Source organism: Ranitomeya imitator, chromosome 5 (assembly GCF_032444005.1).
Source record: "Ranitomeya imitator isolate aRanImi1 chromosome 5, aRanImi1.pri, whole genome shotgun sequence".
In the NCBI taxonomy this organism is placed as follows: domain Eukaryota; kingdom Metazoa; phylum Chordata; class Amphibia; order Anura; family Dendrobatidae; genus Ranitomeya; species Ranitomeya imitator.
This window is the reverse complement of record NC_091286.1, coordinates 300,765,809-301,054,166: the sequence shown is the minus strand read 5'-3', so window position 1 is coordinate 301,054,166 and position 288,358 is coordinate 300,765,809. Positions and strand designations below refer to the sequence as shown.

Genomic DNA, 288,358 nt, shown 5'->3' with positions numbered 1-288,358 from the left:
TTTTCAATGCAAAATTGACAGGAATTGAGATGAGACGCCATGTTGCGTTTGCAGAGCCCCTAATGTACCTAAATAGTAGAAACCCCTCACAAGTGACACCATTTTGGAAAGTAGACCCCCTAAGGAACTTATCAAGATGTGTGGTGAGCGCTTTGACCCACCAAGGGCTTCACAGAAGTTTATAATGGAGAGCCGTAAAAATAAAACAAAAATTTTTTCCCACAAAAATTATTTTTTAGCCCCCAGTTTTGTATTTTCCCGAGGGTAACAGGAGAAATTGGACCCCACAATTTGTTGTCCAATTTGTCCTGAGTGCGCTGATACCCCATATGTGGGAGGGAACCACTGTTTGGGCGCATGGGAGGGCTCGGAAGGGAAGGAGCTCCATTTGGAATGCAGACTTAGATGGAATGGTCTGCAGGTGTCACATTGCATTTGCAGAGCCCCTAATGTACCTAAACAGTAGAAACCCCCAACAAGTGACACCATTTTGGAAACTAGACCCCCTAAGGAACTCATCTAGATGTGTTGTGAGAGCTTTGAACCCCCAAGTGTTTCACTACAGTTTGTAACGCAGAGCCATGAAAATTTTAAAAAAATCTTTCCCCCCAAAATTATTTTTTAGCCCCCAGTTTTGTGTTTTCCCGAGGGTAAGAGGAGAAATTCGACCCCAAAAGTTGTTGTCCAATTTGTCCTGAGTGCGCTGATACCCCATATGTTGGGGGGAACCACCGTTTGGGCGCATGGGAGGGCTCGGAAGGGAAGGAGCTCCATTTGGAATGCAGACTCAGATGGAATGGTCTGCAGGCGTCACATTGCGTTTGCAGAACCCCTAATGTACCTAAACAGTAGAAACCCCCCACAAGTGACCCCATATTGGAAACTAGACCCCCCAGGGAACTTATCTAGATGTGTTGTGAGAACTTTGAACCCCCAAGTGTTTCACTACAGTTTATAACGCAGAGCCGTAAAAATAAAAAATCCTTTTTTTCCCACAAAAATAATTTTTTAGCCCCCAGTTTTGTATTTTCCCAAGGGTAACAGGAGAAATTGGACCCCAACAGTTGTTGTCCTATTTGTCCTGAGTACGCTGATACCCCATATGTTGGGGTAAACCCCTGTTTGGGCACACGGGCGAGCTCGGAAGGGAAGAAGCACTGTTTTACTTTTTCAACGCAGAATTGGCTGGAATTGAGATCGGACGCCATGTCGCTTTTGGAGAGCCCCTGATGTGCCTAAACAGTGGAAACCCCCCAATTATAACTGAAACCCTAATCCAAACACTCCCCTAACCCTAATTCCAACGGTAACCCTAACCACACCTCTAACCCTGACACACCCCTAACCCTAATCCCAACCCTATTCCCAACTGTAAATGTAATCTAAACCCTAACTGTAACTTTAGCCCCAACCCAAACTGTAGCCCTAGCCCTAACCCTAACCCCAGCCCTAACCCTAGCCCTAACCGGAAAATGGAAATAAATACATTTTTTTAATTTTTCCCTAACTAAGGGGGTGATGAAGGGGGGTTTGATTTACTTTTATAGCGGGTTTTTTAGCGGATTTTTATGATTGGCAGCCGTCACACACTGAAAGACGCTTTTTATTGCAAAAAATATTTTTTGCGTTACCACATTTTGAGAGCTATAATTTTTCCATATTTTGGTCCACAGAGTCATGTGAGGTCTTGTTTTTTGCGGGACGAGTTGACGTTTTTATTGGTAACATTTTCGGGCACGTGACATTTTTTAATCGATTTTTATTCCGATTTTTGTGAGACAGAATGACCAAAAACCAGCTATTCATGAATTTCTTTTGGGGGAGACGTTTATACCGTTCCGCGTTTGGTAAAATTGATAAAGCAGTTTTATTCTTCGGGTCAGTACGAGTACAGCGACACCTCATTTATATCATTTTTTTTATGTTTTGGCGCTTTTATAAGATAAAAACTATTTTATAGAAAAAATAATTATTTTGGCATCGCTTTATTCTCAGGACTATAACTTTTTTATTTTTTTGTTGATGATGCTGTATGGTGGCTCGTTTTTTGCGGGACAAGATGACGCTTTCAGCGGTACCATGGTTATTTATATCTGTCCTTTTGATCGCGTGTTATTCCACTTTTTGTTCGGCGGTATGATAATAAAGCGTCGTTTTTTGCCTCGTTTTTTTTTTTTTTTCTTACGGTGTTTACTGAAGGGGTTAACTAGTGGGCCAGTTTTATAGGTCGGGCCATTATGGACGCGGTGATACTAAATATATGTACTTTTATTGTTTTTTTGTATTTATTTAGATAAAGAAAAGTATTCATGGGAATAATATTTTTTTTTTCATTATTTAGGAATATTTTTTTTAATTTTTTTTACACATTTGGAAATTTTTTTTTAAACTTTTTTACTTTGTCCCAGGGGGGGGACATCACAGATCGATGATCTGACAGTTTGCACAGCACTCTGTCCGATCACCGATCTGATAGGAGTGCAGGCTGCTTCACAGTGCCTGCTCTGAGCAGGCTCTGTGAAGCCACCTCCCTCCCTGCAGGACCCGGATCCGTGGCCATCTTGGATCCGGTCCTGGAGCAGGGAGGGAGGGAGGTAAGACCTCAGGGAAGCCCTCAGGGAGCCCCCTCCCTGCGCGATGCTTCCCTGCACCGCCGGCACATCGCGATCATCTTTGATCGCGGTGTGCCAGCGGTTAATGTGCCGGGGGCAGTCCGTGACCGCTCCTGGCACATAGTGCCGGATGTCAGCTGCGATAGGCAGCTGACACCCGGCCGCGATCGGCCTCGCTCCCCCCGTGAGCGCCGCCGATCGCGCTGGACGTACTATCCCGTCCGTGGTCATGGGGGCCCACCCCACCTCGACGGGATAGTACGTCCAATGTCAGAAAGGGGTTAAATGAGGTTTGTCCAAAGTTTTGGTCTGTACTGTATGTTCCAAGTCCAGCCCAAACACTTATCCATGGCCAGACATCACAGATTTCAGTATGCTCCAAAAGGAGGGTGATGAGAGAATGGAGGTGAAAAAGAAAGTGGAACATGATTGTCTCTGGTTAATGGAACAAGAGACAGCTGGATTGGCAAAAGTGACAGAAATCGCCTTGCAAAATCTAGACTTTGAATTTTTTGTGGACGGTTCAAGATATGCCATAGATGTGACCTTCCATACAGGTTATGCAATCACTAGCCAATGAAAACCCAAAAGTCGTTATCTCAGTAAATTAGAATACTTTATAACACCAGCTTGAAAAATGATTTTAAAATCCAAAAGGTTGGCCTATTGAAATGTATGTTCAGTAAATGCACTCAATACTTGGTCAGGGCTTCTTCTGCATCAATAACTGCATCAATGTGGTGTGACATGGAGGCTATCAGCCTATGGCATTGCTGAGGTGTTATGGAAGCCCAGGTTGCTTTGATAGCAGCCTTCAGCTCATTTGCATTCTTGGGTCTGATGTCTCTCATTTTCCTCTTGACAATACCCCATAGATTCTCTATGGAGTTAAGGTCAGGCGAGTTTGCTGACCAATCAAGCAGAGTAATACTGTTGTTTTAAAACCAAGTATTGGTACTTTTGGCAGTGTGGACAGGTGCCAAATCCTGCTGGATAATGAAATTTCCATCTCCAAAAAGCTTGTCGGCAGAGGGAAGTATGAAGTGCTCTAAAATTTCCTGGTAGACGGCTGCGCTGATAAAACACAGTGGATCTACACCAGCAGATGACATGGCTCCCAAAACCATCACTGATTGTGGAAACTTCACACTAGACCTCAAGAAGCTTGGATTGTGTGCCTCCTCACTCTTCCTCCAGACTCTGGGAACTTGATTTCCAAATGAAATGCAAAGTTTACTTTCATCTGAAAACAACGCCTTGAACCACTGAGTAACAGTCCAGTTTTCTCCTTGGCCCAGGTAAGACGCTTCTGGCATTGTCTATTGGTCATGAGTGACTTGACACAAAAAAATGTGACACTTGTAGCTCATTTCCTGGATACGTCTGTGTGTGGTGGCTCTTGAAGCAATGACTTCAGCAGCAGTCCACTCCTTGTGAATCTCCCCCAACTTTTGAATGGCTGTTTCTTAACAATCCTTTCAAGGCTGCAGTTATCCCGGTTGCTTGTGCACCTTTTTCTCTCACACTTTTTCCTTTTACTCAACATTCCATTAATATGCTTGGATACAGCACTCTGTGAACAGCCAGCTTCTTTAGCAATGACATTTTGTAGCTTACACTTTTTGTGGAGTGTGTCAATAACTGCCTTCTGGACATCTGTCAAGTCAGCAGTCTTCCTCGTGATTGTGGAGCTTACGGAGACAGACTAAAGGACCTTTTTAAACACTTCGGAAGCCTTTGCATGTGTTTTTTGTTAATTATTCTAATGTACTGAGATAATGACTTTGGGGTTTTCATTGGCTGTAAGCAGGGCCGGCTCCAGGTTTACGTGGGCCCCGGGCGAAAGAGTCTCAGTGGGCCCCTTTAACACATACCACAATTCATAATGCACAGTTACAGCAGAGAAATATAAGTATAGTACATTGCCAAAGATTTCACTTCTTACATTACATGAGTGATATCTATTGTAAACTCTTCAATAGGTCAGAAACCGGAAAGTATAGTCCTCCATACAGTATTATGGGCATCACATAATGCTCCATGGAGAATAATGTGCCCAATATATTGCTCCTTACAGTATTATGGGCACCACATAGTGCTCATTACAGAATAAAATGTCCCATATATTGCTCCATACAGTATTATGGGCACCACATTATGCTCCATACATAATAAAGAGCCCCACATATTGCTCCATACAGAATAATGAGCAACATACAGTAACTCGATGTAGGTCATGTGTATGAATGACAATTGGAAAGTCAAGAACAATGGTGGATGCTTTGTGAACTATTATGTTAACAGCAGCAATAGCTCTGAAGCATGAAGGAACATCTCTTGCTACTGGGTCCAGGGGGGGGGGCGAATAGTATGCAATAGGGCGTTGACGGGAACCATGGGCCTAAATCAAAACTGCTGATGCAAAGCCTTGGGACTCCGCACAATAAAGGTTAAAAGGAATCTCATAATAAATAGATACGAGGGTTTCGGGGGAATTATGTGACTGTAACGGTGTTTGTTATTTTTAAATAAAAAAGTAAAAGTGTTTTGTTTTATTTCAAATGAGGGTATGTGCACACAATCAGGAATGGCTTAGTATTTGATGCAGGTGAAATCTGCACCAAATCTGCATCTGGGGTCACTGGCAGGTCACCTGCGTTTTTCATGCATTTTTTACATTAGTTTTTGATGTGTTTTTTCATTGCATCCGTTTTTTTGTTGCTTGAAATAAAGCTAATTGAAAGATGGCTTCTGGGAAGCAAAAAAGTGATTTCCTGTTTGCAGATATAAATGCGCAGCGTTTACTGACCGTGGGACATACTCTTAAAGACTTTATTCTGGCTGTGTCTTTGCCATATATAGAATTATTAATGGATAGGTGTCTTATAGACGCCTCTCCATTACTAATCTGTGGGCTTGATGTCACCTGACAATACAAAGGTGACATCAACCCCGCAAATATGAACCCCACTTGCCACCACTACAGGGCAAGTGGGAAAACTCTGACAAAGCTACAGAATTGGCACATTTAATAGATGTGCCTTTTCTGGGTGGCTGCAGGCTGCTATTTTTAGGCTGGGGGCAATATCCATGGCCCCTTACCAGCCTGAGAATACCAGCCCCCAGCTGTCTGCTTTAGCTTGGATGGTTTTCAAAAATGGGGGGGGGGGGGTGGCACAACATTTTTTATATGATTTAAATAATTAAAAAATAAGACGTGGGGCCCCTCTTTTCTTGATAACCTTCCTTGCTGAAGCTGACAGCTGAAAGTTGTAGCCCCCAGCTGTAAGTTTTGTCTGGCTGGTTATTAAAAATACAGGGGAACCCACACCGTTTTTTTAAAATTATTTATTAACAGCACAGGAGGCGGCTGATGAATACTCCCATCAGCTGCTCCTGCTCTGTTATTAGTGACAGCAGGTGTAAGCTGATGGTAGTAGTAGTCCCATGCCAGTGACTGGAGGTAAACTTTAGGTTGGACACCCGACTTGAGCACCACCAGCAGCATTATTCCAGAGTGCCGTGTTATTTATTTCCATGGAGGTAAACTTTATACCTCTGATCACAGCCAAGTGCTGACGCTGTATTTTGACAGCGTGGAAGCCAAGGCTGTCTGACCGGTGATGATGATTTTACCTCACCCAGTGTTCGGGCGGAGCTGAACCCGAAAGTAACATGGACTTCCTGGTGAAGTCTGTGCTCGAACAGGTGTTCAGTATGGATGCCGAACTTTACTGTTCAGGTTCACCCATCTCTAGTCCTGGGTTGTCAGGAAACACTTCTAGGGGGTGCATGCATATTGAATTGCCAACTTCGTATAGCTGAGCAGCAGGCGCAGGCGGGAATGGCGGGGGGGGGGAGCACATCTGTATTTGCGGGCAGCTTTGAGGGTAGCCTATAGTTTCTTTTGATGTTCCCAGGTTTTTCAAAGCTGAAGCAGATTTTTAGCTTACACTTATAGTCCCCATCCGAGGCTGCCTGGTAATTCCTATCCTCTTCCACCTCCCCTTGTGTCTCTGACATTTTCTAGGGTGGATTCTACTCCCATTGAAACTTTTACTAGGTCTACTGGACAAAACCCTTTTCCATTCTGATCAGGACTCAATAAGGTTTACCCTGATCCTATCCTTGAGTGCATCTACAAATGCTGAAGTCAGTATTTTCGTCTATAAAGGGTTATGAGTTGAAAATCCCATGCCAGACCAAACCATCTGCAGTATAGCAAAAATATTTTTGAATGGCTTCATCCTTTTTTGTGTAACCTCAGTCCTGCCTTTGCTTTAGTCAAAGCTTCTAAAACCCTCCAGGTACAATAATAGGTCGTTTGTATCTGCTTTAGGGATCTGACAAATGCTGTCAATGCTCTTTGCAGGGCCTGGGAGCTGCTTTAGCATGGCCAGCTGGTCCCCATGGATGGCAGTCATTCCAAGTCATTCTAACCTCCCTTGTGTTGTCACTACCTCACATCAGTTTGGGTATCTTTTAAAAGGTTGACGTCTCACCTTTCACATCTCCATCATCTACCAGCTCTCCTGTCTGATCCAGGGTAGTCATTTTTGTAGCAGTGGGGAAGGAAACGTCTAGTCCACGCTGTGGAAATATTTTTATGACATGGATTTTAGTGTACAGTAGGTACATGTGGGTAGTGCATCCAGTATTTCTCAGAGTTGGGTATACACCTTTTACCATCTTTGTTGGGGAGCACCACAGGCAAAGAAGTATCTCTGCGGTCTGGATTCTGTTGTCCACAGTTCCAACATGTCCATCCTACAGGTCCATTGAACGAAGGAGGCATCTGAAGAGTAGGGCTGGCAACAAGACTATTCGGAATGGTAGTCAGCTGAATTGTTTGGTGAGTCATACACATAAGAATACTTATTGCTCATCTGAATGTCTTTGTAGCCACTCCCATTCACATCCTTTGAAACTTTTATTCAACTCTGAGAGGTGCCTTCCAACCTGTGATCTTTCAACCAACCACCATTATTCTGCATAGACCTTTCCCATTTAACATCATTCAGAACACCACTTGAAGACATTCCTGCCCTTCTCAACAACTTTCCACATTTCTCCACAGCACATTTTCCTTCTCTGCTCTCAACTATCTGATATGCAGTTCTGACAATTTTATTCTCATTCCCATCTTCTTCATTCTGCAGTTTGTTTCCCATCTTGCTCTGTTCTTTACTCATGCATGAATTCCTCTACTGAAAATGATTACACTGTAGTCTTATTCCAGAATCTCAAAGTAAACAGATGCATGGCTATGGCCTCCTCTCTCTCTTGTCTGTCTTATCTATGGCATTATTTCTGTGCTGTGTTGTGCATAAATATTTTATACATACAGTTAGGGCCAGAAATATTTGGACAGTGACACAATTTTCGCGAGTTGGGCTCTGCATGCCACCACATTGGATTTGAAATGAAACCTCTACAACAGAATTCAAGTGCAGATTGTAAGGTTTAATTTGAAGGGTTGAACAAAAATATCTGATAGAAAATGTAGGAATTGTACACATTTCTTTACAAACACTCCACATTTTAGGAGGTCAAAAGTAATTGGACAAATAAACATAACCCAAACAAAATATTTTTATTTTCAATATTTTGTTGCAAATCCTTTGGAGGCAATCACTGCCTTAAGTCTGGAACCCATGGACATCACCAAACGCTGGGTTTCCTCCTTCTTAATGCTTTGCCAGGCCTTTACAGCCGCAGCCTTCAGGTCTTGCTTGTTTGTGGGTCTTTCCGTCTTAAGTCTGGATTTGAGCAAGTGAAATGCATGCTCAATTGGGTTTAGATCTGGAGATTGACTTGGCCATTGCAGAATGTTCCACTTTTTGGCACTCATGAACTCCTGGGTAGCTTTGGCTGTATGCTTGGGGTCATTGTCCATCTGTACTATGAAGCGCCGTCCAATCAACTTTGCAGCATTTGGCTGAATCTGGGCTGAAAGTATATCCCGGTACACTTCAGAATTCATCCGGCTACTCTTGTCTGCTCTTATGTCATCAATAAACACAAGTGACCCAGTGCCATTGAAAGCCATGCATGCCCATGCCATCACGTTGCCTCCACCATGTTTTACAGAGGATGTGGTGTGCCTTGGATCATGTGCCGTTCCCTTTCTTCTCCAAACTTTTTTCTTCCCATCATTCTGGTACAGGTTGATCTTTGTCTCATCTGTCCATAGAATACTTTTCCAGAACTGAGCTGGCTTCTTGAGGTGTTTTTCTGCAAATTTAACTCTGGCCTGTCTATTTTTGGTATTGATGAATGGTTTGCATCTAGATGTGAACCCTTTGTATTTACTGTCATAGAGTCTTCTCTTTACTGTTGACTTAGAGACAGATACACCTACTTCACTGAGAGTGTTCTGGACTTCAGTTGATGTTGTGAACGGGTTCTTCTTCACCAAATTAAGTATGCGGCGATCATCCACCACTGTTGTCATCCGTGGACGCCCAGGCCTTTTTGAGTTCCCAAACTCACCAGTCAATTCCTTTTTTCTCAGAATGTACCCAACTGTTGTTTTTGCTACTCCAAGCATGTCTGCTATCTCTCTGATGGATTTTTTCTTTTTTTTCAGCCGCAGGATGTTCTGCTTCTCCTCAATTGAGAGTTCCTTTGACCGCATGTTGTCTGCTCACAGCAACAGCTTCCAAATGCAAAACCACACACCTGGAATCCACCCCTGACCTTTTAACTACTTCATTGATTACAGGTTAACGAGGGAGACGCCTTCAGAGTTAATTGCAGCCCTTAGAGTCCATTGTCCAATTACTTTTGGTCCCTTGAAAAAGAGGACGCTATGCATTACAGAGCTATGATTCCTAAACCCTTTCTCCGATTTGGATGTGGAAACTATCATATTGCAGCTGGGAGTGTGCACTTTCAGCCCATATTATATATATATAATTGTATTTCTGAACATGTTTTTGTAAACAGCTAAAATAACAAAACTTGTGTCACTGTCCAAATATTTCTGGCCCTAACTGTATATATATTTTTACATTTTACATTTTGTATTAGTCTATGCCTGATGAAGAGACCTGTGTAGTCTCGAAAGCTTGCAATTTGTTACCATCTTTTCAGTTAGCCATTAAAATGTATCAACCACTGAGGACTCTCAATTCTAAATATTTTTATATCTACTGGCTAACACTGTTCAAAGATACATATATCTTTCCTGTATCGTCCTATCTAGGAATGTAACTTTTCAATTCTGTTTGACTCAACAGGCTACAACAGTAGGGGTTTCTACGTTTCGCTCACAACCAATGCAGAATTTCTAAGTGGTATGGTGAGAATCAGTTCAGCTTTTCTTTTACATACTCTACTGACCAAAACTTTCTAATATAATGAAAAACAATACAGACTCAAACAACAGTGATTAACTTATTGGAAAAATAACATCATTTACTCACACAAATCTATTTTTATACAGTATAACTATCCAAACGTAGTATACAACTCACCAGGTGTTAAAAAGCAACACCAGGAAGGAACACATAAATTGCAAGAAATAGTTTCTCTACCTTACTGTTTGTAAGTGTATCTGTCCATTCCAGGAGACAATAAAAAGTAGTCCGGATAGGAGTAGTTGTGGTCCGGTCCCTGTTCGGACGCCAAATTAAGTGTGGGGGCAACGGGCCCACCAGAGTTAATGTGCAAGGCCAGATTAGAGGTATTGTGATAACCGAGCTTGGAGAATCAATACAGTACAAGCACACACATGTAGGGTCCAGCAAAGATTCCGTTTTAATGAAATGCTGGTGGTGTTTGTATACACTCCTGGCAAAAAAGGGCTTCAAGCCGCCAAGCAAGCAACTATTTTGTGGGATTCGGAGATAGTTGTTTCTAAAGGTACCGTCTCCAGCGATACAGACAACGATCCGATCTAAACTAGATCGCTGCAGTGTCGCTGTTAGGTCGCTGTAGAGATGTCAAACACAGCAACTCCAGAACGATGCAGGAGCGATCCAGTGACGTACTTAACGTTCTCGCTGGTTGTTAGCTCCGTGAAAAAAACATTGCAGGCATCGTTGCTTTTGCTGTCAAACATGACGAATCACGCCGACCTGACGACCAAATAAAGTTCTGGACTTTCAGCTACGACCAGCGATGGCACAGCGGGATCCAGATCGCTGCTGCGTGTCAAACACAACGAGATCGCTATCCAGGACGCTGCAACGTCACGGATCGTTGTCGTTCTCGTTGTAAAGTTGCTCAGTGTGAAGGTACCTTAAGTGTCTGGTTCGATCCTGAATTTCAGGGACTAAGAATGTGTGTGGGGGTGGTTTCTGTGTAAGGCTGTGTGCACACATTGCGTTTTTTTGCGATAAAAATGCATAAAAAATGCATACATATGCATCCCATCAATTATAATGCATTCTGCAATTTTTGTGCACATGATGCATTTTTTTTCACGAAAAAAACGCATCGTGGTAAAAGACGCATCATGTTCATTAATTTTGCGGATTTTTCGCGTTTTTCCCGCTATATAATGCATTGGGAAAAAAACGCGTCAAAAACGCGAAAAAAAGCATGCGGATTTCTTGCAGAAAATGTCCGGTTTTGCTCAGGAAATTTCTGCAAGAAATCCTGAACGTGTGTGTGTGATAGATTTAGATAATAAAATAGGCACTGAGAAGACAAAATAGATCCTGATTTCCCTCAATGGTTTAAACACTTTTCAGAAAAAATGTTTTTTACCTCATGTTTTATCTTGTTTTTTTTAACGTGTAGTAGCAAGTCAGATTGCTGCTGTCAATTGCTGATTGATCTCAAAAGGGGAGTAAGTTTGTTAATGCTAAAAAAAAAATGTTAGGAATAGTTTTAAAAAACTTACTATATATATATATATATATATATATATATATATATATATATATTTCATATACATGAACAATGCTCGTCAAAAGTATTTCAATCAATAGCTCACTGAACACAAGTAATTTCCAAAATTTTGACAAGACCTTTGAAAGTAAGGTTAGTAATGTAACTTTTATTACAAAATCTTCAGGGTTACTCAAATTATTTGATGCAAAAAATGAATACAGTGATATGTAAAAGTTTGGGCACCCCTGGTCAAAATTACTGTTATTGTGAACAGATAAGCAAGTTGAAGATAAAAAAAAATCTCTAAAAGGCCTAAAGTTAAAGATGACACATTAAATAAGTATTTTGGGCCAAACAAAATTATCTTTTTTTTACATTTTAAAAATTACAAAAAGGAAAATGGGCCAAAGCAAAAGTTTGGGCACCCTTGGAGATTTGTGTGCTCAGATAAATTTGACTAAAGGTACCTTCACACTCAGCGACGCTGCAGCAATACCGACAACGATGTCGATTGCTGCAGCGTCGCTGTTTGGTCGCTGGAGAGCTGTCACACAGACAGCTCTCCAGCGACCAACGATCCCGAGGTCCCCGGGTAACCAGGGTAAACATCGGGTTACTAAGAGCAGGGCCGCGCTTAGTAACCCGATGTTTACCCTGGTTACCAGCGTAAAAGTAAAAAAAACAAACAGTACATACTTACCTACCGCTGTCTGTTCCCGGTGCTCTGCTTCTCTGCACTCCTCCTGCACTGGCTGTGAGCACAGAGGCCGGAAAGCAGAGCGGTGACGTCACCGCTCTGCTTTCCGGCTGACCGACGCTCACAGCCAGTGCAGGAGGAGTGCAGAGAAGCAGAGCGCCGGGGACAGATAGCTGAAGGTAAGTATGTAGTGTTTGTTTTTTTTACTTTTACGCTGGTAACCAGGGTAAACATCGGGTTACTAAGCGCGGCCCTGCGCTTAGTAACCCGATGTTTACCCTGGTTACCAGTGAAGACATCGCTGGATCGGTGTCACACACGCCGATCCAGCGATGTCTGCAGGGAGTCCAGCGACGAAATAAAGTTCTGGACTTTCCTCAGCGACCAACGATCTCCCAGCAGGGGCCTGATCGTTGGTCGCTGTCACACATAACGATTTCCTTAACGATATCGTTGCTACATCACAAAAAGCAACGATATCGTTAACGATATCGTTATGTGTGAAGGTACCTTAAGGTTTCAGACCTTAATTAGCCTGTTAGGCTTATGGCTTGTTCACTGTTATCATTAGGAAAGGTCAGGTGATGCAAATTTCCCAGCTTTATAAAAACCCAGCGTCTTCTTACCTTGTGCCAAAAAACAGCAGCCATGGGTTCTTCTAAGCAGCTGCCTAGCACTCTGAAAATGAAAGTGGTGGAAGCTCACAAAGCAGAAAAAGGCTGTAAAGGAACGGCAAACCAGTCATTTCTTCAGTTTGAAATGGAATTAAGAAATGGAAGTTAACGGGAACAGTGGAGGTCAAGATAAGGAAGACTAAGCAAAATTTCAGTGAGATCTGCTCATAGAATTGTTAGAGAGGCAAATCAGAATCCCCGCTTGACTGCAAAAGACCTTCAGAAAAATTTAACAGACTCTAGAGTTGTGGTACAGACAGGGCTGCCACTAGAAATTTCGGGGCCCCATACTGGCAAAATTTTCGGGGCCCCCTTGAGACTCCGCCCAGGCTCCACCCCAGCCCTGCCTCCACGCTCCACCCCTCGAACTGTCCACAGTCCCACCGCTCTCTCTTGGAAAAACTCCACTTCTCACCTATCACACATTAACAGTTCCCATCACCAGATCACACATATAGCCGGCAGCTTTTGTTTTGGCCAAAAGATTTTTTTAAGCCGCCACCATAACACGGTAGACACTTTTGGCCGGGCCCTACTCTGCTGTAACCTATTAAATATTTGTTAAAATATGCAATACAATTTAGGTATATTTTTATTTATTTTTCAATTTTTAAAATGACCAATAATACTACATACAAGGAACAAATACCACAGCACTATGACCAGATGACATATTATCACCACAGTGATCGAATAATATCACATACAAAGAACAAATACCACTACACCATGACCAGACCGCATATTACCACCACAGGGATCGAATAAAATCACATACAAGGAACAAATACTGCAACATCATGTCCAGACCACATATTACCACCACATAGTGACTGAATACTACAATTCTGATCAGTATTTAAAAAAAAGCACCATACTATCACCATAAGTGCCATTATACACAGGAGATCTGTACTTAGTATGCAGTGTCTGTGTACAGATAATACAGGGATCGCTAGTGAAATTATATACAGGAGCTCTGTATACAGTATACAGTGTATAGTGACAGTGTATAGGTAACACAATGACTCACCAGTGACGTCTCTAGGTGAAGTCCTTCATCTTTCATCCAGCACAGACCGCCATCATTTCATCCAGCCAGGACTTCTCTCTGCAGGAAATAACACAGTTATCTCGAGCTCCGCTTGTAGAATACATTACTTAATTTTTCCCAACTTCTACATTACACCACATGAAGAAAAAGAGGCAAGATAGTGTCACTCTACACAGTAACAGGACCGCCCTCTCATTTAAAACAGTATCCTCAAAAAATAAAATAAATACATCACTGCAGTAATAATATCCCTAAATTAGCCCCTATTGTAATAATATTCCCCATCCTGGCCACCGTGTGTCTCATTCCTGGCGTCAGCCATATGTTCTCCCATCCTGCCCTCATGAGTATCCATTCTGCCCCATATGATCTCCCCATCCTGCCCCATATGATCGCCCCATGTGATCTCTCCATCCTGCCCCATCTGTCTCCATCGTATCCATCCTGCCCCATGATCCTGCACGATCTGTCTCCAATTCTGCCCCCAGTGTCTCCAATCATGCCCCATGTCTCCATTCTGTCCCCTATGTCTCCAACCATGCCCCCATATCTGCAATCCTGCCACTTGTCTCCAATCATGCCCCGTGTCTCCATTCTGCCCCATCTGTCTCCAACCACGCCCCCATGTCTGCAATCCTGCCACTTGTCTCCAATCATGCCCCGTGTCTCCATTCTGCCCCATCTGTCTCCAATCATCCTGCCCCGTGTCTTGCATTCTGCCCCAATGTCCAGCATTCTGCCCCAATGTCCAGCATTCTGCCCATGTCCAGCATTCTGCCCCTGTCACTGTGTCCAGCATTCTGCCCCTGTCACTGTGTCCAGCATACTGCCCCTGTCACTGTCTCCAGCATTCTGCCCCTGTCACTGTCTCCAGCATTTTGCCCCTGTCATTGTCTCCAGCATTCTGCCCGTCACTGTCTCCAGCATTTCTGCCCCCTGCGTCTCCAGCATTCTGCCCCAGTGTCTCCAGCATTCTGCCCCAGTGTCTCCAGCATTTTGCCCCAGTGTCTCCAGCATTCTGCCCCAGTGTCTCCAGCATTCTGCCCCAAGTGTGTCCAGCATTTCTGCCCCAAGTGTGTCCAGCATTTCTGCCCCTGTGTCTCCAGCATTTCTGCCCCTGTGTCTCCAGCATTTCTGCCCCAAGTGTGTCCAGCATTTCTGCCCCTGTGTGTCCTGCATTCTGCCCCAAGTGTGTCCTGCATTCTGCCCCAAGTGTGTCCATCATTTCTGCCCCAAGTGTGTCCTGCATTCTGCCCCTGTGTGTCCTGAATTCTGCCCCTGTGTGTCCAGCATTCTGCCCCAAGTGTGTCCAGCATTCTGCCCCTGTGTCCTGCATTCTGCCCAAGTGTGTCCAGCATTTCTGCCCCAAGTGTGTCCTACATTCTGCCCCTGTGTGTCCAGCATTCTGCCCCAAGTGTGTCCAGCATTCTGCCCCTGTGTGTCCTGCATTCTGCCCCTGTGTGTCCAGCATTCTGCCCCAAGTGTGTCCAGCATTCTGCCCCAAGTGTGTCCAGCATTTCTGCCCCAAGTGTCTTGCATTCTGCCCCTGTGTGTCCAGCATTCTGCCCCAAGTGTGTCCAGCATTCTGCCCAAGTGTGTCCAGCATTTCTGCCCCAAGTGTGTCCAGCATTTCTGCCCCAAGTGTGTCCAGCATTTCTGCCCCAAGTGTGTCCTGCATTCTGCCCCTGTGTGTCCAGCATTTCTGCCCCAAGTGTGTCCAGCATTTCTGCCCCAAGTGTGTCCAGCATTCTGCCCGTGTGTCCTGCATTCTGCCCAAGTGTGTCCAGCATTTCTGCCCCTGTGTCTCCAGCATTTCTGCCCCAAGTGTGTCCTGCATTCTGCCCGTGTGTCCAGCATTCTGCCCCCCCGGATCGCCGCTCTTAAAGAAAAAAAAAACAAGTGCTTACTTGGCCGTGCTCCTGCGCCGGGCGAAGCTCCCTCCAGGCTCCACGCAGACGCACTCGCCGGGCCCGGCGGCTGGCAATGACGTCAGACTCCGACGAGTGCGCACTGCGGCCCTATTCAGCTGCCAGCCTCAGACTGGCTGGCGGCTGTTAACTATTGACATGCGGGCACGGGCCCGCACGTCAATAGTGTGCCGCAGCGCCTGCAGGGGGGGCCCGGTGAGCAGATGAGACGGGGCCCAATGCGGGCCCCCTCTGCTCACCAGGCCCCATACGCCAGTCACGGCTGTAATGCCCTGATGGCGGCCCTGGGTACAGACACCTGCACAAATATGGATTTCATGGAAGAGTCATCAGAAGAAAACCTTTTCTGTGTCCTCACCATAAAATTCAGCATCAGAAGTATGAAAAAAGAACACCTAAATAAGCCTGATGCATTTTGGAAACAAATCCTGTGGATGGATGAGGTTAAAATAGAACTTTTTGGCCACAATGATCAAAGGTATATGTGGAGGAAAAAGGGAACAGAATTTGAGGAAAAGAACATCTTGCCAACTATTAAGCACGGGGGTGGATCAATCATGCTTTGGAGTCGTGTTGGAGCCAGTGTCACAAGGGAATATTTCATGGGTAGAAGGAAGAATGGATTCATTGAAATTTCAACAAATTCTTGATGCAAACATATCACCATCTGTAAAAAAGCTGAAGTTGAAAAAAAGGCTGAAGGTTGTACAATGGACCATAGACATGATACACAGGTATAGAATTCAAATCAAGCTCGCATAAACTAATACCTAAAATGTATTATCTTTATTAAATACAAAACGACAAACAACACTTAAAGGCACCAGGCGTGCACAAACTTATGATTTGGTGCTCCTACATATACAAATCCCTATAAGGCCCTACCGGACCTTAATACACCCTTCCTTACAGCGGTGGTTGGCACCCTAGCTTGAACGCAAATTAGTGCCCCCGCTCACCGACGGCTTACCCTAAATGCACCCTGCTGTTCCCTATAAAGGTGCAGAGTGCACGGTAAAAAATCTTTAACTGATAAACCAATTGTGCCGTGGTGATTGGAAGGACTAGGGAGAAAAAGAGGGGGGAGGTGAACCCGAAGAAGTGATAAATACTAGATAAAATCCAAAAGGTTGGCCTATTGAAATGTATGTTCAGTAAATGCACTCAATACTTGGTCAGGGCTTCTTCTGCATCAATAACTGCATCAATGTGGTGTGACATGGAGGCTATCAGCCTATGGCATTGCTGAGGTGTTATGGAAGCCCAGGTTGCTTTGATAGCAGCCTTCAGCTCATTTGCATTCTTGGGTCTGATGTCTCTCATTTTCCTCTTGACAATACCCCATAGATTCTCTATGGAGTTAAGGTCAGGCGAGTTTGCTGACCAATCAAGCAGAGTAATACTGTTGTTTTAAAACCAAGTATTGGTACTTTTGGCAGTGTGGACAGGTGCCAAATCCTGCTGGATAATGAAATTTCCATCTCCAAAAAGCTTGTCGGCAGAGGGAAGTATGAAGTGCTCTAAAATTTCCTGGTAGACGGCTGCGCTGATAAAACACAGTGGATCTACACCAGCAGATGACATGGCTCCCAAAACCATCACTGATTGTGGAAACTTCACACTAGACCTCAAGAAGCTTGGATTGTGTGCCTCCTCACTCTTCCTCCAGACTCTGGGAACTTGATTTCCAAATGAAATGCAAAGTTTACTTTCATCTGAAAACAACGCCTTGAACCACTGAGTAACAGTCCAGTTTTCTCCTTGGCCCAGGTAAGACGCTTCTGGCATTGTCTATTGGTCATGAGTGACTTGACACAAAAAAATGTGACACTTGTAGCTCATTTCCTGGATACGTCTGTGTGTGGTGGCTCTTGAAGCAATGACTTCAGCAGCAGTCCACTCCTTGTGAATCTCCCCCAACTTTTGAATGGCTGTTTCTTAACAATCCTTTCAAGGCTGCAGTTATCCCGGTTGCTTGTGCACCTTTTTCTCTCACACTTTTTCCTTTTACTCAACATTCCATTAATATGCTTGGATACAGCACTCTGTGAACAGCCAGCTTCTTTAGCAATGACATTTTGTAGCTTACACTTTTTGTGGAGTGTGTCAATAACTGCCTTCTGGACATCTGTCAAGTCAGCAGTCTTCCTCGTGATTGTGGAGCTTACGGAGACAGACTAAAGGACCTTTTTAAACACTTCGGAAGCCTTTGCATGTGTTTTTTGTTAATTATTCTAATGTACTGAGATAATGACTTTGGGGTTTTCATTGGCTGTAAGCAGGGCCGGCTCCAGGTTTACGTGGGCCCCGGGCGAAAGAGTCTCAGTGGGCCCCTTTAACACATACCACAATTCATAATGCACAGTTACAGCAGAGAAATATAAGTATAGTACATTGCCAAAGATTTCACTTCTTACATTACATGAGTGATATCTATTGTAAACTCTTCAATAGGTCAGAAACCGGAAAGTATAGTCCTCCATACAGTATTATGGGCATCACATAATGCTCCATGGAGAATAATGTGCCCAATATATTGCTCCTTACAGTATTATGGGCACCACATAGTGCTCATTACAGAATAAAATGTCCCATATATTGCTCCATACAGTATTATGGGCACCACATTATGCTCCATACATAATAAAGAGCCCCACATATTGCTCCATACAGAATAATGAGCAACATACAGTAACTCGATGTAGGTCATGTGTATGAATGACAATTGGAAAGTCAAGAACAATGGTGGATGCTTTGTGAACTATTATGTTAACAGCAGCAATAGCTCTGAAGCATGAAGGAACATCTCTTGCTACTGGGTCCAGGGGGGGGGGCGAATAGTATGCAATAGGGCGTTGACGGGAACCATGGGCCTAAATCAAAACTGCTGATGCAAAGCCTTGGGACTCCGCACAATAAAGGTTAAAAGGAATCTCATAATAAATAGATACGAGGGTTTCGGGGGAATTATGTGACTGTAACGGTGTTTGTTATTTTTAAATAAAAAAGTAAAAGTGTTTTGTTTTATTTCAAATGAGGGTATGTGCACACAATCAGGAATGGCTTAGTATTTGATGCAGGTGAAATCTGCACCAAATCTGCATCTGGGGTCACTGGCAGGTCACCTGCGTTTTTCATGCATTTTTTACATTAGTTTTTGATGTGTTTTTTCATTGCATCCGTTTTTTTGTTGCTTGAAATAAAGCTAATTGAAAGATGGCTTCTGGGAAGCAAAAAAGTGATTTCCTGTTTGCAGATATAAATGCGCAGCGTTTACTGACCGTGGGACATACTCTTAAAGACTTTATTCTGGCTGTGTCTTTGCCATATATAGAATTATTAATGGATAGGTGTCTTATAGACGCCTCTCCATTACTAATCTGTGGGCTTGATGTCACCTGACAATACAAAGGTGACATCAACCCCGCAAATATGAACCCCACTTGCCACCACTACAGGGCAAGTGGGAAAACTCTGACAAAGCTACAGAATTGGCACATTTAATAGATGTGCCTTTTCTGGGTGGCTGCAGGCTGCTATTTTTAGGCTGGGGGCAATATCCATGGCCCCTTACCAGCCTGAGAATACCAGCCCCCAGCTGTCTGCTTTAGCTTGGATGGTTTTCAAAAATGGGGGGGGGGGGGGTGGCACAACATTTTTTATATGATTTAAATAATTAAAAAATAAGACGTGGGGCCCCTCTTTTCTTGATAACCTTCCTTGCTGAAGCTGACAGCTGAAAGTTGTAGCCCCCAGCTGTAAGTTTTGTCTGGCTGGTTATTAAAAATACAGGGGAACCCACACCGTTTTTTTAAAATTATTTATTAACAGCACAGGAGGCGGCTGATGAATACTCCCATCAGCTGCTCCTGCTCTGTTATTAGTGACAGCAGGTGTAAGCTGATGGTAGTAGTAGTCCCATGCCAGTGACTGGAGGTAAACTTTAGGTTGGACACCCGACTTGAGCACCACCAGCAGCATTATTCCAGAGTGCCGTGTTATTTATTTCCATGGAGGTAAACTTTATACCTCTGATCACAGCCAAGTGCTGACGCTGTATTTTGACAGCGTGGAAGCCAAGGCTGTCTGACCGGTGATGATGATTTTACCTCACCCAGTGTTCGGGCGGAGCTGAACCCGAAAGTAACATGGACTTCCTGGTGAAGTCTGTGCTCGAACAGGTGTTCAGTATGGATGCCGAACTTTACTGTTCAGGTTCACCCATCTCTAGTCCTGGGTTGTCAGGAAACACTTCTAGGGGGTGCATGCATATTGAATTGCCAACTTCGTATAGCTGAGCAGCAGGCGCAGGCGGGAATGGCGGGGGGGGGAGCACATCTGTATTTGCGGGCAGCTTTGAGGGTAGCCTATAGTTTCTTTTGATGTTCCCAGGTTTTTCAAAGCTGAAGCAGATTTTTAGCTTACACTTATAGTCCCCATCCGAGGCTGCCTGGTAATTCCTATCCTCTTCCACCTCCCCTTGTGTCTCTGACATTTTCTAGGGTGGATTCTACTCCCATTGAAACTTTTACTAGGTCTACTGGACAAAACCCTTTTCCATTCTGATCAGGACTCAATAAGGTTTACCCTGATCCTATCCTTGAGTGCATCTACAAATGCTGAAGTCAGTATTTTCGTCTATAAAGGGTTATGAGTTGAAAATCCCATGCCAGACCAAACCATCTGCAGTATAGCAAAAATATTTTTGAATGGCTTCATCCTTTTTTGTGTAACCTCAGTCCTGCCTTTGCTTTAGTCAAAGCTTCTAAAACCCTCCAGGTACAATAATAGGTCGTTTGTATCTGCTTTAGGGATCTGACAAATGCTGTCAATGCTCTTTGCAGGGCCTGGGAGCTGCTTTAGCATGGCCAGCTGGTCCCCATGGATGGCAGTCATTCCAAGTCATTCTAACCTCCCTTGTGTTGTCACTACCTCACATCAGTTTGGGTATCTTTTAAAAGGTTGACGTCTCACCTTTCACATCTCCATCATCTACCAGCTCTCCTGTCTGATCCAGGGTAGTCATTTTTGTAGCAGTGGGGAAGGAAACGTCTAGTCCACGCTGTGGAAATATTTTTATGACATGGATTTTAGTGTACAGTAGGTACATGTGGGTAGTGCATCCAGTATTTCTCAGAGTTGGGTATACACCTTTTACCATCTTTGTTGGGGAGCACCACAGGCAAAGAAGTATCTCTGCGGTCTGGATTCTGTTGTCCACAGTTCCAACATGTCCATCCTACAGGTCCATTGAACGAAGGAGGCATCTGAAGAGTAGGGCTGGCAACAAGACTATTCGGAATGGTAGTCAGCTGAATTGTTTGGTGAGTCATACACATAAGAATACTTATTGCTCATCTGAATGTCTTTGTAGCCACTCCCATTCACATCCTTTGAAACTTTTATTCAACTCTGAGAGGTGCCTTCCAACCTGTGATCTTTCAACCAACCACCATTATTCTGCATAGACCTTTCCCATTTAACATCATTCAGAACACCACTTGAAGACATTCCTGCCCTTCTCAACAACTTTCCACATTTCTCCACAGCACATTTTCCTTCTCTGCTCTCAACTATCTGATATGCAGTTCTGACAATTTTATTCTCATTCCCATCTTCTTCATTCTGCAGTTTGTTTCCCATCTTGCTCTGTTCTTTACTCATGCATGAATTCCTCTACTGAAAATGATTACACTGTAGTCTTATTCCAGAATCTCAAAGTAAACAGATGCATGGCTATGGCCTCCTCTCTCTCTTGTCTGTCTTATCTATGGCATTATTTCTGTGCTGTGTTGTGCATAAATATTTTATACATACAGTTAGGGCCAGAAATATTTGGACAGTGACACAATTTTCGCGAGTTGGGCTCTGCATGCCACCACATTGGATTTGAAATGAAACCTCTACAACAGAATTCAAGTGCAGATTGTAAGGTTTAATTTGAAGGGTTGAACAAAAATATCTGATAGAAAATGTAGGAATTGTACACATTTCTTTACAAACACTCCACATTTTAGGAGGTCAAAAGTAATTGGACAAATAAACATAACCCAAACAAAATATTTTTATTTTCAATATTTTGTTGCAAATCCTTTGGAGGCAATCACTGCCTTAAGTCTGGAACCCATGGACATCACCAAACGCTGGGTTTCCTCCTTCTTAATGCTTTGCCAGGCCTTTACAGCCGCAGCCTTCAGGTCTTGCTTGTTTGTGGGTCTTTCCGTCTTAAGTCTGGATTTGAGCAAGTGAAATGCATGCTCAATTGGGTTTAGATCTGGAGATTGACTTGGCCATTGCAGAATGTTCCACTTTTTGGCACTCATGAACTCCTGGGTAGCTTTGGCTGTATGCTTGGGGTCATTGTCCATCTGTACTATGAAGCGCCGTCCAATCAACTTTGCAGCATTTGGCTGAATCTGGGCTGAAAGTATATCCCGGTACACTTCAGAATTCATCCGGCTACTCTTGTCTGCTCTTATGTCATCAATAAACACAAGTGACCCAGTGCCATTGAAAGCCATGCATGCCCATGCCATCACGTTGCCTCCACCATGTTTTACAGAGGATGTGGTGTGCCTTGGATCATGTGCCGTTCCCTTTCTTCTCCAAACTTTTTTCTTCCCATCATTCTGGTACAGGTTGATCTTTGTCTCATCTGTCCATAGAATACTTTTCCAGAACTGAGCTGGCTTCTTGAGGTGTTTTTCTGCAAATTTAACTCTGGCCTGTCTATTTTTGGTATTGATGAATGGTTTGCATCTAGATGTGAACCCTTTGTATTTACTGTCATGGAGTCTTCTCTTTACTGTTGACTTAGAGACAGATACACCTACTTCACTGAGAGTGTTCTGGACTTCAGTTGATGTTGTGAACGGGTTCTTCTTCACCAAATTAAGTATGCGGCGATCATCCACCACTGTTGTCATCCGTGGACGCCCAGGCCTTTTTGAGTTCCCAAACTCACCAGTCAATTCCTTTTTTCTCAGAATGTACCCAACTGTTGTTTTTGCTACTCCAAGCATGTCTGCTATCTCTCTGATGGATTTTTTCTTTTTTTTCAGCCGCAGGATGTTCTGCTTCTCCTCAATTGAGAGTTCCTTTGACCGCATGTTGTCTGCTCACAGCAACAGCTTCCAAATGCAAAACCACACACCTGGAATCCACCCCTGACCTTTTAACTACTTCATTGATTACAGGTTAACGAGGGAGACGCCTTCAGAGTTAATTGCAGCCCTTAGAGTCCATTGTCCAATTACTTTTGGTCCCTTGAAAAAGAGGACGCTATGCATTACAGAGCTATGATTCCTAAACCCTTTCTCCGATTTGGATGTGGAAACTATCATATTGCAGCTGGGAGTGTGCACTTTCAGCCCATATTATATATATATAATTGTATTTCTGAACATGTTTTTGTAAACAGCTAAAATAACAAAACTTGTGTCACTGTCCAAATATTTCTGGCCCTAACTGTATATATATTTTTACATTTTACATTTTGTATTAGTCTATGCCTGATGAAGAGACCTGTGTAGTCTCGAAAGCTTGCAATTTGTTACCATCTTTTCAGTTAGCCATTAAAATGTATCAACCACTGAGGACTCTCAATTCTAAATATTTTTATATCTACTGGCTAACACTGTTCAAAGATACATATATCTTTCCTGTATCGTCCTATCTAGGAATGTAACTTTTCAATTCTGTTTGACTCAACAGGCTACAACAGTAGGGGTTTCTACGTTTCGCTCACAACCAATGCAGAATTTCTAAGTGGTATGGTGAGAATCAGTTCAGCTTTTCTTTTACATACTCTACTGACCAAAACTTTCTAATATAATGAAAAACAATACAGACTCAAACAACAGTGATTAACTTATTGGAAAAATAACATCATTTACTCACACAAATCTATTTTTATACAGTATAACTATCCAAACGTAGTATACAACTCACCAGGTGTTAAAAAGCAACACCAGGAAGGAACACATAAATTGCAAGAAATAGTTTCTCTACCTTACTGTTTGTAAGTGTATCTGTCCATTCCAGGAGACAATAAAAAGTAGTCCGGATAGGAGTAGTTGTGGTCCGGTCCCTGTTCGGACGCCAAATTAAGTGTGGGGGCAACGGGCCCACCAGAGTTAATGTGCAAGGCCAGATTAGAGGTATTGTGATAACCGAGCTTGGAGAATCAATACAGTACAAGCACACACATGTAGGGTCCAGCAAAGATTCCGTTTTAATGAAATGCTGGTGGTGTTTGTATACACTCCTGGCAAAAAAGGGCTTCAAGCCGCCAAGCAAGCAACTATTTTGTGGGATTCGGAGATAGTTGTTTCTAAAGGTACCGTCTCCAGCGATACAGACAACGATCCGATCTAAACTAGATCGCTGCAGTGTCGCTGTTAGGTCGCTGTAGAGATGTCAAACACAGCAACTCCAGAACGATGCAGGAGCGATCCAGTGACGTACTTAACGTTCTCGCTGGTTGTTAGCTCCGTGAAAAAAACATTGCAGGCATCGTTGCTTTTGCTGTCAAACATGACGAATCACGCCGACCTGACGACCAAATAAAGTTCTGGACTTTCAGCTACGACCAGCGATGGCACAGCGGGATCCAGATCGCTGCTGCGTGTCAAACACAACGAGATCGCTATCCAGGACGCTGCAACGTCACGGATCGTTGTCGTTCTCGTTGTAAAGTTGCTCAGTGTGAAGGTACCTTAAGTGTCTGGTTCGATCCTGAATTTCAGGGACTAAGAATGTGTGTGGGGGTGGTTTCTGTGTAAGGCTGTGTGCACACATTGCGTTTTTTTGCGATAAAAATGCATAAAAAATGCATACATATGCATCCCATCAATTATAATGCATTCTGCAATTTTTGTGCACATGATGCATTTTTTTTCACGAAAAAAACGCATCGTGGTAAAAGACGCATCATGTTCATTAATTTTGCGGATTTTTCGCGTTTTTCCCGCTATATAATGCATTGGGAAAAAAACGCGTCAAAAACGCGAAAAAAAGCATGCGGATTTCTTGCAGAAAATGTCCGGTTTTGCTCAGGAAATTTCTGCAAGAAATCCTGAACGTGTGTGTGTGATAGATTTAGATAATAAAATAGGCACTGAGAAGACAAAATAGATCCTGATTTCCCTCAATGGTTTAAACACTTTTCAGAAAAAATGTTTTTTACCTCATGTTTTATCTTGTTTTTTTTAACGTGTAGTAGCAAGTCAGATTGCTGCTGTCAATTGCTGATTGATCTCAAAAGGGGAGTAAGTTTGTTAATGCTAAAAAAAAAATGTTAGGAATAGTTTTAAAAAACTTACTATATATATATATATATATATATATATATATATATATATTTCATATACATGAACAATGCTCGTCAAAAGTATTTCAATCAATAGCTCACTGAACACAAGTAATTTCCAAAATTTTGACAAGACCTTTGAAAGTAAGGTTAGTAATGTAACTTTTATTACAAAATCTTCAGGGTTACTCAAATTATTTGATGCAAAAAATGAATACAGTGATATGTAAAAGTTTGGGCACCCCTGGTCAAAATTACTGTTATTGTGAACAGATAAGCAAGTTGAAGATAAAAAAAAATCTCTAAAAGGCCTAAAGTTAAAGATGACACATTAAATAAGTATTTTGGGCCAAACAAAATTATCTTTTTTTTACATTTTAAAAATTACAAAAAGGAAAATGGGCCAAAGCAAAAGTTTGGGCACCCTTGGAGATTTGTGTGCTCAGATAAATTTGACTAAAGGTACCTTCACACTCAGCGACGCTGCAGCAATACCGACAACGATGTCGATTGCTGCAGCGTCGCTGTTTGGTCGCTGGAGAGCTGTCACACAGACAGCTCTCCAGCGACCAACGATCCCGAGGTCCCCGGGTAACCAGGGTAAACATCGGGTTACTAAGAGCAGGGCCGCGCTTAGTAACCCGATGTTTACCCTGGTTACCAGCGTAAAAGTAAAAAAAACAAACAGTACATACTTACCTACCGCTGTCTGTTCCCGGTGCTCTGCTTCTCTGCACTCCTCCTGCACTGGCTGTGAGCACAGAGGCCGGAAAGCAGAGCGGTGACGTCACCGCTCTGCTTTCCGGCTGACCGACGCTCACAGCCAGTGCAGGAGGAGTGCAGAGAAGCAGAGCGCCGGGGACAGATAGCTGAAGGTAAGTATGTAGTGTTTGTTTTTTTTACTTTTACGCTGGTAACCAGGGTAAACATCGGGTTACTAAGCGCGGCCCTGCGCTTAGTAACCCGATGTTTACCCTGGTTACCAGTGAAGACATCGCTGGATCGGTGTCACACACGCCGATCCAGCGATGTCTGCAGGGAGTCCAGCGACGAAATAAAGTTCTGGACTTTCCTCAGCGACCAACGATCTCCCAGCAGGGGCCTGATCGTTGGTCGCTGTCACACATAACGATTTCCTTAACGATATCGTTGCTACATCACAAAAAGCAACGATATCGTTAACGATATCGTTATGTGTGAAGGTACCTTAAGGTTTCAGACCTTAATTAGCCTGTTAGGCTTATGGCTTGTTCACTGTTATCATTAGGAAAGGTCAGGTGATGCAAATTTCCCAGCTTTATAAAAACCCAGCGTCTTCTTACCTTGTGCCAAAAAACAGCAGCCATGGGTTCTTCTAAGCAGCTGCCTAGCACTCTGAAAATGAAAGTGGTGGAAGCTCACAAAGCAGAAAAAGGCTGTAAAGGAACGGCAAACCAGTCATTTCTTCAGTTTGAAATGGAATTAAGAAATGGAAGTTAACGGGAACAGTGGAGGTCAAGATAAGGAAGACTAAGCAAAATTTCAGTGAGATCTGCTCATAGAATTGTTAGAGAGGCAAATCAGAATCCCCGCTTGACTGCAAAAGACCTTCAGAAAAATTTAACAGACTCTAGAGTTGTGGTACAGACAGGGCTGCCACTAGAAATTTCGGGGCCCCATACTGGCAAAATTTTCGGGGCCCCCTTGAGACTCCGCCCAGGCTCCACCCCAGCCCTGCCTCCACGCTCCACCCCTCGAACTGTCCACAGTCCCACCGCTCTCTCTTGGAAAAACTCCACTTCTCACCTATCACACATTAACAGTTCCCATCACCAGATCACACATATAGCCGGCAGCTTTTGTTTTGGCCAAAAGATTTTTTTAAGCCGCCACCATAACACGGTAGACACTTTTGGCCGGGCCCTACTCTGCTGTAACCTATTAAATATTTGTTAAAATATGCAATACAATTTAGGTATATTTTTATTTATTTTTCAATTTTTAAAATGACCAATAATACTACATACAAGGAACAAATACCACAGCACTATGACCAGATGACATATTATCACCACAGTGATCGAATAATATCACATACAAAGAACAAATACCACTACACCATGACCAGACCGCATATTACCACCACAGGGATCGAATAAAATCACATACAAGGAACAAATACTGCAACATCATGTCCAGACCACATATTACCACCACATAGTGACTGAATACTACAATTCTGATCAGTATTTAAAAAAAAGCACCATACTATCACCATAAGTGCCATTATACACAGGAGATCTGTACTTAGTATGCAGTGTCTGTGTACAGATAATACAGGGATCGCTAGTGAAATTATATACAGGAGCTCTGTATACAGTATACAGTGTATAGTGACAGTGTATAGGTAACACAATGACTCACCAGTGACGTCTCTAGGTGAAGTCCTTCATCTTTCATCCAGCACAGACCGCCATCATTTCATCCAGCCAGGACTTCTCTCTGCAGGAAATAACACAGTTATCTCGAGCTCCGCTTGTAGAATACATTACTTAATTTTTCCCAACTTCTACATTACACCACATGAAGAAAAAGAGGCAAGATAGTGTCACTCTACACAGTAACAGGACCGCCCTCTCATTTAAAACAGTATCCTCAAAAAATAAAATAAATACATCACTGCAGTAATAATATCCCTAAATTAGCCCCTATTGTAATAATATTCCCCATCCTGGCCACCGTGTGTCTCATTCCTGGCGTCAGCCATATGTTCTCCCATCCTGCCCTCATGAGTATCCATTCTGCCCCATATGATCTCCCCATCCTGCCCCATATGATCGCCCCATGTGATCTCTCCATCCTGCCCCATCTGTCTCCATCGTATCCATCCTGCCCCATGATCCTGCACGATCTGTCTCCAATTCTGCCCCCAGTGTCTCCAATCATGCCCCATGTCTCCATTCTGTCCCCTATGTCTCCAACCATGCCCCCATATCTGCAATCCTGCCACTTGTCTCCAATCATGCCCCGTGTCTCCATTCTGCCCCATCTGTCTCCAACCACGCCCCCATGTCTGCAATCCTGCCACTTGTCTCCAATCATGCCCCGTGTCTCCATTCTGCCCCATCTGTCTCCAATCATCCTGCCCCGTGTCTTGCATTCTGCCCCAATGTCCAGCATTCTGCCCCAATGTCCAGCATTCTGCCCATGTCCAGCATTCTGCCCCTGTCACTGTGTCCAGCATTCTGCCCCTGTCACTGTGTCCAGCATACTGCCCCTGTCACTGTCTCCAGCATTCTGCCCCTGTCACTGTCTCCAGCATTTTGCCCCTGTCATTGTCTCCAGCATTCTGCCCGTCACTGTCTCCAGCATTTCTGCCCCCTGCGTCTCCAGCATTCTGCCCCAGTGTCTCCAGCATTCTGCCCCAGTGTCTCCAGCATTTTGCCCCAGTGTCTCCAGCATTCTGCCCCAGTGTCTCCAGCATTCTGCCCCAAGTGTGTCCAGCATTTCTGCCCCAAGTGTGTCCAGCATTTCTGCCCCTGTGTCTCCAGCATTTCTGCCCCTGTGTCTCCAGCATTTCTGCCCCAAGTGTGTCCAGCATTTCTGCCCCTGTGTGTCCTGCATTCTGCCCCAAGTGTGTCCTGCATTCTGCCCCAAGTGTGTCCATCATTTCTGCCCCAAGTGTGTCCTGCATTCTGCCCCTGTGTGTCCTGAATTCTGCCCCTGTGTGTCCAGCATTCTGCCCCAAGTGTGTCCAGCATTCTGCCCCTGTGTCCTGCATTCTGCCCAAGTGTGTCCAGCATTTCTGCCCCAAGTGTGTCCTACATTCTGCCCCTGTGTGTCCAGCATTCTGCCCCAAGTGTGTCCAGCATTCTGCCCCTGTGTGTCCTGCATTCTGCCCCTGTGTGTCCAGCATTCTGCCCCAAGTGTGTCCAGCATTCTGCCCCAAGTGTGTCCAGCATTTCTGCCCCAAGTGTCTTGCATTCTGCCCCTGTGTGTCCAGCATTCTGCCCCAAGTGTGTCCAGCATTCTGCCCAAGTGTGTCCAGCATTTCTGCCCCAAGTGTGTCCAGCATTTCTGCCCCAAGTGTGTCCAGCATTTCTGCCCCAAGTGTGTCCTGCATTCTGCCCCTGTGTGTCCAGCATTTCTGCCCCAAGTGTGTCCAGCATTTCTGCCCCAAGTGTGTCCAGCATTCTGCCCGTGTGTCCTGCATTCTGCCCAAGTGTGTCCAGCATTTCTGCCCCTGTGTCTCCAGCATTTCTGCCCCAAGTGTGTCCTGCATTCTGCCCGTGTGTCCAGCATTCTGCCCCCCCGGATCGCCGCTCTTAAAGAAAAAAAAAACAAGTGCTTACTTGGCCGTGCTCCTGCGCCGGGCGAAGCTCCCTCCAGGCTCCACGCAGACGCACTCGCCGGGCCCGGCGGCTGGCAATGACGTCAGACTCCGACGAGTGCGCACTGCGGCCCTATTCAGCTGCCAGCCTCAGACTGGCTGGCGGCTGTTAACTATTGACATGCGGGCACGGGCCCGCACGTCAATAGTGTGCCGCAGCGCCTGCAGGGGGGGCCCGGTGAGCAGATGAGACGGGGCCCAATGCGGGCCCCCTCTGCTCACCAGGCCCCATACGCCAGTCACGGCTGTAATGCCCTGATGGCGGCCCTGGGTACAGACACCTGCACAAATATGGATTTCATGGAAGAGTCATCAGAAGAAAACCTTTTCTGTGTCCTCACCATAAAATTCAGCATCAGAAGTATGAAAAAAGAACACCTAAATAAGCCTGATGCATTTTGGAAACAAATCCTGTGGATGGATGAGGTTAAAATAGAACTTTTTGGCCACAATGATCAAAGGTATATGTGGAGGAAAAAGGGAACAGAATTTGAGGAAAAGAACATCTTGCCAACTATTAAGCACGGGGGTGGATCAATCATGCTTTGGAGTCGTGTTGGAGCCAGTGTCACAAGGGAATATTTCATGGGTAGAAGGAAGAATGGATTCATTGAAATTTCAACAAATTCTTGATGCAAACATATCACCATCTGTAAAAAAGCTGAAGTTGAAAAAAAGGCTGAAGGTTGTACAATGGACCATAGACATGATACACAGGTATAGAATTCAAATCAAGCTCGCATAAACTAATACCTAAAATGTATTATCTTTATTAAATACAAAACGACAAACAACACTTAAAGGCACCAGGCGTGCACAAACTTATGATTTGGTGCTCCTACATATACAAATCCCTATAAGGCCCTACCGGACCTTAATACACCCTTCCTTACAGCGGTGGTTGGCACCCTAGCTTGAACGCAAATTAGTGCCCCCGCTCACCGACGGCTTACCCTAAATGCACCCTGCTGTTCCCTATAAAGGTGCAGAGTGCACGGTAAAAAATCTTTAACTGATAAACTAATTGTGCCGTGGTGATTGGAAGGACTAGGGAGAAAAAGAGGGGGGAGGTGAACCCGAAGAAGTGATAAATACTAGATAACAACTTGCTTATCATCAGGAGCCCTACAAAGACGGTAACACTCAAATCACAACAAAAAAAACAAAATGATAAAAACCAGATAAATCTGAACATGATTCAGTAATAGAGGGTGGCACGATAAAGCCTAATATAGTCCTCCCTCTACTCACCCTAATCAAACCGTCCCTACCTGACTGCGGAGGTTGGCACTCTAGATAAATAAGCAATGTGGCGACCCCGCTCTGGTTGATGGTGTATAAATGCCTCAACGCGTTTCCCTTCCATAGTAAAAGTTAATCAGGAGGCAGATGGATGAGTCAATGTCCAAAGATGAAAGGACAAATGGCCGTCAAAAAGGATGTTTTGACAGCCATTTGTCCTTTCATTTTTGGACATCGGCTCATCCATCTGCCTCCTGATTAACTTTTACTATGGTATTGAAACGCGTTGAGGCATTTATGCACCATCCGGATTTCAGATAAGATTCCACTATTATTGCTTATTGTTTTGGGGAGAGTGCAATAAGGGAATTGGTGAATTTTTTGTGGCTCCATTGTTGAGCATACTACCAGGAGGGGACCTTAAAGAGCACAGTGTGTTTATAAGTATGTCACTGGTCTCTCTTGGTGATCTTCTCTTAAGCAGGCTGTATTTTTTTTGCTGCTTTGATAAATAGGTATTATGAGGGACATAACTCCTGAGTGCACCAATATACATTTGTGGGATCGTGATTCAGAGGCATGTATAAACCATTGGGATTTCAGTCAGTATTCCACTACTATTGTGCATTGTATTGGGGAGAGTACAATAGGGAAATTTGTGTAATGTAACTGGTCCTTGCTGCTTTAATGCTGAGCATACTATAAGGAGGAGACCGTACAAAGGACAGTGAATCGTCCACGAGTATGATATTTGTCTCTTCGGTTGATCATTTCATTAAGCATGCTGTATCTTCTGCCTTGCTGGTATGATATACAATAGAGGGATTTAATCCCTGAATGCACCATCATTTGTTTGTGGGATCCTGATCCACCCCTATCACCCACTAAATTTATTTCCCTCACTTTTTGTTTTTTACTTTTTGCTCTTCTATCCTTTTTCTTGCTTAAGAGCAGAGAGGGATACTTCTAAGGAAAAGTGAGGGCGAGTGGACGAGAGTGGGGGCACCACATTGTGTATTTATCTAGTGTGCCAACCTCCGCAGTCAGGTAGGGACGGTTTGATTGAGTGAGTAAAGGGAGGACTATATTAGGCTTTACCGTGCCACCCTCTATTACCGAATCATGTTCAGATTTATCCGGTTTTTATCATTTTGTTTTTTTTGTTGTGATTTAAGTGTTACCGTCTTTGTAGGGCTCCTGATGATAAGCAGGTTGTTATCTAGTATTTATCACTTCTTCGGGTTCACCTCCCCCTCTTTTTCTCCCTAGTCCTTCCAAGCACCATTGGTTTATCAATTAAAGATTTTTTACCGTCTGCACTCTGCACCTTTATAGGGAACAGCAGGGTGCATTTAGGGTAAGCCGTCAGTGAGCGGGGGCACCAATTTGCGTTCAAGCTAGGGTGCCAACCACCGCTGTAAGGAAGGGTGTGTTAGGGTCCGGTAGGGCCTTATAGGGATTTGTATATGTAGAAGCACCAAATCATAAGTTTGTGCAGGCCTGGTGCCTTTAAGTGTTGCTTGTCATTTTGTATTTAATAAATACATTTTAGGTATTAGTTTATGTGAACTTGATTAGGTTGTACAATGGCCCTCACAGTCCCCTGATCTGAACATCATTGAAAATCTGTGGCTTGACCCCATGATATTGGTATCCAGGCATGGGACACTTTCTAAGAACTAGATCTGTGGAATGCCGGGAATATAATGAGTTTGTGGAACAACTTCTCAATTTTGCCCTCACAAGAAATTATTTCCTTTTCAACAGTAAGTACTTCCACCAGCTCAGGGGCACAGCTCAGGGGAGCCCATGTGCCCCCACCTAGGCTAATCTGTTCCTGGGCTGGTGGGAGGAAAAGTGCATTTCTGGAGAGGAGGAAAGTTGGTGGGACCCATACATCAGCCTCTGGGCTACATCGATGACATCTTGGTGTTTTGGTCTGGCCCAGAGGCTGAATTCAGTCGGTTTGTGGAAGAGATAAATATCAATACTATTGGAATGAGGTTTACTTTTGAATGCCATCAACAGAGGATTAATTTCCTGGATCTAACCATCTCCAAGAATCAAGGTGGAGGTGTTAGTACATGTACGTATCGTAAGCCGACTGCAACCAATAGCTTGATACAGTGGAAGAGCCATCACCTGGTTCCACTTAAGATGGGGATACCAAAAGGTCAGTTCCTCTGTATTAGAAGGAACTGTTCAGATACTGAAGCTTTCAAAAAACGGGCAGATGAACTCCATTACAGGTTTAGGGAGAGGAGTTACCCTAGCAGTGTTTTGCATAAACCGTTTGAGGAGACACTCAGCCAAGATAGATCCTCCCTCCTCAGGGAAAGGATTCGACTTTAGGATGTATCTAACGTGGTCAGGATAATTGGGACTTTTGATAATCAGACTGAGACGGTACACCAGATTATTAATAAACACTGGGGTATATTACTGGCTGACCGGAAGCTAGTGCCAAGACCAAATATTACCTATAAAAGAGGAAGATCTGTAGGGGATAGACTCGTACATAGCCTTTATCAGAGACAACAGGGGATTGGAACTTGGTTGGATAGGAAACCTATAGGTTTCTTTAGGTGTGGCAATTGTAAAACATGTGGGGTAATGTCACAATGCAAGGAGTTTTGCAGTGCCTCAAATGGTAAGAAATTTTTTTTTTTATCAGAGATTTTGGTAATTGTAGATCCTTGGGACTAGTATATAAAGCAACTTGCACATGCCCCCTGGATTATATTGGCAAAACGATAAGGGAACTAAGAGTGAGGGTTGGAGAACACCTTGGTGACATAAGAAACAAAGATGATACCCCCATTGCTCGTCACATTAATGGTGTACATCATGGACGCTTAGAGGAAATTTCTTTTTCCATGATTGAGTTAGTTAAACCTGGTATTAGGGGGGGGGGGGGTGATTTTGGTAAGAAGTTCTGAAACGTGAGGCAGAATGGATTTTCAGGATGCAATCTCTGTCTCCTGGGGGTCTAAATGAGTGCCTTTCTTATACTTGTTTTATTTAATCTGCATATTCTATTTGCTATATTAATATCCTTATGAACTGATATGTTTGGTGTTTTTGGTCCCACAGTTTCTTGGTGATTTTCTGTAATGGTTTCCTGGGCCTGGTTTGTCCAACAAATTTGACTTGTTGGTTTCTCCATTAATCACACTTTATCCCTGTAGCATCTGTAGTTCTACTATTTATTACTGTATACCTGTGGTTCTCTCTGCCCCAATTAAAGATTTGAAAATTTTTAATAATCATTGCTTTCAGCTGCACATGATCGGGTATGTATCCTGACGTTCTAGCTTGAAACGCACTGATTTGTGCATGACTGGAAAAGATACCAAAGGTGAATGGTTCTATTTCCTTGCATTCCATTATGGCACGCAATACGGCATGCTATGCTGCAAGTTCTGCGCATGATTGGAAGTACACCAAAGGTCAACAGATCTACTTCCTTGCGCTCCACTGTGGAACGCAGCATGGCGTGGTACGCTGTATGTTTCCGGTGTATCTGTTTTCAAGCGCACATCGGCCGCCATTGGGGCACGCTGAGGGACGGGAATATGGAGAGACCTATTTGATTCTTTTCACAGGTGGGTATTATATCTGTAATTTCGATTTGCCCCCTGGTTCCATGGAGGGGTATTTAATCCCGCTCTATATGAAATCAGTCAGGTATGCTTCCTCTATCTGGACACCTCAATTTTGTGGCATAACATTTACCACACCGGGCCTCCTGATGAACCGCACAGACTGGGAAATGCGTCGAGGCGAATCCTTCTGGATGGGATAGCTTCACCTTATGATTTGCAAACCTCTCATTATGAATATGGACTTTGTTGATATTTAATGACTCATGCTTAATGCACCTCTATGCATTAGCTATTTTTTCATATAGGACCATCTGAATGAAAGGTGTTGAGGGTTTGTAGGGATATTATTCCTCTTTTCTCAATAAAGGGATATAGTATTCATTATAAGCGTTATATCTTTTGCCGATATATCCCTATACACCCCGAGTACTTACCCTATATTTGAATTTTTATCTCTTAAGCTATAATTCATCTCCTTTATGTTTTCCCACCTTCATTTAAACATAGGGTCCACTAAGGACAGATTGGGATAGACGTCGCTGAGTGGGGGCGCCAAACAATCGTTTCTTAGGGTGCCAACCTCCACAGCTAGGCAGGGATATATAGGGTTATACCTAGGGTTATCTAGTTTATTTGTTTTTGTGTCACACATGTGTTTTTACACATTTGATTGGTGTTTTTAAATATTAATAATAAAATGTATTTTTAAGGGATTATATGTTATACAGTGGGGCAAAAAAGTATTTAGTCAGTCAGCAATAGTGCAAGTTCCACCACTTAAAAAGATGAGAGGCGTCTGTAATTTACATCATAGGTAGACCTCAACTATGGAAGACAAACTGAGAAAAAAAAATCCAGAAAATCACATTGTCTGTTTTTTTTAACATTTTATTTGCATATTATGGTGGAAAATAAGTATTTGGTCAGAAACAAAATTTCATCTCAATACTTTGTAATATATCCTTTGTTGGCAATGACAGAGGTCAAACATTTTCTGTAAGTCTTCACAAGGTTGCCACACACTGTTGTTGGTATGTTGGCTCATTCCTCCATGCAGATCTCCTCTAGAGCAGTGATGTTTTTGGCTTTTCACTTGGCAACACGGACTTTCAACTCCCTCCAAAGGTTTTCTATAGGGTTGAGATCTGGAGACTGGCTAGGCCACTCCAGGACCTTGAAATGCTTCTTACGAAGCCACTCCTTCGTTGCCCTGGCGGTGTGCTTTGGATCATTGTCATGTTGAAAGACCCAGCCACGTTTCATCTTCAATGCCCTTGCTGATGGAAGGTTTGCACTCAAAATCTCACGATACATGGCCCCATTCATTCTTTCATGTACCCGGATCAGTCGTCCTGGCCCCTTTGCAGAGAAACAGCCCCAAAGCATGATGTTTCCACCACCATGCTTTACAGTAGGTATGGTGTTTGATGGATGCAACTCAGTATTCTTTTTCCTCCAAACACGACAAGTTGTGTTTCTACCAAACAGTTCCAGTTTGGTTTCATCAGACCATAGGACATTCTCCCATAACTCCTCTGGATCTTTCAAATGCTCTCTAGCAAACTTCAGACGAGCCCGGACATGTACTGGCTTAAGCAGTGAGACACGTCTGGCACTGAGGATTGAGTTACATTGGTCCCAGCTCTCTGAAGTTCATTCACTAGGTCCCCCCGCGTGGTTCTGGGATTTTTGCTCACCGTTCTTGTGATCATTCTGACCCCACGGGGTGGGATTTTGCGTGGAGCCCCAGATCGAGGGAGATTATCAGTGGTCTTGTATGTCTTCCATTTTCTAATTATTGCTCCCACTGTTGATTTCTTCACTCCAAGCTGGTTGGCTATTGCAGATTCAGTCTTCCCAGCCTGGTGCAGGGCTACAATTTTGTTTCTGGTGTCCTTTGACAGCTCTTTGGTCTTCACCATAGTGGAGTTTGGAGTCAGACTGTTTGAGGGTGTGCACAGGTGTCTTTTTATACTGATAACAAGTTTAAACAGGTGCCATTACTACAGGTAATGAGTGGAGGAAAGAGGAGACTCTTAAAGAAGAAGTTACAGGTCTGTGAGAGCCAGAAATCTTGATTGTTTGTTTCTGACCAAACACTTATTTTCCACCATAATATGCAAAAAAATTGTTAAAAAAACAGACAATGTGATTTTCTGGATTTTTATTTCTCAGTTTTTCTCCCACAGTTGAGGTCTACCTATGATGTAAATTACAGACGCCTCTCATCTTTTTAAGTGGTGGAACTTGCACTATTGCTGACTGACTAAATACTTTTTTGCCCCACTGTACATAAATATTCTTTTTCCCTAATCCAAAACCTTTTTTGAAATATTGCTTGACCTCAAAATAGCAGTGAATGCAAGACGACCCGGGAATCTCACAGAACTGGAAGAATTTATGAAAATCTCTCCAACAAGAATTCAAAGACCCTTGGCTGGCTACAAAAATCATTTGCAAGCTGTAATACTTGCAAAAACAGATGTTACTAAGTACTAACCATACAGGGTGCTCAATGATCAGGTCCTCCCTTATAGTTCTAGGCTGATTCCTGACCTTTCTCAGAATCATCCTTACCCAACAAGGCGAGATCTTGCATGGAGACCAAGACTGAGGAAGATTGACAGTCATCTTATGTTTCTTCCATTTTATAATAATTGCGCCAACTGTTGTTGCCTTCTCACCAAGATGCTTGTCTATTGTCCTGTAGCCCATCCAGGCCTTGAGGAGGTCTAGAATTTTGTCCCTGGTGTCCTTTGATAGTTCTTTGATCTAGACTACGGTGGAGTGGTTGGAGTGTGATTGATTTTGTGATTGACAGGTGTCTTTCATAGAGGTAACGAGTTCAAACAGGTGCAATTAATACAGGCAATGAAGGCAAAATAGGAGGGCTTAAAGAAAAACTACCAGGTCTGTGAGAGCCAGAATTCTTGCTGGTTGGTATCTGATCAAATACTTATTTCATGCAATAAAATGCAATTTATTTATTTAAAAATGTTCTGTTTTTTTTTTTTATAGATTCTGTCTCTCACAGTTGATGTGTACCTACAATAAAAATCCAGGCCTCTCCATTCTTTGTAGGTGAGAAAACGTGCAAAATTGGCAGTGTATCAAATACTTATTTTCCCCACTGTACATATATGCTGTATAGGACTGGGGTGCTTAAGGGCCCACCAGTAACACTGACCTTGGAGGGCCTACTTTTCACATGCATACAAATCTTACACTACCCATGTTCACAAATTTACCAATATAATAATGTTTGGTTACTGAATGATGAGATGCGTTTTTTTTTCTGTACAGAGTAAATCATGTGAATTATGCCAAGTACTAGCCACATAGTGAGGTTGAGGGCCCGTGACTGCACACGGGCCCACTGGGGGATCCCTGTTCCCCTATGGGCCAGTCAGAGCCTGCATATATAGTCATGTCCCAAAGTGTTGGCACCCTTGCAATTGTTCCAGAAAATGAAATATTTCTCCCAGAATATTATTGCAATTACACATGTTTTGTTATACACATATTTATTTCCTTTGTGTGCATAGGAACAACAGAAAAAAGAGGACAAAAAGGCAAATTGGACATAATTTCACACAAAACACCAAAAATAGGCAAAGACAAAATTGCTAATATTTGATTGAATACCCTTTGGAATAAACAACTGCAATCGATTACTTCCTATAACCATCAACAAGCTTCTTACACCTCTCAACTGGAATTTTGGACCTCTGGTCTTTTGTGAACTGCTCCAGGTCTCTCATATTTGAAGGGTGCCTTCTCATAACAGCAATTTTAAGATCTTTCCATAGGTGTTCAATGGGATTTAAATCCTGACTCATTGCTGGCCACATTAGAGCTCCCCAGCACTTTGTTTCCATCCATATCTGGGTGCTTCTTCAAGCATGGGGCCATTGTCCTGTTGGAAGACCCATGACCTAAGATGCAAACCCAGCTTTGGTCTTTTTTATCCTTTGGCAATCTTTAGATTTCATGATGCCTTGCACACAGTCAAGACAGCCAGAGGCAGCAAAACAACCCCAAGACATATTTGAAGCTCCACCATATTTGACTGTAGGTAATGTGTTCTTTTCTTTGGAGGACTCATTCCATTTTCGCTAAAGAGTAGAATTATGTGCTTTACTAAACAGCTCTATATTGGTCTCGTCTGTCCTCAAGATGCTTTTCCAGAAGGATTTTGGCTTACTCACGTACATTTTGGGAACTGCAGTCTAGATTTCTTATGTCTATATCAGTAGTGGGGTCCTTCTGGTTCTCCTGCCACAGCATTTCATTTCATTCAAATGTCGACGGATTGTTTGTGCTGACACTGATGCACCCTGAGGCTGCAGGACAGCTTGAATTTCTTTCGAACTAGATTGGGGCTGCTTATCCACTATTCAGGCTATCCTGTGTTGCAACCTTTCGACAATTTTTTTTGCTGTCCACATCCAGGGAGATTAGTTACAGTGCCATGAGTTGTAAACTTCTTGATTCTGTTGCGCACCGTGGACAAGAAACATCAAGATCTCTGGAGATGGACTTATAACCTTGAGATTGATGATATTTTTCAAGTCAGACAGTTTTCTTCTCCTCTTTCAGTTCTTCATGCTTAGTGGCACACACAATGCAAAGTCAACTTGTACCCTTTTTATATGGTTTCAGATGTGATCTTCAAATTGCCTATACATGTTACTTGCCACAGGTGGATTTGAACAAACATCACATGCTTGAAACAAAGTTGTTTACCCCACAATTTTGGAAAAGTGCCAACAATTTTCTCCGGCCCATTTTGGGGGGTTTATGTGAAATTATGTCCAATTTGCATTTTTTAGGGGGTTTATGTGAAATTATGTCCAATTTGCATTTTTTATCTGTTTTTTTTGTGTTGCTCCAATATACACAAAGCAAATAAATATGGGTATAACAAAACTTGTGCAATTTCAATATTTTTTTTGAGAAATACTTCATTTACTGGAACAATTTCAAGGGTGCCAAGAATTTTGGCTATGACTGTATCTAGCTGTCTCTTTGCACATCTTTAACCCCTTTCTGCCATTAGACGTACTATTCCGTCCATGTGGGGTGGGCCCTACTTCCCAAGGACGGAATAGTACGTCATAGGCAATCGGCCGCGCTCACGGGGGGAGCGCGGCCGATCGCGGCCGGGTGTCAGCTGCTTATCGCAGCTGACATCCAGCACTATGCGCCAGGAGCGGTCACGGACCGCCCCCGGCACATTAACCCCCGACACACCGCGATCAAACATGATCGCGATGTGCCGGCGGTGCAGGGAAGCATCGTGCAGGGAGGGGGCTCCCTGTGGGCTTCCCTGAGACCCCCGCAGCAACGCGATGTGATCGCGTTGCTGCGAGGGTCTACCTTCCTCCCTGCAGCAAATCCCGGATCCAAGATGGCGACGGATCCGGGTCCTGCAGGGAGGGAGGTGCCTTACCAAGTGCCTGCTCAGAGCAGGCACTTTGTAACTCTGCAGCGCTGTTTGACAGATCGGTGATCTGACAGAGTGCTATGCAAACTGTCAGATCACCGATCTGTATTGTCCCCCTCCCCGGGACAAAGTAAAAAAGTAAAAAAATTTTTTTTTACAAGTGTGTAAAAAAAATTAAAAAAAAAAAAAACCTAAATAATGAAAAAAAAAAAAAATTATTATTCCCATAAATACATTTCTTTATCTAAATAAAAAAACAAAACAATAAAAGTACACATATTTACATAACATCCGAAAAAAGGAGTCACGAAACTGCCACTTCAAGTATAAAAAGTAACACTATTTATTAACAACCTTATAAAAAGCTCAATGTACATACATATAGATAGGGTAATTATTGTGAATCACGAATAGGGTAACAAGACCAACAGACACAACCAAATCAACGGCTTGAGGTCTCAGGTTCACTAGAAGCACATATGTAATAAGTAGTATTCCATAGCTCGTCCAACTCAGGACCCATATAGATATATAAATAAAAAAAAACATACAGGACTGGACCTCACCCATGTCAGCCGAGTTGTGTAGGTAGTCACGCCAGCCCCTACGCGCATTTCGCGTAGGCTTCTTCCAGGGGCTGTGACCCCCCCGGAAGAAGCCTACGCGAAACGCGCGTAGGGGCTGGCGTGACTACCTACACAACTCGGCTGACATGGGTGAGGTCCAGTCCTGTATGTTTTTTTGATTTATATATCTATATGGGTCCTGAGTTGGACGAGCTATGGAATACTACTTATTACATATGTGCTTCTAGTGAACCTGAGACCTCAAGCCGTTGATTTGGTTGTGTCTGTTGGTCTTGTTACCCTATTCGTGATTCACAATAATTACCCTATCTATATGTATGTACATTGAGCTTTTTATAAGGTTGTTAATAAATAGTGTTACTTTTTATACTTGAAGTGGCAGTTTCGTGACTCCTTTTTTCGGATGTTATGTACTATTAGTGGAGTGTTGTTCTGTCCATCTGCGGACTCATATATGTGTCTCGAATCTAATTATTTACAAGTACACATATTTAGTATCGCCGCGTCCGTAACGACCCGACCTATAAAACTGTCCCACTAGTTAACCCCTTCAGTAAACACCGTAAGAAAAAAAAAAACGAGGTAAAAAACAACGCTTTATTATCATACCACCAAACAAAAAGTGGAATAACACGCGAGCAAAAAGATGGATATAAATAACCATGGTACCACTGAAAGCGTCATCTTGTCCCGCAAAAAACGAGCCGCCATACAGCAACATCAGCAAAAAAAAAAAATTATTATAGTCCTCAGAATAACATCTTGCCACATGTATGCAATCCTTGAGCAGCCGATCGAGGGTGCATACTGCTGTGCGAGATGTGAGCACGTTGTGCATTTGGAAACCCAGATTCTGACTCTAAATGTGCAGTTGGCAACACTGAGATCCATAGACAATATGGAGAGGAGTCTTCTGCTCACGGAGCAGACGCTCAATGGGACAGATGAGGGGGGGATGGTGGGATGGAGCTGCAGGACAATGAAGTAGCAAGCTGGGTGACAGTTAGGAAGCGGGGTAGAGGGAAGAGTGCTAGGGAGGCTAGTCCTGACCTGGCACACCCCAATAAGTTTGCTAAGTTGGCAGATGAGGGGGGTGCCAGTACAGGGGTAGCACTGCTGCAGCCAGGCATGTCCTCTGAAAGCCGGAGGAGTGACTGCTCCAGTAAGGAGGGAAATAGGAGAGCAGGGCAGGCCAGACAGGTGCTGGTAGTGGGCGACTCAATTATTAGGGGAACAGATAGGGCAATCTGTCACAAAGACAGGGATCGTCGAACGGTGTGCTGCCTACCTGGCGCTCGAGTCCGACACATCGCTGATCGGGTGGACAGATTACTGGGAGGGGCTGGTGAGGACCCAGCGGTCATGGTGCACATTGGCACTAATGACAAAGTTAGAGGTAGGTGGAAGGTCCTTAAAGATGATTTCAGGGAATTAGGCTGCAAGCTGAAAGCAAGGACCTCCAACGTGGTATTTTCCGAAATACTGCCGGTACCACGCCAGAGAGGCAACGGGAGATTAGGGAGGTTAATAAGTGGCTCAAGAATTGGTGTAGGAAAGAGGGGTTTGGGTTCCTGCAGAACTGGGCCGACTTCTCAGTTGGCTACAGGCTCTACGCTAGGGACAGGCTGCACCTCAATGGGGAGGGTGCAGCTGTGCTGAGGGAGAAAATGGCTAGAAGGTTGGAGGATTGTTTAAACTAGGAATTGGGGGGGAGGGTATTCATTTTATAGGGGGGGAAGATAGTGCAGACAGAGACCTGGGCACAAATAAGGAAGTTGGGGGTGGCGGTGGCATGGTGGGTGGGGTCAGAACAGTTAATAATTTAAGAAATAGAAGTACAGAGAGGAACATAAAGTGCATGTATACTAATGCCAGAAGCCTCGCCAACAAAATGGACGAATTAGAACTAATGTTGTTGGAGCATAATTATGACATGGTGGGGATATCTGAAACGTGGCTGGATGAGAGCCATGACTGGGCTGTTAACTTGCAGGGCTATAGCCTGTTCAGAAATGACCGTACAGATAAGCGAGGGGGAGGGGTGTGTCTATATGTAAAATCGTCCTTAAAACCCATCCTGCGCGATAATATAGGTGAATTTAATGAAAATGTAGAATCCCTGTGGGTGGAGATAAGGGGAGGGGGAAAAAATAATAAATTACTGATAGGGGTTTGTTATAAATCTCCAAAAATAATGGAAGCAATGGAGAATATCCTCGTAAAGCAAATAGATGAAGCTGCGATTCAAGGAGAAGTAATTATTATGGGGGACTTCAACTACCCTGAAATAGATTGGGGAACAGAAACCTGCAGTTCCAGCAAAGGTAATCGGTTTTTGACAACTATGAGAGACAATTACCTTTCACAACTGGTTCAGGACCCAACAAGAAAGGGGGCACTGCTAGACCTAATGTTAACCAACAGGCCAGACCGCATAGCAAATATAAGGGTTGGGGGTCACTTGGGAAATAGCGATCACAAAATAATAAGTTTTCATGTATCCTTTAAAAAGATGTGTAGTAGAGGGGTTACAAGGACACTAAACTTCAGGAGGGCAAATTTCCAACGAATGAGAGAGGATCTTGGTGCAATTAGCTGGGACGATATCCTGAGACACAAAAATACACAAAGAAAATGGGAGACGTTTATTAGCATCCTGGATAGGACCTGTGCACAGTATATACCGTATGGGAATAAACATACTAGAAATAGGAGGAAACCAATATGGCTAAATAGAGCTGTAAGGGGCGCAATAAGTGACAAAAAGAAAGCATTTAGAGAATTAAAGGAAGTAGGTAGTGAGGAGGCATTAAATAAATACAGAAAATTAAATAAATTCTGTAAAAAGCAAATCAAGGCAGCAAAGATTGAGACAGAGAGACTCATTGCCAGAGAGAGTAAAAATAATCCTAAAATATTCTTTAACTACATAAATAGTAAGAAACTAAAAAATGATAGTGTTGGCCCCCTTAAAAATAGTCTGGGTGAGATGGTGGATGAGGATGAGGAAAAAGCCAATATGCTAAATGACTTTTTTTCATCAGTATTTACACAAGAAAATCCCATGGCAGACAAAATGTCTAGTGATAAAAATTCCCAATTAAATGTCACCTGCTTAACCCAGCAGGAAGTGCGGCGGCGTCTAAAAATCACTAAAATTGACAAATCTCCGGGCCCGGATGGGATACACCCTCGAGTACTGCAGGAATTAAGTACAGTCATTGATAGACCATTATTTTTAATCTTTAAAGACTCCATAATAACAGGGTCTGTGCCACAGGACTGGCGTATAGCAAATGTGGTGCCAATATTCAAAAAGGGAACAAAAACTGAACTCGGAAATTATAGGCCAGTAAGCTTAACCTCTACTGTGGGTAAAATCCTGGAGGGCATTCTAAGGGACGCTATACTGGAGTATCTGAAGAGGAATAACCTCATGACCCAGTATCAGCACGGGTTTACTAGGGACCGTTCATGTCAGACTAATTTGATCAGTTTCTATGAAGAGGTAAGTTCCGGATTGGACCAAGGGAACCCAGTGGATGTAGTGTATATGGACTTTTCAAAAGCTTTTGATACGGTGCTTCACAAAAGGTTGATACATAAAATGAGAATAATGGGGATAGGGGAAAATATGTGCAAGTGGGTTGAGAGCTGGCTCAGGGATAGGAAACAAAGGGTGGTTATTAATGGAGCACACTCGGACTGGGTAGTGGTTAGCAGTGGGGTACCACAGGGGTCAGTATTGGGCCCTCTTCTTTTTAAGATATTTATTAATGACCTTGTAGGGGGCATTCAGAGTAGAATTTCAATATTTGCAGATGACACTAAACTCTGCAGGGTAATCAATACAGAGGAGGACAATTTTATATTACAGGATGATTTATGTAAACTAGAAGCTTGGGCTGATAAATGGCAAATAAGCTTTAATGGGGATAAATGTAAGGTCATGCACTTGGGTAGAAGTAATAAGATGTATAATTATGTGCTTAATTCTAAAACTCTGGGCAAAACCGTCAATGAAAAAGACCTGGGTGTATGGGTGGATGACAAACTCATATTCAGGGGCCAGTGTCAGGCAGCTGCTACAAAGGCAAATAAAATAATGGGATGCATTAAAAGAGGCATAGATGCTCATGAGGAGAATATAATTTTACCTCTATACAAGTCACTAGTTCGACCACACTTAGAATACTGTGCACAGTTCTGGTCTCCGGTGTTTAAGAAAGACATAGCTGAACTGGAGCGGGTGCAGAGAAGAGCGACCAAGGTTATTAGAGGACTGGGGGGTCTGCAATACCAAGATAGGTTATTACACTTGGGGCTATTTAGTTTGGAAAAACGAAGACTAAGGGGTGATCTTATTTTAATGTATAAATATATGAGGGGACAGTACAAAGACCTTTCTGATGATCTTTTTAATCATAGACCTGAAACAGGGACAAGGGGGCATCCTCTGCGTTTGGAGGAAAAAAGGTTTAAGCATAATAACAGACGCGGATTCTTTACTGTAAGAGCAGTGAGACTATGGAACTCTCTGCCGTATGATGTTGTAATGATTCATTACTTAAATTTAAGAGGGGACTGGATACCTTTCTGGAAAAGTATAATGTTACAGGGTATATACACTAGATTCCTTGATAGGGCGTTGATCCAGGGAACTAGTCTGATTGCCGTATGTGGAGTCGGGAAGGAATTTTTTTCCCCAATGTGGAGCTTACTCTTTGCCACATGGTTTTTTTTTGCCTTCCTCTGGATCAACATGTTAGGGCATGTTAGGTTATGGGTTGAACTAGATGGACATATAGTCTTCCTTCAACCTTAATAACTATGTAACTATGTAAGAATAAAGCGATGCAAAAGTAATTATTTTTTCTATAAAATAGTTTTTATCGTATAAAGCGCCAAAACATTAAAAAAATGATATAAATGAGGTGTCGCTGTAATCGTACTGACCCGAAGAATAAAACTGCTTTATCAATTTTACCAAACGCGGAACGGTATAAACGCCTCCCCCAAAAGAAATTCATGAATAGCTGGTTTTTGGTAATTCTGCCTCACAAAAATCGGAATAAAAAGCGATCAAAAAATGTCACGTGCCCGAAAATGTTACCAATAAAAACATCAACCCATCCCACAAAAAACAAGACCTCACATGACTCTGTGGACTCAAATATAGAAAAATTATAGCTCTCAAAATGTGGTAACGCAAAAAATATTTTTTGCAATAAAAAGCGTCTTTCAGTGTGTGACGGCTGCCAATCATAAAAATCCGCTAAAAAAACCAGCTATAAAAGTAAATCAAACCCCACTTCATCACCCCCTTAGTTAGGGAAAAATTAAAAAAATTTATTTATTTCCATTTTCCCATTAGGGTTAGGGCTAGGGTTAGGGCTAGGGTTAGGGCTAGGGTTGGGGCTAGGGTTGGGGCTAGGGTTATGGTTAGGGATAGGGTTAAGGCTACAGTTAGGGTTAAGGCTAAAGTTAGGGTTTGGATTACATTTGCGGTTGGGAATAGGGTTGGGATTAGGGTTAGGGGTGTGTCTGGGTTAGAGGTGTGGTTAGGGTTACCGTTGTAATTGGGGTTAGGGGTGTGTTTGGATTAGTTTTTCAGTTTTAATTGGGGGGTTTCCACTGTTTAGACACATCAGGGGCTCTCCAAACGCGACATGGCGTACGATCTCAATTCCAGCCAATTCTGCGTTGAAAAAGTAAAACAGTGCTCCTTCCCTTCCGAGCTCTCCCGTGTGCCCAAACAGGAGTTTACCCCAACATATGGGGTATCAGCGTACTCAGGACAAATTGGACAACAACTTTTGGGGTCCAATTTCTCCTGTTACCCTTGGAAAAATACAAAACTGGGGGATAAAAATTATTTTTGTGGGGAAAAAAGAAGATTTTTTATTTTCACGGCTCTGCGTTATAAACTGTAGTGAAACACTTGGGGGTTCAAAGTTCTCACAATACATCTAGATAAGTTCCCTGGGGGGTCTAGTTTCCAATATGGGGTCACTTGTGGGGGGTTTCTACTGTTTAGGTACATTAGGGGTTTTGCAAACGCAATGTGACGCCTGCAGACCATTCCATCTAAGTCTGTATTCCAAATGGCGCTCCTTCCCTTCCGGGCCCTCCCATGCGCCCAAACGGTGGTTCCCCCCCCCCACATATGGGGTATCAGCGCACTCAGAATAAATTGCACAACAACTTTTGGGGTCCAATTTCTCTTGTTACCTTCGGGAAAATACAAAACTGGGGGCTAAAAAATAATTTTTGTGGGAAAAAATTTTTGTTTTATTTTTACGGCTCTGCATTATAAACTTCTGTGAAGCTCTTGGTGGGTCAAAGTGCTCACCACACATCTAGATAAGTTCCTTAGTGGGTCTACTTTCCAAAATGGTGTCACTTGTGGGGGGTTTCAATGTTTAGGCACATCAGGGGCTCTCCAAACGCAACATGGCGTCCCATCTCAATTCCAGTCAATTTTGCATTGAAAAGTCAAATGGCACTCCTTCGCTTCCAAGCTCTGTCATGAGCCCAAACAGTGGTTTACCTCCACATATGGGGTATCGGCGTACTCAGGACAAATTGTACAACAAGCAACAAGGTTTGGGGTCTATTTTCTCCTGTAACCCTTGGTAAAATAAAACAAATTGGAGCTGAAGTAAATTTTTTGCGAAAAAAAGTTAAATGTTAATTTTTATTTAAACATTCCAAAAATTCCTGTGAAACACCTGAAGGGTTAATAAACTTCTTGAATGTGGTTTTGAGAACCTTGAGGGGTGCAGTTTTTAGAATGGTGTCACACTTGGGTATTTTCTATCATATAGACCCCTCAAAATGACTTCAAATGAGATGTGGTCCCTAAAATAAAATGGTGTTGTAAAAATGAGAAATTGCTGGTCAACTTTTAACCCTTATAACTCCCTAACAAAAAAAAATTTTGGTTCCAAAATTGTGCTGATGTAAAGTAGACATGTGGGAAATGTTACTTATAAAGTATTTTGTGTGACATATCTCTGTGATTTAATTGCATAAAAATTCAAAGTTGGAAAATTGCGAAATTTTCAAAATTTTCGCCATATTTCCGTTTTTTTCACAAATAAACGCAGGTAATATCAAAGAAATTTTACCACTACCATGAAGTACAATATGTCACAAGAAAACAATGTCAGAATCACCGGGATCCGTTGAAGCTTTCCAGAGTTATAACCTCATAAAGGGACAGTGGTCAGAATTGTAAAAATTGGCCCGGTCCATAACATGCAAACCACCCTTGGGGGTAAAGGGGTTAAAACCTAAATATCTGTCATTTCTATTCTGCTTAATATTCCATTACGTGTTACATGGATGCTGCACAAGGATGGCATACACATACTCACGGATGTCACACGAATGACAAACACGTACACGTTTTTTCCAGTACTGCAAATATCAGGATGTGTGAAGGAGGCCTTAGTTTGACTTGCCAGTAGGAGGCATGACCACTTAAAGTGCCCAGGGCAGCATGAACATCAAATATGGCCCTGCCAATAGGCTTTCAATGGTTATACTGTAAATTACAAACCAAAGCTTACTCACCCGCTCAGGTTCAGTGATGTTCCCAGTGATTATATTTACAAAGTGTAGTATAGAAAAAGAAAACAAAAAGCAGCACCAAAAGATGACAGAGGGTGCAAAAATCCTTCCATGTATATACCAAACCTCATGCTATTGTCCAGAAAGATGAAGGCAGCACTCCAGTAGAAAAAATAAGGGTATTTTATTGGCCCATGTGCGACGTTTCAGTCCAGAGTGTGGACCTTTCTCTAGAAACTACAAATTACAAATTCTCAAGAAACTACAAATTGTAGTAGATATATCACAGCTACAGCGCACATGACTGCTGCAACAATTAATTGGGTTCAGTAGCTTGTGCTGTCTACATTAGCAGAGTCGCTGAGCGATTTGCTGCAGTAGTCATTTGCAGTTTAGTCACAAAGGTACCACTACAGTCTGTAAAAAGTCACTACGATTGGAAAGTTGGCACCAGTGAGAAAACCTGTGAATGTTTAACCTTTTAAAATACCGTATTCTAATGTCCCTCAAAAATTACTATATAATTTGCGAAACAGCATAATGATAGCATAGGAAATAAGTAACTGATACCTCTGGGACCTAACATAAGGTTCTTGTTTTTTTTTTTTAATAGAATATTATAGTTTGCAGGTAAAATTGTCATTAGTATCTCAACACTTGTATTTCAGTATTGATGGTTTACTATTGTCATTCTTCTAAACACACATGTATCTGTACCTATTAATAAGATATACTGCTTGAACTTATTGCAGATGTGAAAAGCAGTGCAAATTAAAGGTATCTTGTGCTTTTCTTTTATTAACACTGAAACAAACAGACTTTAAATGCAATAGACATTCAAATGAAATAGTGAACTGTGTACAAAATAACAATTCTTGCATATATGATAAAGTGAAGATAATATTCAAATATATGAAAAAGAATCAAATGCATAATTTTAGAAGTCTTGTGGTTATTTACTCTCCAAGTTAAATTTCTTCTTTGGTCACTTGTGTGCTTATGGCAGCCTTTGGATTTTAGTTGCAAGTGGAAAGGCAGGCTCAAACACATCATCCTCAACGCCTTCTTCTATTGGCTTCATCTTGCTGGAACTTCTCATGCAGGGGGATTGACCTGCCAAGGTGATCAAACATAACATATTACTTTTTGTCACAATCTGACTGAGCTTTGGTATTGTGAATTTGGAGTTTTCCTCTTGTTAAACGATTGCTTGTTTTTCCACACTCCTGCAGATGAGCCTCCTTCTGTATTCCCTTTACACAAATAATAAGTCATTACGGTACTTCTTTTGTATTGTGATGTATTTCTAAAATGTATGTCCTTTTTCTTACATGTATTAAGTATATTTTGAGAAAAGAATATCAATTATGTATACTATAAAGGTTCAGATCTGGGTAAGTTTAAAGTGTTGGTTTTGCCCATAGGGTAAGCATTTAACCCATGGGCTCATCAGAATATACCAATAACCAGAACAAGTAACTTTTATTTAGCAAAAATTAAAAATCAAAATGAACTAGAACATATGCAGTGCCCAACCAGGCATAAATCAAAATTCTGACCGAGATATGGTGAGGTACAATGGCCAAATTCTTGTCCTTGAGGTAAGAACCCAATTACAATAACACAAGTACAGAATCTCACTCGCCCTATATTCTCTCAAAAGTCACACCTGCCTTACTATGAGGGTTGGCACCCTAATTTGAACACTGTGTGTTTAGCCCAGAAGCCCCTAATCTACACAGATATACGGTAACAATAGTGATGGGGTATCACATCCGACCAAATTCAAAAGCCAAACCAATTAACAATAGTATAGATTTATATATACAGGTAGTCTCTAAAGGAAAGATGTTGAAAACAGGGTTTAGAATGAGATCCTCAAACTTCAAATTTATATCAACACAATAGTCAATTCTAATTAACCCATTCAACAAATAAGCCCATATTCCAAACTAAGGCCTATATTCAAGTCCTTAATAATCAAGCAACTCAGCCAGAAAGATGAAAAGATAAAAATAATTAATAACCTTCATATGTCCAGGGGAGTGGTAAAGGTGGGCCCTAATATGTTGCTCACCCTTAGAAGTTAAGGCTAGTTTCACATTGCGTTAAAGCAGCTCATTCAACACATGCGTTAAACGGGCTGCGTTAACGCAAGTGCCGGTATGCCATCGCATTAGCGCAGATAGAGCTAGCAGATGCTCTATCTGCGCTAGCGGTGATGGACCCGGAAACGCTGCAGCCCGCGTCTGAGGGTCCATCACTCAATGACGGCGCATCCAAAATGGGCGTGCGCTAGCGATGCGCCCGAAATAGTGTTTAATGGCAGCGTTAACGGACTGCGTTACAACGCGTCATGTCGCGGTGTAACGCAGTCCGTCTAACGGACTGCTTAAACGTAATGTGAACCCAGCCTAACAGGTGTCCCCACCTTGCCACAGAGGTTGACACCTTAACTTGTACGCAATATGGCTCCCCCACTCACTGACAGCTGACCCTAACTAACCCTTAAAACGACATAATGTCGACATGTAGGTGCTTATAAGGGGGATGTATTGGGAAGTATGAAAGCAACTATGTGGCTATACTCAGTAGGGCCTGAGACACTTATGAGAGAAATTGATTAGCAGTCATATAAAAAAATAATAATTGGTCCATCCAAAGATAGAATCATGCAAAACAATTTCAAGACACATATGGATGTTATATTTGCAATTGATTGGCCTTTCAGATTAAATAGACTATCTTCCTATATACCACGGCAGAAGACTACCACTTATCTCTTTATATAAACATTTTGGGAAAGGAATATCAATTGTGCATAGTATAAAGGCTGAGATATGGAAAAAAGTTTAAAGTGTTAGTTTTGCCCATAGCGTAATCACTTAACTCACCCTTAAAGTTATACTTACCTGATGTCTATTGTTTTGTAGATTCTTGAGGGTTTTCATTTGGGTGATATCTTAAAAGGGGTTGTTTGGACTTATGCTACAAATCTTCAGTCACTGTATGTGACTGCAGACTTGTGAATCCTCACAGTCGTATACACTGTGAATTGTGGGAAATCACTAGTTCCAGGACCAGAAGTGTTGGGCACGTGACTGCAAGTATGTGATTTGCATATATGTGGTCAGGTGCTGACTAGATAGGCATGGTCTTGCTTAATGCAAGTGTATTGCGGGGGCCGTAGAATCCTCACAGCGAGGTGTGTGCAATGTGAGGATTCATAATTCTGTAGTTGTATAGAGTGACTGTATACTTGCAGCATAAGACTGTACAAGGGCCATTCTCAGGTCAGTACAGCTGGTACAAAAACTTGAATGAAAGTGTTTTGACACTGCCCCTGGCATTACATTGCTGTCTTACAAGACAAGATCACTTATATAAAACCCTGAGGAGGTCTAGTCCCACCCAATCCTCACAACAGGTGGCATAAATAGATCTTGGATACCTGAGTGCCTGACAGAGTGCACTGTGATCTTGGCTGTCAACACTCCTCTCCAGTCTCCACACCTCAGAGTAAGAGACTGATGGGCCGGGGCTGTGATTGCTGCAGTGTCATTGCACAGTACCTCAGGACCAGGGTTGCTGTAAGATTCACTGTAAACTATAATGATAATTTCATTCAAAATAATGTGTATAAGTTTCAGAAAATTCACAACTGTCTTAAATGTTTGTTTTTACAGACAAGGCAATTAAGTGCCCTATTTTAACGGACAGTCCTGAAATTTCTGGACAGTTGGCAACCCTGGCCTGTACTTCATTTGATAGTGGCATCATGACGGTTCCTAAAGCCTAGGTTTTTTAAGTTTTTTTAGTTAGAACATATGCTGCAGTGATATATGTGCTGTATGTTTGAGTAATTGTAAATGTGTAAAAGGATAGGGGCTTATTCATAAACTAGATGGTGGCCCGATTCGAACGCATCGGGTATTCTAGAACAGGGGTGTCAAACTGCATTCCTCGAGGGCTGCAAACAGGTCATGTTTTCAGGATTTCCTTGTACTGCACAGGTGATAATTTAATCACCAACTCATTATTTGTGTAGGTGATTAAATTATCACCTGTGCAGTACAAGGAAATCCTGAAAACAGGACCTGTTTGCAGCCCTCGAGGAATGCAGTTTGACACCCCTGTTCTAGAATATGCATGTCCACGTAGTATATTGCACAGTCCACGTAGTATATTGGCCAGCCACGTAGTATATTGCCCAACCACGTAGTATATTGCCCAGCTACGTAGTATATTGCCCAGTCACGTAGTATATTGCCCAGTCACGTAGTATATTGCCCAGTCACGTAGTATATTGCCCAGTGACGTAGTATATTGCCCAGCGACGTAGTATATTGCCCAGTGACGTAGTATTCAGCACAGAGCCACGTAGTATATTGCCCAGTCACGTAGTATATTGCCCAGCCACGTAGTATATTGCCCAGCCACGTAGTATATTGCCCAGCCACGTAGTATATTGCCCAGCCACATAGGTATATAACACTGCCCACGCAGTATTTAGCAGTGTGTGCACTATATTCCAGTTAAAAAAATAATTAAAATAAAAAATAGTTATATACTCACCCCTGGGATCCAGCGAAGCTGTGTGATGCGGCTGCCATCTTCCGTTCCCAAGATGCATTGCGAAATTACCCAGATGACTTAGCGGTCTCGATACGGAGTGCGTTACCCGTGGCATAACGCGGTCCGTTACCGCTGGCATTAACCCTGTGTGAGCGGTGACTGGAGGGGATTATGGAGCGGGCACTGACTGCGGGGAGTATGGAGCGGGCGCCGGGGACACTGACTGGGGGGAGTATGGAGTGGGGAGTATGGAGCGGGCGCCGGGGACACTGACTGCGGGGAGTATGGAGCGGAGCGCCGGGGACACTGACTGTGGGGAGCATGGAGCGGGGAGTATGCAGCGGAGCGCCGGGGACACTGACTGCGGGGAGTATGGAGCGGGCGACAGGGACACTGACTGCGGGGAGTATGGAGCGGGCGGCGGGCACTGTGACTGTAGGGGAGGGACTAATCGGACTGTGCCCGTCGCTGATTGGTCGCGGCAGCCACGACAGGCAGCTGCCGAGGCCAATCAGCGACGCGGGATTTCCGTTACGGAAGTTGAGGACAGAAAGATGGAAGTACCTCTTAGACAATTATATATATATAGATACATTTTTGGGATGAAGCTTTATTTAACCCCTTAATCCCATATGACGTACTATCCCGTCGAGGTGACCTGGGACTTAATTCCCAGTGACGGGATAATACGTCATATGCAATCGGCCGCGCTCACGGGGGGACTATCGCAGCTGACATCCGGCACTAGGTGCCAAGAGCGGTCACGGATCGTTCCTCGCACATTAACCCCCGAAACACTGCGATCAAACATGATTACAGCGTTCTGGGGGCATAGGGAAGCATAGCGCAGGGAGGAGGCTCCCTGCGGGCTTCCCTGAGACCATCGGTACAAGGCTCACCTTGTACCGAGCATCTCCTCCCTGCAGGCCCCAGATCCAAAATGGCCGCGAGGCTACTTCCGGGTCCTGCAAGGAGGTGGCTTACAAGCGCCTGCTCAGAGCAGGCGCTGGTAAGCCTGCAGCCCTGCTTGTCAGATCGCTGATCTGACACAGTGCTGTGCAAAGTGTCAGATCAGCGATCTGACCCTATAGTGTGATGTCCCCCCATGGGACAACGTTATAAAGTTAAAAAAAATTTTTTTTAGATGTGTAAAAAAAAAAAATTCCTAAATAAAAAAAATATATATATTGTTCCCATAAATACATTTCTTAATCTAAATAATAAAAAAAAAAAATAAAAGTACACATATTGCCGCGCCCGTAACGACCCCACTTATAAAATTGTCCCACTAGTTAACCCCTTCAGTGAACGCCATAAAAAAAAAAACGGGGCAAAAAACAACGCTTTATCATACCGCCGAACAAAAAGTGGAATAACACGATCAAAAAGACGGATATAAATAACCATGGTACCGCTGAAAACGTCATCTTGTCCCACAAAAAACGAGCGGCCATACAGCATCATCAGCGAAAAATAAAAAAGTTACAGTCCTCAGAATAAAGTGATGCAAAAATAATTATTTTTTCTATAAAATAGTTTTTATCGTATAAAAGCGCCAAAACATAAAAAAATGATATAAATGAGGTATCGTTGTAATCGTTCTGACCAGAAGAATAAAACTGCTTTATCAATTTTACCAAACGTGGAATGGTATAAACGCCCCCCCCCCCACCAAAAGACATTCATGAATAGCTGGTTTTTGGTCATTCTGCCTCACAAAAATCGGAATAAAAAGCGATCAAAAAATGTCACGTGCCCGAAAATGAAACCAATAAAAACATCAACTCGTCCTGCAAAAAACAAGACCTCACATGACTATGTGGACCAAAATATGGAAAAATTATAGCTCTCAAAATGTGGAGACGCACAAACGATTTTTTGCAATAAACAGCGTCTTTTAGTGTGTGACAGCTGCCAATCATAAAAATCCGTTATAATACCCGCTATAAATAGTAAAGCAAATCCCCCTTCATCACCCCCTTAGTTAAGGAAAAATAATAAAATTAAAAAAATGTATTTATTTCCATTTTCCCATTAGGGTTAGGGCTAGGGTTAAGGTTAGGGTCAGGTCTAGGGTTAGGGTTGGGGCTACAGTTAGGGTTGGGGCTAAAGTTAGGGTTAGGGCTGGGGCTAAAGTTAGGGTTGGGGCTAAAGTTAGGGTTAGGATTGGGTCTAAAGTTAGGGTTGGGGCTCCAGTTAGGGTTGGGGCTACAGTTATGGTTTGGATTACATTTACAGTTGGATTAGGGTTAGGGTTATGGTTGGGATTAGGGGTGTGGTTGGGGTTTGGATTAGGGTTAGGGGTGTGTTGGGGTTAGGGGTGTGTTTGGGTTAGGGTTTCAGTTAGAATTGGGGGTTTCCACTGTTTAGGCACATCAGGGCTCTATACGCGACATGGCTTCTGATCTAAATTCCAGCCAATTCTGCGTTGAAAAAGTAAAACAGTGCTCCTTCCCTTCCGAGCTCTCCCGTGTGCCCAAACAAGAGTTTACCCCAACATATGGGGTATCAGTGTACTCAGGACATATTAGACAACTTTTGGGGTCCAATTTCTCTTGTTACCCTTGGTAAAATAAAAATTTTGGGAGCTAAAAACATTTTTGTGGGGAAAAAATGATTTTTTATATTCACGGCTCTGCGTTATAAACTGTAGTGAAACACTTGGGGGTTCAAAGTTCTCACAACACATCTAGATAAGTTCCTTGGGGGGTCTAGTTTCCAATATGGGGTCACTTGTGGGGGGTTTCTACTCTTTAGGTACATTAGGGGTTCTGGAAACGCAATGTGACGCCTGCAGACCATTCCATCTAAGTCTGCATTCCAAACGGCGCTCCTTCCTTTCTGAGCTCTGCCATGCGCCCAAACGGTGGTTCCCCCACATATGGGGTATCAACGTACTCAGGACAAATAGGACAACAACTTATGTGGTCCAATTTCTCCTGTTACCCTTGGGAAAATACAAAACTGGGGGCTAAAAAACAATTTTTGTGGAAAAAAAAAGAATTTTTATTTTCACGGCTCTGCGTTATAAACTGTAGTGAAACACTTGGGGGTTCAAAGTGCTCACCACACATCTAGATAAGTTCCTTAGGGGGTCTACTTTCCAAAATGGTGTCACTTGCGGGGGGTTTCAATGTTTAGGCACATCAGTGGCTCTCCAAACTCAACATGGCTTCCCATCTCAATTCCAGTCAATTTTGCATTGAAAAGTCAAATCGTGCTCCTTCCCTTCCGAGCTGTGCCATGCGCCCAAACAGTGGTTTACCCCCACATATGGGGTATCTGTGTACTCAGGACAAATTGTACAACATCTTTTGGGGTCCATTTTCTCCTGTAACCCTTGGTAAAATAAAACAAATTGGAGCTGAAGTAAATTTTTTGTGAAAAAAAGTTAAATGTTCATTTTTTTTAAACATTCCAAAAATTCCTGTGAAACACTTGAAGGGTTAATAAACTTCTTGAAGGCGGTTTTGAGCAGTTTTTAGAATGGTATCACACTTGGTTATTTTCTATCACATAGACCCCTCAAAATTACTTCAAATGTGATGTGGTCCCTAAAAAAAATGGTGTTGTAAAAATGAGAAATTGCTGGTCAACTTTTAACCCTTATAACTCCCTAAGAAAAAAAAATTTTGGTTCCAAAATTGTGCTGATGTAGACATGTGGGAAATGTTACTTATTAAGTATTTTGTGTGACATACTGTATCTCTGTGATTTAAGGGCATACAAATTCAAAGTTGGAAAATTTCTAAATTTTCAAAATCTTCGCCAAACTTCCATTTTTTTCCACAAATAAATGCAGGTAATATCAAATAACTTTTACCACTATCATGAAGTACAATATGTCACAAGAAAACAATATCAGAATCATCAGGATCCGTTGAAGCGTTCCAGAGTTATAACCTCATTAAGGGACAGTGGTCAGAATTGTAAAAATTGGCCCGGTCATTAACGTGCAAACTACCCTTGGGTCTTAAGGGGTTAAAATACTTTGTGTGGGAGAGGTGGGACTTGTCTCTATATGTAGGATTAACTTGGCTATATATGCGATTTGTGGAGGAAGGGGACCTGACTATATAAGCTGTATGTGGGGGAGGGGTTACTCGGCTACGAGTAAGGAAGAGAAGATTTAACTAATATATATATATATATATATATATGTATATATATATATACTAGCTATTGAACCCGTTCTACGCCCTAGTGGCGAGCATTTATATTGGTATATGGTCTCCATCCTGTCATGTGCTGCTCCATCCTGCGTCCCCATCCTGTCATGTGCTGCACCCATCCTGCGTCCCCATCCTGTCATGTGCTGCACCCATCCTGCGTCCCCATCCTGTCATGTGCTGCTCCATCCTGCGTCCCCATCCTGTCATGTGCTGCACCCATCCTGCGTCCCCATCCTGTCATGTGCTGCACCTATCCTGCGCCCCCATCCTGTCATGTGCTGCACCCATCCTGCGTCCCCATCCTGTCATGTGCTGCACCCATCCTGCGCCCCCATCCTGTCATGTGCTGCACCCATCCTGCGTCCCCATCCTGTCATGTGCGGCACCCATCCTGCGTCCCCATCCTGTCATGTGCTGCACCCATCCTGCGTCCCCATCCTGTCATGTGCTGCACCCATCCTGCGTCCCCATCCTGTCATGTGCTGCACCCATCCTGCGCCCCCATCCTGTCATGTGCTGCACCCATCCTGCGCCCCCATCCTGTCATGTGCTGCACCCATCCTGCGTCCCCATCCTGGTATGTGCTGCACCCATCCTGCGTCCCCATCCTGTCATGTGCTGCACCCATCCTGCGTCCCCATCCTGGTATGTGCTGCACCCATCCTGCGTCCCCATCCTGTCATGTGCTGCACCCATCCTGCGTCCCCATCCTGTCATGTGCTGCACCCATCCTGCGTCCCCATCCTGTCATGTGCTGCACCCATCCTGCGTCCCCATCCTGTCATGTGCTGCACCCATCCTGCGCCCCCATCCTGTCATGTGCTGCACCCATCCTGCGTCCCCATCCTGTCATGTGCTGCACCCATCCTGCGTCCCCATCCTGTCATGTGCTGCACCCATCCTGCGTCCCCATCCTGGTATGTGCTGCACCCATCCTGCGTCCCCATCCTGTCATGTGCTGCACCCATCCTGCGTCCCCATCCTGGTATGTGCTGCACCCATCCTGCGTCCCCATCCTGTCATGTGCTGCACCCATCCTGCGCCCCCATCCTGTCATGTGCTGCACCCATCCTGCGTCCCCATCCTGGTATGTGCTGCACCCATCCTGCGTCCCCATCCTGTCATGTGCTGCACCCATCCTGCGTCCCCATCCTGTCATGTGCTGCTCCCATCCTGCGCCCCATCCTGTCATGTGCTGCTCCCATCCTGCGTGCCCATCCTGTCATGTGCTGCACTCATCCTGCGCCCCCATCCTGTCATGTGCTGCACCCATCCTGCGTCCCCATCCTGCGTCCCCATCCTGTCATGTGCTGCACCCATCCTGCGTCCCCATCCTGGTATGTGCTGTCCCCATCCTGTCATGTGCTGCACCCATCCTGCGTCCCCATCCTGTCATGTGCTGCACCCATCCTGCATCCCCATCCTGGTATGTGCTGCACCCATCCTGCGTCCCCATCCTGTCATGTGCTGCACCCATCCTGCGTCCCCATCCGTTCATGTGCTGCACCCATCCGGGGGCGTGAGCAGGCGGGGACACCGGCGCGCTGTGGGCGTCAGGTGCCGGTATCACCGCCAGCTCAGGCCCCCCAGCACTTACTATATTCACCTGTCCTGCGTTCCACCGCTGGGCGCCGCCATCTTCCCGGTCTCCTGGCTGACTGTTCAGTCAGAGGGCGGCGCCGGCGCGCATTAAGCGCGTCATCGCGCCGTCTGAACTGAAGGTCACAGGCCGAAGACCGGGAAGATGGCGGCGCTCAGCGGTGGAACGCAGGACAGGTGAATATGGCCGATACTTACCCTCCTGGCGGTCCCTGCTTCTTTGTTGGAGATCGCGGTGTGCGTTCAGTGTGAATGCATACCGCGATCTCCCGGGAGCGTCACTCTGTGAGGCCCAGACTGCGCCGGCGCTTGCGCCTGCGCAGTCTATAAAGGCTTCGGACAGAGTGACGCTCCCAGCGTTATATTATATATATATATATATATATATATATATATATATATATGGGCTTGGTTATATATGCCGCATGTGGAGGACAACTTAGCTATATATGCTTTGTGTGGGAGAGTAGGGACTGGCTACAGATTGCTATAAGTGGAGGAGGGTGGAGTTGGCTACGTATGCTATACTAGATGGTGGCCCGATTCTAACGCATCGGGTATTCTAGAATATGCTATGCATGTCCACGTAGTATATTGCACAGCCCACGTAGTATATTGCCCAACCACGTAGTAAATTGCCCAGCCACGTAGTATATTGCCCAGCTACGTAGTACATTGCCCAGTGACGTAGTATATTGCCCAGCCAAATAGAATATTGCCCAGTCACGTAGTATATTGCCGTGACATAGTATATTGCCCAACCACGTAGTATATTGCCCAGCGACGTAGTATATTGCCCAGTCACGTAGTATATTGCCCAGTCACGTAGTATATTGCCCAGCCACGTAGTATATTGCCCAGCCACGTAGTATATTGCCCAGCTACGTAGTATATTGCCCAGCGACGTAGTATATTGCCCAGTCACGTAGTATATTGCCCAGTCACGTACTATATTGCCGAGCCAAGTAGTATATTGCCCAGCCACATAGAATATTGCCCAGTCACGTAGTATATTGCCCAGTGACATAGTATATTGCCCAGTGACATAGTATATTGCCCAACCACGTAGTATATTGCCCAACCACGTAGTATATTGCCCAGCCACGCAGTATATTGCCCAGCCACGTAGTATATTGCCCAGCCACGTAGTATATTGCCCAGCTACGTAGTATATTGCCCAGCGACGTAGTATATTGCCCAGTCACGTAGTATATTGCCCAGTCACGTAGTATATTGCCCAGCCACGTAGTATATTGCCCAGTCACGTAGTATATTGCACAGCCACGTAGTATAGTGCCCAGCCACATATGTAACAGGTTAAAAAAGAATTAAAATAAAAAATAAACATATACTCACGTTCCGCGACCCCTTGTAGCCCTGGTGCTTGTGTGCGGTGCACGCGGCAGCTTCCGGTCCCAGGGTTGATATGAGCGCAGGACCTGTGATGATGTCGCGGTCACATGACCGTGACGTAATGGAAGGTCCTTCTCGCATAGCATCCTTGCCACCGGAACCTGCTGCTTGCACTGCCGAGGAGAGGGCGCACGTCAGAGGATGAGAATAACCTTTTTTTAATTATTATTATTATTTGTAACATTAGATCTTTTTACTATTGATGCTGCAGGGTTAATACCTGTGTTAATGGAGTGCGTTACACCGCGGCATAACACGGTCCATTAACGTTGTCATTAACCCTGTGTGAGGGCTGACTGGAGGGGAGTATGGAGCGGGCACTGAGTGGGTGCGGGGAGGAAGGAGCGGCCATTTTCCCGCCGGACTGTGCCCGTCGCTGATTGGTCGTGGCAATGGTCAAGGGCGTTTTGCCATGACCAATCAGCGACTTGGATTTCCATGACAGACAGAGGCCGCGACCAATGAATATCTGTGACAGAAAGACAGACAGAAAGACAGACAGACAGAAGTGACCCTTAGACAATTATATAGTAGATGGGGGGACGGCTACATGTTACATATGGAGGAGGGGAGCTTGGCTATATGCTATGTGTGGTGGAAGGGGATCTAAATATACAGTAATTAGGGAGGAGTGAATTGGCTATGTGTGGGGGAGAGGGGACTTTGCTATATATGATATGAGGGGAGATGGGGGCTTGGTTATATATGTCATATGTGGAGGCAGGAAACTTGGCTATTTATGCTATGTGTGGGAGAGTGGAGACTGCCTATATATGATATATGTTGGGGGTTAGGGGAGTTGACAATATACGTCATGGGTGGGGGAGGGAGACCTTGAAATATATGATATATGTTGGGGTATGGGGTACTTTACAATATATGCTATATATGGGGGAGGGTGGACTTGGCTGTATATGCTAGTTGTGAGCGAGGGGGACTGGTCTCTATATATGTCACATATATATTGGAGAGGGAAGACTAGTTTGTATATGCTATGTGTGGGTTAGGAGGACCTGGAAATATGTGGCCGAGGGGAGACTTGCCTATACATGCACTATATAGGGGAGGTTATTCTTGTCTATATATGGGCTATATTATGGTAGAAGAACTTGGCTATATATACGCTACAGTTGTGCTCAAAAGCTTACGGTACATACCCCGGCAGAATTTTTGCTTTCTTGGCCTTTTTCACAGAATATGAATGATAACACCAAAAGTTTTTCTCTAATCATGGTTAGTTAGAACCTTCACTTTGTTCTGCTGTAGCCAATGACAGGTCGACTTGGCCTTGTGTTTTGGATCGTTGTCATGTTGGAACATCGAAGTATGTCCCATGTGCAGCTTTTGGGCTCATGATTGCAAACTTGTCTTCAGCATTTGCTGATAACGTTCTGCATTCAACTTTCCTTCAACTTTGACCAAGTTTCCTGTGCCTTTGTAGCTCACACATCCCTAAAACATCATTGATCCACTTTACAGTAGGAATGGTGTTCCTTTCATCATAGGCCTTGTTGACCTCTTCCCAAATGTAACGTTTATGGTTGTGGCCAAAAAGTTCAATTTTGATCTCATCACTCCAAATTACCTTGTTCCAGAAGTTTTGAGGCTTGTCTTTGTGCTGTTTTGCATATTGTAGGTGAGATACTTTGTGGCATTTGCGCAGTAATGGCTTTCTTCTGCTGACTCGACAATGCAGCCCATTTTTGTTCAAGTGCCTCCTTATTGTGCATCTTGAAATGGCCACACCGCTAGTTTTCAGAGACTCCTGTATTTCAGCTGATGTTATTTATGGGTTTCTCTTTGCACCCCGAAAAATTTTCCTGGTAGTTGTGGATGACATTTTTGTTGGTCTACCTGTCCATGGTTTTGTTTTTACAGAGCCCCTGATTTTCCATTTGTTAATAGCAGTTTTCATGCTGATGATTGGCATTATCAATTCCTTGGATATCTTTTTGTATCCCTTTCCTGTTTTATACAGTTCAACTACCTTTTTCCATAGATCTGTTGACTATTCTTTTGATTTCCCCATGATTCACAATCCAGAAACAACAGTGGCTGGATGAAAGATGCAAGAGTCTGTCTGGATTCCAGAAACTCACTCAGCTTTTATGCACACACACTTATTACAAGCAAACAGGTTAGTCAAAGGTGAGGATGTTATCTTTAGTAGCCATTCAAACCCATTTGTGTCAACTTCTGTGCATGTTATCAGGCCAAAATCACTTGGGTATGTTAACTTTTGATCAGGGTCATTTGGATGTTTTGAGTTGTCATTATGATTTAAAAAGAGAACACAGTAGTTTGACAATAAATGGCTTCACCCAACCACTAACCATGAGTGGAGAAAAAGTTTTGGCGTTATCATTCATACCATGGCTTTCCTGACCTGAACTAAAGTCTCATAAGTTGTCGAGTTCTAGTCAAGGCACGGTGGAATTGCCACTTGTTAACCCCTTCCCGACCCATGACGCCACGTAGGCGTCATGAAAGTCGGTGCCAATCCGACCCATGACGCCTATGTGGCGTCATGGAAAGATCGCGTCCCTGCAGATCGGGTGAAAGGGTTAACTCCCATTTCACCCGATCTGCAGGGACAGGGGGAGTGGTAGTTTAGCCCAGGGGGGGCGGCTTCACCCCCTCGTGGCTACGATCGCTCTGATTGGCTGTTGAAAGTGAAACTGCCAATCAGAGCGATTTGTAATATTTCACCTATTATAACTGGTGAAATATTACAATCCAGCCATGGCCGATGCTGAAATATCATCGGCCATGGCTGGAAATACTAATGTGCCCCCACCCCACCCCTCCGATCGCCCCCCCAGCCCCCCGATCTGGCCGGTACACTGCTCCGGCTTCCCTCCGTCCAGTGCTCCGCTCCCCCCCGTGCTCTTGTCCGCTCCCCCCGTGCTCCAATTACCCCCCCTGCACTCCGATCCACCCCCCCGGTGCTCCGTTCCACCCCCCCCGTGCTCCATTCCAGCCCCCCCGTGCTCCGTTCCACGCCCCCCGTGCTCCGTTCCACCCCTCCCGCGCTCCGATTCCCCCCCCCGTGCTCCGATCCCCCCCCCCCCGTGGTCCCCCCCACCCCATCATACTTACCGATCCAGCCGGGGTCCCGTCCGTCTTCTCACTGGGCGCCGCCATCTTCCAAAATGGCGGGCGCATGCGCAGTGCGCCCGCCGAATCTGCCGGCCGGCAGATTCGTTCCAAAGTGCATTTTGATCACTGAGATAGATTATATCTCAGTGATCAAAATAAAAAAAATAATAAATGACCCCCACCCCCCCCCTTTGTCACCCCCATAGGTAGGGACAATAAAAAATAAAGAATTTTTTTTTTTCCACTAATGTTAGAATAGGGTTAGGGGTAGGGTTAGGGGTAGGGTTAGGGGTAGGGTTAGGGCTAGGGTTAGGGGTAGGGTTAGGGCTAGGGTTTCGGTATGTGCACACGTATTCTGGTCCTCTGCGGATTTTTCCGCTGCGGATTTGATAAATCCGCAGTGCTAAACCGCTGCGGATTTATGGCGGATTTACCGCGTTTTTTTCTGCGCATTTCACTGCGGTTTTACAACTGCGATTTTCTATTGGAGCAGTTGTAAAACCGCTGCGGAATCCGCACAAAGAAGTGACATGCTGCGGAATGTAAACCGCTGCGTTTCCGTGCAGTTTTTCCGCAGCATGTGTACAGCGATTTTTGTTTCCCGTAGGTTTACATTGAACTGTAAACTCATGGGAAACTGCTGCGGATCCGCAGCGTTTTCCGCAGCGTGTGCACATACCTTTAGAATTAGGCTATGTGCACACTGTGCGGATTTGGCTGCGGATTGGCCGCTGCGGATTCGCAGCAGCATTCCATCAGGTTTACAGTACCATGTAAACATATGAAAAACCAAATCCGCTGTGCCCATGGTGCGGAAAATACCGCGCGGAAACGCTGCGTTGTATTTTCCGCAGCATGTCAATTCTTTGTGCGGATTCCGCAGCGTTTTACACCTGTTCCTCAATAGGAATCCGCAGGTGAAATCCGCACAAAAAACACTGGAAATCCGCGGAAAATCCGCAGGTAAAACGCAGTGCCTTTTACCCGCAGATTTTCTCAAAAATGGTGCGGAAATATCTCACACGAATCCGCAACGTGGGCACATAGCCTTAGGGTTAGGGTTGGAATTAGGGTTGTGGTTAGGGTTGTGATTAGGGTTATGGCTACAGTTGGGATTAGGGTTAGGGGTGTGGGGGGGTTAGTGTTGGAGTTAGAATTGAGGGGTTACCACTGTTTAGGCACATCAGGGGTCTCCAAACGCAACATGGCGCCACCATTGATTCCAGCCAATCTCGTATTCAAAAAGTCAAATGGTGCTCCCTCACTTCCGAGCCCTGACGTGTGCCCAAACAGTGGTTTACCCCCACATATGGGGTACCAGCATACTCAGGACAAACTGCGCAACAATTACTGGGGTCCAATTTCTCCTGTTACCCTTGTGAATCTAAAAAAATGCTTGCTAAAACATCATTTTTGAGGAAAGAAAAATGATTTTTTATTTTCACGGCTCTGCGTTGTAAACGTCTGTGAAGCACTTGGGGGTTCAAAGTGCTCACCACATATCTAGAGAAGTTCCTTGGGGGGTCTAGTTTCTAAAATGGGGTCACTTGTGGGGGTTTCTACTGTTTAGGCACACCAGGGGCTCTGCAAACGCAACGTGACACCCGCAGACCATTCCATCAAAGTCTGCATTTCAAAAGTCACTACTTCCCTTCTGAGCCCCGACGTGTGCCCAAACAGTGGTTTACCCCCACTCATGGGGTATCAGTGTACTCAGGAGAAACTGGACAACAACGTTTGGGGTCCAATTTCTCCTGTAACCCTTGGGAAAATAAAAAATTCTGGGCTAAATAATTATTTTTGAGGAAAGAAAACATATTTATTATTTTCACGGCTCTGCATTATAAACTTCTATGAAGCACTTGGGGGTTCAAAGTGCTCACCACACATCTAGATAAGTTCCTTTCGGGGTCTAGTTTCCAAAATGGGGTCACTTGTGGGGGGTTTCTACTGTTTAGGCACATCAGGGGCTCTGCAAACACAACGTGACGCCCGCAGAGCATTCCATCAAAGTCTGCATTTCAAAACGTCACTACTTCAATTCCAAGCCCCGGCATGTGCCCAAACAGTAGTTTACCCCCACATATGGGGTATCACCGTACTCAGGAGAAACTGGACAACAAATATTGGGGTCAAATTTCTCCTGTTACCCTTGGGAAAATGAAAAAATTCTGGGCTAAATAATTATTTTTGAGGAAAGAAAACGTATTTATTATTTTCACGACTCTGCATTATAAACTTCTATGAAGCACTTGGGGGCTCAAAGTGCTCACCACACATCTAGATAAGTTCCTTTGGGGGTTTAGTTTCCAAAATGGGGTCACTTGTGGGGGGTTTCTACTGTTAAGCCACATCAGGGGCTCTGCAAACGCAACGTGACGCCCACAGAGCATTCCATCAAAGTCTGCATTTCAAAACGTCACTACTTCACTTCCGAGCCCCGACATGTGCCCAAACAGTGATTTACCCCCACATATGGGGTATCAGCGTACTCAGGAGAAACTGGACAACAACTTTTGGGGTCAAATTTCTCCTGTTACCCTTGGGAAAATAAAAAATTGCAGGCTAAAAGATCATTTTTGAGAACATATTTTTTTTTTTTATTTTCATGGCTCTGCGTTATAAACTTCTGTGAAGCACTTGGGGGTTCAAAGTCCTCACCACACATCTAGATTAGTTCCTTTGGGGGTCTAGTTTCCAAAATGGGGTCATTTCTGGGGGATCTCCAATGTTTAGGCACACAGGGGCTCTCCAAACGTGACATGGTGTCCGCTAATGATTGGAGCTAATTTTCCATTTAAAAAGCCAAATGGCGTGCCATCCCTTCCGAGCCCTGCCGTGCGCCCAAACAGTGGTTTACCCCCACATATGGGGTATCAGCGTACTCAGGACAAACTGGACAACAATATTTGGGGTCCAATTTCTCCTATTATCCTTGGCAAAATAGGAAATTCCAGGCTAAAAAATAATTTTTGAGGAAAGAAAAATTATTTCTTATTTTCATGGCTCTGCGTTATAAACTTCTGTGAAGCACCTGGGGGTTTAAAGTGCTCAATATGCATCTAGATAAGTTCCTTGGGGGGTCTAGTTTCCAAAATGGGGTCACTTGTGGGGGAGCTCCAATGTTTAGGCACACAGGGGCTCTCCAAACGCGAAATGGTGTCCGCTAACAATTGGAGCTAATTTTCCATTCAAAAAGTCAAATGGCGCGCCTTCCCTTCCGAGCCCTGCCGAGTGCCCAAACAGTGGTTTACCCCCACATATGAGGTATCGACGTACTCGGGAGAAATTGCCCAACAAATTTTATGATCCATTTTATCCTACTGCCCATGTGAAAATGAAAAAATTGAGGCGAAAAGAATTTTTTTGTGAAAAAAAAAGTACTTTTTCATTTTTACAGATCAATTTGTGAAGCACCTGAGGGTTTAAAGTGCTCACTAGGCATCTAAATAAGTTCCTTGGGGGGTCTAGTTTCCAAAATGGGGTCACTTGTGGGGGAGCGCCAATGTTTAGGCACACAGGAGCCATCCAAACGCGACATGGTGTCCGCTAACGATGGAAATAATTTTTCATTCAAAAAGTCAAATGGCGCTCCTTCCCTTCCGAGCCTTACCATGTGCCCAAACAGTGGTTTACCCCCACATGTGAGGTATTGGTGTACTCTGGAGAAATTGCCCAACACATTTTAGGATCCATTTTATCCTGTTGCCCATGTAAAAATGAAAAAATTTAGGCTAAAAGAATTTTTTTGTGAAAAAAAAGTACTTTTTCATTTTTACGGATCAATTTGTGAAGCAACTGGGGGTTCAAAGTGCTCACTATGCATCTAGATAAGTTCCTTGGGGCGTCTAGTTTCCAAAATGGGGTCACTTGTGGGGGAGCTCCAATTTTTAGGCACACGGGGGCTCTCCAAACGTGACATGGTGTCCGCTAAAGAGTGGAGCCAATTTTTAATTCAAAAAGTCAAATGGCGCTCCTTCCCTTCCAAGCCCTGCCGTGCGCCCAAACAGTGGTTTACCCCCACATATGAGGTATCAGCGTACTCAGGACAAATTGGACAACAACTTTCGTGGTTCAGTTTCTCCTTTTACCATTGGGAAAATAAAAAAATTGTTGCTAAAAGATAATTTTTGTGACTAAAAAGTTAAATGTTCATTTTTTCCTTCCATGTTGCTTCTGCTGCTGTGAAGCACCTGAAGGGTTAATAAACTTCTTGAATGTGGTTTTGAGTACCTTGAGGGGTGCAGTTTTTAGAATGGTGTCACTTTTGGGTATTTTCAGCCATATAGACCCCTCAAACTGACTTCAAATGTGAGGTGGTCCCTAAAAAAAATGGTTTTGTAAATTTCGTTGTAAAAATGACAAATCGCTGGTCAAATTTTAACCCTTATAACTTCCTAACAAAAAAAAATTTTGTTTCCAAAATTGTGCTGATGTAAAGTAAACATGTGGGAAATGTTATTTATTAACTATTTTGTGTCACATATCTCTCTGGTTTAACAGAATAAAAATTCAAAATGTGAAAATTGCGAAATTTTCAAAATTTTCGCCAAATTTCCGTTTTTATCACAAATAAACGCAGAATTTATTGACCTAAATTTACCACTAACATGAAGCCCAATATGTCACGAAAAAACAATCTCAGAACCGCTAGGATCCGTTGAAGCGTTCCTGAGTTATAACCTCATAAAGGGACACTGGTCAGAATTGCAAAAAACGGCAAGGTCTTTAAGGTCAAAATAGGCTGGGTCATGAAGGGGTTAAATGATAGAGACTTGACAACAATGCTAGAATAGTAGTATTAGGGTGACTTAAGCAGTAACAGTAATGTTTCACTATCAGGCATGGTTGCAGGGGACCCTGACCATTGAACTGAACAGGGCCTAAAATTTTCAAATGGCATTCGCGCTGACAAAAAAATTGTAAAGGCTGCAGCTCGCATGTGACATGAGTCATGTCATTCTCCTGGAACAGCGGCACTACCATAATTTCAGGAGGTAGTAGTCAACCTGTTTTATTGAATAGATATTAAAGTGATACAATATAATAAGTAATACAATATGAAACATTTTGACTTCATGATGATATCAATAAACAGTGCATATTGCAGTCAGGCAATTTCTAGATTACTGTTGCACAAAAAGGAATCCAGATTATATAAGAACCCTAACGGCTAAGTCAATATACCATTAATTCTGCCTTATTCTGGATATCAATATGTAAATTAAAGTCAATAATGGTAATAGAATGTTATAAAGTAAGTTTCCACAAGTAATACGTTTACTGTGTTTTTATTGTTGTATGTTTTTCAAGTTGAGTTTTATGCCTAGTCCACTATGTGTGAGCTTCTTAGTCATATCTAAATATGTTTTTCTTAGTAACTTCTCACATTTTATTAAATTATTTTGTATCAGCATTATCTGAGAACAGATAAAGGTAATATACTATAGAAAAATACTCATAAAATTGGGTTTCCCTCAAACCTACTAAAATAACCTCTTCAATTAATTTACATACAGTACAGACCAAAAGTTTGGACACACCTTCTTAAAGATTTTTATGGATTTTCATGACTGTGAAAATTGTACATTCACACCTGAAGGCATCAAAGCTATGAATTAACACATGTTGAATTATATACTTAACAAAAAAGTGTGAAACAACTGAAATTATGTCTTATATTCTAGGTTCTTTAAAGTAGCCACCTTTTGCTTTGATGACTGCTTTGCACACTCTTGGCATTCTCTTGATGAGCTTCAAGAGGTAGTAACTGGGAATGGTTTTCACTTCACAGGTGTGCCCTGTCAGGTTTAATAAGTGGGATTTCTTGCCTTATAAATAAGTTGTGTTGTGCAGAAGTCTGGTGGACACACAGCGGATAGTCCTATTGAATAGACAGTTAGAATTTGTATTATGGCAAGAAAAAAGCAGCTAAGTAAAGAAAAACGAGTGGCCATCATTACTTTAAGAAATGAAGGTCAGTCAGTCTGAAAAATTGGGAAAACTTTGAAAGTGCAGTGGCAAAAACCATCAAGCGCTACAAAGAAACTGGCTCACAGGAGGACCGCACCAGGAAAGAAAGACCAAGAGCAAGTTTTTTTGGTTTTTTTTTTTTTAAGTCCTGGGTCACCATGCATACAGGGGGGGAATTATGAGCCATGCATACAGGGATGGAATTATGAGCCATGCATACAGGAGGGGGTGGTGGTGGAATATGAGCCATGCATACAGGAGGTGGGGGGGGGAATTATGAGCCATGCATACAGGAGGGGGGGATTATGAGCCATGCATACAGGAGGGGGGGAATTATGAGCCATGCATACAGGAGGGGGGATATGAGCCATCATACAGGAGGGGGGGAATATGGAATATGAGCCATGCATACAGGAAGGGGGGGAATATGAGCCATGCATACAGGAGGAGGGGGGGGGGGATATGAGCCATGCATATGGGATGGGAGGGAGATGAGCCAAGCATACAAGATGGGAGGGGGGCATTATACAGTATTGAGCATCATGTGGGGTCATTATACAGTATAGAGCATCATGTGTGGCCAATGGCCATTATACAGTATTGAGCATCATGTGTGGCCATTATACAGTATGGAGCATCATGTGTGGCCATTATACAGTATAGAGCATCATGTGTGGCCATTATACAGTATGGAGCATCATGTGTGGCCATTATACAGTATGGAGCACCATGTGTGGCCAATGGCCATTATACAGTATTGAGCATCATGTGGGGCCATTATACAGTATTGAACATCTTGTGGGGTCATTATCCCCTTCATGACCATGGGATTTTTCGTTTTTCCATGTTCGTTTTTCACTCCCCTCCTTCCCAGAGCCATAACTTTTTTATTTTTCCGTCAATTTGGCCATGTGAGGGCTTATTTTTTTGCGGGACGAGTTGTACTTTTGAACAACATCATTGGTTTTAGCATGTTGTGTACTAAAAAACGGGAAAAAAATTCCAAGTGCGGTGAAATTGCAAAAAAAGTGCAATCCCACACTTGTTTTTTGTTTGGCTTTTTTGTTAGGTTCACTAAATGTTAAAACTGACCTGACATTATGATTCTCCAGGTCAGTACGAGTTCATAGACACCTAACATGACTAGGTTATTTTTTACCTAAGTGGTGAAACAAAATTCCAAACTTTGCTAAAAAAAAAAAAAATGCGCCACTTTCCGATACTCGTAGTGTCTCCATTTTTCATGGTCTGGGGTCGGTTGAGGGCTTATTTTTTGCGTGCCGAGATGACGTTTTTAATGATAGCATTTTGGTGCAGATACGTTCTTTTGATCGCCCGTTATTGCATTTTAATGCAATGTCGTGGCGACCAAAAAAACGTAATTCTGGCGTTTCGAATTTTTTTATCGCTACGCTGTTTAGCGATTAGGTTAATGCTTTTTTTAATTGATAGATCGGGCGATTCTGAGCGCGGCGATACCAAATATGTGTAGATTTGATTTTTTTTTAATTGATTTATTTTGATTGGGGCGAAAGGGGGGTGATTTCAACTTTTATATTTTTTTTATTTTTTTCACATTTTTTTTTACTTTTTTTTTTTACTTTTGCCATGCTTCAATAGCCTCCATGGGAGGCTAGAAGCTGGCACAGCACGATCGCCTCTGCTACATAGCAGCGATCTGCTGTTCGCTGCTATGTAGCAGAATTGCAGGTGTGCTGTGAGCGCCGACCACAGGGTGGCGCTCACAGCTACCGGCGATCAGTAACCATAGAGGTCTCAAGGACCTCTATGGTTACAATGGAGAAGCATCGCCGACCTCCGATCATGTGACGAGGGTCGGCGACGACTTCATTTCCGGCCGCCCGGCTGGATGCGGTAGTTAAATGCCGCTGTCTGCGTTTGACAGCGGCATTTAACTAGTTAATAGGCGCGGGCAGATCGCGATTCTGCTCGCGCCTATTACGGGCACATGTCAGCTGTTCAAAACAGCTGACATGTCCCGGCTTTGGTGCGGGCTCACCGACGGAGCCCGCATCAAAGCGGGGCTTCTGACCTCGGACGTACTATCGCGTCCGAGGTCAGAAAGGGGTTATACAGTATGGAGCATCATGTGTGGCCAATGGCCATTATACAGTATTGAGCGTCATGTATAGCCATTATACAGTATGGAGCATCATGTGTGGCCATTATACAGTATAGAGCATCATGTGTGGCCATTATACAGTATGGAGCATCATGTGTGGCCATTATACAGTATGGAGCACCATGTGTGGCCAATGGCCATTATACAGTATTGAGCATCATGTGTGGCCATTATACAGTATGGAGCATCATGTGTGGCCATTATACAGTATGGAACATCATGTGTGGCCATTTTACAGTAAGGAGCATCATGTGTGGCCATTATACAGTATGGAGCATCATGTGTGGCCAATGGCCATTATACAGTATGGAGCATCATGTGTGGCCCTTATACAGTATTGAGCATCATGTGTGGCCATTATATAGTATGGAACATCATATGTGGCCATTATACAGTATGGAACATCATGTGTGGCCATTATACAGTATGGAGCATCATGTGTGGCCATTATACAGTATGGAGCATCATGTGTGGCCATTATACAGTATGGAGCACTGTGTGGCCATATTTATCTTTGTTTATAATTATTGTATATGAAACAGTGTGATCAGCAGTGCTAAATGGGTGTGGTTGGGACGTGGATATGGGTGTGACTAGTTGTGAAATGGGTGTGGTTAGAGGCGTTGCCTAAAATTTGCCACAGCGCACATAGTGCGCCGCAAACTTTATACCTCTTTCCCTTCTTCAAAAGTTGGGAGGTATGGTACCACATTTGCCAGATCACGGCAAGTGCCACAAATCCCATGGGGAATGAATGAGGGTTGCCGTAAATGATCCGTTACGCAGCAGATGCAGAAAAACTGCCCGATCTGCTGCAAAAGGCTACTTTCACATCAGCGATTCTTGCCAAAGTCTATGCCGAAAGTGTCATACTCACCAATGGAGGAGGCAGCACTAAAAGTGCCTAGGGCAGCAGAAACTCTAAATACGGCCCTGACCAGCATGGCTATCACAGCATCTTGCATCGGAATGCTATTCCATCCGGTTTGCGTTTAGTTGGACCATCATTTATTTTTCAACAGGACAATGACCCCAAACACACCTCCAGGCTATATAAGGGCTATTTGACCAAGAAGGAGAGTGATGGGATGCTACGCCAGATGACCTGGCCTCCGCAGTCACCAGACCTGAACCCAATCGAGAAGATGGTTTGGGGTGAGCTGGACCGCAAAGTAAAGGCAAAAGGGCCAACAAGTGCTAAGCATCTCTGGGAACTCCTTCAAGATTGTTGGAAGACTATTTCCGGTGACTACCTCTTGAAGCTCATCAAGAGAATGCCAAGAGTGTGCAAAGCAGTCATCAAATCAAAATATTAATAGAATATAAGACACTAGCTGAAGAGCCCGGCGTTGCCTGGGCATAGTAAATATCTGTGGTTAGTTATAGCACCTCACTTCTCTTATTTTCCCATCACGCCTCTCATTTTCCCAATCACATCTTTCATTTTCCCCCTCACATCTCTCATTTTCTCCCTCACACCTCTCATTTTCTCCCTCACTCCTCTCATTCCCCCCTAACACTTGTCATTTCAACCTCACATGTGTCATTTTCTGATCACTCCACTATTTTTCCTCACTTCTCTCATTTTGCACTCACACCTTTTCATTTTCACCTCACACCTCTCATTTTCACCTCATCACCTCAGTATATACATGTTTGTCATCTCCCTTATATATAGTATACATCTGTATGTCATCTCCTGTATATAGTATATACCTGTATGTCATCTCCCCTGTATATAGTATATACCTGCTGTGTGTCATCTCCCCTATATATAGTATATACCTGAATGTCATCTCCTTCTATATATAGTATATACCTGTATGTCATCTCCTCCTGTATATAGTATATACCTGTGTGTCATCTCCCCTGTATATAGTATATATCTGAGTGTCATCTCCTCCTGCATATAGTATATACCTGCATGTCATCTTCTATATATAGCATATACCTGTATGTCATCTCCTCCTGTATATAGTATATACCTGTGTGTCATCTCCCCTGTATACAGTATATATCTGAGTGTCATCTCCTCCTGCATATAGCATATACCTGTATGTCATCTCCTCCTGTATATAGTATATACCTGTATGTCATCTCCTCCTGTATATATATGTACCTATATGTCATCTCCTCCTCTATATAGTATATACCTGTGTGTCATCTCTCCTGTATATAGTATATATCTGTGTGTCATCTCCCCTGTATATAGTATATACCTGTGTGTCATCTCCTCCTGTATTAGACCTCGTTCACACGTTATTTGCTCAGTATTTTTACCTCAGTATCTGTAAGCTAAATTGGCAGCCTGATAAATCCCCAGCCAACAGGAAGCCCTCCCCCTGGCAGTATATATTAGCTCACACATACACATAATAGACAGGTCATGTGACTGACAGCTGCCGTATTTCCTATATGGTGCAATTGTTGTAGTTTGTCTGCTTATTAATCAGATTTTTATTTTTGAAGGATAATACCAGACTTGTGTGTGTTTTAGGGCGAGTTTCGTTTGTCAAGTTGTGTGTGTTGAGTTGCATGTGGCGACATGCATGTAGCGACTTTTGTGAGATGAGTTTTGTGTAGCAACATGCGTGTAGCAACTTTTTGTGTGTCGAGTTGCATGTGACAGGTTAGTGTAGCAAGTTGTGTGCAGCAAGTTTTGCGCATGGCGAGTTTTGCGCGTTGCGAGTATTATGTGTGGTGCCTTTTGAGTATGTGCAAGTTTTGTGTGAGGCAACTTTTGCATGTGTTGCAACTTTTGTGCATGTGGCAATTTTTCCGCGTGTGCAAGTTTTGCGTGTGGCGAGTTTTTCATGAGGAGAATTTTGCACTTGTGGCGAGTTTTGCAAGAGCCTAGTTTTTGCATGTGGCGAGTTCTGCGCGTGGCGAGTTTTGAGTGGCGACTTTTGTGTTTTGACTTTTATGTGGCGAGGTTGGTGTATTTGTGGTGAAATGTGTGCTGAGGGTAATATGTGTTCAAGCACGTGGTAGTGTGTGGCGCATTTTGTGTGTGTTCATATCCCCGTGTGTGGTGAGTATCCCATGTCGAGGCCCCACCTTAGCAACTGTACGGTATATACTCTTTGGCGCCATCGCTCTCATTCTTTAAGTCCCCCTTGTTCACATCTGGCAGCTGTCAATTTGCCTCCTACACTTTTCCTTTCATTTTTTCCCATTATGTAGATAGGGGCAAAATTGTTTGGTGAATTGGAAAGCGCGGGGTTAAAATTTCACCTCACAACATAGCCTATGACGCTCTCGGGGTCCAGACGTGTGACTGTGCAAAATTTTGTTGCTGTAGCTGCGACGCTTCCAACACTTTTCCTTTCACTTTTTCCCCATTATGTAGATAGGGGCAAAATTGTTTGGTGAATTGGAACGCGCGGGGTTAAAATTTCACCTCACAACGAAGCCTATGACGCTCTCAGGGTCCCGACGTGTGACTGTGCAAAATTTTGTTTCTGTAGCTGCGACGCCTCCAACACTTTTCCTTTCACTTTTTTCCCCATTATGTAGATAGGGGCAAAATTGTTTGGTGAATTGGAAAGCGCGGGGTTAATATTTCACCTCACAACATAGCCTATGACGCTCTCGGGGTCCAGACGTGTGACTGTGCAAAATTTTGTTGCTGTAGCTGCGACGCTTCCAACACTTTTCCTTTCACTTTTTTCCCCATTATGTAGATAGGGGCAAAATTGTTTGGTGAATTGGAAAGCGCGGGGTTAAAATTTCGCCTCACAACATAGCCTATGATGCTCTCAGGGACCAGACGTGTGACTGTGCAAAATTTTGTGGCTGTAGCTGCGATGCCTCCAACACTTTTCTTTTCACTTTTTCCCCATTATGTAGATAGGGGCAAAATTGTTTGGTGAATTGGAACGCGCGGGGTTAAAATTTCACCTCACAACGTAGCCTATGACGCTCTCAGGGTCCAGACGTGTGACTGTGCAAAATTTTGTTTCTGTAGCTGCGACGCTTCCAACACTTTTCCTTTCACTTTTTTCCCCATTATGTAGATATGGGCAAAATTGTTTGGTGAATTGGAAAGCGCGGGGTTAATATTTCACCTCACAACGTAGCCTATGACGCTCTCAGGGTCCAGACGTGTGACTGTGCAAAATTTTGTTGCTGTAGCTGCGACGCTTCCAACACTTTTCCTTTCACTTTTTTCCCCATTATGTAGATAGGGGCAAAATTGTTTGGTGAATTGGAACACGCGGGGTTAAAATTTTGCCTCACAATATAGCCTATGACGCTCTCGGGGTCCAGACATGTGACTGTGCAAAATTTTGTGGCTGTAGCTGCGACGGTGCAGATGCCAATCCCGGACATACACACACACACACACACACACATTCAGCTTTATATAGTAGATAATGTCAGTCGTTTCACACTTTTTTGTTAGGTATATAATTCCACATGTGTTAACCCCTATCTGACCTTGGACGGGATAGTACGTCCAAGGTCAGATCCCCTGCTTTGATGCAGGGCTCCGCGGTGAGCCCGCATCAAAGCCGGGACATGTCAGCTGTTTAGAACAGCTGACATGTGCCCGCAATAGGTGCGGGCAGAATCGCGATCTGCCCGCACCTATTAACTAGTTAAATGCCGCTGTCAATCGCAGACAGCGGCATTTAACTACCGCATCCGGCCAGGCGGCCGGAAATTACGTCATCGCCGACCCCCGTCACATGATCGGGGGTCGGCGATGCGTCTCCATTGTAACCATAGAGGTCCTTGAGACCTCTATGGTTACTGATGACCGGTGGCTGTGAGCGCCACCCTGTGGTCGGCGCTCACAGCACACCTCCATTTCTGCTACATAGCAGCGATCAACAGATCGCTGCTATGTAGCAGAGCCGATCGCGTTGTGCCTGCTTCTAGTCTCCCATGGAGGCTATTGAAGCATGGCACAAGTAAAAAAAAAATTAAAAAAAATGTGAAAAAAATAAAAAAAATATAAAAGTTTAAATCACCCCCCTTTCGCCCCAATCAAAATAAATCAATAAAAAAAAAAATCAAATCTACACATATTTGGTATCGCCGTGCTCAGAATCTCCCGATCTATCAATTAAAAAAAAGCATTAACCTGATCGCTAAACGGCGTAGTGAGAAAAAAATTCGAAACACCAGAATTACGTTTTTTAGGTCACCGCGACATTGCATTAAAATGCAATAACGGGCGATCAAAAGAACGTATCTGCACCAAAATGCTATCATTAAAAACTTCATCTCGGCACGCAAAAAATAAGCCCTCAACCGACCCCAGATCACGAAAAATGGAGACGCTACGAGTATCGGAAAATGGCGCAAATTTTTTTTTTTTTTTTACCAAAGTTTGGAATTTTGTTTCACCACTTAGATAAAAAATAACCTAGTCATGTTAGGTGTCTATGAACTCGTAATGACCTAGAGAATCATAATGGCAGGTTAGTTTTAGCATTTACTGAACCTAGCAAAAAAGCCAAACAAAAAACAAGTGTGGGATTGCACTTTTTTTGCAATTTCACTGCACTTGGAATTTTTTTCCCGTTTTCTAGTACACGACATGCTAAAACCAATGATGTCGTTCAAAAGTACAACTCGTCCCGCAAAAAATAAGCCCTCACACGGCCAAATTCACGGAAAAATAAAAAAGTTATGGCTCTGGGAAGGAGGGGAGTGAAAAACGAACACGGAAAAATGAAAAATCCCAAGGTCATGAGGGGGTTAATTCATAGTTTTGATGCCTTCAGTGTGAATGTACAATTTTCATTGTCATGAAAATACAGAAAAATCTTTAAATGAGAAGGTGTGTCCAAACTTTTGGTCTGTACTGTATACTGTATTTTCTTTGACAATTATACATGAGGATGACTACAAGTACATTTTAATTTACTCTCCTCAACATTGAAATTGCAACATGAAGAAGGAAAAATAATGGAATTATGAAAATCACAGGCTGGATAGACATTAATGATACGCAAATGATGAAAAAAAGAAAACATTTTCAAAACATTTCGATTTACTCAGTGTTAAGTATGAGTGCCACATACAGAAAAACACGGAATGTTCTGCTATACTGCTGGTGGCTCCTTTTCTAATTACCAACCAATGATATCTCAGATGTGCTTGATCAGAGACAAGTCCAGAGACACTGCAAGCCGAGCAAACATATTTTGGCCACACAGACTGCTCACAGTAGCATAAGCAAACTGTGGCTTGGTGTTGTAGTGTAGAAAACTGGATTCTGAGGCATTTTCAAGTTCCCTCATGTAGAGATTTTCATGGGATGGCCCACATGATATTCAGTCAAAAGCAGGACTCATCAATGTATAGAATAGTCCTCCATTCCACGCTCCACCATAGTCTTGCTCTGCATCAGTATAGCCGATAAGAGGGGTGGAGTGAGGTCAATGGAACACTTGTAGCTGGATGTCGGTCTCGTAGTTCAATTTTGTATAAACGCATTCTGATGGTTTGTGTAGACCAGTGTAATGGAATTATCAACTGAACAATACTAAGAACATCATAAAAACATGATCTGTTGGTGTCTCTTAGGGACTGGAGTTGGAGAACACTGGTTATGACACTGTTTGATGCCTTATGCTTTGTGTAGGATGTTCAATTTCACTTGCAGTACAGAATCTATCAGTATGACTCTTAGAATCTGACGAGACCACATGGATAACCCCATGAAAAGGCTTTCACAAGGAAACATCATACCGGTCCTACTCCTAGGATTATGGTCTGGGAAGACTCCACCAGTGTTTATTTCAGGTACACTAACAGCTCAGTGTTACTCAACGTTAAAAGCCATTAGCCAAAACAACAATGTCAGCTTTCGTGTTGCTGGTGCTACTGTGAGCAGTGTGTGTCACCTAAATGTGCTACCATGGCCTGGCAGAACATTCTTTAGACAATCATTAATAACCTCACTGATAGCATGACAAGGCGTGTAAGTGGTACAGATACTGAATAAATTGAGGTGTTCTGAACATTGGTTTCCCCCATTTTATTCACAATTTGCATGTCTATTGATCTCAATCATTCCATGACTTTTCCTTCTTGGTGATGCAATTTCAATGATGAGGAGTGTATTTCATCAGAGAGAAAAGAAGGAAAATCCCATTGTAGCCCTTTAAGAACCATGCTCGTTTTGTTGGGAAAACTTACATGTGTGTATGTATTTGATGTACAGTATATCAAGTTGTTGTCTAGTAAAAAGTCTATTTTTTGGAATTTAGTCTTCCTCATTCATCCTGGCATGTAAAACTGCAGCTTGTGGTCTACAGAGGGGTATCACCAAAGAGACAGCAGCACACACCTAGTCAGGACCCACATTTTCCTGTAGCATGGTGGGATGTGGTTGATGCTCCCCTCACCCATGGCTGCTGCCCTGGACCCTGTTACATAGGTGTACTTTTATACAAGATGATGCACAACTGAGAACAATGATCTTTCAGGCTGCATAAAGGATCATTTCATCTGTTGAATGATTGTTTCTGATTAGCAGCCTGTTACCATGGCAAGATAATAGTGAAACGAGTGTTTATAACACCACTCTTTCACAATTATCTTGCAGTGTAAATGCCCCCAAACTCTTTATTGCCAACGGCAAACATTAGAACACTGTATGTGCTGACTTTAGCACATCATGCACAAAAGTCATATTTAATCCATTCTTTGCAGCCAGTTAAAGGGCATTTCAGTTACAACAGCTAGCGATCGAGCTGATAAAATAATTAGAAAATGACAAGTGAAAGACAAAGTTAGCAATATACAGAATTCTGTAACTAGAAACAAGAGAAACATCAGAAATGAAGATTTAAAGTAGAAGATAAAGTAACAAAGAGTCACATCAGCATTAGCCTTTTTGTTAATACATAAAGATGCTAAAAGAAGAAAACCTTTTTTGTTAGTACTCATTTTACACTTAGTTATCATATAGACAATTGAATGAAAAAGATTTGCACTACTGAACAATGGTTTAGTGCGGTAACTGCTTTGCTTAAAAGCCTCGTAAACAATGTTGTAAGATGTACCCATTAGTACCTTGTGAGTAGTTCTTGTATTTTTTAATGGACGAAATCAACAGAAAACACCATGCGTCACACGACCCATTCCATAAGAAATATAGAACTCTTGGTGGTTATTTCCTTAATGTAAAAGAAGATGGTTAGTATTGCTTATTAAGCAAACACTTGACACACATTAGTCTCGGCATTACAATACTTTAGAAAGTATCCCTGTAAACAAAAAATAAGCAATTTGATTAGTTCATATATCAAAGTGTGTACCTATATGAAAGCAGTGTAAGATATAAAGAATCATTCGTAACACTTACATGAACTAGGAAACAAAAAAAAATAAATATAGAGATTTACATTTTTTCATAGTATACCCATGTTATTGTTACAACACTCCTCATACTGTGAGGGCCTCAAAAGCTACATCTAAGGTTCAAACATCACATCCAGCCAAGTAATCATCAACAGATTGGCATGCAGACACACATGAGAACCAGACCTTAAACAAGAAATGTAAGGGTCCCTTGACAGCCCCCAATTACTACTATAGTGGTATGGGTGAAGGTTTCATTATTCTAACAAGGTTTTTAATGTAACTGATTAACGCTACAATTTTTGAACACTGTTGTTTTATTCAGCATCCTGTAAAGGCAGGACTAGTCCAGCAGGGCGTTACATCCCCCAGACTAGTCCTGTCTCCCTGGGCTAATCACTTACATCAAACACATTATTAGAAAAAAAGAAATCAGCACCATACAGCTATAGCTATATTATTATTTATTATTATAGCGCCATTTATTCCATGGCGCTTTACATGTGAGGAGGGGTATACATAATAAAACAAGTACAATAATCTTAATCAATACAAGTCACGACTGGCACACGAGGAGAGAGGACCCTGCCCGCGTGGGCTTACAATCTATATCAGACCTTTCTCACATAAAAGTAGTGCAAACAGAATGTTACTGTATTTGTATAAGTCATGTAGATGTATTTATCATGGGTCACGTTCATTGTGTTAGCAATGTTCACCCCATTCAGATCTTAATGTCCATCAAGATGTTTAATAAGCCTTACAATGTGCAGTTGTATATTGCATTACCATCTGTTCACAAACATGAAGACAGATGCTGGCATGAAGATTTTTTTCTAAAGGGGCACTTACGCAAAGAAGAAGCCGTTGACGTTCCTCGTAAAAAGTTATGCAAACCATCCTCACTGTCACTTGTGCTGGCCATGCTGTTTCTCATCTGCATGACCGACAGCTGGGAACAGAGACTAGACTGACGGTCGATTTTCTTTGCAACCTAAAAGTAATAGGAAATGTTTTCCATCACATATATCCATTTACGGAAAGTACCGTATATATATATGAGTACTTTTGAAATTACTTAGTATTCAATACAAAAATAGGAATTTTGTTTTTCCGTTCAATTCTGCAAATTAAAAACAGAGAACAAAACACTTTTTTTTAATGCAGTATGATTGAAAGGAATTCGTCAGAAGGTTTCTTGCCATGTAATCTGGTACGACCATTATGTAAGAGCAGCAAGCCTGATTACATTGATGTGTCACGGGGCTATGTTTTGCTGTTTCAATACAATCAGTGTGTTATTGGCAGGAGATTATTATTAGAGGAGCATTCGCCTCATGCATCCTCATCCAACCAATCCCCCATTACTGATTAGCAGATCACCTTCACTATACAATGTACACAGAAAGCTGTGGTGTGCATAGGGTTAACAGGTTATCAACTGGGTCCTAGAAGAACTGCAGCAGAGAAAATTGTGATTTTTATCTGAACTGCTGCGTCTGGTAAACTAAGTGACACATTGCTGGAATTAGGGTCTCTGTCCCTACCTTATGCTACTGACAGATTACCGTATATTGCAAAAACCTGCTGACAGATCCTCTTTACTCAGATAAGCATACAGTATTATGGATTTAAATGGTATACCACATAGTGAAACCGTAGGGACAATCACCTTACAATAGGCCATATTTTTATCCAAAATTATTTTCTTGGAAAAACCATTTAAAGGGAACCTGTCACCCCGTTTTTTGAGATTGAGCTATAAATACTGTTAAATAGGGCCTGCGCTGTGCGTTACTATAGTGTATGTAGTGTACTCCGATTCCCCATGTATGCTGAGAAATACATTACCAAAGTCGCCGTTTTCGCCTGTCAATCAGGCTGGTCTGGTCAGGTGGGCGTGTTCACAGCGCTCTTTTCTTCCCCAGCTTTCCGTTGGTGGCGTAGTGGTGTGCGCATGTCCAGAGTTCCGACTTCCCTGCGCCCACGTGAAGACACAGCGCGCGATCTGCGCTGTAATCCCTTGCATCGATCTCTAATGCGCACGCGCGGCTGCCCGCGGCCATTTTCCTGAAGCCCCGTGCAGCAGAGCACTCCATCTGCGCACGCGCGGCCCCAGGAAGATGGCCGCCCCCACCGATGCAAGGGATTACAGCGCAGATCGCGCGCTGTGTCTTCACGTGGGCGCAGGGAAGTCGGAACTCTGGACATGCGCACACCACTACGCCACCAACGGAAAGCTGGGGAAGAAAAGAGCGCTGTGAACACGCCCACCTGACCAGACCAGCCTGATTGACAGGCGAAAACGGCGACTTTGGTAATGTATTTCTCAGCATACATGGGGAATCAGGGTACACTACATACACTATAGTAACACACAGCGCAGGCCCTATTTAACAGTATTTATAGCTCAATCTCAAAAAACGGGGTGACAGGTTCCCTTTAATACTGTATATTCAGAATAAGCGGTTTTGTTTGTACATGAGGAGTAGAACTATTTATGGCCATTATGCACTTGTAGATTTATTAAGATACAAACACCTTAACCCCTCCAAGCCTGTTTTAACCTTCCTGACCAGGTCAAATTTTACAAATCTGACCAGTGTCATTTTATGTGGTAATAACTCTGGAACGCTTCAACGGATCCCAGTGATTATGAGATTGTTTGTTTTTAGTGACCTTTTAAACTTGATGATAGTGGTAAAATTTGTTCGATATGATTTGCATTTCTGGAAAAAAAATTTGGAAAATTTTCAAACTTTTAATTTTTATCCCCTTAAACCCGAAAGTTACAAAAAAACAATTTTTAGGGACCACATCACATTTGAAGTGACTTTGAAGGGCCTATATGACATAAAATACCCCAAAATGACACCATTATAAAAACTGCACCCCTCAAGGTGCTCAAGACCACATTCAAGTTTATTAACCCTTCAGGTACTTTACAGGAACTGGAGCGATGTGGAAGGAAAAAATGAATTTTTTTCACAAAAATGTTACTATAGGCCCAGTTTTTTTTGTTTATTTTCACAAGGGTAACAGGGGAAAATGGACCCCATATGTGGAGGAAAACTAGTGTCTGGGCACACTGAGGCTCTTGGAAGGGAAGGAGCGCCAGTGGACTTTATTAGCACAAAATTGTGTGAAATCATTAGTGGACGCCATGTCGCATTTGCAGAGCCCGTGATGTGCCTAAATGTGCTCCACAGAAATGACCCCATTTTGGAAAGTAGACCAATCAAGGAATGTATCTGGATGTGTGGCAAGTAGGTTGATCCCCCAGGTGCTTCACAGAAGTTTATAATGTAGAGCTGTGAAAATACAAAAAATAAATTTTTTTCCCACAAAAATGTTCTTTTAGTCCCAAATGATTTATTTTCACAACGGTAACAGGAGAAAGTGAAAACCAAAATGTGTTGTGCAATTTCTCCTGAGTACACATATACCCCATATGTGTGGGAAAACTACTGTTTGGGCGCACTGCAGGGCTCAAAGGAAGGAGTGATGTTTTTGAATAAAGACTTTGATGGATTGGTCTGCAGGTGTCATGTTGATTTGGAGAGCCTGTAATATACCTAAACAGTGGAAACCCCCCACAAGTAACCCCATTTTGGAAACTAGACCCCTCAAGGAATTTATGCAGACATGTGGTGAGCACCTTGAACTACTGGGTGCTTCACAGAATTTTACAAAGTTGATCTGTGAAAATGAAAAAAATATATATTTTCCACACAAAATGTTGTTTTAGCCCCAGTTTTTCATTTTCACAAGTATAGCAGGAGAAAATGGACCCCAAAATTTGTTGTCTAATTTCTCCTGAGTACACCCATACCCCATACAGTACAGACCAAAAGTTTGGACACACCTTCTCATTTAAAGATTTTTCTGTATTTTCATCACTATGAAAATTGTACATTCACACTGAAGGCATCAAAACTATGAATTAACACATGTGGAATTATATACTTAACATAAGAGTGTTCTTCAAAGTAGCCACCTTTTGCTTTGATGACTGCTTTGCACACTCTTGGCATTCTCTTGATGAGCTTCAATAGGTAGAGTAGCGGGAATGGTTTTCACTTCACAGGTGTGCCCTGTCAGGATTAATAAGTGGGATTTTTTGCCTTATAAATCAGGTTGGGACCATCAGTTGTGTGCAGAAGTCTGGTGGATATACAGCTGATAGTCCTACTGAATAGACTGTTAGAATTTGTATTTTGGCAAGAAAAAAGCAGCTAAGTAAAGAAAAACGAATGACCATCATTACTTTAAGAAATGAAGGTCAGTCAGTCTGAAAAATTGGGAAAACTTTGAAAGTGTCCCCAAGTGCAGTGGCAAAAACCATCAAGCGCCACAAAGAAACTGGACCACAAGAGGACTGTCCCAGGAAAGGAAGACCAAGAGTCACCTCTGCTTCTGAGGTTAAGTTTATCCGAGTCGACAGCCTCAGAAATCGCAGGCAAACAGCATCTCAGATTATAGACCAGGTCAATGCCACACAGAGTTCTAGCAGCAGACACATCTCTACAACAACTGTTAAGAGGAGACTTCGTGCAGCAGACCTTCATTGTAAAATAGCTGCTAGGAAACCACTGCTAAGGACAGGCAACAAGCAGAAAAGAATTGTTTGGGCTAAAGAACACAAGGAATGGACATTAGACCTGAGGAAATCTGTGAGATCTTTGGTTCCAACCACTGTGTCTTTGTGCGACGCAGAAAAGGTGATCAGATGGATTCTACATGCCTGGTTCCCACCGTGAAGCATGGAGGAGGAGGTGTGATGGTGTGGGTGTGCTTTGCTGGTGACCCTGTTGGGGATTTATTCAAAATTGAAGGCATACTGAACCAGCATGGCTTCCACAGCATCTTGCAGTGGCATGCTATTCCATCCGGTTTGCGTTTAGTTGGACCATCACTTATTTTTCAACAGTACAATGACCCCAAACACACCTACAGGCTGTGTAAGGGCTATTTGACCAAGAAGGAGAGTGATGGGGTGCTACGCCAGTTTACCTGGCCTCCGCAGTCACCAGACCTGAATCCAATCGAGATGGTTTGTGGTGAGCTGGACCGCAGAGTGAACGCAAAAGGGCCAACAAGTGCTAAGCATCTCTGGTTGGAAGACCATTCCCGGTGACTTCCTCTTGAAGCTCATCAAGAGAATGCCAAGAGTGTGCAAAGCAGTCATCAAAGCAAAAGGTGGCTACTTTGAGGAACCTAAAATATAATACATATTTTCAGTTGTTTCACACTTTTTTGTTAAGTATATAATTCCACATGTGTTAATTCATAGTTTTGATGCCTTCAGTGTGAATGTACAATTTTCATAGTCATGAAAATACGGAAAAATCTTTAAATGAGAAGGTGTGTCCAAACTTTTGGTCTGTACTGTATGTGGTAAAAAAAACTACCTCTGATGCACAGTGCAAAGCTCAGAAGGGAAGAAGAACCATACTGGGGTTCATATATTGTTGGAATTGTTTAAGGGTGCCATTTCACATTGGCAAAGTCCCAGAGATGCCAGATCTGCAGAAAGCTCTCATACAGTAAGTGACCTAATTTTACAAACTACACCACCCAATGAATTAATCTATGAGTGCAGTGATCATATTAACCATTAGACCATTGGGCGGTGAAGAAAGAATAATTACATTTTTACCACTAAAATAATGTTATTTTAGCCCCAAGTTTTAAATTTTTCTAAGGGCTAGTAGGAAAAATAGTCCTCAGTTTGTTGTAAAAGTTTTTCCTGAGTGCGCTAATACCCTACATGTAATCGGGAACTACTTTTCAGGCAACTGTAAAGGTATGTGCACACGTTGCGGATTTAGCCCTGCGGATCCGCAGCAGTTTTCCATGCGATGTACAGTACCATGTAAACCTATGGAAAACAAAAACCGCTGTGTACATGCTGCAGAAAAAAAATGCACGAATTTGCAGATTTTTTTCCGCAGCATGTCAATTCTTTGTGCGGAACTGCAGCGTTTCTGCACCCATTGACTGCCATTGTGTCAGGCCAATCCGCAGCAAACCCGCAGACATTAAAAAGATCTGCAGTTTTGCTGCGGTTGTGGGTGCGAGAAATGCTGCGGCCCGGGAGTAAGGAAGTGTGTGGGAGGCATGTGGGCGGTGACTGTGTGCGTTTCTGTGTGTGTAGGCGGGGTCTGCATGTCTGGGTCGGCAGGGCTGTGTGTGGGGTCGGTGAGGCTGTGTGCCGGGGTCGGCAGGGCTGTGTACCGGGGTCTACGGGCTGTCCGTGGGTCTGCCAGGGCTATGCGGGGGTCTGCGGGCTGTCCATGGGTCTGTGTCAGTGTGTGTGTGTGTGCGTGTGTGTGTGTGTGTGTAGGCATCGTCCGATGGGACTACAAGTTAGCCAATGATGGGAAAGTAGTAGTCCCATCATGCAGCTAATGTGTTGAATGTAAAAAACAAAACAAAAAAACAACAACACATACAGTACATATATAGTCCATACTCACCATCTACACCTAATCCACGAAGCCATCGCTCACCTGAAAAAAAAAAATTAAAATAATAAACCAACAATATACTCCCTGTGTCCGACGTAATCCAATTAATAGGATTGTCCCATGATGATCTCCAGGGGAGAGCTGTAACATCAGCTGATGCGACCGCTTTCCAAGGACTCCGGGATACAATGATGGAAGGTATCCTTCTGCACAGTATCCCTCCGCCACTGCGAGTACAGTATAGTTCATACTGTCACTTGTGGCACATAAAGCGAGAAAATGAACTAAAGTAACCTCTTCAGTGATGCACTGCAAGAGCCATTGTCTCCTGTCAGTGTGTCACTGGAAGCCTATAGAGCTGTTCATCTCCTGATGTGACAGCTCTATAGGGGACACTCATTATTAATTGGACAGTTGGCTTTTCTTTTTTTTCAGGCGATCGAGGGTGTCGCAGGAGTTTAGGCGTGGTTGTAAGTATGGTGAAATTAAGAATTTTAAAATACTTTTTTCTGGCTGTGTCTTTTTTTTAAAACTCTTTCACTAATATAGGGTTAGTAATGGATAGGTGTCTTATTGAAACTCCTGAAAATCCTAAACCCTTCATCCAATTTTAATGTGGATACCCTCAAATGAAAGCTGAAAGTCTGAACTTCAACTGCATCTGAATAGTTTAAAATTCATTGTGGTAATGTCTATAACCAAAATTAGAAAAATGTTGTCTCTGTCCAAATATATATGGATGTAACTGTATGTGGCTGTACATAACTGTTTAACCATACGGCTAGACTCAGGAGAGTAGGAGCGCTATTTGGCTCCCAAAGAGCAGATTTTCTTAGAATAGTTTGAGAACTGCATGTATAGAGCTCCTTAGAAAAGCAGAATCACCCCTCGAGTCACCCTATTAACAAGCAGCAGAGGATGTTGCTGAGTGAAAATTGCAAACGGTCATTGTAGTGCCCAGTAAATTGTAGTCACCAGTATGTTGTAGTGCTCAATATATTATGCCCAGTTTGTGTTTCTGGAGATACGCACCTGTAAATTAGGCAGGCTCTCAACACTACTTTAATGCCAAACATATAGATGATAAATGTGGTTTAGGCAAGATTCCATTTAGCTTTTCAAGAGCCTTTGTACTACCAGTAACTTGGAAGCCCCCTAAATTTCCATCAACAGATGACAGACCTGAGTGGGGACTTGCTTTTTTGTGGACCGAGTTGAAGCTTTTGCTGGGAACATTTTACAAAACATTTTGCATTGCATTTATCCTGCACTCTACTCTGAACACTTACTTTGGGGGTTCCATCTAAATCTCCAAGTGACGTGATTCAGATGAAACCCCCGAAGGAACCATTCACTATAATGAGGCAGCAAAGTTACTCTGGACTCAGTCTGGCCTTTGTTCAGCGGTGTCCTTTTCAGAGGTGCACAAAACTGTGGCTGAAGGCACTCTTATGCACACTTAAAAAGATGGACACCGCTGGATCACAGGTCAGATGGCATCCACAGTACCTCCATCTGCCTCTCTAAAGGGAATCTTCACATATTTCAGAGATTTACATGGAAACTCTGTGTAAACGCTCAGCGTAGAGCGCAGGATAAAAGTGAGCACAGACTTACCGCGATCTTTGGGAGGCAGAATGAACAATTCAACAGCAGGTGAAGAATTGGTTTTCTTTATTTTTTATGCCTTTTTCATGCAGTGTAAGCAATTAGACGCCTTTATTCTTCAGGTCGGTGCAATTACAGCAATACCAGATTTATATAGGTTTTTTATGTTTGACTGCTGTCACAATAAAAAAACGCTTTTTATTGCAAAAACAAGTTTTTAGATCGCCATGTTTTGAGAGCTATAATTTTTCACATTTCAGCTGACAGTCATGTGAGGGCTTGGTTTTTGCAAAACTAGTTTACGTTTTTTACAAAAATAGAAATAGAATGGCACCAGGTGTTGTCTTCCACAAATAAAATATAACGTGGAGTTTGCCCCAATTTCAAAAAACAAACGTGGGAATATGGACCAGATAGACTCGAATTAGGACCACTGCGGCATGCAGTAAGCAATAACGTTAGGGTGGTGCTCAACATCCATAGTAATGCGAATCCAGAAATAAAGAGAAGTAAAGTGGCACTCACCCGATGTTGCTTTTTGAAAATGTCCTTTAATCAGAGCATACACTCTCAGACATGTAGTGGAGAGGCGGCTTGGTGAGGAGAGGAGTGCAAGGGGAGGCAAGAGGACGACGGCCGTTTTGCGCCTGCGCGCTTCCACGGGTCCAGGAAAATTTACCTTTCTTGGGTATAGGCCAACAAATCAAAGGGCAAGTAGAATCCAGCTCTACTTTGCTCTAATTTAAGCAGCTTTGGGCAGCTGTAGAGAATTTCATGACCAAAATGGAAGCGATCATTTACCCCCAAAATTTAGGGACCCATATGAAAAAGTCACCTTGCCATTAGCAGATAGGCTCCCCCAATTTAAAACAAACTGTGAATAAAGAACATCAAACTTATAAGCATAGGCTACATTGAATATATTCCTTTTTGAACAGCATTATTTCCAAGTCAGCATGCACATTGGCAAGTGAGGGACACTGTTTGGATATAGAAAAATGAAGTGTCATGACTCTGTTGACCAGGGACTCCTACCCTAACGCTAGGGGTACCTTAGATCTCCCTGCTCCCCGGATTATTTCTGATGGTGAAGATGCCGGAAACACGTGCCTTGCCCCTTCCCCCACCCAGGGAAAAGGGGAAGTGGCAAGATGGAGATACACCTCAAGGGAAAATGCATTAGCAATATGTACATTATATTTGATGCAGTTTACAAACAAAATGCATTGAGTACAATGTAATAGATTTTGCCAGCAAATTCTACATGGTCATTATTTGAATTTGTACTTCGTACCATAATTGCTAGTTCAGACTACATCACTCTCACAGTTCTTATACACCATTTTTGCATTACAGCAAGTGATGATGATCCCACAACTAAAGATTTTCATTATTGCGTCATCGGAATTCAAAGTTTGCAGATGAAGCCAATTTAAAACACAAACTGAAGTTTTAATGCTCTTGTTCTTCCATTCCAACATGTTTATTTTATGCAGATATATTACAATGGGTTTAAAACAATGGAGATTATCTGTACTAGTTTCCTAGCTCAGGAAAAGTTCTGATATAGAAACTGAAAGTTATAATCCCTATCCCTATTTTATATACAGTATATGCCATAATTCAATGTGGGTTAACTAAAAGTTAAAAGTCTTATTCACAATGTCTAAATGTAGAAAACGCTGCTGCAAATACTAAACACTAGGGTTGAGCGACTTTTCTTTTTATAGGATCGGGTCGGGTGTCACGAAACCCGACTTTTTCAAAAGTCGGGTCGAGTGAAATCGGCCAATCCTATAGAAAAGTCAGGGTCGGGGTCGGCCGAAACACGAAACCCAATGCAGTGCATTGGGTTTCTAATGGTTCCCAGGGTCTGAAGGAGAGGAAACTCTCCTTCAGGCCCAGGGATCCATATTTAAGCGTAAAATAAAGAATCAAAATAAAAAATATTGATATACTTGCCCTCGGACGCGCCCTGGTTCTCACCGACAGCCTTCCTTCCTAAGAATGAGCGCCTGAAGGACCTTCAATGACATCGCGGCTTGTGATTGGTCGCGTGAGCGGTCACATGGGCATCACGCGACCAATCACAAGCCGCGACGTCATCTAAGGTCCTTCAGGCGCTGATTCTTAGGAAGGAAGGCTGCGGGTTAGAACCAGGGCGCGTCCGAGGGTGAGTATATACCTATTAGGAATATACTCACCCTCGGACGTGCCCTCGGACGCTTCCTTCCTAAGAATTAGCGCCTGAAGGACCTTAGATGACATCGCGGCTTGTGATTGGTCGCGTGACCGCCCATGTGACCGCTCACGCGACCAATCACAAGCCGCGATGTCATCGAAGGCCCTTCAGGCGCTCATTCTTAGGAAGGAAGGCTGCCGGTGAGAACCAGGGCGCGTCCGAGGGCAAGTATATCAATATTTTTTATTTTTATTCTTTACTTTACACTTAAATATGGATTCCGATACAGACTCCCGATATCGCAAACATATCGTAACTCGGTATCGGAATTCCGATACCAGATCAGAAGATCGCCGACCTCATGGCCGACCCCACACAGGGGTCGGGTCGGGTTTCATGAAACCCGACTTTGCCAAAAGTCGGCGACTTCTGAATCTGGCTTTCGCTCAACCCTACTAAACACGTGCACATATCCGGAATTGTGATAGAGTAGTAAAGACATTTGTCTTCTGTCTCCAGGATAAGTAATTTACGATCACTGAGATGGCACCCCTTGGATAAGTAATTTACGATCACTGAGATTGCACCCCTTATCACCCTGGAGTTTCTCCATTTCTACTTTTTGCCCATACCTGGTAAAGAATTTGAATGGAGTGGTGATCATGGTGCTTCAATAAAAGTCTATGGAACTGAAACAGTCAAGACTTCGGTCCCTAATCTATAGACACGCAATTTTCTTGGAAACGCCCTTTAACATACTATGTATACTGCAGCATAAACTAACATCCTGGTGTCAATTACGAGTTTCAAAAAGATGTGGCTCAAATAATATGTAATAAGGTTTATACCTTGTCACTTAATGTTGGGTCATTTAAGGAGTACAGCTTATTTGTAATGTCTTTACCGATCAAATATTTAAATATTTCATCCAAGAAAGGTTCAGACTCCAGGAAATAGGTTAGCCTTTCCCGAGACCAGCACAGAAACACACAGTTATCTTCGGCAGTTATTGTGACCTAAGATTTTAAAAATAGAAAATCGTTGGTGAAAGGAAAAAAGTTTAATTGCATAGGTTTACTTGAGTAAGCGACTAACTGCTAAACATATGCACATTTTTCTTCTTAAATTCCTTACTAGAAATGTCATGTTTATTTTTTCTGCAATAACCAAAGAGATACTTGACTACCAAGCCTAAAATGCTAGACAGTCAAAGAGAAAAAAATGGAAATATATTTAGATTTTCCAGCTTAGCATGCATCAAGTCCTGTTGATTAATCAACCATTGCCTTAATGAGTTTCCCGAACTGTCTGAATGCTTACGATGATTGCAGGATAGCTCAAACATAATTTTTATTTCTATTGTCTTGCCCATCTTTGTGCTGCACCTTTGTTTTTATACTGCCACAGATTGCGGTGGGCACGATTACCAGTGTAAGATTGCCTTGCCCAGCCGTGTATTATGGAGGACAGAGAATGAACTTCAATCCAATATTGCAGCTAGCATGCAGCCAGCGGGTAAGGAAAGGGTGAATCAAACACCCCAAAACCCCGCCTCCATGGCTGAAGATTGTTCCCTCCAAATTCAGGTGACAGTGTCCCTTTAAGCAGTGTATAGCGTGGAGCTAGCCGCAGTTAGGTAGTGTTGAGCAGGGAGCCATGCTTGCGTAGTGCTGAGAGGGGATAAATAGATAGAAAATATAGACATAACATTTGTATTGAATAGGTTTACCTGAAATTTTTCACCCCTGTCCATCTCTGTTGATCTGAATTCAGGAGAATCAATATATGCATTGGGATAAATGTTATGTAGAAAATGACCTCTGTAGGAAACCTTCATCCTGATATTGTATTAAGACAAAACAGAAATTAGTGTATATTCTGAATCAATGGATTTATGAGTTACTCACTTGAACAAAGTAAGTATAGTGAAAATTGAGTGGCCCAGATCTCAACCCCATTAAACACTTTTGGGATAGATTGGAATCCAATTGTGAGCCAAAAATTCTGCCCAACATCAGTGAGCAGTACAAATGTCCATTGAATCCCTCTACAATCTTGTGGAAAGCCTTAAATTTTATTATTATTATTACTATACATTTTTATAGCGCCATTTATTCCATGGCGCTTTACATGTGAATACGGGGCAAATATAGACAAATACATTAAACATGAGCAGATAACAAGGCACACGAGTACATAAGGAGGGAGGACCCTGCCCGCGAGGGCTCACAGTCTGCAGGGGGTGGGTGAGGATACACTAGGAGAGGGAAGAGCTGGCTGTACGGCTGTTCAGTAGGTTGAGGATCACTGCAGGCTGTAGGCTTGTCGGAAGAGATGAGTCTTCAGGTTCTTTTAAAGGGACTCTGTCACCTCAATTTGGAGAGAACAATCTTCAGCCATAGGGGCGGGGTTTTTGGGTGTTTGATTCACCCTTTCCTTACCCGCTGGCTGCAATATTGGATTGAACTTCATTCTCTGTCCTCCGTAATACATGCCTGCACAAGGCAATCTTGCCTTGCGTAGGCGTGTACTATGGAGGACAGAGAATGAACTTCAATCCAATATTGCAGCCAGCATGCAGCCAGCGGGTAAGGAAAGGGTGAATCAAACACCCAAAAACCCCACCCCTATGGCTGAAGATTGTTCCCTCCAAATTCAGGTGACAGAGTCCCTTTAACAGATGAGAAGAGCTGTGAAAGCCACAAACGTGGGCCTAATGCCATGTTAAAAGGCATGGTTTTGGAATGTCCAACATAACCAGATAATAAAAAATACAACTGTGGAAACAGTTTTTTGTTTTAGTCAGTCAGAAATACTAAAATTAACACTATCTATACCCACCGAGACGGAGTTTATTAACACCTTCTGTGACAAGAGACCCACAAGGGTAAAGACACAAACTATTTCACTACTCGACACCCCTAGGAGATGGTTTCAGTAACCTTTTTACTGTTTTAGACTACCGGAGGGGCAAACAATAAACCCTTCTCTGATCTAGTGTAAGGATGGTAAATCAGGACTGTCGCATTCCTGCCCTTGCAGACAACAATTGTGTCATGCAAACAGTGCTGTGCTATGATGTGAATTGCCACATATTGTGTTATGATAATGTACAGTGTATAATAATGTAAAGAGTTAATGTAAAATTTGAGTAGGGTGTAGTGCAGAATGTGCATAAGGTAAGCAGCACAGGATAAGGCTAGTTTCACACTAGCGTTCGGCAGGGCTGCGTACTTCCTCCGTGATGCCCCGCTTCATCATTCAGCTCCGCCTACGGCTGCATGCGTCCTGCGTACCCTGTCTTTAAAATTGGGTACACAGGCCATGTGGATGTATGCGGATGCCGCCGCATGCGTTGTTTTCACGCTGCGCCAACCGCAACAAAATGCAACATGTTGCGTTTGACACAGGTTGGCGCAGCATGAAGACGCATGCGGAGGCATCCGCATACATCCACATGGCCTGTGTACTCAATGTTAAAGATAGGGAACGCAGGACGCATGCAGCCGTAGGCGGAGCTGAAGGAAGAGGTACGGCAGTGCGCGGGGCCTCACAGAGGAAGTCCGCAACCCTGCCGAATGCTAGTTTGAAACTAGCCTTAGACATAGTTTAGAGCCTAAAGTAAAGGCAGATACTGTTGGTAGTGTACAGCATAGACAGCATAGGATAAGATATAGATTGCAATTTAGGACAGGATGTGATAAGCATTGTAAGTGTAATATGCTTAGTTAATACTGTTATAAGATAGTGTTTGTAATGGAGATCTGCACAGCAACAGGCTGCAGAGACAGATATAGCTAAGTGTTTGGTCGAGCTCACAGTGGGAAGGGTTGAGGCAAATAGAAAGGAGACTGCTTCCTGTTTCTAGAAGAGAGGTTTTTTTTGCTAAGTGACAAGGTGACATTCAAGTGCAGTGGGCTGATAGCAGAAGTACAAAGTGCTCTGAGTGGTACGAGGTCTTACAAGACTTCCTGCAATGTCTGGAGCCTACAATTTTATACAGGTGCTATGGAGAGCACCCTAACCCCTTCCGAAAAGAGGACATGAGGGAAAGGTAACAGAACTCAGATATTCTGGGGGACTGAATGAGAAATTCCTGGAGCTGGCAGGGCCAGTGGATGTAGGGATAGTTCAGGAAGAACGAAAAGTTAAGTGGAAAATGTACTGTATTACTGAAACAAGAAACTCAGGGTGTTGTGCCCAATACTGTGGGATACAATCTGATGTACTTGAACTGCCCAATAGTGATGAGCGAGTGGGCTCGTCACTCGAGATATCCAAACATGCTCGGGTGTTCTCCGAGTAATTTGGGCGTGCTCATAGATTATGTTTGTGTCACCGCAGCTGCATGATTTGCAGCTGCTGCACAGCCTGAATACATGTGGGGATTCTCTAACAAACAGGCAATCCCTGCATGTGTTCAGGTTGTCTAGCATCCACAAATCATGTGCTGTGGCGACACAAACATAATCTAAGAGAACGCCCAAATTACTTAGAGAATACCCGAGCATGCTCAGAAATCTCGAGAAACGAGCACAGTCGCTCATCACTACTGCCCAGTAAACTATTGAATGTTCAAATGAACTGGGTTTTTCCTAATGCGTGTGTGCGGCTGTTCCTCAAGGTGGAGAATGGAAGACAACAAAGGCTTGCAGTCTACAAGTGAGTGTAACGCACCTTACATTAGACAGCACACTGGGGTTGGGACACGATTTTCCAGTAAAGTGCCAGGGTGTTATGGAGAAGCAGCTCAACCATGGCTACTGCCCACTGGCACCTTACACTAGTCTACCAGGGATGTTGGTATTGCTTTTTTACAGTTCAAGACCCTCAATGATAGTGTTATTAATCTTTTCTGTCCTACACCACCATTAATCCTGACAAAATAGCCAGGGATGCTTGACTATCCTAGATAACCACGGTTGCAGATATTTATGTCTACTCCATAGACCCTGGGAAAGTTATCACATGTTTATATGAAAAAGGAAAAAAAAGCAGCAACATTTTGCAATTCTCCCTCTGGCTGCTAAGCCTAATAATTGGCCCATACATCCTGTTTTACTTTTCAGCAATCTCATTAAAATCATCGACAGAATTACAATAAAAGGTAAACTGCTGCTATAAGTCTTATCTCTAAATTCTGTTGGTGTCACGGGGTTACCGCGACAGTGTGGAGCCAGTAGACCGCAGCATCTGACTGTTCCTACTCCGGCGCTGAGAAGAAGCACTTCTCCGTCATATTAAATGTGTTGTATTTCTTCTGGCAGAACAGGGGTTAATCGGCCATATTGGAAATCTCTGTGCCCAGCTGTGCACGGTTAGCCACTCCTTTTCCCTTTATAATCTGGGCTCTCTTACTAATACTTATCAGAGCAAGCTTTATTGCTGCATGGCTAAGGCTACGTTCACACTAGCGTTCTGCTAGTGTGCGTCGCCTTAGCGTCGGGCGACGCAGCGGCGACGCACGCGTCATGCGCCCCTATGTTTAACATGGGGGACGCATGCGTTTTTGTGTGTTGCGTTTTGCAACACTTGCGTCTTTTTTGCCGCCAGCGTCGGACCAAGAAAACGCAACAAGTTGCATTTTTCTTGCGTCCGATTTTCGGCAAAAAACGATGCACGCGTCGCAAAACGCAGCGTTTTTGCGTGCGTTTTGCCGCGTTTTTGTGTGCGTCGTGCGTTGCGTCGCCGACGCAGCGTCGCGCAACGCTAGTCTGAACGTAGCCTTACAGTGGGAAAGGAGTTGGTATGAGAAGGAGAGTTGGAGGAGTTATTAGTGACTGTTGCTTGGTTTGTATGCGTGGTAATAATTCCTTATCTTTCTCTATTTTGTTTCTTCCCCTTCCTGCACACTCCAGTGGATTCCTCTGTTATATGTGAGTGAAAATTTTGGAAATTTCTCTTAACCCTTGTTTGTGTTGCCCTGTTTGTCGGGTTGGTGTACTGCGGTGCACAATGGGGGAAGAGAACAGATGGAGGGCTAACTTAGGAGATAAGGCAAGGGCGGAGGCTCTGACATCTTCACCATCTGAAGTATCCAGGGAGCAGGTTGAGCTAGGGCGCCTCCTAGTGTTAGGGACAGGAAAACAGCCCCTGGTCCCGGGTCACCCAACAGCTGTGTCGTGACATTAGCTATGACCACTACCATTTTCTCTGATACTTGATGGATCCAATCTCTGCTGACAGGGCAATTGCAGCAGCTCAGTCTGGAGGAGGCGGATTTACACATGGTGGTTTTGCAGCACCCTGATACATCTGATGTGGGGGAACTCATCTCTCAGGCAACCCATAGTGGAGCCCAAGGTCACATTGCCGGACAGGTTCTCTGGGGGCATGACAAGTTTGTTGTTTTCTGAGAGGCCTGTAAACTGTACTTCAAGTTACATATGGTTTCCTCTGGTACAGAGCAACATGTAGGGATAGTTAACTCGCTTCTTCAGTGGGACCCTAAGCATGGGTGTTTTTTCTCCCATCTGACTCACAGTCGCTTCAGACTGTGGAGGGATTTTTCCAGGCACTGGGCCTTGTGTATAATGACCCCGATCGCATCTCCTTAGCCGAGTCAACACTGCGCTAGCTTCAGCAAGGAGACCGCCCAGCATAGGAACATTGCTCTGAGTTCAGGAGGTGAGCCATGGATACCAAGTGGAATGACCCTGCACTCTGTAGTCAGTTCTGTGTGGGGATTACAGTAAGAGTGAAAGATGCCTTTACACTGTATGAGACCCCTCACTCCCTTGAGGCAGCCATGTCTCTGGCGATCCGAGTTGATCGCCGTCTTCACCAGAGACATAGGGAGTTACCTCTGAGTGCGGGAGGTCCGAGGTCGAGGGAGGTCAGCACTGAGCCTACTGTGGAACCCATGCAGATAGGTGTGGCATCACATTCTGGTAAATTGTCTGCTGTCCGGCGTAAGGGGGGTGTGTATTTCTTTTGTGGTAAAAAAAAGGCCACTTCGTGGGCACGTGTCCTTCCCAACCACTTAGTAAACAATAGCCGGAAAATTAGTGGGCCCGGATTGGGGGGAGGTTAGCAACCCGAGTGTACTTCTCACCTCTGTGGGTAGGACAAAGTTTTTTCTACCAGCCGTAATACACATGGGTGGAATTTAGTTTGATCAACCTTAGGTTCGTCCAGGTCCAAGGCCTCATCCCACATACTCTGTCCAGAACCATACCCATAATTGCCATCGACTCCGCCCCATTAAGACTGGGGCACTTTACTCAAGCTATCCGAGATTTCGGCTTCAGGAGGGGTCCATGCACACTGAGGTGTTGGACTGTTATGTGCTAGAGGATCTGCCTTCACTTGTGGTAATGGGACTTTCTTGGGTACCTCTGCACAATCCTGTCATAGATTGGCAGAATCAGGAAGTAGTTAAATGGAGTGTGTTCTGTTAAGGACAATGCTTAGGTACCCAGTTGACTAGGATAGATACCCATATAAGAAAAACACGGCACTCCGTTGTTGAAATGCTGTTGGTGCACAAGTAGGGTATCCGGTCCGCCATTAATAGTCTAAAAAAAATTTGGCACTCAAAATTAAAAGAAAAAAGTGGTTCATTTATTATGCATTCAGAAAATAATAGTTGATAGTTTTTGGTCCTTACTTGGACCTTCTTCAGAACAAACTATTTCAGTGGTGTGGATATCTCCTTAATTATATTGTCTCAGTTGGAGATAAAAAGTGCCTGTTGCCTGGGTATGATGCACATGGGAACTGAGTGTCCACGTGGTATGTTAGCCCGGGTTCTGTACTGTGTGTCCGGTAAGAGGAGTCAGCGCTTTTGTTTGCTGCGAGCTACGTCGCTGTGGATCTGCGCTGTAAATGGTTTTCTGAGATGGACCTCAGGGGGAAGTATAATCTCATCCCATTAAAGAGGGGGATGAGTGGAAGACTGCGTTCAATATGCCTGAGGGACACTATGAGAATCTGGTGATGCCTTTTGGGTTGACGATTGCGCCCGCCGTCTTTCAACACTTTATAAATTACATCTTTAGTCACTTGGTAGGCAGATTCGTTGTGATCTATCTGGATGACATACTAATTTATTCACCTGACCTTGAGTCACACCAGGTACAGGTCAGGCAGGTCTTACATATACTCCAAGACAATAAATTATATGTTAAACCCAAGAAGTGTATGTTCTCGGTTGAGGAGATCCCATTCCTAGGATATGTGTTGTCTTCCACTGGTTTTCACATGGATCCAGTGAAAATCCAGGCGGTATTGGATTGGGAACGTCTAGAGGATTTTAAGGTGTTACAAAGATTTTTAGGTTTCGCCAACTACTACCGTAAGTTCATAAAAAACTTTTCGGTAGTAGCCAATCCTCTTACAGATATGACCAGAATGGGGACGGATTTCTCCAAGTGGTCCAGTCCTGCCAGGGAGGCATTTGATACGTTGAAAAGGTGTTTTATTTCTGTGACGATTCTTATTCAGCCTGACGTCTCTCAGCCTTTTATCATTGAGGTCGATGTATCTCCGCTGGGAGTGGGGGCTGTATTATTAACCCCTTAGCGACCGCCGATACGCCTTTTAACGGCGGCCGCTAAGGGTACTTAAACCACAGCGCCGTTAATTAACGGCGCTGTGGAAAAAGTCAATAGCGCCCCCCAGAGGCCGATTTTCTCCGGGGTCTCGGCTGCCGGGGTAGCCGAGACCCCAGAGAACATGATTCGGGGTTTTTTTAACCCACCCCGCATTTGCGATCGCCGGTAATTAATCGTTTACCGGCGATCGCAAAAAAAAACAAAAAAAAAAACGCGATCTCTTTTTAATTTCTCTGTCCTCCGATGTGATCGCACATCGGAGGACAGAGAAAAGGGTGGCCCCCCAGGTGGCCCCCCAATACTCACCTAGCTCCCCCGATGCTCCTCGTGTCTCCCGGTGGGCGCCGCCATCTTCAAAATGGCGGGCGCATGCGCAGTGCGCCCGCCGGCCGGCACCGGGAGAATCTTTGGGGTCTCGGCTGCTGTTTTGCGATCGCCGGTAATTAACGGTTTACCGGCGACCGCAAAAAAAAAAAAAAAAGCAAAGTGTAATTCTCTGTCCTCTGATGTGATCGCACATCAGAGGACAGAGAAATAGGGGGATTCGGGGACCCTACAATACTCACCTGTGTCCCTGGATCCTCTTGCTGCTCCTCCTGGCCGCCGGCAGAAGAACATGGCGGACGCATGCCCAGTGCGCCCGCCATCTGTCTCCATCTGCCGGCCGGCAGGAGAACAGCAGTTGGGGCTAAAATTAGGGGTAGGGTTAGGGGTAGGGTTAGGTTAGGGGTAGGGGTATGGGTAGGGTTAGGTTAGGGGTAGGGTTAGGGCTAGGGTTGGGGCTAAATTTAGGGTTAGGGTTGGGGCTAAATTTAGGGTTAGGCTTCTTTCACACTTACGTCGGTACGGGGCCGTTGCAATGCGTCAGCCCGACATACCGGCGCACGTTGTGAAAATTGTGCACAACGTGGGCAGCAGCTGTAGTTTTTCAACGCATCCGCTGCCCAATCTATGTCCTGGGGAGGAGGGGGCGGAGTTACGGCCACGCATGCGCGGTCAGAAATGGCGGATGCGACGTACAAAAAAAACGTTTCATTGAACATTTTTTTGTGCCGACGGTCCGCCAAAACACAACTGATCCAGTGCACGACGGACGCGATGTGTGGCCATCCGTCACGATCCGTCGGCAATACAAGTCTATGGGCAAAAAATGCATCCTGCGGGCACATTTGCAGGATCCGTTTCTTGTCCAAAACGACGGATTGCAACGGAATGCCAAACGACGCAAGTGTGAAAGTAGCCTTAGGGCTAGGGTTAGGGTTGGGGCTAAAGTTAGGGCTAGGGTTGGGGCTAAAGTTAAGGTTAGAGCTGGGATTAGGGTTAGGGTTTGGATTAGGGTTGGTATTAGGGTTAGGGTTGGCATTAGGGTTACGCTTGCGATTAGGGTTAGGTTTGGGATTAGGGTTAAGGTTAGGGTTGTGATTAGGGGTGTATTGGGATTAGGGTTAGGTTTGAGGTTAGGGTTGAGATTAGGATTAGGGGTGTGTTGGATTTAGGGTTTTGATTAGGGTTATGGTTAGGGTTGACATTAGGGTTGTTTTGGGGTAAGGGTTGTGATTATGGTTAGGGTTAGTGATTAGGATTATGGATCAGGTTGGGATTAGGGTTAGGGGTGTGTTGGGGTTAGGGTTGGAGCTAGAATTGGGGGGTTTCCACTGTTTAGGTACATCAGGGGGTCTCCAAACACGACAGCCAATTTTGCGCTCAAAACGTCAAATGGTGCTCCCTCCCTCCCTTCTGAGCTCTGCCGTGCGCCCAAACAGTGGGTTACCCCCACATATGGGGCATCAGCGTACTCGGGATAAATTGGACAACAACTTCTGGGGTCCAATTTCTCTTGTTACCCTTGTGAAAATAAAAACTTGGGGGCTACAATATCTTTTTTGTGAAAAAAAAATATTTTTTATTTTCACGACTTTGCATTCTAAACTTCTGTGAAGCACTTGGGCATTCAAAGTTCTCACCACACATCTAGATAAGTTCCTTGGGGGGTCTAGTTTCCAAAATGGGGTCACTTGTGGGGGGTTACTACAGTTTAGGTACATCAGGGGCTCTGCAATCGCAACATAATGCCCACAGACCATTCTATCAAAGTCTGCATTCCAAAAAGGCGCTCCTTCCCTTCCGAGCTATGCCGTGCGCCCAAACAGTGGTTTACCCCCACATATGGGGTACCAGCATACTCAGGACAAATTGGACAACAACTTTTGGGGTCCAATTTCTCTTGTTACCCTTGTGAAAATAAAAACTTGGGGGCTAAAAAATCTTTTTTGTGGAAAAAATTTTTTTTTTTTATTTTCATGGCTCTGCATTACAAACTTCTGTGAAGCACTTGGGCATTCAAGGTTCTCACCACACATCTAGATAAGTTCCTTGGGGGGTCTAGTTTCCAAAATGGGGTCACTTGTGGGGGATTTCTACTGTTTAGGCACATCAGGGGCTCTCCAAACGCGACATGGCGTCCGATCTCAATTCCAGCGAATTCTACATTGAAAAAGTAAAACGGCACTCTTTCTCTTCCAAGCTCTGCGGTGCGCCCAAACAGTGGTTTACCCCCACATATTGGGTATCGACGTACTCAGGAGAAATTGCACAACAACTTTAGTGGTCTAATTTCTCCTGTTACCCTTGTGAAAATAAAAATTTGTGGGCAAAAAGATCATTTTTGTAGAAAAAATGCAATTTTTTTTTTTCACGGCTCTACGTTATAAACTTCTGTGAAGCACATGGGGGTTCAAAGTGCTCGCCACACATCTAGATAAGTTCCTTAAGGGGTCTAGTTTCCAAAATGGTGTCACTTGTGGGGGGTTTCCACTGTTTAGGCACATCAGGGGCTCTCCAAACGCGACATGGCGTCCGATCTCAATTCCAGCCAATTCTACATTGAAAAAGTCAAACGGCACTCCTTCTCTTCCAAGCTCTGCGGTGCGCCCTAACAGTGGTTTACCCCCACATATTGGGTATCAGCGTACTCAGGAGAAATTGCACAACAACTTTTGTGGTCTAATTTCTCCTGTTACCCTTGTGAAAATAAAAATTTGTGGGCAAAAAGATCATTTTTGTAGAAAAAAATGCGATTTTTTTTTTCACGGCTCTACATTATAAACTTCTGTGAAGCACATGGGGGTTCAAAGTGCTCACCACACATCTAGATATGTTCCTTAAGGGGTCTAGTTTCCAAAATGGGGTCACTTGTGGGGGGTTTCCACTGTTTAGGCACATCAGAGGCTCTCCAAACGCGACATGGCGTCCAATCTCAATTCCAGCCAATTCTACATTGAAAAAGTAAAACGGCGCTCCTTCACTTCCAAGCTCTGCGGTGCGCCCAAACAGTGGTTTACCCTCACATATGGGGTATCGACGTATTCAGGAGAAATCGCACAACAACTTTTGTGGTCTAATTTCTCCTGTTACCCTTGTGAAAATAAGAATTTGTGGGCGAAAAGATCATTTTTGTGTAAACAAAAGCGATTTTTTATTTTCACGGCTCTACGTTATAAACTTCTGTGAAGCACTTGGGGGTTCAAAGTGCTCACCACACATCTAGATAAGTTCCTTAAGGGGTCTAGTTTCCAAAATGGTGTCACTTGAGGGGTTTCCACTGTTTAGGCACATCAGGGGCTCTCTAAACGTGACATGGCGTCCGATCTCAATTCCAGCCAATTCTGCATTGAAAAAGTCAAACGGCGCTCCTTCACTTCTAAGTTCTGCGGTGCGCCCAAAAAGTGGTTTACCCCCACATATGGGGTATTGGCGTATTCAGGAGAAATTGCATAACAAAATTTATGGTTACAGTTCTGTTTTTACACTTGTGAAAATAAAAAAAATGGTTCTGAATTAAGATGTTTGCAAAAAAAAGTTAAATGTTCATTTTTTCCTTCCACATTGTTTCAGTTCCTGTGAAGCACGTAAAGGGTTAATAAACTTCTTGAATGTGGTTTTGAGTCCCTTGAGGGGTGCAGTTTTTAGAATGGTGTCACACTTGGGTATTTTCTATCATATAGACCCCTCAAAATGACTTCAAATGTGATGTGGTCCCTAAAAAAAAATGGTGTTGTAAAAATGAGAAATTGCTGGTCAACTTTTAACCCTTATAACTCCCTAACAAAAAAAAATTTTGTTTCCAAAATTGTGCTGATGTAAAGTAGACATGTGGGAAATGTTATTTATTAACTATTTTTCGTGACATATCTCTCTGATTTAAGGGCATAAAAATACAAAGTTTGAAAATTGCAAAATTTTAAAAATTTTCACCATAATTCCGTTTTTTTCATAAATAATCGCAAGTAATATCGAAGAAATGTTACCACTAACATGAAGTACAATATGTCACGAAAAAACAATCTCAGAATCAGCGGCATCCGTTGAAGCGTTCCAGAGTTATAACCTCATAAAGTGACAGTGGTCAGAATTGCAAAAATTGGCTCGGTCATTAAGTACCAAATTGGCTCTGTCACTAAGGGGTTAAAAGGTGTGTCTCCTGGTAAATGGCAACTATGTGCTTATTTTTCTCATAAGCTGTCACTGGCTGAGAGAAATTATGACATTGGTAACAGAGAACTCTTAGCAATCAAATGGGCTTTTGAGGAGTGGCATCATTTTTTGGAGGGAGCGGTTCACCCAGTGATGGTAATCACGAATCATAAGAATCTGGTATACTTGAAATAGGCAAAACATCTAACACCTTGACAGGCAAGATGGGCATTGTTCTTTACCAGGTTTAACTTTTTGTCACTTATAGGTTTGGGGAACAAAAACATTAAGGGGAATGTCTAATCACATTGCTTTCCTGAGGGAGGAAATAAGTGTGAACCGGTCCCTATTCTGAAAAAAGGGTGGTTATGGCATCTATACGCTCTGATCTGGAAAAGAGAGGTGTCACGGCTCCCGGGTATTAATGCTGCAGCGAGAGCTGTGCACAGCAGCAAGGGAGCTGAGCTAAACACCGGGAACTAACCTGGTAACCAACAGGACCTTAGACATGTGACAGAGTGGGAGGAGGTCAGGAGGTGGAGCCAGATGCAGGGGAACAGAGAAGAGAAAAACACTAGAGAGTTATCAAAAAAGCAAAGATCGGAGCCAGGAGATCACGAGGTACCAAAAGGGAGAGACAGGGGATAGTGAGAAGCAAAGCCAGAGTTCAGTGATCCAGAAGAACAAACAGTTTAACGCACGGAGAGCAATATAAACACAATGCAAACCGGGCACACACTCCAGGGGTCAAGCACAGACTAAAGCAGAACATATAGCTGACAGAGAAACCCAGCTAGAAGTATAAATACCCCTCCCATCTTGAAAGAGAGGCCAACAACATTAATCCTGAGAGAACAGGACATTAACCATGTCCTAAGCATGACAAGAGGTTGTTGGCGCTCAGAGGGACGTCCCTGCTGACTGTCCACTTGGTAAACTGTTCGTTCCGGTTAATCTCCATCTTAGAGTCCTCAGTGAACATCACGATTTAGTGTTGGCTGGACATCCGGGTAATAAAGCCACTGTGGATCTGCTTACTCAGCGTTTTTGGTGGCCAGGTGCTCATAAGGATGTCCAGGAGTACGTTGTCGCCTGCATTGTCTGTGCGCATTCTAAGATTTCTCATACTCGTCCATCGGGGACTCTCCAAACATTGGAGATTCCCAGCAGACACTGGACTTTATTGTCGGTCGATTGTATCACGGACCTACCCAGATCGGCGGGGAATACTGTAATTCTTGTGGTTGTGGGTAGATTTAGTTACTGTTAACCTGTAAAGAAATGCAGAATATGTTGGTGCTATATAAAGATTATTATTATCCAGTAAAATGTCTTATTTTATCGCTTTACCAGTGTTACCAAACGCCAAATCTTTGATGCAAGTTTTTGTCTGAGAAATTAGATTACATGGGATCCCAACCCATATGGTTTCTGATCAGGGGGGTGCAGTATGTCTCCAAGTTTTGGAGGGAATTTTGCACCAGTCTGGGGATCCATTTGTCATTTTCTTCCGCTTTTCAATCGCAGTCTAATGGGCAGACTAAATAGGTTAACCAGAATCTAGAGACGTATCTCAGATGTTTTGTTTCTGGAAATCAGGAGGACTGGGTTACCTATTTAAAGTTGGCCGAATTGCCTGCAAATAATCGTTGTCAGGAATCATCAGTAAGTCCCCGTTTTTTTCGGGGCATACGGATTCCATCCTCAGTTTAGTTCTTTTAATGGTAATCACCATTCTGGATTACCAGAGGAAGAACGGTTTTCATCTTCCATTTCTACCATATGGCAGGGGGTTACGAATAATTTGAGCTAGATGGGATCCAAATATAAGAGTGTGGCTGATCGGAGCTGTTTGGCGAGTCCAAACCTGTGTGTTGATGAATTGGTGTGGCTGTCCTCTAGGAACATTAAGATGAAGGTTCCATCTTGGTTTATCGGTCCTTATAAGATCATAGCCATCATCAATCCCGTAGTATTCCACCTTGCTTTACGGTCTACCTTTAGGATTCATAATGTATTTCACCGTTCTCTCATCAAAAAATACGATGCATCTTCAGTACCATCGCCTCTACCACCATCTCCTGTCATTGTCGATGGTAATCTGGAGTTTCAGATTGCGAAGATCTCTCGTCTTATTTGTCGGTCGCTTCAGTATGTGGTACATTGGAGGGGGTACGGTCCTGAGGAGAGGATATAGGTACCAGCATCTGCTGTTCATGTGGTCAGACTGGTCTGGGCTTTTCACAAGGTACACCCTGATAAGCCTGGTCCTGAGGTTCCAGAGGTCCCTCATAGAAGGGTAGGTACTGTCACGGGGTTACCACGACAGAGTGGAGCCAGAAGACCACAGCTTCTGATTTCTCCTACTCCGGCGCTAAGAAGAAGCACTTCTCCATCATATTAAATATTTTCATTTCTTCTGGAAGAACAGGGGATAATCACCCATGTTGGAAATCTCTGTGCTCAGTTAGTCTTTCTTTTTCTGCTTATAATCTGTGCTCTTTTATTAATCCTCATCAGAGCTAGCTTTATTGCTGCATGGCTCACAGAGGGAAAGGAGTTGGCATGAGGAGAGAGTTGGAGGAGTTATTAGTGACTGTTGCATGGTTTGTACATGTGGTAATTTCTTATCCTTCTCTATTTTGTTTTTTTTCCCTCTTACTACACACCCCAGTGGATTCCTCTGTTATATGTGAGTGAATATTTTGTATGTCTCGAGTTTTCTATTAACCCTTGTCTGTGTTGCCCTGTTTGTTGGGTTGGTGTACTGTGGTGTACAGTAGTGCCCCCTCTTCCCTGGGTGGGGGAAGAGAACAGATGGAGGGCTAACTTAAGAGATAAGGCAAGGGCGGAGGCCCTGGCATCTTCGCCATCTGAAGTATCCCAAGGAGAAGGGCGAGCTAGGGCGGCCCCTAGTGTTAGGAACAGGAAAGGAGTGCCTGGTCCCGGGTTACCCGACAGCTGTGTTGTGACATTTGGCAAATAGAAAGGCGGTCTCCCTAACATGTACAAAAATAGAATAGTATGATCTGCATTTATAAGATTAAAACATACTTATGATATATTTTATTATTAAAAAAATAAAATAGATTTTACATTTCATTTCAATGTGATATATATTCCCTGTTCAGCCATAATCCAAAAAGCACAAAAACATAATTTACATTCACATACAGCATGTGCACTTTCAAATCGAAGGGCTGAATTTCAGTTCCAGTCCAGCCCTGACTATATGTATCTAATTAGGAATCCAGAGGTTAGGTGTACATTCCTCTGTATTATGTAAAAGTACACATAACATGCATACTGTACACATTACACAAGATGCATACTTTACACACAAGATGCATACTGCACACACAAGATGCATGCTGTACATAAACCTACATTTGATCTGGTAAAGGAATATCAATTTAGCAGTACCTGGTATTTTGTAAAGTTGGTTACACTGTTTTTATTAAAGACTGCAAAACAAAACAATCTGTCTTTTACCACTAGAGAGTATGCATTATTGCACTTCACATAAAGGTCTAACTTCAGGGCAACACAACTCAAATATGTAACAAAGGAAAATTAGACATTCTATAAAATGTCTGGTTTTATAGTCCCACTGCAGCTCCTTACTGCTTTCTGAACAGAAGGCACACAATATTCATATTTATCATCAGCTTATCAGCTCTAAGCACTTGATGTTTTCCACAACCTTGAGCAGCCAAGAAAGCTCATGGAGATCTTAAAGGGAATGTGTCATGAAAATTAATATGTTTTAATGTTTAAATAGGATAAAATACAAAAATGTTAAAAGGTTTTTATATTTTTAAACACTAGGGGGAGCAGTTGCTGACATATGTCATGAAAACCTAGTGTACCGCTAGCTCACATTATGACTGCAGTAAATGTGAGCCGGATCTGATCACACGTTTGTGACGTTACTCCTCCCCTCCTCTTCTGGGTGCCAATTAGATTAGATCTGAGATTCTGCTAACTAAAGCCAAAATTGAAACGGTGCCACACCCTACAGGTCAATATAAACATGCAGTGAATAAATACAATTCCTCCATTTATGGGAGGGTTTACTTACTGCTTTCACTGAATGATAAAAATGAACTGTTATCACGATTCTGGCCACACAAAACTTGTATTGATTTTTTTCTTATTTAATGCAAAGAATAAAATCTGTTGTTTAATAAAATAAATAAATGTGTGTGCATCATTGTTACAGGAGGGCATGACTTTGGAATAGAGGGGCAGAGAGGAAAAGGAAAACTTCCAGATTCAGTGGATCAGGGTAAAATGGAGGGGGTTCTCCATTTTAATAAAAACAAAAAAAATACAGGAAAAGGTCCTTTATAAGCAACTTTGTAAAAAACACACAAAAAAAAAAAGTGGATCAAACTCCTCCAGAATGCGGTGAGACTAGTAAAGTTAAACCGAAAACAATTACTTCATATGAGAGAACAGAATCAGAACCCCTTCCCGACCTGTGCCGTACTATTACGGCAGAGGTCGGGTCCCCTGCTTTGATGTGGGCTTCTAAGATAGCCAAATCTAAAAAAAAAAAACACTCCAACTTCCAAAAATATTAAGCTTTCATATTTATGAGTCTTTTGGGTTGATTGAGAACATAGTTGTTGATCAATAATAAAAATAATCCTCTAAAATAAAAGTTGCCTAATAATTGTGCACACAGTGTATATGGCTTGTATTATGTGTATGTAATTTTGATTTAATAAAACATTTTTTGGATTTTATTATCCTTTTGGTGGCGTATGTACTCCATTTTCTTTTTGGTGTTATAATTATCAATATACCTGTACCATCCAAGGATTTGGGGGTCGGCATGTGCGCCATCCAGAAAAAATACCCCTCTCCCAGAATCCCCAAAACAGGTTAGCATACCATGGCCCCCATTGCTTTCCCTGCTTCTGCAGGAAGAACCGGTTATGAGTTAGGCTACTTTCACACTAGCGTTTTTTGCAATACGTCGCAATGCGTCATTTATGGGAAAAAACGCATCCTGCAAAGTTGTTTGCAGGATGCGTTTTTGCCCCATAGATTAACATTAGCGACGCATTGCGACGCATTGACACACGCGCAACACATTGACACAGACGGACCGCTTTTTCCGCCCCCATCTCCCTGCACCTTACAATGGGGCAGCGGATGCACAGGAAAAATGCATCTGCTGCCTCCGTTGTGCGGCGCATTCACTGCTAGCGTCGGACTGTGACGGGCCGAGTCCGACGCTAGTGTGAAAGTAGCCTTAGAATGAATTGCAACAACTCCAATACCAGCTCACATGTATCAGCCTCAAGGTTACTGGTTTCAAGGAAAAAACTGGCGGCCCTTAAGCCATCATCATGGTGGATGCTGGCATATAAAGATTCGTCATCCACTGTGATGAGAACCATATCCGTGTCCACCATATCCGTGTCCGTGTGGACCTTGGTGAGAAGGTAGACGGTAGGGATAACTGGAAACTGTACAAGGAGTCCCCCCAGAACTTTGTTGGTAATTAATTCCCTTTCATATGCAATTTCCAAGATGCTGAGTAGTTGGATTTGGAAGCTTGATAAGGGACTCTGGGGCACCTCTGGGTATAGGTGTCTTTTTTATGTAATTGTCTAAATGCTTCTTTCTTGTACCTCTCCACCGGCCATATGACCATGTTTCTCCCTTATCTAGAGGCTTGATAACTACATCATCCCACAACCTAATTTCTCCCAGTGCTCGTTGTTGGGAAGGGGTCAAATTGTCCCTTTTCTTATAGTTTCTAATGGTTTTAAAATCCTCAACAACTAATCTAGTAAAAAATCTCGACCTACGGACATAAAGACAAGGAGGTAAACATGGTGCACCTAGCAGAAATTAAAGGCGGAGAGGCACATGTCTCCAGCTTGCTGCGATCCTATGGCGCCAGGTAATGACATGTGCGGGTCAGTTACATCAGCGCAACGATCACTGTGACCCGTAGTGTCATGTTGTCAGCCCCAAGCGATGTAACTTCCAACATAGATGACTAGACACATGCACCGACACCAGCAACTCTTTACACCTGGTGGGGGGATATTTAAGATCTGGCTCGACACACAATGCAGCATAGCCCACTGAGGAAGTCAATGGGAAACGCGGGTTTGGGCTGTGCTGTGTGTGACCCGAGACATCTTATTATGGGTAAGAATCTGCAGGACATGGGTTGGTCATACCTGTTTAGGGCACTCTTGCTCTAGATACCACTATCATTGTTACATATATTTACCGCCCCACTACCTCATTCTTGTCCCTCATACTCTAGAATCACACTATGCACTTTATTATGTAACTATCTGAAGAGCCCGGCGTTGCCTGGGCATAGTAAATATCTGTGGTTATTTATAGTACCCCTCACATCTTTCATTTTCCCCCTCAATCCTCTCATTCCCCCCTAACACTTGTCATTTCGACCTCACATCTGTCATTTTCCAATCACTCCACTATTTTCCCTCACTCCTCTCATTTTGCACTCACACCCCTCATTTTCACCTCACACCTCTCATTTTCCCCTCAGTATATACATGTTTGTCATCTCCCTTATAGTATACACCTGTATGTCATCTCCTGTATATAGTATATACCTGTATGTCATCTCCCCTGTAAATAGTATATACCTGCTGTATGTCATCTCCTCCTGTATACTGTATATACCTATGTGTCATCTCCTCCTGTATATAGTATATACCTGTATGTCATCTCTTCTGTATACACTATATACCTGTATGTCATCTCCTATATATAGTATATACCTGTATGTCATCTCATCCTATATATAATATATACCTGTATGTCATCTCCTGTATATAGTATATACCTGTGTCATCTCCCCTGTATATAGTATATACCTGCTGTATGTCATCTCCTCCTCTATATACCTATGTGTCATCTCCTCTTTTATATAGTATATACCTGTATGTCATCTCCTCCTGTATATAGTATATACGTGTGTCATCTCCTCCTGTATATATATACCTGTAAGTCATATCCTCCTGTATATAGTATATACCTGTGTGTCATCTGCTCCTGTATATAGTATATACCTGTGTGTCATCTCCTCCTGTATATAGTATATACGTGTGTGTCATCTCCCCTGTATATAGTATATACCTGTGTGTCATCTGCTCCTGTATATAGTATATATGTGTATGTCATCTCCTCCTGTATATAGTATATACCTGTATGTCATCTCCTGTATATAGTATATACCTGTGTCATCTCCCCTGTATATAGTATATACCTGCTGTATGTCATCTCCTCCTCTATATACCTATGTGTCATCTCCTCTTTTATATAGTATATACCTGTATGTCATCTCCTCCTGTATATAGCATATACGTGTGTCATCTCCTCCTGTATATATATACCTGTAAGTCATCTCCTCCTGTATATAGTATATACCTGTGTGTCATCTGCTCCTGTATATAGTATATACCTGTGTGTCATCTCCTCCTGTATATAGTATATACCTGTGTGTGTCATCTGCTCCTGTATATAGTATATATGTGTATGTCATCTCCTCCTGTATATAGTATATACCTGTGTCATCTCCCCTGTATATAGTATATATGTGTGTGTGTCATCTCCCCTGTATATAGTATATACCTGTGAGTCATCTCCTCCTGTATATAGCATATATCTGTGTGTCATCTCCTCCTGTATTAGACCTCGTTCACACGTTATTTGCTCAGTATTTTTACCTCAGTATTTGTAAGCTAAATTGGCAGCCTGATAAATCCCCAGCCAACAGGAAGCCCTCCCCCCTGGCAGTATATATTAGCTCACACATACACATAATAGACAGGTCATGTGACTGACAGCTGCCGTATTTCCTATATGGTACAGTTGTTGCTCTTGTAGTTTGCTTATTAATCAGATTTTTATTTTTGAAGGATAATACCAGACTTGTGTGTGTTTTAGGGCGAGTTTCATGTGTCAAGTTGTGTGTGTTGAGTTGCGTGTGGCAACATGCATGTAGTGACTTTTGTGAGATGAGTTTTGTGTGGCGACATGCGTCTAGCAACTTTTTATGTCGAGTTGCATGTGACAGGTTAGTATAGCAAGTTGTGTGCAGCAAGTTTTGCGCATGGCGAGTTTTGTGCGTGGCGAGTTTTATGTGTGGTGCATTTGGAGTATGTGCAAGTTTTTTGTGAGGCAACTTTTGCATGTGTTGCAACTTTTGTGCATGTAGCAATTTTTCAGCGTGTAGCGAGTTTTCCATGAGGTGAGTTTTGCACGTGTGGCGAGTTTTGCGTGAGCCTAGTTTTGCACGTGGCGTGTTTTGCGCGTGGCGAGTTTTGAGCGGCGACTTTTGTGTTTCGACTTTTATGTGGCGAGGTTGGTGTATGTGTGGTGAAATGTGTGCTGAGGGTGGTATATGTGTTCAAGCACGTGGTAGTGTGTGGCGCATTTTGTGTGTGTGTGTTCATATCCCCGTGTGTGGTGAGCATCCCATGTCGGGGCCCCACCTTAGCAACTGTATGGTATATACTCTTTGGCGCCATCGCTCTCACTCTTTAAGTCCCCCTTGTTCACATCTGGTAGCTGTCAATTTGCCTCCATCACTTTTCCTTTCACTTTTTCCCCATTATGTAGATAGGGGCAAAATTGTTTGGTGAATTGGAACGCGCGGGGTTAATATTTCGCCTCACAACATAGCCTATGATGCTCTTGGGGTCCAGACATGTGACTGTGCAAAATTTTGTGGCTGTAACTGCGACAGTGCAGATGCCAATTCCGGACATACACACACACACACACATTCAACTTTATATATTAGATATACCTGTAAGTCATCTCCCCTATATATAGTATATACCTGTATGTCATCTCCCATGTATATAGTATATACCTGTATGCCATCTCCTCCTGGCTGTCAATTTGCCTCCAACACTTTTCCTTTCACTTTTTCCCCATTATGTAGCTAGGGGCAAAATTGTTTGGTGAATTGGAACACGCGGGGTTAATATTTCGCCTCGGGGTCCAGACGTGTGACTGTGCCAAATTTTGTGGCTGTAGCTGCGATGGTGCAGATGCCAATCCCGGACATACACACACACACACATTCAGCTTTATATATTAGATTACCCAATAAAAATAGGGTTGCACACGCTGCCATCTACCTGATCTCTTTTCTAACATTTCTATCATACTGTTTTCTCCACATCAGAGGAAAGATAAATTAGGGTATGCGCACGCGTTGGGGATTTGGCTGCAGATCCACAGAGGATTTGGCCCTGCGGATTCGCAGCAGTTTTGCATGTGGTGTACAGTACCATGTAAACCTATGGAAAACAAAATCTGCAGTGCACATGCTGTGGAAAATTCAGAGCGGAATTTCGGTCGGTCGTTAAGGGGTTAATTCAGTCTTGGAGTTTCCTTCCTTAATGTTCTGTATAGGGCCTCCCCACAGGGTTTGAGGTCCCTATGGCAGATCTTTATTAATGGTTCATTTTATGGTATGTATTTACTTTAATAATATGCCTAATCATGAAAAATTAGCAAAAAAATTGTCAGGATGTGTTAATACATGAGCCAAATCCTGCTCAAATAGAGCAAATACTTCACTAAGCTTAACCCCTTCACCCCAAGTCTGTTTTCACCTTCCTGACCAGGCAAAATTTTACAATTCTGACCAGTGTCACTTCATGAGGTAATTGCCCTGGAACACTTCAACGGATCCTACTGATTCTGAGACTGTTTTCTTGTGACATATTGTACTTGATATGATAGTGGTAAATTTTGGTCAAAATTGTTTGCATTTATGAAAATATCAAAAATTTGTCAAAAATTGCAAAAATTTTACAATTTTCAAACTTAGTACTTTACATCAGAATAATTTTTTGAAACAATGTTTTTTTATTAGAAGTTAGAAGGGTTTAAAGTTAATCAGTGGTACCAGATTTATATCTTTTTTATGTTTGGCTACTATCACACACTAAAAAAAAACTTCTGTTTTTTACAAAAAACTCAGAGATGATCCACGCTGCAGCCCCAACGCGCATTTCGCGTCAGCTTCGTCAGGGGGTGGTCATCTCTGAGTGCCAGCTCCAGGGGTAAGGATTTAAGGGGGGTTTTGGTGCAATCACTTACAATATGTGATTGATTGGAGCCTGTGTACAGGGCTCTGTGAGTGTCCACATGGATTTTGATTAGTCGATATGACCTTACACCCCCTGATCCCCTTCCCCTGGCTCTATCTGTTGCACTAGGCACTTTATTAATACATTTGGCATCAGTTTTTCTCCGTGCTGGTTTTTCATCTGTGCTACCTCCACTGTTTCTTTTGCTTGCAACTTTTTGTATACCCATTTGTATAAATATAATTGATATTGGATTTTTATCTATTTGTATACAATAAATTGTTATTTTAGTATGGACTTGTACTCCGGTTCTGTCTGTATAAGCTAGTTGTGGGAGTGTCCTATATGTACTCATTAGTGATACTTCTCCTTAAATAGGCTCCCCCATGGTGGTTGTGAGCATGTTGGAGAAATTTGGAACTATATGTTTCAGTTTGGGCTTTGTTGTGATTAGGTAATTCAGAACCACAATGGACCTTGAAGTTCAGAGCACACAAAGTGACCTGACAATAACCAAAAGACATAGGACGAGCTCTGAGACGTGGGAACTCTGCTGACCGCAATCCCTAATCCTATCCAACCACACTAGAGGCAGCCGTGGATTGCGCCTAACGCTCCCTATGCAACTCGGCACAGCCTGAGAAACTAGCTAGGCCTAAGATAGAAAAACAAGCCTACCTTGCCTCAGAGAAATACCCCAAAGGAAAAGGCAGCCCCCCACATATAATGACTGTGAGTAGAGATGAAAATACAAACGCAGAGATGAAATAGATTTAGCAAAGTGAGGCCCAACTTACTGAACAGACCGAAGATAGGAAAGATAACTTTGCGGTCAACACAAAACCCTACAAACAACCACGCAGAGGGGAAAAAAGACCCTCCGCACCGACTAACGGTACGGAGGTGCTCCCTCTGCGTCCCAGAGCTTCCAGCAAGCAAGAAAAACCAATAAAGCAAGCTGGACAGAAAAAATAGCAAAACAAAAATAACACAAGCAAAACTTAGCTTATGCAGAGCAGACGGCCACAGGAACGATCCAGGAGGAAGCAAGACCAATACTAGAACATTGACTGGAGGCCAGGAGCAAAGCACTAGTTGGAGGTAAATAGAGCAGCACCTAACGACTTCACCACATCACCTGAGGAAGGAAACTCAGAAGCCGCAGTACCACTCGTGACCACAAGAGGGAGCTCTGCCACAGAATTCACAACAGGGCTTGTTATATTATTCCATATATTATACCTGTCAGTATTACACTAACAGAACACCTTTTAGACCATGCTCCTGCCATGGTCTAACAAGCCACCGCAGCTAACTGAACCAGAGCTCGTCAATTGACCTCCAGTTGCCATGACTACCATTGGCAGTCCAGAATTATGGGGGTGACGATCAGAAGGGAGAGGGAGCTCTCTCTCCTAGCCTTCTAAATCGCCATTGATCGTGGCATATAGAGGGTTAAACAGCCGGGGACGCTGTGGGCACCATCCCTGGCTGTTAAGCCGGGACTCAGCAGTTAAGCTGAGATACCACTCCTGTGTCCGCCCGATCTTCAGAACGTACCGGAACTACCATTTGCGGGAATGCACTGCAAAATAAGACGTACTGGTACATCTACTGTCGGCAAGGGGATAATATGCATATGGAAACAGTATAACCCCCCCTAAGCTTAACCCCTTCATGACCTTGGGATTTTTCATTTTTCCGTGTTCGTTTTTCACTCCCCTCCTTCCCAGAGCCATAACTTTTTTATTTTTTCCGTCAATTTGGCCATGTGAGGGCTTATTTTTTGCGGGACGAGTTGTACTTTTGAACGACATCATTGGTTTTAGCATGTCGTGTACTAGAAAACGGGAAAAAAATTCCAAGTGCGGTGAAATTGCAAAAAAAGTGCAATCTCACACTTGTTTTTTGTTTGGCTTTTTTGCTAGGTTCACTAAATGCTAAAACTGACCTGCCTTTATGATTCTCCAGGTCAGTACGAGTTCATAGACACCTAACATGACTAGGTTATTTTTTATCTAAGTGGTGAAAAAAAATTCCAAACTTTGCTAAAAAAAAAAAAAAATTGCGCCATTTTCCGATACCCGTAGCGTCTCCATTTTTCGTGATCTGGGGTCGGTTGAGGGCTTATTTTTTGCGTGCTGAGATGACGTTTTTAATGATAGCATTTCGGTGCAGATACGTTCTTTTGATCGCCAGTTATTGCATTTTAATGCAATGTCGCGGCGACCAAAAAAACGTAATTCTGGCGTTTTGAATTTTTTTCCCGCTACGCTGTTTAGCGATCAGGTTAATGCTTTTTTTTAGTTGATAGATCGGGCGATTCTGAGCGCGGCGATACCAAATATGCGTAGATTTTATATTTTTTTTATTGATTTATTTTGATTGGGGCGAAAGGGGGGTGATTGAAACTTTTATATTTTTTTATTTTTTTAACATTTTTTTCAACTTTTTTTTTAACTTTTGCCATGCTTCAATAGCCTCCATGGGAGGCTAGAAGCAGGCACAACTCGATCGCCTCTGCTACATAGCAGCGATCTGCTGATCGCTGCTATGTAGCAGAAATGGAGGTGTGCGGTGAGCGCCGACCACAGGGTGACGCTCACAGCCACCGGCGATCAGTAACCATAGAGGTCTCAAGGACCTCTATGGTTACAATGGAGACGCATCGCCGACCCCCGATCATGTGACGAGGGTCGGCGATGACGTCATTTCCGGCCGCCCGGCCGGAAGCGGTAGTTAAATGCCGCTGTCAGCGTTTGACAGCGGCATTTAACTAGTTAATAGGTGCGGGCAGATCGCGATTCTGCCCGTGCCTATTACGGGCACATGTCAGCTGTTCAAAACAGCTGGCATGTCCCGGCTTTGATGCGGGCTCACCGCGGAGCCCTGCATCAAAGCAGGGGATCTGACCTCGGACGTACTATCCCGTCCGAGGTCAGATAGGGGTTAAAGGGGTTGTCCACTTTCAGAAAATCCTGAACCCCAAAAGCAGTTTGTTACTAACCCCCATCCCCCAAAAAAACACAAACAGGTGTCATGATTTAGCCCAGACACTAGTTATGGCGCCCACTGGCACCCTAGAAATGTGATTGCAATAAGCCGATAGGTGGCAATGACAGCTGAGTACTGCCTGAATGCCCCCGTGCCTGTCATGTGATCTTTTCTGTAATATCTAACCTGTGGCTGGGCACAACAGGAGCCTTTTATTTTTACTACATACAGTAATACTATTTGGTGTCGCTGTGTCCAAAAAAGTCTGATTTATCAAAACATAAAATTATTAACCTGTTTGGTACATGCTGTAACGAGAAAAGAAATCAAAGCACAACTGTGTTTTTTCGGTTGCCGCAATAACGCTAAAAAAAAATCCAATAAAGCATATGTTCATCAGCATAGTGTGTACCACAAAATTGTATAAGTAAAAACACCAGCTTGCCATCCAAGAAACAAGTCCCCATACAGTTCCATTGACTAATATACGTATATTAAAAAATGAAGGATCTCAGAGAATGACAGCACACACCAGTTTGTATTTTATTTTTTTACACAAGATTTAGAATTTTTTAAACCAAGAAAATATTAGTGGTTCCAAGTAATTTTTTACTGTACAATGAACACTGTAGAAATAAAACCAAAATACATGTTGAAATTGCATTTTTTTTTACCATTTCACAGCACATGGAATTATTTTTTGCCAGTTTCCCTTACTCTATATGTAATATGAATGATGTTATTCCAAACTACATCTTGTCCTACAAAACCCTCATGTCTATGTCAGAGCAAAAAAGAAAAAAGAAACGCTATGGCTATTTAAAAAGAGGAAAAAATGAAACCGCTAAACTGAAAATTGTCTGAGGAGAGAAGGACCTGCTGGAACTGCCTTAATCAGAATAGAAAAACACACGGGTAATTTTGAACTGCAAAATCTCCAGGATTATAATATTTTTGGCCTATCTATAGTATTGTCTATCAATCTATTTATATAATCGTCTAAGGGGTACTTCCATCTGTTTGTCTGTCTGTCTGTCTGTAACGGAAATCCCGCGTCGCTGATAATCAGCGACAGGCTTAGTCCGGCCGCGAATTGGCCCCTCCCTACTCTCCTCCAGTCAGTGCCCCTTCCCTACTCCCCTCCAGTCAGTGCCAGTGTGTCGCCCCATCCCTGACCAACTTTTTACTATTGATGCTGCTTTTGCAGCATCAATAGTAAAAATATATAATGTTAAAAGTAATAAAAAAATAAAAAATTGTGCTATTCTCACCTTCCGATGTCCACTAATGCGCGTGATGCTGCCGCCAGCTTCCGTTCCCAGTGATGCATTGCGAAATTACCCAGATGACTTAGCGGGAATGGAATGGAAGCTGGCGGCAGCATCGCGCGCATCGGGACAGCTTCGGTGGACGCCGGAGGGCGAGTACATAACTATTTTTTATTTTATTTTTTTAACAGGAATATGGTGCCCACACTGCTATATACAATGTGGGCTGTGTTATATACTGGGTGGGCTGTGTTATATACTGCGTGGGCTGTGTTATATACTACTTGAGCTGTGCTATATACTACGTGGGCTGTGCTATATACTACGTGGGCTGTGCTATATATTAGGTGGACTGTGTTATATACTGCCTGGCTGTTATATACTACGTGGGCAGTGTTATATACTGCGTGGGCTGTGTTATATACTACGTGGCCTGTTATATACCGCGTGGGCTGTGCTATATATTATGTGGGCTGTGCTATATATTATGTGGGCTGTGTTATATACTACGTGACTGCTATATACTATGTGGCTGTGCTATATACTACGTGGCTGTCTGTGTTACGTGGCCTATGCTATATACTATGTGGCTGCTATATACTATGTGGCTGCTATATACTACGTGGCTCTTCTATATAGTACGTGGCTGTGCTATATACTACGTAGCTGTCTGTGTTATATACTATGTGGCTGTGTTATATACTACGAGGCTGTGTTATATACTACGAGGCTGTGTTATATACTACGAGGCTGTGTTATATACTACGAGGCTGTGTTATATACTACGAGGCTGTGTTATATACTACGAGGCTGTGCTATATTCTACGTAGCTGTGCTAAGCGCGATGTACATACATATTTTAGAATACCCGATGCGTTAGAATCGGGCCACCATCTAGTATTAAATAGGTAAGCTTCAGATTCCAAACACCCCTGCCAATTAACTGATTCATGTTGTCCTCTTCTATGTTCAAAAGGTACTGATTTGTAAATTTTGCAGTGGCAATGTCTAGTATTGCAGAACAACAATTTTCATGAATAGGACTGAGCTGCAGCAAGCTGCATTACCACTGCACTGCTTAACTGGTAGACATTAAGGGTATGTGCACACGTAGATGAAACCTGTGCGGATTTTTCCGCACCTGTTTTGAGTAATCCACAGGTAAAAAGCACTGTGTTTTTATGCGTTTTTTGTGCGGATTCCACCTGCGGATTCCTATTATGGAGCAGGTGTAAACCGCTGCGGAATCTGCACAAAGAATTGACATGCTGCGGACATGAATGCTATGTTTCCGCACGTTTTTCCGCAGCATGTGCACTGCGGATTTTGTTTTCCATAGGTTTACATGGTACTGTAAACGCCTGGAAAACGGCTGCGAATCTGCAGCGTCAAATCCACTGTGGATCCGCAGCAAAATCCGCAACATGTGCACATACCCTAATAGGCATATGGGGAGGCCAAGAGTCAGACTCCCACAGATCTGATATTGATGACATTTCTTAAAGGGAACCTGTCACCCCCCCAGGCGTTTGTAACTAAAAGAGCCACTTTGTGCAGCACTGATGCCGCCTTCTGACAAGGTGGCTCTTTTAGTTCGGGTCCCTGGCACTGCTGCAATAATCGTTTTTTAATTTTGTCCCTCATACCTCAAAATCGCCAGGGAGGCAGGTCTTTCCTCCCTAATCCAGGCGCCTCCCAGTCGTCACTCACGGCCTCTACACGCCGGGCGCCGCCTTCTCTTCCTTCGTTAGCGTCCCCTGCGCCTGAGCTGTTAATTTTTTTTTTCGGGCATGTGCAGTTGTGCTGCCCTTTGAACTTACAGAGGTGACCTTACAGAGGTATTAGGGACAAATTTCAAAAACGATTACTGCAGCAGTGCCAGGGACCTGAACTAAAAGAGCCACCTTGTCAGAATGCAGTATCAGTGCTGCACAAAGTGGCTCTTTTAGTTACAAACACCTTGGGGGTGACAGGTTCTCTTTAAGGATAGGCCATTAACATAGTCCCTGATAACCCCATTAATTTAAAGGTATCATCAACGTAATAAAGTGAAGGCAACTATGCAGATGTCAAGTAACAAAATAAAACACTCACTTTCCTCTCAGAAGTATACTTAAACGGGCGTCAACAGAAGTCTTGTCTTCTACTGCATATGTTTGCCCTTTTTCCAAAGCTTGAATATTACAAAATTGTCCAGTGAGTCTCTTAAATAGCTCAGGAGGCACATGTAGAGGTTCAAACATTTTATGGTAGATGCCTTTTAGCTCTTTTTCTATTTTGATCTAGAATGCAAAGAAAAAGCAGAGATCAATTAAATGAAATAATCTATTTCTAGGGTCCACATAATAACAATATTCAGATGCACAGCCATTCACAGGTCTGCTATCTAAATGGGGCAAATACTGGTCAGCACAATTATTCTTGTCCACATTTTCCACAATTTCTTGCAGGCCTGAATTGATTGTAAGGTTATGGTCACAGAACCAGCATTCGGTCAGTATTTTACATCAGTATTTGTAAGCCAAAACCAGGAGTGGAACAATCAGAGGAAAAGTGTAACCCCTTCACGGCATGCGCCATAATAGTACTGCACATGTCGCGTCTCCCCCTTTGATGTGGGCTCTGGCGGTGAACCCACATCAAAGTCGCGATATGTCAGCTGTTTTGTACAGCTGACATGTGTGCGCAATAGCGGCGTGTGAAATCGCGATTCACCCGCCTCTATTAACCTGTTAAATGCCGCTGTCAAACGCTGACAGCGGCATTTAACTACCGCTTCCGGCCACACGGCCGGAAATGAGCACATCGCCGAACCCTGTCACATGATTGGGGGTCGGCGATGCATCAGGATGGTAACCATAGAGGTCCTTGAGACCTCCATGGTTACTGATGCAGGCCTGCTATGAGCACCACCCTGTGGTCAGCGCTCATAGCAAGCCTGCAATTCAGCTACATAGCAGCGATCTGATGTGTAGCAGAGCCGATCCAGAGGTGCCAGCTTCTAGCCTCCCATGGAGGCTATTGAAGCATGGCAAAAGTAAAAAAAAAAAAGTTTTTTAAACTATGAAAATTTTTTTTTTAAAAAATATAGAAAGTTTAAATCACCCCCCTTTCGCCCCATCCAAAATAAAATACAAAAAAAAAAAAATCAAACCTACACATATTTGGTATCGCCGCGTTCAGTATCGCCCAATCAATAAAAAAAAGCATTAACCTGATCGCTAAACAGCGTAGCGAGATATTAATTCGAAATGCCAGAATTACTTTTTCTTTGAGTCGCCGCGACATTGCATTAAAATGCAATAACGGGCGATCAAAAGAACATATCTACACAAATGTGGTATAATTAAAAACGTCAGATCGGCACACAAAAAATAAGCCCTCACTCAACCCCAGATCACGAAAAATGCAGACGCTACAGGTATCGGAAAATGGCGCTTTTTTTTTTTTTTTTAAGCAAAGTTTAGAATTTTTTTTCACCACTTAGATAAAAAATAACCTACACATGTTTGGTGTCTATGAACTCGTAATGACCTGGAGAATCGTAATATTAGGTCAGTTTTAGCATTTAGCGAAGCTAGCAAAAAAGCCAAACAAAAAACAAGTGTGGATATAAAGAAAAAGAAGGGTGGCACTGCTCATAAACGGTAACCAGTGATATGTCCACAGGTCTCAATTGTGTGTATATCAGATATAGAAATTGCAGCTGTGAGAATCCTGACCCGGGTGCACCTCTTCAACAGAAAACACTAGAGTCCATAGGTAAGAACAAATGAGGGCACTCACCGATCTTCATAGGATTCAAAACTTTATTACATCTTCACATAAAATGCATGACCGGAGCTGGCAGCGCCGCTGATGATGTGAGCAGGGGAGCAACTGAGACGACGGCCGTTTCGCGCTGTGCTAGCGCTTCTACGGGTCCACCAATGGACCCGTAGAAGCGCTAGCACAGCGCGAAACGGCCGTCGTCTCAGTTGCTCCCCTGCTCACATCATCAGCGGCGCTGCAAGCTCCGGTCATGCATTTTATGTGAAGATGTAATAAAGTTTTGAATCCTATGAAGATCGGTGAGTGCCCTCATTTGTTCTTACCAAAAAACAAGTGTGGGATTGCACTTTTTTTGCAATTTCACCGCACTTGGAATTTTTTTCCTGTTTTCTAGTACAATACATGGTAAAACCAATGGTGTTGTTTAAAAGTATTAGGCTAGTCTCACATTGCGTTAGGGCAATCCGTTAAGCGTATAGCGCTAGCGGATTGCGCTAACGCAATGTTTATTTTGGGTCCACGTTCACCGTCCCCGCTAGTGCAGATCCCCGATCTGCGCTAGCGAGGGACGGACCTTGGACGGTCCGTCACAAAAGAAAGGCACATCGCTAGCGTGTGCCAAAAATGGCATGCGCTAGCGATGTGCTACAGGCACAAATCACATTGCTATCAATGGGTGCGCTAACGGACCCGTTGCACAGCGTTAATTGCGACATTTTCGCCGTGCAACGCAGTCCGTTAGCGTTAACCCATTAACGCAATGTGAACCTAGCCTAACTCGTCCCGCAAAAAATAAGCCCTCACATGACCATATTGATGGAAAAATAAAAAAGTTATAGCTCTGGGAAGGAGGGGAGCGAAAAACGAAAACACAAAAACGAAAAAGGGCAGCGGCGGAAAGGGGTTAAGGTTGGTTTCACATTTGCGTCTGTGCGCGCAGCGTACGATCTGCATAGATTCGCATGCATCATGCGTACCTATCTTTAACCCTTTAATCCCATTGGACGTACTATCCCATCGAGGTGACCTGGGACTTAATTCCCAGGGACGGGATAGTACATCATGGGTAATCAGCTGCGCTCACGGTGGTGATCAGCTGCGCTCACGGTGGGGGGGCGGGGCCGATCGCCGCCGGGTGTCAGCTGATTATCACAGCTGACATCCGACACAATGTGTCAGGAGCGGTCACGGACCGCTCCCGCTACATTAACGACCGGAACACTGCGATCAAACATGATCGCAGCGTTCCGGCGGCATAGGGAAGCATCGCGCAGGGAGGAGGCTCCCTGTGTGCTTCCCTGAGACCCTCGGAGCAACGCGATGTGATCGCGTTGCTCCGAGCGTCTCCTCGCTGCAGGCCCCGGATCCAAAATGGTCACGGGGCTACTTCCGGGTCATGCAGGGAGGTGGCTTTCAAGCGCCTGCTCAGAGCAGGTGCCAGGAAGCCTCCCTGCAGTGCCTGTTAGATCGCTGATCTGACACAGTGCACAGCAAAGTGTCAGATCAGCGATCTCACACTATCGTATGATATCCCCCCTGGGGCAATGTTACAAATTAAAAAAAAAAAATATTTACATGTGTAAAAAAAATAAAAAAATAAAAATTCCTAAATAAAGAAACCAAAAAATATTGTTCCAATAAATACATTTATCTAACTTAAAAAAAAACAATAAAAGTACACATATTTAGTATCGCCGCGTCCGTAACAACCCGACCTATAAAACTGTCCCACTAGTTAACCCCTTCAGTGAACAACGTAAAAAAAAGAAGAAAAAAAAACAAGCGAAAAACAATGCTTTATTATCATACCGCCAAACAAAAAGTGGAATAACACGCGATCAAAAAGGATATAAATAACCATGGTACTGCTGAAAACGTCATCTTGTTCCGCAAAAAAAGAGCCACCATACAGCATCGTCAGCGAAAAAATAAAGTTATAGTCCTTAGAATAAAGCGATGCAAAAATAATTATTTTTTATATAAAATAGTTTTTATCGTGTACAAAATGATATAAATGAGGTATCGCTGTAATCGTACTGACCCAAAGAATAAAACTGCTTTATCAATTTTACCAAACATGAAACGGTATAAACCCCCTCCCTTACCCCTCCCCCCCCCCCACCAAAAGGAATTCATGAATAGCTGGTTTTTGGTCACTCTGCCTCACAAAAATCGGAATAAAAGCGATCAAAAAATGTCATGTGCCCGAAAATGGCACCAATAAAAACATCGACTCGTCCTGCAAAAATCAAGACCTCATATAAACTGTGGACCAAAATATGGAAAAATTATAGCTCTCAAAATGTGGAGACACAAAAACTGTTTTTTCAATAAAAAGTGTCGTTTAGTGTGTGACAGCTGCCAATCATAAAAATCCGCTAAAAACTCACTATAAAAGTGAATCAAACGCCCTTCATCACCCCCTTAGTTAGGGAAAAATAATAAAATGTAAAAAAAAAATGTATTTATTTTCATTTTCCCATTAGGGTTAGGGTTGGGGCTAAAGTTAGGGTTAGGGTTGGGGCTAAAGTTAGGGCTACAGTTAGGGTTGGGGTTAGTTAGGGTTGGGGCTAAAGTTAGGGTTGGGCTAAAGCTAGGGTTAGAGCTACGGTTAGGTTTGAGGCTACAGTTAAGGATGTGGCTAAAGTTAGGGTTGGGCTAAAGTTAGGGTTGGTGCTAAAGTTAGGGTTGGGGCTACACTTAGGGTTAGGGATGAGGCTAAAGTTAGGGTTAGGGTTGGGGCTAAACTTAGGGTTAGGGCTAAAGTTAGGGTTGGGGTTGGGGCTAAATTTAGAGTTAGGTTTGGGGCTAAAGTTAGGGTTAGGGTTGGGGCTAGATTTAGGGTTAGGGCTAAAGTTAGTGCGGTGCCCCAGTGTCCTGGTCGTCGCAGTGATGTCATTATCCTTTCAGGGGAGAAGTGATGTCATGTCTGAAGGCAATGAAAGACAACCACATTCAGGTATCACACACATGCAACATGTTCACACTCCAGACCAGAGGGGGGAGCTCTAAGCCTGTTTAGGGTGAGCTTTCCTACTTACATCCTGATCTGGAGGGAAAAGAGTTCAGTTCCTGTCAGGCAGACAGAAGGAGAGGAGCTCTGCTGGCATGACGTGCTGTAACTCCTGGGAAAGGACACTAAAAGGTGAACATACTGCAGAGAGTGTGCAGGAAATCAGGGCACAGGAGAGAGAAATACCAGAGGGAGTTCAGCCAGGAACAAGCTGCTCCTTTCTGAAGCACAGGAGCCGGTAGCCAGGGACACCGAGGGAGCAACTGTCTTTAACCCCTTCCCGACCCATGACGCCACGTAGGCGTCATGAAAGTCAGTGCCAATCCGACCCATGAGGCCTATGTGGCGTCATGGAAAGATTGCGTCCCTGCAGATCGGGTGAAAGGGTTAACTCCCATTTCACCCGATCTGCAGGGACAGGGGGAGTGGTAGTTTAGCCCAGGGGGGGTGGCTTCACCCCCCCGTGGCTACGATCGCTCTGATTGGCTGTTGAAAGTGAAACTGCCAATCAGAGCGATTTGTAATATTTCACCTATTATAACTGGTGAAATATTACAATCCAGCCATGGCCGATGCTGCAATATCATCGGCCATGGCTGGAAACACTAATGTGCCCCCACCCCACCCCACAAGATCGCCCCCCCAGCCCTCCGATCTGTCCGGTACACTGCTCCGGCTCCCCTCCGTCCTGTCCTCCGCTCCCCCCGTGCTCTTGTCCGCTCCCCCCGTGCTCCAATCACCCTCCCCGTGCTCCAATCACCCCCCCCTGCACTCCGATCCACCCCCCGTGCTCCGTTCCACCCCCCCGTGCTCCGTTCCACCCCCCCGTGCTCCGTTCCACCCCTCCCGCGCTCCGATCCACCCTCCCCATGCTCCGATCCACCCCCCGTGCTCCCCACCCCATCATACTTACCGATCCTGCCGGGGTCCGTCCGTCTTCTCCCTGGGCGCCGCCATCTTCCAAAATGGCGGGCGCATGCGCAGTGCGCCCGCCGAATCTGCCGGCCGGCAGATTCGTTCCAAAGTGCATTTTGATCACTGAGATAGATTATATCTCAGTGATCAAAATAAAAAAAATAATAAATGACCCCCCCCTTTGTCACCCCCATAGGTAGGGACAATAAAAAAATAAAATAATTTTTTTTTTCCACTAATGTTAGAATAGGGTTAGGGTTAGGGGTAGGGTTAGGGCTAGGGTTAGGGCTAGGGTTAGGGGTAGGGTTAGGGGTAGGGCTAGGGTTAGGGCTAGGGTTAGGGTTTCGGTATGTGCACACGTATTCTGGTCCTCTGCAGATTTGATAAATCCGCAGTGCTAAACCGCTGCGGATTTATGGCGGATTTACCGCATTTTTTCTGCGCATTTTACTGCGGTTTTACAACTGCGATTTTCTATTTGAGCAGTTGTAAAACCGCTGCGGAATCCGCACAAAGAAGTGACATGCTGCGGAATGTAAACCGCTGCGTTTCCGTGCAGTTTTTCCGCAGCATGTGTACAGGGATTTTTGTTTTCCATAGGTTTACATTGAACTGTAAACTCATGGGTAACTGCTGCGGATCCGCAGCGTTTTCCGCAGCGTGTGCACATACCTTTAGAATTAGGCTATGTGCACACGGTGCGGATTTGGCTGCGGATCCGCAGCGGATTGGCCGCTGCGGATTCGCAGCAGTGTTCCATCAGGTTTACAGTACCATGTAAACCTATGGAAAACCAAATCCGCTGTGCCCATGGTGCGGAAAATACCGCACGGAAACGCTGCATTGTATTTTCCGCAGCATGTCAATTCTTTGTGCGGATTCCGCAGCGTTTTACACCTGATCCTCAATAGGAATCCGCAGGTGAAATCCACACAAAAAACACTGGAAATCCGCAGGTAAAACGCAGTGCCTTTTACCCGCGGATTTTTCAAAAATGATGCTGAAAAATCTCACACGAATCAACAACGTGGGCACATAGCCTTAGGGTTAGGGTTGGAATTAGGGTTGTGGTTAGGGTTGTGATCAGAGTTATGGCTACAGTTGGGGTTAGGGGTGTGTTGGGGTTAGTGTTGGAGTTAGAATTGAGGGGTTTCCACTGTTTAGGCACATCAGGGGTCTCCAAATGCAACATGGCACCACCATTGATTCCAGCCAATCTCGTATTCAAAAAGTCAAATAGTGCTCCCTCAATTCCGAGCCCCGACGTGCGCACAAACAGTGGTTTACCCCCACATATGGGGTACCAGCATACTCAGGATAAACTGCGCAACAATTACTGGGGTCCAATTTCTCCTGTTACCCTTGTGAAAATAAAAAAATGCTTGCTAAAACATCATTTTTGAGGAAAGAAAAGTGATTTTTTATTTTCACGGCTCTGCGTTGTAAACGTCTGTGAAGCACTTGGGGGATCAAAGTGCTCACCACATATCTAGATAAGTTCCTTGGGGGGTCTAGTTTCTAAAATGGGGTCACTTGTGGGGGGTTTCTACTGTTTAGGCACACCAGGGGCTCTGCAAACGCAACGTGACGCCCGCAGACCATTCCATCAAAGTCTGCATTTCAAAAGTCACTACTTCCCTTCTGAGCCCCGACGTGTGCCCAAACAGTGGTTTACCTCCACACATGGGGTATCAGCATACTCAGGAGAAACTGGACAACAAATATTGGGGTCAAATTTCTCCTGTTACCCTTGGGAAAATTAAAAAATTCTGGGCTAAATAATTATTTTTGAGGAAAGAAAACGTATTTATTATTTTCACGGCTCTGCATTATAAACTTCTGTGAAGCACTTGGGGGTTCAAAGTGCTCACCACACATCTAGATAAGTTCCTTTCGGGGTCTAGTTTCCAAAATGGGGTCACTTGTGGGGGGTTTCTACTGTTAAGCCACATCAGTGGCTCTGCAAACGCAACGTGACGCCCACAGAGCATTCCATCAAAGTCTGCATTTCAAAACGTCAATACTTCACTTCCGAGCCCCGGCATGTGCCCAAACAGTGGTTTACCCCCACATATGGGGTATCAGCGTACTCAGGAGAAACTGGACAACAACTTTTGGAGTCAAATTTCTCCTGTTACCCTTGGGAAAATAAAAAATTGCAAGCTAAAAGATCATTTTTGAGAAAATAATTTTTCTTTTTTAATTTTCATGGCTCTGCGTTATAAACTTCTGTGAAGCACTTGGGGGTTCAAAGTGCTCACCACACATCTAGATAAGTTCCTTTCGGGGTCTAGTTTCCAAAATGGGGTCACTTGTGGGAGGTTTCTACTGTTAAGCCACATCAGGGGCTCTGCAAACGCAACGTGACGCCCACAGAGCATTCCATCAAAGTCTGCATTTCAAAACGTCACTACTTCAATTCCGAGCCCCGGCATGTGCCCAAACAGTGGTTTACCCCCACATATGGGGTATCAGCGTACTCAGGAGAAACTGGACAACAACTTATGGGGTCAAATTTCTCCTGTTACCCTTGGGAAAATAAAAAATTGCAGGCTAAAATATCATTCTTGAGAAAATAATTTTTTTTTTTTTTCATGGCTCTGCGTTATAAAGTTCTGTGAAGCACTTGGGGGTTCAAAGTCCTCACCACACATCTAGATTAGTTCCTTTGGGGGTCTAGTTTCCAAAATGGGGTCATTTCTGGGGGATCTCCAATGTTTAGGCACACAGGGGCTCTCCAAACGTGACATGGTGTCCGCTAATGATTGGAGCTAATTTTCCATTTAAAAAGCCAAATGGCGTGCCTTCCCTTCCGAGCGCCCAAACAGTGGTTCACCCCCACATATGGGGTATCAGCGTACGCAGGACAAACTGGACAACAACATTTGGGGTCCAATTTCTCCTATTACCCTTGGCAAAATAGGAAATTCCAGGCTAAAAAATCATTTTTGAGGAAAGAAAAATTATTTTTTATTTTCATGGCTCTGCGTTATAAACTTCTGTGAAGCACCTGGGGGTTTAAAGTGCTCAATATGCATCTAGATAAGTTCCTTGGGGGTCTAGTTTCCAAAATGGGGTCACTTGTGGGGGAGCTCCAATGTTTAGGCACACAGGGGCTCTCCAAACGCGACATGGTGTCCGCTAACGATGGAGATAATTTTTCATTCAAAAAGTCAAATGGCCCTCCTTCTTTTCCGAGCCTTACCATGTGCCCAAACAGTGGTTTACCCCCACATGTGAGGTATTGGTGTACTCAGGAGAAATTGCCCAAGAAATTTTTGGATCCATTTTATCCTGTTGCCCATGTGAAAATGAAAAAATTTAGGCTAAAAATTTTTTTGTGAAAAAAAAGTACTTTTTCATTTTTACGGATCAATTTGTGAAGCACCTGGGGGTTCAAAGTGCTCACTATGCATCTAGATAAGTTCCTTGGGGCATCTAGTTTCCAAAATGGGGTCACTTGTGGGGGAGCTCCAATTTTTAGGCACACGGGGGCTCTCCAAACGTGACATGGTGTCCGCTAAAGAGTGGAGCCAATTTTTCATTCAAAAAGTCAAATGGCGCTCCTTCCCTTCCAAGCCCTGCCGTGCGCCCAAACAGTGGTTTACCCCCACATATGAGGTATCAGCGTACTCAGGACAAATTGGACAACAACTTTCGTGGTTCAGTTTCTCCTTTTACCATTGGGAAAATAAAAAAATTGTTGCTAAAAGATCATTTTTGTGACTAAAAAGTTACATGTTCATTTTTTCCTTCCATGTTGCTTCTGCTGCTGTGAAGCACCTGAAGGGTTAATAAACTTCTTGAATGTGGTTTTGAGTACCTTGAGGGGTGCAGTTTTTAGAATGGTGTCACCTTTGGGTATTTTCAGCCATATAGACCCGTCAAACTGACTTCAAATGTGAGGTGGTCCCTAAAAAAAATGGTTTTGTAAATTTCGTTGTAAAAATGAGAAATCGCTGGTCAAATTTTAACCCTTATAACTTCCTAGCCAAAAAAAATTTTGTTTCCAAAATTGTGCTGATGTAAAGTAGACATGTGGGAAATGTTATTTATTAACTATTTTGTGTCACATAACTCTCTGGTTTAACAGAATAAAAATTCAAAATGTGAAAATTGCGAAATTTTCAAAATTTTCGCCAAATTTCCGTTTTTATCACAAATAAACGCAGAATTTATTGACCTAAATTTACCACTAACATGAAGCCCAATATGTCACGAAAAAACAATCTCAGAACCGCTAGGATCCGTTGAAGCGTTCCTGAGTTATTACCTCATAAAGGGACACTGGTCAGAATTGCAAAAAACGGCAAGGTCTTTAAGGTCAAAATAGGCTGGGTCATGAAGGGGTTAAGCCTTGCTCCAGAGACTGGCAGGGCAGTCAATTCCAAGTTAGCTGTCCGACCTAAACACTTAAGAAGACACGGTGGCAACTTGTGGGGGTCGGGGCGTCTCTAGTGTCCCTATAAACAAGCCTCAGGCCATCAGTCATACGGGTTTGTCCTATCCACGCCACCTGGGGGACAGAGAGGAAGAAACAACATCCAGAACATCTACAAGAGTTGTGAGGACCTTACCGAGAAGCTCAGCAGGGAGGTACTACAACACCCAGGCGCTAGTAGGAAGGCTACTGATTTCCACCTGGATAAGGGGACTCTGGAACTGCCTTCAGACCGACCAGACTCTGCCTGCCCTGTCATCTAGCGCTCCGGGCTGAGGATACCATCTGAAGTCTTCAGTAAACAAGGTAAAAAGACTGCAAACCTGTCTCCTCGTTCTTTACTGCACCTCGCCCATATATAAACTCTCTTACTGGACACCCCTGAGGGCCACGGACGGGGTCAGCCACCGTGACATCCCCCGAACCGCAGGACCTGGTGCCGAGTACCCGATTGCCCTACTCTGGGGGCGATCCATTAGGGTTAGGTTTGGGGCTAAAGTTAGGGTTTGGATTACATTTATGGTTGGAATTAGGGTTAGGGGTGTAGTTAGGGTTATGGTTGGGATTAGGGTTAGGGGTGCGTAGGAGTTAGGGGTGTGGTTAGGGTTGGGATTAGGGTTAGCGGTGTGTTGGGGACAGGGTGTGGTTGGGATTAGGGCTAGGGGCATGTTCAGGTTAGGGTTATGGTTGAGATTAGGGTTAGGGGTGGGTTTGGGTTAGGGTTTCAGCTAGAATTTCCACTGTTTAGGCACATCAGGGGCTCTCTAAACACGACATGGCGTCCGATCTCAATTCCAGTCAATTCTGCGTTGAAAAAGTAAAACAGTGCCCCTTCCCTTCCGAGCTCTCCTGTGCACCCAAACAGGGGTTTACCCCAACATATGGGGTATCAGCGTACGTAGGAGAAATTGGACAACAACATCTCATGTTACCCTTTGGAAAATACAAAACCGAGGGCTGAAAAATAATTTTTGGACAACAACTTCTCCTGTTACCCTTGGGAAAATACAAAACTGAGGGCTGAAAAATATTTTTTGTGGGGAAAAAAAGTTTTATTTTCACGGCTCTGCGTTGTAAACTGTAGTGAAACATTTGGGGTTTCAAAGTTCTCACAACATATCTAGAAAAGTTCCATGGGGGGGTCTAGTTTCCAATATGGGGTCACTTGTGGGGGTTTCTACTGTTTAGGTACATTAGGGGCTCTGCAAATGCAACGTGACTCCTGCAGACCAATTCATCTAAGTCTGCATTCCAAACGGCGCTCCTTCCCTTCCGAGCTCTGCCATGCGCCCAAACAGTCGTTTACCGCCACATATGGGGTATCAGCGTACTCAGGACAAATTGCACAACAACGTTCGGGGTCCAATTTCTTCTGTTACCCTTGGGAAAATAAAAAATTGTTCGCAAAATATCATTTTTGTGAAAAAATATGATTTTTTATTTTTACGGCTCTACATTATAAACTTCTATGAAGCACTTGGTGGGTCAAAGTGCTCACCACACATCTAGATAAGATCCTTAGGGGGTCTACTTTCCAAAATGGGGTCACTTGTAGGGGGTTTCAATGTTTAGGCACATCAGGGGCTCAAATATGAAACTAGCCTAAAGGTACCGTCACACTAAACGATATCGCTAGCAATCCGTGACGTTGCAGCGTCCTGGCTAGCGATATCGTTCAGTTTGACACACAGCAGCGATCAGAATCCTGCTGTGATGTCGTTGGTCGCTGCAGAAAGTCCAGCACTTTATTTCGTCGCTGGACTTCCTGCTGACATCGCTGAATCAGCGTGTGTGACGCCGATTCAGCGATGCCTTCGCTGGTAACCAGGGTAAACATCGGGTTACTAAGCGCAAGGCCGCGCTTAGTAACCCGATGTTTACCCTGGTTACCAGCGTAAAAGTAAAAAAAAAAAAAACACTACATACTTACCTTCCGCTGTCTGTCCTTCGGCGCTCTGCTTCTCTGCCCTGTGTAACCATAGCGGCCGGAAAGCAGAGCGGTGACCTTTTTTCTGCAGCATGTCAATTCTTTGTGCAAATCTTTAGCACTTTTCACCCATTGATTCTCAGGCTGTCATCTGTGCTGCAGGGTCACGCTGTCAGATGTTGACATGACCCTGCAGAGATACTGTGATCCACTGTAAAAAGCTTACTATAGGTCAGCAGGCGTCGGCTGATGAGAGACTACTCCTCCCATCAGGCTACATCTGCTGTCACTGATAACAGTGATATTGGCTCCTTCCCAGAATATTAATATCAGCCCTCAGCTTTCCCTTTGCTGGTTATGAAAATTACGTGGGAGCCCACATGATTAACCCCTTTCTGCCATTAGACGTACTATTGCGTCCATGTGGGGTGGGCTTTACTTCCCAAGGACGCAATAGTACATCATATGCGATCGGCAGCGCTCACGGGGGGAGCGCCGCCGATCGCGGCCGGGTGTCAGCTGTTTATCGCAGCTGACATCCGGCACTATGTGCCAGGAGCGGTCACGGACCGCCCCCGGCACATTAACCCCCGGCACACCGCGATCAAAGATGATCGCGATGTGCCGGCGGTACAGGGAAGCACCGCGCAGGGAGGGGGCTCCCTGCGGGCTTCCCTGAGCCCCCCGCAGCAACGCGATGTGATCGCGTTGCTGCGAGGGTCTCACCTCCCTCCCTGCTCCCTCCAGGCCCGGATCCAAGATGGCCGCGGATCCGGGTCCTGCAGGGAGGGAGGTGGCTTCACAGAGCCTGCTCAGAGCAGGCACTGTGAAGCCTGCAGCACTGCAAGTCAGATCAGTGATCTGACAGAGTGCTGTGCAAACTGTCAGATCACTGATCTGTGATGTCCCCCCTGGGACAAAGTAAAAAAGTAAAAAAAAAAAATTTCAAATGTGTAAAAAAAAATTAAAAAAAATATTCCAAAATAATGAAAAAAAAAAAAAATATTATTCCCATAAATACATTTCTTTATCTAAATAATAAAAAAAAACAATAAAAGTACACATATTTAGTATCGCCGCGTCCGTAACGGCCCGACCTATAAAACTGGCCCACTAGTTAACCCCTTCAGTAAACACCGTAAGAAAAAAAAAAAAAAAACGAGGCAAAAAACAACGCTTTATTATCATACTGCCGAACAAAACGTGGAATAACACGCGATCAAAAACACAGATATAACTAACCATGGTACCGCTGAAAACGTCATCTTGTCCCGCAAAAAACGAGCCGCCATACAGCACCATCATTAAAAAAATAAAAAAGTTATAGTCCTGAGAATAAAGCGATGCAAAAATAATTATTTTTTCTATAAAATAGTTTTTATCGTATAAAAGCGCCAAAACATAAAAAAATGATATAAATGAGGTGTCGCTGTAATTGTACTGACCCGAAGAATAAAACTGCTTCATCAATTTTACCAAACGCGGAACGGTATAAACGCCTCCCCCAAAAGAAATTCATGAATAGCTGGTTTTTGGTCATTCTGCCTCACAAAAATCGGAATAAAAAGCGATCAAAAAATGTCACGTGCCCGAAAATGTTACCAATAAAAACATCAACTCGTCCCGCAAAAAACAAGACCTCACATGACTCTGTGGACTCAAATATAGAAAAATTATAGCTCTCAAAATGTGGTAACGAAAAAAATATTTTTTGCAATAAAAAGCGTCTTTCAGTGTGTGACGGCTGCCAATCATAAAAATCCGCTAAAAAACCCGCTATAAAAGTAAATCAAACCCCCCTTCATCACCCCCTTAGTTAGGGAAAAATTAAAAAAATGTATTTATTTCCATTTTCCCATTAGGGCTAGGGTTAGAGTTAGGGCTAGGGTTAGGGTTAGGGCTAGGGTTAGGGCTAGGGTTAGGGCTAGGGCTAGGGCTAGGGTTAGGGCTAGGGTTAGGGCTAGGGTTAGGGCTAGGGTTAGGATTAGGGTTAGGGCTAGGGTTAGGGCTAGGGCTACAGTTTGGGTTGGGGCTAAAGTTACAGTTAGGGTTTAGATTACATTTACAGTTGGGAATAGGGTTGGGATTAGGGTTAGGGGTGTGTCAGGGTTGGAGGTGTGGTTAGGGTTACTGTTGGGATTAGGGTTAGGGATGTGTTTGGATTAGGGTTTCAGTTATAATTGGGGGGTTTCCACTGTTTAGGCACATCAGGGGCTCTCCAAACGCGACATGGCATTTCGATCTCAATTCCAGCCAATTCTGCGTTGAAAAAGTAAAACAGTGCTTCTTCCCTTCCGAGCTCTCCCGTGTGCCCAAACAGGGGTTTACCCCAACATATGGGGTATCAGCGTACTCAGGACAAATAGGACAACAACGTTTGGGGTCCAATTTCTCCTGCTACCCTTGGGAAAATACAAAACTCGGGGCTAAAACATATTTTTTGTGGGAAAAAAAAGGATTTTTTATTTTCACGGCTCTGCGTTATAAACTGTAGTGAAACACTTGGGGGTTCAAAGTTCTCACAACACATCTAGATTAGTTCCCTGGGGGGTCTAGTTTCCAATATGGGGTCACTTGTGGGGGGTTTCTACTGTTTAGGTACATTAGGGGTTCTGCAAACGCAATGTGACGTCTGCAGACCATTCCATCTAAGTCTGCATTCCAAATGGCGCTCCTTCCCTTCCGAGCTCTGCCATGCGCTCAAACGGTGGTTTCCCCCAACATACGGGGTATCAGCGTACTCAGGACAAATTGGACAACAACTTTTGGGGTCGAATTTCTCCTCTTACCCTCGGGAAAATACAAAACTGGGGGCTAAAAAATAATTTTGGGGGAAAGATTTTTTTTTTTAATTTTCACGGCTCTGCGTTACAGACTGTAGTGAAACACTTGGGGGTTCAAAGCTATCACAACACATCTAGATGAGTTCCTTAGGGGGTCTAGTTTCCAAAATGGTGTCACTTGTGGGAGGTTTCTACTGTTTAGGTACATTAGGGGCTCTGCAAATGCAATGTGACACCTGCAGACCATTCCATCTAAGTCCTCATTCCAAATGGAGCTCCTTCCCTTCCGAGCCCTCCCATGCGCCCAAACAGTGGTTGCCCCCCACATATGGGGTATCAGCGCACTCAGGACAAATTGGACAACAAATTGTGGGGTCGAATTTCTCCTGTTACCCTCGGGAAAATACAAAACTGGGGGCTAAAAAATAATTTTTGTGGGAAAAAATTTTTGTTTTATTTTTACGGCTCTCCATTATAAACTTCTGTGAAGCCCTTGGTGGGTCAAAGCGCTCAGCACACATCTAGATAAGTTCCTAAGGGGGTCTAGTTTCCAAAATGGTGTCACTTGTGGGGGGTTTCTACTGTTTAGGTACATTAGGGGCTCTGCAAACGCAATGTGACACCTGCAGACCGTTCCATCTAAGTCTGCATTCAAATGGCACTCCTTCCCTTCTGAGCCCTCCCATGTGCCCAAACAGTGGTTCCCCCCACATATGGTGAATCATCGCACTCAGGACAAATTGGGCAACAAATTTTGGGGTCCAATTTCTCCTGTTACCCTCAGGAAAATACAAAACTGGGGGCTAAAAAAATAATTTTTGTGGGAAAAAAATTTTGTTTTATTTTTACGGCTCTGCATTATAAACTTCTGTGAAGCACTTGGTGGGTCAAAGTGCTCACCACACCTCTAGATAAGTTCCTTAGGGGGTCTACTTTCCAAAATGGTGTCATTTGTGGGGGGTTTCAATGTTTAGGCACATCAGTGGCTCTTCAAACGCAACATGGCGTCCCATCTCAATTCCTGTCAATTTTGCTTTGAAAAGTCAAACGGCGCTCCTTCCCTTCCGAGCTCTCCCATCCACCCAAACAGTGGTTTACCCCCACATATGGGGTATCAGCGTACTCAGGACAAATTGTACAACAAATTTTGGGGTCCAATTTCTTCTCTTACCCTTGGGAAAATAAAAAATTGGGGGCAAAAAGATAATTTTTGTGAAAAAATATGATTTTTTATTTTTACGGTTCTACATTATAAACTTCTGTGAAGCACTTGGTGGGTCAAAGTACTTACCACACCTCTAGATAAGTTCCTTAGGGGGTCTACTTTCCAAAATGGTGTCACTTGTGGGGGGTTTCAATGTTTAGGCACATCAGTGGCTCTTCAAACGCAACATGACGTCCCATCTCAATTCCTGTCAATTTTGCATTGAAAAGTCAAACGGCGCTCCTTCCCTTCCGAGCTCTCCCATCCGCCCAAACAGTGGTTTACCCCCACATATGGGCTATCAGCGTACTCAGGACAAATTGTACAACAACTTTTGGGGTCCAATTTCTTCTCTTACCCTTGGGAAAATAAAAAATTGGGGGTGAAAAGATAATTTTTGTGAAAAAATATGATTTTTTATTTTTACGGTTCTACATTATAAACTTCTGTGAAGCACTTGTTGGGTCAAAGTGCTCACCACACCTCTAGATAAGTTCCTTAGGGGGTCTACTTTCCAAAATGGTGTCACTTGTGGGGGATTTCAATGTTTAGCCACATCAGGGGCTCTCCAAACGAAACATGGCGTCCCATCTCAATTCCAGTCAATTTTGCATTGAAAAGTCAAATGGCACTCCTTCGCTTCCGAGCTCTGCCATGCGCCCAAACAGTGGTTTACCCCCACATGTGGGGTATTGGCATACTCAGGACAAATTGTACAACAATGTTTGGGGTCCATTTTCTCCTGTTACCCTTGGTAAAATAAAACAAATTGGAGCTGAATTAAATTTTTTGTGAAAAAAAGTTAAATGTTCATTTTTATTTAAACATTCAAAAAATTCCTGTGAAGCACCAGAAGGGTTAATAAACTTCTTGAATATGGTTTTGAGCACCTTGAGGGGTGTAGTTTTTAGAATGGTGTCACACTTGGGTATTTTCTATCATATAGACCCCTCAAAATGACTTCAAATGAGATGTGGTCCCTAAAATAAAATGGTGTTGTAGAAATGAGAAATTGCTGGTCAACTTTTAACCCTTATAACTCCCTAACAAAAAAAAATTTTGGTTCCAAAATTGTGCTGATGTAAAGTAGACATGTGGGAAATGTTACTTATTAAGTATTTTGTGTGACATATCTCTGTGATTTAATTGCATAAAAATTCAAAGTTGGAAAATTGCGAAATTTTCATAATTTTCGCCAAATTTCCGTTTTTTTCACAAATAAACGCAGGTACTATCAAATAATTTTTACCATTGTCATGAAGTACAATATGTCACGAGAAAACAACGTCAGAATCACCAGGATCCATTGAAGCGTTCCAGAGTTATAACCTCACAAAGGGACAGTGGTCAGAATTGTAAAAATTGGCCCGGTCATTAACGTGCAAACCACCCTTGGGGGTAAAGGGGTAAAAAAAAAAAAATTGTAAAAATTAACAGTTGTGGTTTGATTACAGCCTATGTAGGTTTATTCTGTTTAACACTCCTAAATAGGCTGGTTACAATGTGTGTGTGTTTGTGTTTACTTATCGGTTTAGTAATGAGGGAGTCTGGCTGACACCTTTTTTTATCACTAAACAAAGGGCTTGGTGTCAATGACAGCTGCTGAAATAGAGCTCTAATTACATTACCCTGATGCCACACATCAGAATGAAAAATTTGGTGTTGAATCAAGAAATTACATCACAATTTTTTTTTTTATATATTTTTATTTAGCTCAAAAAAGACTTTTTTGATGTACAATAACGCATACAAAACCATGGCAAACACGCACCTAAAACAGCATTTTTGCTGCCAAGAGATGCAGAAAGCAAGAGAAGAGAAGCAATTACTCAACGTGCACACATACCCTAATAGAAACACGTCACCACTTCTGCATTTTTAACCCACTCCTGATTTTGACTTACAAATACTGATATGAAATACTGATCAAATACTGATATTGTGACCGCAGCGCAAGACAAAAAATATATACATTATATCCTACAATTCTGCCCCATTTCTCTTGTGTAGTTCATCATTTTACAAAAATCATGATTTTTATATAAAGTATCTAAGGAACAAATAGGGTAAGAAGCATATACCTGTACACTCACTCCTCTTTGCTGCATCCACTTCTTCAGGAGATAAAGTTTCCGCCACTCGCTGCATGGGTCAAATCCCTGGTTTTGGCTTACCCTAATATGGACCAAAATGCTGCCCAAACTACTGCTGTGTAAAAGTTACCCTAAATAGATCTGAAGTGGAGCACAGATTGAAATGTTGTTTATCACCCACCATTGGGATCTTTCGCAATGCTATTTGGATATGAGGGGTTGACAGCAATGACACTAAAGTGAAACTGTATGTCATTTGTCTTTTGAAAAAAAAAAAGACAGCATCAAATATTCATGTAATCTGCTGCATTTTACAGAAATAAAACTCACAGCAATACAAACATCACACAGTAAGAAATGTTCAGCATTAAACTACTGTAATTAAACTCTTAGGTTTCACAAATTTGTTAACACTCACTTCCAGATATAAATATTATTATTATTATTATTTATATACTCTATGTGTATTATTATATATTTTTATATGTATGAAGATATAGATAAAAAAGAACAGCAGCACATGTGCATGAATCTAGGCCATGTGAAAACACAGACAAATATTCAATATGGATTATACTTCTCAAAAATATTTTTTCACAAATTTTTTTAAATGTTTTTTTTCATAAAACTTACAGTAATAGATGAAATGAAGATTCTTAGCGCATAAATTGGCCAATTCATGTGTGCCCATCAACCACGGCAAGGTGATTGCCCTCTGATAGGTCCTACTCTACCGTGCATGCCACTTTTGGGTTTTGGGCCACCGCCTACAGCTATGGACAAAACATGTCACTCTAGGGCTAAGCCTACAATTTATGTGCAGGTAGAGCTGATTACGGCCACCTCCAGGTTGATCTTGCACTCCTCCCATTGACCATGCAGGTGGGAGTAATCAGCTCTACCTGCCCATAAATTGTAGGCTTAGCCCTAGAGTGACATATTTTGTCCATAGCTGTAGGCTGGTGGCCCAAAAGTGGCATGCACGGTAGAGTAGGACCCATCAAAGGGAGATCACCTTGCGTGGTTGATGGGCACACATGAATTGGCCAATTTATGCGCTAAGAATCATTTAATCTATTACTGTAAGTTTTCTGAAAAAAAATTTTGGGGAAAAAATTTGTGACAAAAATATTGTTCAGAAGTATAATCCATATTGAATATTTGTGTTTTCACATGGCCTAGATACATGCACATGTGCTGCTGCTGTGTTCTTTTTTATCTATATGATGCAGTTTTGCAGAGTGCACGTGTTTACATTAGGAGTGCTGGTTGGTTGTTTTTTTTTATTTATTTTTTTATCTCTATCTCTCTCTATATATACTGTATATATATACAGTGGGGCAAAAAAGTATTTAGTCAGTCAGCAATAGTGCAAGTTCCACCACTTAAAAAGATGAGAGGCGTCTGTAATTTACATCATAGGTAGACCTCAACTATGGGAGACAAACTGAGAAAAAAAAAATCCAGAAAATCACATTGTCTGTTTTTTTAACATTTTATTTGCATATTATGGTGGAAAATAAGTATTTGGTCAGAAACAAAATTTCATCTCAATACTTTGTAATATATCCTTTGTTGGCAATGACAGAGGTCAAACGTTTTCTGTAAGTCTTCACAAGGTTGCCACACACTGTTCTTGGTATGTTGGCCCATTCCTCCATGCAGATCTCCTCTAGAGCAGTGATGTTTTTGGCTTTTCGCTTGGCAACACGGACTTTCAACTCCCTCCAAAGGTTTTCTATAGGGTTGAGATCTGGAGACTGGCTAGGCCACTCCAGGACCTTGAAATGCTTCTTACGAAGCCACTCCTTCGTTGCCCTGGCGGTGTGCTTTGGATCATTGTCATTTTGAAAGACCCAGCCACGTTTCATCTTCAATGCCCTTGCTGATGGAAGGAGGTTTGCACTCAAAATCTCACGATACATGGCCCCATTCATTCTTTCATGTACCCGGATCAGTCGTCCTGGCCCCTTGGCAGAGAAACAGCCCCAAAGCATGATGTTTCCACCACCATGCTTTACCGTAGGTATGGTGTTTGATGGATGCAACTCAGTATTCTTTTTCCTCCAAACACGACAAGTTGTGTTTCTACCAAACAGTTCCAGTTTGGTTTCATCAGACCATAGGACATTCTCCCAAAACTCCTCTGGATCATCCAAATGCTCTCTAGCAAACTTCAGACGGGCCCGGACATGTACTGGCTTAAGCAGTGGGACACGTCTGGCACTGCAGGATCTGAGTCCATGGTGGCGTAGTGTGTTACTTATGGTAGGCCTTGTTACATTGGTCCCAGCTCTCTGCAGTTCATTCACTAGGTCCCCCCGCGTGGTTCTGGGATTTTTGCTCACCGTTCTTGTGATCATTCTGACCCCACGGGGTGGGATTTTGCGTGGAGCCCCAGATCGAGGGAGATTATCAGTGGTCTTGTATGTCTTCCATTTTCTAATTATTGCTCCCACTGTTGATTTCTTCACTCCAAGCTGGTTGGCTATTGCAGATTCAGTCTTCCCAGCCTGGTGCAGGGCTACAATTTTGTTTCTGGTGTCCTTTGACAGCTCTTTGGTCTTCACCATAGTGGAGTTTGGAGTCAGACTGTTTGAGGGTGTGCACAGGTGTCTTTTTATACTGATAACAAGTTTAAACAGGTGCCATTACTACAGGTAATGAGTGGAGGAAAGAGGAGACTCTTAAAGAAGAAGTTACAGGTCTGTGAGAGCCAGAAATCTTGATTGTTTGTTTCTGACCAAATACTTATTTTCCACCATAATATGCAAATAAAATGTTAAAAAAACAGACAATGTGATTTTCTGGATTTTTTTTTCTCAGTTTGTCTCCCATAGTTGAGGTCTACCTATGATGTAAATTACAGACGCCTCATCTTTTTAAGTGGTGGAACTTGCACTATTGCTGACTGACTAAATACTTTTTTGCCCCACTGTATCCCCACACATGTACAGTCATGGCCGAAAGTGTTGGCACCCTTTAAATTATTCCAGAAAATGAAGAATTTCTACCAGAAAATTATTGCAGTTACACGTTTTGTTATACATGTTTATTTCATTGGTATGTATTGGAACATCACAAAAATAACTGAGAAAAAAGGCAAATTGGATATCATTTCACACGAAACCCCGAAAAATGGGCTGGACAAAATTGTTGGCACCCTGAACTTAATACTTAGTTGCACACCCTTTGGAATAAATAACTGCAATCACTTCCTATAACCATCACCAAGCTTCTTACACTTCTCAACTGGAAGTTTGTACTACTTTTCTTTTGCAAACTGCTGCAGGTTTCTCATATTTGAAGGGTGCCTTCTTCCAACATTACGACCCAAAATCCTTTGGTAAATCTTCTGATTTCATGATGCTATGCACAGAGTTAAGGCAGCCAGAGGCAGCAAAACAACCCCAAAACACCCTTGAAGCTCCACCATATTTGACTGTAATTACTGTGTTGTTTTTTTTTGTAGGCCTCATTCCATTTTCGGTACACAATAGAATGGTGTGCTTTACCAAAAAGCTACATTTTGGTCTCATCTGTCCACAAGACATTTTGCCTTGGAAATAAATGTCCCAGAGTCTGAAGGAAAAGTGGAGAGGCACACAATCCAAGCTGCTTGAGGCCTAGTGTGAAGTTTTCACAATCAGTGATGGTTTGGGCTGTCTGGTCATCTGGTGGTATAGGTCCACTGTGTTTTATTAAGACCAAAGTCAGAGCAGCCAATAACCAGGAAATTTTAGAGCACTTCATGCTTCCCTCTGCTGACAAGCTTTTTGGAGATGGAAATTTCATTCTCCAGCAGGAATTGGCACCTGTCCACACTGCCAAAAGTACCAATACCTGGGTTAAAAACAACAGTATCATCGTGCTAGATTGGCCAGCAAACTTGCTTGACCATAACCCCATATAGAATCTGTGGGGTACTGTCAAGAGAAAGATGAGACACTAGACCCAACAATGCAAACAAGCTGAAGGCTGCTATCATAGCAACCTGGGCTTCCATAACACCTCAGCAGTGCCACAGGCTGATCGCCTCCATGCCACGCCGCATTGATGCAGTAACTGATGCAAAAGGAGCCCCGACCAAGTATTGAGTGCACTTACTGAACATACATTTCAGTAGGCCAACGTTTTGGATTTTAAAATCATTTTTCAAGCTGGTGTTATAAAGTATACTAATTTACTGAGATAATGACTTTTGGGTTTTCATTGGCTGTAAGCCATAATCAACATTAGTACCAATAAACACATGAAATAGATCACTGTTTGTAATAACTATATATGAGTTTCACTTTTTGTATTGAAGAACTGAAATAAATTAACTTTTTGATGATATTCTAATTTTGTGAGAAGCACCTGTATGTATTTTGACTGCAATGATGTACTAACTGTGGGTCTCCCAACCCAAATTTCCAGGCTCAAATGCATCTATAAGGCTGTAAGTTCTAGTAGGGAAACCATTGTCAGTCCGAGCATTGCGGTCCATACAGTTATATGAAAAAGTTTGGGCACCCCTATTAATCTTAAGCTTAATGTTTTATAAAAATTGTTTTTTTGCAACAGCTATTTCAGTTTTATATATCTAATAACTGTTGAACACAGTAATGTTTCTGCCTTGAAATGAGGTTTATTGTACTAACAGAAAATGTGCAATCTGCATTCAAACAAAATTTGACAGGTGCATAAGTATGGGCACCCCACCAGAAATGTGACATTTCATATAACTGTATGTAAACCATGAAATACACCAGTGTGAACTGGGTCTAACACTATGCATCCATTTCATTTACTGATAATTGATAAAAATTGATACATGTATTTGCTTAGTACTTACGGGTCTTTTCTTATATACCAGGTAAACAAAATGCATAAAATTGATACCCAGAAAACTGGAATTCCATATCATTATGTCCAAAGCACAACGGAACAGAGTGGCCCAGATAATGAAGAAAGAACAACCTATAGAAAACAAAACAGAGGCTTTAATATCTCATCTGAATATAATTATTTTTTTAAATCTATTTCTGAGGTTAATTAAAGGGTATTTACGGTAGGTTAAACACAACCTGCCACCTAACCTCTTTGTATGTGAACACTATTAGATCAGGACGGTCCAATTGTTAGGATCTGTGGATTTGTGTCCCCTGTGGTCACACATTTGCCCTACTGCTGCATTTATAAAGATGTCTTGAAGACTCCCATTCTGGTTATTTTTGGGGTTTCCAAAGATCATACCACTTGCGATCTAAAATTTATTCTCTAACCTGAGAATAAATGTGTTTAGTGGGAAAACCTATTTAAATTTTGATCATGTGTATTACATAACTATTTACATTGGATTGTAGTGTGAATATAAAAATTCATATTTTGAGTCCATATTGAAATATACAGAATGCATTCAAATTATGACAGAGCAGCATTACTGGTTATACATTTACAGAGAGACAAAGTTCATAGTGACACAATCTTGAGAACTGTTTACTCCCATTGTCTGAAGGTTTTTACCTCACAAATAGTTCTATGTTTGTTGTTTGTTATTGTAAAACATGGAGATTTATTTAACCTCTGTCTGCTGTGGATTTATGTTAAGATACTGTTACACTAAACGACTTACCAACGATCACGACCAGCGATACGACCCGGCCGTGATCGTTGGTAAGTCGTTATGTGGTCGCTGGGGAGCTGTCACACAGACAACTCTCTCCAGCGACCAACGATCAGGGGAAAGTCCCCTTGCAGCACCCGGGTAACCAGGGTAAACATCGGGTTACTAAGCGCAGGGCCGATATTTACCCTGGTTACCATTGTAAAAGTAAAAAAAAAAAACACTACATACTCACATTCCGATGTCTGTCACGTCACCCGCCGTCAGATTCCCTGCACTGACTGTCAGCGCCGGCCGGAAAGCAGAGCACAGCGATGACGTCACCGCTGTGCTCTGCTTTACGGCCGGCGCTGACACAGTGCAGGGAAGATGATGCCGGGGGATGTGACAGACATCGGAATGTGAGTATGTAGTGTTTATTTTTTTTACTTTTACAATGGTAACCAGGGTAAATATCGGCCCTGCACTTAGTAACCCGATGTTTACCCTGGTTACAGGTGAATACATCGCTAGATCGGCGTCACACACGCCGATCTAGCGATGACAGCGTGGTGATCAGCGACCAAAAAAGGTCCTGATCATTCCCCACGACCAACGATCTCCCAGCAGGGGCCTGATCGTTGGTCGCTGTCACACATAAAGATATCGTTAGCGGGATCATTGCTACGTCACAAAAAGCGTGACGTTGCAACAATATCGTTAACTAAATGGTTATGAGTGAAGGTACCTATATCCTCGGGAGCTTTTGAATTGTGAGTTTATTGCCCCATTGTCTGATGTTTGCCTTGTATCTCTGATTCATCTTATCCCAAAGGCTGGCCACTAGACTGCAAGGCTGAACCAGACTTACACAGTCATGTTTTTCTGGCGTTATAGTAATTTGCACTAAGACAGAAGCAGAAACTTGTGTACCTGTACTTATAAGTGTACAGTGTTGTAATACCTGCATAAGTGGGAACGTCCATGCAGTGTTGTGAAATTTACAGGAATTCTCTGTCTTGGTGCTTGCTTCTCTGATTTTCCAGACGGATGATATTTATAAGCTCCTTGGTGATGATGTGAGTATATGTACTTACGGTAATCTTTATATGTATTTAATCTTTATGTGTACTTACCCTTGGTTTGTTAAAATATACAAAAGTGTACACAATCATGCTATTCCTTTAATTTTGTACTTTGAAATGAAATTGCGTTATATTGCAAGTAATAGCCTTCTTTAACCCCTTTCTGACCTTAGACGTACTATCCCGTCGAGGTGCCCTGGGCCTATCTGACCCTCGACGGGATAGTACGTCATATGCGATCGGCAGCGCTCACGAGGGAGCGCCGCCGATCGCGGCCGGGTGTCAGCTGCCTATCGCAGCTGACATCCGGCACTATGTGCCAGGAAGCTCCCTGCGGGCCTCCCTGAGCCCCCCGCAGCAACGCGATGTGATCGCGTTGCTGCGAGGGTCTCCTACCTCCTTCCTCGCTGCAGGCCCCAGGTCCAAGATGGCTGCGGCATCCGGGTCCTGCAGGGAGGGAGGTTGCTTCACAGAGCCTGCTCAGAGCAGGCACTGTGAAGCCTGCAGTGCTGCATGTCAGATCGGTGATCTGGAAGAGTGCTGTGCAAACTGTCAGATCATCGATCTGTGATGTCCCCACCTGGGACAAAGTAAAAAAGTTTAAAAAATTTTTTTCCAAATGTGTAAAAAAAAAAAAAAAAAAAAAAATATTCCTAAATAATGAAAAAAAAAATATTATTCCCATAAATACATTTCTTTATCTAAATAATAAAAACAAACAATAAAAGTACACATATTTAGTATCGCCGCGTCCGTAACGACCCCACCTATAGAACTGGCCCACTAGTTAACCCCTTCAGTAAACACCGTAAGAAAAAAAAAAAAAAAACGAGGCAAAAAACAACGCTTTATTATCATACCACCAAACAAAAAGTGGAATAACACGCGATCAAAAAGACAGATATAAATAACCATGATACCGCTGAAAACGTCATCTTGTCCCGCAAAAAACGAGCCGCCATACAGCATCATCAGCAAAAAAATAAAAAAGTTATAGTCCCGAGAATAAAGCGATGCAAAAGTAATTATTTTTTCTATAAAATACGGTAGTTTTTATCGTATAAAAGCGCTAAAACATAAAAAAATAATATAAATGAGGTATCGCTGTAATCGTACTGACCCGAAGAATAAAACTGCTTTATCAATTTTACCAAACGCGGAACGGTATAAACGCCTCCCCCAAAAGAAATTCAGGAATAGCTGGTTTTTGGTCATTCTGCCTCACAAAAATCGTAATAAAAAGCAATCAAAAATGTCACGTGCCCGAAAATGTTACCAATAAAAACGTCAACTCATCCCGCAAAAGACAAGACCTCACATGACTCTGTGGACCAAAATATGGAAAAAATTATAGCTCTCAAAATGTGGTAACGCAAAAAATATTTTTTGCAATAAAAAGCATCTTTCAGTGTGTGACGGCTGCCAATCATAAAAATCTGCTAAAAAACCCGCTATAAAAGTAAATCAAACCCCCCTTCATCACCCCCTTAGTTAGGGAAAAATTAAAAAAATGTATTTATTTCCATTTTCCCATTAGGGCTAGGGTTAGGGCTAGGGTTAGGGTTGGGGCTAAAGTTAGGGTTGGGGCTAAAGTTAGGGTTAGGGTTGGGGCTAAAGTTACGGTTAGGGTTTAGATTACATTTACAGTTAGGGTTAGAGGTGTGGTTAGGGTTACTGTTGGGATTAGGGTTAGGGGTGTGTTTGGATTAGGGTTTCAGTTATAATTGAGGGGTTTCCACTGTTTAGGCACATCAGGGGCTCTCCAAACAAGACATGGCGTCCGATCTCAATTCCAGCCAATTCTGCGTTGAAAAAGTAAAACAGTGCTCCTTCCCTTCCGAGCTCTCCCGTGTGCCCAAACAGGGGTTTACCCCAACATATGGGGTATCAGCGTACTCAGGACAAATAGGACAACAACTTTTGGCGTCCATTTTCTCCTGTTACCCTTGGGAAAATACAAAACTGGGGGCTAAAAAATAATTTTTGTGGGAAAAAAAGATTTTTTATTTTCACGGCTCTGCGTTATAAACTGTAGTGAAACACTTAGGGGTTCAAAGTTCTCACAACACATCTAGATGAGTTCCCTGGGGGGTCTAGTTTCCAATATGGGGTCACTTGTGGGGGGTTTCTACTGTTTAGGTACATTAGGGGCTCTGCAAACGCAATGTGACACCTGCAGACCATTCCATCTAAGTCTGCATTCCAAATGGCGCTCCTTCCCTTCCGAGCCCTCCCATGCGGCCAAACAGTGGTTCCCCCCCACATATGGGGTATCAGCGCACTCAGGACAAATTGTACAACAAATTTTGGGGTCCAATTTCTCCTGTTACCCTCAGGATAATACAAAACTGAGGGCTAAAAAATAATTTTTGTAGGAAAAAATTTTTGTTTTATTTTTACGGCTCTGCATTATAAACTTCTGTGAAGCCCTTGGTGGGTCAAAGCGCTCAAAACACATCTAGATAAATTCCTTAGGGGGTCTAGTTTCCAAAATGGTGTCACTTGTGGGGGGTTTCAATGTTTAGGCACATCAGTGGCTCTCCAAACGCAACATGGCGTCCCATCTCAATTCCTGTCAATTTTGCATTGAAAAGTCAAACGGCGCTCCTTCCCTTCCGAGCCCTCCCATGCGCCCAAACAGTTGTTTACCCCCACATATGGGGTATCAGCGTACTCAGGACAAATTATACAACAACTTTTGGGGTCCAATATCTTCTCTTACCCTTGGGAAAATAAAAAATTGGGGGCGAAAAGAAAATTTTTGTGAAAAAATATGATTTTTTTATTTTTACGGTTCTGCATTATAAACTTCTGTGAAGCACTTGGTGGGTCAAAGTGCTCACCACACCTCTAGATAAGTTCCTTAGGGGGTCTACTTTCCAAAATGGTGTCACTTGTGGGGGGTTTCAATGTTTAGGCACATCAGTGGCTCTCCAAACGCAACATGGCGTCCCATCTCAATTCCTGTCAACTTTGCATTGAAAAGTCAAACGGCGCTCCTTCCCTTCTGAGCTCTCCCATTCGTCCAAACAGTGGTTTACCCCCACATATGGGGTATCAGCGTACTCAGGACAAATTGTACAACAACTGTTGGGGTCCATTTTCTCCTGTTACCCTTGGTAAAATAAAACAAATTGGAGCTGAAGTAAATTTTTTGTGAAAAAAAGTTAAATGTTCATTTTTATTAAACATTCCAAAAATTCCTGTGAAGCACCCGAAGGGTTGATAAACTTCTTGAATGTGGTTTTGAGCACCTTGAGGGGTGCAGTTTTTAGAATGGTGTCACACTTGGGTATTTTTCTATCATATAGATCCCTCAAAATGACTTCAAATGAGATGTGGCCCCTAAAAAAAAATGGTGTTGTAAAAATGAGAAATGGCTGGTCAACTTTTAACCCTTATAACTCCCTAACAAAAAAAAATTTTGGTTCCAAAATTGTGCGGATGTAAAGTAAACGTGGGAAAAAAGTATTTTGTGTGACATATCTCTGTGATTTAATTGCATAAAAATTCAAAGTTGGAAAATTGCGAAATTTTCATAATTTTCGCCAAATTTCTGTTTTTTTCACAAACAAAGCAGGTACTATCAAAGAATTTTACCACTATCATGAAGTACAATATGTCCCGAGAAAAGAATGTCAGAATCACTGGGATCCGTTGAAGCGTTCCAGAGTTATAACCTCATAAAGGGACAGTGGTCAGAATTGTAAAAATTGGCCTGGTCATTGACGTGCAAACCACCCTTGGGGGTAAAGGGGTTAAAGTCGTATCTGAACCTTAGTGTTAAAAACTTGGCAATACATGGATAGAGGAAACAAAAAAAGAAAATTGAGAAATATTTTCTATTTTGGCATGGACTTTGCATGTAGCAATACACAGACTTCACCATCTGCTATCTGGTGAGGCCCAAAAAGTTTAAATGGGTTTTCCTACAAACAAAAGTTAATTTTAATCAATAGGTCTTGGAATAATAAGTTCCACAATTGGATGTGTATAAATAAAATGATCCTGTGCCTGTTTTTAAACAATGTGTTAATTCAAAGAAAGAATCATTTGTGACCCTGTGCTGTAATGTCTGTATAAGTCTCCCAACCCTCTCCCTCAGGAGCTGTGGTATGATCAGACCATGTCCCTGTACGGTCAGACAAAGCCTTAACAGTACACAGCAGGGGCACATTTATATGATTTTCCTGGCACAGGAACATTTATTTAAACACATCAAATATGGAAATTATTATATTTCCAAGATCTATTGATTAAAATGAATTGTTGCCCGTGGGAAAACCCCTTTAAGAAGTCCTGTTCTACATCACTTACAGGGGTAAGGTATTGTCTGGTCTTCTCGTGAAAATCTGTAGTCTTCTGAATCCTAAGGCCATGTTCACACGCTGTGGATTTTGCTGCGGATCCGCAGCGTTTCCGCAGCTGCGGATCCGCAGAAGTTTCCCATGCGTATACAGTATAATGTAAACCTATGGGAAACGCAATCCACAGTGCACATGCTGCGGAAAAAAACGTGTGGAAACGCAGCTGTGTACATTCTGCAGCATGTCAATTCTTTGTGCCGATTCCGCAGCGGTTTTACACCTGCTCCATAATAGAAAACCGCAGGTATAAAACCGCAGTGGAATGCGCACAAAAACCGCGGTAAATCCGCAATAAATCCGCAGGAGAAAAGCAGTGCTTTTGCCCTGCGGATTTATCAAATCCGCTGCCTAAAAATCCGCAGTGGACAATTCTACGTGTGCACATACCCTTACAGTGTGCACACCACACGCAGTTAGGATTCTTCCATGTTGCTGGTAAGAGCGGGCAGCCACGTGACCACAAGTATGCGATTTGCATACTTTCTGCCACACTCATTTGTATTGAGTGAACCCACTCACATCTAGTCACCATATGACCATATGTATGTAAATCGCATACTCGCAGTCACATGACTGCCCGGTCTCACCGGCAGCACCTGAGAATTCTGACAGCATGTAGTGTGCACGCTGTAAAGATTCAGAACACTATCACGGCATTCTTTCACCAGAAGATACATTTAAATAATTTTATTTTTACATGAAATTCCACCAACTTTACAAATTGAGGACTACTACCTATGAGCTATATTATAATCAGATATTTCTTTCAGTCCACACACTTCAGTTTTCTGGATTCAACTTAAAATATCTCACGTTTATAATAAATATGGACACCTTTTAGGAATTTCTTTACATAAATGATCATTGATGCTTGAATAAAGTTATCTGAAAATGAAAGTAGATATCATACTGCAAATAGTCAAATTGTAATATGGAGAAAATGTTGTGTTTCTCCCGAAAAATACCCCCGAATTAACCGCCACCAAGTTCTTCACTTCTAGCCAACATTACTTGTTGTCAGGAGAAATCTCTCTCTAGGAACTGAAACACAGACTGATTTAAAAAAGGGTAGGTCTTAATCTTTGTGCCCGCCAATGTGATGTCTCTCCTATGTGTCATACTACTGTCAAAAGAGAGGAGGTGGAGAGTTCGGGGCAGGCATCCAATTTATCAATGACTTTCCAAGCTACGAAAGGGAGGTACCAGCATTCATGGCGCTGGTAGTCTTGCAGTGTGTGTACATGTCTACACAAATCAAGTGGATGACTAACGTTTCCAACTGCTTTGGGACATTCTTAGGGGTTAAATGTAAAGTATGAACAGTGGAAACTCTTTCAGTAAAAACTACAACAGGTTTTCTTTAATCATTTATTTATAGCAGAAAATATATTTTGCTGTAGGCCTTTATTAAAAAAAAATTTGTTTGCCTTCTACAGTTGTGCTCAAAAGTTTACATACCTCGTCAAAATTTTTGCTTTCTTAGCCTTTTTTCAGCGAATATGAATGATAACACCAACATTTTTTCTCCACTCATGGTTAGTGGTTGGGTGTAGCCATTTATTGTCAAACTACTGTGTTTTCTCTTTTTAAATAATAATGACAACATGGTAAACAGCATTCTGAAGCTGCTCAATGACCACTGAGAGCCCCGCTGCCTGGAGAAAGTGAACTTTATTTCTCCCAACAGCCTCAGGCTTTCAGTCATAGAGGTGGGCCAGCGCAGCATAGTGAGCAGCGGTTGTATTCGTGCCCCCAGCACTGACTGACAGGCAGCTCTAATGCATTCCATGATGTACAGTAAAAAATAAAACCAAAAACATGCGTTAAAGAGAACCTGTCAGCTGATTTATGCTGCCCAAAGCGTGGCGCCATCCCAAGCCAGCATTTTTCAGAACCACTAAAGTTGATTGCCAGCTCTATCACATAGTTAGAGTCCATCACCTGGAGCAGTGTGGGTGTGACAGCAGTGGGTGTGGACCTACTGCACCAGTATCTGGGTTTACCCTAGGGGTGTAACCAACTAACAATCTGGTCTTCATAAAGCCTTTAATGGAGAAGATAGGCTTGGGTTGTTATGGTAGTCACCAGGAGCCACTCTAAGACATCTCCTGGACCTGCAGCAGCAGACCTTCAGGGCAAAGCAGAAAAACGAAGAACAGAGGGTGAATACAGAAATGTGGTCAGACAATTCAAGGTCGGGGTAGGCAGCAATAGAAAGCCAGAGTCAGGAGTGGAGAGGTCAGACAAAACGTGTAAACAAGCCGGGTCAGTAACAGGAAAGGCAAAAAAAGAATGCACATAGACACGTTACCTAGAGACATACTGCAACTAGAACCTATGTTTAGACAAGGTTCCCAGCAACGAGAATTGCCTTATCGTGGCTGCCAAGTACACATGAAGTGACCAATTTATGTACTGCGTATTCCCAGTTTTTCATACTTTCTAGTGCAGTATTGCAATTCAAATATATTTCATGTTTGCATGCTATAGCAATACAGATTGCTACTTTATTTGTTGGTTAGGCAAGGTGTGGAGGGAGGAGATGCCTAATGTATGCACTGCTGGCAGGAGATAGGCCAGGGAAGCAAAACTCTGCAAGACACAGTGGTTTTAAATTCCTGCAAAGTCTGGCCGCGCCTACCAACTGCCGAGTGGAGACTCACAGGCAACAGAAGGATGTAGCAGTGGTTTGAAACTGGGAGGAGCACGGTGCACGCAGTGAGTAGGTTGGCGGTTACAAACTGTGAGAGTCAGAGAGTCATTGGCATAAGGGCTCATCTCCACTTGTGAGATAAACGGACGAGTGCAATCCGATAAAAAATCGGATTGCACTCGGACCAATGTTAATCAATAGGTGACATTCCATTTGCGTTTTTTTTCTCAGCCGAAATCGGACTGAGAAAAATCTGTGTCGGCTGAGAAAAAAATCGCAGTATGCTGCGTATTGCTGCGATTCTCGGACGAGACTCGCCAATGCAAGTCAATGGGTGCGAGAAAAAAAACGCACAGCACTCGCACCATGCGAGTGCTGTCCGATTTTTACGCACCCGTGTCCTTAGAAAAGCCGGCAATTCAGCGTAGAGTACAGTAAAATCACACTGACAGGTTAGATTAGAGTAGATATATACACATAGAATAGGTATATATACATATATATATATATGTCAGGGAGACACCTATATATATATATATATATATATTTATATTTAATGCAGCGTGAGATAGCTTTAAAGCTGGTAATTCAATTACCGGCTTTTGCTTTCTCCTTCACAAACCCGACATGATTTGAGACCTGGTTTACATACAGTAAACCATCTCATATCACCATTTTTTTTGCATATTCCACACTACTAATGTTATTAATGTGTATATGCAAAATTTGGCCGTTCTAGCTATTAAATTAAAGGGTTAAATGGCGGAAAAAATTGGCGTGGGCTCCCGCGCAATTTTCTCCGCCAGAGTAGTAAAGCCAGTGACTGAGGGCAGATATTAATAGCCTGGAGAGGGTCCACGGTTATTGCCCCCCCCCCTGGCTAAAAACATCTGCCCCCAGCCACCCCAGAACAGGCACATCTGGAAGATGCGCCTATTCTGGCACTTGGCCACTCTCTTCCCATTCCCGTGTAGCGGTGGGATATGGGGTAATGAAGGGTTAATGCCACCTTGCTATTGTAAGGTGACATTAAGCCTAATTAACCCCTTTACCCCCAAGGGTGGTTTGCACGTCAATGAACAGGCCAATTTTTACAATTCTGACCACTGTCCCTTTATGAGGTTATAACTCCGAAACGCTTCAACGGATCCCGGTGATTCTGACATTGTTTTCTCGTGACATATTGTACTTCATGATAGTGGTAAAATTTCTTTGATAGTACCTGCGTTTATTTGTGAAAAAAACGGAAATTTGGCGAAAATTTTGAAAATTTTGCAATTTTCAAACTTTGTGATTTAATTGCATAAAAATTCAGAGATATGTCACACAAAATACTTAATAAGTAACATTTCCCACATGTCTCCTTTACATCAGCATAATTTTGGAACCAATTTTTTTTTTTGTTAGGGAGTTATAAGGGTTAAAAGTTGACCAGCAATTTCTCATTTTTACAACACCATTTTTTTTTAGGGACCACGTCCCATTTGAAGTCATTTTGAGGGGTCTATATGATAGAAAATGCCCAAGTGTGACACCATTCTAAAAACTGCACCCCTCAAGGTGCTCAAAACGACATTCAAGAAGTTTATTAACCCTTCAGGTGTTTAATAGGAATTTTTGGAATGTTTAAATAAAAATGAACATTTAACTTTTTTACACAAAAAATTTACTTCAGCTCCAATTTGTTTTATTTTACCAAGGGTAACAGTAGAAAATGACCCCAAAAGTTGTTGTCCAATTTGTCCTGAGTACGCTGATACCCCATATGTGGCAGTAAACCACTGTTTGGGCGCATGGGAGAGCTCGGAAGGGAAGGAGCGGCGTTTGACTTTTCAATGCAAAATTGACAGGAATTGAGATGGGACGCCATGTTGCGTTTGGAGAGCCACTGATGTGCCTAAACATTGAAACCCCCCACAAGTGACACCATTTTGGAAAGTAGACCCCCTAAGGAACTTATCTGGATGTGTGGTGAGCACTTTGACCCACTAAGGGCTTCACAGAAGTTTATAATGCAGAGCCATAAAAATAAAACAAAATTTTTTTCCCACAAAAATTATTTTTTAGCCCCCAGTTTTGTATTTTCCCTAGGGTAACAGGAGAAATTGGACCCCAAAAGTTGTTGTCCAATTTGTCCTGAGTACGCTGATACCCCATATGTGGGGGGGAACCACCGTTTGGGCGCATGGGAGGGCTCGGAAGGGAAGGAGCGCCATTTGGAATGCAGACTTAGATGGAATGGTCTGCAGGCGTCACATTGCGTTTGCAGAGCCCCTAATGTACCTAAACAGTAGAAACCCCCCACAAGTGACCCCATATTGGAAACTAGACCCCTCAATGAACTTATCTAGATGTGTTGTGAGAACTTTGAACCCCCAAGTGTTTCACTACAGTTTATAACGCAGAGCCGTGAAAATAAAAAATCTTTGTTTTCCCACAAAAATTATTTTTTAGCCCCCAGTTTTGTATTTTCCCAAGGGTAACAGGAGAAATTGGTCCACAAAAGTTGTTGTCCAATTTGTCCTGAGTACGCTGATACCCCATATGTTGGGGTAAACCCCTGTTTGGGCACACAGGAGAGCTCGGAAGGGAAGGAGCACCGTTTTACTTTTACAACGCAGAATTGACTGGAATTGAGATCGGACGCCATGTCGTGTTTGGAGAGCCCCTGATGTGCCGAAACAGTGGAAACCCCCCAATTATAACTGAAACCCTAATCTAAACACACCCCTAACCCTAATTCCAACGGTAACCCTAACCACACCTCTAACCCTAATCCCAACCCTATTCCCAACTGTAAATGTAATCTAAACCCTAACCCTAACTTTAGCCCCAACCCTAACTGTAGCCCCAACCCTAACCCTAACCCTAGCCCTAACCCTAGCCCTAACCCTAACCCTAGCCCTAACCCTAGCCCTAGCCCTAACCCTAGCCCTAACCCTAGCCCTAGCCCTAACCCTAGCCCTAACCCTAGCCCTAGCCCTAACCCTAGCCCTATCCCTAGCCCTAACCCTAATGAGAAAATGGAAATAAATACATTTTTTTTTATTTTTCCCTAACTAAGGGGGTGATGAAGGGGGGTTTGATTTACTTTTATAGCGAGTTTTTTAGCGGATTTTTATGATTGGCAGCCGTCACACACTGAAAGACCCTTTTTATTGCAAAAATATTTTTTGCGTTACCACATTTTGAGAGCTATAATTTTTCCATATTTAAGTCCACAGAGTCATGTGAGATCTTGTTTTTTGCGGGACGAGTTGACGTTTTTATTGAAAACATTTTTGGGCACGTGACATTTTTTGATCGCTTTTTATTCCGATTTTTGTGAGGAAGAATGACCAAAAGCCAGCTATTCATGAATTTCTATTGGGGGAGGCGTTTATACCGTTCCGCGTTTGGTAAAATTGATAAATCAGTTTTATTCTTCGGGTCAGTACGATTACAGCGATACCTCATTTATATCATTTTTTTATGGTTTGGCGCTTTTATACGATAAAAACTATTTTACAGAAAAAATAATTATTTTTGCATCGCTTTATTCTCAGGACTATAACTTTTTTATTTTTTTGCTGATGATGCTGTATGGCGGCTCGTTTTTTGCGGGACAATATGACGCTTTCATCGGTTCCATGGTTATTTATATCTGTCCTTTTGATCGCGTGTTATTCCACTTTTTGTTCGGCGGTATGATAATAAAGCGTTGTTTTTTGCCTCGTTTTTGTTTTTTTTTCTTACGGTGTTTACTGAAGGGGTTAACTAGTGGGACAGTTTTATAGGTCGGGTCGTTACGGACGTGGCGATACTAAATATGTGTACTTTTATTGGGTTTTTTTTTATTTAGATGAAGAAATGTATTTATGGGAATAATATTTTTTTTTTTTTTCATTATTTTGGAATATTTTTTTTTATTTTTTTCACACATTTGGAAATTTTTTTTTTAACTTTTTTACTTTGTCCCAGGGGGGGACATCACAGATCAGTGATCTGACAGTTTGCACAGCACTCTGTCAGATCACTGATCTGATATGCAGCGCTGCAGGCTTCACAGTGCCTGCTCTGAGCAGGCTCTGTGAAGCCACCTCCCTCCCTGCAGGACCCGGATCCGCAGCCATCTTGGATCCGGGGCTGGAGGGAGCAGGGAGGGAGGTGAGACCCTCGCAGCAACGCGATCACATCGCGTTGCTCCGGGGGTCTCAGGGAAGCCCGCAGGGAGCCCCCTCCCTGCGCGGTGCTTCCCTGCACCGCCGGCACATCGCGATCATCTTTGATCGCGGTGTGCCAGGGGTTAATGTGCCGGGGGCGGTCCGTGACCGCTCCTGGCACATAGTGCCGGATGTCAGCTGCGATAAGCAGCTGACACCCGGCCGCGCTCCCCCCGTGAGCGCGGCCGATCGGCTATGACGTACTATCCCGTCCAGGGTCAGATAAGCCCAGGGCACCTCGACGGGATAGTACGTCTAAGGTCACAGAGGGGTTAATAATGGAGAGGCGTCAATTATGACACCTATCCATTATTAATCCAATACTAGTAAAGGGTTAAAAAACACACACACACATTATTAAAAATTAATTTATTGAAAAAATCACAAAGGTTGTTGTATTAATTTATTCTACTCTCAATCCACTCACTGAAGACCCTTGATCTGTAACAAAAAAAAAAATAAATAAACCAACAATATACATACCTTCCGAGGATCTGGCACGTCCAACGATGTAAATCCATCTGAAGGGGTTAAAATATTTTGCAGACACGAGGTCCGCTAATGCAGGATGCTTATTTCTGCAAAACCCCGGCGAATGAAGCTAAATATAGGTCAATGATCTATATTTAGCTTCATTTGCGGTGAGGCGCCCCCTGCTGGCTGTTCCTAGATCGTGGGAACTTTCCTAGAAAGCTCCCAGGCTCGAGTTCATAAGAGGCGCCCTCTGCTGGTTGTCCTCTTATGATCTCGAGCCAGGGAGCTTTCTAGTAAAGCTCCCACGATCTAGGAACAGCCAGCAGAGGGCGCCTCACCGCAAATGAAGCTAAATATAGATCATTGACCTATATTTAGCTTCATTCGCCGGGGTTTTGCAGAAATGAGCATCCTGCATTAGCGGAGCTCGTGTCTGCAAAATATTTTAACCCCTTCAGATGGATCTACATCGTTGGACGTGCCAGATCCTCGGAAGGTATGTATATTGTTGGTTTATTATTTTTTTTTTGTTACAGATCGAGGGTCTTCAGTGAGTGGATTGAGAGTAGAATAAATTAATACAACAACCTTTGTGATTTTTTCAATAAATTAATTTTTAATAATGCGTGTGTTTTTTTTTTAACTGTTTTTTTTTTTTTTACCCTTTACTAGTATTGGATTAATAATGGATAGGTGTCATAATTGACGCCTCTCCATTATTAATTAGGCTTAATGTCACCTTACAATAGCAAGGTGGCATTAACCCTTCATTACCCCATATCCCACCGCTACACGGGAATGGGAAGAGAGTGGCCAAGTGCCAGAATAGGCGCATCTTCCAGATGTGCCTGTTCTGGGGTGGCTGGGGGCAGATGTTTTTAGCCAGGGGGGGGCCAATAACCATGGACCCTCTCCAGGCTATTAATATCTGCCCTCAGTCACTGGCTTTACTACTCTGGCGGAGAAAATTGTGCGGGAGCCCACGCCAATTTTTTCCGTCATTTAACCCCTTATTTTACTAGCTAGAACGGCCAAATTTTGCATATACACACTACTAACATTAGTAGTGTGGAATATGCAAAAAAAATGGTGATATGAGATGGTTTACTGTATGTAAACCAGGTCTCATATCATGTCGGGTTTGTGAAGGAGATAGGAAAAGCCGGTAATTGAATTACCAGCTTTAAAGCTATCTCGCGCTGGAAGAAATATTTATATATATATATATATATATATATATATATATATATATATATATATATGTGTCTCCCTGACATATATATATATATATATATATATATATATATATATATGCATATATACCTATTCTATGTGTATATACAGTGGGGCAAAAAAGTATTTAGTCAGTCAGCAATAGTGCAAGTTCCACCACTTAAAAAGATGAGAGGCGTCTGTAATTTACATCATAGGTAGACCTCAACTATGGGAGACAAACTGAGAAAAAAAAATCCAGAAAATCACATTGTCTGTTTTTTTAACAATTTATTTGCATATTATGGTGGAAAATAAGTATTTGGTCAGAAACAAAATTTAATCTCAATTCTTTGTAATATATCCTTTGTTGGCAATGACAGAGGTCAAATGTTTTCTGTAAGTCTTCACAAGGTTGCCACACACTGTTGTTGGTATGTTGGCCCATTCCTCCATGCAGAGCTCCTCTAGAGCAGTGATGTTTTTGGCTTTTCGCTTGGCAACACGGACTTTCAACTCCCTCCAAAGGTTTTCTATAGGGTTGAGATCTGGAGACTGGCTAGGCCACTCCAGGACCTTGAAATGCTTCTTACGAAGCCACTCCTTCGTTGCCCTGGCGGTGTGCTTTGGATCATTGTCATGTTGAAAGACCCAGCCACGTTTCATCTTCAATGCCCTTGCTGATGGAAGGAGGTTTGCACTCAAAATCACACGATACATGGCCCCATTCATTCTTTCATGTACCCGGATCAGTCGTCCTGGCCCCTTTGCAGAGAAACAGCCCCAAAGCATGATGTTTCCACCACCATGCTTTACAGTAGGTATGGTGTTTGATGGATGCAACTCAGTATTCTTTTTCCTCCAAACACGACAAGTTGTGTTTCTACCAAACAGTTCCAGTTTGGTTTCATCAGACCATAGGACATTCTCCCAAAACTCCTCTGGATCATCCAAATGCTCTCTAGCAAACTTCAGACGGGTCCGGACATGTACTGGCTTAAGCAGTGGGACACGTCTGGCACTGCAGGATCTGAGTCCATGGTGGCGTAGTGTGTTACTTATGGTAGGCCTTGTTACATTGGTCCCAGCTCTCTGCAGTTCATTCACTAGGTCCCCCCGCGTGGTTCTGGGATTTTTGCTCACCGTTCTTGTGATCATTCTGACCCCACGGGGTGGGATTTTGCGTGGAGCCCCAGATCGAGGGAGATTATCAGTGGTCTTGTATGTCTTCCATTTTCTAATTATTGCTCCCACTGTTGATTTCTTCACTCCAAGCTGGTTGGCTATTGCAGATTCAGTCTTCCCAGCCTGGTGCAGGGCTACAATTTTGTTTCTGGTGTCCTTTGACAGCTCTTTGGTCTTCACCATAGTGGAGTTTGGAGTCAGACTGTTTGAGGGTGTGCACAGGTGTCTTTTTATACTGATAACAAGTTTACACAGGTGCCATTACTACAGGTAATGAGTGGAGAAAAGAGGAGACTCTTAAAGAAGAAGTTACAGGTCTGTGAGAGCCAGAAATCTTGATTGTTTGTTTCTGACCAAATACTTATTTTCCACCATAATATGCAAATAAATTGTTAAAAAAACAGACAATGTGATTTTCTGGATTTTTTTTTCTCAGTTTGTCTCCCATAGTTGAGGTCTACCTATGATGTAAATTACAGACGCCTCTCATCTTTTTAAGTGGTGGAACTTGCACTATTGCTGACTGACTAAATACTTTTTTGCCCCACTGTATCTACTCTAATCTAACCTGTCAGTGTGATTTTACTGTACTCTGCGCTGAATTGCCGGCTTTTCTAAGGACACGGGTGCGTAAAAAAAATCGGACAGCAATACGGATGTCATACGGATGTTGCGATAAAAAACTCGCATCACACTCGCATGACACTCGCATGGCACTCGCAGACGTTACATCAGTTTTTTCGGTCCGTAAATCGGACCATTTTTTTCTCACACAAGTGGAGATGAGCCCTAATACTGGGTATAAACAATCCGGGTGTGTCATCGGACTAGTCTCGTCCACAGTCAGAGTATATTTTCCCTGAATGCCATAGCGCTTCAGAAAAAAATATAACTGGTTGCAGTTGGGTTTGGGCAGCATGAATCAGCTGATAAGTAACTTTTTATAGAAACTTGATTCCAGCTCACCCAGTTGCTTTATGCTCATCCACCTAGGGCTCAGACACTGGCCTTGCCCTGGCCTCACATCAAGGATAATAGAAAAAATTGGAGTCCGGCTCAACAGGACTGGATTTTCCTTTTCTTTTTCAAACGAAAATATAGTGCATACAAAAGAAAAATTTACATGGTCGACATGACCCAGTCGACGCGTTTCAATTGCACTAAGCAGTCTTGCTCATGACCCTATGCACTATATTGTTGTTTGAAAAATAAAAAGAAAAGGAAAATCCAGTACTGCTGAGCCGGACTCCAATTTTTTTCTAAGTTACTTTTTAACATATACTTTTAATCAAGGAAATCTATGGGTTTCAAATAGTACTGTGTAACATCGATCACAGGTATCCATTAACTCCTTCTCCCCCCAAGGCTGTTTGCACCTTCATGCATCACTGACCAGCATCACTTTATGTAGCAATATCTTTTGAACACATCAACAGATCCCTCTGATTCTGAGACAGTTTTTTGTGACATATTGTACTCCATGATAGTGGTAAAATTTCTTCAATATGGCCTTAGCTAACGGCAACCTCAGAAAATTTTCTGAAAAATGGGCTCGTTGGGAAGCAGTTTTCCCGTAATATTTTGTAGGAGGAATTATTACATCATGATCTGGAGTTTGATTAGAAGTGTTAGTTATGTTAGACTGGCTCGATTGTCTACCATTTGTATGTTACTGCATGGATTTTGATTATTCACCATTTAAATGTATCATTGCTATTTGGCAATCGTGAATACCTGTTGACGCACACTACATGTGTCTTCTCTCCCCTCTTCTTCCCCTTCTCTCCCCCCCCCGCCTACCCAGCCTTCCTTCCCCTCCCCTCGCCTCCCCCCTCATTCCCCTTATACCTATTTTCTTCCTGCCCCGTTAATTGTAAAACTCAATAAAGTTTATTTGAAAACCAAAAAAAAAAAGAAAAAAAAAATGTCTTCAATATGACTTATGTTTACAAAACCATTTTTTAGCAACCACATTAAATTTCAAGTGACTTTGAGGGGTCTATATGACAGAAAATACCAAAAAGTGACACCATTTTAAAAACTGCACCCCTCAAGGTGCTCAAAACCGCATTCAAGAAATTTATTAACCCTTCAGGTGCTACACATGAATTTTTGGAATGTGTAACGAAAAAAAGAACATTCCGTTTTTCAGAAAAATTTAACTTAAGCCCCTGATGTGCTTAAACAGTGGGAAACCCGCCCAAAAAGTGACACCATTTTGGAAGCTAGACCCCTCACAAAACGTATCTAGATGTGTGGCGAGTACCTTGAAACCCCAGTTGCTTCACATAAGTTTATATTGTACAGCAGTGAAAATGTAAAAAAAATCAAATTTTTCCCACAAAATGTTATTATAGTCCCAAATTTACTATTTTCTCAAACATAGCAGTAGAAAATGGACCACAAAATCTATTGTGCAATTTCTCCTGAGCATGCCGATACCCCATATGTGGGGAAAACACACTGTTTGGGTGTACGGCAGGGCTCAGAAGGGAAGGAGCGCCATTTGACTTTTTGAATGCAAAATTTGCTGGGATACTTAGTGGATGCCATGTCGCATTTGGAGACCAATGCCTAAACAGTGGAAACTACCACAAGTGACACAATTTTGGAAACTAGACCCCTCAAGGAATTTATGTAGACATGTGGTGAGCACCTTGAACTACTGGGTGCTTCACAGAATTTTACACAGTTGATCTGTGAAAATGTAAAAAAATATATTTTTCCCACAAAAATGTAGTTTTAGCCCAATTTTTTGATTTTCACAAGTTTAGCAGGATAAAACGGACCCCAAAATTTGTAGTAAGCACCTTGAACCCCCGAGTACTTCACAGACGTTTATAACATTGAGCCATGAGAAAACAATCACAGAATTTGTTGTGCACGTTCTTCTGAATTCGCCGATACCCAATATGTAGAGGAAATCTACTGTTTGGCACACAGCAGGGTTCGGAAGGGAAGGAATGCCATTTGACTTTTTGAATGCAAAATTTGCTGTAATAATTGGCAGACGCTAAGTCGAGTTTGGAGAGCCCCTGATGTGCCTAAACAATGGAAACCCCCAACAAGTGACAACATTTTGGAAACTAGACCCCTCAAGAAATGTATCAAGATGTGTAGTGAGCACCTTGAACTTTCCCCCCCTCCCCCAATGCTTCACAGAAGATTATAATGTAGAGCTAGAAGGAACCTGTCAGCTGATACAGGCTGCTCAATCCACGGGCAACATTTATCAGATAATAGCTGTATAATCTCAGCCAGATGCAGTTATGACCAAAAATGTTGACACCTTTGAAATTGTTCCAGAAAATGAAGTATTTCTCGTAGAAAATTATTGCAAGTTTTATTGTACACGTTTATTTCTTTGTGTGTATTGGAACAACACAAAAAGCAGAGAAACAGGCAAATTGGAAATAATTTCACACAAAACTCCAAAAATGGACAGGACAGAATTGTTGCCACATTTCAAACATTGTCGATAAACAACTTTGTTTCAAGCATCTGATGCTCGTTCAAACTCACCTGTGGCAAGTAACAGGTGTGGGGATTATAAAAAATTACACCTGAAACCAGATAAAAGGGGAAGAAGTTAATTCAATATTTGCATAGTCTGTCTGTGTCTGACATACTAAGCATGGAGAACAGAAACAGAAGAACACTGTCTGAGGACTTGAAACCTTCAGATTGTTGATATTTGTCAACAATTTTGGTTCTTAAAGTCCAACTCCAGAGATCTTGATGTTCCTTTGTCCACAGTGCACAACATAATCATGAAGTTTACAACCCATGGTATTGTAGTTAATCTCCTTGGAGGTGGACGGCAAAGAAAAATTGCTGAAAGGTTGCATCAGTGTCAGTGCGAACTATCCAACGACATTTGAATTAAATGAAAAGCTATGAAAGGAGACCCAGGAAGACCCCTCAGGAGACACAGAAACATAAAAAACTAGACAGCAGTTTGCCAAAATGTAAGTACCGTAAGCAAAAATTGGTCTAAATAAGCATCTTGTGGACAGATGAGACCAAGATAGAGATTTCTGGTAAAGCACATCATTCTACAGTTTACCGACAATGGAATGAGGCATACAAATAACAGAATAAACCCATAGGTGTCCAGAATTACTAATAACTGGCACTTCACATCAAATAGTCACCATAGTCAGACTTACATAAATATTGCCGAACAAAGAAATCCAGCGAATGAATAAAATATCAAATGCTTTATTAATAAAATTTAAAAAACAATAAGTGTATAGAACAATATAATAGAGAACAAAAGTGCCCTAACTAGCGGGACGATGGGTTATAATATATCATATATAGTGTTAAGAGCCCATATCAGGGACAAACATCTCAATAATCAAGATTTGTAGGTAAGCCTCATACCTCATACCTACGTTATCTGGCTCAATGAAAGCTAACCAAGCATGCAATCATATAAAAAATGAATAATACATATTATCAGAAGTGATGGTAAAGGGGATGGCTGCAACACAAAGACCACAACGACCCTCCTCAACCCAACACATGTTTCGCATCCACTTCTTCCGGGGGTGAAGGGGGTGTGTTTCCCTGATAAGGGCTCTTAACACTATATACCATATATTACAACCCAGCGCCCCCCCAGTTAGGGCGCTCTTGTACTCTTTGATATTGTCCTATACACTTATTGGTTTCTACATTTTATTAATAAAGCATTTGATATTTTATTCATTCTCTGGAGTTCTTTGTTCAGCAAGGTTTATGTAAGTCAGAATATGGTGACTGTACAAAGAACAGAACAAAGTACCTACAGTCAAATATGTGGAGGTTCAAAGATGTTTTCTGGCTGCTTTGACTGTGTTCAAGGCATCATGAAATCTGAAGATTACCGAAGGATTTTGGGTTACAATATACTGCCAGGTGTCAGAAAGCTAGGTTTGCGTCCTAGGTCATTGGTCCTCCAGCAAGACAATGACCCATGGTGTGCAACCAAATATTAAAGTTGAGGGTGCAAACAATTTTGTCTGGCCCATTTTGTGTGAAATTATTTCCAATTTGCCTTTTTTTCCTGTTATTTTTTTATGTTGTTACAATACACACAAAGGAAATGAGCATCTGTACAACAGAACATGTGGAACTTCAATAATTTTCTGGGAGAAATACTTTATTTTCTGGAACAATTCATTCCATGACTGTATGTTTGACACTGAAATGCGGCATTTCAGAGAAAAAAACATACAAACTGCTTCCCTGGACTGAGAGGTCTATGGCTATACGTTCATGTAGGTAGACACCTGTCAATACTTGAGATGAGCGAACTTTTCAAGGTTTGGTTTGGTTCGGTTCGCAGAACGTTTAGACGTTCACCAAACGTACCCAAACCCCATTAAATTCAATGGGAGGACAAAGCAAACATATACCCAACACCTTAAGGGGTGACAAAAAACTTCCCAAACAGCTAAAATTAAGGGAAGACACCATGAAAAGTGGCATCATTTGACCCACAGTAGAAATTTGCAAATGGCACAGCAGCAGTCAGCCACGGGCCATGCATGAGGTATCAGGGTGTGGGCCAGAATTTACAGCTTGGAATTAAAATTTCAATGAGGACATAGTGGTTAAGGGAGTGGTGTAAGCCTTCTTTGCTGGAAGCCCTGATACCTCATGCAAAAGCTCCATTTTCTTTTCCCAGTCACACTCAAATGGCACAATAATAATAATAATAATCTTTATTTTTATATAGCGCTAACATATTCCGCAGCGCTTTACAGTTTGCACACATTAACATCACTGTCCCCGATGGGGCTCACAATCTAAATTCCCTATCAGTATGTCTTTGGAATGTGGGAGGAAACCGGAGTACCCGGAGGAAACCCACGCAAACACGGAGAGAACATACAAACTCTTTTGCAGATGTTGTCCTTGGTGGGGTTTGAACCCAGGACTCCAGCGCTGCAAGGCTGCTGTGCTAACCACTGCGCCACCGTGCTGCCCGTGCTGCGGCACAAAAAGTGTTTCATACAGTGCTATCGGCAGAAAAATGTAAGGAAAATAACACAGGTAGTTGACAAAAAGTAAGTGCAGGCCTGCCTGTCTGGGAGCCCTATTTACACAGACAACCCACCAACTTTGAGTCTCCACATTTCAAAAAAAAATTGGCACACACGACTAAAGTGGCATCCATTTCCATAGAGTAGAAACAGTATAATAGGCCTCTGACACCCCTTGGAGTCTTCACATTTCCAAAAATTAATGTCACACATCACTAAGGTGGCATCAATTTCCAGCATAAAAATGTTGTAGTAGGCCTCTGACACCTTCCACCACAAGCAACCCAACAGATGGAGAACCAACTTGGAGTCTACACATTTCAGAAAATAGTTTGTAACATTAGCAGCAGTAGCAACAACGGGCACAGAAGACACCACAAACATGGCACAGACCGTAATAATGCAGGATCAATGTATGACACTAAAAACTACACCATTGGCAAGTCTGTAACTGGGGTGCAAAAGTAATTGGTGATCTGTCACTTGTTCATTTTGATGAAAGTTAGGCGGTATATATTTTCATGGGACAACCGAATGTGCTTATCCTTCAAGATACCACCAGAAGCGTTGAAGACACGTTCTGAGAGCTGGCTGCCAGGCAAGAAAAAACCTCCAAGGCATGGAGCTCAGGCCACTCTTCCATTTTTGAAGACCAAAATGCAAAATAGTCCCCCCCCTCCCCCCCGAGTAGCAAGGATATGGAGATACTCCTGCACCATCCTCTCCAGTAGTTGACAATGTGTCAGACTTGTACTGCTGGTACACAGGCTGGTCTAAAAAATGTGTGAAACAACTCACAGAAAATGGTTATGCCACTTACTCTACTGCTACTGATGTTTTTGTGATGACGCCTTGACGTTCCCGGTGTTGGACATCAAGAACTGGGATGAACACTGTGTGCCTTACTGCTGTCTTGGGTAAAACCACTCTTAAGATTATCTACAAGCGCGTTTCGATACTCCAGCATGTGCGTGTCCCTTAGTGGTGGGGAGGCATCTGGCAAAATTTACTCTTGCACCATGGATCTAACAGAGCGGCAACCCAGGAGTCAGCACTATTTCTAACCCTAAGAATACGGTAATCATATTGAAGATAGTGCAGCAAGGTGATCATGTGTTGGGCGATTCCATGAGGTCCAAGCCCATGGTCTGTTGACAGCGGGGTAACACTCAACATAGCTTACTCCATTCCCTCCCACCAATCATTATCCTTTTCATCTCCTGACTGTTGTGCATCCTTCACCTCGTCCTCGTCTATTTGTTCCTCGACTCCTGCACTTTCACTAACAGTTTGACTTGTACCATGAGCACCTCTCGATTGCTGTAAACCATCCTCCATGGCACCTGCCTGTGCAACGACAGTCCAGAAATCCGAGAAATTGCTATCCCTTCTGCATCCTCCTCTGCTTCCAAATCTTCCTCTGGGACCATCAACTCCTCACACAGAATATTCAACGTGGCTCCAGTATGTAGATGACCGGAATAGTGATGCTGATGACGGCATCGTCAGCGCTAACAATCTTAGTAGACATTTCAAAACTGTGCAAAAGTGTGCAGAGGTCATTCATCTGAGCTCACTCCGCAAACGTGATTTGCACCACGTCCGTGCTACGTTAGCCCAGTCTATGCAAATGGACATACTGTACCAGGGCTCGTCGCTGCTGCCACAGTCGCGGCAGCATGTGCACAGTGGAATTTCACCATTTTGGAACATCGCAAATCAAGGGGTTAACCGGTAGGCCGAAAGACCTCTGTAGCAATGCAAGTCGATGGCCTGCAGGATGTGATCTGCAGAAGTGAGCACACAGTGACCGTGCTTTCTGCAGCAGCGCATCCTCACCAGGATAGTAGCGGAGATAGTGCTCTATCATCAGGTTGAGATAGTGAACAATGCAGGCACGTGTGTGAGTTTGCTCCGGCGTAGGGTTACACCCAGGTTTGCAACGTTATCGCTCACGGCCTTCCCTGGCTGCAGGTTCAGTAGAGACAGCCACTGCTCTAACTCGGCTTGGCTAGCTGTTCACAACTCTTGAGCTGTGTGTCTGCAATCTCCAAGGCATATTAATTTGAACACTGCCAGATTGTGGTGAACTATGGTTGCGCAGTACAGAGGTGGGGGTGATTCTATTTGCACTGTTGGAATGCGTATCTGATTAAGGGAGAAGTTGAGGGCACAAGTGGAGGCCCTAGAGGAGGTGGAAGAGCCAGAAGCAGTGGAGGAAGTGTTAGATACAGAGGTTTGTCCCGCAAGCCTTGGGGATTCAAAAACTCGTGGAGCAGCCCCTTGACCAACTGCCCTCCCAGCCACCAGAGTCACCCACTGACCAGTCAGCAAGATGTAATGCCCCTGCCCATGCTTGCTGGTTCAGGTGTCAGTGGCAAAATGCACCCTGGCAGACATAGATTTTTTCAGGGAAGGGGTGATGTCGGCGACGTGATGGTGTAGCGCAGGCACGGCTTTCTTAGACAAGTAATGGCAACTGGTACTGGGGGACTGCGATGGCTTTTCAACTTTCTGAAACCGTCTGTATCCACCAGGCAGAAAGGCAGCATTTCCGTGGCCAAAAGATTGGAAATGGTGGAGTTCAAGCTCTTAGCTTTTACATGTGTAGGAAAAAACATTCTTTTACGAGACCAAAACTGTGGGACCGAAGGCTGGCTGCTGTGTTATCAGAGGGCGGAGTACGGAGAACAAACAGGACAAACTGTTGGGGCTGAGGATGCAATGCTTGTTGTGGTTGCATCACTTTGTATCTGTGTGGGAAGCTGCAACTTAACCTCCTCATCTTCCTCTTACTCCAACTCGTCTGCTGAGCCACTCAGCTGCATGCCTCTGGGTTCATGCCAAGTGGGATCTACAACCTCATCATCATTCTTTGTTCTGACATGACGTGGGGGGAAACAAGGGTGATTGGGGTGCCACCTCTGAGGATTTTACTGTGTGTGATGTTAAAGACGAGAGGCCACTTGATGAAGCACTCCCCATCCACTGGAGTGCTTGCTCTTTCTGTCCCTCATCTACATGGCGTAGCACTGTGCTGCTGCCAAAGAAAGGGAGTGGAGTAACCCTCCCAGCAACTGATGTTGTCAGTGGTCTTTGGATAGGATGAGACAGTGTTTTTCAGTTGAGCTTTTAACATTATCACCTAACCCATGAACACGTCGAACACCAAGCCTATTCCCTCTTCCACCATGACCTTGCTTTTTTCCCACTCATCTTGTACCCTGAAGTTTCACAACCTTAAACCAAAGCTGTCAGTCACCTGTCACTAAATGAACAATCACTATTTATTTTGTAAGATAGTGTGCGTTAACAACACTGCTATGAAATTTGACCTTCTGATTTCTCACTGAAACACAGTTTTATCACAAACGATTTGGATTAGCTACTGGGCCACCTCGCTGCACCCCAATATTAGGCCTAACGATTTTTCAGTGGAAATCTGGCCTTCGGATTTCTCACTGAAACCGCTTTAGCACAAACAAATTGGATTAGCTAATTGGGCCTCCTTGCTGCACCCTAATATTAGGACTAAAGATTTTTAAAGGGAACCTGTCACCCCGTTTTTTGAGATTGAGCTATAAATACTGTTAAATAGGGCCTGCGCTGTGTGTTCCTATAGTGTATGTAGTGTACCCCGATTCCCCACCTATGCTGAGAAATAACTTACCAAAGTCGCCGTTTTCGCCTGTCAATCAGGCTGGTCAGGTCGGGAGGCCGTGGTGACATCGCTGGTTCTTCCTCAGCTTTACGTTGGTGGCGTAGTGGTGAACAAGCAGCGCGCGATCTGCGCTGTCATCCCTTTCGTCGGTGGGGGCGGCCATCTTCCTGGGGCCGCGCGTGCGCAGATCGAGTGCTCTGCTGCACGGGGCTTCAGGAAAATGGCCGCGGGATGCCGCGCGTGCGCATTAGAGATCGCGGCGGCCATTTTCCCAAAGCCGAGATGCAAACGCGCGCTGCTTGTTCACCACTACGCCACCAACGTAAAGCTGAGGAAGAACCAGCGATGTCACCACGCCCTCCCGACCTGACCAGCCTGATTGACAGGCGAAAACGGCGACTTTGGTAAGTTATTTCTCAGCATAGGTGGGGAATCGGGGTACACTACATACACTATAGGAACACACAGCGCAGGCCCTATTTAACAGTATTTATAGCTCAATCTCAAAAAACGGGGTGACAGGTTCCCTTTAAGTGGAAATCTGGCTTTCTGATTTCTCACTGAAATCACTGTTTTATCACAAATGATTTGGATTAGCAAATGGGGCCTCCGGAGGCTGCCACACAGTTTTTGCACAATCTATTAGATGCTGGAAGATCGATTTCACACAGGATAATATCCTATCTAGCTTGCAGTACTTTCAGGAGTGGCTTCTCTGCACTGTGATACTGAGAACAAGAGGTCCGCTTTTCATATGGCCAGGGACATGTAACTTCAGCAGCCAATCACAGAAGACCTTGTGTCATGACAATGTTCACAGTTTCTGTGCCCCAATTGGCTGGCAGAATAAACACAAAGTTAAGGGAAGAAAAAAAAGCGCGCTGCTCCTCTAACCTCTTTACACATCCTCCCCTCATCAAACACGTCCCCTCCACTCATCATACAGCACCACTATCCTAGCCAAGTAATAACAAAAGCATTAGTGAAAACACGATGATTTACCGAACTGTGACTGAATTTTGCCGACGCCGAGTAAAATGCTCATGAAACCGAACACGAATCCGAATGTGCTACGTTTGTGCAGAATTTGAGATTGGCAAATGTTTTCCGAACTTGTTCCCTCATCTCTAGTCAATACAGGGCAGTGGGCGGAGAGAAGCTATTAAATTATGTTTTCCTCTGAAACGCCACACCGTTCAGAGTCAAATTCATCTGTCTAAGTTCATACAGCCAGTGCCTGATACATGGTACCTGTGGGTTGGACAGCAAATATCACCTAGTTTCATTTTAAACAGATGTAATGAGCTTTTCAATAGTTTTTCATGAATTATCCACTAAAATGATATCATTATAGGTTATGAGTGATGAATGTGTTGCATAAATGCCTAATAAAGGCATCCGTCAGCTAATGATAATGGAATCTTTAACACCTTCCTGACATGCGCCATACATATACGGCACAGTGGTAGCTGCATTCACGCAAACCGCTGTATAGGTAAGGCACTGTGATCGAGCGGGCTCACGCTGAGCACCGCCACGATCAGGTGCGGGTGTCAGCTCTACGTGAGAGCTGACACCCTGCAGTCACGACCACGATCAGTGTTAGCACCAATCGCGGCCGTTTAACCCCTCTGATGCAGCTGTTAATCATCATCGAGGAGCATCATAGAGGGAGTAAGCTCCCTCTCTGCGATAGTGTTCTGTCAATGGTATCCATGGTGACCCCAGGCTTTAAGATGGCTGTGGGATCCTTCAGAGTCCTGCAGGGAAGGTAGCCTGTGAGTGCCTGCCAAGAGTAGGAGCTGACACGCCTCCTCCCCTGCATGTCAGACACTGCTGTGTTGCCCTGCAGTACAGAAGCTTTGCTGAGTATCAGATCAGCAATCTGTCACTATACATTGATGTCCCATCCTGGGACAATGTTAAATAGTTAAAAAAAAGCTATTAAAAAGAGTAAGAATAAAACAAATCCCCAAATAAAACAAAATAAATGAAAAAAACATTAATCCAATAAACACATTTATATATCTAAAAAAAAAATAAAAAAAAAAGTACACATATTTGGTATCGCCTGGTACGGAATGACCCAACCTATAAAACTGACCCACTAGTTAACCCCTTCAGACTACACCATGAAAAAAATAAATAAAAATGAGGCAAAAACTATGCTTTATCAACATACCACCGAACATACAGTGCAATAAAACGCGATCAAAAAGATTAATGTAAATAAAAATGGTACCGTTAAAAACATCATACTATTCCACAAAAAATAAGCTGCCATAAAGCTCCATCAGTGGAAAAATAAAAAAGTTATAGTTCTCAGAATAAAGCGATGCAAAAATAATTATTTTTTCTAGAAAATAGTTTATTGTGTAAAAGTGCCAAAACATAAACAAAGATATAAATGGGGTATTACAAGATTGCCTTGTGCAGGCATGTACTACGGAGGACAGAGAATGAACTTCAATCCAATATTGCAGCCAGCATGCAGCCAGCGGGTAAGGAAAGGGTGAATCAAAAACCCCAAAACCCCGCCTCCATGGCTGAAGATTGTTCCCTCCAAATTCAGGTGACAGTGTCCCTTTAAACAATACAAGTCATAACTGGTACAGGAGGAATGAGGACCCTGCCCGCGAAGGCTCACAATCTACAAGGGATGGGTGAGAATACAGTAGGTGAGGGTAGAGCTGGTCATGCAGCGGTTTGGTCGATCGGTGACAAATGCAGGTTGTAGGCTTGTCGGAAGAGGTGGGTCTTCAGGTTCTTTTTGAAGGTTTCGATGGTAGGCGAGAGTCTGATGTGTTGTGGTAGAGGGTTCCAGAGTAGGGGTGATACGCAAGAGAAATCTTGTATACGATTGTGGGAAGAGGAGATAAGGGGGGAGTAGAGTAGGAGATCTTGTGAGGATCGGAGGTTGCGGGTAGGTAAGTACCGGGAGACGAGGTCACAGATGTATAGAGGAGACAGGTTGTGGATGGCTTTGTACGTCATGGTTAGGGTTTTGTAGTGGAGTCTCTGGGCAATGGGGAGCCAGTGAAGGGATTGACAGAGAGGAGAGGCCGGGGAATAGCGGGGGGACAGGTGGATTAGTCGGGCAGCAGAGTTTAGAATAGATTGGAGGGGTGCGAGAGTGTTAGAGGGGAGGCCACAGAGCAGGAGGTTGCAGTAGTCAAGGCGAGAGATGATGAGGGCATGGACTAGGGTTTTTGCAGATTTATGGTTGAGGAATGAACGGATTCGTGAAATATTTTTGAGTTGAAGTCGGCAGGAAGTGGAAAGGGCTTGGATATGGGGTTTGAAGGAGAGATCAGCGTCAAGGATTACCCCGAGGCAGCGAGCTTGTGGGACTGGGGAGAGTGGGCAGCCATTTACTGTAATGGATAGGTTTGTTGGGGGGGGTCGCGTGAGATGGGGGAAAGATGATGAATTCTGTTTTGTCCATGTTAAGTTTCAGAAATCTAGCGGAGAAGAAGGATGAAATAGTGGACAGACATTGAGGGATTCTGGTTAGAAGGGAGGCAATATCTGGTCCAGAGATGTAGATCTGTGTGTTGTCAGCATAGAGGTGATACTGAAAGCCATGAGATTCTATGAGCTGTCCCAGGCCAAAGGTGTAAATGGAGAAGAGCAAGGGCCCAAGGACTGAACCTTGTGGGACTCTGACAGATAGAGGGCGAGGTGAGGAGGTGGTGTGTGAGTGGGAGACGCTGAATGTCCGGTCTGTTAGGTATGATGAGATCCAGGATAAGGCCAAGTCTGCGATGCCAAGGGATGAGAGGGTTTGTAATAATAGGGAATGGTCCACTGTGTCAAAGGCAGCCGACAGGTCGAGGAGGAGGAGGACAGAGTAGTGTCGCTTGCTCTTGGCGGTTAAGAGGTCATTGGTGACTTTAGTTAGGGCAGTTTCGGTGGAATGGTGTGACCGGAAGCCAGATTGTAGGCGGTCAAAGAGGGAGCAAGAAGAGAGATGGGAGGACAGTTCAAGGTAGACGTGTTGTTCCAGTAGTTTGGAGGCATAGGGGAGAAGTGATATAGAGCGATAGCTAGATACAGAGGATGGGTCAAGAGAGGGCTTTTTGAGGATAGGTGTGATGGAGGCATGTTTAAAGCTTGAGGGGAAGACACCAGTTGTTAGTGATAGGTTGAAGAGATGGGTTAGGGTTGGGATGAAGATTGTGGTGAGGTTTGGGATGAGGTGGGATGGGAGTGGGTCAAGTGCACAGGTGGCGAGATGCGATCTTGAGAGTAGAGTGGAGAGTTGATCTTCTGTAATGGTGGAGAAGTTGGTTTTGGAGGTGGAGGGCTGGGAAATCGGGAGGAAGGGCTCTGGGGGTTGTTGACCAAAACTGTCTCTAATGCTATCAATCTTCTGCTTGAAAAATGAGGCAAAGTCTTCAGTGGAGATAAGTGGGGAGGGAGGAGGTGCTGGGGGACGGAGGAGAGAATTGAAGGTGTTGAATAACTGTTTAGGGTTGTGAGAGAGAGCGGATATAAGAGATGAGAAGTAGGTTTGTTTAGCTGTGGCGAGTGTGGTCTTGAAAGTAGTGAGGGACTGTTTGAATGCGATGAAGTGCTCGTTGGAGTGGGATCTTTTCCATCTGCGCTCAGCAGCCCTGGAAGCTCGCCTCAGTTCTTTAGTCATGCTGGTGTGCCAGGGCTGTCTGTTGATTTTGCGAGCTTAGGTATGTGTAAGTGAGGCAGCATTTTCTAGAGCTACAGCTATTGTGGTGTTATATAGAGCAGCAGCATCATCCGCATTGTGTATGGAACTTATGCCTGTGAGGGGGAGGAGGGATTCAGAGAATGAATGTAGGTCAAGATGTTTAATATTTCTGCGAGGGTGTGAAAGTTTGTGGGGTGGGGATTGTAGACATGGAGTGGAGAGAGATGAGAATGTGAGAAAGTTGTGGTCAGAGAGTGGAAGAGGTGAGTTAGAGAGGTTAGATAGAGAGCAGAGGCGGGTGAAGATGAGGTCCAGTGTGTGACCGTCTTTGTGAGTGGCTGCAGAAGACCATTGAGTGAGGCCGAAGGAGGAAATGAGAGTTAGAAGTTTAGTGGCAGCTGAGAGGGTCAATGGGGATGTTGAAGTCACTCATGATGATAGTGGGGATGTCCGCAGAAAGGAAATGAAGTAGCCAGGTGGTGAAGTGGTCAAAGAAGATGGTGGCTGGCCCTGGGGGGCGGTAAATGACAGCCAGTTGGAGGTTTGTGGGGGAATAGATGCGCACAGAGTGCACCTCAAAGGAAGGGAGGGTAACAGAAGGTGGCAGTGGGATTGGGGTGAAGGAGCAGTTATCTGACAGAAGAAAACCAACTCCTCCGCCATGTTTGCTGCTGGGGCGGGGTGTGTGGGAAAGGTGGAAGCCACCGTAAGAGAGTGCAGCAGGGGAGACTGTGTCAGAAGGGGTGAGCCAGGTTTCGGTGATGGCGAGGAAGGAAAGTTTGGTAGTAACAAAGAGATCATGGATGTAGGACAGCTTGTTGCAGACAGAGCGAGCGTTCCACAGAGCTCCTGTAAGTGGGACTGGGGAGGCGGGTGCTGGGCGAATGGGTATAAGGTTAGAGGTTACGGAAGTTTGTGCTAGAGCGTGGGTGGGAGGTTGAAATGATTGTGGGAATATGGTGAGGAGGACCAGGATTTGGAGAGATATCACCAGCAGTGAGAAGGAGCAGAGAAAGTGTTAGCAGGTGGGAGCAGGAGAGGGCATGAGGGGGCTGTCTGTGCTTGGAGACAGAGGATTGTATGTTAAGGAACAGTTTGGAGGAGGAGGTGAGGTGGATGGGGAGGATTGAAGAGGAGATGAACAGTTCCTTACTTGGTGTAGGGATCAGGGAAGTTAGCAGAAAGTGAAGGATTATAGGGGTGAAAGTGAAAACTAAGAGAAACATTGTTTACAGTGACTGTGGCCAGTTACCTTCAGTTCCCTTCAGGTTCAATTCAGGTTTTAATTCTACTGTAATCCACACTTTTAAGGGATCACACTGCAGACTGAAGTCATTGCAGACTTGGGCTATACAATATATGGCAAACTAAGTGCGTTCAGGTGTGAAGCAGAGGGGAGTGATCTCTGCTCATCTTGGTCAGAGAATTAAAAGTGAACCAGATGCATACAATCAGGCCTGAGTAAACAACGTCATAAATATCACAGGGTAAGCTGGGGTTAGCTGAAAAGCATACCATGAGAATGCTAGGAGCAGAGGAAATTCTGTGTGGAAAGCTGGGTGATGTAATTATGTGCACTTCATAGACAGAAAAAGCAGGGGAGCAGGCTGGAGAGCTGGGTGGATAAACATACCATGAGAATGCTAGGAGCAGAGGAAAGTCTGTGTGGAAAGCTGGGTGATGTAATTATGTGCACTTCATAGACAGACAAAGCAGGGGAGCAGGCTGGATAAACATACCATGAGAATGCTAGGAGCAGAGGAAAGTCTGTGTGGAAAGCTGGGTGATGTAATTATGTGCACTTCATAGACAGACAAAGCAGGGGAGCAGGCTGGATAAACATACCATGAGAATGCTAGGAGCAGAGGAAAGTCTGTGTGGAAAGCTGGGTGATGTAATTATGTGCACTTCATAGACAGACAAAGCAGGGGAGCAGGCTGGAGAGCTGGGTGGATAAACATACCTGTTGGAAGAATTGGAAACATTCCCTATCAGTATGTCTTTGGAATGTGGGAGGAAACCAGAGCACCCAGAGGAAACCCACGCAAACACGGGGAGAACATACAAACTCCTTGCAGATGTTGTCCAAGGTGGGATTAGAACTGAGCCACCATGCTACCCTGACTCCCAAATATCACAGTAAGGCTTGGCACACTTTTTTTTCTGCGCTCTAGGCTGAATGCTTTCCATGTAAATCTCTGAAATACGTGATTCAGACGTAATCCCTGATGGAAAATCCCCTATAATGAGGCAGATAGAGGCACTGTGGATGCCATAGAACCTGGGATCCGGCAGTGTTGTCTTTTTAGACGAGCATAAAAGCGCGGTCGACCAGTTTTGTGCTCTTCTGAAAAGGACACTGCTGAACAGAGGCCAGACGGAATCCAGAGTAACTCTGCTGCGTCATCCTAGCGAATGGATCCCTCTGGGGTTTGATCTTTCACGTCACTCGGAGATTTAGATGGAAACCTCCAACTAAGTACTCAGCATAGAGCACCCAAACAAATGGGATCCCAAACATTTTGTAAAATGTTCCCAATAAAAGCTTTCAATCAATCCACAAAAAAGCAAATCCCCAATCAGGTCCATTATGTGTCAATGGAAATATAGGGGGCTTCCACGTTACTGGTAGTACAAAGGCTCTGGAAAAGCGAAATGGCTCCTCGCACCTCAAAAGAAATTCAGCAAATTCTTCACTCCCAAATCCAAATGGCCCCCTCCCTTCTGAGCCCTCCCTTCTAAACCGCATGTAGAGCCCACATGTTTGGCATTTCTGCAGCGATGAGAGTCCACCTAATTTATGGGTGCGGGTCTCCAGAATGATGAGCTGGGCATAATGTACTGATCACTACAATGTACTGGTCACTTCAACATACTGGTACTGGTCACTACAATGGCAGTTTGCAATTTTCACACAGCAACATCCACTACTGCTTATTTCTGCAAAACACCTGTGAAGTAAAAATCATCACTACACCTGTAGATAAATTCCCAAAGGGTATATTTTCCAAATTGAGGTCACTTGAGGGGGAATTCTGATTTTCGAGCACATAGGGGCTCCGTACATGGAGTCCACAAACTATTCTAGGAAAATCTGCACTCCAGGAGGCAAATAGCACTCCGTTCCTCCAGAGTCTCACCGTGCAGCTAAGCAGTACTGTACACTCATATTTATTCAGCAGAAATCGCGGGACAAATTATTGTGCCATTTTTACTCATTTCCCAATATGAAAATGTAAAAATTGGGACTAACACACAATCTTGGTGGTAAAAATGTAAATTATTTTTTCTTCACTGCCCAATGGTATAAAAAAACTCTGTGACACACCTGTGGTGTCAATATGATCACTGCACCTCAAGATTAATTCATGAGAGGTGAGGTTTGTAAAATAGGCTCTCTTATAGGGGGGGGAGGTTCTGCTGTTCTGGCAACTCAGGGGCTCCGCCAATGTGACAAGCCACCCTCAAACTAGTGCAGCAAAATCTGCACTGTAATATGATGCTCCTTCAGTTCCAAGCACTGCCGTGTGCTCAAACAATGGTTTTCCTCCAGGTATTGGGTATAGGTGTACTCAGGCGAAATTCCACAACAAATTGTATAGTGCAATTTCTCCTGTTGCCCTTATGACACTTCAAAACTTGGGGATACAAAACATTTGTGGGAAAAACTAGATTTTTTATATTCACGGCTCAATGTTATAAACTTCTGTAAAGTACCTGGGGGTTCAAGGTGCTCACCACACATCTAGATAATTTCCATGAGGGGACTAGTTTCCAAAATGGTCTCACTTGTAGATGGTTTCTACTGCTTAGCCACATCAGGGGCTCTCCAAATGCGACATGAGGGGGATAAAAGCTTGAGAATTGCAATATTTTTGCAAAATTTCATTTTTTTCCACTAATAGATTAAAGCAATTTCGAACAAATCTTACCACTATCATGAAGTACAATATGTTACGAAAATACAGAATCAGTGGAATCCGTTGAAGTGTTCCAGAGTTATTACTTCAAACTGACACTGGTCAGAATTGTAAAATTTGGCCTGGTTATAAAGATGAAAACAGGCTCGGGGATGAAGGGGTTAAAGCCCCCAAAAAAGCACTGAAGCATTTGCAGCAGATCAGCTACATACAAGCTATGAAAGCATCTAAATAACACCACTACAAAAAATATAATATAAAAAGAAATCAAATCTTTATTCAACAGTATTCACATTAAAAAATAAGAGAAAAAACACTCCCCTTGAGAAAGATGGGGCGTTCAGTGGTGTCGAAGATAAGTGGCTTACAGCAATAAGGATAAGATATACTCTGTAACCTTCTCCCATTAGGTCAGATTTGGTTATGCTTTAACTTTATGCACTAGTCTAGTAATTGGTATGTTCCTGGCCTTATGAAAATTGATTATGGTTATTTAATACCTGCAGCCTGATTTGTATGTATCTGCTTCACCACTTATATGGATTTGATCTTTTTCCTCTACACCTCATACATGTTTCATGGGTTATCCTAGTTCATGCTTTTTCTCTTATTTTTAATGTGTATACTGTTGAATAAAGATTGATTTATTTTTGCATTATATTTTTGTAGAGGTGTTATTTGGATACTTGAATCCGCTTTTTGCTAGTATATGCTTGATAAGCACCCATTTACATTTTTCACGATGATGGGGATACTGATTTACATGATTTAAAGCCCTTTTATACTTTGAATATGTTTGTGGATATTTTTTTTTGGTTATACAAGTTATAAAAGTAGCCAAATGTTCTATAATCTATGGATGTATAAAAGTTGAGAAAATTTAGCTTTTTTTAAAGGAAGCTTCAAACTATCTAGTTTTTTTTTAAGGAAAAGGGCATTATTTTTCATTTTGCCACATATTTTTAGTTAGTACGGAAATACTTAGCACATTCTGAGGCTGACTTACATTTAGACAGCGAGAACTAACAGACAATTTTAAACTAAACTGAAGAGTCCCATACACATTAGACTACTGTTGACTGAATGTTGGGGGAGATGTCGATTGGCAGTTCGACATTGAACATGTTCAATCGTATCGTTCTCCTGGAGATAAGCTGCTGGCTGACATGTCAAGTCGGTGGCTGTCTCATAAAAGCACATGGGCTCTCAGCTAGCGCTGTGGATGACAGCCGTTTCACATTGCACCAACACTTAAATGGGTCCTTGAAGCAATGGTGCAATGCAAAATGGCTGTCATCCACAATGTTACCTGCAACCAAGTTCTTAATGTATCTACAATATAGTAACATTTTGTGGGATGGTAAGTACCACTTTTTCCCATGTTTTAGAGAACATCTAAAGTTATTCCTTTTTTGAAGTTGAGCACCACAATATCCCTTGGTCATATGGTGAATTCTAGTTACTTCTTAGTGAAGATTCTTGATGGCGCTGAATCAGTCTTGTAGAGTTCTCTCTCTCTCTCCCGCATACAGAAAGAGACCTTTCAATCCAGGTCAGGGGCGGGCAGAATCTGCCGGGGACCTGCCTGTTGACTGGTCCCTCTCAGCTTTTAAAACTATATTTTTGTCTGAAACTCTGCAGAGATTCAGAGTCGATCAAACCTGTCTGAGATCATGCAGCCAGGTTCCCTTTAGCCCAAGCTACTGGTGTAAGTAGCTTTGTAAGTCACCCCAATTGTGTTTTTTGTGACTTCTTTTAATACTTGAGCGTTTTGAGAAAACTGCAGCATGCTTTAAGTGTACCATTGATCTGAAAAGAAGGTAATCCTGAAGTGAAACAATCTGCTTGGAAAACACCTCGGGCCCAGTGAATATGCTATTTACTAAAAGGCAGCCCATTTTAAACTTCTCTGATTTATTTAAAATAACTTCTACGTATAAAGTACTGAAATATATCAGATGCTAGAAAAAACACATTAAGCATCACTAAATTGCTTTAATTTAAATAGGAAGCATTACCAATCACTCATAGCTGTCACATTTCCTAAATATCAACAAAGAAATATGTCACTTCTGAAGGGCCCTCTGATCTATGGCTTATAATTTTCAGGATTTGTAGCAAGCCGCAAATCTTGTGTCAAGCCCTGGCATTTAATCCAGCCAATATAACTCTTTGACCTATTTATATTTCCTCACCGCAATCTGAAAGTTTGGAATGCAAAGCCACAAAATGTGCAGGAAAGTGAATGACATATTTAATTAAAGGCAGAAGGAATAATCTGAATTTAATAGAGAATGCATAAGGTCACGACTGGAGAGCACAATATCGTTTTCTTTGCACATACTTTAGAAACTTTTAATGAGAACTTATTTAATAGGGCAATAATAAATAGTATAATATAATCACCAACAAATGACTAATAGGCAGTAGAAGGATGTTCTATATTTACAATTTCAGATGTCACTTGGGCACCTAAACAAAACAAAAACTTTTTTCCCTCTCTATTAATTTACTGAGCCCCTACTATGTACAAAGAATATAACTTTTATCTTTTTAGAAGTGACAGGAACACACTGGTGAAGAGATGAAAAGTTGGTAGAGTTTAGTCAGCTGTGGAACCAACCATTATTTATACATATCTCTGGACCTGTTTGCAAGCATTGTCACTAAAGTACAGCCACTACTTATTGAATTGGTGCGTGAGATGCCTGCAGTGCCCCATGTGTTATTGTCACAATGATCCTTAAACATCAATTCAAAATCAGTAGCACATCTCCCTCTATCCAACAAGTTTCGTCTGTCCAGGCAACCTCAGGGGTCTTTGGGGAAATGGAGTTGTGAGAATCACAGCCAAAGGTTTTGAAACCTCATTATTTACCTCAAAGGACGCCTGTCTAATACTAGCTAATCAGGCTGTTGGAGCGAATCTTTACTACTGATGGCATGATTGGCATTCTCAACAGTCAGCCAAATGCCACAGTATCATCCCATCTCCCCCCTTCTTCTGCAATAGGCTGCTTCGGATAGGGAAAGCATAGAGTCTCATATCTCCTGCTAGTCTATACTGCGCATGCCATTAGACTTATGGCGTATTTCTACCGGCTGATTTTAGGTCAGTAATGAGCACTGGTAGAATTCACATCATTAAGTGCTTGTTTACTGGACTGTTAACACAGGCCGGGACATAACGCGATAGATCTGTACCCATATACCCTGCATGTTATTGGCAGCGCATCACCTGTTTATGCATGCATAAAATTCAAATTACCCAACAAGACTTTTGCTCATTTGTCCAGTGGCTTTTGGCATGTGTGCACCAGCAGATAATTGTTAAGAATGGTTGAAGTAATATTCGTTTGACAATATCGGCTCATGTAAAAGGGCCATTAGTTTGACACAGCTACGTCTGTATCACCGATGCATGTCCATTACAGCTAGGGATAGGTTTACTTATCAGGCCTGCTGCAGTTTATTTTAAAATCAAACTATACTTTATTCAACCTACCCAGGTACAGTGCTGAGTCTCCACCATGGTGTCTGTTATTGTCTGCATCGCTGAAGTCACATCGACAGCACTATAAATATGAAAAAAGAAGAACTGCGGCAGCACTCACCAGATTGCGTAGATCAAACCTTTATTGAAGGTAAAAAATCCATCATGACGTGTTCACGGCTCGGGGGAGTGCGGACATAGTGGAAGTGAGCAGGAGCAGGGGAGTGCTCACTTCCACTATGTCCGCACTCCCCCGAGCCGTGAACACATCATGATGGATTTTTTTACCTTCAATAAAGGTTTGATCTACGCAATCTGGTGAGTGCTGCCGCAGTTCTTCTTTTTTCATATTTATACTGGATTGTTTGTTTTTTCGTATGCGAGCACCTCCAGTTACTGAAGCCCTACACCCACAAGTGACTGTGTTCTTACCAGTACGTTACATTCAGGCTGTGCAGCAATACATTTTTCTCTTCATTGATTACATCGACAGCACTGCTGCCAGTAACTAAGCTCAGCAGCTTTGCCCGAGTTGATGGCACGAGCCACTCAACTCACTGATTGGCTGCAGCGCTGTTGACATGATGGCACAGACACTACTGTTAAAGAAACTTGTTCATATACCCTAATTGTGCTGTATCTGCATTCCACCTTGGATTCACTTGCTTACACATGCAGAATTATTGCTTCTGCAATTATTTGTGGAGCTTATGGTCCATGACACTTCTATCCACGGGGCTGATACAGTGACAGAAGTAATAAACATTCTCTGCTCATAGGCCATATGATAGAGGTAATAGCTGAATTGCCAGGGAAAAGAATATTTGAACCTCACAAGCTAAAGGATCTTCACAAAATGTAACCAATTGCTCATAAAGTTTCCTGGCAATTTCATGAAGTAGTGGTCTCCATGCTACACATATGGCAGGATTGTCTGCTGATATATCACTTATGGGACAAGGTTTGACATCTTTTCTCACATCACTTTCTTACTGCCAGATGAATGATTATTCCATGTCACTGGCATTGCACTGTGACATCTTCTATTTGGAAGGGATTCTAGAGGTTGACCTTCTCTGCCGAATAAAGAACAAAGTAGTAGACGAAAGTGGTAAGGCATAAAGACTGAGACATACTACGTGCATTTCCACATATTATTGCATGTGATATGGTAATAGATACATGTGCAACATATTGCATTCTATTTTTCCCTATTTCTTTCATTCTTGCACTACTGCCTCTTTTTTAAGATGGGCATCCTTTTGCTATATGAAGGGGGGAAGCCTTTATAAAACCACATATTAGCACTACTTTTTGGGGGAATTCAAAAGGCGGTATGAGTGGGGCCTAGACTGAGCACACAAACGAACCCCCTCCCCCCACCCCCATTTCCAAAAAATAGCTTATACAATAAAGGAGTATTCATTTACCTGGAAAGATCTTTACAAATAACAAAAAACAATCCTGCAAACTGTGCTTTCTTCACACTCCATAACTTACCTAGACACAGTAAAGCACGAAGAAATATCATATGAAGGTTTAATGTTGTAGGAATAATCAGTCCCAAGGCAAAACATAGATTGGCTAAATGAAAAACCAGGTGGTGAATTTCTCTCCAGTTTTCACACACCTCATCTTCTGTAGTGTTCTGAACGGCAGCTGTAGAATTTATGGGTAGAATGATGCTTATTATGTTTTCTGTAGTCATCCTTACAAATCCTGCCAAATAAACAGAAAGCACAAATTTAGTTTCTGGCAATATCAGTAAAACCTAAACTTTATATTGTCATTACCAGAATTCTTTAAAGAGGACCTTTCAATTGACTTTTTTTTCAAACAGAGTATCAAAAGTCACTGTTCAACTGATTCTGAACGTTTTTTTCCCCATGATCCTCCGTTGCAAAGTTATGACCCCCCTCCCCTCCCCCCGGCAAACAAGTTTTCCACCTTTTATTTTTTGAGCAATGTAGTAATTTAGCTTTAATTAAATTAAAGGGAACACTGAAATCCCACATCCTAGATATCACTGAATGAAATATTCCAGTTGTAAATCTTTATTCATTACATAGTGGAACATGTTGAGAACAATAAAACCTAAAAATTGTCAACGTAAATCACAACTAATATCCCACGGAGGTCTGGGGTTGGAATGATGCTCAAAATCAAAGTGGAAAATTAAGTTACAGGCTGATCCAACTTCAGTGGAAATGCCTCAAGACAAGGAAATGATGCTCAGTAGCATGCCACGTGCCTGTATGACCTCCCTACAATGCCTGGGCATGCTCCTGATGAGGTGGCGGACGGTCTCCTGAGGGATCTCCTCCCAGACCTGGACTAAAGCATCCGCCAACTCCTGAAGAGTCTTTGGTGCAATGTGACGTTGGTGGATGGTGCGAGACATGATGTCTCAGATGTGCTCAATCGGATTCAGGCCTAGGGAATGGTCAGGCCATTCCATAGCTTCAATGCCTTCATCTTGCAGGAACTGCTGACACACTCCAGCCACATGAGGTCTGGCATTGTCCTGCATTAGGAGGAGCCCAGGGCCAACCGCACCAGCATATGGTCTCACGAGGGGTCTGAGGATCTCATCTCGGTACCTAATGGCAGTCAGGCTACCTCTGGTGAGCACATGGAGGGCTGCGCAGCCCTCCAAAGAAATGCCACCCCACACCATTACTGACCCACTGCCAAACCGGTCATGCTGAAGGATGTTGCAGGCAACAGATTACTCTCCATGGCGTCTCCAGACTCTATCACGTATGTCACATGTGCTCAGTGTGAACCTGCTTTCATCTGTGAATAGCACAGGGCGCCAGTGGCGAATTTGCCACTCCTGTGTTCTGTGGCAAATGCCAAGCATCCTGCACGGTGTTGGGATGTGAGCGCAACTTCCAACTGTGGACGTCGGGCACTCAGACCATCCTCATGGAGTCGGTTTCTAATCATTTGTGAAGACACATGCACATTTGTGGCCTAATGGAGGTCATTTTGCAGGGCTCGGGCAGTGCTCCTCCTGTTCTTCCTTGCACAAAAGCAGTCCTGCTGCTGGGTTGTTGCCCTCCTACGGCCCCCTCCACATCTCCTGGTGTAATGGCCTGTCTCATGGTAGTGCCTCCAGCCTCTGGACACTACGCTGACAGATACAGCAAACCTTCTTGCCACAGCTCGCATTGATGTGCCATCCTGGGTGAGCTGCCCTACCTGAGCCACTTGTGTGGGTTGCAGAGTCCGCCTCATGCTACCACGAGTGTGAAAGCACAACCAACATTCATAAGTGACCAAAACATCAGCCAGAAAGCATTGGTACGGAGATGTGGTCTGTGGTCCCCACCTGCAGAACCACTCCTTTATTGAGTGTGTCTTGATAATTGCCAATAATTTCCATCTGTTGTCTATTCCACTTGCACAACAGCATATGAAATTGATTGTCAAACAGTGTTGCTTCCTAATTGGACAGCTTGATTTCACAAAAGTTATTTGCTTGGAGTTATATTCTGTTGTTTAAGTGTTCTCTTTATTTTTTTGAGCTGTACATATAAATTGTATATAATGTTATATTAAACTATACATCTCTCTACATATATGCAGGAAGATTTACTGTAATAAATATATCAACCTTCTAGTATTAAGTAAAAATTTAATAATACAAAAATTTGGCCAATGTAGGATACACTACTTTACAGTCATGCATTTGGCGGTCTGGGAAGTAAAGCTACACCACGGGAGAAAATAGGACAGGCCAGGTGCAACGTCTTTTGGGAAATGTAACGGTTCACCATTGGTTTCAGAAGCTATACTTCATTTGATCAACAGGTTTTTCTTTATGAGATAACATCTGTAAAGACCTTTAAAAGCGGTCAGGCCAAAATCCATTGACAGAACACAGACAGAAAAGACAATTGTATCATGTTTGCTCCAATTAAACATTGACGGCACATTGTTTCTACAACAAAGCCAGTCATTCACCAGCTGCAGTAAAACGTAAATTATATTACATTTTCCACATCCTGTCCTGAATATCCTATAACTCAGTGCTCTCCGTGGTGCTGAATTACAAAAAATGTTGTAGGGCATGTATAATACGTAGCCTATCATTTTATTAGATTTGTTATGTGAAGTCTGTAATCAATGCTGAGAGTATTTCTTTTACAGCGCCTACAATCAAGGTTTGAAATCAATGCTTCAATAACTGAAGCAAGGTATCCAGACACAGGATATCCTAGGCATTTTATCATTAGTGGATTGCCAGGTCATGTCTTCAATGTCTTTGCAATCAAATTATTGTCAGTCTTTTCACAGTATACTGACAGCAAAGTTACATACTCTTGCAAAGCTTTTTCTTTTCTTTATTACAGCAATTCTCACAGTGATTCTTCCAAGATGTCTGCTGTTGGCATGCAGAGTAGCAAACTGAACATTCACTCAGGTCACTTTAATTTTTTCCTCCTCTTCTTTCATTAGCCCATTTTTTTTTTTTTCAGCCAATATAGCCATGGTTTTTTTTTTGTTTTTTTGTGCAGGACGAGTTGTACTTTTGAATGACACCATTGATTTTACCTTGCAGTGAACTGAAAAGCGGGAAAAGAAAATTCCACATGCAGTGAAATTTTAAAAAATGTCATTTTTATTTTTTAATTACGATGTTCAGTATATGGTAACACTGACCTTTTAATATGATTCCCCAGGGCAGTACAATTGTGCAGAGACCAAACATGTATAATTTATTTTATTATATTTTATAGTATTTTATAGTTTATGTATAGTTTATTATAGTTTACAGAGATATGATGTCATAGGCATGACTAAACTTTTGTGGCATGATACACATGACTGGAATACAAACCTTGAAGTCTGCAACTTATTTATTATAATCAACAGGCTTAACAAGTGGGGAGGAGGTGTTGCATTGTATGTTAGGGTACCGTCACACTATACGATTTACCTACGATCACGACCAGCGATATGACCTGGCCGTGATCGTAGGTAAATCGTAGTGTGGTCGCTGGGGAGCTGTCACACAGACAGCTCTCCAGCGACCAACGATGCCGAGGTCCCCGGGTAACCATTGGGTTACTAAGCGCAGGACCGCGCTTAGTAACCCGATGTTTACCCTAGTTACCAGCGTAAAAAAAAACAAACAGCACATACTTACATTCTGGTGTCCGTCAGGTCCCTTGCCGTCTGCTTCCTGCACTCAGTGACTGCCGGCCGTAAAGTGAAAGTGAAAGCACAGACGTCACCGCTGTGCTCTGCTTTCACTTTACGGCCGGCAGTCACTGAGTGCGGGAAGCAGACGGCAAGGGACCTGACGGACACCAGAATGTAAGTATGTGCTGTTTGTTTTTTTTTAGTTTTACGCTTGTAACCAGGGTAAACATCAGGTTACTAAGCGCGGCCCTGCGCTTAGTAACCCGATGTTTACCCTGGTTACAAGCGAACGCATCGCTAGATCGGTGTCACACACACCGATCTAGCGATGACAGCGGGAGATCCAGCGACGAAAGAAAGTTCCAAACGATCTGCTACGACGTACGATTCTCAGCAGGATCCCTGATCGCTGCTGCGTGTCAGACACAGCGATATCGTAACGATATCGCCGGAACGTCACGAATCGTACCGTCGTAGCGATCGAAATGGCAGTGTGTGACGGTACCCTTAGGAAAGAGTATATCTCCACAGAGATTCAAGCTTCAGAGAATGGTAGCTCTGTAGAAACTGTTTGGGTAAGAATACAAGGAGAGAACAGAAATTACACTATTGTAGATGTTCACTATAGGCCACCTAAACAGACTGGAGAGATGGATAAACTCTTTTTTATCAAATGTCTCTGTTCTCAAAAAAGTAGGACAGAGTGATCATGGGAGATTTTAACTATCCAGATATTTGTAGGGAATCTCTCAGGCCAAAGGAATGAGTCCAGAAAATTCTTCTTATCTTCTCTCACTGATAACTTTATCTTTCAAAAGGTAGAAGAGAGAACAAGAGGATCTGCCATCTTGGACTTGAATCTTATGGACAGAGAGGAAATTTAGATTACAAGAGGAAGAAGCACTGCAAGAATTCAGGCTAAAGTTGCTCTTCAGAAAGGCAGATTACAGCGTTCCGGTGGCATAGAGAAATATCGTGCAGGGATGGGGCTCCATGCGTGCTTCCCTCAGAAAAATGCAATGGGATCGCGTTGTGCTGAGGTTTTCCCTGCTTGCAGACCCCGGATCCAAGATGGCCGCAGGGTCCTTCGGGGAGGTGGCTACTCAGTGCCTGCTGAGAGCAGGACATGAGAAGCTTCCTTCACTGCCTGTTAGATCGCTGATCTGACACAGTGCTGTGCAAAGTGTCAGATCAGCGATCTGACTTTATACAGTGATGTCCCACCCTGGGACAATGTAAAAAAAGTAAAAAAATATATATTACACTGTAAAAATATTTTTTAAAAATTCCTAAATAAAGAAAAAAACTAAAATATATTGCTCCAATAAATACATTTCTTTATGTAAATAAAAAAATAAAAGTAAATATTTAGCATCGCCGCGTCCGTAACGACCCGACCAATAAAACTGTCCCACTAGTTAACCCCTTCAGTGAACACCATAAAAAATAAACAAAAAACGAGGCAAAAAACAATGCTTTATTATCATACCACTGAACAAAAAGTGGAATAACACGCAATCAAAAAGACGGATATAAATAAACATGGTACCGCTGAAAACATCATCTTGTCCAGCACAAAACAAGCTGCCATACAATGTCATCAGCAAAAAAATAAAAGTTAAAGCTCTCAGAATAAAGCGATGCAAAAACAATTATTTTTATATAAAATAGTTTCTATTGTATGAAAGCGCCAAAACATAAAAAATGATATAAATGAGGTATCGCTGTAATCGTATTCACACGAAAAATAAAACTGTCTCATCAATTTTACCACACGTGGAACAGTTTAAACGCCCCCCCCCCCCAAAGAAATTCATGAATTGCTGGTTTTTTCATTGTGCCTCATAAAAATTGTAATAAAAAGCGATCAAAAAATGTCATGTGCCCGAAAATGGTTCCAATAAAAACATCAACTTGTCCCGCAAAAAACAAGACCTCACCTGAATCTGTGGGCCAAATTATGGAAAAAACAGTAATTAGACCTACTGGTAATTGTATTTCCAGGAATCCATCCTGACAGCACACTGGAGGACGTCCTTCTTATCCTTGATGGGACAGGAACACGAGAGGTTAAAAGGACCCTCCCCTACCACCCTTCAGTGCTTTTCCAAAGTAACACATCTGGATGGATGCAAAAAACACAGGTTTATTCCAACAAAATAATCAATCATACAAATGTTACATCACATGAGTATAAAGATGATACATTAGGGAGGGAACTAATAGTGCTGTCAGGATGGATTCCTGGAAATACAATTACCAGTAGGTCTAATTACTGTTTTCCAGTTCACCACCTGACAGCACACTGGAGAAATACCAAAGGAGAATGGTATTCAGGGTGGGACTACTGCTTGAAGTACCTTCCTACCAAAAGCCAACTGAGGCGATACTACATCTAACTTGTAGTGCTTCGAAAAGGTACTAAGGCTAGACCATGATGCAGCTCTGCAGATCTGATCTGCCGTCGCCCCCATTTTCTCTGCCCATGACGTGGCCATGGCCCTAGATGAATGGGCTTTGATGTTGACCGGGGAATTTTGCCCGCTAGCTCTATAGGCTAAGTTGATCGTGGATTTTATCCACCGTGCGATAGTCGCTTTAGACGCTTTCCTACCTTTATTTGGACCCCTGAACTGGACAAACAAATTGTTGTCCTGTCTCCAGGGTCTGGATATTTCGAGGTACCTGAGCACCGAGTCCCTTACGTCTAAGTTCTGATAAAATCTTTCTTTCTGATTTTTAGGGGACTGGCAAAATGATGGTAAAACAGTTTCCTGATTCATATTGGAATCTGACACGACTTTAGGGAGAAACGCCGGATCGAGTCTGAATACTAGTTTATCCTCGAATATCTGCAAGTATGGATTCTGCACCGACAGGGCCTGTAGTTCCCCCAATCTTTTTGCCGACATGATCGCAACTAAAAATGCAGTTTTGAGAGAGAGTTTATCAACTTCTATATCCCCCGATACATCCCACGCCAGATTACATAGGAAATTCAGAACCAAGTTCAGATCCCACGGCGGGACAGATCGTCTAATCAGTGGTTTTAGTCTCTGGACGGCTCTAGAGAAACGGCTAATCCAGGGATGAGCAGAAAGGGAAGAGTCAAAGAATACACTTAGGGCCGCTATCTGGACCCTCAATGTGCTTGGTCTAAGACCTTTTTGAAACCCTGATTGCAAAAAATCAAGAATTTTGGGGATATTTGGATGGTCAGTATCAACTGTCGTCTCTCCGCAAAACCCACAGAATCGCTTCCATATTTTCGAATAAATAGCCGATATTACCGGCTTCCTGCTCGCTTGAAGGGTAGAAATGACATCATCCGAAAGTCCTTTTGCTCTCAAGACCTTCCGTTCAGGATCCAGGCCGCCAGTTGAAGTGCTACTGGATTCTGGTGTAGAACTGGTCCTTGTAGAAGAAGATCCTCTCTTTCTGGCAATAGGAGGGGTTCTTCCACTGATAGTTTTCTCAACAATGGGAACCAACTGCGTTTCGGCCAGTGAGGAGCTATGAGAATGACCTTGGCCCCGTCCTCGCAGATTTTTCTGAGTGTCCTCGGAATCATCACTAGAGGAGGAAATGCATACAGGAGACCGCGATTCCAGGGTTGTGAGAAAGCATCGATCGCGGCTGGACTCTCCCAAGGGTTTAGGGAATAGAAGGTCTTGAGCTTCGCGTTTCCCTTTGTAGCGAATAGGTCCACCGTCGGCATCCCCCAATGATGACACAAATCTTTGAACACCTCGTTGTTTAGTTCCCACTCCGTAGGGGATACGCTTTTCCTGCTGAGGAAATCTGCCAACTGGTTCTTGGAGCCCTCGAGGTGAATTGCCGTGATTGACAGAACCGACCTTTCTGCCCACTTGAATATCCATTCCGCCAGGTCTTGTAACGCCGGATGTCTTGGGCCCCCTTGATGCCGCAGGAAGGCTACCGTTGCCGTGTTGTCTGAGAAGACCTTCACGTGTTTGTTCTGCAGCAGATGCTGTGCCGCCGTCAAGACCTCCCAAACCGCTTGTAGTTCTCTGTGGTTTGATGACTGGTTGCTGTCTTCCTCTTTCCAGCGACCTTGAAAATATCTTCCCAGTACATGACCTCCCCAACCGAGCTGACTGGCGTCTGTTGTAACCGAAACGCTTGGTGTTTGAAGCCATGGTACCCCCAGTCGAAGGTTCCTGGGAAGAGTCCACCACCCCAGAGATCTTTTGATCTGCGGAGTAAGGCTCAGGGTTCGGTTCAGTGAGTTTTGTCTTCTGTTCCAGCTCCTCAGGACTCCCCTCTGAAGCTGTCGAGAATGAGACTGGCTCCATCTTACACAGGGAATACACGCCGTCATCAGACCTAGTATCTTCATCCCGTCTCTGATCATATTTCGACCTCGGGAAAAGTGACGGATCTTCTGTATTATGCCCTTCAGCCTGTCCTCTGGAAGAAAGGACATTCTTGTTTGTGAATCGAGCATGACTCCCAAGAATTTTATTCTGGGTTTTGGGATTAGATCTGATTTTTGCCAATTTACAATCCATCCTAGATTCTCTAGAGTTGAGATGAGGGACTGACAGTTGATCCTGAGCTGGACTTCTGAGTCTGCTGCTATTAGGAAGTCGTCTAAATAGGGGACCACTATTATATCCTGATTCCTCAGGAAAGCAACTACTTCTACTATAAGTTTTGTAAAAACTCTGGGAGCGGAAGCCAGGCCGAAGGGTAGACAGCGGAATTTGAAATGGAAGATCTTTCCTTCCAAGATTACTGCGAACCGCAGGAACATCTGATGATTTAGATAGATGGGCACATGATAATATGCACTCTTTAAGTCTAGAGTGCACATTACCATGTCTTTTCCCAACAGGGGGATGGTGGACCAAATCGACTCCATCTTGAACCTTTTGTAAAGGACCCAATTGTTCAGATGTTTTAAATTTATGATGGTTCTCGATTCTCCCGATGGTTTTGTTACCGAGAAGAGATTGGAGTAGTGACCCCTGCCCTCTTCCTGAGGGGGTACTGGGACAATGGCCGCCATTTTTAGAAGGTCCTGAATGTCTGACCACATGGGGGATGACAGTTTTAGATGGGAGCTGGATACCAGGAATCTTTCGGGAGGAAGGGATGTGAATTCTATTTTGTATCCCTGCGATACTATTTGTAAGACCCATGGACTTGATGTGATCTTCCTCCAACCTCCCAGAAATCCTGTCAGACAACCCCCCACTCTGATGGCATCATTTTCTGCGGTAACTGGACCCCGGTCCAGAGTAGCTTGTTTCTTTATTTTTAGGCCTGTTATCCCCCCCTTTTTGGTAGCTCCATCTACCCTGCTTTCCCTTACCCCTATAATCGGGTTTTTGATTAAAGCGGGGCCTCCGAAAGGGCTGGAATTTTTTTGGCTTCTCTTCCGGCAAACCTTTCTTGACATCTGCAGCTTTCTCTAAGATATCATCGAGGACCGGTCCGAAGACCTTGCCCCCGGAAAAGGGTATAGAACACAATTTATTCCTAGAATGCATGTCCCCTGACCAGCTCTTAAGCCAGATGGCTCTACGGGCTGCATTCGATAGAGACTGACCCCTAGCTGCGAACCTAACCGATTCTGCAGATGCGTCTGCCAAGAAGGTAGTTGCTAGTTTTAGCAAAGGTAGGGATTTTAGAATAGTATCTCTGGGAGTTTTAGCTATCAATTGATCTTTAAGATCATCTAGCCAAAGGTCCATGGAGCGGGCTACTGATGTCGCTGCAATATTAGCTCCAATAATTGCCGAGGAGCTTTCCCAGGCCCTTTTTAGAAGGCCATCTGCTTTTCTGTCCATTGGTTCTTTCAAATTGGATGAATCTTCAAACGGGATCGCCGTCCTTTTGGAGACTTTAGCCAAGGGTATGTCAATTTTTGGTACATCGACCCACTCCTTAACTTCCTCTGGGTTGAACGGCAAGCGAAGTCTGAAGTCCTTAGGGATAGTCAGTCTCTTCTCGGCTTCCTCCCATTCCTCCAGAATCATAGATCTGATATGGGAGTTAACAGGGAAGACTTTAGATGTCTGTGAGCGCAAGCCCCCAAACATTTCGTCCTGAACGGAGCAAGATGGCTGCGGCTCCTCAATCTGCATGGTGTGCCGTACTGCTTCCAACAGTTCTCCAGTGTCCGCAGCAGAGAACAGATATCTTTCTCCCTTTCTCCGGGGGATCTCTACTCTCATCTTCCTCCTCTACCTCCGACCCACAGGATGATGAGTCTATGGAAGAGTACTCGACCCTCGGTCTTTTCCTCAGCCTCTCCGAAGGTGAAGGTGAGACTTGAGGGAGTACCAGACTTGAGACTGAAGCCTGAACTTCCTCCCTTATCATGGCTCTCATATTAGACATAAGAGACGCCTGTTCCTCTCCTATGCATGTAAAGAAGCTGCGGAGACACCATCACGTGTTTCTCGACGCAAGCAGTGAATAGCCAGGCCTTTCCCCGGGAAGGAACAACCACGGGAAGGGCAGCATCCTATGAAGGAAAGCCACCTATGCCAAGCATGGTATCCATCCACAGACAGCTGTTTCGGGGTTTTGCCCCTCATCAGTATGGAGTAGGAATCTGGCTATTAGGAGCAGTGCCTAGTAAAAAGGCTATAAAGGCACAGATGATTGGCCTCGGGGAGACCAAAACATCCAACACCGCGGAGACACCATCACATGTTTCTCAACGCAGTGATTCGGCAAAACCCCGAAACAGCTGTCTGTGGATGGATACCATGCTTGGCATAGGTGGCTTTCCTTCATAGGATGCTGCCCTTCCCGTGGTTGTTCCTTCCCGGGGAAAGGCCTGGCTATTCACTGCTTGCGTCGAGAAACACGTGATGGTGTCTCCGCAGCTTCTTTACATGCATCTGCATATTTCCCATAAGGGATGGGGGCAGTGTTCTGGAATCACTGCGTTGAGAAACATGTGATGGTGTCTCCGCGGTGTTGGATGTTTTGGTCTCCCCGAGGCCAATCATCTGTGCCTTTATAGCCTTTTTACTAGGCACTGCTCCTAATAGCCAGATTCCTACTCCACACTGATGAGGGGCAAAACCCCGAAACAGCTGTCTGTGGATGGATACCATGCTTGGCATAGGTGGCTTTCCTTCATAGGATGCTGCCCTTCCCGTGGTTGTTCCTTCCCGGGGAAAGGCCTGGCTATTCACTGCTTGCGTCGAGAAACACGTGATGGTGTCGCCGCAGCTTCTTTACATGCATCTGCATATTTCCCATAAGGGATGGGGGCAGTGTTCTGGAATCACTGCGTTGAGAAACATGTGATGGAGTCTCCGCGGTGTTGGATGTTTTGGTCTCCCCGAGGCCAATCATCTGTGCCTTTATGTTCCTCTCCTATGACTTTGCAGGTGCACGCTTCACATAGGGGTTTCTGCCAGGAATCCTTTAGCTTAACCGCACAGATAGGACACTTCTTATTCCTACTGGGTTTCTTTACCGATTTCTCAGATAGGGAGGCTGCCTATGGAGAAATATATATATATGTATAGCAAACACTAGCGTTCTTTTTTTTTTTTTTTTTTACCCAGGGCCTCTACTTACTAGCGCTGCTGACTCCTGACACTCTGCTCTAGCTGCGTCCTCCATGATGCTCTAGAGATCACTACTGCCCCTGCACATACCTTTTATTCCGTTCCTCACTTCAAAATGACGCTCCAGCGTTCTCCACCGCTCTTTCCTCTGCACTTCCTGTAGCAGAGACGCCGTCCATCCCCCTCAGCCGCAAACCGGAAGTGACGTGCGGCCGGAAAGAGAGGAAGGTGCGGTGTTGAACTGGTTCCCCTAGTGGCCGCATGGAGACGCCGACGCCAGCAGAGGCCGCCGCTGAGCCACACACACCAGGGTACAGACGGAGAGATCGAGAGCCCCCGCCAGGAGGAAGCGATCCCCAACCCAGGAGCAGCGCTACACTGGTAGGCTGAGGGACCCTCGGGCGGGTGTCAGCCAACGGGTGTCTCAGGAGGGAAGGGTGAGGCTGAGCCCCCCCGATCCACATCCCCCCGCACAGAACGGCAGATCCTCTCGTCCGTTCCTATCCCTGATGGGACAGGAAAAACACACTGAAGGGTGGTAGGGGGAGGGTCCTTTTAACCTCTCGTGTTCCTGTCCCATCAAGGATAAGAAGGACGTCCTCCAGTGTGCTGTCAGGTGGTGAACTGGAAATTATAGCTCTCAAAATGTGGTGATGCAAAAACTATAATTTGCAATAAAAAGCGTCTTTTAGTGTGAGACAGCTGCCAAACATAAAACCCGCTATGAATAGTAAATCAAACTCCCCTTTATCACCCCCTTAGGGAAAAATAATAAAATAAAAAAAAAAAATGTATTTAACTTTAACCCCTTTACCCCCAAGGGTGGTTTGCACGTTAATGACCGGGCCAATTTTTACAATTCTGACCACTGTCCCTTTATGAGGTTATAACTCTGGAACGCTTCAACGGATCCCAGTGATTCTGACACTGTTTTCTCGTGACATATTGTACTTCATGACAATGGTAAAAATTCTTTGATAAAACCTGCGTTTATTTGTGAAAAAAACGGAAATTTGGCGAAAATTATGAAAATTTCGCAATTTTCCAACTTTGAATTTTTATGCAATTAAATCACAGAGATATGTCACACAAAATACTTAATAAGTAACATTTCCCACATGTCTACTTTACATCAGCACAATTTTGGAACCAAAATTTTTTTTTGTTATGGAGTTATAAGGGTGAAAAGTTGACCAGCAATTTCTCATTTCTACAACACCATTTTTTTTTAGGGACCACATCTCATTTGAAGTCATTTTGAGGGTTCTATATGATAGAAAATACCCAAGTGTGACACCATTCTAAAAACTACACCCCTCAAGGTGCTGAAAACCATATTCAAGAAGTTTATTAACCCTTCTGGTGCTTCACAGGAATTTTTTGAATGTTTAAATAAAAATGAACATTTAACTTTTTTTCACAAAAAATTTAATTCAGCTCCAATTTGTTTTATTTTACCAAGGGTAACAGGAGAAAATGGACCCCAAACATTGTTGTACAATTTGTCCTGAGTACGCTGATAGCCCATATGTGGGGGTAAACCACTGTTTGGGCGGATGGGAGAGCTCGGAAGGGAAGGAGCGCCGATTGACTTTTCAATGCAAAATTGACAGGAATTGAAATGGGACGCCATGTTGCGTTTGAAGAGCCACTGATGTGCCTAAACATTGAAACCCCCCACAAGTGACACCATTTTGGAAAGTAGACCCCCTAAGGAACTTATCTAGAGGTGTGGTGAGCACTTTGACCCACCAAGTGCTTCACAGAAGTTTATAATGTAGAACCGTAAAAATAAAAAATCATATTTTTTCACAAAAATTATCTTTTCGCCGCCAATTTTTTATTTTCCCAAGGGTAAGAGAAGAAATTGGACCCCAAAAGTTGTTGTACAATTTGTCCTGAGTACGCTGATAGCCCATATGTGGGGGTAAACCACTGTTTGGGCGGATGGGAGAGCTCAGAAGGGAAAGCGCCGATTGACTTTTCAATACAAAATTGACAGGAATTGAGATGGGACGCCATGTTGCGTTTGAAGAGCCACTGATGTGCCTAAACATTGAAACCCCCCACAAGTGACACCATTTTGGAAAGTAGACCCCCTAAGGAACTTATCTAGACGTGTGGTGAGCACTTTGACCCACCAAGTGCTTCACAGAAGTTTATAATGCAGAGCCGTAAAAATAAAACAAAATTTTTTTCCCACAAAAATTTTTTTTTTAGCCCCCAGTTTTGTATTTTCCCGAGGGTAACAGGAGAAATTGGACCCCAAAATTTGTTGCCCAATTTGTCCTGAGTGCGATGATACACCATATGTGGGGGGAACCACTGTTTGGGCACATGGGAGGGCTCGGAAGGGAAGGAGTGCCATTTGAATGCAGACTTAGATGGAATGGTCTGCAGGTGTCACATTGCGTTTGCAGAGCCCCTAATGTACCTAAACAGTAGAAACCCCCCACAAGTGACCATTTTGGAAAGTAGACCCCCTTAGGAACTTATCTAGATGTGTGCTGAGCGCTTTGACCCACCAAGGGCTTCATAGAAGTTTATAATGGAGAGCCGTAAAAATAAAACAAAAATTTTTTCCCACAAAAATTATTTTTTAGCCCCCAGTTTTGTATTTTCCCGAGGGTAACAGGAGAAATTGGACCCCACAATTTGTTGTCCAATTTGTCCTGAGTGCGCTGATACCCCATATGTGGGGGGAACCACTGTTTGGGCGCATGGGAGGGCTCGGAAGGGAAGGAGCTCCATTTGGAATGAGGACTTAGATGGAATGGTCTGCAGGTGTCACATTGCATTTGCAGAGCCCCTAATGTACCTAAACAGTAGAAACCTCCCACAAGTGACACCATTTTGGAAACTAGACACCCTAAGGAACTCATCTAGATGTGTTGTGATAGCTTTGAACCCCCAAGTGTTTCACTACAGTTTGTAACGCAGAGCCGTGAAAAGTAAAAAAAAAAATCTTTCCCCCCAAAATTATTTTTTAGCCCCCAGTTTTGTATTTTCCCGTGGGTAAGAGGAGAAATTCGACCCCAAAAGTTGTTGTCTAATTTGTCCTGAGTACGCTGATACCCCGTATGTTGGGGGGAACCACCGTTTGAGCGCATAGCAGAGCTCGGAAGGGAAGGAGCGCCATTTGGAATGCAGACTTAGATGGAATGGTCTGCAGGCGTCACATTGCGTTTGCAGAACCCCTAATGTACCTAAACAGTAGAAACCCCCCACAAGTGACCCCATATTGGAAACTAGACCCCCCCAGGGAACTAATCTAGATGTGTTGTGAGAACTTTGAACCCCCAAGTGTTTCACTACAGTTTATAACGCAGAGCCGTGAAAATAAAAAAATCTTTTTTTTCCCACAAAAATTATTTTTTAGCCCCCAGTTTTGTATTTTTCCAAGGGTAACAGGAGAAATTGGACCCCAAAAGTTGTTGTCCTATTTGTCCTGAGTACGCTGATACCCCATATGTTGGGGTAAACCCCTGTTTGGGCACACGGGAGAGCTCGGAAGGGAAGAAGCACTGTTTTACTTTTTCAACGCAGAATTGGCTGGAATTGAGATCGGACGTCATGTCGCGTTTGGAGAGCCCCTGATGTGCCTAAACAGTGGAAACCCCACAATTATAACTGAAACCCTAATCCAAACACACCCCTAACCTTAATCCCAACAGTAACCCTAACCACACCTCTAACCCTGACACACCCCTAACCCTAATCCCAGCCCTATTCCCAACTGTAAATGTAATCTAAACCCTAACTGTAACTTTAGCCCCAACCCGAACCCTAACTTTAGCCCCAACCCAAACTGTAGCCCTAACCCTAGCCCTAACCCTAACCCTAGCCCTAAACCTAACCCTAGCCCTAACCCTAGCCCTAACCCTAGCCCTAACCGGAAAATGGAAATAAATACATTTTTTTTATTTTTCCCTAACTAAGGGGGTGATGAAGGGGGGTTTGATTTACTTTTATAGTGGGTTTTTTAGCGGATTTTTATGATTGGCAGCCGTCACACACTGAAAGACGCTTTTTATTGCAAAAAATATTTTTTGCGTTACCACATTTTGAGAGCTATAATTTTTCCATATTTTGGTCCACAGAGTCATGTGAGGTCTTGTTTTTTGCGGGACGAGTTGACGTTTTTACTGGCAACATTTTCGGGCACGTGACATTTTTTGATCGATTTTTATTCCGATTTTTGTGAGACAGAATGACCAAAAACCAGCTATTCATGAATTTCTTTTGGGGGAGACGTTTATACCGTTCCGCGTTTGGTAAAATTGATAAAGCAGTTTTATTCTTCGGGTCAGTACGATTACAGCGACACCTCATTTGTATCGTTTTTTTATGTTTTGGCGCTTTTATACGATAAAAACTATTTTATAGAAAAAATAATTATTTTTGCATCGCTTTATTCTCAGGACTATAACTTTTTTATTTTTTTGCTGATGATGATGTATGGCGGGACAAGATGACGCTTTCAGCGGTACCATGGTTATTTATATCTGTCTTTTTGATCGCGTGTTATTCCACTTTTTGTTCGGCGGTATGATAATAAAGCGTTGTTTTTTGCCTCGTTTTTTTTTTTTTTTTCTCTTACGGTGTTTACTGAAGGGGTTAACTAGTGGGCCAGTTTTATAGGTCGGGCCGTTACGAACGCGGCGATACTAAATATATGTACTTTTATTGTTTGGTTTTTTTTTTACTTAGATAAAGAAATGTATTTATGGGAATAATATATTTTTTTTTTTTTCATTATTTTGGAATTTTTTTTTTTACACATTTGAAATTTTTTTTTTTTTACTTTTTTACTTTGTCCCAGGGGGGACATCACAGATCGGTGACCTGACAGTGTGCACAGCACTCTGTCAGATCACCGATCTGAGAGCAGTGCAGGCTGCTTCACAGTGCCTGCTCTGAGCAGGCTCTGTGAAGCCACCTCCCTCCCTGCAGGACCCGGATCTGCGGCCATCTTGGATCCGGGGCTCGAGCAGGGAGGGAGGTGAGGAGACCCTCGCAGCAACGCGATCACATCGCGTTGCTGCGGGGGGCTCAGGGAAGCCCGCAGGAGCCCCCTCCCTGCGCGATGCTTCCCTGCACCGCCGGCACATCGCGCCAGGGGTTAATGTGCCGGGGGCGGTCCGTGACCGCTCCTGGCACATAGTGCCGGATGTCAGCTGCGATAAACAGCTGACACCCGGCCCCGATCGGCGGCGCTCCCCCCGTGAGCGCCGCCGATCGCGCTGGACGTACTATCCCGTCCATGGTCATAGGGGCCCACCCCACCTCGACGGGATAGTACGTCCCATGTCAGAAAGGGGTTAAATTTTCTCATTAGGGTTAGTTAGACTTAGGGTTGGGGCTAAAGTTAGGGTTGGGGTTAAAGTTAGGGTTAAGGTTTGGATTAGGGTTGGGATTACGTTCATGGTTGGGATTAGGGGTGTGGTTAAGGTTATGGTTGGGATTAGGGGAGTGTTGGGGTTAGGGGTGGGTTAGGCTTAGGGTTGTGATTTGTGTTAGGAGTGTGTTTGGGTTAGGAGTGTGGTTAGGGTTATGGTTGGGATTAGGGGTGTATTGGGGTTAGGGATAGACTTAGAGTTGGGGAGTTTCCACTGTTCAGGCACATCAGGGGCTTTCCAAATGCGACATGGCGTCCGATCTCAATTCCAGTCAATTTTGCATTGAAAAGTCAAACGATGCTCCTTCCCTTCCGAGCTCTACCATGCACCCAAACAGTGGTTTACCCCCACATATGGGGTATCAGCATACTCAAGACAAATTGCACAACAGCTTTTGGGGTCCAATTTCTCCTGTTACCCTTGGTAAAATAAAACAAATTGGAGCTGAAGTAAATTTTTTGTGAGAAAAAGTTAAATGTTCATTTTTTTTAAGGGGTATCGTTTCTCCTTGTGGAGAGTGACATACCATCTCTGGCTTGTCAAGGTAAGGAGGCTTATTCGCCATGCAATGCTCCTCTGGGAAATATAATATGCAAATTTCCTCTTCTGTCACGATTCACACCGTGGCTGTCACCCCTACGTCACGGGTCGGGGTGACTTTAGGCCAACAGACAGCTATCACATGTACAGGGGGGCTTATCTTAGTTATCCCTCCATTCCACACTGTGATGAAAAACACACACAAGGCTATTGACCTCTTAGTTTACAGCAGGGGCTTATTCTAGGTATCCCACTGCTCTTCAATATACCACGAACTGCAGGGATTTATGTATATCCCGCTTACAGTTCCACTTAAAACTTGCAGCTCTCTGGCGCCCCCCTTATTCTCAGGTCAGATTAGGTACTGCACCTGGGGTAATTAGTCGCCAGAAAGGCTGCCTGCTATGTACTGGCTATTGGGCACGCTGCAGCGACGTGATAAACTACTCCCGCTCAGGCAGGAACAATAATTATCGACGCCGCAGATATTGCACGACTCGTTAAAGAGTTGATTGTGACTTGTAGGATCGCTAATTTGCATATTACATTTTTTTTAAAAACATTCCAAAAATTCCTGTGATGCACCTGAAGGGTTAATAATCTTCTTGAATGTGGTTTTGAGAACCTTGAGGGGCGCAGTTGTTACAATGGTATTACTTTTGGGTATTTTCTATCATATACACCCCTCAAAGTGATTTCAAATGTGATGTGGTCACTAAAACAAATGGTGTTGTAAAAATGAGAAATTGCTGGTCAAGTTTTAACCCTTATAACTCCCTAAAAAATTTGGTTCCAAAACTGTGCTGATGTAAAGTAGACATGCGGGAAATGTTACTTATTAAGTATTTTGTTTGACATATCCGTGTGATTTAAGGGCATGAAATTCAAAGTTGGAAAATTGCGACATTTTCAAAATTTTTGCCAAATTTGTTTTTTTTCACAAATAAATGCAAGTCATATCAAAGAAATTTTACCACTATCATGAAGTACAGAATGTCATGAGAAAACAGTGCCAGAATCACCAGGATCCGTTGAAGCGTTCCAGAGTTATAACCTCATAAAGGGACAGTGGTCAGAATTGTAAAAATTGGCCCAGTCATTAACGTGCAAACCACCCTTTGGAGTAAAGGGGTTACCAGTGCAAAGTGGAGATCTGGTTTGGCTGTGTGAGAGGCATCCGACCGATATCCAAGAAGTATAGTTTCTCCTTGGGGAGATTGACATGCTAAGCATGCCGAGATAAGGAGACTTAAGGCCCCGTCACACATAGCGAGATCGCTAGCGAGATCGCTGCTGAGTCACAAGTTTTGTGACGCAACAGCGATCTCAGTAGCGATCTCGCTATGTGTGACACGTACCAGCGATCAGGCCCCTGCTGTGAGATCGCTGGTCGTGTCGGAATGGCCTGGGCCATTTTTTGATCGTTGAGGTCCCGCTGACATCGCTGAATCGGCGTGTGTGACGCCGATTCAGCGATGTCTTCGCTGGTAACCAGGGTAAACATCGGGTAACTAAGCGCAGGGCGGCGCTTAGTAACCCGATGTTTACCCTGGTTACCATCCTAAAAGTAAAAAAACAAACGCTACATACTTACCTACCGCTGTCTGTCCTCGGCGCTCTGCTTCTCTGCTCTGGCTGTGAGCGCCGGTCAGCCGGAAAGCAGAGCGGTGACGTCACCGCTCTGCTTTCCGGCCGCTGTGCTCACAGCCAGACCAGAGAAGCAGAGCGCCGAGGACAGACAGCGATAGGTAAGTATGTAGCGTTTTTTTTTTTTTTACTTTAACGATGGTAACCAGGGTAAACATCGGGTTACTAAGCGCGGCCCTGCGCTTAGTTACCCGATGTTTACCCTGGTTACCGGGGACCTCGGCATCGTTGGTCGCTGGAGAGCGGTCTGTGTGACAGCTCTCCAGCGACCAAACAGCGACGCTGCAGCGATCCGGATCGTTGTCGGTATCGCTGCAGCGTCGCTATGTGTGACGGGGCCTTTAAAGCCGCAATGCTCCTCTGGGAAATATGCTAATTATCCAAATTGATTTCCACTTTGCACTCACGAGGGGAAGTACCCCGAAACACAGTGTCTGGAAATTGAGATTCTGGTCTGGCTATTATCCTAAGTCATGTGACAAGGCTCGTTAAAGGGTCGACATTGACTTGTAGGATTGCTACCTTCCAATAGGTGGCACTAGAGTTCTAGTCTTCTTCCTTTCTGAAGAGACAATATGCATAATTAGCATCCTAGGGCACTGAAAGAGATAGCAGAGGAAATTGCAGAACCACTAGCCAGGATCTCTGAAAATTCCTGGAGTACAGGATAAGTCCCAGAAAATTGGAGAGGGGCAAATGTCCCTATCTTCAAAAAAGGAAAGAAGATGGAGCCAGGACATCACAGGCTAGTGAGCCTTATTTCTATATCAGGAAAGAAAACAACAAACAAAATGGAACAAATTATTTAACAGCATGCATGTAAGTATTTGGATAAGAATACAGTAATTAACTAGAGTCAGGATGGTTTTGTAGCAAACAAGTCATGCCAGATTAATCTAATTTCCTTCGGTGATGGAATCCCTGGCCAGGTAAATCAGGGAAATGTGGTAGATATCGTATATTTTTACTTCAGCAAAGCATTAATAAAGTATCTCATACTATTCTTATTGAAAAAATGACCAAGAATGTGATTGACAAGGCTACGGTAAGGTGGATTTATAACTGGTTCAGAGATCGTACTCAAGAGTAGTAATAAATGGTTGCACATCCAATTAGAAGAGTGTTTCAAGTGATGTTTCACAAGGCTCTGTCCTGGCCCCTGTGTTTTTCAACATTTTTATAAATGATCTGGATAAGGGAAATTTAGGTAAACTAATCAAATTTTGCAGAAGACGCAAAGCTAGGAGGGACAGCTAATACTGGAGAAGGCAGAGAAAGGACTCTAGATATGCTTGAACAATTGTCAGCAACTAATAGAATATTTTTTAACCAAATTTCTGCACCAAATTTATTCGGGTACATTCACACATCATGTGATACTTCTGATCTATGCCCCACAACTTCGCACTGAAGTGCAATGTAATGTTAGTGAGTGGAGTAGGGTTGAGCGAAACGGGTCGTTCATTTTCAAAAGTCGCCGACTTTTGGCAAAGTCGGGTTTCATGAAGCCCGATCCGACCCCTGTGCGGGGTCGGCCATGCGGTACGCGACTTTCGCGCCAAAGTCGCGTTTCAATGACGCGAAAAGCGCCATTTCTCAGCCAATGAAGGTAAACGCAGAGTGTGGGCAGCGTGATGACATAGGTCCTGGTCCCCACCATCTTAGAGAAGGGCATTGCAGTGATTGGCTTGCTGTCTGCGGCGTCACAGGGGCTATAAAGGGGCGTTCCCGCCGACCGCCATGTTACTGCTGCTGATCTGAGCTTAGGGAGAGGTTGCTGCCGCTTCGTCAGAAGCAGGGATAGCGTTAGGCAGGGTCCATTAACCACCAAACCGCTTGTGCTGTAGCGATTTCCATTGCCCAACACCACCTTCGGTGTGCAGGGACAGTGGAAGCTACATTTTTTTTTTTTTCCCCTCAGCGCTGTAGCTCATTGGGCTGCCCTAGAAGGCTCCCTGATAGCTGCATTGCTGTGTGTACGCCGCTGTGCAAACCAACTGCTTTTTTCAAAGCACAAATCCTCTTGTTCCTTCCTTTCTGCACAGCTATCTTGTTTGTTTGTCCACACTTTTTATTTAATTTGTGCATCAGTCCACTCCTTATTGCTGCCTGCCATACCTGGCTGAGATTACTGCAGGGAGATAGTAATTGTTGGACACTCCCTGTTTTTTGTTTTTTTTGTGGGAGATTAAGATTGACATTTCTGCTAGAGTGCCATCCCTGTGTGTGCCATCTCTCACTCAGTGGGCCATAGAAAGCCTATTTATTTTTTTGCTTGATTTGGGTTCTAAAATCTACCTGAAAAAATCACTACATCAATCAGTGGGAGAAAAATATTGGCCTCAGGGCTTGTGTGCCACTCTTGACTCCTGTGTGCATCATCACTCACTCAGTGGGCCATAGAAAGCCCTTTTTTTTTTTTTTTTTTGCTTTATTTGGGTTCTAAATTCTACCTGAAAAAATCAATAAATCAATCAGTGGGAGATTAATATTGGCCTTTGGGCTTGTGTGCCAGTCCTAAGCGTGCCATCTCTCTCTCTCAGATAGTGGGCCATAGAAAGCCTATTTATTATTTTTTTTATTGGGTTTATAAATTTTCCCTGGAACAAAAAAAAAAAAAGTGGGAGATTAATATTGGCCTCTGGGCTTGTGTGCCAGTCCTGAGCGTGCCATCTCTCTCACAAATAGTGGGCCATAGAAAGCCTATTTATTTATTTTTTTTTGGTTTTATAAATTCTCCCTGAAAAAAAAAAGGGAGATTAATATTGGCCTTTGGGCTTGTGTGCCAGTCCTAAGCGTGCCATCTCTCTCTCTCAGATAGTGGGCCATAGAAAGCCTATTTATTATTTTTTTTTATTGGGTTTATAAATTTTCCCTGGAACAAAAAAAAAAAGTGGGAGATTAATATTGGCCTCTGGGCTTGTGTGCCAGTCCTGAGCGTGCCATCTCTCTCACAAATAGTGGGCCATAGAAAGCCTATTTATGTTTTTGGTTGATTTGGGTTCTAAATTCTACCTGAAAAAATCAATAAATCAATCAGTGGGAGATAAATATTGGCCTCTGGGCTTGTGTGCCACTCCTGACTCCTGTGTGCGTCATCTCTCACTCAGTGGGCCATAGAAAGCCTTTTTTTGTTTTATTTGTTTTCTAAATTCTCCCTGAAAAAATCATTTTATTTTATTTGGTTTCTAAATTCTTCCTGAAAAAATCATTTTATTCTATTATTTTTTTTTCCTAAAGTCTCCCTGAAAAAAAAAAAAAAAAACAAATCAGTGGGAGATTAATATTGCCCTTTCTGCTTGTGTGCCAGTCTTGACTCCTGGGTGTGCCATCTCTCTCTCTCTCTCTCTCCAATTGTGGGCCATAGAAAGCCTAATATTTTTTTAGCTTGATTTGGGTTCCAAAATCTACCTGAAAAAATCACTACATCAATCAGTGGGAGATAAATATTGGCCTCTGGGCTTGTGTGCCACTCCTGACTCCTGTGTGCGTCATCTCTCACTCAGTGGGCCATAGAAAGCCTTTTTTTGTTTTATTTGTTTTCTAAATTCTCCCTGAAAAAATCATTTTATTTTATTTGGTTTCTAAATTCTTCCTGAAAAAATCATTTTATTCTATTATTTTTTTTCCTAAAGTCTCCCTGAAAAAAAAAAAAAAACAAATCAGTGGGAGATTAATATTGCCCTTTCTGCTTGTGTGCCAGTCTTGACTCCTGGGTGTGCCATCTCTCTCTCTCTCTCTCTCCAATTGTGGGCCATAGAAAGCCTATTATTTTTTTAGCTTGATTTGGGTTTCAAAATCTACCTGAAAAAAATCACTACATCAATCAGTGGGAGATAAATATTGGCCTCTGGGCTTGTGTGCCACTCCTGTGTGCGTCATCTCTCACTCAGTGGGCCATAGAAAGCCTTTTTTTGTTTTATTTGTTTTCTAAATTCTCCCTGAAAAAATCATTTTATTTTATTTGGTTTCTAAATTCTTCCTGAAAAAAATCATTGTATTCTATTATTTTTTTTTCCTAAAGTCTCCCTGAAAAAAAAAAAAAAAATAAATAAAAATCAGTGGGAGATTAATATTGCCTTTTCTGCTTGTGTGCCAGTCTTGACTCCTGGGTGTGCCATCTCTCTCTCTCTCTCCAATTGTGGGCCATAGAAAGCCTAATATTTTTTTAGCTTGATTTGGGTTCCAAAATCTACCTGAAAAAATCACTACATCAATCAGTGGGAGATAAATATTGGCCTCTGGGCTTGTGTGCCACTCCTGACTCCTGTGTGCGTCATCTCTCACTCAGTGGGCCATAGAAAGCCTTTTTTTGTTTTATTTGTTTTCTAAATTCTCCCTGAAAAAATCATTTTATTTTATTTGGTTTCTAAATTCTTCCTGAAAAAATCATTTTATTCTATTTTTTTTTTTTTCCTAAAGTCTCCCTGAAAAAAAAAAAAAAAAAAAAATCAGTGGGAGATTAATATTTACATTTGTGCTTCAGTGACAGTCCAGCGTGTGTGGCATCTCTCTCATTTGTTGCCACCAACAACAGAGTGTGTAACATTGTGCCTGATTTTCGTTGTGGTCTCACTCACCTGTAAAGGGGTAGCTAAATCATACTGAAGTTATAGCTCACCGTGTAAGTTGTGTGACAGCAACAAATACCGTTAGTTTGTTTACGTTTTTAAAACAATGAGGAAGTCTGGTGGAAGAGGTCGTGGCCGGGGGCGTTCATTGTCAGCTGGTAATGAGGGTAGTGGTAGTGGTGGAGCATCAGCTGGTCGTGGGAAAAAAAATATTGCACCTAAGTCTGGAGCTGTGGAGCCAGGTTCGTCGTCTGGCTACACAAGGCCTCGAACGCTCCCTTTTCTGGGAGTAGGAAAACCGCTTTTAAAGCCGGAGCAGCAAGAGCAAGTTTTGGCTTATCTTGCTGACTCAGCCTCTAGCTCTTTTGCCTCCTCTCGTGAAACTGGTAAATGTTAAAGCAGCGCGTCGTTAGTGGATGTTCACGGTCAGGGACAAGTCGCTTCCTTGTCCTCTTCAGCAAAAACAACAACAGAGAAGAATGCAGCAGGCGACACAACGGGTTACTCCATGGAGCTCTTTACACATACCGTCCCTGGCTTAGAAAGTGAAGCAGTTAACAGTCCATGCCCATTACAAGTTGAATCTGACATGGAGTGCACTGATGCACAGCCACAGCCAGACTACTATGCTGGTCCTTTGACTCAGACCACAACATTGCCCTCGCAGGGTAATGATCAAGAATCAGACCCTGATGAGACTATGTTGCCCCATCACGAACGCTATACCACCGACCGACACGGTGACACAGACGAAGTTGCACACGAGCTACAAGAAGAAGTAATAGATGACCCAGTTCTTGACCCCGATTGGCAGCCATTGGGGGAACAGGGTGCAGGCGGCAGCAGTTCTGAAGCGGAGGAGGAGGGGCCGCAGCAGGCATCAACATCGCAACAGGTTCCATCTGCCGGGCCCGTATCTTGCCCAAAACACGTGGCAAAGCCAAAACCTGTTGGAGGACAGCGTGGCCATCCGGTTAAAGCTCAGTCTGCAATGCCTGAAAAGGTATCCGATGCTAGAAAGAGTGCAGTCTGGCATTTTTTTAAACAACATCCAATTGATCAGCGCAAAGTCATCTGTCAAAAATGTTCAACTACCTTAAGCAGAGGACAGAATCTGAAAAGTCTCAATACAAGTTGCATGCATAGACATTTATCCACCATGCATTTGCAAGCCTGGACTAACTACCAAACGTCCCTTAAGGTTGTAGCACCCTCGGCCAATGAAGCTAGTCAGCAACGCAACATCCCTTCCGGCAGTGTAGGGCCACCATTTTCCGCACCACCTGCAGTATCTGTGCAGGTTTCTTTGCCAGGCCAAAGCAGTCAGGGTCAGGGAATCACCAGTTTCGTAGTAGGAAACACTGCATCTAGGGCACCGGCGGCAACAATACCATCTCCCACCGTCTCTCAGTCTGCCATGTCCACCGGCACCCCCGCTAGTTCCACGATCTCCAGCTCTCCAGTCCAGCTCACCCTACATGAGACTATGGTTAGAAAAAGGAAGTACTTAGCCTCGCATCCGCGTACACAGGGTTTGAACGCCCACATAGCTAGACTAATCTCGTTAGAGATGATGCCCTACCGGTTAGTTGAAAGCGAAGCTTTCAAAGCCCTGATGGACTACGCTGTACCACGCTACGAGCTACCCAGTCGACACTTTTTTTCCAGAAAAGCCATCCCAGCCCTCCACCAGCATGTTAAAGAGCGCATCGTCCATGCACTCAGGCAATCTGTGAGCACAAAGGTGCACCTGACAACAGATGCATGGACCAGTAGGCATGGCCAGGGACGTTACGTGTCCATCACGGCACACTGGGTGAATGTTGTGGATGCAGGGTCCACAGGGGACAGCAAGTTTGGGACAGTTTTGCCTAGCCCACGGTCTAGGAAACAGTTGGCTGTAGCCGTTCGCACCCCCTCCTCCTCCTCCTCTTCGTCCTCCTGCAGAAGCGAGAGCTCGTCCACAGACCGCAGTCGCACAACCACTCCATCCGCAGCTGCCACTGTTGCACACCAGGTCTCCCATTATGGGGCAGCTACTGGCAAACGTCAGCAGGCTGTATTGGCTATGAAGTGTTTGGGCGACAACAGACACACCGCGGAAGTTCTGTCCGAGTTCTTGCAGAAAGAAACGCAGTCGTGGCTGGGCACTGTAGATCTTGAGGCAGGCAAGGTAGTGAGTGATAACGGAAGGAATTTCATGGCTGCCATCTCCCTTTCCCAATTGAAACACATTCCTTGCCTGGCTCACACCTTAAACCTGGTGGTGCAGTGCTTCCTGAAAAGTTATCCGGGGTTATCCGACCTGCTCCTCAAAGTGCGTGGACTTTGCTCACATATCCGCCGTTCGCCCGTACACTCCAGCCGTATGCAGACCTATCAGCGTTCTTTGAACCTTCCCCAGCATCGCCTAATCATAGACGTTGCAACAAGGTGGAACTCAACACTGCACATGCTTCAGAGACTGTGCGAACAGAGGCGGGCTGTTATGTTTTTGTGGGAGGATACACATACACGGGCAGGCAGTAGGATGGCAGACATGGAGTTGTCAGGTGTGCAGTGGTCGAAGATTCAAGACATGTGTCAAGTCCTTCAGTGTTTTGAGGAATGCACACGGCTGGTTAGTGCAGACAACGCCATAATAAGCATGAGCATCCCCCTAATGCGTCTGCTGATGCAAAGTTTGACGCACATAAAGGATCAGGCGTCTGAAGCTGAGGAAGAGGAAAGCCTTGATGACAGTCAGCCATTGTCTGGCCAGGGCAGTGTACAGGACGAGTTAGCGGGCGAAGAGGAGGACGAGGAGGATGATGGGGATGATTATATTTTTAATGAGGAAGCTTTTCCGGGGCCACTGGAAATTGGTGGCGCGGCAAGGCCGGGTTCTGGTTTTTGGAGGGACACAAGTGACGTGGATTTGCCTGAAACTGCCCCTCAACCAAGCACAACCGCAGATTTGAGAACTGGAACTTTGGCCCACATGGCGGATTATGCCTTACGTATCCTCAAAAGGGACACACGCATAACTAAAATGATGAACGATGACGATTACTGGTTGGCCTGTCTCCTTGATCCTCGCTATAAAGGCAAATTGCAAAATATAATGCCACATGAGAACTTGGAACTAATATTAGCAACCAAACAATCAACTCTTGTTGACCGTTTGCTTCTGGCATTCCCTGCACACAGCGCCAGTGATCGTTCTCACACGAGCTGCAGGGGCCAGCAGACCAGAGGAGTTAGAGGGGCAGAAATCAGAAGTGGCGTTGGCCAGAGGGGTTTTCTGACCAGGTTGTGGAGTGATTTTGCTATGACCGCAGACAGGACAGGTACTGCAGCATCAATTCAAAGTGACAGGAGACATTTGTCCAGTATGGTTACAAACTATTTTTCATCCCTTATCGATGTTCTCCCTCAACCGTCATTCCCATTTGATTACTGGGCATCCAAATTAGACACCTGGCCAGAATTGGCAGAATATGCATTGCAGGAGCTTGCTTGCCCGGCAGCTAGTGTCCTATCAGAAAGAGTATTCAGTGCTGCAGGTTCAATACTAACAGAAAAAAGGACTCGTCTGGCTACCCAAAATGTAGATGATCTAACCTTCATTAAAATGAACCACAACTGGATTTCGAAATCTTTTGCCCCACCTTGCCCGGCTGACACCTAGCTTTCCTATGAAAAGGTCTTGCCTGTGGACTATTCTGAATGCCTTTTCCAATCTCGTAATTTTCTGCACCTGATTGTCCAGCATACGACATGTTTACACCTCACTAAATGGCCACACTCCCCACACGGGGCCGTGGTATCGACACTTGGCGACAGCACCCGTGAGAGTGCTGTTTGTCTGAAGAGGTGGGTGTGCCCGCTTTTGGTCGACGGCACTGCCACTGGGTCCCTCCTAGTACAATAAAGTGTCTCTGGCGGTGGTGGTGCGCACCCAACGTCAGACACAACGTTGTAATATGAGGGGCCCTGGGCCTGTACCGCCGGCCACAAGACAGTTCCCCCCCCCCCAGCTCAAACAGTGCTCTACCACTTGCAAAATTATCTCACAGCTCCACCAATGTTTAGTCTATGCGCTGACATCCTTCAATGCCTGCCACTGACAATACCATTGTATTGACATTTTTGTTATGTTAGGCCTTCGAAGCCTGTCTGCGGTCACTCCTTCCACTATGCCTCCACTGACCACACCACTGCTGCCCGTGTACCCCTGGAACCAATTTAAAATTGCCTACAGCCAGCCCAATTTTTTTATTTTAGGCCTTTGATGCCTGTCTGCGGTCCGTTCTTTCTACTACTACTACACTGACCAGGCCACTGCTGCCCGTGTACCCCTGGAACCAATTTAAAATTGCCTACAGCCAGCCCAATTTTTTTATTTTAGGCCTTCGAGGCCTGTCTGCGGTCACTCCTTCCACTAGGCCTCCACTGACCACACCACTGCTGCCCGTGTACCCCTGGAACCAATTTAAAATTGCCTACAGCCATGTGTTATTATTTTAGGCCTTCGATGCCTGTCTGCGGTCACTCCTTCCACTAGGCCTCCACTAACCACACCACTGCTGCCCGTGTACCCCTGGAACCAATTTAAAATTGCCTACAGCCAGCCCAATTTTTTTATTTTAAGCCTTCGATGCCTGTCTGCGGTCCATTCTTTCTACTACTACTACTACACTGACCAGGCCACTGCTGCCCGTGTACCCCTGGAACCAATTTAAAATTGCCTACAGCCATGTGTTATTATTTTAGGCCTTCGATGTCTGTCTGCGGTCACTCCTTCCACTAGGCCTCCACTGACCACACCACTGCTGCCCGTATACCCCTGGAACCAATTTAAAATTGCCTACAGCCAGCCCAATTTTTTTATTTTAGGCCTTCGATGCCTGTCTGCGGTCCGTTCTTTCTACTACTACTACACTGACCAGGCCACTGCTGCCCGTGTTCCCCTGGAACCAATTTAAAATTGCCAACAGCAATGTGTTATTATGTTAGGCCTTCGATGCCTGTTTGCGGTCACTCCTTCCAATAGTTCTCCACTGACCAGACCACTGCTGCCCGTGGACCCCTGGAACCAATGTATAATTGCATAGAGCATCCTTTTTTTAATAGTAGGCGTACAAAGTCTGTCTGCGGTCCACTATTGAAATTGTCCTCCACTGCCCAGAGCACTGCTGCTTGTGTACCCCTGTAACTTTTTTAAGCTGCAGTGAGCCACATTTTTGGGTTAAGTCCTACTACCTGTGTCTGTCTGTGCCACTCAATTCAGCTGTGTTCCTTTGAAAAAAGCTGAGCGTCAATAGTCTTGTTTTCAGCCTCTAGGAATTTTAAAACTGCATTGGGATAACAACTTTGGTAGGGCCTACTAACGGTGTCTGCCTCCCCAAGGTGTGCCCCAGGTTTCCTCGCCATTGCTTCGATCTTAATGCTCTCGTTTAGTAGTTCTTGGAAACTACACTGCATTAGGCCTATATATACACAAAAATTGCTCAAAATAATGTAATATACATCCTTCCTACATAGGTGGAGGAAGTACCGACCAAACGTAATGTCTCACATGCAGTGTGACCATATAATAAAAATTGATCACTACTACGGGGGCAGAGGGACGCCGAGGCTCTCACACGGGACGCACTCAAGGTATTTTCCCATTTTTCCCACTAGTTCATGTCTTTTGGCGTTAGGCCATATTTTTGTGAGCTTTATGGCTGTTAGGTTCTCCTACTAGGGGATCACATTATAGTAAGGACCATCTGTACATTGCCTATATAGTCCTCACATAGCTATTCATAGACATATCTGGGTGGTATTTTGATATGGGTCCTTTTTATGGATTGATGCTAGTTCAACCCCGGTGATTTAGAGTTAGCCTATGGCAGCTAGGTCCCTTTTTGTGGATTCAACACCCTTTTTTTACATGTTGTTTACTGTATTTGTTTATAATTGAATTTTAAATATTGTCTTAATAAAATTGTTTTTTATATATCAGTACCGTAGTAGTGATCAATTTTTATTATATGGTCACACTGCATGTGAGACACTTTAGGCCTACAAATTGGGTATGGGGTGTAGAGAGATGGTGTGTTCCACTCCAAGGTGTTCTCCAGGTTGCCTTTCCTGAGCTTCGATCTTCCGGCTCTCGTTTAGTAGTTCTTGGAAACTACACTGCATTAGGCCTACAAATTGGGTATGGGGTGTAGAGAGATGGTGTGTTCCACTCCAAGGTGTTCTCCAGGTTGCCTTTCCTGAGCTTCGATCTTCCGGCTCTCGTTTAGTAGTTGTTGGAAACTACACTGCATTAGGCCTACAAATTGGGTATGGGGTGTAGAGAGATGGTGTGTTCCACTCCAAGGTGTTCTCCAGGTTGCCTTTCCTGAGCTTCGATCTTCCGGCTCTCGTTTAGTAGTTCTTGGAAACTACACTGCATTAGGCCTACAAATTGGGTATGGGGTGTAGAGAGATGGTGTGTTCCACTCCAAGGTGTTCCCCAGGTTTCCTCGCCAATGCTTCGATCTTCCGGCTCTCGTTTAGTAGTTCTTGGAAACTACACTGCATTAGGCCTACAAATTGGGTATGGGGTGTAGAGAGATGGTGTGTTCCACTCCAAGGTGTTCTCCGGGTTGCCTTTCCTGAGCTTCGATCTTCCGGCTCTCGTTTAGTAGTTCTTGGAAACTACACTGCATTAGGCCTACAAATTGGGTATGGGGTGTAGAGAGATGGTGTGTTCCACTCCAAGGTGTTCTCCAGGTTGCCTTTCCTGAGCTTCGATCTTCCGGCTCTCGTTTAGTAGTTGTTGGAAACTACACTGCATTAGGCCTACAAATTGGGTATGGGGTGTAGAGAGATGGTGTGTTCCACTCCAAGGTGTTCTCCAGGTTGCCTTTCCTGAGCTTCGATCTTCCGGCTCTCGTTTAGTAGTTCTTGGAAACTACACTGCATTAGGCCTACAAATTGGGTATGGGGTGTAGAGAGATGGTGTGTTCCACTCCAAGGTGTTCTCCAGGTTGCCTTTCCTGAGCTTCGATCTTCCGGCTCTCGTTTAGTAGTTGTTGGAAACTACACTGCATTAGGTCTACAAATTGGGTATGGGGTGTAGAGAGATGGTGTGTTCCACTCCAAGGTGTTCTCCAGGTTGCCTTTCCTGAGCTTCGATCTTCCGGCTCTCGTTTAGTAGTTCTTGGAAACTACACTGCATTAGGCCTACAAATTGGGTATGGGGTGTAGAGAGATGGTGTGTTCCACTCCAAGGTGTTCCCCAGGTTTCCTCGCCAATGCTTCGATCTTCCGGCTATCGTTTAGTAGTTCTTGGAAACTACACTGCATTAGGCCTACAAATTGGGTATGGGGTGTAGAGAGATGGTGTGTTCCACTCCAAGGTGTTCTCCGGGTTGCCTTTCCTGAGCTTCGATCTTCCGGCTCTCGTTTAGTAGTTCTTGGAAACTACACTGCATTAGGCCTACAAATTGGGTATGGGGTGTAGAGAGATGGTGTGTTCCACTCCAAGGTGTTCTCCAGGTTGCCTTTCCTGAGCTTCGATCTTCCGGCTCTCGTTTAGTAGTTGTTGGAAACTACACTGCATTAGGCCTACAAATTGGGTATGGGGTGTAGAGAGATGGTGTGTTCCACTCCAAGGTGTTCTCCAGGTTGCCTTTCCTGAGCTTCGATCTTCCGGCTCTCGTTTAGTAGTTCTTGGAAACTACACTGCATTAGGCCTACAAATTGGGTATGGGGTGTAGAGAGATGGTGTGTTCCACTCCAAGGTGTTCCCCAGGTTTCCTCGCCAATGCTTCGATCTTCATGCTCTCGTTTAGTAGTTGTTGGAAACTACACTGCATTAGGCCTACAAATTGGGTATGGGGTGTAGAGAGATGGTGTGTTCCACTCCAAGGTGTTCTCCAGGTTGCCTTTCCTGAGCTTCGATCTTCCGGCTCTCGTTTAGTAGTTCTTGGAAACTACACTGCATTAGGCCTACAAATTGGGTATGGGGTGTAGAGAGATGGTGTGTTCCACTCCAAGGTGTTCTCCAGGTTGCCTTTCCTGAGCTTCGATCTTCCGGCTCTCGTTTAGTAGTTCTTGGAAACTACACTGCATTAGGCCTACAAATTGGGTATGGGGTGTAGAGAGATTGTGTGTTCCACTCCAAGGTGTTCTCCAGGTTGCCTTTCCTGAACTTCTATCTTCAGGCTCTCATTAAATTGTGGTTAAACGGAACAACTGCATTTGGCGTACTAGTTGGTTTGGGGCCTACTATCGGTGTCTGCCACTCCTTGCTGTTCTCCTGGTTTCCTGTCCTGAAATTCCATTTTCAGGCTCTCGTTAAGTAGTTGTTAATGTTAGACTGCATTTGGCCTACTAGTTGGGTTGGGGCCTACTATCGGTGTCTGCCACTCCTTGCTGTTCTCCTCCACTGAACAAAGCTGTGCCGCCTGTTTACTACGGTTGCCAATTTTGAACTGCATTTCGACTACTTACTGATTTGGGCCTACTCTCTGTGTCAGCCTCTCATTCCAGTTGTCCTCCACTGCAATGCCCCCTGGTTAGTCCTGTGTTACCAATTTTGAACTGCATTTAGCCAACTTTATGCTTTGGGCCTATATCTGTGTTTCCTCCTCATCCTGCCCATTGCCCAGCCAGTGATAGATGAGTCTGCTGGTACATTGACCCATAACGCAAAATTCCCCGTGCACGCTACACAGCAAGATTGTGACCCTGCTGAAAGTCAGGTTCCTCTTCCCGCATACCATACCACCTTACACGGGGACAAAGAGGAAGGTGCAGATGAAAGTGCAGGTTCCTTCATCAGGTGGGGGGAGGAATACTAGTTGGCGACGTCACTGGCACAGGGCCTCTCATAGTACGCAAAAGTGTTGCTGCCGGTGGGAGGCGCCCCCGCCATGCAAACACACCGCTGTACTTTGAGGGGCCCTGTGCCAGTGCCAATGCCAACGAGTGGGCCCCCCCTGCTTGCTCAGGATCACAGCACTTGCAAAGTTGAAATACTTACCTCTCCCTGCTCCACTGCCGTGACGTGGTCCAGATTTACTGGGCCCACTAATTACTTGAACCAGCCCTACCCCCCACAACTTTAGCCAAATGACCCCCAATTTCAAATGCCTTCCAATTATTATAAGGTAAATTACGATTGACAAGCTTCTTTAACAAGAATGGATGTTTTTGCCATTAAAATGGGCAGTGTAGGTGTTTTCCTGGCCTCCACTCACTGCCGACTATGCTCCCCCATTGACTTGCATTGGGTTTCGTGTTTCGGGCGATACCCGACTTTTCGCAATAATCGGCCGATTCCACTCGACTCGACTTCTAAGATAGTCGGGTTTCGCGAAACACGGCTCGACTCTAAAAAGGTCAAGGTCGCTCAACCCTAGAGTGGAGTTTTACCAAAACTCCTTCACTTGGGATAAAAGATTTGACACAAAATGTCAACAACCTGACTGGACTACATTTCTGCTACAATTTACACCAATTTTGTGGTGCACATTAGAATGGATTTGTCAAGCCATTCTAGGTCACATCCCCTCAACTGAACAGCAACACTTTGCAACGAGGGCAACTACATGCCGTGCAATTTTTGTAAAAATTTTTTTATAACATTGCAACATTTTTACACCAGATACCTTGGTTTAAAACTGTTTGGAGTCATGCGTTTGTTGTTTTTTTTTTCTATGATAGATGTCTTGAAAGAAGACTTATAGAAATCCTGAAAATGACCTAGTTGAGGTTGAGACAAGGGAGAACCCTAAGGCAGCCGTCACACTAGCAGTATTTGGTCAGTATTTTACATCATTATTTGTAAGCCAAAACCAGGAGTGGAACAAATAGAGGAAAAGCATAATAGAAACATATGCACCACTTCTGCATTTATCACCCACTCCTGGTTTTGGCTTACAAATACTGATGTAAAATACTGACCAAATACTGCTAGTGTGACGGCAGCCTAATTCATTCAGACAGGACAGTTCAAAATTTGGCTGCCTGTGCACCTAGATAACTGTAATTCTTGCTGCTTTTCAAGTATTGTGCAGAGATTAAAAAAGGAAAATAATAAACTGCTCTATATGATTATACTATATATCTACTTGACAGATAAACAAGGACAAAAGCTGACTGAGAAGACCAGCAGCCATTTAATTGAAGTAATAGAATGCTATCATAAAATAAGTAACAACTCAAAAACTAAAACAAAAATTTGTATCCAAATTTAAGCGCCTTTCACAATAATAATCACCTAAGCAATTCTTTTGCATGTTTACTTCCAATTATTATCCTGTGACCTTAACCTTCTCTATGGGGTATTGTCAAGAGGAAGATGAGAGACACAAGACCCCACAATGCAGACGAGATGAAGGCTACTATCAAAGCAACCTGGGCTTCCATAACACCTCAGCAGTGCAACAGGCTGATCACCTCCATGTCACGCTGCACTGATGTAGTAACTGATGCAAAAGGAGCCTTGACCAAGTATTGAGTTAATTTACTGAACATACATTTCAGTAGGCAAACATTTCGGATTTTAAAATCATTTTTCAAGCTGGTGTTATATAGTATACTAATTTACTGAGATAATGACTTTTGGGTTTTAATTGGCTGTAAGCCATAATCATCAACATTAACAGAAATAAAAACTTGAAATAGATCACTCTATTTGTAATGACTCTATAGAATATATGAGTTTCACTTTTTGTCTTGAAGAACTGAAATAAATTAACTTTTTGATAACATTCTAATTTTGTGAGAAGCACCTGTAAACAAGTCCAGTGAGAACTTCCTCTTTTGTTTTGCTCAGTTATTGTTGTGTTTTTTTGCTACATTTTTGGGGCGTTTTTGTACCGTTTCTGTCAGGGTACATTTGTCTCTTGTACATGCTGATAAAGTTTAGTGCATAAAAAAATCTGATTCAACTTTATCACGTTTTGGCACCAAAAACACAGCAAAACCTGATACCGCGTTTTTTCAGCATTTTTTGCACCACCCATTGCTATAAATTGGAAAACACTAAAAGAAGTGGCATGCTGCAATATGCAAAAACCAAGGTATTGCACAACATTCTGAGGACAAAAAAAAAAACAAGCTGAATCTCAGACTTTGCTGGTACTGTAAAACACAGCAGAAAATTTGTATTAAAAATATGCTGAAAAAACGCAATGTCAGCAGGAATCTGCCTGATTTTTTTAATCAAAAACTGAGAACAACAAGCAATCATGCAAGTGATTAGAAGCACAAAAATACACCAACTTGTAACATAATTACAGACTTTTTCTGCCCTGTAAAATGTCCCATACACTGTACTGCTTTTTAAGATTGACAGCTTGTTGGAGGAGACCTTCCTGTGAGTGTTGCACTGATAAGTGCATGTCCTGGACAGTCTCCCAGGATTATTCCTTTGCAGCCAAGAAGATAAACAGGACAGCGATAAGGACTGATTTCTTCACATTCTGTGAGAACATGGCACCCCTTCAGAATCTATATTTAGCCTCTCTCGTCTAATTTCAAAGCAATTCATACGTAATACGTGGACAGCATATAGCTGCAATGTGTAAGAGACAGCACTAGCTCTTGTGGTCTTATGAGTAGACTTCATCAAACGCTGACGGAATGGCAATATGTTTGGTCAAGGTTTTTAAGTCAGGAAATAACACTTGATGGTTAGAGAAGCACTTCATCTATATATATTTTTATTATATGTGTGTATATCTGCATGTAGTGTAGTATGAGTGTATTAACCCCTTCATGACCCAGCCTATTTTGACCTTAAAGACCTTGCCGTTTTTTGCAATTCTGACCAGTGTCCCTTTATGAGGTAATAACTCAGGAACGCTTCAATGGATCCTAGCGTTTCTGAGATTGTTTTTTCGTGACATATTGGGCTTCATGTTATTGGTAAATTTAGGTCAATAAATTCTGTGTTTATTTGTGATAAAAACGGAAATTTGGCGAAAATTTTGAAAATTTCGCAAGTTTCACATTTTGAATTTTTATTCTGTTAAACCAGAGAGTTATGTGACACAAAATAGTTAATAAATAACATTTCCCACATGTATACTTTACATCAGCACAATTTTGGAAACAAAATTTTTTTTGGCTAGGAAGTTATAAGGGTTAAAATTTGACCAGCGATTTCTCATTTTTACAACGAAATTTACAAAACCATTTTTTTTAGGGACCACCTCACATTTGAAGTCAGTTTGAGGGGTCTATATGGCTGAAAATACCCAAAAGTGACACCATTCTAAAAACTGCACCCCTCAAGGTGCACAAAACCACATTCAAGAAGTTTATTAACCCTTCAGGTGCTTCACAGCAGCAGAAGCAACATGGAAGGAAAAAATGAACATTTAACTTTTTAGTCACAAAAATGATTTTTCAGCAACAATTTTTTTTATTTTCCCAATGGTAAAAGGAGAAACTGAACCACGAAAGTTGTTGTCCAATTTGTCCTGAGTACGCTGAAACCTCATATGTGGGGGTAAACCACTGTTTGGGCGCACGGCAGGGCTTGGAAGGAAAGGAGCGCCATTTGACTTTTTGAATTAAAAATTGGCTGCACTCTTTAGCGGACACCATGTCACGTTTGGAGAGCCCCCGTGTGCCTAAAAATTGGAGCTCCCCCACAAGTGACCCCATTTTGGAAACTAGACACCCCAAGGAACTTATGTACATGCATAGTGAGCCCTTTAAACCCCCAGGTGCTTCACAAATTGATCCGTAAAAATAAAAAAGTACTTTTTTTTCACAAAAAAATTCTTTTAGCCTCAATTTTTTCATTTTCACATGGACAACAGGATAAAATGGATCCTAAAATTTGTTGGGCAATTTCTCCTGAGTACACGGATACCTCACATGTGGAGGTAAACCACTGTTTGGTCACATGGTAAGGCTCGGAAGGGAAGGAGCGCCATTTGACTTTTTGAATGAAAAATTATCTCCATCGTTAGCGGACACCTTGTCGCGTTTGGAGAGACCCTATGTGCCTAAACATTGGCGCTCCCCCACAAGTGACCCCATTTTGGAAACTGGACCCCCCAAGGAACTTATCTAGATGCCTAGTGAGCACTTTAAACCCTCAGGTGCTTCACAAATTGATCCGTAAAAATGAAAAAGTACTTTTTTTTTTTTTCACAAAAAATTTCTTTTCGCCTCAATTTTTTCATTTTCACATGGGCAATAGGATAAAATGGATCCTAAAATTTGTTGAGCAATTTCTCCCAAGTACGCCGATACCTCATATGTGGGGGTAAACCACTGTTTGGGAACACGGCAGGGCTCGGAAGGGAAGGCGCGCCTTTTGACTTTTTGAATGGAAAATTAGCTCCAATTGTTAGCGGACACCATGTCGCGTTTGGAGAGCCCCTGTGTGCCTATGCATTGGAGCTCCCCCACAAGTGACCCCATTTTGGAAACTAGACCCCCCAAGGAACTTATCTAGATGCATACTGAGCACTTTAAACCCCTAGGTGCTTCACAGAAGTTTATAATGCAGAGCCATGAAAATAAAAAATAATTTTTCTTTTCTCAAAAATGATTTTTTAGCCTGGAATTTCCTATTTTGCCAATGGTAATAGGAGAAATTGGACCCCAAATGTTGTTGTCCAGTTTGTCCTGAGTACGCAGATACCCCATATGTGGGGGTAAACCACTGTTTGGGCGCACGGCAGGGCTCAGAAGGGAAGGCACGCCATTTGGCTTTTTAAATGGAAAATTAGCTCCAATCATTAGCGGACACCATGTCGCGTTTGGAGAGCCCCTGTGTGCCTAAACATTGGAGATCCCCCACAAATGACCCCATTTTGGAAACTAGACCCCCAAAGGAACTAATCTAGATGTGTGGTGAGCACTTTGAACCCTCAAGTGCTCCACAGAAGTTTATAACGCAGAGCCATGAAAATTAAAAAAAAAAATTCTTTTCTCAAAAATGATTTTTTAGCCCGCAATTTTTTATTTTCCCAAGGGTAACAGGAGAAATTTGACCCCAAAAGTTGTTGTCCAGTTTCTCCTGAGTACGCTGATACCCCATATGTGGGGGTAAACCACTGTTTAGGCACTGGGGCTCGGAAGTGAAGTAGTGACGTTTTGAAATGCAGACTTTGATGGAATGCTCTGCGGGCGTAACGTTGCGTTTGCAGAGCCCCTGGTGTGCCTAAACAGTAGAAACCCCCCACAAGTGACCCCATTTTGGAAACTAGACCCCGAAAGGAACTTATCTAGATATGTGGTGAGCACTTTGAACCCCCAAGTGCTTCACAGACGTTTACAACGCAGAGCCGTGAAAATAAAAAATAATTTTTCTTTCCTCAAAAATGATGTTTTAGCAAGCATTTTTTTATTTTCACAAGGGTAACAGGAGAAATTGGACCCCAGTGATTGTTGCGCAGTTTGTCCTGAGTATACTGGTACCCCATATGTGGGGGTAAACCACTGTTTGGGCACACGTCGGGGCTCGGAAGTGAGGGAGCACCATTTGACTTTATGAATACAAGATTGGCTGGAATCAATGGTGGCGCCATGTTGCGTTTGGAGACCCCTGATGTGCCTAAACAGTGGAAACCCCTCAATTCTACCTCCAACACTAACCCCAACACACCCCTAACCCTAATCCCAACTGTAGCCATAACCCTAATCACACCCATAACCCCAACACACCCCTAACCACAACCCTAATTCCAACCCTAACCCTAAGGCTATGTGCCCACGTTGCGGATTCGTGTGAGATTTTTCAGCATCATTTTTGAAAAATCCGCGGGTAAAGGGCACTGCGTTTTACCTGCGGATTTACCGTGGATTTCCAGTGTTTTTTGTGCGGATTTCACCTGCGGATTCCTACTGAGGAACAGGTGTAAAACGCTGCGGAATCCGCACAAAGAATTGACATGCTGCGGAAAATACAACGCAGCATTTCCGCGTGGTATTTTCCGCACCATGGGCACAGCGGATTTGGTTTTCCATATGTTTACATGGTACTGTAAACCTGATGGAACACTGCTGCGGATCCGCAGCCAAATCCGCACCGTGTGCACATAGCCTAATTCTAAAGGTATGTGCACATGCTGCGGAAAACGCTGTGGATCCGCAGCAGTTTCCCATGAGTTTACAGTTATAATAATTTATAATAATAATAATACATTAACCCCTTAATCCCATATGACGTACTATCCCGTCCAGGTGACCTGGGACTTAATTCCCATGGACGGGATAGTACGTCATATGCGATCGGCCGCGCTCACGGGGGGAGCGCGGCCGATCGCGGCCGGGTGTCAGCTGCCTAACGCAGCTGACATCCGGCACTATGTGCCAGGAGCGGTCACGGACCGCTCCCGGCACATTAACCCCCGGCACACCGCGATCAAAGATGATCGCGGTGTGCCGGCGGTGCAGGGAAGCATCGCGCAGGGAGGGGGCTCCCTGCGGGCTTCCCTGAGACGATCGGTACACGGTGATGTGCTCACCGTGTACCGAGCGTCTTCTCCCTGCAGTCCCCGGATCCAAAATGGCCGCCGGGCTGCATCCGGGTCCTGCAGGGAGCACTTCCGGGTCAGGATCAGGCTGCAGCTGCAGCTCTAATCCTGCCCGGCTGTATGTCAGATCACCGATCTGATAGAGTGCTGTGCACACTGTCAGATCGGTGATCTGTGATGTCCCCCCCTGGGACAAAGTGAAAAAGTAAAAAAAAAAATTTCCACACTTGTAAAAAAAAAAATAAAAAAAAAATTCCTAAATAAAGCAGAAAAAAAAAAATATTATTCCCATAAATACATTTCTTTACATAAAAAAAAAACAAAAAAACAATAAAAGTACACATATTTAGTATCGCCGCGTCCGTAACGACCCGACCTATAAAACTGGCCCACTAGTTAACCCCTTCAGTGAACACCGTAAGAAAAAAAAAAAAAAAACGAGCCAAAAAACAACGCTTTATTATCATAACGCTGAACAAAGAGTGGAATAACACGCGATCAAAAAGACGGATATAAATAACCATGTTACCTCTGAAAACGTCATCTTGTCCCGCAAAAAACGAGCCGCCATATAGCATCATAACCAAAAAAATAAAAAAGTTATAGTCCTCTGAATAAAGCGATGCCAAAATAATTATTTTTTCTATAAAATAGCTTTTATCGTATAAAAGCGCCAAAACATAAAAAAAATGATATAAATGAGGTGTCGCTGTAATCGTACTGACCCGAAGAATAAAACTGCTTCATCAATTTTACCAAACGCGGAACGGTATAAACGCCTCCCCCAAAAGAAATTCATGAATAGCTGGTTTTTGGTCATTCTGCCTCACAAAAAAATCGGAATAAAAAGCGATCAAAAACTGTCACGTGTCCGAAAATGTAACCGATAAAAACGTCAACTCGTCCCGCAAAAAACAAGACCTCACATGACTCTGTGGACCAAAATATGGAAAAATTATAGGTCTCAAAATGTGGAGACGCAAAAGCTTTTTTGCTATAAAAAGCGTCTTTTAGTGTGTGACGGCTGCCAATCATAAAAATCCGCTAAAAAACTCGCTATAGAAGTAAATCAAACCCCCCTTCATCACCCCCTTAGTTAGGCTAGGTTCACATTGCGTTAATGGGTTAACGCTAATGGACAGCGTTGCACGGCGAAAATGTCACAATTAACGCCGTGCAACGGGTCCGTTAGCACAACCATTGACAGCAATGTGATTTTCAGGTGTAGCGCATCGCTAGAGCGTGCCATTTTCGGCTCGCGCTAGCAAGGTGCCATTCTTTTGTGGCGCGCCTCAGACGCTGCTTGCAGCGTCCGCGGCGCGCCCGAGGTCCGATCCCCGATCTTCCAGAGCGGGGACGTTAACGCGACCACTAAACACGACACCTAAAAAGACATTGTGTTAGCACAATCCGCTAGTGCTAAACGGATTTCCCTAACGCAATGTGAACCTAGCCTTAGGGAAAAATAATAAAATTAAAAAAAATGTATTTATTTCCATTTTCCGGTTAGGGTTAGGGTTAGGGCTAGGGTTGGGGCTAGGGTTAGGGTTTGGATTACATTTACGGTTGGGATTAGGGTTGGGATTAGAATTAGGGGTGTGTCTGGGTTAGGTGTGTGGTTAGGGTTACAGTTGGGATTAGGGTTAGTGGTGCGTTTGGATTAGGGTTTCATTTATAATTGGGGGGTTTCCACTGTTTAGACACATCAGGGGCTCTCCAAACGCGACATGGCGTCCGATCTCAATTCCAGCCAATTCTGCATTGAAAAAGTAAAACAGTGCTCCTTCACTTCCGAGCTCTCCTGTGCGCCCAAACAGGGGTTTACCCCAACATATGGGGTATCAGCGTACTCGAGACAAATTGGACAACAACTTTTTGGGTCCAAGTTCTCTTGTTATCCTTGGGAAAATAAAAATTTGGGGGGCTAAAAATCATTTTTGTGGGAAAAAAAAGGATTTTTATTTTCACGGCTCTGCGTTGTAAACTGTAGTGAAACACTTGGGGGTTCAAAGTTTTCACAACACATCTAGATAAGTTCCATGGGAGGTCTAGTTTCCAATATGGGGTCACTTGTGGGTGGTTTCTACTGTTTGGGTACATCAGGGGCTCTGCAAATGCAACGTGACGCCTGCAGACCAATCCATCTAAGTCTGCATTCCAAATGGCGCTCCTTCCCTTCCGAGCTCTGCCATGGGCCCAAACAGTGGTTCCCCCCCACATATGGGGTATCAGCGTACTCAGGACAAATTGAACAACAACTTTTGGGGTCCAATTTATTCTGTTACCCTTGTAAAAATACAAAGCTGGGGGCTAAAAAATCATTTTTGTGAAAAAAAAAAGAATTTTTATTTTCACGGGTCTGCGTTATAAACTGTAGTGAAACACTTAGGGGTTCAAAGTTCTCACAACACATCTAGATAAGTTCCATGGGAGGTCTAGTTTCTAATATGGGGTCACTTGTGGGGGGTTTGTACTGTTTGGGTACATCAGGGGCTCTGCAAATGCAACGTGACTCCTGCAGACCAATCCATCTAAGTCTGCATTCCAAATGGCGCTCCTTCCCTTCCGAGCTCTGCCATGCGCCCAAACAGTGGTTCCCCCCCACATATGGGGTATCAGCGTACTCAGGACAAATTGGACAACAACTTTTGGGGTCCAATTTATTATGTTACCCTTGTGAAAATACAAAACTGGGGGCTAAAAAATTTTTGCGAAAAAAAAATAAATTTATTTTAACGGCTCTGCGTTATAAACTGTAGTGAAACACTTGGGGGTTCAAAGCTCTCAAAACACATCTAGATAAGTTCCTTAGAGGGTCTAGTTTCCAAAATGGTGTCACTTGTGGGGGTTTTTAATGTTTAGGCACATCAGGGGCTCTCCAAACCAACATGGCGTCCCATCTTAATTCCAGTCAATTTTGCATTGAAAAGTCAAATGGCGCTCCTTCCCTTCCGAGCTCTGCTATGCACCCAAAAAGTGGTTTACCCCCACATATGGGGTATCGTCGCACTCAGGACAAATTGCACAACAACTTTTGTGGTCTAATTTCTTCTCTTACCCTTGGGAAAATAAAAAATTGGGGGCGAAAAGATCATTTTTGTGAAAAAATAAGATTTTTTATTTTTACGGCTCTGCATTATAAACTTCTGTGAAGCACTTGTTGGGTCAAAGTGCTCACCACACATCTAGATAAGTTCCTTAAGGGGTCTACTTTTCAAAATGGTGTCACTTGTGAGGGGTTCCAATGTTTAGGCACATCAGGGGCTCTCCAAACGCAACATGGCGTCCCATCTCAATTCCAGTCAATTTTGCATTGAAAAGTCAAATGGCGCTCCTTCCCTTCCGAGCTCTGCCATGCACCCAAACAGTGGTTTACCCCCACATATGGGGTATCGTCGCACTCAGGACAAATTGCACAACAACTTTTGTGGTCTAATTTCTTCTCTTACCCTTGGGAAAATAAAAAATTGGTGGCGAAAAGATTATTTTTGTGAAAAAATATGATTTTTTATTTTTACGGCTCTGCATTATAAACTTCTGTGAAGCACTTGTTGGGTCAAAGTGCTCACCACACCTCTAGATAAGTTCCTTAAGGGGTCTACTTTCCAAAATGGTGTCACTTGTGGGGATTTCAATGTTTAGGCACATCAGGGGCTCTCCAAACGCAACATGGCATCCCATCTCAATTCCAGTCAATTTTGCATTGAAAAGTAAAATGGCGCTCCTTCCCTTCCGAGCTCTGCCATACGCCCAAACAATGGTTTACACCCATATACGGGGTATCAGCGTACTCAGGACAAATTGACCAACAATTTTTGAGGTTCAATTTCTTCTCTTACTCTTGGGAAAATAAAAAATTGGGGGCGAAAAGATCATTTTTGTGAAAAAATATGATTTTTTATTTTTACGGCTCTGCATTATAAACTTCTGTGAAGCAATTGGTGGGTCAAAGTGGTCACCACACATCTAGATAAGTTCCTTAGGGTGTCTACTTTCCAAAATGGTGTCACTTGTGGGGGGTTTCAATGTTTAGGCACATCAGTGGCTCTCCAAACGCAACATGGTGTCCCATTTCAATTCCTGTCAATTTTGCATTTAAAAGTCAAATGGCGCTCCTTCCCTTCCGAGCTCTGCCATGCGCCCAAACAGTGGTTTACCCCCACATATGGGGTATCAGCGTACTCAGTACAGATTGTACAACAATGTTTGGCATCCATTTTATCCTGTTACCCTTGGTAAAATAAAACAAATTGGAGCTGAAATAAATTTTGTGTGAAAAAAAGTTAAATATTCATTTTTATTTAAACATTCCAAAAATTCCTGTGAAACCCCTGAAGGGTTAATAAACTTCTTGAATGTGGTTTTGAGCACCTTGAGGGGTGCAGTTTTTAGAATGGTGTCACACTTGGGTATTTTCTATCATATAGACCCCTTAAAATGACATCAAATGAGATGTGGTCCCTAAAAAAAAATGGTGTTGTAAAAATGAGAAATTGCTGGTCAACTTTGAACCCTTATAACTCCCTAACAAAAAAAAATTTTGGTTCCAAAATTGTGCTGATGTAAAGGAGACATGTGGGAAATGTTACTTATTAAGTATTTTGCGTGACATATCTCTGTGATTTAAGGGCATAAAAATTTAAAGTTGGAAAATTGCGAAATTTTCAAAATTTTCGCCAAATTTCCGTTTTTTTCACAAATAAACGCAAGTTATATCGAATAAATGTTACTACTAAAATGAAGTACAATATGTCACGAGAAAACAATGTCAGAATCGCCAAGATCCGTTGAAGCGTTCCAGAGTTATAACCTCATAAAGGGACAGTGGTCAGAATTGTAAAAATTGGCCCGGTCATTAACGTGCAAACCACCCTCGGGGCTTAAGGGGTTAATAATAATACAGTTCAATGTAAACCTATGGGAAACAAAAATCGCTGTACACATGCTGCGGAAAAAAACTGCACGGAAACGCAGCGGTTTACATTCCGCAGCATGTCACTTCTTTCTGCGGATTCCGCAGCGGTTTTACAACTGCTCCAATAGAAAATCGCAGTTGTAAAACCGCAGTGAAATGCGCAGAAAAATCGCGGTAAATCCGCGATAAATCTACAGCGGTTTAGCACTGCGGATTTATCAAATCCGCAGCGGAAAAATCCGCAGAGGAACAGAATACGTGTGCACATACCGAAACCCTAACCCTAACCCTACCCCTACCCCTAACCCTTACCCCAACCTTAGTGGAAAAAAAAAATTATTTTTTTTTATTGTCCCTACCTATGGGGGGTGACAAAGGGGGGGGGGGCATTTAATATTTTTTTTATTTTGATCACTGAGATATAACCTATCTCAGTGATCAAAACTCACTTTGGAACGAATCTGCCGGCCAGCAGATTCGGCGGGCACACTGCACATGCGCCCGCCATTTTGGAAGATGGCGGCGCCCAGGAAAGAAGACGGACGGAACCCCGGGAGGCTAGGTAAGTATAAGGGGGGGGGAGATCAGGGCACGGGGGGCGTCGGAGCACGGGGGGGTGGATCGGAGCATGGGGGGGTGGATCGGAACACGGGGGGGTGGATTGGAGCACGGGGTGGAGGATCGCTGTGCAGGGGGGTGGATCGGAGTGCAGGGGGGGGATCGCTGTGCGGGGGGGATCGGAGTGTGGGGGGGTTTGATTGGAACACGGGGGGTGTGATTGGAGCACGAGGGGAGCGGACAGGAGGACGGGGGAGCAGAGCACAGGACGGAGGGGAGCGGACCACAGATCGGAGGGCTGGGGGGGCGATCGGTGGGGTGGGGTGGGTGCACATAAGTGTTTCCAGCCATGGCCGATGATATTGCAGCATCGGCCATGGCTGGATTGTAATATTTCACCAGTTTTTTAGGTGAAATATTACAAATCGCTCTGATTGGCAGTTTCACTTTCAACAGCCAATCAGAGCAATCGTAGCCACGGGGGGGTGAAGCCACCCCCCCTGGGCTAAACTACCACTCCCCCTGTCCCTGCAGGCCGGGTGAAATAGGAGTTAACCCTTTCACCGGATCTGCAGGGACGCGATCTTTCTGTGACACAGCATATGCGTCACAGGTCGGATTGGCACCGACTTTCTTGACGCATACGCTGTGTCACAGGTCGGGAAGGGGTTAATACACTCACCTACTGCTGCTCTTCACAGGATCCAACGCCATTCTTCTCCTGATGTCACCACTCTGCTCTCTCTGGATGGGGCATCAGAACAAGGCTCCACAGATTTTCATGATAAGGCCACGTGCACACGATCAGTATTTGGTCAGTATTTTACTTTAGTATTTGTAAGCCAAAACCAGGAGTGGGTGATAAATCCAGAAGTGGTGCAAGTGTTTCTGTAAGGGCTCGCTCACATGAGCAGATAACTTGGATAGCTCTAGGAACAATGTTATATAATTGTGAAATTGGTGTTTTTCAACAGACCAGATCTATCTGTGGGGAAAAAAACGCAAAACCATGCAATTTGCTACGCGAATCGGATAACACGCAGCCATTCAAGTTTATGAGTGCATGAAAATTATCAGAGTGCAGTCCGACATCAGCGGACTCAGACAATGGAGAAGATGGAAAAATTAAGTTCTCCATCTTCTCCTCACCTGTGCTACAATTCTCTTATCCTAGAAAATTGTATCACAGTAAACTGGCACTTGGATCAAATTCAGATCATAGTTTGATTGAAGTGTCATTAGCATAACTGATCCGATTCTGTCACGTGAGAAAATCTACGCTCTTGATTTTGGCTTTCAAATACTGATGTAAAAAAAAACAGAAAGTATTGTAAGATGGCCGCCGGACGAGTTCTTGAGGGGAGATATGTGTCATTGCGGCTGTTAGCTGTGGTTGTGTGAGCTCGGAAGCATGCTCCAGCATGTATAGTGCTGAGAGAGTTATTTGGCCATTCCACGGCCAAGTTTTACGAGCGGTCATAAGAGATGGGTGGGAATGACCACTCACAGGGGCGTGGTTTGGCAGATAAAATGGAGGCCCGAGTCCCTCATTCAGTGTCTGTGGCTGGAGGTATGGAGACCTCCAATGTGTGTTGTCAAAGACACTGACCTGAGCGTGCGGACCTGCAGGGTGATATGGACTATTTACTCGCAGTTTGTGTTCACCTTCAGTGTGCGCTAAAGGCACTGACCTTAGCGGGAGGAACCCGCAATACCATATGGACTATTTTTTTCATGTTTGTTTTCACTTTGTGTCAGAAAAGGCTGTTCATTTGTTTTTCTATCCAGAGCAGTTTATGCAGTTTTAATATACTTGTTTGGACATTTCAACAATATCGCTTCCCATGCCTACCTCAACCGCAGCCAAGTGAGTACAGATCTCTACAGTATGAACATGGCCTAAGATAGACTTCTGGCTCATTGATATAGTGAGATAGCTAGTCTTAAGTGCAGTGACATCACTGAAGAAAGAAGCAGAACATCAGAGAGAGCAGCGGTAGGTGAGTATATCAATACACTCACACTACCTTACATGCACACATTAAATTAAACAAATATATCTACTATATAAAGCTGAATGTGTGTATGTGTGTGTGTGTGTATGTATGTGTGTGTGTGTGTGTGTGTATGTCCGGGATTGGCATCTGCACCGTCGCAGCTACAGCCACAAAATTTTGCACAGTCACACGTCTGGACCCCGAGAGCGTCATAGGCTACGTTGTAAGGCGAAATTTTAACCCCGCACGTTCCAATTCACCAAACAATTTTGCCCCTATCTACATAATGGGGAAAAAGGTGAAAGGAAAAGTGTTGGAGGCGTCGAAGCTACAGCCACAAAATTTTGCACAGTCACACGTCTGGACCCTGAGAGCGTCATAGGCTATGTTGTGAGGTGAAATTTTAACCCCGCGCTTTCCAATTCACCAAACAATTTTGCCCCTATCTACATAATGGGGAAAAACACACAAAACCCAGAAAAACACAGTCATAAGTCCAAATATACAAAATATATAAACTTTATTAAATACTAACTGATCGGTATACAGATATTCCTTGTTATTTGATTTATGATATATGTTTAGTGATTGGCATGCTCCCCACTAAGTATTTGCTAATAATGGGGAAAAATGAAAGGAAAAGTGTAGGAGGCAAATTGACAGCTGCCAGATGTGAACAAGGGGGACTTAAAGAATGAGAGCGATGGCGCCAAAGAGTATATACCGTACAGTTGCTAAGGTGGGGCCCCGACATGGGATACTCACCACACACGGGGATATGAACACACACAAAATGCGCCACACACTACCACGTGCTTGAACACATATTACCCTCAGCACACATTTCACCACAAATACACCAACCTCGCCACATAAAAGTCGAAACACAAAAGTCGCCACTCAAAACTCGCCACGCGCATACTATATACAGGAGGAGATGACACACAGATATATACTATATACAGGGGAGATGACACACAGGTATATACTATATACAGGAGGAGATGACATACAGGTATATACTATATATAGAAGATGACATACAGGTATATACTATATATAGGAGGAGATGACATACAGGTATATACTATATACAGGGGAGATGACACACAGCAGGTATATTATATATACAGGGGAGATGACATACAGGTATATATTATATACAGGAGATGACATACAGGTGTATACTATATATAAGGGAGATGACAAACATGTATATACTGAGGTGAAAATGAAAAGGTGTGAGTGCAAAATGAGAGGAGTGAGGGAAAATAGTGGAGTGATCGGAAAATGACAGATGTGAGGTCGAAAGAGGAGTGAGGGAAAATAGTGGAGTGATCGGAAAATGACAGATGTGAGGTCGAAATGACAAGTGTTAGGGGGGAATGAGAGGTGTAAGGGAGAAAATGAGAGATATGAGGGGGAAAATGAAAGATGTGATTGGGAAAATGAGAGGCGTGATGGGAAAATAAGAGAAGTGAGGTGCTATAACTAACCATAGATATTTACTATGCCCAGGCAACGCCGGCCTCTTCAGCTAGTAGAATATATAGTAGATGGGACTCGTGAGTGCTTCTTTAAACAGCAAGTATATTTGACAAATGCCGTAGGTAAGTGACATTAAAAAAATGTACAGCACAGTAAAATAAAGTTAATTTATTTTATGGCAAAAACTAAAAATAATCATTAAGGGCAAACATTTCACATACAAATATGAGCTGGCTGACAAGTTAACCACAAAGTCCTTGAGGACAAGAGTAATTTCTCCACTACATTCCAAAAAGTCACAACATCTGAAATCTTGATCTATACAAGATAAGTGCAGTACCTTAAAAATAAAGATGCTCTGCTAAAAAAATTAAAATTAACATACTGTAATTTACCTCCTGCCACTCCATCATGACCACAGCACGCGCATGACAGTTTACGCTGTGATTTTCATGTCAGATTTCACCCGTCTACAATGCATAGTGCATAGTGTATAGTGATGAGCGAGTGTACTCGTTGCTCGGGTGACCTCCGAGTATTTGTTAGTGTTCGGAGATTAAGTTTTCATAGCGGCAGCTGAATGATTTACAGCTACTAGCCAGGCTGAATATATGTGGGGATTCCCTAGCAACCAGGTAACCCCCACATGTACTTATGCTGGCTAATAGCTGTAAATCATTCAGCTGAGGTGATGAAAACTTAATCTCCGAACACTAACAAATACTCGGAGATCACCCGAGCGTGATCAGGAAAACCCGAGCAAGGAGTATATTCGCTCATCACTAGTAGGGTACAAACTGTTGAAAATCAACACATTTGTGGATTTTGATGCAGATTTACTTCACACCGATGCCAAGATCGGCAGAGCAAAATTTATAGACTATTTTATGACTCATATTGTAGAAAATGTGAGTTATAAAACAGTGTTTCTGAGGTGAAAAATTGTTATGTACTAAAGTATTTACAATGCCCAGAGCTGAAACATAAAACTAGTCTGTTTATTGTTAGAGTCTGGAGTAAAAGTACCGTCACATTCAGCGACGCTGCAGCGATATAGACAACGAGCCGATCGCTGGAGCGTCGCTGTTTAGGTCGCTGTAGAGACGTCAAACACGGCAACACCAGAGCGATCCAGTGACGTAACGGCGACTCACTGATCGTTCTCGCCGGTTGTTAGCTCCATGTAAAACATTGCAGGCATCGTTGCTTTTGATGTCAAACATGACGAATCACGCCGACCTGACGACCAAATAAAGTTCTGGACTTCTAGCTCCGACCAGCTGCTGCGTGTCAAACACAACGAGACCGCTATCCAGGACGCTGCAACGTCACAGATCGTTGTCGTTCTCGTTGTAAAGTTGCTCAGTGTGAAGGTACCTTAAGTGTAGTTGTTTACACAGCAATTCCTGTGCCCTCAGAGAAACAAAACAGTAAATCTAAAACGCAGCTCAAACATGTGTAACCAGTAGGTAAAAGACAATAGAAAACTATTTTACAAACTAACAAGTGCTGCCTCCAGCCAGCCTGGTGCACACATTTAAACGGTTGTCGCCCATCAGAAAACTTTGGGCTACAAGTTGGTGAGCTGTGAAATTAGCTGCAGCGCTGTCGGTGTGACATCAGTGCTGCAGACAAACAACAGAGGCTGCGCTGCTGTGGAGAGTTAGGTTGGAGGACCTGGGGAGGGTATGTAATGCTCAGCTTGGTTTTTTTTTTTTTTTTTTCGATAGCTATTGCAGCTAATAGCCCAAAGTTTTCCGAAAGGTGACCACTCCGTTAATGGCTTTCATGGATAGTACAGGTTTCTGCAGCACATACTAAAACCTCAGTTTAACATCTTGAACTCTTTGTCATGTTCCACAAACCGTTCTTAACACCTTAATGACCAGGCCAATTTTTACAATTCTGACCACTGTCACTTTATGAGGTCATAACTCTGGAACGCTTCAACAGATTCCACTGATTCGGAGATCGTTTTTTGTGACATATTGCACTTCATGTTAGTGGTAACTTTTCTTCAATATGACTTGCGTTTATTTATGTAAAAAAAAAAGAAATTTGGAAAGAAATGTTGAAAAGGAACCATTTTTCCATCTTTTAATATTTGTGCCAAGAGAACCTGTCACCAGTTTTGGCCAATGTGAAGTAAGGCCACCACCTTTCGGGGCTGATATACAGCATTTTATAATTCTGTATATCTGCCCCCAACCAGACCTATAAGAGAAGAAAAATAACTTATTATACTCACTTGTGGGGCGGTCCGGTCCGAGGGGTGTCGCAGGTCTTGGTCCTGTGGATGACATAGGGACACTTCATCCACATGAAGCAAGCAGGAGGACAGCATCGCAAGAAGAGCGGCGTCGGACCAAGACCTGCGACAAAAACTGCACCCTTCGAGATGCTCAAAACCACATTCAAGCAGTTTATTAACCCTTCAGGTGCTTCACTTCACAGGTAGAGATGAGCGAATTTGATAGGGTCAGGGCATATTCGGCAAGCTATAGCGCTTACTGAATAATCTGCAGAGGGAACCCAGCTTCCTGGATCACTCCGGCTGATTGTTGTTTGTTGGGCATGCATGTGACGTGACTGTCACACAGCCGCAACACATGCAGGTGTGGAGCTGAACAGCTGATCAGCCGGGGCGATCCATGAAGCCGGGTTCCCTCTGTAGCTTATTCGGTAAGCGCTTGTAAAGTGGTGATGTCTTTTTTCTATCATAAAGTGTTGATACAGTAACTGTGTTCAGCCACCGGCGGTCACCCCTGAGTAATAGACAGGATAATTACAATGTTGTTGCAGTAATTTTGTTCAGCCACCGGAGGTCACCCATGAGTTACCTCAGAGAGAGTTTCTGGGCGTTTTGAGAAGAAGAAGCGCGGTGATGGAGAGTTGGGAATCCAGATCTTGAGGCATTCCTGCTTTGGGACTGTGTGACTTCAAGAAAGCTATTCTTGTGAGTAAACAGAGAAGTGTGACCGGTCACTGACTGTGTAGTTAGCTAGGGATAGCTAGATAGGAATCACAGCCTATTTAAGGACACTCTTGTATTAAGAATTGCATGATAACTAATAGAGACTGTGTGGATTCCTGCGCTTCACGATTCTGGCTGTGGGATATTCCTGGAATTATTTGTGAACTTTATCTGGATCTGCATCAGAAGATTTGGTGGCTCAAATACCTATTTAATCCGCTGCTGGACATCTGTATAACAAATTCAGTTATTTACCGTTGAAGCATATATTGCAAAAGAGTACACTCTGAGCACTCAACAATAAGACGGTGCACTGCGTATACATTGAGTATATACTGTGATATATATATATATATATATATATATATATATATATATATATATATGTTGGGAAAAACGGGTACCCGTGATCTATTGTAAATTAGGCGGGAGGCGGGTCCTGAGAGGACCACCTGTCACAGGCACAGTATAACCCCGTGTAGGCCCATTACAGGTAAGGGAGGGAGTGGTATAGTTGTGGGGTAGTCGGATTTCTGTCTGTGAAGCTGGCACTTGGGGTCTCCCAGGCTGCATAACTTGTATTCTGTGAGTTGTGGCTGTTGTGGCCCACATTGTGTTGGGAGAGAAAATTCTGTCATTTTTTGCATAAGTTATAAAGAAAAGTTGGTTTAATATCATATTGTGCCCTGAGTTATTCATAGCAGCGCCGTATTCTGTTCTTGAGCAGTGACCGGCATAACGGTCGTTACACGCTATAGCTTGCCGAATAAGGCCCCTTTCACACATCACTTTTTCTGTGGAATTTTGAAAATAATGGATCCGTCGCAGATTGTGATTGTGAGATCCGACTAGCTGATCCGGCTAATCCGGAGAACGACGGATGAAACTTGAGGTCATCCATCGCAATCCGTCTATAATACAAGTCTATGAGAAAAAAACGGATTCGGTGGCATCAGTCAACGGATCCGTTTTTTCAAAATTCGACAGATTGCGACTGATGGCAAAAAACTGATGTGTGAAAGGGGCCTAAGCCCTGACCTGATCAAATTCGCGCATCTCTATTCACGGCAACTAAAGCAAGGTGGAAGGAAAGAATTAACATTTGACTTTTTTTCACAAAAAATTTAATTTAGACCCAAACATTTTTATTTTCACAAGGTTTTCAGGAGAAAATGGACCACAAAATTTGTTGTGCAATTTCTCCAGAGTATGCCGATACCCCGTATGTGGGGGGGGAAGCCACTGTTTGGGCACTTGGCAAGGCTCAGAAAGGAGGGAGCACTGGTTGACTTCTTGAACGCAAAACTAGCCGGAATTGATGGGGAGCACCATGTTGCGTTTGGAGACCCCCCCGATGTGCCTAAACAGTGGAAACCCCTAATTCCAACCCTAACCACAGCCCTAACCCTAACCCCAACTCTAATTGCAAAGAATGGGAAAAAAAATTTAAAAAATTATTTTATATTTACCTAACTAAGCGAGTGATAAAAGGGGGTTTGATTTACTATTTTGTTTATTTTGATCACTGTGATTGATCACTCTGATAGACCCTATCAGAGTGATGAAAATGAACCAATAAGAAAAATCTGCTATTGATACCTGGTGTCGGCTGGCAGACCTCGAGAGGGGGGGGCGCACTGCACATGCGCCCGCCATTTTCGGCCAGGAATATGATGCGGAGAGCCGGGGGACTGAGCAGGTGGGTCTGGGGATGATGGAGGTACCGGGTGGGCTCAGGGGACCCCATTTCTCTCTCCTCTGGAATGCTAGATCATAACAGTGGAGAGAGAAATGAATTGAAAATCTGACTTTTTTGTGATCTCCGTTATTCGGTGAATAACAGCGATCACATGACTGGGGACGGTAAAAACCGACCCAAATCATGTTCTCTGGGGTCTCGGCTACCCCGGTAGCCGAAATACCAGATATTTTCCAATGCTGGGGGCGCTATACACTTATTTTCAGCGCCATTAAAAAGCGACGCTGAAGAATAAGTACCCTTAACTGCCGCTGTATCGGTGGTCGTTAAGGGGTTAAACATTTTTTCCCGTATGGAAGCCATGTTAGATTGATGAATGAGACCACTGCCACAAGTGAATACTAGTGCCATGTATGGGGTATACTTGGACTGCAACAACCTTTGGGAAAGTGGTATACGTCAGCGTAATATCCAATTGAATGTCAGGACCCTAAGTTTGCCAGCAAAACACTGCTAAGAGAATCATACAGCTGTAAGGTGATACAAAGGTGGTACTATATGCCCCACACTCGTCTCGGAAGGTCTTATTGTGAATATTGTATGCATGTGTTATTTACCTAGAAGTATTACAGTATTTTGGATGTGACGTTGTATTTAACTATAAATGCTGCAATGTACATATTTTCTATTGTGTATATTTAGTAAATAGGGTAAAAGCAGCTATAATATTAGTCACTAGATGGGGGCGTTATAGTATATGCAATAGTGTAGTGAAACCAGTTAGTAAACAGTTAAACATAGGAGGGGTTAGCTGCAGCTAATACAGGCAGGATTTCCTGGTTTGAGTTAGTCGCGCCAGGGTGCCCATACAGCCTGCACAGGCTTAGGTGCCCGGAATCATAGCAGTGACCACGCAACGTTCAATAAGGGAGAAGCCCAGCCATCCACAGCATTGGGCCTGATCAGCAGTAGACCAGTACAGCAGCAAGCAAGGAAACTACAGGCAGAAACCGTGACAGGACTGAGACGCCAGTAGCTCCAGTATGTGGCAGCTTATAGCATGGGCATATGCCCTCAGAACTGGAGCGAAACGGCTGAGGGAACCCTCACATGCAGTGAGCTTGGACCAGGAGTGCACTGGGTCATCACAAAGTACAGTCCAGATGGGCAAGTGTCCACTGACTTCGGAGGCTGATGGTCTCTTGTCTGGGCCGAAACAGACCAAGGAAGGTCCATCCGTAGTGGAGCTGAGTTGGGAGTATGCTGGGGAACCGTGTGGTATGGTCGACCCGGGTATGTGCTGTGTGACGGAGGGGAAGGTGCAGGGAAAGAGGAAGAAATGTGCAATGTGAATCCTGTTGCAAATGCTGTGAAGAATGTGGATGTGGTGCTTGGGAAGATAGTGAAGTTGTTTATTTCAAAGTTGAAAAGGACTGTGTCTCAATCTGGGCAAAATCATTTAAAGGGAGCCTACAGCAGAGCACAGAGGACCCTGATTGCACAGAAAGTGAAACCACCGGTTTGCAGAATAATGGACACTATTTTCATGTGAAGGGAGGTCAGGGCACAAATGCCCCGGTGCCCTTGGCCCTCCTCTCACACAGCCTCCATTGCCATGCCTTATTAATTCATATGTATTTTTGTTACTTACCTGGTGCCATTTCTTTACTGGGTAAGTAATATACATGCACCCAGCCACCCGTTATATGGAAAAATGTTATTAGGCCAGGCCACTTCTTCCATTGTTCTATGACCCAGTGCAGATGTTCATGTGCCCATTATATGGATGGCGGTAAACTCTAATCAGTTTGTAGATATACAACCCCATAACACAGCAGTGATGACACTTTGTTATCATGACCAGCATTACCATGTAGAGCAAGTTTGTGCTACAATAGCGCTTTTGTAAATTTGGACCAGATATACTAAACTTCACTTCCCATGGCGCCATGACGAGGTTGCCAATTCATACGTTTCCCATCATTGGGCCACTTTCAGGCAGTACTAACCGCAGCAAACTGGTAACATCCCAAGAGACCTGCTGCTTTGGAGATGCTCCGAACCAGCGTATAGACATCACAATTAGCCACTGTCAAAGTGAATAAGATCTTTACTCTTGCCTTCTTTACTAATTTTTATTCTGACTCCCATGACAGCACCACGAGAGAGGGGATCTGCCCTTCAGGAACAGAAAACCTACAGATACAAAAGGGCGGTACCTCTCCCACGTATCAGTGGGACTCCCTCGCAACGGCTTCATCCAACCAGAGGGAGTTGATGGCTGTTGAGTGATCAGTTAAAAAGCTCCTTGTATAACTACAGGGTCACCACGTCAGGTCACCACTTTCGGACAACCAGGTGGCAGTGGCTTATGTAAATCATCAAGGTGGAACACGTTCCGAGGCTCTGATGCAGGTGGCAGATCGCCTTTTCCAGACAGCAGAGACACATTTTCAATCTTTAACTGCGCTCCACATCAGAGGAAAAGAAAATGTAAAAGCAGACTTTCTCAGCCGCAATACCCTAAGGCAAGGAGGATGGTCTTTAAACAGGGGCATCTTCAATCAGATTGTCCACAAATGGGGTCAACTGGAGGTGGACCTCTTTGCCACCAAAGGCAAGAGAAAAGTAAGAAAATTCTGTTCCCTGAATCCCAGGGAGAATCCTCTGGCTGTGGACGCCTTCCTGATAAAATGGGATTTTCATTTGGATTACGTTTCCCACCACTGAACCTGTTACCTCTAGTGGTGAGGAAAATCAGGGAAGATGAGGCAAGAGTTATACGGATTGCCCGGTTCTGGCCCAGGAGGACCTGGTTCGTATGGCTCAGGACAATGTCGGTAGACGATCCCCGAGTTCTTCCAGACATCCCGAACTTGCTATACCAGGGACCGATCAGCCATCCACAAGTAAAGGGGCTCCATTTAACGGCATGGAGTTTGAGCGGTCGTTGTTAAAAGAGACTTCTCCACGAATTTAGTAGATACCCTTCTTAAAAGTAGGAAACAGATCACAACTAAGATCTACATTAGAACTTGGAAGAAGTTTCTGGCCATTTCAAACTTCGACATTAAAGAGGGGGTGCCGATATGCCAGATCTTAAGAGTTTCTGCAGAAGGGATTGGAATTAAATCTTTCCACTAGTACACTAAAAGTACAGGTCTCTGCCTTGGGTGCCCTGTTCTCCTCTCCTGTAATATTGCCAATAACTATTTGGTTTCAAGGTTTATTAAGGTTGGTAGAGCTAGACCCATACATAAGAATATGACGGTACCATGGGATCTTAATCTAGTCCTTTTATCTTTGACAAAAGAGCCTTTCGAACCCCTACAATCAGCCTCAATAAAGATGCTATCCCTCAAAACAGCTTTCCTGGTAGCGATAACGTCTGCACGTAGAGTAGGAGATATCCAAGCACCTTCCAGGCTTCCCCCTTATACATATGAAGCAAAAATGACACAGACACATGATCCAAATTACCTGCCACATATTAACCCATATCATGTGTCTGCTAGGACTACCGGACCCATCATCATAAACCATATATGAATACAAACGAAAAAAAGATGATAAAATGGTCAAATTTCAGAAAAAATCAGTATAAACTTTATTAACACCTATTAAAAATTACATCACACCAAATTGGGACAGAGGGTGAAAATGGAACAACACATTCGCTCTGTGTGATACATAGGTGACCGACATCATCACCCGGCAAAGCAGCTAAACTACATGGTATATATATATATATATATATATATATATATACACACACCTGTTTAGTCCTTTGTATGGACCGCTACCAGCTGTAGCCACTACATAATCTAATAATTGCTACCTAGTGTGCTATTATCCTGTCACTACCAACTGGTGCAGGTAAAACAATCACATCCACATATCTAACTGACAATCCCCAGCAAGGACCGTATAAACCGGTCAATAGTATTTACCTGCTGTTGCAGAGATACGGGAGTAAAGCTGCAGTCCGGGTGAATGCGTCCGCCCCGACGCGCGTTTCGGACCTTTTCCTTTTTCAAGGGGCCTAGTTAGACTACTCACAGCCCATCTTAAATAGTGCCCCATAAGCGTGCATAGTGACGGCGTCTCCAAAAGTTGCACTCCCGACCCAGAAGTGACGCGCCCCGTCGCCAGGGCAACCGCAGCAACAATAAAAAGGCAACAATAAAAATTACAAAATTACAGGGGTGCACACCCAGAATTTATAAAAAGAAAAAAAACAGTACAGCACCGGGAACCAATTTTACATTGTACCATACAATGCCAGTAGGTGTAAGAATCTATACATGATGTGAAGTATATAATTATCAACACAGCAAATATCACGAATATCAAGATGCAGAAGTGTTCAAAGTATAGTATCAGTGCAAAAATCATTAGTGGATTGTAGGGGCAGTACTTACTGCACTGTAAGAGGTAGCTGAGAACTCGCTTCTGAGTGGCATCGATTTTGACCACGTCTGTTCCTTGCATTTAGCGATATACCGTATTTTTCACATTATAAGACGCATTTTTTCCCCAAAATTTTGGGAGAAAAACGTGGGGGTGTCTTATAATCCAAATGTAACTTACTGTGAAGGGGGAGTCACGGTCACGTGGAGCAGGGTCGTTGCCGCAGGCAAGGCCCACCGCAGGGAAATCACTGAGAAATTGTGGGGACTCCGCTCAATACCAACATTTTCTGTCAGTCCTGGGCCTGCAGCCTCGGGACACTATTCTCCCAGCCCTGGGTCAGCAGCATCTCCCCACTCCTGCCACCGCCAGTTTCCTGGACTGTGCACAGTAATCTACAATGTCAGGTCGTGGTTGTTATACTGATTACTATGATACCTTGGGTGATGAAATCCATCTTGTGGTTGTTTAATCTTTATGTTCAGATTTTAGTTAGTTAATGATATGCTCGTGCCCCGGGGGCGGCCTGTAGTGGGTCTTCATGTGGTGCTCTGATTAGGTATTCATCAGTATGGCTTCTGACAGGTCACTGATCCCTCAGTGACCTTCCTCTTAGTTTACATAATGAATAATGATAGATTTTTTATATATATATATATATATATATATATATATATATATACATACATACATACACACACACACCTTGGAAAAAAAAACATTTCTGCAGGTACGTGCCGGCGGTGGCACCTGCGCTGCAATCTGATCGCATGTGTTATGTGTATATAATTCATTTGTTTGAAGCTATCCTGAAATTCCTAAAAAAAAAAAAAAAATCTGTTTGAAAATGGCACCAGCTGAGTCTATGCAGTAGCAGCTATCTGTGATCCAATAGTGGCTACTGCGCAGGCTGCGCCATCTGTGTAGAGTAAAATAAATTTCCTCCTTCAAGATGGTGCGATTGCCAATAGCTGCTATTGTGCAGGCGCCAGCGGTACCATCTTGCTAAAGAAACTAAAAATGTTCTTCACCAAGATTGAGCTACCGATGCCTGCGTGTAGCAGCTATCGGCAATTGCCAACAACGACCTGACAATGTCTGTAGTTTACTGTGCACAATTTTGCTGACAGATTCACTTTAAGGCTATGTGCACACGTTCAGTTTTTTTCTCGTTTTTTCGAGATAAAAACACTATAAAAACGCATACATATGCATCCTATCATTTAGAATGCATTCTGCAATTTTTGTGCACACTATGCGTTTTTTTCCACGGAAAAAAACGAATTGCAGTAAAAAAAGCAGCATGTTCATTAATTTTGTGGATTTTTTGTGTTTTTCCCGCTATTTAATGCATTGGGGAAAAATGTGAAAAAAACGCATGCGGATTTCTGGCAGAAATGTCTGGTTTTTGTCAGGAAATTTCTACAAGAAATTCTTACATGTGCACATACCCTATGCCCTATGGCAACATGCCTGCAGAGTTTTAGAGGAAGAAGAAAACGCTGAGTGTTTTTTTTTTTCCCGATACGTCTTTTTTTGGCAGCATCTGTCTGAAAAAGTGTCTGCACCAATATACGCAATAGCAATCTGCTCTGATTGTAGTTTTTATTCTTTTTTCATAGCAGAATTGCATGGATTAAAAATCCAGTTGCATTTTTTCCCATGCATTTTCCAGACTCCCAAAAGACACCTGCTGGGCAAAAAAATTAACCAAAAAAACCGTGCACTGTTCCTCAGCGTATTTTAAGTGAATCTGACAGCTGATACAGGCTGCTCAATTCATGGGCAGCATATGCACACGGTCAAAATTGTCGGTACCCCTCGTTTACAGAAAACCCCATAATGGTCATATTGACAATAATAAAGTAATAATAATAAATAAATCTATCAAAATGAACAAATGAAAGTCAGACATTGCTTTTCAACCATGCTTCCACCGAATTTAAAAAAATAAAACTCATGAAATAGGCCTGGACAGAAATGATGGTACCCTTAACTTAATATTTTGTTGGACAAACTTTTGAGGCAATCACTGCAATCAAACGATTCCGCAATGAGACTTCTGCACCTCTCGACAGGTATTTTGACCCACTCCCCAAGAGCAAACTGCGCCAGTTGTTCTCGTGTTTGAGGGTATGTGCACACGTCAGGATTTCTGGCAGAAATTTTCCTGACAAAAACCGGACATTTCTGCCAGAAATCCGCATGCATTTTTTTTTTGGTTTTTTTATGCGTTTTTGATACGTTTTTTTTTTCCCGTTTTTTCCAATTGCATAGAATAGTGGGAAAAACGTGGGAAAAAAACGCAAAATTAATGAACATGCTGCTTTTTTTTTTACCGCGATGCGTTTTTTTTCGCAGAAAAAAATGCATCATGTGCACAAAAATTCTAAATGATAGGATGCATAATGCATGCGTTTTAAATGAGTTTTTATAGCGTTTTTATCGCGAAAAAACCTGAACGTGTGCACATACCCCTTAAGGTTGCCTTTTCCAGACGGCATGTTTCAGCTCTTTCCAAAGATGCTCAATAGCATTTAGGTCAGGGCTCATAGAAGAATAGTATCTAATCCTATCCTGTATGATCCTGTCTGCTGAGCTGTGTATCTAATCCTCTCCTGTGTGATCCTGTCTGCTGAGCTGTGTATCTAATCCTATCCTGTGTTACTGACTGCTGAGCCGTGTATCTAATCCTATTCTGTGTGTTACGGTCTGCTGAGCCGTGTATCTAATCCTCTCCTGTGTGATATGGTCTGCTGAGCTGTGTATCTAATCCTCTCCTGTGTGATCCTGTCTGCTGAGCTGTGTATCTAATCCTATCCTGTGTTACTGACTGCTGAGCCGTGTATCTAATCCTAGTCTGTGTGTTACGGTCTGCTGAGCTGTGTATCTAATCCTCTCCTGTGTGATATGGTCTGCTGAGCTGTGTATCTAATTCTCTATGTTATTCTGTCTGCTGAGCTGTATCTCATTCTCCCTCTGTGTGACACCGTCTGGTGGGCACCCTTCTCCCTGTTGCAGGATGGGTGGTCTTGAAGGTCGTCGCTTCTTCCGTTCTCTTTTTCTGACTGGGGGCGACGGATGAGAAGGTGGAAGACGGCAGGCTTGACGAGAAAGGTGAGGCGGCGGACCGGACGAGCAGGGTGAGGCAGCAGGCGGACGAGCAGGGGGAGTCTCTCTGGTGAGAAGAGGCTTCAGGTGGCTCACTGTGGCTGCGTCTGGACTGGTATTGTGTGGCTAATGATGGAAGGCTAGTGGGGATTGGGGCCGCATCCAACAGGGTCCAGGGGGAGGCTAGTGGAATGTATAAGCTACTGGAGGATAGTGGCCTGCTGCAAAACCAAATGCTCAATTATAACATCAGGCAGCAGTGCTCAGGATCATCCAGTAGCTTATAAGTTTTGGTTGTGGTTTGGAAGGGGGGTGCGTAATTATTGATGCAAGTTGGTATATATGATTGGGAAACATCTTTATTATTATGTCAGTGTAATTTTTGAAAGGGGGCCATCGGTCTGCGCTCGCACAGCAGTGCATGGACTGAGCGCAAGTCTCCTGACCAGCATCCTCTTATATGCTGTGAGGCTCCTGAGTTCAGGTCAGGAGACCCGCGGCCGGTTCATGCACCGCGGTCCAAGTGCAGACCGTTATTCACCAGAAGTGGAGCTTTTCCAAGATGAGGCAGAGGAACTGTGGAAGGTTCAAGGGGTGGAGGTGGAGCTAGGGTGGAGGCGGAACTGGGGGTGGAGCCTGGATGCAGTTTCAAGGGGGCCCCGAAATTTTGGCAGTATGACGCCCTGAAATTCTTAAGGTACCGTCACATTAAGCGACGCTGCAGCGATATAGACAACGATCTGATCGCTGCAGCGTCGCTGTTTAGGTCGCTAGGAGACGTCAAACACGGCAACAGCAGAACGATGCAGGAGCAATCCAGTGACGTACTTATCGTTCTCGCTGGTTGTTCGGTCCATGAAAAAACATTGCAGGCATCGTTGCTTTTGCTGTCAAACATGACGAATCACGCCGACCTGATGACCAAATAAAGTTCCGGACTTCTAGCTCCGACCAGCGATGTCACAGCGGGATCCTGATCGCTGCTGCGTGTCAAACACAACGAGATCACTATCCAGGATGCTGCAACGTCACGGATCACTGTCGTTCTCATTGGAAAGTTGCTCAATGTGAAGGTACCTTCAGTGGCAGCCCTGCCTGTGACTGAGACCAAGATTTCTGACACTGGGCAGCACATTTCTCTCTAGAATCCCTTGATAGTCTTGAGATTTCATTGTACCCTGCCCAGATTCTAGACATCCTGTGCCAGAGGCAGCAGAGCAGCCCCAAAACATAACAGAGCCTCCTTCATGTTTCACAGTAGGGACAATGTTTCACAGTAGGGACAATATTCTTTTCTTGATATGCTTCATTTTTCCGTCTGTGAACATAGAGCTGATGTGCCTTGCCAAAAAGTTCTATTTTTGTCTCATCTGTCCATAGGACATTCTCCCAAAAGCTTTGCGGCTTGTCAACATATAGTTTGGCAAATTCCAGTCTGGCTTTTTTATGATTTTTTTCAACAATGGTGTCCTCCTTGGTCATCTCCCATTAAGTCCACTTTGGCTCATACAACGACAGATGTTGTTATCTGACACTGATGTTCTTTGAGCTTGAAGTTCACCTTTAATCTGTTTAGAAGTTTTTCTGGGCTCTTTTGTTACCATTCGTATTATCCGTCTCTTTGATTTGTCATCAATTTTCCTCCTGCAGCCACATCCAGGGAGGTTGGCTACAGTCCTATGGATCTCAAATATCTGAATAATATGTGCAACTATAGTCACAGGAACATCAAGCTGCTTGGCCAAAATTTTTGAGAATGACACCAAAATTATATTTTCACATGATCTGCTGCCCTCTGGTTTTTAATTAGTGTTTGTCTGATGTTTATATCACATACAGAAATATAATTGCAATCATATTATGAATACCAATAGGTTATATTGACAGTTAGAATGAGTTAATGCAGCAAGTCAATATTTGCAGTGTTGACCCTTCTTCTTCAAGACCTCTGCAATTCTCCCTGGCATGCTCTCAATCAACTTCTGGACCAAATCCTGACTGATAGCAGTCCATTCTTGCATAATCAATGCTTGCATTTTGCCAGAATTTGTTGGTTTTTGCTTGTCCACCCGTCTCTTGATGATTGACCACAAGTTCTCAATGGGATTAAGATCTGGGGAGTTTCCAGGCCATGGACCTAAAATCTCTATGTTTTGTTCCATGAGCCATTTAGTTATCACTTTTGCTTTATGGCAAGGTGCTCCATCATGCTGGAAAAGGCATTGTTGGGCGCCAAACTGCTCTTGGACGGTTGGGAGAAGTTGCTCTTGGAGGACATTTTGGTACCGTTCTTTATTCATGGCTGTGTTTTTAGGCAAGACTGTGAGTGAGCCAATTCCCTTGGCTGAGAAGCAACCCCACACATGAATAATAATAATAATAATAATTTTATTTATATAGCGCCAACATATTCCGCAGCGCTTTACAAATTATAGAGGGGACTTGTACAGACAATAAACATTACATCATAACAGAAATACAGTTCAAAACAGATACCAGGAGGAGTGAGGGCCCTGCTCGCAAGCTTACAAACTATGGGGAAAAGGGGAGACACGAGAGGTGGATGGTAACAATTGCTTTAGTTATTCGGACCAGCTATAGTGTAAGGCTCAGGTGTTCATGTAAAGCTGCATGAACCAGTTACCTGCCTAAGTATGTAGCAGTACAGACACAGAGGGCTAATACTGCATGAATGGTTTCAGGATGCCTTACAGTTGGCACGAGACAAGACTGGTGGTAGCGCTCACCTCTTCTTTTCCGAATAAGCTGTTTTCCAGATGCCCCAAACAATCGAAAAGGGGATTCATCAGAGAAAATGACTTTGCCCCAGTCCTCAGCAGTCCACACCCTGTACCTTTTGCAGAATATCAGCCGGTCCCTGATATATTTTTCTGGAGAGAAGTGGCTTCTTTGCTGCCCTCCTTGAAACCAGGCCTTGCTCAAAGAGTCTCCGCCTCACAGTGCATGCAGAAGCAATCACACCAGCCTGCTGCCATTCCTGAGCAAGCTCGGCACTGCTGGTAGTCCGATCCCGCAGCTGAAACAGTTTTAAGATACGGTCCTGGCGCTTGCTGGTCTTTCTTGGGCGCCCTGGAGCCTTTTTGTCAAAAATGGAAGCTCTCTACTTGAAGTTCTTGATGCGATAGATTGTTGACTGAGGTGCAATCTTTGTAGCTGCGATACTCTTCCCTGTTAGGCCATTTTTGTGCAGTGCAATGATGGCTGCACATGTTTCTTTAGAGATAACCATGGTTAACTGAAGAGAAACAATGATACCAAGCACCAGCCTCCTTTTAAAGTGTCCAGTGATGTCATTCTTACTTAATCATGACTGATTGATCGCCAGCCCTGTCCTCATCAACATCCACACCTGTGTTAATGGATCAATCACTAAAACGATGTTAGCTGCTCCTTTTAAGGCAGGACTGCAATGATGTTGAAATGTGTTTTGGGGGTTAAAGTTCATTTTCTGGGCAAATATTGACTTTGCAAGTACAGTAATTGCTGTTAAGCTGATCACTCTGACATTCAGGAGTATATGCAAATTGCCATTAGAAAAAATGAAGCAGTAGACTTTGGAAAAATTAATATTTGTCTCATTCTCAAAATATTTGTCCATGACTGTAGACAGCTATTAAAGGGAACCTGTCAGGTCCCCATGCCCTCGAACCCAGCAGCATTCCCTATATATTACTAAATTCCCTGCCTAACCAGCCCTGTATAATGTTATTCACTTACATCCATGTTTAAAAAAGTATTTATAACCTACGTTTTTATTATATAATTAGGTCTTTAACTAGTCCATGGGACATTAGTTTCCCCCGACTAGTCAACCCCCTCTGCATGTTATCACGCCCCTAGAAACCATCAATTTGTAATTATTTTATTAAAGGGGTTTCCTGGACTACAATATTGATGCCCTATCTATAGAGGTACAACACTTGTATCCTCACTGATCAGTTGTTACCTAGTCCTGGAGTATGAACTCGGGGTATAAAAAGTTGGAAACCCACAGTTTTGTACACTGTGTAGTCGCCATTCTTGGTTTGTGCATCTCAGCTACAATTTACTTCAATGTGATTTGTGCAGCAATACCCGAGAATGACCATTGCACAGTGTACAAAGCGGTTTTCTCCCTCCAAACATAAACTGTCCTGAAATAGCAATTTTCATAAACTAATATTCGTATAACATGAACAACCAAGAGATTTTGCCACTTCTGAAGGAATGTATTAGGGTATGTGCACACGATGCAGATTTAGTGCAGAACTGCAGCAGATTTTTCTGCAGCAGAAACGCTGCAGAACTGCACTGTGATCACAGTACAATGTAAATCAATGTGAAAAAAAAAAAGCTGTGCACATGGTGCAGAAAAATCTGCGCAGAAACGCTGCAGATTTCAAAGAAGTGCATGTCACTTCTTTTGTGCAGTTCTGCAGCGTTTCTGCACCCTCCCCTCCATAATAGAAATCTGCAGGTGCGTTTTTGATGCGTTTTTTATGCGTTTTTTGTGCAGATTTGTGCTCAAAAAACGCATAAAAAACGCACCTGCAGATTCTGCCAGGAGATGCAGATTTAGTGCAGAACTGCAGCAGATTTTTCTGCACCAAATCTGCATCGTGTGCACACAGCCTATAGTGTGATATATTTACATAGTGCATAAGGGAAGCTATAAATTCATGACCATGTCTCTTAAGCACCGCATATCTATGCAATAGAATAACATATGGAAAAATGCTCCTGGTTTTTATCAAGTAGCCATCAACATCTCTTCTCAGCTCTGGCTTACATAGTATGTGCTCTTCAGGAGTTCTAAAGAATACTCCCCTCTCCACCCCCCTCCCCCCCCAAAAAAAAAAAAAAACAAGCAAACAAACAATCAAATAAACCATACTTGAGGTGGAGTTGAGCCTTTCTCCTTGTGGGTAATGCACATGGCTTCACTTTAGTTCGAAGCCACATGATGAGCTAAACAAACGAAGAATACAGGCTTGGAAAGTCATAGCACATAAAGGGGGAATAAATCAGGGGAAGGGGAGGATCCCTTTGAAAACTGGGAAACCATGTTTTTTTTTTTTTTTATAGTGCTTTATATCTAAAATAAAATTACATCAGGCCACTTGATCTTACAGGTTACTGGTTTATGTAGCACGTTTGTTCAGTGCAGCAAATAATTAGATCTGCCAAGAAACCTTCATAGCCCTGGTCGAGATGACTGTCAGAGCCCAAATTATTTACTGTACTGACAACGTACATCTGGATTATTTCCTATATTATACGGCTGATGGTACATAACCAGGGCCAATTTATTTCAGCTTGATTCCACAAGCAAACACCAGACTACCAGTGTCAGGGAGAAATGTACTTTTTATAAATCCATAGCAACATTAAAGGAAAGAAATATTTTTTGCCATAATTACAATGTTTGTTAAAAAAAAAAAAAGAACACCAGTAGGCCTCATTCACATATCAGTGTTGTATCTGTTTTTTTCACAATACAACATGTACCTATTAAAATCTATAGTGCTGTTCACATGCCTGTTTTTCACGGACTGTGTGTCCATGGAATATCCACGGAGACACAGCCGTTTTGTTTCTGGCAGCATGGATGACAAGGACTAATACAAGTCCATGGGTCTATGAAAAACCTTGTGTGCCATCCGTGCGATGTGTATAACACTGCAAAGTATAGGATAAGTTGTGTTATTTTTTTCTTTCTTTATACTGATGGTAAAACAGACACACTGATAACACTGATCCAAAACACTGATGACACCATTTTTTCACGTACTTGCTTAACACAGACGTGTGAAAGAATCTGTAGACAGTGTGAAAATTCTAAGATAACTTTTTTTTTTTTACAGGGCCACATTCACACTTTCAGTATTTGGTCAGTATTTTACATCAGTATTTGTAAGCGAAAATCAGGAGTGGAAAATTGTAGAAGTGGTGACGTGTTTCTATTATACTTTTCCTCTTAGGGTATGTTTCCACGTTCAGGAAACGCTGTGTTTTTGACACTGCGTTGAGCCGCAGCGTCAAAACGCAGCGTCCAGATGTTACAGCATAGTGGAGGGGATTTCATGAAATCCCGTCTCCACTATGCATTAAAAGACGCATGCGGCATACCCGCAAAAACGCACATGCGGCGCGTCTTTTAAGAACGCAGCATGTCCTTACATTGCAGAAACAACGCAAGGACAGCGCAGGTGACCTGCCAGTGACCTCAGGTGCAGATTTGGTCAGGATTTTACCTGCATAAAATCCTGACGAAATCCTGATGCAATCCTGAACGTGGAAACATACCCTTAGGCTATGTGCACACGTCAGGATTTTCTTGCAGAAATTTCCTAACAAAATCAGGACATTTCTGACAGAAATCCGCATGCGTTTTTTGCGTGGATTTTACGCTTTTTTTGTGTGGATTTTTTGCGTTTTTTTCCGGACACTCCAATTTAATGGGAAATCTGCAAAAAATACGCAAAAATAATGAACATGCTACTTCTTTTTGCGGAATGCGTTTTTTTTGCAGAAAAAAACGCAAACATGTGCACAAAACATGCAGAATGCATTCTAAATGATAGGATGCATATTGTTTGCGTTTTTTTTAGCTATTTTATAGCGTTTTTATCGGGAAAATCCGCAAAAAAAAAACGCAAAAAATCCTGACATGTGCACATACCCTTCCTGTTCCACTACTGGTTTTGGCTTACAAATACTGATGTAAAATACTGACCAAATACTGAATGTGTGAACATGGCCATAAACTCAAACTTCCTGCCCTAAAACGATTGCATTAAAGGGGTTGCCCTTCAACATTGATGGGTTATCCTTAGGATAGGTCATCCATGTCTGATTGGTGGGGGTGCTCCACTCTGCATCCGTCGATCAGCTGTTCTCAGTGTCAGACAGAACTGACCTATTACGGAGCTGCAGATCACAGTTCTGTCTACTGTACAGTGGCCGCGGGTGGGTACTGCAGATCCACCCCCTATTGATTTGAATGGGAGGTGGATGTGCATGGTGCAGTACCCAGCAGCAGCCACAATACTGTAGACTGAGCTTGAACTGTGCAGCACTGTATCTGGTCAGTTCCAGACAACAAGAACAGCCGCACGGTGTTGCACCTCCACCGATCAGACTTTGATGACCTATCCTAAGGTTAGGCCACCAGTGATAAAGCAGTGGACAACCTCTTTAAAAAAAAAAAAAAGTGTTTTTCTGAAAAAAAATGTTGCCTAGTCAAAGTCAGAAAAGAATTAAAAAGAAACTGGATGAAGCTTAATTATTTTTTTTTCTTAACTCAAATACCGTATTTTCTGGTATATAAGACGACTGGGCGTATAAGACGATCCCCAACTTTTCCATATAAAATATGGAATTTGGGATATACACGCCGTATAAGACGGGGGTCATTTTATACGCCCAGTCATCTTATACGGCGTGTGGTTCCCAGGGTCTGGAGGAGAGGAGACTCTGTTCCTAAGAATGCAGTGAGTGAAGGACCTTCGATGACGTCGCGGTCACGTGAGCGGTCAGGTGCATTCTTAGGAACGGAGGCAGACGCTTGCAGCGGTGACAGCCAGGGTCCTTCGGAGGGGTGAGTATATCCATATTTTTTATTTTTATTCTTTATTTTTTACATGAATATTGATCCCAGGGCCTGGAGGAGAGTCTCCTCTCCTTCAGACCCTGGGAACCATCCAGGATCGCTCCGTGCACCCGTACCCGGCGTATAAGACGACCCCCGACTTTTAGGATAATTTTTAGGGGTTAAAAAGTCGTCTTATACGCCGGAAAATACGGTAGATTTTTATTAAGAATAATATCACAGTATTCATAGTACAATAATACTTTCATTTTAGATTTTAACCCCTTACCGGCATCGGACGTACTATACCGTCCGATGCCGGCTCCCCTGCTTTGATGCAGGGCTCCGCGGTGAGCCCGCACCAAAGCCAGGACATGTCAGCTGTTTTGAACAGCTGACATGTGCCCGTAATAGGCGCGGGCAGAATCGCGATCTGCCCGCACCTATTAACTAGTTAAATGCCGCTGTCAAACGCAGACAGCGGCATTTAACTACCGCTTCCGGCCGGGCGGCCGGAAATGACATCATCGCCGACCCCCGTCACATGTCCGGGGGTCGGCGATGCGTCTCCATTGTAGCCATAGAGGTCCTTGAGACCTCTATGGTTACTGATTGCCCGTCGCTGTGAGCGCCACCCTGTGGTCGGCGCTCACAGCACACGTGCAATTCTGCTACATAGCAGCGATCAGCAGATCGCTGCTATGTAGCAGAGCCGATCGGCTTGTGCCTGCTTCTAGCCTCTCATGGAGGCTATTGAAGCATGGCAAAAGTTAAAAAAAAAAAGTTTAAAAAAATGTGAAAAAAATAAAAAAAACATAAAAGTTTAAATCACCCCCCTTTCGCCCCAATCAAAATAAATCAATAAAAAAAAATCAAATCTACGCATATTTGGTATCGCCGCGCTCAGAATTGCCCGATCTATCAAATAAAAAAAAGTATTAACCTGATCGCTAAACAGCGTAGCGGGAAAAAAACTCGAAACGCCAGAATTACGTTTTTTTGGTCGCCGCGACATTGCATTAAAATGCAATAACGGGCGATCAAAAGAACGTATCTGCACTGAAATGCTATCATTAAAAACGTCATCTCGGCACGCAAAAAATAAGCCCTCAACCGACCCCAGATCACGAAAAATGGAGACGCTACGAGTATCGGAAAATGGCGCAATTTTTTTTTTTTTTTTTTTTTTTTAGCAAAGTTTGGAATTTTTTTTCACCACTTAGATAAAAAATAACCTAGTCATGTTTGGTGTCTATGAACTCGTAATGACCTGGAGAATCATAATGGCAGGTCATTTTTAGCATTTAGTGAACCTAGCAAAAAAGCCAAACAAAAAACCAATGTGGGACTGCACTTTTTTTGCAATTTCACCGCACTTGGAATTTTTTTCCCGTTTTCTAGTACACGACATGCTAAAACCAATGATGTCGTTCAAAAGTACAACTCGTCCCGCAAAAAATAAGCCCTCACATGGCCAAACTGACGGAAAAATAAAAAAGTTATGGCTCTGGGAAGGAGGGGAGCGAAAAACGAACACGGAAAAACGAAAAATCCCCTGGTCATGAAGGGGCTAATAGTAACAAACCCCAACATCACAAACTTAGCCCCTCCACCCCCATGCCATTTAGACAGCTCACACTCTTTCAATAACATATCCTTCAAAGATGTATATTAGCCATTATCACCAGTAGTAACCACGTAGACAATACTTCCTCCAGATACAGGCCCCCGAAACCTTTCCCCTCTTATCCACCTTCTAGTCCTTTTCCAGCCAAGGAGTCCATGATTTGTCAAACACCCCCATTTTCCCCCTTTTCTTGTAAACCCCCTTTTCCAGAGCAAGACCATGCTTCCCATATTTCATGTATTCTCCTCTTGAATGCGGTTCCTCTTTTATCCTATCCCTCGCTATTACCTTTCAAATCATATATATTAATCTAGCGATCGATATCTTCAGGGTGTTATCTACTTTAATCTCCTCTACATAACCCAGCAAACAAACCAAAGGTTCCCTTGGTACCACACATCTATAAGCTCCTTCCTTGGTTTACCTTCACCTCCTGCCTCCCGCCACCATAAAAACCAGAACTCTTTAGGCTATGTGCACAGTAGGAAATGTGGTGCAGAATTTTCTGCACTAAATCTGCATCTGCAGATTTGATACAGTTTCTGTGCAGTTTCTGTGCAGTACAATGTAAATCAATGTGAAAAAAAGCTGTGCACATGGTGCAGAAAAATCTGCGCAGAAACGCTGCAGAACTGCACAAAAGAAGCGACGTGCTCTTCTTTGAAATCTGCAGCGTTTCTGCGCAGATTTTTCTGCACCATGTGCACAGCTTTTTTTTCACATTGATTTACATTGTACTGTAAATCACAGTGCAGTTCTGCAGCAGAAAAATCTGCTGCAGTTCTGCACCAATTCTGCACTAAATCTGCATCGTGTGCACATACCCTTACAGTTACCATTCCAGCACATATAACAAAGTAAAGAAATTACAAAACAGAATTGCAGTACACCATTTAAGCCCTTCTCCTCCCTCCATATTAACTATTACTACACCATCTGGCCATTCAATCAAAATGGCCAAGCTCGATACCTCATAAGTTGATAATAGCCCAATTATTGAGCAGGTATATCATATGCACAGTTCTCCTCCTCCAGAAACAAAGAAATAACACGTATCCGCGGATTCTCAGTCTCCTTTGGCTTTTAATTTCTTAGCATTAATGTCAATCCACTGGGTAGCGCCCTCTGGTGTCAGAAAAAAATGGATTTTGTCAAAAGCCACCACTCTTAGCTTTGCGGGAAGCAACACCCCCAGCTCCCTCTGTCATCTCTTGACACCAGTAAACTTCATTCTCTGTTTCTGGACCACAGTAGAATAATCCGGATAAATGGCAATCCTCTGTCCTCCAACCCGTTAGGTCCTCCATTTTTCTAGCCTTCCTGAGAACAATGTCCCTGTCTCTATAGTTCAGTATTTTGGCCAGCATGGTATGGGTGTTAGCTCCAGGGGCAGAGGGCTGCGGTGAGATCCTATGAGCTCTCTCAACTGCAAAAACTTTTGTCAACACCTCAACCCCAATCTCTCTCAGCCAGCTTTCAATAAACTCAGTAGGGTTTCTCCCCTCCGTTTTTTCAGGCAGACCCACTACACGGAGGTTGATTCTTCAGGATCTATTTTCTAGATCCTCATTTTTTACAGCCAGTTCTGATATCACTTGAGCAAACTTTTTCTCCACCTTTTGCAGCTTTACTACATGATCTTCTGCAGTGCTCACCCTCTCCTCCACTACACGCATGCGTTTGTCCATCTTTTGTAGGGCAGCATTTATCTGCACAATTTCCCCTTTAACCTCCTGCATCTGGAGGGTTAAGGCATTTAAGGATTGCTTACATGAGGAGACTAATGCAAAAACGTCCCTCGGGGTCGGCTCTCCTCCCGGCATCACTTCTTCTGGAGCCCCTGTTACCACCGCCATATTGCTTTCCCCTGCCCCCTTCTGTACCTCATTCTCCCTTGCACAGATCGCTTCCTCCTCCTTATCAGATCCATCTCCGACAAGTGTCTCTGCCTCCTCCGCTCCTTCCACCCGGGCAAACTGTTTGAGCTTTGCAGCCACCTCTATGCGCCGCTGACATGCGGCGTTAGTTTTATTAGTGTCCTCTCTGGCCGCGTCGCCATCTTGGATAGCTCCTGCATCCCCAGTGTCACGATCAGCTGCGACCGCCGATGCGGCCCAGCCCATAGACGCCCCAAAGCCGACCAACCTCAGAAGGCGTGGGGCGTGCGTCCCCCAGGGACGAAATATGGACCCTTTAAACCGCAGAGGGGGACTCGGCCTACCCGAACTAGGGGAGGGCAGCGACCGGGGTTCTGTGGCAGCTGAGCATGTGGACAAGGAAAGAAACACGTAGGACATGATTACACCGATACTTCAGGTATAGAGAAAGTAAAGTTTACTAAAGTAAAGTCACACAGTACAAAAACAAAACATGACGATGTCAGGCTCCCGATTCCACACCTCAGAAGGGTACCACCCAGTGGACCCCAAGGCACCAACGGATCACCGAGGCATAGATAGGCGGGACATCAGGACCCAGGCAGGACATCAGGGTACATGAGGACATCAGGGTACAGGCAAGACATCAGGATACAAACAGGACATCAGGAAACAGACAGGATATCAGGACACAGGAAAGACCTCAGGACATCAGGACACCAGGGAACAGACAGGATATCAGGACATCAGGGTCCATGAGGTCATCAAGACACAGGCAGGACATCAGGATACAGACAAGACATCAGGACATCTGGACCCAGGGTCACTGGCAGACATCAGACAGGAGTCGTTCGGTTCTGGACATCTGACATGACCTACAGGCACCACCAGAGACATCAGGCTCCAAGCTCCAGACAGCGGTCATCAGGTTCCAGACTGCGGTCGTCAGGCTCTGGGCATCAGACCTAGGAAGGAACTCAAGCGTGATGGTGCAAACACCGCAGTACTGGACATGAGCCAGACAGGGTTAACACCGCATGGTAGTCAGAGCACAGAGTAGTAGATGCTCAACAGAAACCCCGGTTTCAAGAGACTCAAAATCACTGGGAGTGAGGCTCCAGATGCAAAGGGATTCCAGGAACATAATCACAGCAGACACAGTTCAGACAGGTTCAGGTACAGGATCAAGGAATCGGGCCTGGATATACCGCCTCCAGGACAGGCACCAGAACAGGACAACACAGGAATCAAGGCAAGGACTTTGGTACCAAAACATAGACAGGAGAGGTGCAGGAACAGAAACACACATAGCAAAGTTCAGGAGCTTTGTGAGTGTAGCTCAGACCCCGCCCATAGGGCAGGGGAGCATTATATATGCGCTGCCCCACAGTAATTGCCTGGGGACAGCATTTGAAGTACACACCCTAACCCTGAAAAAAGCAGGGGAGGTGTTGCCACGCACGCCCTAAGCACAAACAGAAACCATTACAGCACACAGTGCAGGATCTGAGGCTCAGGGCACCTGGCTGAGACTGCAAGCACTGAACCACGAGGAAAATCATGCAAAAACTGCAAATGACCTCACAACCCGCGGACAGCTTCAAAGCAGCAACCAGGGACCGCACATGAGGAAGGTATGCAGCAGGGCAAATACCTAAACACCCATCTACAACTGCACAGCAGAGCAGGGAACTGAGAAGGCTCCATTAAGGTAACAGCCAGCAGTATCCCAGCTCAAGTTAGGGGGAAAAGAGTAAAGGGTTAAAGCAAACATATGCATTGTCATGCCGAAAACCAGAAACAGACAGAACGGCATGACACCCAGCACCTGCGTCTTTCTGCCTCCGTCGGGTCATCTCTCTTCCTTTACCGAGCCTCCAAAACAGCACCACTCAGCTCCCAGCAGGTATGGCACAATTTAGAGCGGACAGCGGTGCCTGCACAGGATTTTATCAATAACAGCAGCGGGAGAGCTCTCCTATGCGTCCACTCACATGGCGAGCTAGGACATGCCCCCAAGTGACTATTTTTTACAAACCAAGATCTCAACATCTTAATCCATCAAGTCTCATTATTATGAGATCTAGCAAAAATGATGATTAGATCAATTAAAAAGGAATGTTATGACTGACTACGCAGTCCTATGTAAGGTCTTATTCACACATTCATGTTGCATCCATTTTCTTTTTTCATAGATAGAACATGCACTGCATTCCAAAAACATACTGATAGGGAATGTAAATTGTGAGCCCCATTGTAGACAGCGATGATAATGTGTGTACACTATAAAGCGCTGCGGAATATGTTAGCGCTATATAAAAATAAAGATTATTGCCCATTATAATCTATGGTGCAATTCATTTGAAGTGTTTTTTCCCCAAACCGTGTGTCCATGCAAAACAGAGGGAGCCATATCCTTTTTTCCTTATATTATCACGGATAACAAGGACCGTTACAAGTTTGTCCGTATGTAACATTGAGTGGCTCAATGATATTGAGGTCAGGAGCCTGAGATGGCCACTCCAGAAACTTCACTTTGTTCTGCTGTAGCCAATGACAGGTAGACTTGGCCTTGTGTTTTGGATCGTTGTCATGTTGGAACGTCCTCGTACGTCCCATGTGCAGCTTCCGGGCTGATGAGCGCAAATTTGCCTGCAGTACTTGCTGAAAACGTGCTAAATTCATCTTTCCTTCAACTGTTACCAAGTTTCCTGTGCCTTTGTAGCTCACACATCCCCAATACATCAGAGATCCACTTCCGTGCTTCACAGTAGGAATGGTGTTCCTTTTAACATAGGCCTTGTTGACCTCTCTCCAAATGTAACGTTTATGGTTGTGGCCAAAAAGCTCAATTTTGGTCTCATCACTCCCTATTACCTTTTTTCCAGAAGTTTTTAGGCTTGTCTCTCTGCTGTTTTGCGTATTGTAAGTGAGACAGTTAGTGACATATTTGCGCAGTAATGGCTTTCTTATGGTGACTCGACCATGCAGACCATTTTTCTTCAAGTGCCTCCTTATTGTGCATCTTGAAACCACACCGCTAGTTTTCAGAAATTCCAGTATTTTAGCTGATGTTATTTGTGGGTTTTCTTTGCATCTCGAACAATTTTCCTGGAAGCTGTGGATGACATTTTTGTTGGTCTACCTCAGTGTTTTTCAACCAGTGTGCCGCGGCACAGACACATGGTCGGGTGTGCCGCGGGGAACGGGAGTCAGCTGTTCTCTGTGCCGACTGTCAAGCTGACAGCCGGCACAGAGAAGCTGCAGCGCGCCGGCTCCCGGAGATCAATTGTACTCGCAGACATCTACCAGCTGCGAGTACAATTGAGGCTCTGACCGCTGGGTCAGAGCGACGCCAGCAGCGTGATCAAGTCATGTGATCACGCTGCTGACGTCACTATCCGGCGCGCAGGAGACAGAAGACACTTGGTGGTAAGTGCTCCTGTGCTGTGGAGCTGAAGACACCGAAGATTCAGCATGGGGCGGGTTTATGGGGAGTATGTGGGGGGATTTATTAAGTGTGTGGGGGGATTTATTCAGTGTGTGGGGGGATTTATTCAGTGTGTGGGGGGATTTATTCAGTGTGTGGGGGGATTTATTCAGTGTGTGGGGGGGATTTATTCAGTGTGTGGGGGGGATTTATTCAGTGTGTGGGGGGGATTTATTCTGTGGGGGGGATTTATTCAGTGTGTGGGGGGGATTTATTCAGTGTGTGGGGGGATTTATTCAGTGTGTGGGGGGGATTTATTCAGTGAGTGGGGGCATTTATTCAGTGTGTGTGGGGGGGATTTATTCAGTGTGTGGGGGGATTTATTCAGTGTGTGGGGGGGATTTATTCAGTGTGTGGGGTGGGATTTATTCAGTGTGTGGGGGGATTTATTCAGTGTGTACGTGGGGGGGGGCTGGAATTTATTTAGCATGTGTGGGGCAGGGTGCATTTATTCTGTGGAAGGGGATGGATTTATTCTATCGGAAGGGCAGTGGATATATTCTGTGGGGGTGAGTGGGGAGATGGGGGTGGACACAGTAGCGAGGGGAAAAATGTGTGCTGACAGTACTGGGAGCAACGGTGATGGGATGTGTGAGGACAGTATGGGGAGTCGGGGGAATGTGTGAGGGGGGAATGTGTGAGGAGGAAATATGGAGAGAGCAAAGGGGTATGTTAGCAGGGGGGGGATGTACAGGAGGAGGCTATTAGAAATGTGTATATCCCAATAAGGGGAAGTAACAAACCAAGCAAATAAAATATAAAAAATTTTAATTCAATATAATTAAAAGACAAGAATACAATTCATATGTAAATGTATACAAAACAAGGGGAAACACGGCAGAATGGACCCAATGCAATCCATGAAGTAAAATACATATACGGGGATAAATCCCTAAGTACATAGACACCAGCAGGCTCTGTATTACAAAACATAAATGACCACAAATGCAATATAACAATAGTTCATATATAGGTCCTATCATATAGTGTGTGTATGGGTGCAAGATAATGTGTATAATATACATGGGGCTAACGTGTACCCATATATTTTTATATATGTAGATATATATCTTCATTGTTCCTCTCAATTCGGGCATTAATTACTTTATTGTTCTTTCTTTCTCACCTAGCACTATGACCTATGTATACTTGCCAGTTGTGTATATTCTGGCATTTCTTTATTTCTCTGATCTTATATCCAGCACACACTTTCCTTCATATCTGGTTATCTCCCCATATTCATTTACTTTAACGTCTGGTTAATCCCTTTAATTCATCCATTTTCTGCATCTCCGGTATAGTACTTCAGTATTTGTAGCCCTTCTCTATATACATATTCCCTTCAGTATCCAATCACCTCCTTATGTCCCTTTAGCCCCCATACTTCCGGTATTTCTCTTATATTTATCTGCAGCCTCTCACTGGTGCTCTGTGGGTGCTGCGTAGTGCGCTGGTGTCTTTCGTCCTCCTCGGGTTGCCGTGGCAACGTGTCCCATAGCGTCTTCTTGTTCCCTACCCCTCTGACGCGTCGGAGTGGGGCGGGACTTGATGACGTGGGACGCCGGCCCCGCCGCTTCCTGTTCTGTGACCGATGGACGCCAGCGCCATAACAAGCGCCGCACTCTATAAGACCGCACTGTGTCCCACTTACCCTTATGACCCCCTGGAAGAAGCCACGCTGCGAAACGCGCGTCGGGGTTATCCTGTCCCACGGCAATCCTCCCCCCAGCAGGTATGCATGCAGCGCTGACATCTTTTTCATGAATGTCTCAGTATGGCTCCTATATGGACTTATTTGCGTTATTTGCACTATGCACTGACACTTTATCCTGATCCTATGTGGATACCGGATCATTGATATATTTTTTTATATAACTTCTCTTGTACACTAGTACCGCTCTTATATATATCATATAACTCCCTGTCCATTATAGTGGTCTTTACTGGGACATTGACACTTTTTCCTGGTCCTATGTGGATACTTGATCATCGATATTGTTCTATATAAACCTTTCCTGTACACTGGTACTGTTATTGGATTTACCATATTATTCTTTATCCATTATACTATAGTAGTCTTTACCAGGACACAATTTTTTCTATCTACTGCCCACATATATATGTGTTTTTTTGGGTGACTACACACACTATATGATAGGACCTATATATGAACTATTGTTATATTGCATTTGTGGTCATTTATGTTTTGTAATACAGAGCCTGCTGGTGTCTATGTACTTAGGGATTTATCCCCGTATATGTATTTTACTTCATGGATTGCATTGGGTCCATTCTGCCGTGTTTCCCCTTGTTTTGTATACATTTACATATGAATTGTATTCTTGTCTTTTAATTATATTGAATTAAAATTTTTTATATTTTATTTGCTTGGTTTGTTACTTCCCCTTATTGGGATATATGCTATTTCTGGAGGTACACCCTGGACATTGTTTGGTCTAGTATTTTGGGTATATTAGAAATGTGTGCAGACAGTATGGGGGGATGAAAGTGTGAGTGGACACATAATAGATACTGAGTAGTGTGAGGGTAACAGCCAGGAGGAGACAGTATGCCAAGTAGGAGGAGTGTAATGAAGGGGCACAGTAGAGAGACTGGGCTCTCTATGAGGGACACAGTATGAGAAGGCAGTGTGAAGTATGGAAAAGAGAGAGAGGGTAGTGTGGATGGCATGTACCATAAGAGGGACAGTGAGGGTCATATGTGCTGGGAATAAAGTGAGGGGCAATTATTTACTCAGGGGCTCAGCCTAGGGCAGATATTGTTATTCCGGAGCATTATAATAACACTGCTATCTTTAAGGGTGTTGTGTCGGGATGTGCTGCAGAAGACAGGAGAAGATGGAAGTCTGCAGAAACGAGCTCTGCCGGTGGATGAGAAGAGTCATCATGGCATCTGGACAAGGTGAAGATGAAAAGAAAGAGGCGACTCCACAAACGACGTCATCTATCAGGTACCTGGATGTAAATGTGTTTTTTTTGTGATACTAATTCTCATTTTTATTTGTTAGGTACATTAAAGGGGATGTCCAAGGTTGTGATGAGTCTGCAGTCATACTATGTGACTGCAGACTTCTGAATTCTCACAGTGCACACTATCATAATTCTCTGATGTTGGTGATTTACATACATGCGGTCACGTGCTGACTAGACATGTGTGGCCTCATTCAATGAAAATGAATTGACTGAGGCCGGACACGTCTAGTTAGAATGTGGCCAGAAGTATCCAAATCACATACTTGTGCTGTCATGACCGTCCACTCTGGCCACCGGCAAGGGAGAATCCTGAAAGTGTGCAGTGCTTGCGCTGTGAGAATTCAGAAGCCTGCAGTCACATAGAATGACTGCAGACTTTCATCTCAAACCTGGACGCACCATTTTGTGCCATTTTGGTTGGTGGTGTGCCTCGGGATTTTTTAAGTATAAAAAGTGTGCCGCGGCTCAAAAAAGGTTGAAAATCACTGGTCTACCTGACCATGGTTTTGTTTTTACAGAGCCCCTGATTTTCCATTTGTTAATCACAGTTTGAACGCTGCTGACTGGCTATATCAATTCTTTGGATATCTTTTTGTATCCCTTTCCTGTTTTATACAGTTAAACTACCTTTTACTGTAGATCTGTTGACCATTCTTTTGCTTTCCTCATGACTCACAATCCAGAAACGTCAGTGGATGGATAGAAAATGCAAGAGTCTGTCTGGATCCCAGAAACTCAGCTTTTATGCACACACACTGATTACAAGCAAACAAGTCACAGGTGAGGATGTTACCTTTAGTAGCCATTCAAACCCATTTGTGTCAGCTTCTGTGCATGTTATCAGGCCAAAATCACTAGGGTATGTGAACTTTTGATCAGGGTCATTTGGATGTTTTGAGTTGTCATTATGATTTAAAAAGAGAAAACACAGTAGTTTGACCATAAGTGACTTCACCCAATCACTAACCATGAGTGGAGAAAAAGTTTTGGTGTTGTCATTCATATTCTATGAAAAAGAAAGGCCAAGAAAGCAAAAATCCTGCCGGGGTATGTAAACTTTTGAGCACAACTGTGTAAATAGAGCGGATGAAATAAGTATGGAACACGACACCAATTTTCTAAGTACCGTATATACTCGAGTATAAGCCGACCCGAGTATAAGCCGACCCCTAATTTTGCCACAAAAAAACTGGGAAAACTTATTGACTCGAGTATAAGCCTAGGGTATAAGCCTAGGGTGGAAAATGCAGCAGCTACCGGTGAATTTAAAAAATAAAAATAGATGCTCCATACCGTTCATTATGGCCCCATAGCTGTGCCATATAGTGCTCTGCACCGTTCATTATTGCCCCATAGATGTACCATAGAAAGGTGTGCCATATAGTGCTCTGCACCGTTCATTATTGCCCCATAGCTGTGCCATTTAGTGCTCTGCACCGTTCATTATTGCCCCATAGCTGTGCCATATAGTGCTCTGCACCATTCATTATTGCCCCATAACTGTGCCATATAGTGCTCTGCACCATTCATTTTTGCCCCATAGATGCTCCGTCCCGGCGTCTCTCTGCACTGACTGATCAGGCAGAGGGCGGCGCGCACACTATATGCGTCATCACGCCCTCTGACCTGAACAGTCACTGCAAGAGGACGCGAAGACAGAGCTGCGCCCGGCGGGTGGAACGCGGACAGGTGAATATAAAATACTCACCTAGTCCTGGCGCTCCTGACGCTGCCCCTGCTTCTCACACTGTCTTTGGGTGCCGCAGCTCTTCCTGTCAGAGGTCACTGGCACCGCTCAGAGGAATGAACATGTGGCTCCACCCCTATGGGAGTGGAGTCCATATTCATTTATTTAATGACCGCTGAACAGGGGAAGAGCTGCGGCACCCGGAGACAGTGTGACAGGCAGGGGCAGCGTCAGGAGCGCCGGGACTAGGTGAGTATGCCTCAGCGCCCTCTCCCCCTCACCCGCCGACCCTGCCGCCCACCGTGGCTCGAGTATAAGCCGAGAGGGGCACTTTCAGCCCAAAAATTTGGGCTGAAAATCTCGGCTAATACTCGAGTATATACGGTAAATATATTTTTAAAGGTGCTATTGACATGAAATTCTCACCAGATGTCGATAACAACAACACATCCAATCCACACAGGCCAAGAAATCAAACATTACATGTCCATAAATTAAGTTATGTGTAATAATGGAAAAAGTATAGAACACGTGAAGAGAGGTGCAAAAAACTGTGGAAACTCATGACACCTGGTGAAATCCATCAATAACTAGAAAGCAATCCTGCCATTTAGTGAAACATATCAGCCGGTTTAACTGAGGGCCTATAAAAAGGTGTTTCATCACCAAGGTGCCACACAAGAAACCTCTCATGATGGGTAAAACCAGTGTGCTGTCTCAATACCTTAACAACCTTATAGCTGCAAAACATACTGATGGCATTGGTTACTGAAAAATTTCTAAACCACTCAAGGTTATAATAAGCACTGTTGAAGCCATGATCCAAAAGTGGAAAGAACATCATTTCACCATAAACAGGCAACATGCTCCCCACAAGATTTCAGGCACAGGACTAGTGAAAATAATTATCAGAAAAGTTGTCCAAGAGCCAAGGCCTACCTGTGGTGAGCTACAGAAAGACCTGGAATCGGCAGGTACAATTGTTTCAAATAAAACAATAAGTAATGCACTCGCCCTCGACTGCCTGTATGCACACTCAACACGCAATACTCCACTGCTGAACAAAAGCACGTTCAAGCACGATTAAAGTTTGCTAAACAATATTTAGATGAGGCTGTGAAATGCTGGGAGAATATAGTCTGGTCAGAGGATACCAAAATGGAACTTTTTGGATGCAGTAATACACATCATGTCTGGAGGCCAAAGGACACAATACCAATAGTGAAGTTTGGAGATGGCATCATGGTGTGGGGCTGTTTTTCAGATTACGATAGTGGCAAATTTCATGTAATTGAAGGGAGGATGAATGGACAAATGTACCAAGACACTCTTGATAAAAAAAAAGGCTGCTACTGTATCTACCAGGATGACAAAGATGAAACGAGGATGGATATTTCAACAAGACAATGATCCCAAACACACAGCAAAGTAAACTCTCAATTGATTTCATAGAAAGAAAATAAAGCTGCTAGAATGGCCCAGCAAATCACCTGAGCTTAATAGAATATTTATGGAAGGGACTAAAGCTCAGAGTTCATAGAAAGCCCACGGAACCTTCTGGATTTGAAGAGTGTTTGTGTTTAAAGAATGGACCAAAATTACACCTGTGCAATGCATGCGAGTAGTTTCTCCATACAGGAGGCGTCTTCAAGCGGTCATCGCTAACAAAGGCTTTTGTATGAAGTAATAATTACATTTCAGTAAGAGTGTTCAATACTTTTTCCAGTGTCATTTCTCATTATCACAAATAATTTATGGAAATCTATGGTTTGATTTCTTTGCCTGTGTGGACTGGATCGCTTGTTATAGACATCTGGTGAGAATTTCATGTCAATAGCACCGTTAGAAATATATTTACCGTATATACTCGAGTATAAGCCGAGATTTTCAGCCCATTTTTTGGACTGAAAGTCCCCCTCTCGGCTTATACTCGAGTCATACCCGGGGGTCGGCAGGGGAGGGGGAGCGGGGGCTGTCTAATTATACTTACCTACTCCCGGCTAGGTCCCTGCACGTCCCTGCTTCTTCCAGCGTTGCATCTTCTTCCTGTACTGAGCGGTCACATGGTACAGCTCATTACAGTCATGAATATGCGGCTCCACCTCCCATAGAGGTGGAGCCGCATATTCATTGCTATAATGAGCAGTAACTGTAACCGCTCAATACAGGAAGAAGATGCAGCGATGGAAGAAGCAGGGACCACACCAGGAGCAGGTAAGTATACGGGGAGGGGGAGCGCTGTGCGATATTTACCTCTCCTCGCTCCGGTGCGGCTCCGTCTCCATCGTCCTCTGGCTGTGACGCTCAGATCAGAGGGCGCGGTGACGTAGTCAGTGCGCGCCCTCTGCTGAGCGTCAGTGCTGGAGACGGAGCCGCACGAGGAGCAGGTAAATATTGAAAGCGCCGGCGTCCTAAGCGAATTGAGTATGTGATTTTTTTTATTGCAGCAGCAGCATTATTTATGGCACAGCTTTATATGGAGCATCTATGGGGCAGTAATCAACGGTATGGAGCAATATATGGCACAGCTTTATATGGAGCATCTATGGGGCCATAATGAACGGTGCAGAGCATTCTATATGGCACAGCTTTGTGGAGCATCTATGGGGCAATAATGAACGGTGCAGAGCATTATATATGGCACAGCTTTATATGGAGCATCTATGGGGCAGTAATCAACGGTATGGAGCATTATATATGGCACAGCTTTATATGGAGCATCCATGGGGCCATAATGAACGGTGCAGAGCATTTTATATGGCAGTTTTATATGGAGCATCTATGGGGCCATAATGAACTGTACAGAGCATTATATGTGGCACAGTTTTATATGGAGCATCTATGGGGCCATAATGAACGGTGCAGAGCATTATATATGGCAGTTTTATATGGAGCATCTATGGGGCCATAATGAAATGTATGGAGCTTTATATATGGCACAGCTTTATATGGAGCATCTATGGGGCCATAATGAACGGTGCAGAGCATTATATGTGGCCCAGTTTTAAATGGAGCATCTATGGGGCCATAATGAACTGTACAGAGCATTATATGTGGCACAGTTTTATATGGAGCATCTATGGGGCCATAATGAACGGTGCAGAGCATTATATATGGCAGTTTTATATGGAGCATCTATGGGGCCATAATGAAATGTATGGAGCTTTATATATGGCACAGCTTTATATGGAGCATCTATGGGGCCATAATGAACGGTGCAGAGCATTATATATGGCACAGTTTTATATGGAGCATCTATGGGGCCATAATGAACGGTGCAGAGCATTATGTATGGCACAGTTTTATATGGAGCATCTATGGGGCTATAATGAACGGTACAGAGCATTATATGTGGCACAGTTTTATATGGAGCATCTATGGGGCCATAATGAACGGTACAGAACATTATATGTGGCACAGTTTTATATGGAGCATCTTATGGGGCAATAATGAACAGTATGGAGCATTATATATGGCACAGCTTTATATGGAGCATCTATGGGGCAATAATGAACGGTATGGAGCATCTATTTTTATTTTTGAAATTCACCGGTAGCTGCTGCATTTCTTACCCTAGGCTTATACGCGAGTCAATAAGTTTTCCCAGTTTTTTGTGGCAAAATTAGGGGGGGGTCGGCTTATACTCGAGTATATATGGTACTTAGAAAATTGGTGATAAGTTCCATACTTTTCTCACCTCCTGTATGTACAAACTCCCCACTTAAAGTTTTTCAGAGTACTTGTTTGCATAAAGGATTTGCTTTTTGGTTATAAATTTAAATTTCCATGCAATTTTGCTTACAATTACTACTTGATGCAATTTGGGTGAAGTTATTTCATGAGTGTGCCGCACCCAGCAGGGACCAGTGGTGCACCTGGATCAGAAAATCACATATTCGTTGATCACAGGTCTTCTTTGGAGCCTATGCAACCATTCACATGAGTGGTACAGGTTTACTCTTTCTTTTAGTATGGAAGAGGTTGAGTTCTTGGTTTAAGTCTGCTGATATTCCATCTGGCTTTGGTCTACAGCTTATTGGTACACTCCCCCTTCACTATTTAAACTCACTTCTGGCTTTCTCCTATGCCAGCATTAAGTTTTACTATCCTGAAACATACTTACCTGGAATAGCTGTTATGTTGCCTGTAGAAGCCAAAGTGTTCTTGCAGTTGATTGTGTTCCTTTTGATTCCTGTGGAAATCCTTTGTGTGTTTCCCCATGTCTTTGCATTTTTATTGTTGTCTTATTGTAGGAGTAAGACTAGTGTCTTGATGCCCAGGTAACTATCTGGGGCAAAGACCCAGGGTCAGCCGCACGTGACGGTGCATGGGTGTTGAGTGGTTAACATCTTCCCCCCTACCTACTGTCGAGGTTCCCCTTTATTAGCTCCCTCACCCCCTACCTTTGCGTCACATGTCGGGCATCTCCCTGCCCAGGCGTTATATTATTTCTGGCCCAATTTTTTTGCAAAATCCCAACATGGATGTGGTTCGGGTTCTTCCAGAACAAATGCAGACTCTGTCTCTGGATGTGACAGACCTGTGGATGTTAGTGGTGCAACAGACCTCAGGTCTGTTGGTCTCGGCTGTCAGTCAGATCCAGCTTGAACCCAAGTTGACCCTTCCGGTCCGGTTTTCTGGGAGATGGGACAAGTTTGCAGTCTTCACCCTCATTCCTCTGGAAACAGGTAGGAACTGTGATTTCCCTACTTCAAGAGAATCCTCAATCCTGGGCCTTTTCCTTTCCGATCAGTAGATGAGTTTTTTGCAGCCTAAGTCTCATCTAGGATGATCTTCACCTTGTCACCCTTGCTGAGTCAAAGCTACGTAAGCTACAGCAGGGGGATCTACCAGAAGAGGTGTTTTGTTCAGAGTTATGCAGGTGGGCCACTGACACCAAGTGGAACGATCTGCCGTTTAGAAGCCAATCCTGTGAGGGTCTGTCAAAAAGGCTTAAGGACGCCCCGGTCCTGCATGAAACGCCTGAGTTTTTAGAGGCCGCTATGGCTTTAGCCAATTGGATTGACAAACCTGTAGTGACCCATTCCCCAGTAGAATACTCTAACGGTAAAAGATCTTATGGTTTGGGGGTTTTTGTTTTGTGGTCAAAGAGGTCACTTCATTGCGGTCTGTCTTTCCGCATGTAAACTTAAAAATCTGGAGGAAAACTTCTGACCTCCGGTTGTGTGGAGGATTACAACCTGGGCATATATATTTCCTCCGTACATACATCTCAGTTTGTCTTACCTGCAGAGGTTGTGGTAGGTACGAAAATGGAGATAATTTCTATAGGCTTGGATAGGGGGGCAGGATCCAATATGGTGTATGCCTGGCTTGCCCAGACTCATGGTCTCACTTGTGACATTCTGGCGAAACACATTCCCATATTTTCTATTGACTCTGTGCCTCTCCTTCAGGGGTATTTCACGCAGATGGTGCATAATCTAAATCTGTGAATAGGGGCCCTTCACACGGAACTCACTTCATGCTATATTCTTGAAGGTCTACCTACTCCTATTGTACTAGGCCTCCATTGATTGGTTACTCATAATCTTGCGGTAGGTGGAGAGATTTCTGTAATAACTGCATGTCTCCACCAAAACCCTACCTCCTTTTCTGTCCAGGTTTGAGGCTGCATTTTTAGAAAAGGGGTATCAGGAACTGCCTCCCCATCGTGCCTATGAATGTCTCGTTAACTTGCTCCCTGGAGCAAAACTACATAAAACTAGGTTATACAATCTTTCTGACATGGAAAGGCAGGCTATGAAAGATTATATTTCTGAAAGTCTTGTTAAGGGACATATCAGACTCTCCTTTTCTCCCATGGCAGCAGGGTTCTTTTTTGTCAAGAAAACAGATGGGGGTCTATGTCTTTGTTTAGACTTTTGGGAGTTAAATCAGATTACCATTCGAAACCCTTATCCCTTTCCACTCATTCTTGATTTGTTTAACCCCTTCATGACCCAGCCTATTTTGACCTTAAAGACCTTGCCGTTTTTTGCAATTCTGACCAGTGTCCCTTTATGAGGTAATAACTCAGGAACGCTTCAACGGATCCTAGCGGTTCTGAGATTGTTTTTTCGTGACATATTGGGCTTCATGTTAGTGGTAAATTTAGGTCAATAGATTCTGCGTTTATTTGTGATAAAAACGGAAATTTGGCGAAAATTTTGAAAATTTCGCAATTTTCACATTTTGAATTTTTATTCTGTTAAACCAGAGAGATATGTGACACAAAATAGTTAATAAATAACATTTCCCACATGTTTACTTTACATCAGCACAATTTTGGAAACAAAATTTTTTTTTGTTAGGAAGTTATAAGGGTTAAAATTTGACCAGCGATTTGTCATTTTTACAACGAAATTTACAAAACCATTTTTTTTAGGGACCACCTCACATTTGAAGTCAGTTTGAGGGGTCTATATGGCTGAAAATACCCAAAAGTGACACCATTCTAAGAACTGCACCCCTCAAGGTACTCAAAACCACATTCAAGAAGTTTATTAACCCTTCAGGTGCTTCACAGCAGCAGAAGCAACATGGAAGGAAAAAATGAACATTTAACTTTTTAGTCACAAAAATTATCTTTTAGCAACAATTTTTTTATTTTCCCAATGGTAAAAGGAGAAACTAAACCACGAAAGTTGTTGTCCAATTTGTCCTGAGTACGCTGATACCTCATATGTGGGGGTAAACCACTGTTTGGGCGCACGGCAGGGCTTGGAAGGGAAGGAGCGCCATTTGACTTTTTGAATCAAAAATTGGCTCCACTCTTTAGCGGACACCATGTCACGTTTGGAGAGCCCCCGTGTGCCTAAAAATTGGAGCTCCCCCACAAGTGACCCCATTTTGGAAACTAGACGCCCCAAGGAACTTATCTAGATGCATAGTGAGCACTTTGAACCCCCAGGTGCTTCACAAATTGATCCGTAAAAATGAAAAAGTACTTTTTTTTTTCACAAAAAAATTCTTTTAGCCTCAATTTTTTCATTTTCACATGGGCAACAGGATAAAATGGATCATAAAATGTGTTGGGCAATTTCTCCTGAGTACGCCGATACCTCATATGTGGGGGTAAACCACTGTTTGGGCACATGGTAAGGCTCGGAAGGGAAGGAGCGCCATTTGACTTTTTGAATGAAAAATTATTTCCATCGTTAGCGGACACCATGTCGCGTTTCGAGAGCTCCTGTGTGCCTAAACATTGGCGCTCCCCCACAAGTGACCCCATTTTGGAAACTAGACCCCCCAAGGAACTTATTTAGATGCCTAGTGAGCACTTTAAACCCTCAGGTGCTTCACAAATTGATCTGTAAAAATGAAAAAGTACTTTTTTTTCACAAAAAAATTCTTTTCGCCTCAATTTTTTCATTTTCACATGGGCAGTAGGATAAAATGGATCATAAAATTTGTTGGGCAATTTCTCCCGAGTACGCCGATACCTCATATGTGGGGGTAAACCACTGTTTGGGCACACAGCAGGGCTCGGAAGGGAAGGCGCGCCATTTGACTCTTTGAATGGAAAATTAGCTCCAATTGTTAGCGGACACCATGTCGCGTTTGGAGAGCCCCTGTGTGCCTATGCATTGGAGCTCCCCCACAAGTGACCCCATTTTGTAAACTAGACCCCCCAAGGAACTTATCTAGATGCATATTGAGCACTTTAAACCCCCAGGTGCTTCACAGAAGTTTATAACGCAGAGCCATGAAAATAAAAAATAATTTTTCCTTCCTCAAAAATGATTTTTTAGCCTGGAATTTCCTATTTTGCCAAGGATAATAGGAGAAATTGGACCCCAAATATTGTTGTCCAGTTTGTCCTGAGTACGCTGATACCCCATATGTGGGGGTAAACCACTGTTTGGGCGCACGGCAGGGCTCGGAAGGGATGGCACGCCATTTGGCTTTTTAAATGGAAAATTAGCTCCAATCATTAGCGGACACCATGTCACGTTTGGAAAGCCCCTAATACCTAAACATTGGAGATCCCCCAGAAATGACCCCATTTTGGAAACTAGACCCCGAAAGGAACTTATCTAGATGTGTGGTGAGCACTTTGAACCCCCAAGTGCTTCACAGAAGTTTATAACGCAGAGCCATGAAAATAAAATAAAAAATTATTTTCTCAAAAATGATCTTTTAGCCTGCAATTTTTTATTTTCCCAAGGGTAACCGGAGAAATTTGACCCCAAAAGTTGTTGTCCAGTTTCTCCTGAGTACGCTGATACCCCATATGTGGGGGTAAACCACTGTTTGGGCACATGCCGGGGCTCGGAAGTGAAGTAGTGACGTTTTGAAATGCAGACTTTGATGGAATGCTCTGTGGGCGTCACGTTGCGTTTGCAGAGCCCCTGATCTAGCTTAACAGTAGAAACCCCCCACAAGTGACCCCATTTTGGAAACTAGACCCCGAAAGGAACTTATCTAGATGTGTGGTGAGCACTTTGAACCCCCAAGTGCTTCATAGAAGTTTATAATGCAGAGCCGTGAAAATAATAAATACGTTTTCTTTCCTCAAAAATAATTATTTAGCCCAGAATTTTTTATTTTCCCAAGGGTTACAGGAGAAATTGGACCCCAAAAGTTGTTGTCCAGTTTCTCCTGAGTATGCTGATACCCCATGTGTGGAGGTAAACCACTGTTTGGGCACACGTCCGGGCTCAGAAGGGAAGTAGTGACTTTTGAAATGCAGACTTTGATGGAATGGTCTGCGGGCGTCACGTTGCGTTTGCAGAGCCCCTGGTGTGCCTAAACAGTAGAAATCCCCCACAAGTGACCCCATTTTAGAAACTAGACCCCCCAAGGAACTTATCTAGATATGTGGTGAGCACTTTGAACCCCCAAGTGCTTCACAGACGTTTACAACGCAGAGCCGTGAAAATAAAAAATCATTTTTCTTTCCTCAAAAATGATGTTTTAGCAAGCATTTCTTTATTTTCACAAGGGTAACAGGAGAAATTGGACCCCAGTAATTGTTGCGCAGTTTATCCTGAGTATGCTGGTACCCCATATGTGGGGGTAAACCACTGTTTGGGCGCACGTCGGGGCTCGGAATTGAGGGAGCACCATTTGACTTTTTGAATACGAGATTGGCTGGAATCAATGGTGGCGCCATGTTGCGTTTGGAGACCCCTGATGTGCCTAAACAATGGTAACCCCTCAATTCTACCTCCAACACTAACCCCAACACACCCCTAACTCTAATCCCAACTGTAGCCATAACGCTAATCACACCCCTAACCACAACCCTAATTCCAACCCTAACCCTAAGGCTATGTGCCCACGTTGCGGATTCGTGTGAGATTTTTCAGCATCATTTTTTAAAAATCCGCGGGTAAAAGGCACTGCGTTTTACCTGCGGATTTTCTGCGGATTTCCAGTGTTTTTTGTGCGGATTTCACCTGCGGATTCCTATTGAGGAACAGGTGTAAAACGCTGCGGAATCCGCACAAAGAATTGACATGCTGCGGAAAATACAACGCAGCGTTTCCGCGCGGTATTTTCCGCACCATGGGCACAGCGGATTTGGTTTTCCATAGGTTTACATGGTACTGTAAACCTGATGGAACACTGCTGCGGATCCGCAGCCAAATCCGCACCGTGTGCACATAGCCTAATTCTAAAGGTATGTGCACATGCTGCGGAAAACGCTGCGGATCCGCAGCAGTTTCCCATGAGTTTACAGTTCAATGTAAACCTATGGGAAACAAAAATCGCTGTACACATGCTGCGGAAAAACTGCACGGAAACGCAGCGGTTTACATTCCGCAGCATGTCACTTCTTTCTGCGGATTCCGCAGCGGTTTTACAACTGCTCAAATAGAAAATCACAGTTGTAAAACCGCAGTGAAATGCGCAGAAAAAACGCGGTAAATCCACCATAAATCCGCAGCGGTTTAGCACTGCGGATTTATCAAATCCGCAGCGGAAAAATCCGCAGAGGACCAGAATACGTGTGCACATACCGAAACCCTAACCCTAGCCCTAACCCTAACCCCAACCCCAACCTTAGTGGGAAAAAAAAAATTCTTTATTTTATTATTGTCCCTACCTATGGGGGTGACAAAGGAAGGGGGTCATTTACTATTTTTTTTATTTTGATCACTGTGATAAAACCTATCACAGTGATCAAAATGCACATTGGAACGAATCTGCCTGGCAGCAGATTCGTGCGCCCGCCATTTTGGAAGATGGCAAAGTTAGGGTTAGGGTTGGGGCTAAAGTTAGGGTTTCGATTACGTTTATAGTTGGGTTAGGGGTGTGTCAGGGTTAGGGGTTTGGTTAAGGTTGTGGTTAGGGGTATGTTGGGGTTAGGAGTGTGTTGCGGTTGGGATTAGCGTTAGGGGTCTGTTCGGGTTAGGTGTGTTTTGGGGTTAGGGGTGTGTTGGGGTTAGGGGTGTGGTTAGGGTTGGGATTAGGGTTAGGGGTGTGTTGGGGTTAGGGTTGGAGTTAGAATTTGGGGGGTTTCCACGGTTTAGGCACATCAGGGGCTCTGCAAACGCAACATGACGTCCGATCTCAATTCCAGGCAAATTTGCGTTGAAAAAGTAAAACGGTGCTCCTTCCCTTCCGAGCTCTGCTGTGCGCCCAAACAGTGGTTTACCCCCACATGTGGGGTATCAGCGTACTCAGGACAAATTGGACAACAACTTTTGGGGTCCAATTTCTCCTGTTACCCTTGGTAAAATACAAAACTGGGGGCTAAAAAATCATTTTTGTGGGAAAAAATTATTTTTTTATTTTCACGGCTCTACATTATAAACTTTAGTGAAACAATTGGGGGTTCAAAGTGCACACCACACATCTAGATAAGTTCCTTAGGTGGTCTAGTTTCCAAAATGGGGTCACTTGTGGGAGTTTCCACTGTTTAGGCACATCAGGGTCTCTCCAAACGCGACATGGCATCTGATCTCAATTCCAGCCAATTCTGTGTTGAAAAAGTCAAACGGTGCTCCTTCCCTTCCGAGCTCTGCCATGCGCCCAAACATTGGTTTATCCCCACATATGCGGTATCAGCGTACTCAGGAAAAATTGCACAGCAACTTTTGGGGTCCAATTTCTCCTGTTACCCTTGGGAAAATAAAAAATTGGGTGAAAAGATCATTTTTGTGGAAAAAATATGATTATTTATTTTTACGGCTCTACATTATAACCTTTTGTAAAGCACTTGGGGGTTCAAAGTGCTTGCCACATCTATATATATATAATTGTCTAAGGGTTTTTCCGTCTGTCTTTGTCTGTCTGTCTGTCCTGGAAATCCCGCGTCTCTGATTGGTCAAGGCCGCCAGGCCTCGACCAACCAGCGACCGGCACAGTATCGACGTAGAAATCCCGCGTCTCTGATTGGTCGAGGCTTGGCGGCCTTGACCAATCAGAGACGCGGGATTTCCAGGACAGACAGACAGACAGACAGACAGACATAAAGGACTTTAGCCCCAACCCTAACCCTAACCATAACCCCAATAGGAAAACGGAAATAAATAAATTTTTTTATTTTATTATTTTTCCCTAAGGCGGTGATAAAGGGGGGTTTAATTTATTATTTACAGCAGGTTTTCATGTTTGGCTGTGGTCACACACTGAAAGACGCTTTTTATTGCAAAAAATAGTTTTTGCATCACAACATTTTGAGAGCTATAATTTTTCCATATTTTGGTCCACAGAGTCATGTGAGGTCTTGTTTTTTGTGGGACGAGTTAATGTTTTTATTGGTACCATTTTCAGGCACATGACACTTTTTTATCACTTTTTATTCCGATTTTTGTTAGGCAGAATGAACAAAAACCAGCAATTCGTGAATTTCTTTTGGGGGAGCGTTCATACCGTTCTGCGTTTGGTAAAATTGATAAAGCAGTTTTATTCTTCGGGTCAGTACAATTACAGCGATACCTCATTTATATCATTTATTATATTTTGGCGCTTTTATACAATAAAAACTATTTTATATAAAAATAATTATTTTTGCATAATTTTATTCTGAGGGCTATAACTTTTATTCTTTTGCTGATGATGCTATGTGGCTGCTCGTTTTTTTGCAGGACAAGATTACGTTTTCAGCGGTACCATGTTTATATCCGTCTTTTTGATCGCGTTTTATTCCACTTTTTGTTTGGCGGTATGATTATAAAACATTGTTTTTTGCCTCGTTTTTTTTTTATGGAGTTCACTGAACGGGTTACCTAGTGGGACAGTTTTATAGGTTGGGTCGTTACGGACGCGACAATACTAAATATGTGCACTTTTATTATTTTTAAAATTTACATAAAGAAATGTATTTATTGGAACAATATTTATTGATTTTTTTCTTTACTTAGGGATTTTTAAAAAAATATTTTTACACAGTGTAATTTTTTTTTTTTTTTTTTTTACTTTTTTACATTATCCCAGGGTCGGACATCACTATATAGTGTCAGATCGCTGATCTGACACTTTGCAGAGCACTTTGTCAGATCAGCAATCTGACAGGCAGTGCAGGAGGAGTGATGTAAGTTCCAGGGCAGCGCGCACAGCGCATGCCCGAGAAATGATTGCAGAGCGCAGGCGCCCGTGACTGCAAAAGACAGAGAGGAGGCGGCGTCAGGTGGGATAATGGACGGCTGCGAGGCGCTTGAGTCAGGGAGAAATCATACCTTCCTGACGCTATACAGGTATGGCGCGAAATTTATAAAAGTGATTATTTCAGCATTCCTAGGGATACTAAACATAAGGGCCACCTTCACAGAATGCAGTCTTAGTACTGCTGAAGGTGGCTCTTTTACTTAATAGGCCCTGGGGGGGTGACAGGTTCCCTTTAGGACGGTTTCACACGTCAGTGGCTCCGTTACGTGAGGTGACAGTTTCCTCATGTACCGGAGCCACTGACACACGTAGACACATTAAAATCAATGCATCTGTGCAGATGTCATTGATTTTTTGCGGACCGTGTCTCCGTGTGCCAAACACGGAGACATGTCAGTGTTCGTGGGAGCGCACGTATTACACGGACCCATTAAAGTCAATGGGTCCGTGTAAAACACGTACCGCACACGGACGTTGTCCGTGTGCAGTCCGTGTGCCGTGCAGAAGACAGTGCTCCAGTAAGCGCTGTCCCCCCCACATGGTGCTGAAGCCGCGATTCATATCTTCTGTGCAGCAGCGTTTGCTGCAGAGAAGATATGAATAATCCATTTTTTTTGTGGTTTTTCGTGTATAAAATAAAGGTCCATGTGTTATGATCCGGTGGTTAGGACAAATAATGGACCTAGTAGTAACAGATAATAAGGACGAGCTCTGGGACGTGGGAACTCTGCTGACCGCAATCCCTAAACCTATCAAAACACACTAGAAATAGCCGTGGATTGCGCCTAACGCTCCCTATGCAACTCGGCACAGCCTAAGAAACTAGCTAGCCCTAAAGATAGAAAAATAAAGCCTACCTTGCCTCAGAGAAATTCCCCCAAAGGAAAAGGCAGCCCCCCACATATAATGACTGTGAGTAAAGACGAAAATACAAACACAGAGATGAAATAGATTTAGCAAAGTGAGGCCCGACTTACTGAACAGACCGAGGATAGTAAAGATTACTTTGCGGTCAGCATAAAAACCTACAAAAGACCACGCAGAGCGTGCAGGGAAAAATACCTTGAGTCGGCGCGGAAGGCGCCCCTCTGCGTCCCAGAGCTTCCAGCAAGCAAGGCAATATTGACAAAAGCAAGCTGGACAGAAAAAATAGCAAACAAGCAAAATAGCACAGAGGAACTTAGCTTCTGCTGGAGCAACAGGAACTCAGAACGATCCAGGAGCGAACTAGAGCCATAGTACAACATTGACAGCTGGCATGGGGCAAAGATCTAAGTGGAGTTAAATAGAGCAGCCCACTAACGAATTAGCCTCGTCACCTGTGGAAGGAAACTCAGAAACACTCACAGGCACCAGAGAAAGTCCATGGACAGAACCAGCCGAAGTACCATTCATGACCACAGGAGGGAGCCCGACAACAGAATTCACAACATCCATGTCCCCACCCCCTGTGCGCCCGCCCGCTGTTCTGAAAATACTCACCCAGCTCCCTCGTTGGTTGTCGCTGCTTCCTCTCCCGGCTGCACCTTCTACTGTATGCGGTCACGTGGGGCCGCCGATTACAGTCATGAATATGCGGCTCCACCTCCCATAGGGGTGGAGCCGCATATTCATTACTGTAAATGAGCGGCCCCACGTGACCGCTCATACAGTACAAGGTGCGGCCAGGAGAGGAAGCAGCGAGGGAGTCGGGAGCTGGGTGAGTATTTTAATCACAGTGGGGGGGGCGCACAGAGGGTGGGAGGGGGGTGAGGACCTGGATCTGGATTTTACACACTATTATTCATATCTTCTCTACAGCAAACGCTGCTGCAAGGAAGATATGAATGGGGCTTCAGCACGATGCAGGGGACAGCACTAAACTTTAGCGCTGTCTCCGGCACGGTGCGTGTGGTACCCAGTGGGCACACGTGTGCCGCACGTGTGTCACACTGATGTGCCACAGAAACGCACCGGCACACGGACACAGATAATTCCGGTACCGATTTTTCCGGTACCGGAATTATCTGGACGTGTGAGACTGCCCTTAAAGTCACTTTGACGGGTGTACATGACAGAAAATACTCAAAAGTGACACCATTCTAAAAACTGCACCCCTCAAGGTGCTCAAAACCACATGCAAGAAGATTATTAACCCTTTATGTGCTTCACAGGAACTGAAGCAATGTGGAAGGAAAAAATAATCTTTTTATTTTTTACAAAGATTTTACTTCCGAATCAATTTTTTTTATTTTCACAAGTGTAAAAAGAAAAATTGAACCACAAAATTTGTTGTGCAATTTCTACTGAATACGCCGATACCCCATATGTTGGGGTAAACCACTGTTTTTGAGCACGGCAGCGCTTGGAAGAGGAGTGCCCCCTCATAAGTGACACCATTTTGGAAACTAGACCCCTTAAGGAACTTATCTAGATGCGTGCTGAGCACTTTGAACTAGTGATGTGTGGTTCGCGAACGTTTTGAGTCAAAGAGTCGGCTCCCTGCTGTGAACGACGGGAGTCGGCACCCCAGTGAGAGCCACTAAAATCTCTGAATGACTCTCACTGGGGGTAAAATCCGGTGTTCGGCAGACGTAACTCCGCCCATCCAAAACAAATCTCCACCCACTCATTAATTTAATTGGCTACTAGCAAGTGGGTGGAGTTTCTGATATAGGTGGGCGGAGTTTCAGACGCCGTACATCAGCATAAATATGTGTTCACATATTGTGAACACATATTTACTAGGGATCCATTTAGGATCCAAAAAGAGTCGGCTCTTTTTGGTGAGCAGAGCCATGAGAGCCAGATCACCAAAAAGAGCCGGACTGCCCATCACTTTGAACCCACAAGTGCTTCAGAGAAGTTTGTAACGTAGAGCCATGAAAATAATCTTATTTTTTCCACAAAATGATCTTTTTGCCCCCAAATTTTTATTTTCACAAGGGTAACAGGAGAAATTAGACCACGAACGTTATCGTGCAATTTGTCTTGAGTACGCTGATACCCCATAATATGTGGGGGTAAACCACTGTTTGGGCGCACGCCAGAGCTCAAAAGGGAAGAAGCGCCATTTGACTTTTTCAATGCATAAGATTAAATGGCAAATCGCGCTTTTTTTTACATAGGTTGCAGTTATACGGTTATTAACGGCGATCGCAACCCGGGGGTCGGTAAACACCGACCCGAATCATGTTGTCTGGGGTCTCTGCTACCCCCGGCAACCGAGACCCCGGAGAAAATCCAACTTTGAGGGGGCGATATACACTTTTTCCACAGCGCTGTTAGTTAACGGCGCTGTGGTTTAAGTACCGCCGTTAAAAGGCGTATCGGCTGTAGTTAAGAGGGTTAATAGCCCATATGGGCTTTCAGCAACATTTCAGCTCTAAATTTTTTTTTTCTTTAACCCCTTTCTGCCCTCAGACTGACTATTCCGTCTGAGGGCAGAACCCCCGCTTTCATGTGGGCTCCGGCGGTGAGCCCGCATCAAAGCCAGGACATGTCAGCTGTTTTGAACAGCTGACATGTGCCTGCAATTGGCGCGGGTGGAATTGCAATCTGCCTGCGCCTATTAACTAGTTAAATGCCGATGTCAAACTCTGACTGCAACATTTATCAAGCTCTTTCCGGCCATCCTGCCGGAAATGTGCGCACCGCTGACCCCCGTCACATGATCGGGGGCTCATCAGTGCATCTGCATAACAACCGGAGGTCTCGTGCAGACCTCTATGGTTGTTGATGCCGGATTGCTATTAGCGCCACCCTGTGGTCGGCGCTCATGGCAATGCAGGAATTCAGCAACATAGGAGCGATCTGAGCATCACCTCTATGTAGCAGAGGCGATCTAGCTGTGGCAGCTTCTAGCCTCCCATGGAGGCTATTGAAGCATGCCAAAATTTAAAAAAATGTTTTTTAAAAAATGAAAAAATAAAAAATATATAAAAGTTTAAATCACCCCCCTTTCGCCCCATACAAAATAAAAAAATAAAAAAATCAAACCTACACATATTTGGTATCGCCGCGTTCAGAATCGCCCAATCTATCAATAAAAAAAGGATTAATCTGATTGCTAAACGGCGTAGCGATAAAGTCAAACCGCTAGAATTAATTTTTTTTGGTCCCCACATCATTGCATTAAAATGCAATAACGGGCGATCAAAAGAACATATCTGCACCAAAATGGTATCATTAAAAACGTCAGCTCGGCACACAAAAAATAAGCCCTCACCCAACCCCAGACCACGAAAAATGGAGATGCTACGGGTATCGGAAAATTGCGGTTTTATTTTTTTTTAACAAAGTTTGGACTTTTTTTTTTACCACTTAGATAAAAAAAGAACCTAGACATGTTTGGGGTCTATGAATTCGTAATGACCTGGAGAATCATAATGGCAGGTCAGTTTTAGCCTTTTTTGAACCTAGCAAAAAAAATCTAAAGAAAAAACAAGTGTGGGATTGCAATTTTGGGATTGCAACATGGTTAGATGAAAGCTATGACTGGGCAGTTAACTTACAGGGTTACAGTCTGTTTAGAAAGGATCGTAAAAATCGGAGAGGAGGAGGGGTTTGTCTCTATGTAAAGTCTTGTCTAAAGTCCACTTTAAGGGAGGATATTAGCGAAGGGAATGAGGATGTCGAGTCCATATGGGTTGAAATTCATGGAGGGAAAAATGGTAACAAAATTCTCATTGGGGTCTGTTACAAACCCCCAAATATAACAGAAAGCATGGAAAGTCTACTTCTAAAGCAGATAGATGAAGCTGCAACCCATAATGAGGTCCTGGTTATGGGGGACTTTAACTACCCGGATATTAACTGGGAAACAGAAACCTGTGAAACCCATAAAGGCAACAGGTTTCTGCTAATAACCAAGAAAAATTATCTTTCACAATTGGTGCAGAATCCAACCAGAGGAGCAGCACTTTTAGACCTAATACTATCTAATAGACCTGACAGAATAACAAATCTGCAGGTGGTTGGGCATTTAGGAAATAGCGACCACAATATTGTGCAGTTTCACCTGTCTTTCACTAGGGGGACTTGTCAGGGAGTCACAAAAACATTGAACTTTAGGAAGGCAAAGTTTGAACAGCTTAGAGATGCCCTTAATCTGGTAGACTGGGACAATATCCTCAGAAATGAGAATACAGATAATAAATGGGAAATGTTTAAGAACATCCTAAATAGGCAGTGTAAGCGGTTTATACCTTGTGGGAATAAAAGGACTAGAAATAGGAAAAACCCAATGTGGCTAAACAAAGAAGTAAGACAGGCAATTAACAGTAAAAAGAAAGCATTTGCACTACTAAAGCAGGATGGCACCATTGAAGCTCTAAAAAACTATAGGGAGAAAAATACTTTATCTAAAAAACTAATTAAAGCTGCCAAAAAGGAAACAGAGAAGCACATTGCTAAGGAGAGTAAAACTAATCCCAAACTGTTCTTCAACTATATCAATAGTAAAAGAATAAAAACTGAAAATGTAGGCCCCTTAAAAAATAGTGAGGAAAGAATGGTTGTAGATGACGAGGAAAAAGCTAACATATTAAACACCTTCTTCTCCACGGTATTCACGGTGGAAAATGAAATGCTAGGTGAAATCCCAAGAAACAATGAAAACCCTATATTAAGGGTCACCAATCTAACCCAAGAAGAGGTGCGAAACCGGCTAAATAAGATTAAAATAGAAAAATCTCCGGGTCCGGATGGCATACACCCACGAGTACTAAGAGAACTAAGTAATGTAATAGATAAACCATTATTTCTTATTTTTAGTGACTCTATAGCGACAGGGTCTGTTCCGCAGGACTGGCGCATAGCAAATGTGGTGCCAATATTCAAAAAGGGCTCTAAAAGTGAACCTGGAAATTATAGGCCAGTAAGTCTAACCTCTATTGTTGGTAAAATATTTGAAGGGTTTCTGAGGGATGTTATTCTGGATTATCTCAATGAGAATAACTGTTTAACGCCATATCAGCATGGGTTTATGAGAAATCGCTCCTGTCAAACCAATCTAATCAGTTTTTATGAAGAGGTAAGCTATAGACTGGACCACGGTGAGTCATTGGACGTGGTATATCTCGATTTTTCCAAAGCGTTTGATACCGTGCCGCACAAGAGGTTGGTACACAAAATGAGAATGCTTGGTCTGGGGGAAAATGTGTGTAAATGGGTTAGTAACTGGCTTAGTGATAGAAAGCAGAGGGTGGTTATAAATGGTATAGTCTCTAACTGGGTCGCTGTGACCAGTGGGGTACCGCAGGGGTCAGTATTGGGACCTGTTCTCTTCAACATATTCATTAATGATCTGGTAGAAGGTTTACACAGTAAAATATCGATATTTGCAGATGATACAAAACTATGTAAAGCAGTTAATACAAGAGAAGATAGTATTCTGCTACAGATGGATCTGGATAAGTTGGAAACTTGGGCTGAAAGGTGGCAGATGAGGTTTAACAATGATAAATGTAAGGTTATACACATGGGAAGAGGGAATCAATATCACCATTACACACTGAACGGGAAACCACTGGGTAAATCTGACAGGGAGAAGGACTTGGGGATCCTAGTTAATGATAAACTTACCTGGAGCAGCCAGTGCCAGGCAGCAGCTGCCAAGGCAAACAGGATCATGGGGTGCATTAAAAGAGGTCTGGATACACATGATGAGAGCATTATACTGCCTCTGTACAAATCCCTAGTTAGACCGCACATGGAGTACTGTGTCCAGTTTTGGGCACCGGTGCTCAGGAAGGATATAATGGAACTAGAGAGAGTACAAAGGAGGGCAACAAAATTAATAAAGGGGATGGGAGAACTACAATACCCAGATAGATTAGCGAAATTAGGATTATTTAGTCTAGAAAAAAGACGACTGAGGGGCGATCTAATAACCATGTATAAGTATATAAGGGGACAATACAAATATCTCGCTGAGGATCTGTTTATACCAAGGAAGGTGACGGGCACAAGGGGGCATTCTTTGCGTCTGGAGGAGAGAAGGTTTTTCCACCAACATAGAAGAGGATTCTTTACTGTTAGGGCAGTGAGAATCTGGAATTGCTTGCCTGAGGAGGTGGTGATGGCGAACTCAGTCGAGGGGTTCAAGAGAGGCCTGGATGTCTTCCTGGAGCAGAACAATATTGTATCATACAATTATTAGGTTCTGTAGAAGGACGTACATCTGGGTATTTATTATGATGGAATATAGGCTGAACTGGATGGACAAATGTCTTTTTTCGGCCTTACTAACTATGTTACTATGTAATTTTTTTGCAATTTCACCGCACTTGGAATTTTTTTTCCCCATTTTCTGGTACACGACATGGTAAAATCAATGGTGTCGTTCAAAAGTACAACTCGTCCCTCAAAAAATAATCCCTCAAATGGCCATATTGACGGAAAAATAAAAAAAAGTTATGGCTCTGGGAAGAAGGGGAGCGAAAAAGCAAAACAGAAAATACCCCGGGTCATTAAGGGGTTAAAGAGGAGTGCTGTCTTCAAGTTTTACATTCTATTTATCTATATCTTTGCATATCTAACACCTAAATATCTATCACTTGTATTCTTCATTCTATTCCAGTACTTGTCACACTGATGGTGCACATGGACGGTACACAAGGACACAGGCACATGGACATACGTATGCCACATGTTATGGGGTCACTTTGTCACACAGATGGCACACGGACACCGACCAAATCGGTACTGATTTTTCCACTACCCAGAAATATCAGGACGTATGAAGGGTGACTTACACATCTCTCAACAAATCTATAAATTACTCAGCATCTTGGCCTATGGGGAGACACTTATCTTATGAAGACAGATACTCATTCATCATGCAATACTATCAGGGTGACTTCTGATTGGCACCAAATTTATTCTGCAGCAGGACAACTAGAACTATCTTCAGTGTAAAGAAGAACATAAGAGTCCTGCAAGTGATGATATGGCCCCACAGAGCCCTTATCTCATTATCATTGAGTCTGTAAGGATAAGGCTAGGGTCACATTGCGTTAGTGCAACCCGTTTAGCGCTAGCGGGTTGCGCTAACGCAATGTTTTTAATGTGGCCGCGTCCCGGGGTCGCGGTAACGTCCCCGCTCTCGCAGATCCCCGATCTGCGAGAGCGGGGAATGGACCACGGGCGCGCCTCGGACGCTGCAAGCAGCGTCCGCGGTGCGCCAGGAAACACCGGCGCGTCGCTAGCGCGTGCCGAACATGGCACACGCTAGTGCTGCGCGTTCCCATTGCCGTGAATGGGCGCGCTAACGGACGCGTTGCACGGCGTTAATTTCGCCGTGCAACGCTGTCCGTTAGCGCGTTCCCATTAACGCAATGGGAACCAAGCCTTACAGAGAGACAGAAGGGTTTGTGCAGCCTACATGCACAGTGGTTAGTTCTCCCAAGATGTTTAGAATCTCCCTACCAAGTTCCTTCACAAAACTGTGAGGATCCCTGTGCAAGAACAATATATGGGCCCTTTGCGGACCAAAAGCTTGTCATAATTCACAATTCCACCTGTTTTGGCTGTAGAGATGGTTCCCCTTACCTCTTGGGCTACTATTGCTGCACAAATTGCTCGAATGATAAGTCTTGCAAGTATATTAGAAAAACTGATACTTATATCTATAATATAATGCTAGGAGCGTCACTCTGTCCGAAGCCTTTATAGTCTGGACCCCACAAAGTTACGCATCCGGGGATGAGGATTGTGGCCCAGGAGATTGTGGTATGGGTAAGCACTGAGCGCATACTGTGATCTCTGGCACAGCAACTTACCTATCTGGCAGTAGCGTAGCTACCATAGGGGCAGAGGGAGCAATCGCCCCGGGCTCAGAGGGGGCCCACCTGGAGCTACGCTACTGTAACTGTATGGGCGTGCACAGCACGCAGATACAGTTGCATTCTGCGCAAAGCAGAGAGAATCGATCTCCCTGCTCTGCCGCCCGGCCGCTATGGGGCCCTGAGCAGGCGGGAGGGGGGCCTGTGCCAGAAGTGGGCCCCCCGCCTGTCATCGCAAGGTCACCTGTATCGGCATCTAGCTGAAGCAGCTGACCGCATTGATGAGGGAAAGAGCACTACGCTCCTTCTCCCATCATCCCCTTGCCGTCTGACGTCACCGACACTGACAGGGGGCACGATGACGTCACTGCCTAGCGCCCGCGGTCCGGAGGTGAGCGGGAGCAGCGCAGGAACCAGGAAGAAGAGAGGTAGTTATTGTTTTTCTTTATGGGGGCTGCCTTATAGTACAGGGTCTGCCTGCGGGGGGGTGCTCCCTTATACTACAGAGTCTGCGTGTTGGGGGGGTTATGCCTTATACTACAGAGTCTGCCTGTAAAGGGGGGGGGGGGGGTGCTGCCTTATACTACAGGGTTTGCCTGTGGAGGGGTGCTGCCTTATATCACAGTGTCTGCCTGTGGGGGGTGCTGCCTTATACTACAGGCTCTGCCTGTGGGGGGGTGCTGCCTTATACTACAGAGTCTGCCTGTGGGGGGGTGCTGCCTTATACTACAGGGCCTGCCTATGGGGTGCTGTCTTATACTACAGGGTCTGCATATGGGGTGCTGTCTTGTACTACAGGGTCTGCATATGGGGTGCTGTCTTGTACTATAGGGTCTGCCTATGGGGTGCTGCCTCATACTACAGGGTCAACATATATAAAATACATCAGCGGAGCAATCCAGACACTTTCTACTGAATATATATAGAAAATACGTCAACGCAGCAAGCCAGTAACTTTTTACTGCACATGACAGGTTGGGGGTGCAGGATAGGAGCACCACATGAAAGGATGGGACGCAGGATGACAGCACCACATGGCAGGATGGGGGCGCAGAATTGGAGTAGCACATACCAGGATGGGGGCAGCACATACCAGAATGGGGGCGCAGGATGGGAGCAGCACATGACAGCATAGGGGTACAGGATGGGAGCACATGACAGGATGGGGCGCAGGATGGGAGCACCACATGACAGGATTGGGGCGCAGGATGGGAGGACATGACAGGATGAGGGCACAGGAAGAAATTAGCACATGACAAGATGGAGGTGCACAAAACAGGATGAGGGCGAAGGATGGGGGGTGCACATGACAGGAAGGCGGTGCAGGATGGGAGCAGCGTATGACAGGATGGGGGCGAAAGATGGTAGCAGCACATGACAAGTTTAGGGCGCAGGATAAAGCAACACAAACCAGGATGGAGACCATATACCAATATAAATGCTCGCCATCCAGGCGTAGAACAGGTTCAAAAGCTCGTACTATTTTAATGACACTAGATATCGGTTGGTTTTAGATTTCTGTCGCTCATTCACATTGCGTTTTATGTTTATCCATGAACACTTCTATATTTATAAGAGCATTCTTACTTTGCAGCTTCCCTCTCGCCTAAAACTTTAGCAGGGGGTGTGTGTGTGTACACAGAAGCTTAATGGTTAATTCTGTGGCACTGTCAGTGGGGCTATTTTACTGTAAATGTAGGTGCGCTATGATTTGAAATTGTGACTAGAAATGGCACACGTCGTCGCCAGAGAAGCCTCCACGTCTGACAGCAGCACCCATCTCCTCAGCGCAGGCTGTGGGTGGAAAGTTTCCACAGGCTTCCCCACATCTCATGAAATATTCAGCGTGTCCTCTCCGGTTACTGAGTGACAGTGGGGGCTGAGCTCGGCTCCTGCACTTGTCCCCGCGTCCTACAGTGAACGGGACACTACATGAGTGCAGTCATGCTCACCCGGGATACACCGCTGGGATAGGAGGCTCGGGTGTGAGGGGACCGGGAAGTTTACCGCCGCCCTCTTACCTGGTACAGCCGCCGTCCCGGGAAAGTTTGTCAGTGAGGAGCTGACAGCAGCCGGGAAGACGTGACTAAAATAGGCATGAAGAGGGGAGGCTGCAGCCTGAGCCGCACACACTCCCCTTCCTAGCAGCGGCAGCTCCCTCACTGCTGGGGAGGAGGAGACGGACAGGGACAGCAGCGGGCGGAGGAGGAGGAGGAGGGCTGTGTGCGCCGGTGGAGCCCGGGAGCGGCGGCTGCTGAACTCAGCGCTCAGTGATAAGAGCCGTCATAGGACACGGGGCCGAGCACGGTGGCGCACCCCGGTCCTTCCTTACTATAATGGGGTACTAATCTTCTCACCTCCGCATCCTGTGAGCCTCAGTAGAAAAGACTGACAATTGTGCTACAAAGTCCGGTAGTGGTCACACAGACTAGTAGTAATGGCTGAGTTTTTCACGACAGGGCGACACAGCTGCTGGACTTTCCCAGGCAAAGCTTCTTCACAAAGAACAGCAGTTGTTTACTTGAACCCATTGTGCCTTTGTCCTTGTGGGACACGACGGACATGGTATTTTACACTATGGGTTCATACTCATTTGCGAGAAAAACGGACGAGTGCAATCCAAGATTGCGCTCGGACCAATGTTATTCAATGGGTGACATCTCATCTGCGATTTTTTTTCTCAGCTGAAATCGGACTGAGGGCTCATACTCACTTGTTTGAAATACGTCCGAGTCTCGCATGGTAACACCCGGCACTCCGGAGCGGAGCGTGCAGCTCCATGTATTGCTATGCGGCCGCACGCTCCGCTCTGGAGTGCCAGCGGCAGAGCTGGGTTTTAACATGCGAGACTCGGCCTTATTTCACGCGAGTATGAGCCCTGAGAAAAAAAATCACAGCATACTGCGATTTGCTGCGTATCTCGGAAGAGACTCGCCAATGCAAGTCAATGGGTGCGAGAGAAAAATCGCACGGCATACAGACCATGCGCATGCCATCCGATTTTTACAGATGCCTTACCATTCTGTGGCATAGAACACTGTAAATGGTCCTGTAAACGATTGCAGAAAAATAGTTGCAGAGAACGCATTGCATACGGATGCTCTGAGAGAAAAATCGCATGGCACTCGTCCGTTTTTTTTTCGGTTCAGATTACGGACCGTTTTTTTTTATCACAAATGAGTATGAACCCTAAGACTCAGAGCAGGCAGCTGCTGAGGAGAAGCCGGCATAGAACGAACATCATCATGCCACTTCTTTTAACGCCTTCACCAATTTGCGATTTTCCGTTTTTGAACTTTCGTTTTTTGCTCCCTTTCCCAGAGCCCTAACTTTTACCTATAAGTCTAGGGTCGTAAATGAGGCTAAGGGTTAAGGGTTTCCAAACACTGAAGCGACTAAAAACAGTGAGTTATGACAGAAAATGTACACAGCTGTGTTGTTTTTCGGCATTACCGTGTATAATGTTCATTTTATGGGGCGTTTCTTCGGGCAGAATCCGCATGAAAAAGATGTCATGTGCATGTTCCCTCTCTATGGTTTCCTGGAGCATTTTTTTGGGGCAGCCTTTTCATTGGCCAGTGCCTACCTTGGAAAGGATTTCTAGAAGAATCGGCCTCACTTCTTTTGTTTGAACTGGTGTTTCTCAAAGCCCCGTCGGGGAAAAATAAGAAAAGAGAAGGGTACAAAATAAATTCCAAGGCATTAGATAGTCTATGAAACACTGTGAAAGACGCTTCACCAAGAAGTGGCTTAAGGGTATGTGCACACGTTGCTGTTTTTGATGCATTTCCACAGCGCTTTTGGACGCGCAGAATTGCCTCAAATCCGCAGTGTGTTGTGCACACAATGTTAATGGGAAATCCAAAAACGCTGTGCACATGCTGTGGAAAAAAACGCATGAATTTGCAGCGTTTTTTTCCGCAGCATGTCAATTCTTTGTGCGGAACTGCAATATTTCTGCACCCATTGACTTCCACTGTGTCAGGCCAATCCGCAGCAAACCTGCAGACGTAAAAAAGATCTGCAGCTATAAAATATAGGGGGACCCCACGTCATTTTTTTGGGGGGACCCCCTATTTTAATAGCCAGTAAAGGCAATGCAGACACCTGTGGGCTGATATTCATAGCCTGGGAAGGGGCCATGGGTATTACCTCCTTCCCAGGCTACAAATATTGGCCCACGCCATTTTTAAAAAAAAACATTGTTCATTAATACATCGACATTGCTATGGATATATCTATGGCTATATCTATATATCTATAGATGGATATCTATGGATATATCTATGGATATATCTACGGATATATCTACAGATATACCTTTCCCGGCGCCTGCACACTGCAGTACTTGGCTCTACCCTCAACAGGGCAGATCAGTACGCCTGCGCAGGAGCCCCGACACGAAGCAAGGAAAATGATGACATCGCATGAAGATGGGAGGCGCCTGGAATCGGACCAGCGATGCCCTTCGCACCGGACAGCCCCTGGGTGAGTATAATCTAGCTTGTTTTTCTTATCTTTTAGGTTAGATCGGGGGATTATCTAGAATGCTGTAGATAAGCTCCGAAAGGCAGTGGCCGCAGCTCATACCTCAAAAATGAGGTTTACAGGTTCCCTTTAAGTGGTGAAAAATAAATTCAGGAATTTGTGGAAAATAAAAACATTTTGCTTCTGTCGCCATTTTCCAAGACCTGTAATGTTTTCAATTTATGGTTGATGGGGCTATGTGATGGCTTATTTATTGCACGCTGAGCTTTTTTATTGATATTATTTTGTAGTAGATATGATGTTTTGATCTCCGCTTATTGCATTTTATTTCAGAATTGCAGTGGCCAAAAAGATATATTCTGGTGTTTTTTTTTTCATTATGACATTTACCAATCAGATTTTTTTTAACCCCTTCATGACCCAGCCTATTTTGACCTTAAAGACCTTGCCGTTTTTTGCAATTCTGACCAGTGTCCCTTTATGAGGTAATAACTCATGAACGCTTCAACGGATCCTAGCGGTTCTGAGATTGTTTTTTCGTGACATATTGGGCTTCATGTTAGTGGTAAATTTAGGTCAATAAATTCTGCGTTTATTTGTGATAAAAATGGAAATTTGGCGAAAATTTTGAAAATTTCGCAATTTTCACATTTTGAATTTTTATTCTGTTAAACCAGAGAGTTATGTGACACAAAATAGTTAATAAATAACATTTCCCACATGTCTACTTTACATCAGCACAATTTTGGAAACAAATTTTTTTTTGCTAGGAAGTTATAAGGGTTAAAATTTGACCAGCGATTTCTCATTTTTACAACGAAATTTACAAAACCATTTTTTTTAGGGACCACCTCACATTTGAAGTCAGTTTGAGGGGTCTGTATGGCTGAAAATACCCAAAAGTGACACCATTCTAAAAACTGCACCCCTCAAGGTACTCAAAACCACATTCAAGAAGTTTATTAACCCTTCAGGTGCTTCACAGCAGCAGAAGCAACATGGAAGGAAAAAATGAACATTTAACTTTTTAGTCACAAAAATTATCTTTTAGCAACAATTTTTTTATTTTCCCAATGGTAAAAGGAGAAACTGAACCACGAAAGTTGTTGTCCAATTTGTCCTGAGTACGCTGATACCTCATATGTGGGGGTAAACCACTGTTTGGGCGCACGGCAGGGCTTGGAAGGGAAGGAGCGCCATTTGACTTTTTGAATGAAAAATTGGCTCCACTCTTTAGCGGACACCATGTCACGTTTGGAGAGCCCCCGTGTGCCTAAGAATTGGAGCTCCCGCACAAGTGACCCCATTTTGGAAACTAGACGCCCCAAGGAACTTATCTAGATGCATAGTGAGCACTTTAAACCCCCAGGTGCTTCACAAATTGATCCATAAAAATGAAAAAGTATTTTTTTTCACAAAAAAATTCTTTTAGCCTCAATTTTTTCATTTTCACATGGGCAACAGGATAAAATGGATCCTAAAATTGATTGGGCAATTTCTCCTGAGTACACCGATACCTCACATGTGGGGGTAAACCACTGTTTGGACACATGGTAAGGCTCGGAAGGGAAGGAGTGCCATTTGACTTTTTGAATGAAAAATTATCTCCATCGTTAGCGGACACCATGTCGCGTTTGGAGAGCCCCTGTGTGCCTAAACATTGGCGCTCCCCCACAAGTGACCCCATTTTGGAAACTAGACCCCCCAAGGAACTTATCTAGATGCCTAGTGAGCACTTTAAACCCTCAGGTGCTTCACAAATTTATCTGTAAAAATGAAAAAGTACTTTTTTTTCACAAAAAAATTCTTTTCGTCTCAATTTTTTCATTTTCACATGGGCAATAGGATAAAATGGATCATAAAATTTGTTGGGCAATTTCTCCCGAGTACGCCGATACCTCATATGTGGGGGTAAACCACTGTTTGGGCACACGGCACGGCTCGGAAGGGAAGGCGCGCCATTTGACTTTTTGAATGGAAAATTAGCTCCAATTGTTAGCGGACACCATGTCGCGTTTGGAGAGCCCCTGTGTGCCTAAACATTGGAGCTCCCCCACAAGTGACCCCATTTTGGAAACTAGACCCCCCAAGGAACTTATCTAGATGCATATTGAGCACTTTAAACCCCCAGGTGCTTCACAGAAGTTTATAACGCAGAGCCATGAAAATAAAAAATATTTTTTCTTCCCTCAAAAATGATTTTTTAGC

At 43.6% G+C, this 288,358-nt stretch overlaps 1 protein-coding gene across 2 annotated transcripts; it reads right to left on the bottom strand.

Annotated features, from left to right (window-relative positions):
- Positions 1 to 48,718: 48,718 nt before the first annotated feature.
- On the bottom strand, positions 48,719 to 283,820 carry POPDC1 (popeye domain cAMP effector 1). Of its 2 annotated transcripts, XM_069726299.1 has the most exons (9): positions 283,684 to 283,820; positions 181,083 to 181,301; positions 141,883 to 142,007; positions 118,993 to 119,180; positions 91,226 to 91,334; positions 90,345 to 90,512; positions 80,089 to 80,230; positions 78,949 to 79,052; positions 48,719 to 49,053 (listed from the first exon to the last, which is right to left on the bottom strand). In XM_069726299.1, the coding sequence occupies exons 2-8, from the start codon at positions 181,288 to 181,290 to the stop codon at positions 78,985 to 78,987; spliced, it is 1,008 nt and encodes a 335-aa protein (XP_069582400.1). In that variant the 5' UTR covers positions 181,291 to 181,301; positions 283,684 to 283,820; the 3' UTR covers positions 48,719 to 49,053; positions 78,949 to 78,984. The 2 variants fall into 2 exon arrangements, with proteins under 2 accessions (XP_069582400.1, XP_069582399.1); XM_069726298.1 differs by lacking the exon at positions 78,949 to 79,052.
- Between the last annotated feature and the right edge of the window lie 4,538 nt (positions 283,821 to 288,358).

Coding starts and splice junctions, on each gene's coding strand:
- POPDC1 (XM_069726298.1), bottom strand. CDS start 181,290: ATGACTACAGAAAACATAATAAGCATCATTCTACCCATAAATTCTACA. Junction 142,008..181,082: donor TCGTGCTTTACTGTGTCTAG/GTAAGTTATGGA, acceptor TGTTTTCTATAG/GTTGTTCTTTCTTCATTATC. Junction 119,181..141,882: donor TGGTATATAAGAAAAGACCC/GTAAGTACTAAG, acceptor TTTGCATTCTAG/ATCAAAATAGAAAAAGAGCT.